The following is a 266,392-nucleotide window of genomic DNA, read 5'->3' as shown; positions in this document are numbered from 1 at the left end:
TTTGAAAAGAAACTGTAATAAAATTCAGAAGTGGCTTTATGATAGTACTCAGTTAGGAAAGTTTTCACTTTCCCCGACTTCTTGTTATTTACCCAGACAGTGCTATCAACCTCATGTAGGCGACTGGCTTTGAAATGATCAGTACATGATGGGTAAAGATAAAGTGATCAGCCTCCTAATCATCCAGATGCTCTTCTTCAAGCTTTTTTGCAGAGCTCTTTTCTTTTTTGGGGAACAGAAACTGTGGGAAGCAGGCTCCACAAATGGGGGTCCAATGTTTGCCGATACAATGTAGTTGCAGCACCAGGCTTTGCATCATGCTCTGTCACAGGTGGCAGGTTCTGGAGTTTGCACTGTCAAACTTACGATGTTCTTGGACTTGATTAGATCTTAATAAATCAGATACTTGTAGAGCATGGTAATGAGTGATTGAGCCTCTAGCTGTATTTCTCCATTTATCTTCAGCTTTACCTCTGCTTGACTTTGCCAGTGAAGCGTTTTGTGATTAAGAAAAAAACCTTGCTGCCCCTTACTCTCTAAATCTGTATATTAGGACTAACAATATTTATCTGTTTGGATGGGTGGCATAACGATGAATGTTTGTAAAGCACTTTTAGGTTCTTAAATTAATTGTATTACTTATATATTCTCATTAGTTTCATATTTGCAATTCTTCTTTTTCCCTCAAGAGTCAGGACTTTGGATGAACTTCCAGAGAACTCATAGTCGTATCTTTTCCTAGAGATACATCAGTGGAACATGTCACTAGCAGAAGTATTTTATTTAAAACCACAAATGAGGTACCATATTTCACTGGCAAGATTGGCCTAGGGAGATATTTGTCAAAGACATAAATGAATTGTAATTGCTTTGGGCAAATAAAAAATAGAAATAAGTAATTTTAGCTCCTTTTGTTTATTAAGGAATGAAATATGTGACTTCTTCAGAAATGATCCAACCAAAAATACAGGGTGCAGAGCTGCACTTTGGAAAAACCTCAGTCCATAACAGCATAGCAAGGGGCAAATTTTCTTCCCTGTCTCCTGTCCAGCTATGAGGACCCAACTTCAATGCATTTCAGGGTTTCACTTTTCTCTCCCACAACTGCTATCAATATGCTATAACAAACTACTCTTCAGCAGCACCTGCTAACAGGGAATGGAGTAGTCAGGAGAGAACGAAGCTTTTCCTAAAGGGTCCACAAGCTAGCAATGGTATGCAAAAATATTTGCTGTTATTTTACTCAAATTATTCTGGAGATTTTTTTCAACAGAGTGCCATGTAAGGTGGATATACTGGTAGAGAATATGGTCTATACGCTGTAGAGAATTATTGACAGGTTTACGAAAATCTGTTCTGTACGTAGTTTCATCTGCTGAACATGTACACTCCTTTAGTACTGAGGATAAATGTGATGGACTGAAGAGCAGCCTTACTTGCTATGTAAATACAGGTTATTTAAATTTTGTACCAGGATTTTATGGGATCAAATTTGTGTCTAAATTTTTTTTTTTTTTTGGCAACTGGGGTGGGGGAATACAACCTTCTAATAAAAACTCAGATTTCAGTCTGGATGAATAATTACATGAGTGAGGCAAAGCAGAAACACCAAGTTCAATATCTCTGACAGCTGCAATTGCTCCTAGGGTCTGTTCAATTCTTTAGAGTTTTCTCAGCTTCCTTGAGAAGGAAATCTTAAAGGCGCCGGAGCAGGCTGTCCCCATGTGCTGAAAGACGAGCCGGTGTGGAAGAAGACTGGCCTGGCTGAACAGAGAGCTTTGGCTGGAAGTCGGGAAAAAAAGGTAGAAACCTTTGGTAGAAGGGGCAGGCAGCTCAGGAGGATTACAAGGATGTTGTGAGGTTATACAGGGAGAAAATTAGAAGAGCCAAAGCCTAACTAGAACTTAATCTGGCAATTGCTGTAAAAGACAATCAAAAATGTTTCTAAAAATAAATTAGCAACAAAAGGAGGGCTAAGGAGAATCTCCATCCTTTACTGGATGCAGGGGAAACACAGTGATAAAGGATGAGGAAAAGGCTGAGGTACTTAATGCCTTCTTTGTCTCAGTCTTTAATAGTAAGACCAGTTGTAATCTGGGTACCCAGCCCCCTCAACTGGAAGATAAGGATGGGCAGCAGAATGAATCCCCCACAATCCAAGGGGAAATGGTCAGCGACCTGCTACACCACTTAGACACCCACAAGCCTATGGGGTGGATGGGATCCACCCAAGGGTACTGAGGGAGCTGGCGCAAGAGCTCACCAAGCCACTTTCCATCATTTATCAGCAGTCCTCGCTAACTGGGGAGGTCCCAGTTGAGTGGAGGTTAGCAAATGTGACACCCATCTTCAGGAAGGGCTGGAAGGAGGATCTCGGGAACTACAGGCCTGTCAGCCTGACCTCGGTGCCAGGGAAGATTATGGAGCAGATCATCTTGAGTGCCATCACGCAGCATGTACAGGAAAACCAAGGGATCAGGCCCAGCCAGCACGGGTTCATGAAAGGCAGGTCCTGCTTGACCAACCTGATCTCCTTCTATGACCAGGTGACCCACCTAGGGGATGAGGGAAAGGCTGTGGATGTTGTCTACCTGGACTTCAGTAAAGCCTTTGACACCGTTTCCCACAGCATTCTGCTGGAGAAACTGACTGCTCATGGCTTGGATGGGTGCACTCTTCGCTGGGTAAAAAACTGGCTGGATGGCCGAGCCCAAAGAGTTGTGGTGGTGAATGGAGTTAAATCCAGTTGGCGACCGGTCACAAGTGGTGTTCCCCAGGGCTCAGTATTGGGTCCGGTCTTGTTTCTTATCTTTGTCAATGGTCTGGACAAGGGGATCAAGTACACCCTCAGCAAGTTTGCAGACGACACCAAGTTGGGTGTTGATCTGCTCGAGGGTAGGAAGGCTCTGCAGAGGGATCTGGACAGGCTGGATCGATGGACCCAGGCCAACCGGATGAAGTTCAACAAGGCCAAGTGCCGGGTCCTGCACTTTGGCCACAACAACCCCAGGCAACGCTACAGGCTTGGGGACGAGTGGCTGGGAAGCTGCCCCGCAGAAAAGGACCTGGGGGTGTTGATTGACAGCCGGCTGAATATGAGCCAGCAGTGTGCCCAGGTGGCCAAGAAGGCCAACGGCATCCTGGCCTGTATCAGAAAGAGTGTGGCCAGCAGGACCAGGGAGGTGATCGTGCCCCTGTACTCGGCTCTGGTGAGGCCGCACCTCGAATCCTGTGTTCAGTTTTGGGCCCCTCACTACAAGAAGGACATTGAGGTGCTGGAGCGTGTCCAGAGAAGGGCGACGAAGCTGGTGAGGGGTCTGGAGCACAGTCTTATGAGGAGCGGCTGAGGGAGCTGGGGTTGTTCAGTCTGGAGAAGAGGAGGCTGAGGGGAGACCTTATCGCTCTCTACAACTACCTGAAAGGAGGTTGCAGAGAGGTGGGTGTTGGTCTCTTCTCCCAAGTGACTAGTGACAGGACAAGAGGAAATGGCCTCAAGTTGCAGCAGGGGAGGTTTAGATTGGGTATTAGGAAAAACTTCTTCACCGAAAGGATTTTCTGACATTGGAACAGGCTACCCAGGGAAGTGGTTGAGTCACCATCCCTGGAGGTATTTAAAAGACGTGTGGATGTGGTGCTTAGGGACATGGTGTAGTGGTGGACTTGGCAGTGTTATGTTGGACTCGATGATCTGAAAGATCTTTTCCAACCTAAATGATTCTATGATTCTGTCTTAGTTATTAGTGATACTGGACCAAAGACGTATTTGCTGAAGTTGTTTTTACTGATTTGGTGCTCAAAGGCTCAATATTTCTAAGGATTGGCAGAGACAAAAATTATTAATATCAAATAACTTTTGTCAGCACATTATAGAGCATTAGATTCTGATTGCCTTCATGGTTTACCTTCCAAAAGTATAACACTTTGGGGGGAAAAATTATTTTTTCAGCCATCAGTTAAATGAGAAACACATATTTTTTTAAAGCAACTGTGATTTTAGCATCTTGCTGAGAAATTTCATCTAGATATTTGGCTGAAATTGAACAAAAGGCTCTTTTCACCCTAACACTTCAAGCAGAGAAATACCTTAATTTCTGCGTTACTGCCAGCACTCATGTCTTTCTGGCTGCTCCTCTGTGCCTCCATCCTTCCTACTCCCCAGGCCTTCTGCTGGTCCTCCAAACCCTAGCTGCTTCTTGGCCAAGCCATCACCATGGGGGAAGCTGGCTGTGATTGGGGATGGGATTTGGGCATATCTGTGGGAAGTGGTGGATGGAAGCACCTGGTGTGGATGCCAGGCGGAGGGTACTGGGGCTATGGGGTAGCTGGGGTGGAATGTGCTGAGTGTGGGCACCCGAGCAGGTCTGCCCTAATCCTGAGCAAAGTTTTATGTGGCCCTGTGCCAAAAAAGCTAAAGCTTTTTTATGTTATGTTGTGATCAAAAGCATATTTGGAGTACTCTTCAAATCATGAAATCTTACCTCCTTCAAATCCTGGTTTAAAACAGGCTTCTTCTAACAGTCTATCCCTTACTTTCCCTTTCTGTCTCATGACTTGCCTTTTTTCCCACTGAAACGTCACCTGTTTTTGTGAAGTGAGCCACTGAAGATAAGGTTTTTGGGTGCATGACCTGGCATGGTGTTGGATGAAAGCATTTTCATCTGCATTATGGAAGACACATTTGGATTTGATGGGAGTGAATTCCATAAGGGTGTGCATCATTGTGTCCGCATTGCAGTGGGATAGTTTTCCAGTTTGAGATGCCGATTGCTTTAAGCCAGTCAGAAATATTTTCTGTTCATTTTATCAGCATCTGCAATGTGACATCTTAGCAAGACCTGTTGCTAGTCTATTTATATTGTGCTGATACGCTTCTGAGTCAAAATTCCCTAAATTGTCTCAGATGGGTCAGTCACTGAGGAAAGTGCTAGCTTTATAAAATAAAAAAGCACCATGAACGTGTGGTAATCATATGTCAGCTCAATATTTGAGTAACTTTTTAGTAGTGATAGCAGTTAATCGTTTTAGGTGTTTTTTACTTTTATTAAGAGTTTGATGTCTGTATGTGTGCTACAGTTGCAGAAATTGCAGCTGGTTCAGAGTCTCAAATAATTGCACTAATATCTGCAAGGCACACCCATTGCTTAAGTCAGTTCATTAGTATATTGTAAAGCTGACATATGAGTAATTTTCCTTCATTTTCTTTCTGACCACTTTTGTGATTAGACTGTGTCTGGCTGAAGTCTTTTGAGAGGATTTAGGGATGGGAGGCTGGGGCTGGTCTTTCTTCTGGCTGTGGAATTATCTGCCTGCCATCTGCAGTCTTTCATTGACATTATTGTTCTGGTTTAAATCCAGATTTTGAAAGTACAGTGCTTTCTTATCATTTTGTCTTTTCCAGATTTTAAAGCACCTTCTGAATTCTTGCAAGTATGGGGTTTTTTCATAGCTTTTCACAGCTTCTGTATAAAATCAGACCACGCTTTTTTCATGTGCCCTTTTTTTTTGGTATTGGTGTCAAATCTTTACATTCTGTCTCTTGCATTATACTGTGATATAAGTTCAGCCTTTGACTAGCCCCCAAGATCTAAAATTTGCATGTGTGGAAATACAAGAAGTTTGGATAGATCTCTGTTGGCAACAAAACTGCTGAAGTATCTATCTATCGTCAATGGTATGGTTTTTTCATTGAACAGTGCTGGATGATGGAGTTGCAGGCAGATGTCACAGCAGCTGTTGCTGACCAGCTTGTTTATTCATTTCAGAGTCTGAAGGTAGTTAACTTGGTAGCATGGAGAAAGCTTAGAGGCAAGATGTAGTTGGAAATTGTTTTTCCTCCTGCCCCTGTTTTATGCTGCCTGCAATATCCATTTCTTTCACGGGTTTGGGTTCTCTTAGAGATGCTGAAATCTAGTCTCTGGACTTGTCAGGGTTATGTGAGATGCCCCCCCCCCCCAAGAGATTCTGTAGACTCACATATTCCAACCCTTGAACAGATACAAGTTTGCTTGAGCACAGGAGATGGTACCCCTGTTTTAATGTGTGATGATTTCTTCCAGAGGTATGCTAGTTTATTAATGAATAATCAGCTAGCAAGTTGGATCCTTTTGTTCCACCATAAGATTGCACTTAATCAGTTTGGAGAAGCCTGGGTTTAAGAAGTCCTGACCTGGCATACACTGGGTGAGGTTATCATCCATTTCGCTTTCTCTGATGTCTTGACGGGCAAGTGGAGATGGCACTGCAGACGGACTGCTTAGTTACCAGTATGCCTGATAAAGCAGGACTGGATTTGGGGCAAGTGGAGCCAGCTCAGTCAAGAGAGGGGGTTGATGTTAGCTATCTCAGTTGCTACTAGCTTCAAAATAAGCAAGAACAAGTCTAATTTATTTAAATTCTAATAAGACAAAGAGCCTTCAAAAACTTACCAAGAAATATAGATGCTTTCGACATAGCTTGAAAAAATAGACTGCCTAATGTTAGCTGCTTCTCTGTGTGGCCAACTTCACGAATCACATTATTTCAGTCAACCTGTAGGCAGGCAGGGAGGGATATATCTCACTGACTAGTACAGGACTGCCTGTCTGGGGAGATTTCGTTCAGTTCTTCCTGTGCGGTGGCCAGTGGCTGAGCAGACACCTGCCTGTAGGTACCATGAGCTTGGTTCGAGGTTTAGGTGAATGCTTTTGTGGTCTGTTTGGCTAATTCTCACTTCTGTTACGTGGATGTATTTCATTTGAAGGGAAGGGTGGCATATATTCACCTTAATTCCTTGTCCTCTTTTAAGACGTTCATGTCAGTGACTCTCTCAGTCTGAGGAAGAAACATGAGTGAGTGGGAAACAGGCTGAGAAAAACAGAGGAGAAGGCTAGGAGAACCACAGCTTGAAAATGGCTTTGTGAGAAGAAGAGCCATTTCTTCTCACTGGTTTTGAGCCTGACATCCGCTGGTTTCATCTGATGCTAATCTAGTATTTCTGCAAGCTGATTTTCCCCTACTTAATTGTTTCTTGCCTTTGATTTTTTAATGTTCTCCTTCCTTGAAACTCTTCTAGTTTTGTTAAACCTTTTCCATGAAGAGAGGGCCAGAGTTACCACTTCCAGGATGCAGCTGAACTTTTCAGACAGTTGAATAAAGGTGCTTTTGGTTTTATTCTCTGCCGTAGTAATTGCAAGCACTGTCCCTGCTTTTTGACTGTGCTGATGCTTTCATAAGAAGAATCCGTTATAAATCCAGGATCTCATTCCTGAACCATTCAGAGCCCATCATTATGCATATGAAGTTGAAGTGTTTTTTCCTGACGTGAATATCAGTCTGTGTTTAAATGGTATTGAATTCTACCAGCCATTTTACTGGCTAGTTATTTGGTGACATTAAGTCCTTCTGTATCTCTTAGCAGTCAGCACTTGCCTTCATCCTGAATAATTTAGCATTATCAGTGAGTTGTCACTTAATTGTTGTAATCTTTCCCTGTCCCCTTGTGATTCCTTAGTGGGTATATTGAACACAATATATTCTTAATGCAGCTGGCCGTGGGGCTGCAGTGTTAGTGTCCCCCCACTATGAAGACAGACTGCTTTTTCCTTGTACCATTCATTTCCTGTATAGCTGGTTCTGATGAGGACTTTTCCTGTTATCCCATGGCTGCCTAGTTTTTATAATATTGATTTTTTTTTTTTTTAAGTGTCCTTCCTTCTTTTGAGGGGAATCCTTGGGGATTGGACATGAGTTATCGTAGCTTGAGGAATAACTTTACATCAGTGAAGCTGTGGTAACAAGCTACATGCAAACTCACCACAAATGTGAAGTAGCTTAATTTAAACGTCTTTTCTTATGTCCAAACAATCAGCATTCAGCTCTAACTAGTTTACATTACAATGACGTCCCAGCTTGCTTCATAAAATTTTAAGTTTCAGTATGTTGTTTGGGATTTAGTTTTGGTCAAAGAGTGTCCTGGGTGAATTTGTTTGAGAGGTCTCAAATAGAAACTGTTTAGATTAACTCACTTCTGCTTCTCCTTCTTCCTACTTGGCAGACCAGGTTGACTTATTTCTACATTTAGGCCTCCCTTGCTTATTCAGAAAGTATCCAGTCCTTCTCTCAAGGAGAATTTTACACTTTATTTATCTGGAAGCAAGATAGGACCCAACGTGAAAAGTGATTGGCAGAATTAAAAGATTGGTATGAATACTTGGACCAAGTAGCATGCCACACCAGTAAGTCGAAGCAGTATTCGTAGGTATAAGCTCTGGTCCTTGGCAGAGTTTCTTAATTGAAAAAAACCTATTTTTAAAAATGATTCTCAGATTCATTGTGTGCCTACAGGAGTAACTTAAGTCGAAAAAACCAAACCCCAACCTTTTTCTGCCTCCTTTCAGTTCCCCCTTATCCCTCCCCACCAACACATGCGCTTGAGAAGTTTAAAATCAAACTTCTGGCTTCCACACTCCATTACTCTTTCAGCGAATCTAGCCTTTCATGTCTATAACTGTGTAGACATACAAATGAGGATGTTGCTGCTTCAGTTATTAGAATCGTGTTGGGTTTTTCTTCTTTTTGTTTTTAATCCTCAAAGTGGAATACTTGGTATGGAAGCTAGAAGCATATTTTATTCAAAATCTAGCATCCAAAATTTGGATGCACGTATTTCCAGTTTTTAAGAATCATTATTTTTGAAATGCTGTATTAATATGATTTTGCTTATATGTCGTATGCGGTTTTGTACCTCCAGCAAATGTCTGAATATAATTGCATGGGATGAGCTCATTTTGGTAGCACACAGGCAAACCAAGAAAACAGGTAGTGGTGCATTCAGTAGACCTGAGTACAGCACTTCAAAACAACATTTTAAAGGTTCATTTGTTCTCCTTCTCGTAATTTGAAAAGAAGAATCTCTCCTTGACTCAGCTGAGGCAAGTGTTGAGCCAATTGTTAGGCTGCGGTGTAAAGCCACTATTATCTGGGACCTGGTCTCTTGTGTTTCCCAGAGATGCAACAAAGAGTGTCAGTGAAATGGAGGTCTTGCTCTGTCTTCCAGTCCTCTGTAGCTCTCATGAAACATGCAGTTACTCTGCCGAGGTGGAAAAAACACTAAATGCACTTTTCAAGTAAGCTAAGCCAGGGAGAGTTAGCAGAGTGAAACCATGATAGAATTTCTCAGCACGTGATTAAAACGGGCGCTACAGTGTTTTACATTAAGATGTTGTTCTAGGGAGTTGTATACTGTCACCCTCCCCAAAATACTAAGATTTTGAAATGCATTAACCATAGGGGCAGTGTCTCAGTCTGATTGTTATTAATATTAATATATTCACATTTTAATATTTTAATGTATTAGGCAAGCATCTGTTGCATGTCTGTGCTATTTACTTGTAAAAACCAAACAAACCAACCCTCACTTGATTAGTTCTCATGCTTCAGATTTTGAGTATGAGTATTCACTCTTCTGCTAACAGAGAAGTTTCTCGTGGTTTGTGCATCTTAAACTTACAGGTTCTCCAAATATACACAGCCTTTCAAGAAAAACAGGGTAGGGTAAAAGTGTCTGTAATGCAAAAGTTAGCAGATTTTACGAAGTACCATTAAAACTTCACTTCTCTTATGCTCTGTAAGTGGGATTATCAGGCCTTGCTTAATTAAAGATCAAGAATAAAATGATACTAAAATAATTAGTTATCTTTAACAAAATTCTCTTGGTTTGTATTTGAATAACAGTATTGCCCATAGAGAGGTAAATATCAACAACTTGTGTGTAGTAAAATTATAATTAGTTTACTGTATTATCTCAGAAGTGTAGACCTGAAAAACAAAACCTCCAACTAGTCTTTGCTTTATTAGATAGTTTAAAGATGGATGTTTATTATCCTGGGCTTTTTAAAAATGATTTTTTATGCCATATTTTGTAACAGTAATGCTGGATCAAAACCTGATTTCCCTGCTTCTGTGACTGATCTCATTTAATTCAGTGAATCTGTTTATGTGAATAAGACTCAAAGGATTTGGCTTTGTATGAAAAATATCCTCCCAGAGGGAGTTGTAGTAGGCTTACACTTAATATTTAAAAATAATAAAAAAAGGAAACCAACGTTTGTGTTTCGTTGTCTAGTTGTATAATGATTTTCAGTGAAGTTTCATATTGCATGAAATTAAATCTGTCGCCAAGATGGTATGATATTGGACAATTTTTATAATTCAGCATGCAGGTCTGTGCTGTTGAAACAATAGGCTGAGTGTTTTAAAGTGCAGATAGCCTGACTAAAATAATATGTGTTGCAAGGGAAGTTGCAATACATTCTCAGTGGAGAATGTTCGCAGAGAGATACTTGTCGGCTCTGCATGGTATATTACAGTCACGGGAGTAGTAAACAAGAAAATCTCAGCTTTCTTTCTGTTTACAGAACTGGTGTTGTGGAGGGATTGGAAAACAAGAATAGAAATATATAACATGCTTGCTTTCTCTTTTTTCCCCTACTTTCTGCCTCCCTGTATTGGGCTGAAGATAAATGAGCAGACTAGCTGTATGAAAAAGAAATTGGCACCAGAGTAAGTCCTCCTTTTCCTTAGTTTTCTCTCTCTGTTTTATACACTATTAAGAGCTGATGGTTGTGTGGCAACACAGCTCCCATGATAAGGTATGATTCAGTCCTGTAGTGCCGACAGAGCAAAACTATGCTGTAACTCTATTCCTTAATCATGTTGCAGTAGCCGCAAGTCCCAAGGATCGGCATAGTTCAGGAGTGAAGTTTGATCTTGTCTGCATTGAAATGCCAGTATGTGTTTTGGCCATATTAGGCCACTGTTGCGGTTTTAAGGTAATGAAGATGTCCTCCACCTTTTCTCTGGTGCTGTCCCGTTTCATTTTCCCAAGCAAAATTCCTCCTTATCTTGTGCCACTTTGGAAAGTTTCTCTGTATTGTTCCTCACCTTTGTCTTCTCCCCTCATTTGTCCTAGATGTAATCTCTCATCCTTGATCTCTGAATCATCTCGTTTTTTTTCTTTGATCTGTTCCTCGTCCCTTACAAATCTCCTGTTGTTTTGCCAGTTGTGTTCCTGACTGTGGTTAGTGGGTGCTGAGTCACCACTTTGAACCCAGAGGAGCCATGAATAGAGCAAAAGGTAGTTTAACAAACCTTTAAGAAAGAATTTCTGAGAGGGTGGAAGAAGGATCCCTGTCCCTCTCCCATGCTCTTCCAGGTGCTCTTTACCAGATTGGTTGTTGTAACATGTCTTTTGAGGCTTTTTAAAAGGTCTGTGTTCGGGATTTTCTTCCTCATCCTCTCTTCTAGGCTTTACATGTCTCAGTTTGCAATCTCTTTTCTTCTGCTTTCACTTCAACCGTAGTAATGTTTGGGTCTTGGGGCATATTTTTCCATCTCTGACTTCTTTTAACTCTGTCTACTCCAAACATCAGCAGTTCATGGGCTTTTCGGGTTGCTCTTCTAGCTGTTAGGCTTCCAGTCCTTAGCAGTGCAGTGTGTTTTTGTTAACACTGGTCTGCTCTGTTCCTGGGTAGGAGTGACGCGTGAAGGAATATGTATTTCTAGCCCATTGGACAGGAACTGCCTCCTTCTTGAGATTTTGGGGTTTTTTTCCTGTATGTTGTAAAAGTGAAAATGGGATCTGTCTGGAAAGAGTGTCCTGGAATACAGGAGGCACAGGGGTGCTGAGCTTCGTGAGGGTAGGGAAGCAGAAGGCCAGGAGGAAAATCCTGCCTCGTTCTGGGAACGCAGTCCAGGAACATGATGTCCCTGTAACATGGGCCTGCCCTTCTCTATCATTCCATCATTGGGTTCGGGTTTTTGCTTCGTATTTCCATTTAGGACCTGGGCAGCCTTTGTGGGCAGGTCATGTCATTATTCTCCATGCGGTAACACTATCTTGCACAAGCTAGCTCCTTGTGAAGTATGAAAGAGACTCAGATACGCTGAAATTTCAGAATATTTATTAACTATAAAGCAGGTCCACTGAATTGCCTGATCCTTTTCAGTACTTGAAATAAGGCCAAAGCATCTATTTTTGGTTGTAGACAAATCAGAAACATGAGGAGACTGAAATGGATGCAACAAACAGCATTGTCCTCCACGGTTCCTACCAGTGGCTGACCAAGTAGGTGCTTGCAGTAAGGGTTCCTGATGTTACAAAGGTGCAGTAGCCTGGCCTGTGTAGTAAGGCTTTTCCAGATTTTCCTTTCTTCCAAGCTGTGGGAAACCTGCGCAAGCATTAAGAGGCTGAGTCTCTTTAAAGCAAGCTTCAGTTCCCAGAGATGGCTTCCAGTGCAGGGTTGCTCCTTTGGGTTCCCACAGGGCCGGCAAGTGTCTGGGGAAAGGTGGGGGAACAGGGAGCAGTGGGGGGGAGTGGGGGCATTTGTGTTCCCTTTGCACTTTCAGCTCCCCGTACTTGACACAAGTACAAATATTTCTGGATGATGAACCTCTGATTTCTTGTGCGTGGCCATTAGGGCAAAGTCTTTACCGGGAGCTGAGATTCTGTTCTGCTAGAGGAGCAGCTTTCAAGAAAAGCAGTCTCTGTAGCAAAGACTCTCTTTAATCACCTTAAATTATGTTAGTGGTGTTCCTTTTTGTCTGTGTGAAGAGCCTGCTGGTATGGGAGATTTTTATTTTACCTGATCAGGTATCACGTTTCGATGCAGCAGATGGCACGTGTCTGAGAAGTGTCCTTTGGTAAGAGAGTAAACGTAGCAAGAATACACCCTAACCCATTGATATTTTTGTAGGTCTTTTGTAACATCAAAGCACCCTTGTGCAATGCTCATTATAGTCACCTCAGGCAAGATCCAAGGTTTTGTGATACCTACTTTCTTCTGTTGTTCCCATGCTTGTACAGCTGGCAAGATTCTCAAGAGATACATCGAAGAGCAACGTGATATTCAAGGTGAGTTGTGTTTAATCGAGCTGTAACCTGCACTGAGAGAGGTTACATAAGATTAACTTGTTACTTGGCTTGAAAGTACTTTGTGTCAAGGCATAGCTTTTTAAAATTAATTAATTGAGATCCTAGATTGCAATATAAGTAGAATAGGACAGGAACATATGATTTTGTTTATTGTGAGCTTGGTGCGGAGGCATTCCTCATGAATCAAATGCTGAGCTGAAGGTAGCAGACTGTTGCTCTGCATGGACTTACCCTGCCAGAACAAATGAGGAAGGGTGTTTTGGGAACTGGGCTATTTGATGGGTTGGAACAAAAGAGCCCTGGGGTAGGGAACCATAAGTCAGACTTTTGTTACCTGGCTGAGATTTCCACCACTGGACTCCTGCATGATGTGGGGAAGAGTCTTCTGCAGAACTTGCAGAGTTAAAGAAAGCATAGAGGGTCCCCATGACCCACCAAAAGCTCCTTCAGCTCTGTGTCTGCCATGGGATCAGGCAGGGGGATCAGGATTTCCAAAGTATTGTCCGTCATGACCTGTTTGGAGATTACTCACAAACTTCATCTATACAGATACTGCTGTGAAGGCCAGCTTGACCATCCATCAGCCTGGAAAGATCAGAAAAAAAGAGCTTTACTGCTAAGTGTCAGCTGTTGTATAGCATTACAGCTTCATAGGGGGATTAAGACTACTTTTTGTAGATACTGTTTCTTATGATAGTTTTCCTTCTGAAGAACTTGGAGCATGTCTGTATCTGCATGGCATCTCACTCTTCCTGTCCGTATTTGTTGATAATGGTGAGTGCAGTAGAGCACCAAAGTCTTGTTTCTCTGAGGAATCAAGTCCCCAGTTCAGTCCCCCAAGTCCAGAACTTGTCAACCTTGTTGACCTTTTCCCATTTTTTTAATTACTTTAGACATCTGCTTTCCACCGATACTCTGTAATTACCTAGGGGTAAAGTTAAGCTGTTCCTTTCTGTTGTTCAAAGCATCCAGAGGGAAAGGCTTCAGAAAACCTTCAGACTGACATAGGACATAAAACACGCATATGTTCCCTCTCTGTAATTTGCAAGTCTCATCCGTATGCTTTGTCAGACTTTTTGAAAGGATATATTTCATCTGGTTCACGACAACCACCCTGATGGGTGATTCGCTACACCAAAGCAGGTTATTCACTGACTTAAAAAATAAGAGTGAACTGATTTTTCGGGTAGTAATTGCTAGGTTTACCTCTCTGTATAGGATAATTCCCATGGTGGGATTCTGTCTTTGCAGCTTTAGCAATAAACCCTGTTTCAGTTCTAATTATATGTTAACTGTATTATCTTTTTGTTTCAGTAACAAAACCTTTAGGAATTACAAATCCAAATGTAACCCTATTGTACTTACCGTGGCCATGGCACTCACTGTTAGGTCCTTTAGGTGATGCATTAAAAACCTCACTGTCAAAATTAATGTGTAAGAGGAGCAGAATCATGGAGTTTTAGACTACTGCCCCTGGTCTCGACTACCTGTGTTTATTTTACATCTTGTAAAGTACCAACAAGAACATTGTGATGACAGATCCTGAGCATCACAGCATTGCATCCTTGTATATAAACAGTTGATGAGGGAAATGAACTTTGATATGCGTACTAGAATTATTGATTTAGTTGTGTTTGCTGGAGAGGAATTGCCTTACTTTGGGTTGGGTTGGCTATCCTCAGGTGTGCGTGGAGGAGAACATTGCTGCTGTACTGTTTCTCCTTCACTAGTTAAACAGCTCAGGATGAACTGAGAGGGTGGAATGGTTCAGGCTACCTGTGTGGAACACTCTGGTCTGGTCCTCATTTATCTGGTGGTTGTGTCTTTGTTTTGTCATGAGAATAAGTGCTTGAATACATCTTTACAAATTTCTAACATAGCTACCCAGTTTATTCATCTTGATATGCTTAACTAAAAATCATAAATCTGTATTGTGTAAGTCACTGAATGTATTTTAGATGGATCACAGAATCACAGAGTGGTTGGGGTTGGAAGTGACCTGTGGAGGTCCTCTGTTCCAGCCCCCTGCTCAGGCAGGGCCACCTAGAGCTGGTTGCCTGGGTTACTTAGCTTCTTTGCGGTGTTTTGTATTGGTGTTATATATCTATATGTTTGAATGTTCTGTAGCTTAAAAGGAATTCATGCACCCGTATCTTAAGGCTCTGTAGTGCTTAAGAAGGATATTTTAACTCTTTTTGGCTGAAAAATCATTGCAAGTTTTGCAATAAACAGTGCTCTATTAGGCAAGATCATATGTCAATTTTGGTACTGTACAGTCCATAAAAACTGCAGGTGATGGGTACACAGATTGGTTCATAAGCATGGCTGAGAAGGATGGAGCTGGAGGGGGTTGAGGGAGAGATTTGTCTCAAGAAGTAATTCTACAAATAATGTATGTTTTCTGTGGTTTAGGATGTTACTTAATACTTGGTATCTGAAGTATTTGAATGTGCAGGAGTTGGACTGAGACCTTGGTGAACAATTTCAGCTTTCCTGATCCCATGCAGAAGGTGTTAACAAGAGTGGGCATGGCATGAGATGGGTCAGCGCAGCCGAAGGCCTTTTGCAGATAATTCTTCAAATTTCTGTCGGCACGGTTATTCACCCAATGCTGGGTCTGTCTTCAGAAATAAGTGTGTATTGCATAAACTAAACTTATTCCTGGACTCTCAGATTGTAACGTCTGAGTCAGCAAATGTGTCCTATTAATATATTCAGCCCAGTTAATTTTGATGAAGCAAAGATCTTGTACCAAAACCCTGCTGCTGTCATTGTGCAGTCTGTCCCAGCACATGCCTTTTCTCAAGCGTAACCCCTCCTTCTCCCCCAAAATCTGCAATTGTAAAGATCCTGCTGGCATGTCAGCACACGTCTTCAGAGAACCCGAGGGGCATTTCTAATGAGAATAGCTTTAAGAATTCCTGGCTTGATTTATGAAGAAAAGAAAAAAAAATTGCAGAGGCAGTATCCTCTTACCTATTAAAATGTTTGCCTTCTGCTTAATGGTGATATCAGCTTAACTTTTGCAGATGCACATTGAATAACCAAATGTTTACCTGTTTTCCACTTAGAACTATAGACTCTATCTGCTTAAATGCAATACAAGTCCAGAGAGAGGGAAGTGGAAAGGTAAAGGACTAGAGGTCTTTGTTCTAAATTACGGAAGAAATAAACATTCAGGACATCAGCACGGGATGTTGCCTGCAAAATTTTCCTGTAACTTGCCTGTGAGAAATAAAGCTGAAAATATTTTTAGCAGTTTGCTCTAGTGTTCTAAGGACGTTTTTGTAACTTGTACATAGTGAGACGAACAAGACAACAGGTTTTTGCTTTTGGTTCCCATTCATCAAACCAGCTGTGTTAACATATGCATTTCATTTTTTTGTTTGTTTTTTGAGCAAGGCTTTACGTTACAGCCACAGAAATAAGGTAAGTACAATCATTCTGCATTATTTATAAGCACACATTCATAATCATAATTCATATTCATAATCATGTTTACAGGTATAGAAAACCTCTCCAGCCCATGCGGAGGACACCAATTACAACAGGTGCCCTAAGTCTTATCTGCATCTACATTGCCTTTGAGAAGGTGCCAAACCTGTTCTTATTTATGCTGAACCTAGCCAGTAGACATCATTTCTCACTGTTCAGTAACACCTCCCTCTCCTTCCCTCCTCCTCCAAAAAAAAAAAAGCTTGACTCCCAACATTCCTCTCATGTCTTACAAATCTTTGAGCAAGTCCTTGGCAAGCAAGCAGCTGACTCTGTTCCTCACCACTAGCCAGTCTGCTTCTGCTGCCTTGTATACTTAATTTCTTTCAGCACTTACTCCTGTAGTTCAAGTACTGGAGGAGGTGTGTACTGTGGTTTTAAACACCCTGAATGCAAGTCCTGTGGATCATTAGCATAGGCAAGTATTGTGAGAGAATGTAGAGGCATGGGGTGTTGCTGGATATCTGGTTTTCTGTGGCTTTTATTTAAAAAGGAAATTAAACATGAAAAACTGTAAGAAAAGAATGCTGTGGTGTAAACCTTAAAGATGTCATTGTGTGTGTGTTACTCTGTGGGAGACATGCCTTGTGTGGTGCACAGGACAAGCGGTGACTGGGCTGGGCTCAGGAGAGGTAAGAGAGTGCTTTTGTGTGGAAGCCATGACCTGGAACCCAAGAGCAGGCTTCACCATTGGGAACAACGGTTGACTAATTCTGGCAGTTCCTGCCCTCTCTATGATTTGCTTTTCAGCTTTAGTGTTATATTAACTCCTTCAGGGCAAACACGTTCCTTAGGTTTCTTGTTACACTCTCAATCCAACACATTCATCAAAACCAGGATCATTTTTTGTACATCCGTTTCTTTTACTGTATTCCGTTGCATGAATTTACACTGTACGTAAATCTGGAAAAAATGTGTTTCAGGATTTTTGTTTCCTCATTTTAATAACTAAAACTGTAGTACTATACCGAGGGGTTAGATCTCTGGGGAAATTTCTTTGCACTATACTAATGATGGTCAATTCACATCAGTTTAAATCCAGGGAATGAAATAATAATGAGATTTTGTCCCTCATCTGATCCTGAGCAGAACTGCCTCTGGAAGTGCAGAGAAGGTATTCTCTGAGAGGATGCTGGCACTCTGTTGCAAAGGTTGCCCAGATGCCAGGTCCAACACCTATTTAAGAAGTTTCTTGCTTCTGTTGTTTCTGCAGACTTTGTTTCAATCTCTTAATTGGTTTTTGTAAGCTTTGAATCAGAGCAAGCAAGAACAATATTCTTCTCATAATGATGGTAAAACATCCTGAAACTTCTGAAGTGAATTCCTGTGTATCCTCATCCTAGCAGGTCTGTTAGTAAATCAACATGCAGTCTAGCAAGGAGGAAACCTTTCAAGTAGAACTTTTCCTAAGCAGATGAAAATACAGATCTGTAGGTCTCAGTCTCCAAATCTGGCTAATATAAAAATGCCTTATAAGAGAACAGCTAAAGTCTGTTGATGTAAAACTGCAAGTATTGTTCTCTTGTGTAAACAGTTTGTCAACATTACTGGAGGTACCAAAGTAGAAAAAGTAGAAAGAAAGCGCTGTGCTCACCAAGGGGACAGTCCTGCTCTGCTTGATGGTTCTGGCAGAAATTGTGTTGCATAGGACAGGAGCAGGATCGATTTCAGATTCTTCCATTTCTTTAGCCTTTGCTCCTTCCTGATGAACTACCTTTTTTTTTTTTCCCCAGTAGCCTGAAACACATTCCAGAAATGTCTGTGTGAGGGAGAAGAGTGCCAAGAGTGCTGATGAATAAGAGACTTTGTGACGAATCTTGTAAAATTGGACCTTTTCATTCAGACAATGGTTCTCCATTACTGAGTCTTTTGTTACCTTCTTTTGAATTGGAGGGGAGAGGAGGAGATGTTAAGTGTTGCCCTGTGACAATTCCTTCTAGCCTACCTGAATTACCAGAGGGATGAATTGCTTTGACTGGGGGAGGATGGGGGAAAATGCAGAGGAAGTCGATTCACTCTGTTAAGATGCAGCAATGGTATTACTTCACTTCTAAAACTACCCAGTTTTGGGAAATTTAAATTTACATTGAAAGTTTGATTTTGAACTGTATTGATCCAGGCTGAGAGATGATAATGAAAATTTTCAGTTTTAAAATCACTATTTTTTAAATAGGCAGGTCTTGTTGACTTCCAGTCCCTTGGAATAAATCTCTCTTGAAGTTGAGTGGTTTTTTCAGTTCTAAACTATTCTGCAACAGTGTTGTTATTCTAAGATTTGTTTTGTTAATACGTCAGCTTGGAGCTTCCTACAAGGTGAATTTGGATTCCATGTATATTTTATCCAGGCTGTGTCAGAATCCCAAACATACATTTTTTCCCTGCTGAGCATAACATATTTCTCACAGGTTTCCTGGTGATAACAGCTGGAGAACAACTGTGGCAGTTTCTAACTTAACTAGGTGACAGGTAGTGTGTGGTCAGGGCTGCAGCAGCTGTGTCCCAGGCATGCACCTTGGTGAAATTATCCATCACACCTCAGATGATAGTATCTGATTACTAATAGGTGATAATTAATATATAGATTCATAGAAGCATTTAGGTTGGAAAAGACCTTTAAGATCATCAAGTCCAACCGTAAACCTAACCCTGCTAAGTCCACCACTAAACCATGTCCCTAAGCGCCTCATCCATACGTCTTTTAAAAACCTCCAGGGATGGTGACTCAAAATATTACATACACGTGTGAGCTGTCACTTCAGGAAAGGGCATTTGATGCAGTGGAGGAACTGTATGAAGGAGCTGCCTGTAGTTTGTCAGGTTTAGGAGTCCTTGCTTGTGAAAGCTTGCAGTTAGCAGAACTGACTCTCATAAACTTGTCTTTAAACCTTAGTTCTTCATTAGGTATGACAGGGTATCACACAAACGTTTCTGGAATGAATCCATTATTTGAAACTCCCACAGTGTTTGTTAACTTAAACACGTTGAGAGAGAAGTGCCTTTTGATAGTTCAATACTTCTGCCCCTTCAGTTATTGCAGGAGCTCCTATTGTGTCCATTTGCGATGTTTCCTTCTCTGCAAGTTGAAGCATGCAGCTCTGTTGCAGCAAACACTGCAGCACCCTTTTCAGCATTGCCGCCAGAGCTGTCAGACTCTAGCTTGAAGGAAGCTGCCCTGTCTCCGCAGACTGCTTCCAGCTTTTTGTGTTGGCTGCTGGTGCATTTGCTTGGCAGTTGCTCTTGTCTGGGAGAGCTTTTTAGAAGACTCTAATCCTTATTTCATATAAAAATCTTCTGGACAAAATGTCTAACTCAGGAATTAGGCTGCTGCTTTCCACACTGCATCCAAGTTCCGAATTCTTTGTAACGTACGAGGGGGTTTGGCTGGGAAGAGTGCGCTGCTCCTCTGTGCTGCTTGTCCTTCTGGACAGCTGCAGCAGTCGGCATCCCTTCAGTTCTCAGGAGGAGACCTCGTAGCACAGTGGCAAACATCTAAATCTTTTCAGTGCTAGATTCTGGCAGGGGGGCTCTTTGGGGAGTGTAGCAACGTCTGTGGCTACATGGGACCTCCTTCTTTTTTTCTCCCTCCCCCCAGGAAGACAAAAACCAGAAATGGGTGCAAAAGGATTCAAAGGCAAGGCAGCCTCTTCTCCCCCTTCCTGTGAGGGTAGCACCCCGGTAGCCCATGCCACCAGCTGCACCTGATGTAGAGGTCCACTGATATCCCTTCGCTTCTTCCTGCAGACCGAAGGTGTCAGATGCACTCTCTGCCCTCCCTGATGGTTTTGTTGTGACAGGGCATCCCAGGAACATAGTCCCTCTGAAGAGCCCTCCTCCTGTCCTGTGCCCATTTACCATGGTAGTGCAGGTCTGCCAGGCTCACACACCATAGATGAGTAAGTAGTGGATACGGTGATATGCTCCTGATTTCTAGCCTGATGTTTTTCTGTGTGAAACCTTGCAGAGTGATGTGGGGAGAAGACAAGCACGTTCCTATTTTCGGAATGTTTTTCATGACTAGTTTTGTCCTCCACCCTGCAAAAGCTGATATTACAGGGATAAAACATTTTGAAGGGAATGAATAACCTGTCACGAGCCAGCATTGCTTCTTTTGCTTACTTGAGAGAATTCATTACGATGTCGGTTTTTCTAGCTGGGGAGCCCAGCACTGGCTTGTTGGGAGGCAGACAGCAGATCGTTGCAGAAAACAGATCTGTAGACACATGTGGTCCTCTGCAGGTGTGCTGAGATACCCTCTTCTCTTGTGCCAGGAGGTGACAGTCTCCCCTCCCAGCAAAGGGACTCCTTCAGTCTTAATCAAATAGACAACATTACTGTAAAAGTGAATCTCTCTTCTTAAGGCAAGGTGGAGGAGCTGCTATCCTCAGTTCTCTTCAGACCTTGCACTGTTTTGTAAAGGGATTGTACAAAGTATTGCTTCAAGTCAGAAAATACTGAATATTGTGAAAATTGCAGTGTACACCTGCCCAAGAAAGGTTACAGCTGTGTATTGCACTTCCTGCAGAAGAGCGTGGAAGTGAGGAATTTTCTGCCTGATCTAAACGTTTGGGGTTTTTTTTAAAGGGTTGGTCTGTTGCCTAGTGTTATTGCTGCAGATCTCCAGGGCTAATGTCCAGATCTGATCATGTTTTGCAGGCTTCTCTACTCTCTCATCGCTGCCCTCCTCTCCCTAACCCCAGCTTGCCACTTCCTCATCCATTTAATGAAGACAGAGGGCTCTTTATTGTATGATACTCAAAATGTAATGTGATAGCATTGCAGAAGAGCTAGTGGAGTGGTCATTACCAGGTGTTTGGCGTTTTCTGTTTCAGGGAGATCTGTAGCTGTAAGAATGGCTTCTGTCTTACTCAGTCCCTATACAGGAAGGGAGGGCAGGTTTGGGGATGTCTTCTTGTGTGGCACCATCTGTGCAGCCATGGGCCTTTCCAGGGGCTGCAAGAGGATGTGGATGGTGTTGTGAGTTAGGTCTCTCTTAACCTCCTGAGGAGGAATGACGCCTACTGCTCAAACAGAGGCGAATGTGGGGCTGGGTCTCACAACACGTGGAAACCTCTGAGCTGGATGTGAAATCCCATACAGAATCTGCAAAAGATCTGGTTTTAGATCACATTTTTTCGGGAGGGAAGTATGGGCAGATCTGTTGTTGTATAAAGGCATCAGGATTGTTTTGCCTCTGACCCCTCGGGAAGGAAGAAGCTAAGGTTTTACTATAGGATGTGCTTTTAGTTTGCTGGTCAGATCATTTGATGTAGGTATTCCTACTGTTTCTCTTTCACCTTCTGTTTTACTCCAAGTGAGCCTGCACTCATTACAGTGTTGCCTTTTCTGGTGGGCAGACAAATAAAGCAGGACTGATCCAACTGTTGTTTTCATAACTGCTTCTTGGAAGACACATTCATCATTTTATGGACAAGTTCAATAACCAGAACATGTTTTCTTCATTTTTGAAAATGTGGCTCATGAAAGACATGTTCTTCTTTGGAAGTAAAGTGCATTTTTTAACGTACAGTAAAAGTCTCTGACAAAGAGAACATGCACAGCCTACAGGGAGAAGTAGCTTAATTCTCCTGTCTTTAAAGATTAGTTTCATTTTGGACCTTCTCTCCCAACAATATGATTAAAATAAGACCCTGACAGTGGTTGTCTTGGACAGTTGAGCCATTAAAGCAGTTAGGATTTGGAAAGCTTTCTCAAAATGAGTTAACATCAGTAGCAGCCTACCATTCTCTCAGAGAAAGACATCTCTGGCTTTTTTCCTTCTATCAAATTTTCTATAGATATTTAAAAAAGGCTTATTGCAAATATTCCCTTGCTGAAGGAGAATTCAGCCGTCATTGAATGTAATTGTGTTCCCATATGAAACCATCTTTTGGCCCATTAGTATCTTATATTTCTTTTGGCAAGTAGATTGCATGCAACATAAGCCTTGGAACTGAATTCTTACTACAGTCATTGTACAAATTAATTTATTTTAAAAGTGACAATGTTTTTTTCATATTCTACCAGTATATATGCTTCTTAAAATTTTCTGACCTCATTCATATCACAGACTAGTTGAGTTTGGAAGGGACCTCTGGAGATCTGTGGAAGCTGCACACTTTGGATATTAGAACAGCGCTTTAAATACCTGACAAGAACTAAGTCCTCATACACTGTGCTATTCTGATTGAAGATGAAACCACTTTCGGCTCAGAAGCTTTCAGATGTATTGCTGATCACCCAACAGCAGCACACTGCTATTGATTTAATCTCTAGTAGTCATTTCAGAGTTACCCTTACGTCATTGCCATGTTTTTGTCCTTCACCCTTGACTGAGCTTTTGTGCAGTGAGCGTCTGGTGAAGGTGATGACAGTGATGAAAGTGTAACTATTCAGAAGGAGCCAGCAAGGATGTTAGCACCAAAAGGTTTATGTTGAGCTTCGGCTTCATAGGTAAAAGGTGAAGCAGTGAGATCTTGTCAGAAGGTCAGTCGTTCCAAGAGTGATTGGACAAAGTCAGCAGGGCATTGCAAGATTTGATCTCACGTTATGAGGAGAGGTCATGCTGTTCAAAATTTCAAGCTAATAAGTAGCCATCTCTTGATGTTTATTTTAAAAGAGGGTCAGCATCTCCTGCTGCCGCAAAGCTAGACTCCAAAAAGCCAGCCTGTCCTCTACCTTTTCTCTCGTTACTAGATGATGAGTTGGCAGTGGACTACCCTGATGATCCTGCTCTTGCCTCTCTTTTCTCCATGGCAAACCTCCAGCCATTGTGTACCTGAAAATGTGTGTAGGTCTCAGGTCTCTGCAGGCATTCCCTCCTCTCTTACCTTAGTTGCTTTGCTGTCTGTCAAATCACTAATGGTCATATGTTTAAGCAATGAGTCCTTGATTAGCCAGTTTCTAAGTAACAGCACAGTAACAAACACAATCATCCAGGTTGAAATGACAGCATGGTGACCAGCAGGAAGCCAGGCATGGCTCTTTGGGTAAGGAGCAGCTAGGACCAGCTGAGGGGCCCACGGAATGCCAAATTCCCTGATTGGGCAGTCCTTCTTTACTGCTGAGCTGCAGAAGCAGTGCCTGGACTCGTTAACTAATGACCGCATCCCACCTCTGCTCCCCATCTGTGCCAGTTCTGCCCTTGGTGTGTATGGGCATGGAAATACTGCATAAGGCAATACTAGCCCCACACTTACACCTCTTTTGACGTGGCTTGTCAGTTGGGAACTGATTATTCTGATTTTGGAAGGTATGGGTGGTGGTGTTGGAGGCAGACGTTTCCCTCGTGTCAGAGACAGCTTCTGCTCCCAGGCAGTTGGCGGTTGTAATGGATGACCTTTGTCTTTATGGAGAAGAGATTTTTTTATGTGAGTGTACTCAGTTTTCTCACTTTGCATTCTTGCATTGGAAGGAAGGCAAGATTTCATTTCCTAATATTTTAAGGAAAAAATAAGTGGGATAGTGAAGTGGGCCACTCAGTCACTCATGGAAATTTGGGGAGAGGAGTAGGGTGGCCAAGGGGTGCCAGGCACCTCTCGATGCCCAGACTTTTCATACAGGTGCTTTTGGCTGTGCTCATATGTTTTATTTCATGAGTTGTTAATGTTAGCAACCTGAAGGCTTGGGCATAAGTATAAAATGCATGTTTCAACTCCCTCAAGCTGGAAGGGGGTTAAATTTAGGATTTCCGTTCTCCTTACTTGCTCCTTACAGGAAATGGTTGATGTATTTATGGCTTTCCAAAATGGACAAGGAGAGGGTGGCACCTACTCATGAGGGTTGTTGTTGCTTCATTACTGATCTCACAGCCTGTCCTGTGTATCTTTTTACCTACTGTATGTTGGGTTCATTTGGATCCAGCTGTTGCTGAAATAAAAGGCTATTTTGCTGTCTGTGCTCACCTGCCTAAAAAGCTACCATGAGCAGAGGAGAAATAGAGAAATACTTTGAATTTGTTGGACATGTTAGGAGAGCTGTTCAGTCCCATGGTAGTAATTGCTGTGGGCATGAGAGAACCAAAATAATAATTGTAATAGTCTGGTTTCTTTTACAGCCCCTCAAGGCAAGTGCTTGTGATTATTTGCTGTTAGACACAAATCAGAAGCAATATGTGCATTAGTTTTTGGGAACCATTGCATTAGCGTTGTGTTAAGGGTGAAAAAGAGCCATGGTAGATTCCTATGTGCTAAGGGAATTTCTTGCAATATCCTTTATCTACAGCATAAATGTCATGAGCTATTTAAAAAAGATACCTCTTGGAAACAAATTGCTGAATATCCATATTTAGTCAGTGGATCAGAAAGGTATTACTCTCTTCTACAGCTTTTACGCCAGTATCCTGCATAGTCATTCTACTGGGCAGCGGAAGGTGCGGGAGGAAGGAGGGTCACTGCCTGCCATGAAACCTCTTGTCCAGCTCCGTGTTAACAGGCTCCTTTTTTCTGGCCTGTGTAATACCTGCTAGCTGCCCCTCGTGGCATGTTTGCACAAGGATCATTCGCGCAGTACATTTGGCCCCAGTTTGTGCTGCAGCTGAATCAGATCAACCCAAACCCATATGTAAGATTTTTCCCTGGTTAGACTGACCTTGGGAGTAAACCTGTTCTCTGGGGCTATGTCTGTTTTTATGTATGTGCTGGGTCAAAGTATTAACTGCCCTTGGTCCTTGCTGTGCCAGAAAATATTCAAATGAGACCTTCCACCCTTTTCTGACTCCTCAAGATAGATGAATTGCACCCTTGAGAGTAGTAATAAACGTGAGTTTGAAATGCTGGCTTTACATTGTTTTTTAACTTTTATATTCACACAGAATCACACAGAGTCGCTAAGGTTGGAAAAGACCTGTAAGATCATCAAGTCCAACCATCAACTAACACCATGCCCACTAAACCATGCCCCGCAATGCCTCGTCCACACGTTCCTTGAACAAAATTATGGTGTAAAATATTCCTTCCTCAGTGTTTCAATTAAGGCAAATTAAAAATTAATTGCATAACGGGGTATACGATAAGGTCATGCAAGTTATCAATATAAATTCCTTGTGTATGATGGGAGCATAAAAACAAAAGAAGAGGTTTGAGGGGTGTTACAATACTAATTCATTAGTGGTGAGCAAAATAACGTACTGAGATTTGCGAGGCGCAGTGGGATCCCAGGACGATCAAACCATCTGCAGGTCTGGATGTTTATCTGGGATCCCAGTGTACATCCATATTACACCACCAGTTCTTTGCCAGTGCAAAAAACCCCTACCCAAATGGGGACAAAATGTTGTGTACACTTCCACGTGTATGACCTTATCTGCAATAAGTATCCTGTGCTTGTTTTAATTCAGGTGGTTGGTTTGCTGGCTGGAGATTTGCAGCTGGTTTCAGCCTCTGGAGGCTCGGATATTGGCACCACTGAATATCTCTTTGAACAGATAAACTAAATGTTACTTTTTTAAAAATTTGAGGCAGTCAGTCATCTTCTTAAGAATAATGATAACGTATTTTTGTAAAGTATCTTATGTCATTTTCTAAAATCAAAGCAGTGGGACCTAAATAGCTGAGCTTCATTAAGGAGATGAAGTGAACGAAGAGAGGCATCTGGCAGAAGAACGGAGGACAGTGTAAAAATAGAGGCGTATGTTAGTATGAGTAGCATTAGTCATTTCTGATATTATGTTGCCCATGAACCTCTGCTCCATTCAAAGCAGAATACTTAGCCAGCAAAGCCAATTTTCAGGACATTCACACAGTGTTCCTTTCTTCCTGAAAATAAGCAGCTGAAGCTTGGGGAAATTGGAGGTGCCTTTTGGCCAACAGAAATCTTTGCCACAAGGACAATTGGATAATGTATCCTAAATAAATCTTCAAAAAGCAAATCAGCAATTTTTGTACTGCCCTTAATGTATTTAATTATTTTTTCAGTATGCTGTTTTTGTAGAACATGTGTCCTGATTCATTGTGATAGGTCAATATGAGGATCCTGGAGAATATAACTTAAATAGACATGCTCCTTGTTTTTACGTATTTATTTGTATAGCCTGTACAAAGAGGGTAGCTTGCTTTGTGCTGGGTTTCAGAGTTTTTGCCTTAGGCTGTAACATGGCTTGTACCAGATAGAAAACTGTGTTTCAGAAACAATAATGATTTGTCACACTTTTAATCTTGAATTAAAGAGTTAATTTCAAACTTTTGTCTTTAACTTTTTGTGCTTTCTTGTGTTCCTTTTCATTTTGTCCTTTTCTTCCCTTGCACTTACTTTCTCCTACTCTCTATTTTCATCTTCTATGTTGCTTCTAAGAATCATAGCTCGGTGCAAACAGTTGTGCATTTTCAAAGTATCACTGTATGTCACAGTAAATCTGGAATCAACATTTTTACAGCTTTTAAACCAGAAGCATAGAGAAATTAAATTACTCTCTCAACAGCACAGAGAAAGCTGCTATCAAACCTGGGACTGGAGTATACATGTTCTGGTCACATCACTGGACCCAGCTACCTCTGTGTCTAATTGCTGCTTTATTTGTCTGTCTGGCCTTTTCAGCTTTTTGTTCTCATCATTTTCCTAATTTCAGCTCTTCTCTTCTGGTCTAGGTTGCTTCAGGACTGTCCACTCTGGAACTGCTTTGGGATACATGCTCACTTGGCCCTCCATAATGCTTTCCATCATGGTAGTAACATAGGCAGGATACTGTTTCTTCTGATAACGTAAATATGCTCAATAATAATATGGTGGGATATGGACAAAATACTTACTAAGAAAGACTACAGAACATATATCTATGGTTATCCATGGAGAACAAGGGCTTCAGGATTATTTCTGAAATATATATGATTGTGTGCATCATTATATTTAGAGAATGAATGTTTCCTGGTGTAGAGAAAGAGTTTTTGGCAGCTGTTGAAAATTGCCTCGTGTCACCAACTGTATTGTACAAATAATGCGGTGTATTGAGCAGGGGGTTACGTTAAATGGGAAAAACACATTTTGCTTTAATAGTCAAAGTGCAAGGGCAATGCACTGTAATAAGGGATGACAGTGACAGTTTGCTAAAGGGAAGTTTTCGTATTTTAAGATTTTAAAAGTAATAAATACAATAATCCTGTATGCTGAATGCTTCTAATTGTGAAATAAAAGGCACACCAAAACCAGTTTTCTCACGTAAAGATGGCCAAAATTTCTTTCTGAAATGAAGTAGTTGTTTAGCTCTGTAGAAAGTGGTGAGACCTGTGCCGGTTTGGAGTAGACACAGGAGAGGTTCAGCGCTTGCCTCAGACTGTTTTTCTTCACTCTATTTCCGATGAGCAGCTGCAAATACTCAACTTTTCATGCACATTTTTAAAGTAATTTGTTTAGCAAAAATGGGATGATGTGGAAGTTACTTCTCTCAGAGAGGAAATTCACTGGTGAGGTTTACTGAAATTTAATACTGTCTAGTTGTCACATGCAAAATGATGTCAGTGAAAAATACACATTTCAGTGTTCATACTTCACTTTGTCCCTTGCTGAGGTGGAGAGATCTGGAGGAACGTGAGTAACTTGGATAAGTAGCCTAAGATTTCTTTATCAAGCTATGCTAAATGTATTAAACATGGGTTACTTCACAACAGCGTCACTTTATTTTTTGCATCAGTTTAATTACGTTGGTTTTAAATCACAGTCTAAGTCACACTGGCATATCTTATTCACACAAATGAGCCTCTGCATTTTTCTTCCTTTGCCCACTAAAATCCATAGTTCTCTAGCCACTACTAACATGACCCAGCCTGAGATGTATCTTTTATCCTTCAGCATGATACTCTTTATTTGCCTTTCATTTTTGATTCACTGTGTCTAACAGGTGGTTTCCTCCAGTACTGCTGCTTAGTCAGTTTGTTCCTATTTTTCCACTTGTAGCATTGATTATTCCTATCTAAATGTGGAACTTTGCACTTTATTGATTGCATCCTCTTTATTCCAGACCATTTCTGCCATTTGAAATGACTGAAATGTGGATCCTGTCTCTCTCTAAGGGACTTGAAACTTTACCCATTCTGATGTCAGGCACAGATTTCACAAGTGTCATCTCTGTTCCCTTGGTCACAAATGGGACTATTGAAGAAAACTGGACCCAGAATAGACACACTGGGACCCTCTTAGTAATTGCTGGACAGTTTGATAAGGAAACATTGATAACTATTGAGTTACTGATTTTCTAAACCACTTGTGCACCCACAGGTTGTATTTCCTCAGTTCGTGTGTCAGTGTCAAAAGCTCTACTGAAGTCAAGATGCATACGCTGCTTTTCTATTTGCCTACTGGCAGGTTACCCTGTCAAAGGGGAACATCAGATCAGGTGTAATTTTTGATGATTTCTGCGCTATTTGGTTTTTGTTAGCTCATTGCCACTCCTGTATTCCCCTTGTGGCTGCTTAGCAATTTGTTTCTCGTTGGTAAAGGCAGGATGGCAGTTTGTAATTCTTTTTGGTTTTTTCACTTTTTCAGTGACAGTCTTGACCTTTCTTTGTAGACTTTGTGTCTTCCCTCTTCTCAGCAAGTTCCTAAACGTGAGCATAAACAGGTTTAGGGCCATTGGTTGAGTGGTTTAACTTAGATTATTTTTCAAAATGTCCTGACCTCCCCCAAATTTTCTCATGTGTGCTTTCTTTGGTACAACAAGACAAGACAGGAAGGTGAGTGGCTGTACTGACTCAGCTGGACCAAAAGCTTCTCTTCCACCTTGCCTCAGACAGTGGCCAGAAGTGGATGGCTAGGGAAGAGAAAGGGAAAGAAGAAAAACCAGCCTAAGTGTTATTTCCTCCTGAGACTCTGTAGGATACTATCAGCTCTGGGACTTTTAAGAGCCAAATGTGGTTTTGTATATTTGTTGTCCTTTGATAGATTTCTTTTGCGTGTACTTGTCTGTTCTCCCTTGACCCCATACTGTCTTTCAGCATCTGCAGCATCCTTTGACAAGGAATTGCAGAGGTCTCGGTCTCCTCTTGCTTGTTCTTAAACTGGCTCCTCCCAGTTTCCTCTGATGTTTTTCTTTTTCCTTATTTTTTTTTCTTTTTTTTTTGTTAGAAAGGGCAATGAACAGTTCGTCCATGTGCCACCTACATTGTGCTGCCCCATGTCACCTCCCTGCAGAGTTTCCTCTGTTCCTTTCTGAGGAGTTCTGGCTCGTCTCAACAATCCTTGTGTTTATCCAGTGGCATTTTGAGGACCTCTTGTATTTTTTTCCCTAGCAGTTTCTAATGCTTGGCCCAATTAATTCCCAAGGCTTTGACCATGGCTGGTTATTGAGCCAATGTTTCACTTGTCATAATCCCAAGATCCCTGAATATTAGTGATCAGCTCACCGTTGTTTCATGTGTGATACCCAGCTCGCCAGTCCTGTAAGAGAAGGGAGTGTTCACATCCCACCTTGACTTGGTGCCTGCTCAGTGAGTTGAACCAGCTCACCTCTGGGGTCCAGCAAGAGGAGCATCAGGAGTAGGTGGCCAAGTGCATGGCAAAGAGTGTAAGTGCTCCCGTTTCAGCAGGAGTGTGCTGTTGAGTCATCTTAGCTGTGTTGGTCACCTGCACACTTGGGATCTGCTTGCTGGGTTTGGCTTTTTTACTCCACTTTAGATTTCCTGAAAGCCTCGTACCCTGCTCACCAGAACGAAGTCTGAAACGGTGACTTTAAGCCACCCTGGGCAGGGAGGGCCGTTCCCAGCACACTGCCTCAGTGGGCTGCCTGCAGCCTGCCCTCAGTGCCTTTTGTGCAGTTTTCATGAGCTCTTTGGGGTCTGGAGACTGAGAAAACACACTTGGCATTTGAAATGGATGGCTATCTGGCTGAACACATTTGCACCTCAAGGACTACTGCTGGCCAACGAAGCCATGAGGCATTTCATCATCAGATATAATTCTTCTGTCCTCCAAACAAAGCTGGGAGGACATCTTCCCACCCTCTCCGTGCCCTCCTCCCTCCCCATCCACAGCTTCTCTTTAGGCACAGCGTTGCATCACACCAGTCCTCCTGGGACACGGGACCTTCATGCCTTGCTGCCACTCCTCCACATTTATGCCTTCTTTTTTTCTTTTTCTTTTTACTCCAGAGACTGTACTGAAGAAGAAAATGCCACCCTTCAATTTCTAAATCTCTCTCTGTATGTTGACATCTCAACGTATTTATGTTTAAGGCAGATACCTGCTTAGACTAGCAACCCTCAAAAGAGGGAACAAGCAAAGATGATCTCCAGCAGCAGATGCCTTGCAAACACGTCTCATCATGAGGGCTTCAGTGCGTGGCTGCAAGTATTGTTGGTGATGCTGGGTTTTGTCTGTGTAAGGTAACGTGGTACTGCTGCTTTTCGTCTGTCCAGCAGCTGTGGCTGCAGCACATCTATTCAGGGAGGCGAAATATTATTTTGCATGTTTGCTTTGGGAAGAACCACTGAAAAATTCACAACTGAAGTTTTTTTACTTTTCAAGTTGTTGTCTATAATATGTTAGTTGTAGACTTTTTCTGGATAACATGGGATTGGGTAACAGTGGCATAATCTTGATTTCCTAGATTTCATAAATGAACGTTTGTGTTAATTTCTGAAGGTGAAATGGTTCTTTTGCTGCTGAATAATTAATCAGACCATATTCACATAATAAATGTTTATGTCTTCAGCAGAACTTTCTTGTAATTTTTCCTGTTACTACCCTACCATTGCTGTAGCTGCAGATTGTGGGTTTTTATCATACACTGTGGCATGACTTTGGAAGAGTATCTGGCCTGGAGAGTTGAGGCAAATATTTATATATTGTATGAGAATTGAATGACTGCAACGTTGTTTTGGGGATATGAACATGACTGATAAAAGTTTTATCTAAAATGGTTAAGAAGCATTATTTATATTTTAAATGAAAATAGTAGGATGCTTTTAGGGAACGGTGATGAAAGAAGGATGACAGATTCAGGTGGAACAGCGGAAGGAGAGAAGTACAAGGTGTGGGATACACGTTCAGGACAGCTGGGTGAACATACTGAAGTCAGGGTGCTTTGAGCTGAGGAGTTGTAAATTTGTATAGGTCTCAGAGATTAGCCTGTGAGATGTAAATGCCAGTGTTGCTTTTGTGTTGTTAGGAGGCTGATGATTGGGAAGGTTGGGCTCTAATCAAAGTGCTCACCAGCTCTCGGAATCACTCCACTTTATTTGCTTATAGTTCATCTGTGAAGGAAGAAAGCAAGCTATATATTTATTTACTTCAATGATGCATGCAGTGAAGGTTCTGCTGTTTCTCCTGACTGCTTGGCTTTTCACTGTAGCAGTGTTTCAAACATCGAAGTCTTCTCTGACTGTGTTGGAGGTCTCCATGGAGGACCAGCATGGTTAGGATGGGAGTTTCCCCAGCTCTAGGCTGCAGACTGGCACAATGCAGGAAATAGTTTGGCAATTGTACCAAAGTGATGTGTCTTCCTGAACAGTATCCAAAACCAAACAAAGTAACAAGAAGGATTTTTCCTTTCCTTTGACACTTTGCAGTGATGCGTATTACTTTGACAGGGCCTTTCAAGTCATTCATGAGACATCCCAGGTGAGGCAAGACCCAAATTTCTAATATAAGTAATAAACAGGAGCTTTCCCTTTGCTCACCAATTTCTATTTTAATATTGCAGAGGCACAGGGTAGGTTTTCTGTGGCAAGTAATTTTTAAGAGTCTTCCACACAATTTTTATGAGAAAACACTTCACTGACTGAAATAATACCACTGCAGAGATAATTAATAACACAGAGAGAAATTAAGACGCTCAGGTAAGAAAGGAAAGACACATTTTTCTCCTGGGTTTGGAACGAGTTGGAGAGTAGATGAGGCAGGGAGGTGCATGAAGGCTCTTCCAGATGACACGAGCAGCACAGAGAAGAGTTTTGCACCAGCAGTGCCAACGTGATTTTGGATAGGGGAAGAAGAGGCCTGCGGCACTTGAGCCAAGAGGCAGGAACATCCTCTAGGGAAGAGACAGGAGCAGGATCCCAGCACGAAGGACGCGAAGGCTGAGCTGCGCCATGGAGCCAGGCAGGCTTGTGTTTTATGCACCCTGTCTCTGTCCTGCGTGGGTACCACCGGTCATGCAGGGAGCAGTGCCAGAACAAAACGTGGCCTCATCTGAGTTGCTTACAGATGAGGAACAACTGTGTTGGCCTGTCATGTTGTTTAGTCTGTTTAAATTTGTTAATGCATAATAATGTGAGAATTTAGCAAGAAATCCCATTCTTTTCCACTTCCTTTTGCATTGAGGCTGCTGCCTGTATTGTTTCCTTTCTTCTTTTCCCTCTTCTAATACTCACCAGACATCTGGGATAATGGAGTTTTTCACTTCTACAGCAAGTGTAGCACCTGCCATGTGAAATCTCTCTTTTTCTCTTTGAGTGAAAGCTTTAACTGACACTTCTCCCAGGCAGAGATTAAGGTCTTGGTATTGCTGTCTGGGCTGGACATTTGATTAGTACAGGGTCCCTTTATTGTCACCCTGCCTTTCTGCTTTTCCTCATTGGAAAAGAGTGACTCTTCCCCAATTCATTCATGACACGGAGAAAAGAATGCCTATTGATACACATAGATAAAGAAAATATATAGCATGCATTCAGCTAATAAAATGATCTGTTTTCCCACGTGGAGAGGGGATTAAGCAGGGTGTGCATTTGCCTCCTGCAGCTGCTAGTAGAAGCCTCTGACAGAATGGCAGTGCAATATATATGCATGCGTGCATGTACGTACACACACACACGTAGAAGAACTGAGCACAGTTGCTGTTCATATATAGTTTTGTTTTGTGTTTACATTTTGGTGAAGTGATGTGGCGGCCTCGAGTTGTTTTTTTTTCCCTCTGAAGGTTGGAAATGGTTTTGCTCCTGCAAGCTACTGAGTGTTTCCGTTAGCACTTGGTAGCACCCTGTCAGCAGGGACAATATTTATTTGCTGGGCTTTGTCCAGGGAGGAACTGCAAGGAGGGGTATGTGGGTGTGTTTTGGATAGACCATGGTGCCCTGGGGACATAATCCTTCCCATAATGAATTGCACAATTTACTGAGTTAGGAATGGGTAAGTTGATAGTTTGCTGTAACCCTTTCAGCACTTATAGCCAGGGTTTTCTCGACTTTTTAGTGACGCAGTCCTTCCAGACACAGACGGTGTGAATATGTGCAGCGGTTCACCTGGGGTTAGGGTTTGATGAGTGCAGTTCTGCTTTCCTTTCCCTGCTGCCTCCCAGCTGAGCTGCCGGTGGCCACACCGGGGCTGGCATTTGGGGCTTGCCACAGTTCTCTTCAGCCTGGGTGGGAGCACGAGCCTGAGAGGTGCAGTGCAAAGCCCAAGCCAACAAGCTCTCTTGGACACGTGCTAATCCAGTGCAGGGGCAGCGTGGATAGATTGCTGATGAAAAGAGAGGTGGGAGTAGCTCAGAGGAGACACATCTCAGGTCTGGCTGTTACGAAGGGGATTTCATGGACAGCGGAAGTTTTCTTCTGTGATGGCGAGATGGTTATGTGCTGTATTGGTGGTGAGACCAGCGTGGCCAGGGCTTGCCTTACCCCAGGGCAGAGGGGGCAGAGCTGCTGGAGCGTGGGGCTGCAGGGTTTGGAGCTGGCTGGAACCTGGCTATAGGGGTACGTGCCAAAGGTGGCGGGAGCAGGGTTATCAGGTCTACTGTGGTAGGTGATGTTACAGAACAGAAGAAGAGAAAGCTCACCTTAGATGTTTATGAACCATAACGTAGACTGTAAAAAGGAATATGAATAAAACCATATATTAAAAATATATATATACATCTTTCTGAGTAATTTCAATCTTAGGAAAGAGTTGAATGTTACACTGAGGTGCCAGTGAATTGGGAAAAACTTCCTAGCTCTAGGCAGCAGAGGAGGCAGCAGGAAGGAGGGAGCTGTCAGCAAAGGAGTAAGGCTGGCAGGAAAGGGACAGTTTTCCTTCCGTAAGTACTAAATAATCTCAAATGTCCATGGGTCAGAAAAGAAACTAGTTGAGAGGAGGCATGTGGGAACTAGTACTTCAATGTATTTGAAATAAAGTAGCTCAAGTTTGGGTCTTAGTAATCTTGTGCCAGTTGGGGGAACCTGTCACGACGTTCTATGGGGAAAATAAACCCTGTCTTTACATAGTGCCGAGTGATGGTATCAAGGGACTTTGTGACTGTGTAGCTGCACTGTTGAAATACACAACTTTTTCTTCTTTGAGTCAGTTCCTGAGAAATGTAAACCAAAGTATTCTTAAGAAACATACAGAAATATTTTAGGCTTACATATACCTCATGCATCTGTATAGATGTCAGGAACTTAACTGTTGAGAGTCTTGTATAATGTGGCTGGAAGACCGCTGCTATTTAATGTCTGTTCTGAGTGTAAGCAAAGCACTTTTCTTACTGCCATTCTGCATTTCCCTCGTGCTCAACCTTGACGATCTTGCATTTTTGTGAATCAAGTATTTGACAGAGATAAGGATCAAAAAAGATCAGTTCAGCTGAAATGAAGAATGTAGATGGAGGCAAGTGTACTTGAAGAACAGGTGCTATGTGAGTGCTTTCTCAATGAAAGATGTTTTGTCTGTCCACTGCCTTGGCAGTGTACTGCCTCAAAAATGTACTGGATTCACCCCAAATCATAAGGTGGCAGTGGCCATAAGTGCCTTTCTTTATCTTTCAGTTGGTTTTACTTCTGTTTTTAATGTTTTAGCATAGTAAAGCTTTTATCATCCCAGCACCTCCATGAGGCACTTATTCTACTGCTGTATGAACTGACCTGGTTAATAACTCCATTTCAATATTTTTTTTTTTTTTTTAATGCATTAAGTTCTGTGGGTACCTGGAACTGGCAGCTGTCTTCGGCAGTGGTGCTACGGATCAAGAAACCAAAAGTCAGACCTCATGAAGAGGGCATTTCCACAAGCACCTGTTCTGTTTGTTTATGGAGGTATGCCTCCAGCACAGGACGAGTTTCATTCTTTCAACTCTGGCAAATGAGCTGTGACATGCTCTTACTGGTGATGCTGCTGCAAGATTTCAGCTAGAGGTTACTTTCCTGCATGAAAAACATTTAAACATCAGTAAAGGAGAGGACTGTGATTTATTTTGATTGGTTTTCCCCGTCATATTCGTATACTGCAGTATGTGATATAAGCAGCTATATATAATGATTTTTTTTTCTTCATATGACACCATAAATCAAGAGAGAGGTTAAAAAAACCTGCTTTTGGTGACATTGTCTTTTCCTTTGAGGAACCCAGGAGGAGCTTAGATCCAGATGCTTCAAATGCACATATTGTTATATTTATATTGACTATAACAATACATTTTTGTGTTGGGTAATGTATCTGTGTGGTAAGTATCATCACCTGAATATAATAAACATTTAGAATCAGCCTTCTTTGTTTTCGTTCTCATTCTCAGCTCAATGTTAAAGAAATAGTTATAAAACTATTCATCAGAGGTTTTGATGAATATTTTTCTATAGTTGTCAGACTGATTAAGATATAATAACTTGTTTGAGATAGGCTTGAGAACAAAGCACTTAATAACGTAGCGCTATACTAGCTGTTACAGAACAGCTGTATTTTTTTTCTCCTTACCAAAGAAGTTATAAATTAGGGTGTTTTACTGTGCAAACTCAGTCCTTTTTCTTACATTCGGCTTCATTTATATTCACAAGAACATGAAAATAAATATGACAAAAATAGGTATAATCACTCAAAATTCTGCATTAAGAGTGCGTGAGTGTGAATTGGGGGCACAGAGGTCCATTTGCAGAAATAGAACATAAATTTCGCCTGTAATCTGTGTACAACAGGCTCAAATGATAACAGTTTAAAAAGTATGAGAGCCTTGGAAGGAATTTAGGCATCAATTGAAGAACTTGACTTGCTCGCTTGCTAGCTTGTGCATGCATGCGTGCACGTCTGCTTGTTTTTCAGACGATTGTGCCAGCGCAGTAACTGTTCTTGTCTGGCATGACAACACTTCAGTGTGCTGAGACTGTGATGCTTGTTTCATCCCAGCATCTGGTGAGATTAAATATTAGCGCTGCTGTTTAATGAACAGTTTGAGGATGTGAATGAATATTTGGGGTTGTTTTTGTTTCCTTTGGTTTGTAGCCAACAAAGCTGTCGGGATGAACAAAGCCTTCTGGACTGCCTACTATATAGATTAATTTACAGCTGCCAGTTTATATTAGTTGTTCTATTTATTCTGCTTGGGTGCTTTTTTGAGGAAAGGAATATTTCTTAGCCAGTTGTCTTGCAAAGAGAAAGGAATTAAAGAAACGTGAAGCAAGTAAATTCCCGCTACTTAGGAAGCTTTTGGCAGCTGAGTTGTTTGCTTCCTTTTCTTATGATTTTATGTTACACAAAAGGACTGAACTTCGAAAACAGAATTTAAGTTGGGGTCTGAACTTTGTCTTTACCCTCCTGCACTCTGTGTTGGTGATGCCAGGGCTCGGTGAATAGCAGTTATAACCAAATTTCTTGTCTGCCTTCTTAAAAGCCTGGCCTTACTGAAGGTTTTGATAAGCGGAGCAGCGTACGTCTCTTGCCTCTGCAGCTCCTAAGATGCCGTAGGTTTATCGGGAACCTCTAATGCTCCTTATTTTTGTGATGTTTCCCTATAATTCTCCTTTGTGTCGCTGTTTGCGCTGAGTCCTGGCTCCGTTGTGCCGACTGCCTGAGGCAGCCAGGGATTGCTGGCTCTTGCTGCTGGGGTTGTCCAAACCTGTGCGCAACCCCGCACCCCCCGAGAGGTGACTGTGCATTAGGTGGTTATCAGTCAGGGCGTGAAAGAAATAGCTGAGAGTTTATCCAAGAGCCTTACGGATATGTCTGGATATGGACAATATAGACTGGCTGATGTCTTTGCCCGTCTTCTAAAATAATTGCTGTGGAGGACTCAAGTAGTTCAGAAGGGGATTAGCTGGTTTACTTATGGCAGGATCAGGCACACCGGGAGATGCACCCTTCTTCCCCACCCCCAGTGGAGCTGGAGCTCTTTGTCGCTCAAATTACTGAGAATGAGATCAAACTGGGCTAAATATAATCTTCTACAATCCTGCACAGAGGGTTTCTTCTTCCCCTTCGCTCTCCTGGGTTGCGGGATGGGGAATAATGCATTCATTTCGGGCCTGTTTGGAAACCAAATTTCCCTCCTGCTCATTGTAACGAATGGTCCCTTCTGTAATTCACCTGTAAACCTTGGCAGGTAGCAGTTACAGTCTCTCATGTATTTTGATGCAAGTGTCTACTGAGAGATATACCATGCATAGATACATACATAGGCATATATATACACACACACATTTTTTTTTTCCCTTTTTTTTTTCTGGTGAGAAGGTGGGTTTGCTCCATAGTAGGTGATTAGTAGAGGGCATGATACCTGCTCTGTGATCTCTACTTTCTTCTGTCTTGGTTGGACTTTGGCTTTGGAATTTGCAGGTGTCTAACTGTGGCAATGATGCAGGTGTTTGCTATGCGATGTGCAGCTTCATTTGAGAAATACTTTCTGCTCCTGTCTTGGTCTTTATTCTTTTGAAGGTCTTTTTAATAGATTTGGAAATATCCATTTAATGAATGTTGTTCTTCTAACTGTTTCATGTCAGATGTTAGAAGTATGTGTGTGCTCCACTTAATAAGAATTTTATTTGTTGAGTGTGTCGAAAGTTACTTGATATGCACTATGTGAAAAGTTTCAAAACCTTATTAGCTAGTCTCGTGTTTCTAAGATTGCGTGGCAAAATGGAGCTGGTACTGGGTTTCTTCAAAGTATACTTTGACATACAGTGGGGTACTTACAGTAAAAAACCAGAAACAACCCTCCCAAATGCACCAAACCCCAAAATGAATAGTCAGTGAACTATCAAAAAGAAAAAAGCTGTATGTCTTTTTTTCTGTTGTAACCAGTCTTTAAGATGGTCTTGAAATAAGGAATAAAACTGTTTAAAAACACTGGTTTTCATCATTGTAACTGAAATGTCATTTCCCTCTAAAAGCAGCTCTGCACAATATTGAGAAGTAGTAATCGTGTTGTATCAAAAATGCAGCCAACAAGTCACTGTTTTCTGATACTTTTCTTTATACTGAATAGACATTTATAAAAATGTAGCATCTTCTTGGTTAAAAAACAGAATTGTCAAATTTTACTATAAAGTTTATATTCTGTTGCAAATTGTTGTGCCTTTATCATCACCAGAGATGCTGAGCTTTCACCTTTCTTAAATCACATATAAAATTAGTTCTTTAAATTAAATCAGTGCCTCCCAATGCCTCCCTTCTATGCCAGTTGAGTCTGCTGCTCAAAAAACCTCTAAGGAATCCTCTCCTTGGACGTAAAAGCCCAGGGCGTTTTGGGTTGTCTTCAGAAGGTGTAAAGCTGAGTGAAATGTAGTTTTCTCTGTTGCAGTTGTGGGAGGTTTTATTCCTGGGGCTAACTGCCAAAACTTCAGTCCAGCCATGTGGCCAGTTAGCTGGCTGGTAGTGATTAGATGTTCAGAATTACTTGCTCTACAGTTGGGGGGAGGTTTCAAGTGTGTTGTTTTGCCTTGGTCACATCCAGTTCCTCTGCTGTGGACTAGAGCTGTAGACAGCCTGGGTACCCAAGGGCCTGCTGGCTGCTGCACCTCTTCCCTCTTACTGGGGTGGTAGGGCAGATATAGGATGATCTTGTATAATACTTCAAGTCAATATTTTCCTTCTTGTTTTTAGTACAAACAAGATGACCAATCAAATGGTTTTTGCCTTAATTTGTGAAAAATATATGGGCATTTAAATCCTCTTAGTGCCCTTTTTGCCTGTTACTAAATCACTACTTTTGGTTTATGGAGTCACTTCCAGAAATTCCCTACCGTGATTTTTTGTCCAGGAAATTGTAGTTATTATTTGATATCTTATGCATTGTTTTATGTTACAACTGAATAAAGAATCAAATTTGTTCATTAACTACTGCATGCCCATGGAGCAATCAGAAAACCTTAGGACCTGAGTAGATGGAAGAGAACTAGAGTACTTCTTAGTACCTGGCTTCTTTATTCCACATAGTTTTTTCCTGTGCTCTGTTTTTGTATGCATCTAAAATCATTGCGCTTATTTTGATTGTTATCAGTAAATTGAAAAGTCTTACAAAGAATTGCAGAGCTACTTAATTTCCTTCTTTCTGTTTCATTCTGCAAAATCATATATCTGTTACTATCTATTACACCATCTGAGTCAATAGAGGCTTGATCCTTGTCTGCATGCAAAAGGGAAATTGCCCTGCCGTGTGGATGAACAGAGTACAGGAATCAGTCAATATCTCTGTTAAGCTTCCTTAAACATTTTTAAGAGTAAAACCTTTGACAAATTTTGTGGTTGAAGACCTTAATGTCAAATGGTGGTATGGGTTTCCTGATTTTCTTTCATGTGCACAAATGACTAACAAAAATAATGACTGTTGACTATAGTATAGAAATATATGTTCAGAGCATATATAATAAGACCTTGTAAAGTAAATGGTGTGTATAATAACGCACAAAAAGACTTGAAATTACATATTTTTTTCACTTTTGAATGTTTTCTTTTCAACTCCTGACTTTTTTTTTTTCTTTCCTTCTTCTGGTGTTTTTATTGGAGCTGATGACAATATTGTTTTAAAAAGCAAACCTTTTTACTCACTATTTTCATCATCACATGTATTCTTTTTAGCAAGATCTGATGGGCTAACCTGAAAATAGTGTGCTTATTGGTTATTCTCAAGAGAACAAATGAAGCAGAAAATCTTCGGGATATTTTTGATTTTGTTTTGCAAATATCCCAGTTGTAGCTCTCCAGTTGTGTTACCTGATTTTGAACCTTTTTCCCTTTCTGTTCCTGCCACAGATGGGAAGCAGGCAGTGCACTGAGCAGGTACGCGCTTGCTAGCACAGCGAGTGTACTTTCAGACAGACCTGCCTGCCTGTTCAGACATATCTGTCCATCTGTTCTGAGCTGGATCTCTTACGGGAAGACTGGAAATGAGTCAGTAGTGGCAGTACAATGGGAGCCACCACTGAGGCTGAATCCAGTATTTGGTCTCAATATCCAAAACAGAAATGGGACTAATCTAGTGCCCTTGGATATGTATATGAAAAGCATGCATTTTAATTTATATTAGGTGAGCAAAAATAGGCCCTGTATTTGCTATGATGATTTAGAATGAATGTGAGAAAGATAAGCAGGTCATTTTGTGAAGTCTTTCGGGTGTCACTGAAACAGCAGGCTATTCAAATTTGGACACTTGACTCTTAAGCCAACCTGTCTACCGTGGACTCTCTTCTAGTGAATGGAAAGAGAGGTATTTCCTTCAGAAGGACGTTCAAAATCTTCAAATTAAGTGCCTAGTCTGGATTGCCTTCTGCTTCTGTCTCCATAAGCGTGCTCTGCAGTTAGTGAAGAGGATGGGGCTGGGATACCTGTGGAGATGCTTCCCCTGTCCCTTGTCTGGCCCGCAGGGTGGTGGTTTGAGTTCCAGTATGGTGATGAGGGAGAGAGGTGGGGCAGTGTGGACATCAGATTCTTCAGTTGCGGGACGTAGTTTAGGGGGGAAAGTTGACAACTTGTTAATTTGGTTGAATTAATTCCTATACATGGTGCTCCTAAAACTCCCCATATTTTAGAGAAAGCTCAATAAAGTGACATTTCGTAGGCTAGCCCTTCTGTTATTATCTAAAGAGCTCTTCTGCTTTCATGTGGAGGGCACCTCATTCCCACGGTCATACTGTTCCACAGCCCTTTGTTTACCTTTGCCTCTCTTTTTGCCCCTTTTGGATGAAGGGGCATAAATCTCTTTGAAACATCTAGCTAAAATGTCAGGGTACTTAATGAAACAGTGACGCAGCTAGTTACATTCATCATGAAGAATTTAAACAGAGAAGAATAAACTAAGCCAGCAAGTTCGTAAATATAAAGGTAGGTTTTCCTGCAAGAAACTTAACCATTCTCTGGTGTCTGCGCATCATAGACCATTACAGTATCTGGTTTTAATGTGTGTGCCTTACAGCAACTGTGCAGTTAGCTGAATTAACATTCCTTTGGCAGCCATAACTTTGAATTGACTAACTTTTATGTGCTTAAACTTCTCCTTTAGTATTTCTCCCTTTTCTAATTTGATTTCCTTCTGAAAAGCAGTAAAGAAACTAGCAAAGAGAGGGAAGGAAGACACAATGGAGAAATGCCATAATTCAGTTGAAAGCATATTTGAATTGAGAAGAACTGTTCTTTTTAAAATTCGTGGTTTGGAGTTGTATCACAGGCTGGCAATCCTGTTCGCTTCAAAGAACATGTGTGGATTTTAAACAGCAGACATTACACCCAGCAGAAAGAATTCTTCAGTGTGCTGTGTTATAGATGGAGAAGATGCACAGATTAAATGTTCTGAGATCAAAAAAAGATCCTATATTCAGAGATCCAAAAGAAATATCCTGAAGATTTAAATCCATTTGCAAATATGAACAATAACAAGCCTTACAGCTCTCTGGGCATCAGGAGCTGGCGTGAAATCCAAACCCCATCAAAGTTAACAGCAAATTCCCTGTGACTTAATAGGGTCAACAATGATACTTATTTTCTACTTACGGTTTTGCATGTTTAAGATTAGATACACTCAAAGTGACACAAGGAATGCCTTTGCTGCTTAAAGATGCTAAATGACGGATAAATGAACAGTGGTAAAAAAGGTGCTGGGAATCCTGTAGCGTGCAGATGGGAGCTCAGGGCTATAATTACAGTTCAGAAGATAGTCTACAAACAATTTCTAGTTCTTTCTGTAAGAAGATGGAAACATAGCAAAGTACTTTCTTTAATGGACGGCCAGTTCGTTGTTATGTATGGGGTTCACACCATCTAAGTACAGGTGTGTGAAAATTAGAGGTGAGCTGCCTTTGTGGGCAGAGGAAGGGGCCAGAAAGAACCTGGGACACTCATCCTGTGACTGCATTCCAGCCGTTTCTCTTTCTCCATTGACTGCAGAAGGAAGTTAAACTAATCTAAACCAAATGTTTTATAAGGTTTAAGTTAGGCGAGGTGCATCCAACAGGGTTACTATTGCAAAGCTTTGAGAGGGACATGTATGCCCAGTCATTAACCTCCAGTTAAATGAAAGAATTTGAGGGAATGACTAAAGTATTTGGCTGTAAGTATTGTAAAATAGGAATTGAATGAGTGGGAGGAATAGGGAACGGCAAAGAATTGGCAGAAGTCTCCAGGGTTGTGTGTCTTCCCTTCCCCCTTGGTCCTGGGTCGATCAATAGAAAGGGAGAGCAGTTGTGTAATGGCTTTTTTGCCCATCGTTGTGTGATACTAGTTTGACACATGCGATTTACTTGGAAAAGCTTAAGTAGCCTTAATAACAGAAATTCCCAGCAGAGCTGACACTAATGGTCTCCCCCCGTTGTCAGTCTCAACAGAGAGATTAAGAACTGGATGAACAAAGAGACCAAATTACCATCTCCCCCCTCTGGGTGTTGCCGCATGAAAACAGGTATAAGCCATGACAGCGGGTCTTTGGGCAGACTCTGGCTCTCTGCCATGCCCTGGCACCACGAGAGGGGATTTTGCCGGTGCTCTCAGTTTAGTGCCATTACTGAGGGCTGCTGCAAGTCACCCAGTCCAGCTTTTTTTACACAAATAGTCAAGTCCAGTCATCTTGAAAGAAATTCAGTATATCGTGCCCTGATAATGTATATTATTGAATATTCTTCAGACACTAACCATCCGACACACTGTGTTAAACCTAGCCCAGCTAGGTCTGCCATTTATTCTACCCAGTTTTGCACAGGCAAATCATCATTTTGTGGCCAAAACTCTCCGTGAGGTGTAACAGCACAGCTCTGCGGAGTGTGCACCCAGAGACGGACGTGTCCCCACTGCATTGGGCTGAACTTGCAAAAATGTCTCAGAGAAAATAGAGCATCTGCTTCTGCTTTCATGTGGAGCTTGGAAAGACTTAGTTAATAATATAAGCACTGTCTATGAATGGCTAAACACTTCCCTTTCTGAGTGCTATTCCTTGAGTATATTATAAAGTACAGTGTCAACTCTCTTTTGCCTCCCTTCTATAGGGCAGGTTTGTACAATCAGTCCAATGCTCAGTTAAAAAAAAATGCTGCTGCATGTGCTATATATTTTCTGTCTGTTTTTTGTGGCCACTGTGTGGAAGGCTTTAATTGCAACTCACTTCTCAGTAAGATTGTTTGGCCTTTATTTGGGAGTGTTGCTCATTTTCTGTTTCTGTAGCATAGCAGACCAAAAATTTCTGACCATTAGCAAGTAAAACAAATGTGTTTCAAGAGGGGTTTAGGTGGGCTTCACCAACACGGGATTTGATCTATGGTGGTGATTGTTTGTGAAAAGTAGACCCTCCACCTTATTCAGTCTCAGTACTGAGGAAAAGCAGATCACCTTTCTGTGAACAGCTGATTTTTTAAGATACTGTTGTGTTGACAAATCAGTTGTTAAACATAAACCAAACGTGTGTCCCCTGGATTTAGAAGACTAAAAACTAAATAAGAGATACGGCATCAGTCTCAATGTTGTCTAGCCTTATCAGTCTTTGCTTTATAACTCGTTGTATTTTCCAGCATCACTTACAATACTTTGCCAAATACATCAGGTGAATGTCGGAGCTCAACATACTTATATTTCAAAGTGAAATAGATGCTTTGCATTTTATTAACTGAATGCAAGTATATGAACGTATTTAATTGATGGTTCTATAGAGGAACAATCCTGCTCTTATACAATATAATAACTAATATTTATGGTGCTAAAATACATTTAAGATGCATAACAAGTAATGTTTTTGGCTAAAAAGGGATTTGTACAGCTTAGTTTGCATGTTTTTCTATGTGCATATAGCGTACAAATGAACTCTGTGTACGTCGGATGCATGTGATATTTAATCTCAAGTGACATGTTTGACACTTGTAACAGCAGTTCAAAGATGAGGATAACTTTATTGGTGTTTTAGAGTCACACTTTCTTAAGTTAAAATTCTTGTCTTACTGTGGTAAATTAAAGTTTGTTGATCTCCAGTGATTAGACTTTGCTCCCTTATATATCACAGTTACAGTGTTGTTTTTTAATTGATTGGTGCATGCATCAAAAATGGGGGGGGGGAAGAAAGAAAAAAGCGTTATTAAACTTCTTTAACAAAGACTTGCATGACTGATACAAAAGACAGGAGAATGTAAATCTTCTTTTCCCTCCTAAAGAAAATTAGAAATACCTCCTCCTAAATGGTTTGCCTTGCATTTTGGGAAATACCTATGTGTTTCTTGAATCATGTGCACTAAGCAAATCTGACAGTTTGTAAAGATGTAGTAATTTATTATAAATATTTACTTAAGTGTGGCCTAGATTGTTTTCAGAAGGCAAATGAAATGATCATGAGAATCAAACAATTTTATGTTACGCTTCCAGGAAACATGTCACTGTATCTTTTGTTTTGTCTGGCTGACTATTGCCTTGTCTAACTTTCCAAGGAAGAAAAAGCAATGTAAATATAAGCAGAACTTTGATGAAGCAGAAAAGCGATTTGGTTACTCTATAAAGAAGGAATTTTTTTCTTTCTTTCCAAGGAAAGAACATGGTAGACTTGCTAGATATTTTTCTCTGAGCTAAACTTTTTCTATTCAGTTTTAATATCTGGAAATTTCTCGGTAATCACTGATTTAAAAACTTTTCTGGTGTATCTCTTACTAATTCTTAGAGATACTCTAGTCTTTAAAGCAGTGAACATGGGAAAAATGGAAAGCTTCTGAATAGTACATTTAATAGGCCAGTCTGCCAAATGATTCCTGCATCTTTTAGCTCTTATTATGTTGGATAAATCTTTGTCGAGTGAAACGTTCAGGTTTCCCAGAAGGCTTTAACAGGGCAGGAAATTAAAAACTGAAATTTCCTAACAACTTGTGAGGAAGGCCGTGCACACATCAAAATAACGTAATTTAGACAATTGACACTTTGGGGGTATGTTTGCTTCTTTATTGCATACCAAGCATCATTCCAGCATTCATTTAAGGATATTTAAGGGTATGTATTTTCTTCTGTTGTGTCTTCTATCTCGTTTTTGAAATAATACAAGAATCTGCTCTGACATCCCTGTGAGGTGCTCCTGGGCTGGCTTTGTGCTGATGCAGAGCTCAATGCCAGGTTGGTTTCCCGTGCTTCTGGGAGGCTGGTAGCCGTGCAGTCCCTTCAGCTTAACGCAGTCCCTCTCCACAGCCCCAGTGAGGTTTTTGCCAGCTTGGGCTTGTCCCTGAGGGGTTCCCTTTTTTCTCCCTCCAGTTCTCTCTCTCTGTAAAAACTCAGCAATTGCTTTGAAGAGAAGACTGGTAAAAGAAGTTTTTTTCATTGCTTGTGCTCTCTTCTCCCTTCTTACAAGCCTTCCATTCTCCAGCAAAGGCAGAAGTTCTTTGCCTGCCCTCTTTTGCTGATCCATCCACTTGTCCTGCTGGTCGTGTCCCTTCTCAATCATTTCACTGCTTTTTTATCTCTTCTCTTAGTACCCACCCTCACCTCTTGTTCCTCTGGTTTTGCTGGCAACGTAAACTCATTTGAATATCTTCCAGCTTGAAAAAAAGGTCCAGGCCATCACCAGTTACATTGGCACTTCTAGGTACCCTCTGCAACTCTGTTCTCCCTCTCGTTGCTCAACATGCTGTCAGTAGCTGTTGGTGGAGTGCCTCTCTGTAATGCACCTGTGCCTTTTCCAGTCCAGCTTTGCATGTGTCATTCTGGGCAGCACCTTTACTGACCTCTTCCTCATCAAAGTTTACAACGTGCACCACCTCCTCAGCCTCCCTTGAGCTGTCAGCTGCCTGCAGTCCCTGATGTTGTTCTTGAAATCCTGCCCATGCTTTTGTTCTCTGATCATGTCCTCTTCGGGTTCTTCCGCCACCTCAGCGATTTTCTTGGAGGATCTGCCTCTGTCCAGCTTTTCGGTAATTGTTCTCTGTGGTTGTGCCCTTGGTTGTTTGTCTTTGTTTTCTGTGCCTTGTGGATGAGATTACCTTGAGAGAAACATCAGCTCAACTTCTGCTTCTATGCTGAAGACTTCTCTTTGTTGCTGTGCACCCGACTTATCTTCTGTATGGGCCAGAAATACCTGTCTTTCTTTCCAGCATAGTCTTACGGACCTGGAGATGTCAGCTGACATTTTTCTATCTCATAACCTCCGATTTTTTTCCCCTTTTCCAAACCGTCACCAGCAATTCCGTATTTTTGATCATTTGGCTACCACCGTTATCCTTTTTGCCACTCAGATTCCTAATAAGAAGATCTTTAATTCAGGGTTCTGCTAGGTGATTGTGACCATGCTGTACCTAAAACTTCCAAATTCTTCTGCCTCTGTCTCTTTTGTATACTTCTGTACTGTTAAAATTGTGTCCAGAACTTATGTCTCGTAATTTGTGTATCTGTTACTATAACGTGCTCAGTGATGTTGATGTTAGGATTTTACCCTACTGCTGCTCTGGAATACCCTTGCAGAAGTTGTTTCCTTAGTCTTAGGGGTTTGACCAAAGCACCTTCCTCCCCATGACCATCCCCCTTTTCTCTACCATAATGAACATAAGGTGGTTGCCATTTTTTGGGACCCTCAGTGTTAAAAGCTCAGCTTGCATCCCTGGGTGATTCAGGATGCCACCACCTTCTGTTCCCTCATTGGCACCTTTGGACAGAAATGCTTGTGCCCAGGGAGAACTACCTGAAAACATCTGTGGTGCTGCCTGTGAAGCCTCACTCAGCGCCTCCCCTTTGCTTTACTCTGATGCCTGCAAAAAGAATGGTAACCAAGATGCTGCTACCTTGCTTGGGATCTTAAACCAATCACAGCATTGCTTCTGAATCCCTCCTAAACCATGTGCCTGCCTGTCCAGTTGCTGTCTCTTGGCTTTTTTCTCATGCAACGCTACAGGCTTGGGGACGAGTGGCTGGAAAGCTGCCCAGCGGAATAGGACCTGGGGGTGTTGGTTGACAGCCGGCTGAATATGAGCCAGCAGTGTGCCCAGGTGGCCAAGAAGGCCAACAGCATCCTGGCCTGTATCAGAAATGGTGTGGCCAGCAGGAGCAGGGAGGTGATCATGCCTCTGTACTCGGCACTGGCGAGGCCGCACCTCGAATCCTGTGTTCAGTGTTGGGCGCCTCACTACAAGAAAGACATTGAGGTGCTGGAGCGTGTCCAGAGAAGGGCGACGAAGCTGGTGAGGGGTCTGGAGCACAAGTCTTCTGAGGAGCGGCTGAGGGAACTGGGGTTGTTCAGCCTGGAGAAGAGGAGGCTGAGGGGAGACCTTATCGCTCTCTACAATTACCTGAAAGGGGGTTGTGGTGAGGTGGGTGTTGGTCTCTTCTCTCAAGGAACAAGCAATAGAACAAGAGGAAATGGCCTCAAGTTGCGGCAGGGGAGGTTTAGATTGGATATTAGGAAAAATAAATTAATAACAAGAAATTATTCTTTTTACATGATTTGTGAAAACGGCCTATATTTTGCTTTTCATCTCTTAGTGCAATGACAGTAAGTTAATCCACAGATACTTACAGTGTGATAAGGGAACTGAAACATGTTTTAAATCTTGAAGCATTGTATAAACAGGAACTTAACAACTAACATTCATATTAGTTGCAAGAACTTCTTAAAAGTGTGGCTAATTAGTAATGACTGAAGTTAGACAGCAAAGGATAAAAGGAGTCAAACTTAGGTTTTGTTAAGTTAATCTTCTTTTGCAGTCCGTGAATTGCATTACAGCTTAGGTTCAGTGTTACTGCATTTTGTATTGTCAACAGCTTGTGTTTCAGTGGACCATGCTGTAAAAGAAAAGAAAAGAAAGCCAGCTTGGACTATTTTTGTTAAATTGTAGTCTGAATGGGATCAGTACCGTGACTGAGTTGAAAGCCAAAATCAAACTCTCCCACTTCGTTTTGTTCAGGTGAACTTGGTTGTCTTCAGGCGTGTTGCCCATCTGGCCTGACCCCACACGCAGCACAGCTCCGCACGCCCAGCAGCCCGTCTGGGTAATGGGAGGCCGCGCAAGAGCAAACGTTTGGGTTTTGCCCTGTCAAGCCTTACACACTAGGCGTGAAGCTCACAGCTCTTGGTTTTCTTCCTGGAGAGGCCACAGTGTTGCACTGTCTATAGGAAGAAATACTGCCAAGCAAGGTCCTGCTTGGGAGCCTTACTGCCCAGGTACAGCCCAGGACTCAGGTCCTTCTTCAGGCGTGGTGGTGTTGGGGTCTTCCCATTGTGCTGCCTCTCACACCAAGCACTTTCTGGTGTCGAGACTTGATGCATCAAAGCATCAAAGCTAGAGAGGTTGGGGTTTGCTGCAAGCACATGTTTGGGCCCAGCAAATCCGTCTGTGGCTGCTTTACTTGGGTTAGGACTGTCCAGCCTATTGATACAACTACCCTTCATGTTTGCATTAGGCCTTTAGGACACGAAGATGGTTTCATGTCTGATTCTTCTGCTATTTTCAGACTTCTGCTGGCTGTCAGTAGCTTTGTACTTATTTATATGATTGCTACTGGATCAGATTCTACATTCTGACTTGCAGAAATAAAAGTTGAAACTCGAACAAGGAATTTTAAGCATAGTATCTAAACTACCTATTGATATTGGGGTCTTCATCCACCTTGGGAAAAAAAAAAGAAAAATCAGGCTTCTACCTGAGTAAGTAGATAGTAACTATCAGTATTCTACTGATAGTAAAGGTTCTTGATAGTCACAGAGGACCTTCTCTGTTTCCTTTTAAGAAAGTAAATGCTCAACATGCATCTTGAAGTGTACTGGGGAAAAATTTTCATCCAAGAGAGGGATGTGAGGAAGGGGAGGAGAGATGTATAGCTATTTTATTCTACTTTAAGTAATACTAATAAGGGTTTTTTTTCCTAATTTTTCCTTTTAAAAAGAAGAGAATTTGTGATTTTTAGAGAAGGAAGGAGTGGGAGCAGTGGAATAAAGACAAGGGGCTTAATTTCAACAAACTTAAGGGAAGTGGTGTTAGTATTCTAGGGGAATGATAAGGATTTTGAGAAAGGAAGAACAGTTTCCAAACAAGGCAATTTAAAGTTTTGCCTTTGATGCCTTGAGACCAGAAAAAAAACAGAGAAACTGTGGTAAGCACAGCTATGGTAAAAGCTGTAAGAAGGGATTAGACGAGCTCTGGAGATCTCTCTCAGATTTCCATTTCTGTGATTCTAACTTTAGGCTACACCTTTTTGCTCATCATCTTGAACATGGCTATTAATAGTCTACCTGTAGTTTACATACAGTTTATTTATTTGGTTCTTTATATTTCAATTGATATTTTTAATTAAAATGAAACAGAAAGGTGTACTTGCAAGACAATGACGTTGTCATTGACAACATAGTCATGAAAAAACTAGTGAAAGGTCAAGTCATAGACATAGCTAGTGGTTAGTTTTCCAATGCCTTTCTGTATTACTAGGTTTTTTGTACATAAACACATCTGCTGATCTGAATGCATTAGGAAAAAGGATAGGAAAAGCAGCTGAATTAGGCAGAGGTGTTAATTAGTAGGAAAGAGGGACGATGAGGTCTTCCAACAGTATTTTCTAATTGAAGTCACTGAACTGGCATTTTGGCGATATTTCTGCTTCAGCGATCAAGAAGGATTATTTAGTCTTAGCAGTCTTCTGTCTGCAGCTCTCAGAAGTTCAAGCAGGCCAAGTGACTTCCATCATTTGTGAACACCATTGAACAGCAGTGACATTGCACTGAGACCGGAGGGTTCATTTCTAGCCTGCAGAGCCAGGCACTCCCAGGCAGACTATTTGGTCTCCTCTCTAACTGTAAGGGGAGGAGATGACTGCTGCTCCAGTTTTGTTTAACAAAAAGCTTCATTTGAAAAGGCATCACTCTTTAAAAAAATAAAAAGAAAAAAAAAAAGACCACCCTACACAGGTATTAACTTTTTCTAAGACTCATGTGAGTTTACTGAAGCACATGCTCAGCGTTGGGGTCATATGCTCTTTTGCAGGCTTTCTCTCACCTGTACGGGAGAATGGTGAAACGTGACTAGTCCACAAAGTCCGTCTCCCAACACTGGCCTGAAGCAGATACCTAGTGAAGCATGCAAGAAGCAGACAAGCGTGGAGTAATGCTTTGCTAGAATACTCCCCCCATTTGCTAGCAGTTTTCATATGAAATATTTCTTATCTTTGCTGGGTGTAAGAGGTGGGGCATCATTAAACTGTGTTTCTGTAGTGTGTCAGCAGGCTTCAGAAAGAGAAGGGAGTCACCTTTCTCCCCAGTGTGGTCATTGCCATTTACAGGCGATAATTGAGCACATCATTTACTTTTATGGGTTGCTCTGTTTTACCAGCAGCCCGGTCTCTGGCAGATCCTTTGCCTCTAGCGCAGAGATTTTAAGGAGAAGAGTAAAAGTCCACTTTTTCCTTGTTAAAGTGGCAGCTGCTGCCTCTGCCTATGTCCTGGAGAATCTTCTGCAACTTGCTTTTCTACAGATGTACAGAGCCGCCATTTTACCTTCGGAAAGGAAACCACTGTGAGCCCCCGGCCCCTCCACCCCTGCGTGCCTCAAGGATTGAATTTATGACCCAGAAATAGTAGAGACCTGCTTGCTTTTGCAGTGCAGGCCTGTAAGTCTTCTCTCCTGCTGACAAATACTGCTAACATGGTAGTCTGTCTGGAGTTTAGAGGGGATATGCTGGCTTCAGAAAGGATGTAATGACCAGTATGGCAACAAATAAACCTGGAAAAGCAGCAAGAACAGGGAGCTAGTAGGAGTATTTGTGTAAAAAGAACAGGAGAGGGATTGCAGGCCAAGAATGGAAACCTTAGTAAATATGCCTAATGAGTTCCCACAGCCACAGAAGAATCTACTCGCGTGCATCCACCTAGGTGCCGTGGCTGAAATGGGGTACCTGGGCTGGGGCGACAGCGAGATGTGATGGGGAAGGTACTCGAGAGAGAAGCAGAACGAGTCCTTTTCCTGATTTTATTGATTTGTCATGTGATTTCTGGGAAGATATAAAGGTCTCTGTCTCATTTTCCTTGTCCGTATAATTGTGGAGCTCTCACTGATTTGCGTTTTCAGAGATCAGTTAGTGGGAACCAAACAGGAGAGCCATGGTTCGAACTTGTTTTGTTTATAGTGGGAAGCGGGTGTGAAAAAGTCAGGAGGAAATGGCTGGGTTTGCCCAGCTGTATTCAGGCAGCTGAACGCTGCAGAAAGCACCAGTGTTAAATTTCTGTACTCTTCGGTCTGCTTTGACGCTCCATTTATGATGTGTTTCTCCTCACGCAGGAGCAGTGTACCATACCGTGGTACAGAGACTCGCTGTTGCCATCAGCACTGGAAAAGACTGAAGCTGGCATCCCCGTTGTCCTCAGCCAGAGGTTGCCCTGCAAGACACAGCTGTAAAATGTCATCAGAAAAAACTGAATGGTAGATCCTTAAGAGTGAGTAAAAAGCAAATCTGACTTTTTAAAATTTTTTGTCTAAAATGTATAAAAATAATGCCATGCAGAAATGCATTTGGAAATGCATTGAAGTTCCTGGGTAAATACAGAGTGAGAGGAGCTTGGAGTTTTACCTGTGGCACGGGGTTATGGTATTCATGTCACACTGCTGTGTCCTTTGGAGTATGTAGTACCTTGCCCCCTCTGCTGTCCACGTACACCCCTGTTGAACTGCATTTCTAAGGACTGGTGGCTCGAGGCTAGTGAAGAAAGTGTCAAGCATCCTGTTGAAATGGAATTTCCCTAAGCAAGAGGCTGGCTCCTAGGAGGGAGAACTGCTTTGTTAGGGAAAAGATCACCTGGGAGGGACCAGCTCCCAGGGCTGACATGAAGGCTGCATGGGAAAATACCTGGACAGCTGTATCAGGAAAGGAGATGTCCTCTTTGTGGGCCATGTTTACCTGCTCAATCAGGGTTGCTGCACAGGAATGATGAGGACAGTGTCCTGACCTGCCTTCTCCAGGACACAGGTGGATAACAACAGTTTCCAATGGCAGAGAGAGAGAACATCTTCAGGATGCTTGCTGTTTTCTCAGTGATTTTCAATTGCCTTTTACTTTTGAATACTGAATGACTATGTTCAGAAACCCACTGCAAAGCGCATTCTTAGGTGTTTTGTAGGTTGTAGCTCTAGACTTTAAGAGATGAACTTGCAGACCCAAAGGATCACATACTCAGTGGGATACTACAGAGTACGAGGCAGCAACTGGGGAGGTTGGAGAGAGGTGACTCTAATGTCCAAGCCTTGCGCAGGCGTTTGAACCCAGGTATCAGTCCTGCCTTTTCACAGCTGAAAGAAGTCTGCCTGTGGAGCCCATCCCTTGAGGCACATCACCTGTGCTCTGCCCAGATCCAGCTGAGAGAAAATGCTTGAGATTCAGTGACTGGTTTCTCTCAGAGCAGTCTGGGGAGTTCCCTTTTGTGGAGTGCATGACCAGCTGGGATATTTGTCTGAGGTATATACAGTATCGGTTATTAACTTTTTATGCATAGTATAGCAATGCTGTTTCCTGAACCTTGAGTGAAAGCAAGCTGTGTGTCTTCTGAGGCTATCTTAACAGCAGATATGTTAAAATGAAATAGTCCTGCTTGACATATCAAGGCACCTGCAATTCTGATATACGTGAAAGAAGAAAAAAAACCCAAACCAGTCTTTGCTAGAAGTCCCATAATTAAAGCAATGGCAGACCGAACAATATGTTGTTAGAAACATAGATTGCAATTACCTGTTTTATTTATTCCATTTTCTACTTAAAAAGGAATCACAGCTATATGAATGCTTCAGCAAGATAAATGCTCAGGTACAGGAAAGCATTGTGAGAGACTGGTTTTTCAGATAGGTGGAGCCTGTAATGCTTTCTGTTGAAGACTGTGTTTTTTGACAACTTACGTGGATATGTGTACAGTGCCTACCACTTCCCTGGTATGCAAACCAGGATTGTAGTGCTGGATGGAGAGGGAGATGAAAGACCAAAATGTGGAGACATAGTTCCTTAAAATCTTTAGCCTCTGGAGTTCTCAATGTTAAAAGCCTGAACAATTTGTAAGAATGCACATATTTCCTTAGACATGAGATCTATATTTTTACATGCTTTTATGTATGTGCATCCATATGTAGGTATGTATGTGTAAAATGGTATTTTCATACTCTCAGCTACATGTAGAAAGTGTATGTGAGTGGATGGGGAAGTGGAGAAGTGTTTTATTGGAGTCAGAATGACTGAAGGATGCAATTCTGTAATATTCTTTAACTGTTAAATTGCTGATGGATATAGAAGTGAGCTGCAGGTCTATCATATATACATATACACACACATGCATGTGCATGTATGCAAATGTGATATGCACAGAGAGAAGAAATAACTTACCTTTCTCCAGTTAGCCTCCTTCACGTGAGGAGGAGTTGCATCTAGGGGACTCTGTGAGGATTTTGAATAAGGTACGTGTTTGATGTGATGTAACTAACTTGTGCCCGAGCTGTTTGTGTAGAGCATGTTGCATTAATGCACTATGCACCTGCTGGAGTTAAGGTCTGTCATGATGATAGGGTTTTTCAAGAGAAAGCCAGAGACTGTCCCCCTAGAAAGCCCTATCCTCTGCATAAGGAGGGGCTTTCCATGTGCTAAGCTCTTTTATTTTTTCTGGAAAATAAGGCAGTCTTGATGCTGGAGGATGAGCTGGACTTGTGGGATCATTGCCAGAAGCAGCTTAGGGCTTAGAAAATAAAACCTGAGAGCGTGGCATGATTTCTAAAGTCCATGCAGAAGACAAGTCATTACTGAGATTTGCTGATACTTCCTGCACCAGTTGGTTTTTGCATTTCTTTTCCAATCTGAGTGTTTTAATTCTAAATAAATCACAGTGATTTACCATTGACAGGAGATGTCATGGTGAAGTCAGGCAGATAAAAGTCCTCTAGCTAATTGCAGAAAGCTGAGTGTTTCTCACAGATACTGTGGATAGGATTAATTTAATCTAACTTTGGGTGTTTATAGTGCAGTATCCAAGATGATGCTTAATGAGGTAAGTAATTTCAGAGTGTGATTCATCTGACAGTTGAAATGTACTTTAGGATGACATGGATCATGTCCTTTGTTGACTGTAAAGGGAGCCTAGCTGAGCTAAGTAAGTCGGCGGTAGATGTCTGCACTGCCCAGTGAACCTTTCTTTACATCTGGTGTCACAGTGCTGTCCAGAGAGCCCCTGAGTTTTGGAGAGACCTGAAAATTTCCATTCAGCCGTCTGTGGTCAGGGCAGACAGAGCAGAGGTGGTGCCGAATCTGAGATTTGGCTTCAGTCATCAATGGCTGTCTTGGGAGGAAAATTGTGTAATATAATGGAAGTGATAATTTTTTAACTGTTACCACAAGTCTTAGCTCTATAGTAAAACTTCAAAGTTTGCTCATGACTTAAAAGTGTTGTCCATGCCATACAGACTGTAAAATAAGAATTTATGAAAATACAGCTCTGGTTTTCGGATGGATGACAGAGGAATCCAGATGTTTCTGGCTTTTAATCTTTTTGTGAAGATGTTTCAAATTTCGCTGAAGCTGGAGTGAACTTGATTGTTCCTTACATTTATTTGGAAAAATGTTCCTGTGTCAGAGGTGGGGGAACGAACGTATGAGAGTGATCCAAACGTGCAGCACACAGAGCAGAGCACGGACTGGCCACGTGGGTGGTGGACGTGGTCTGGATTATTGATTTGAGTTCTGTACATGTGAAAAAAAGCAGAAGACAACGAAGCAGGTAGCAAGAATGCCAGTAGTGCTGAGAAAAAGCGTGAGTGTGCTCCAGGGTGGTGTACTGTAGGAGCTGCTTGCACTAGGGATGCTGTTTGAGTCCCACCGGTGAAAATCTCATTCCAAGAGAAACCATTTAGAGTGCAAGTGTAACAAATTAGTCTGTTTGCTGTGGAAACGATTCTGTGAGTAGTGCATACCCTGCTGTTTTATATACTTTCCTGTTCTCAGGGTGAAGAAATAATTTCCTCTTAACCCAATAAGCATGTGTGCAATTTTAAGCATGGCTTGAAGTGACTATAGATTATTTTATTTTCCAATGAAGTGCCACAAAGATGATGGAGGGACTGGAGCACCTTTCCTATAAGGAAAGGCTGAGAGAGCTGGGGCTGTTCAGCCTGCAGAAGAGATACTTCAGGACGATCTTATAAATGTACAGAAATACCTGAAGGGAGGGTGCAAAGATGATGGAGCCAGGCTCTTTTCAGTGGTGCCCAGTGACAGGAGGAGAGGCCATAGGCACAAACTGAAACACGGGAGGTTTCCTTTGAACATCAGGAAACATTTTTTTACTGTGAGGGTGACCGAGCACTGGCACAGGTTGCCCAGGGAGGTTGTATAGTCTCCATCCTTGGAGATACTCAAAATCCATCTGGGCATGGTCCTGGGCAACCAGCTCTAGGTGGCCCTGCTTCAGCAGGGGGGTTGGACCAGATGACATCCAGAGATCTCTGCCAAGCTCAGCCAGTCTGTGATTCTGTGAGTTAGGTAGAACTGGCTGTTTGTCCCTTACAAACTGTTGCCAGCCTTCTTTGGAATTATCACAAGGTTGTGTGGGGTTCCTGGCAAGGGTACTAAACATCTGCTCAATAGCAGGCCCCCAGAAAACACTGAAAATGTGGCTGGGTACTTAGGAAATATTACCCTGGTGATACTTTTGTGTTACGATGTTGGGTCAGATGGTGAAGACCGTTAAAACTGCCTTTGATAGATCATATATGCAGTCAGAGCACCTGATTGATAAGTTTGTAGTGGGCTACTTACACTAATTATCAGTGAAGCAGAGCAGGTACGTTTGATCTATTACATTTACTGCAACAGGAGTAATACAGTACTCACCGGCATCAGCACTTTACACGAAGAATTAATTGTGCAGTTAAGCTGTTGTTTTAAAATGTGTTTCCTTTCAGTGGTGAAAGTCTTCATCTGTGTAATACTGAAATTCTGCTACTAGACAGCCCTAGAGATTCAGAAGGTGGTTCATAGTGTGGTAGTTGTATTTTTAAAAGATACTTATAATTATGCAGTTTTCTGGACCCATTCAAGAGAGTACCCAACCGTTTGAAGCAGTAACGTCAGCCTTCTGCAGTGCAGCCCCTTCAGGTATAGCAACTGGATGAGAAATCAAGACATCTGGAGAAAGCTTCTGAATTGATTTATGATCCTCTTGAAGCAAAATATGTTTAGCCCATAGTGATTGATTTTTCACAAATCGCGAATAGATTTATGAAGCAAGTAATACTTGCATATCCTTCGCCATTTGTTCTGTATATATTGTCCTTGATGGATGTTGTACATGAAGGGGCCAAACCCTGAAGATATTCAGTGCTCATTTTACTGCCTGCTAACGTGAACATTAAAATTGAGGACACTGTACCTAGCGATAGGCGGGATGACATCTACATGAAGAGAAAATTCTCTGTTCTCCTACAACACAAATACATTTATTGATGTCTGAAAATATGCGAAGTAACTCAGTCTCCTTCCCTGGCAGAGGAAGATTTTCCCTTGGTAAGTTAGAGAGCTTGCTTCAGATGGTGACTTTGGAGAGGGTGGTACCTGACACTGAGAAGTACCTGTCCAGGGATGCAGACTGGAAGCCTTGCATCTCGGGGGGTCACTGCAGTGTGGGGAGCAGACCTCCTAGTTACACTCTGGTGCCTTGCGAGCTACAGAGGTGGATGGGAAGCTGTGGTTCAGGAAGGTGCAGATCAAAAGGAGGTGTGGAAGCTGCTCAATACATGTTTTATCTATGGGAGATGCACCTTCATAACTCATAAGAAAGCATCCCTTGAGGTTGTTTTAACAGGAAAAAAGGTAAGAACTATTTGTACTACAAGTTCATTTTGGGAGGAGGAGGGAGTAGTGTGAAAGCTCAGTAGGCTTCGCTCCTTTGCAGCACTTCGGTCTCACTGTCCTCAGCTTCCGTGATGGAGACCTCTGATCCAAGGCCTGTGCGTGAGTTATTGGGAAAGAAATATTAACGGTCAGTGTACAAGGAGTGTCTTTTTCCCCATGCTCCCACCAGTGCAACTTCTGGTCTTGCCAGAGATTTTCCATTGAGATAATCCCTGCACAGCTGTCTCCTATCACCTTTGCAAGCCAACATGGAAACAAGATCAGCCATGCCATCAGCATTAAAAGATCTTAGGGTTAATAGCACCAAACAGTAAAGCAGCAAAAAAAAAAAAAAAAAATCTGTTGTGATGCATAGAACCCTTTCCAAAATGCATTATTTAATTATTATTTTTTTAAAGTTATTTTTATCACCCAGATTTGGTTTTTGCAAGGATTTGACTTAAGCTATGTAGGTATTTTGGATTGATTAAGCAGTTGTGGGGTGCTGCTAATGAAAGCAATTACTTTAGTCCTGAGAGGACTGCAGCATGTTGTAAAATAGGACATAACATTCCTTTAACACAATAAAAAAGGGTTTCCAAGTAGATACTCTCTCTGCTGCTGCTTGAAATGTTTGTGGGTTTTGGCTTTGCAAGTTATTACTGCTTCTGTCCCTCCTGCTTGTGTAACTACACAGAAATGGGCATTAAAATAGGCCCGTTGGGCTCCTCACACTCACTTAAATGGGTTTTTCTTGGTGCCCCCTGTTTCTGAAAATTAGAAGCCTCATTTAACCCTTAGTTGACAAATGGGGTGGTGGGACAGAAAGGACCCATAAGCTCTGTGGGAGGGTGGAGTGGGAAGGAGATGCAGGAACTTCAGAAGGAGAGGAAATCCATGGGAATTTGGCTCCACTGGGTCCAAAATCAAGAGGATTAAACTCTGCAGAGGCAAATGCCAAGCACTACGCTTGCTCGGCTTTAAGAATGGATCTCTGCTTCCTACAAGGCAGAGATTGACTGATTAGGCTGCAGAAGCAGGTTTGAGAGTTTGGAGTGGGCTGGGAAGTGAATTTGATCTGTCTGATGCAGTTGCAAGGAAAGGCAAGCCTGGCTCTGGGATGCAGAAATGGAGCTGTGGAGGAGATCAGAGGGAATTATTAACTGGGGAGTTGTCACAACCTGAAGGGTTACCCGGCCTGCGGGAGTAAGGAGATTGTGACCGTGGGTTTGCGGGCATTCTGTAATACACAAGGATGTGAAGGCTTCATCCTCTAAACTTCCCTGCTTTATTAAGGTTACCAAAAATAACACAAAATTCACCACTAGCAAGTATACCTGTGATCATTACAGCGAATATAGCTCTCTCTCTCTCTCGCTATTACAAATTACTAGCAGCATTCAATAATAGCAGCAATCAATAATAGCAGCAACAAGTATATATATAATATTAAAGGTTACTACAAACTTATCCCTAGTAAACTTATTGATAATAGAACAGCAGATATACTTATGGTAGATTACTTACATGCATATATATGTATAGTCATCGTATTACCGATACCAAGTGCATCAAACCAGTCCCAGAAAGGGGCCAAACCATCCCAGAAGTGGGCCCAGGGAGGGACCAATAAAGTAACAGGCAGAGTCTCACTTCAAAGATGATCCTTGTCATGGAGTTGGGCGTCAGCCAGCCATCCCTGGGGAGCTTGTCCAGGAGCTTGTCTAGGAGATCTTGTAGAAAGTTCATGCAGGGAGGTCAACCTGTTTAGGAAAAGAAAAAGTATGTGCAGCATGGAAAGTTCTCAGAAGGAAAAGCTACGTTTTGGTTAAAAATTAAGTCCTTTCTATGTCACTGAGGGCGTAGGACACCACCCCTTCAAATAACCAATAGGTGATGTTAATTTCTATTTTTACCTGGGATGGCCAATGAATGATGATGATTTCTGTTTTCTCAGACCAATTTTTATTTTCCAGACTGTTTTCCTGTTCTTGCAGTTAAACAGCCAATGGCAGTTACTGATCCTTACTCTCTCAGGATGTTTTCCCCTTTTTCCAGATTATTTTTCACCTTTTTAGATTGTAAGTTGCTCTTACAGTCCTTGTTTTTGCGCTTATCAATAGTATCTCAGGATGCCTCCGGTTTCTAGGTACCCAGCGACACTTCAAAGATGCCGGCTGCGCTTCTCAAGGATGCTGCTGGTTCCCAGGCTGGCAGTTCCCAGGCTCACGGGCCAGCAGGCATTTTCTCTGTTGGTATTTCAGCAGACGTCTTCTTCTGCTCAGTATTTCTCACCTTGCAACCAGGTCACCTTTAGAGCTGCTCATATCAAGAGGCCTCTGCAAATACTCTGTGGTTTAGAGTACCAAGCCTCAAAAGAAATACAGCAGAGGATGAACAAGCAGAGAGCTGGAAAAAGTGATCTACAGGGAAGGGGCAAAAAATCTTCAGTGTGTTTTATCTAGAAAAGAAAGCAGTGAAGGAAATGAAAGCAGGGAGGGGGACAGGGATCCCCATCCATGGACAGTGATCTTCCACACGTCATTATATTTGTTAATCTATTAGAAAAAGATTAGGGATAATTTTGATAAAATGGCTTATTTTGTGGGGAAAAGAAGCGAGGGTAGTAATTGTCTGGGGTACAACACTGGCAGTATTGAAATACCTGTTTATTGCCCTCATTTCCCTACCGTTATATGCCTCCACGTGTAAGAAACGACATGGTCTATTTGCTGAGCCTGCTGACGAATGTATCCTTAATAGGTGTTGCAATTTTTTTTGTCGTTTATGAACATCTTTGCACTAGATTAGGAGTAGAGACCTCTGTGGGTGTCGCATAGGATCCTGCACAGCTATGAAACAGCAGCTTTGGTAGCTGACCTAATGTGGGGCAGAATTGAGACTGCAGTCCGAAGAGAAAAGCTCATCCCCTTCACCTGCTGCCTTATAACCCGAAACACTGAGCACCATGAGAAGTGTGCAGCATGGAGGCTTCATGCACAACATCAGAGTGTCTTTGCTACCTTTGACCCAAACTCATGGATAGGATAGGATAGGATAGGATAGGATAGGATAGGATAGGATAAAGTCCCTAAACCCACACTTCTTCAGCAGGCTTTGTAGTCACTAAAGGCTGGGCTCTCTCCTTACTGTGATTTCCTCAGAGATGCTTTTAAGTTGCTTCCTAGTATTTGGAGACCATTTTCAGGGCTCTTCCAAAGTACACCGAGGCCAGAGGGAGCCTTCTGATAGGCTCAGTAGGTTTGGGACCTTCACTAAAGCAGTTCCCTGTGTGAATCAGGTGCAGCTAGTTTTAGCCCATCGATAATGGTTTTGCTTGGGTGTTATAGCCAGCTTCTTGACAGGGGCTCTGGGGGATCAGCGCATGGGTTTAGGAAGTGAGAATTACTGTCCCAGCTGTGCTGACTGGCGGGGCAATACCGTGCCCCATGTGGTGGTGTGCGACCTCCGCGTTCGCTTCCCCGCTGCGCTTGGTTCCTCTCGCCCATTTTCCAGGGTGTGCCAGGTCCCTGGGTATTTGTGCTTCCTCTTGCTGTTGCAGTACCCCGTGATGGGACACAACGGGAAAAATTATGCTCTCTCGATGGTAACAGCTTGCACCATAACTGAGGCACACGTCACTCCATGGGTTACAATGGACTTACTCAGCATTTCCACCTGTGTTTGTCTGAATACATCTCTCTCCACGCCCCCCCCGCCCACTCCATCCCTAGAATTTCATCCACTGACTTTTAGCTTGAGCCTTGTTAAGGTTTTAATTGACACACCGCCTGCCAGACTCGTGCCAGACGCCTAGCGATACTGAGGAATATTGTGCTAATACCATCGCATCTCAGGTACTCACGGTGTCCCTGTGATTCAGTGCTGAACTGGGGGGCACTGGTCCAGCTACCTCAGCACATCTCCCAGTGCTCTCCCAAGATGTCAGCTGTGATGGTACAGAATGGACTGTGTCATTGCTGCTGGCAGCTCTTAAGGCGTGTTTTTCTTGCTCTTTTGTCAGCTGGAAAATATTTCAAAGCTGGTAAACCTGTGTTTTCTTCTTCCCTGCTCTGTCAGTCAGAGCATTTTCTGATTCCTGCCTGGCTGCACATCTTTACTCATGTTTATAAAAGATCTAGCTCAAATACAAGTTTGTGGCTTGGTGCCAGCTGGCAGATTATTGTAGTGGTGTTTTCTGGCCTTGGAAAAAATCTGTAAATGTAGGAATTATTTTTTTCTTGAAATTTTCCAGCATGTCTTTTGCAATATTTACCTGGGTTGCCATTATGTGCTGGCTGGGAGTGTGTGGCGTTGCTTGTGCTGGCAGGGTGGAGGGTTCAGAGCAAACACGAGGAGGAGCAGACCTCTGCACCACCACACCAACCCAGGGGCAGCGGGGTCCCCAAACTGAGTGGCAGATACTGCCCATGCTATAGGTAATTTGAAAAGCGGTGTCTCTAAAACCATCTTTCTGGTATGGAGGTGGAGCAGGGAGGTCAGAAGGCCTTTCCTGGCAGCGGAGGATGTACCCTTGGGAGTAAGAAAGGAGGGAAGAGCAGCAGAGGAGGAAAGGGGGTTCATTATAGAAAGGATTTTGGCACCTTCTGCTCTCAGTGAGGTTCTGCAGTCAGCTTGGGTGGGATCTGTGTGGCCTTTTCACTGATTGCCGGGTGGCTCCTGCACAGAAGATGATGGTGAGGGACAGTTTTCCCATCCAGAAGCCCCACTGTGTGTGAGTGTTAACGTAAAACCCCGCTCTCCCACGAGCGCAGCCGTGTGCCTGCTTCGTTCCCAAGGTTGGGCTCTAGCACTTCTGTTAAACAGCAGTGAGCTGGAAAGACCTCCTAACTGGTTTTATGCAAATGGGATCAAGACATCTCATGCATGTGTGTTTGCACACAGGCACTGTCCCCTATCAAACAATAGATATTGTTTTGTCATGTAAATAGTGCCTAACTGATGAGGGCTTGCTGAGAGTTGAGCTCACTTGTACTGAATTGTTTTGACATGTGTGTGCATGCAGGTGTTGAAAGAGAGGGCAGGGAGAGTAATAAAGTTGTGAAACTTCAATGCGATAAGCCAAATAAAAAACCCAAATCATGTTATATGGAAAGTGGTAAGTATATAACCTGCATAATGAATAAGGGGGGGGGGGGGGCAGGGCTACATGGCAAAGAGATAAATAGGAGGGGAAGACAGAGAGTTGCCTTTGTACAAGATTAGTGATGTCTAACCGATGACTTGAAACTGCCTCTCATCTTCATGCTGGTCTGCATGTGTCCGTGCCCCTCTCCTAAAGCATTCTGCTCTACCTACGTTGGAGGTTGGTTTTGGTGGTAACAAGGCATGGCCCGAGAGCTGCCGGGCAGCTGAGGATTTACATTCAATGAAGCCGATGGTGAAGGTCGGGCGACAGAGCCATGCTCGACGAAACAGTTGGGGAAGCTGCGGTCGCTGCCTCCCCACGTTCGTGCCACCTGTGGGGTTGGCTGTTGGTCTGGCTGGAGGCAGCCACCGGCTGTGGTGGAACAGTGACATCAATCAGTCCAATCTGGTTGTGGTGGGGAGCGTGATGAGCAGCTGTCCTGCAGAAGCTCCCTGGGAGGCTGCTAAATAGTCACTGTTGAAGTAATTAATAGCAACAAGTGGAAAAAAATAAAAGCTTATAAAACAATTTCATATGTCCTAGACTGTGCTGATACTTAGGGTGATGAGTCACACAACTGTCCATATGAAAACTGAGTAATTTTACGTGGTACGATAAAATATGCAATGAAAACAATAGGAAAAAAAGCAGACACCAACATATAAGCTACCAGGCGTTTATGTAGGTGTCCTGTTCAAAAGTTGATTCATATAAAATCTAACTCCAAAAATAGTATTCGTGTTGTTGCAAAGAAAAGTATGAATCAAAAGCATATTGTTCTTGACTTGGTGGGGCTTTGCTGTTTTCCAGATATAGCTGCTGCTGGTGTGGTTTTCATAATGACACCTTTGACTGTTTTTTAACTGTCTTTTGGGGCAGGAAGGGGTGAGAGGCAGAGTCCTCCCTTTAGCAAAATACAGACATTTTTCCTGAGTAGTTTATACTGGATCCATGATGGAACTGTGGAAAAATCGCTTAAAGGAAAGCAGTGCCACAGGTCTTGGAAAAAGCTTCGTAAAGTCATTTGAGAGAAATGGCAGATATATCTGCATCCTGCAGTAAATGATGAGTTCCAGGAAACTCACTCTTTCTAATGCAATAATCCACTCTGCTGAAAAATGCTGTTATTCTGAGTACAATCTTTGTGTTTATGTCATATTTTAAATATGACAAACTGCTTCACAAAGAGGCTGGACAAGAAAAAGAGCATTTCATAGATTTTAATATACTGTTAAGTACTAATAAGTAAAGAAATCCATTTTGCTCTGAGAGCCGAGCAAAGAAGAGATAGGCAGTATTTAGACATATGGAGTTTCCTTAGAAAGACTTTTTTTGTTATTATAAAATAGTAGCTATTACGTACCCTCCCATAACAAAATGATCCAACTCTATATCTTAACTCTGGGCTATTCTAAAATAATTTAGAATAATTTTATTCCATTATTAATGTGGCAAAAAATGAAGCTACCAGGTGCCGAGAGGTTTTTTTGGACTATTCAGCATCATTTCCGGTGATAAACTAGAAAAGAGAATTTGGGGTCCCTTGCAGAGAAGTGGGATCCCTTTTTCCTTTTTTTATTTTCTTCTTTCCTTTCGTCTTATACCTTGGTACACACAGAAACTTTTTGATAGCTATGTAAGCATTCTTTTATTCAGTTATTAATTTAAATTGGTGATTGTACTGAGAGTGACCTGTGCTCTGGCATTGCATCTTTTCCATTTAGCGCAGGGGACTTTTTATAAAGTTGGTTAGCTCATAGCTCTTAAATCTTTCGTAATTTTCAGCTTTTTTCTCTTCCCTCAGAGAGGAAGCTGGTTTTTTTAATCCTTTCTGTGAATGCAGGAGAGGCTATCGCCTAACCTTTCAGTATCTGTGATATTTGATGTGTCCTGGACTTTCCTTCGGCTTTCAAAAATCATAATCCCTGTACTTTTTTGTTACTGACGTGTAGGCGATGCAGCTGCTGAAGCAGCCTGGCAGCAGTTTGGAGGGCAGGGAGCTGGGGAGGGGGAAGGTATGTAGAGTGTTTTTCGCCCGCTCTGCCAGTTGCACTGGAGAGAGGCCGGAGCTGCGAGCTTTACGACCCTGCCACCGAGCAGCTGGCTGCCCACCCGTGCCGTGCCGTGCCGTGCCTTCCCGGCCAAACATATCCTAGAGCATCCGTAGGGCGGTGTCACTCATCGAGCCGCCGGCATCATCCGTGGGGATGCAGATGGACCTCAGCAGCTGGGGACAGTGCCTCGCTGCTGCCGCTTGGGAATACTAATCCACAGTCAACCTGTCCTTTTCTATGCTCTGCTGATGGGGTGAGCAGGCTGTCCTTGGGGGTGAGCAGGTTATCCTCAGAAGGGATTGCCCCACAGCAGAGCAACTGAATCTGTGGGCATTACACCTGGCTGGCTTCCCTGGAGAGGCTGGGGAACTAGGTGTTGCTTTCCCTACCTGCCCCAGGTAAGTAATCTGATCTTGAACAAGGAAGCACAGTGAGGGCTGTTTCTTATTTTAAAATATGTTAAAGTAAAATCCTTTTTCTTTTTGTTTCAAAGGCAGAATGTTTGAATATTCCCGTGCCTTGTTCTTCCCCCAGCTTCCAGATTTGGTGATGGTAATGAGGGATTTAATTCTGGGCAGCAGGTGCTGGCAGCAGGGATGCGATGCGGTGCCTGTAATCGTGTTGTTGGGTTAATTTTGCACCATCTGGGTGCGAAAGGGGCGGTCAAGCTTTTAATTGTAGTCCTTGGGCATCTGGTACCTTCCTCTTCCTGCTGCTGGTGCAGATGTGTTCAAGAAAAGATGCTGTGTGTGTCTGAGGTGCATAGAGAGTTAAAGCCAAGGGAGAGTGATGCTGCTGCCCAGTGAGCCATGCTGAGGTGGGGCTTCTGTATGGCTGCTGCGCTGAGGAGGGGTCCGTCAGGAGGGGAATGAGAAGGTTGTTCCCCCTCCTGCTGCCACTGGTCACCTATCTTCTTTTCCTGCCAGCTCAGGAGAAGAGGAAAGTTGGTCTTGGCTTCCTATCCTAATCGGACGCGCTTTTCTGAGTTGCAAATAATCCCAGCTGAGGAGATGTAAAGCAGCCGGCGTGGGGGACATGACCTGTTGTGCGAGCACCCGTCTGCGAAACAGCCAGGAGCAGGAGCCGGGCTTGTGACTGCCCTCCTGGAAGGGGGACCGACTGCTGGAGACTTGGACAACGTGGAAGACATCCATAAGAGACCGATAGCTGAATCAACTCCTTGCTATGCTTTTGTACATGATCCAAGCAACGGAAGAGACAAGAATGGTAACAGCGGTGCCGTCGCAGTCCGTCACTCCAGCGTGGCAGGGCATGGCTGGCGGTGGAGGCTCATGATTTTGGGGGGGAACATACTGCAGTAATGGGAAGGCAGCGAGAGAAAGGGAGAATAATCAAACTAGGAAGTGAGTACAATGTCCAGCATTTACCTTGCGTAGGTTCGTACCTGTTAACCAGACTTTTCTGTGGCAGAAGTAAACTTTGCACTGTCGCAAGTCATTTGAGGTGTTAGTGTATGTTTCTAGTGGTGCGGCTAAGACATAACTAGCATCCACCGTTTCTGTGAATTTGCTCAGAAATGTCAGCGTGTCAGGAAAATGTTTTCATTGAGCTTTTTGCAGTGAATATGAAAATCTCTCAGTGTAATGATGTTACTGCTTTCTTTTGAATTTAAGGGGTACGAAAACCAAACAGGGTCTGACCACAGATGTTCTAAGATGCACAGAGCTGTCAGTTTATTGTGCGTGGCTCCATCCAGTGTATGGGCAGCCAGGTTAGGTGTAAGGATGGGGACAAACAAGTGATGGTACAGTTCATCTGGAAAACACTACTGCACCTCACTGCCTGAAAAGCTCACGGAGAAAGATCCCTGTTGTAAGGCTTGCCCTGCACTTTGTGCTGGTCACAGAGGGAAGGAGTGGGAAGCAGTCCTGGGTTACGGAGATGCTGCTTTGGAATGGGATGGGAGGGTCAGGGGGGTGTTGGGAGCAGGGTGGCTGGGCTCAGGGGGTTCAGCTTGCTTTGGTAACATGTCACTGGAAAGCAAACACTTAGAGAGGTGAGATCAAAACTTGGGTTGCTTTTCACGTATCAAATTATTCAGTGTAGGCCATCTGTATTTCTTGGCTTTTTTATGTGGTTTGTACTACACTGGGTACATCACTGTGCCGGAGCGGCAGGGTATGATGTGTACAGTGCTGGTGGAGGAAATGAGGGTTTTTTTCTTCTTACTTCCATCTTTTCCATGTTGCCAGGGTGTCCAAACTGTGTCCGTCATGTTGAGGGTGTGGGTGAGACCGCTCCAGCGGCACAGGGTGCAGCACCGCTTCTCTGATCTCCATTCTTGTGCTGCTTTTGAGACCCAGAAAGTTTTTGTCTTGTTTCTCTGAATAAATGTGCAGCTATTTTCACGTTGCTCCAAACACATTCACACCTAGAAAGCAAGAGGATGGTAAAGAAAAGCTAACCTGGATCTTTTACCTGGAGATAGTATTGCCTAATGCTTATACTTAGAAATCAAAAGTCAGTTATCTGGAGTTATTTCCTGGCTTTGACATAACTTTCTATTAATCTTGGAGAAATCAGGAGCTTTCCTGTGGTTTAAAGGGCCCTTTTCTAAAATGCATGTAATATTCTTGGGCGTAATACTTACCTCAAAGCGTGTTAAAAGAATTAATGCTCAGAAAGCATTTTAAGATTCATTAATACAAATTACTATAGGAATGCCAATTAAATTCTGCAAGTATCTTTTACTACCACAAATTAAACAGTGTGGTTTTAATATACGTGAGCTTGTGATCAGTGATCCTGCAGGGTCCAAGAACTTCGGATACCACTTTGGTGGCACAGAGGATCATGATACCCTATTAACCATTCAATTAAACAGGGCTACAGCACCTTTTTGTTGTGGAGGTGTACCGGTGGATAGGATCTTATAAGATTGGAGTGATGTTCATTAAGAGGTCTTGCCCCCAGTATTTAGAAGATGGGGAGTTCACGTGCCACAACAACCCATGCATTTTCTCCTTGTTGCTGGGAGTGTCTTCCTGCTACGAAGACGGAAATTAAATCTTTTCTGTTGTTCTGGTGATGCTCTCCCTGCTGAAGCTGTTAGCAAAAATGTCAGTACTCCGGGTGGTGGGATTATGATGGGGAGGGTTTTGTACTATCAGCTAAACCGAGACAAACAAATCAATTTAGGGGGGCAGCAAAGCCATTAAGCAGCAATAGCTTTTAGTTATTGCTGTTTTGAGATGGATTCAAAGGGATAACATAAGGGTGTTGTATTCCACTATCAATCTCCAAGATCATCTAGTCCCTGTACCAATTACCCTTAGACTATGCAAAGCCTGTAATACTGGTAGCTGGTAAGGAGCAGTGCAGTGATATTTCAAGAGAGAAAGAAAGATAATACACACTGGCTATCTTGAAGGTGTTTTTCCTGTACTGAAACAAATAAATACCAAAGTATGAAAAGCACAGGTATAGCTGAAATCCTTCCAAACTTGGCAGGTTCTGGATCCTACAGCTCAAAGTGATCTGCGGATATGTTTTCTGGAATTATGTCAGAAATCTCTTTTCAGCTCCGACGGCTCATTGGATGGGTCAGTGGAGCCCAGGAAGAAGAACATGCTCACAAGTTTGCATGACAACTGCTAAATCTGAATTGTTTCTGGGGTCAGTGTGGCGTGATGTCAGCACTGCAGGGGGAACATCATTTCTTGCTGACAGCAAAGATGAGTGTTTCCCAGTTGCAGGTTGTGATTCCTCCAAAAGGTGTCCTTGGGATGGTTTGGGGGAGGCTGTGAAGCATTTTATACTCATGAGGGAACAGTCAGCTGCCTTTAATTGCTGACTGCACTCAGTCCTGCCAGGGCAGAGATTTGTGTATTTATATCAGCAGCCAGTAACTATAACCTGTTCTTGTTCCCTTGGCCAACACAGCCTGAGCTACTTTCAGCAGGGGAGGTAGTTAACCTGTCCTTGGCTAATTAAAGTCTGGGAAACCTGGGGGGAAGGAGGGAGTGAAAGGCGGCCACACAAATAAACCTTAGGCCAAAAGAGAGTAAAGCTCTCAGAAAGTTTAAAGATTTTTGTACCAAAGTAGGGGAATGAGGGCACATTGCAAATGTGGTACTGTCTACATCCCTCTGCACTGCAACAGAAACACAGTGTCTTCAGGAGGCTCCGAGGGTTTTTTGTGACCCCCTCCCAAAGCGATACGAAGTCGAACACTCGGGGAGGAGCTGCTGCAGTGTTTCCATCTCTGAAACCTTGCTGACGGCAGTGTTGTTTTCTGATCCACAGGTCCAGAGGATGGCATAGCAGTAACGTCACCATCCAGGGAGCTGGGGTGCTTGCTCGCCTGCCTGCATGCTGCTTGAACCAATCCCGAGCCTTTGTTTTTGGACTGAAGAAACCTGAAAACCTTTCTCTCCTAATTCATGAGCCAGCAGGATGTGGTCGCTGTGCTTTCGGAACGCTTGCTCGTAGCCGCCTACAAAGGCCAAGTGGAGAATGTGGTGCAGCTTATCAACAAGGGTGCCAAGGTAGCGGTTACCAAGGTAACGAGAGAAAAACGCTTTGCGAAATCCCTGGGAACTAACATAACTCCTAGACCATTGTCTGTGAAAATACCCTCGTAGCTTTACAATTCTGAATGGGACTGAGGTTAGTGTTTAGATTTTCTTAAAGTTTATACTTAATAGCTCACGTGAATTTACAATATAGTGCATGCCTTGTATTTATACACTTCCCAGTGGATGCAGCTGTGGTGAACGCCGAGTCCTTAGAAACCAGTGTGTCAGCGGAGGGGCAGCGATATTTTTCAAAGCGTGCATTGACTTTTGAACACTGTGCGAACTGATGAATGGAGCGATTCATCACTGTTGAGGGAAGGCAGTTCAGAGCGCCCATCTTTCTGGGTGAGGGGATGGGGGAAAGACACGTGCTGTGGTAGGGTAATGGTACACGGAAAGCATTTCTTGTTGCTCTTGGTACAGCAGCCTTGCTTATACCCGACATCTTCATTGATTTGTGCTGTGTAGTCCCCAGTCAGTTCCGAACTTGGGGGTTGCAAACTCTGCTCCCTGTACCTTCGAGATAAGGTCAGCGCATCAAAGGATTTCTGCTTAGATATTAAGAGAGTTCAAACGGATATTCACCTATTCCTAACTCTCAACACGTTATAAATAATACTAGCATATAAAAGATGAGATAGAAGTGGCTGTTGCAGGCTGTTTAATCAGCAAAAACCCTTAAAAAGAATTGGGTAAGTGAGATCTTTAGAACTGTAACATAAAATTTGCAATGTCCTGTTTTGATGAACTATTGTTCTCCATCATATCTAATTTTATTTGTATTTCCATATTGTTTTTGAACATTATATATGTATGGGAGCTAATATTTACAGATAGAAAGCAAATGTGAGTACATTTGATAAGTAATCTGTCTTTTCCTCTTTTTATCTGTCAGTGACAGTTGTTTTCAACCCCTTTGCAGTGTTTGAGTTGTAGATAGTATTTATTTGGAAAGCTGGAGTGATCCAAGGACAACAGGTGTTTGTAACTTTTGTTTGCCAAAACTAAGTGGCCTCTTGTTGGTAGATACAAAGCACAGATGTAATAAACATGAATGGTCCCATAAAGCCTGTTTGGCTCTGTTGTCCAAGCAGCTCTGTAGCTGATGAACAGCTATTAAAGGTAGTCAGTAATAGATCAGGAAATACTGACTTACAGATGTCTGAATGGTGGCTCAGGGTTTTGTGGTTGGTTTTCTTTTCTTTTTTTAAGATCATGAGCTTTGAGACTGCTGAGAGAGCTACTTGAAAATATACAAAAGATTGAAAGGATGCTATGCTTTGTATAAATTTGTGCATTAATGTCATTTCAAATCCAGCTTCCACACTGTTTGAACATAAAATGTGGTGACCTTTGTAATGGTTGCCAGAATAATCATGACACTGATTTAACTGTTTCATGGAATTAGTTGCCATAATCCACAACTCAAATGCAAAATTTACACTTTCTCGTTGTTAAGGTTGTTTATTATGCAATTATCAATGCCTTCTGTTAATTACAGTAAGAAGCAAATTGTGCAGATCTGACTTTTCAAACACAAAATCAGGTTAATTTGATAAAATGCAGATTTGCTAGAGTTGACAAGTTTTTCTTTCCTATACAATATGGGTGGTTTCCTGCTTCTTGCACTTGCTTTGTTGTTCAGTCCTTGCGTGGAAAATCAAGGCAGAGCTCACTGGGCGGCAAAACTGCGCCCAGGTGCAGAGTGTTGGTGTTGAAAAGCCGTGCTTGCTGGTGAGCTCTGAGGCCATCCCTGCAGCTGACCTGGCACTATGGGATTGTAGCTATTTTCTAGAGGTTGTGGGTCATCCCCATGGAGCCCGGGGAGGGGGGATGACAAAAGCTGTCCCTCTTGTCATTCTGGATGCATCCTGGCACATCAGCAGACAGCACAGATGAGGTACTCGGGTAGCCTGGTGACAAGCCCTGCTCAGAAGAGATGAAGTCAGATCAGCAAGAGTGGGGAGGAGTGTACAGAGGAGTGGAGAGGGTCCCAGAGGAGCGACCGAGGCTACGTGCGTGGAGGATTTTGGAGGCGCTCACATAGTTATTCCTCCCGTGCTGTGAGCCACAAGGAGGTAAGCTTAATGTGAACCAAGAGGCATAAGACCAAGCTGCGGCTCTCATCAAAGCCCATCAGTTCAGGCTCAGTAATGTCCTATCCAGGTCTACAGAGCATCCAGTTTGCATCTGGCTCTCACCCAGCCAGCTAGCTGCATAGAGAGAGCATGTGCGTATTTGCCTATGAAAGGCTGTATAAACATATGCTGGAAGAGCTTGGCTTGCTAATCTGGTGACACACAAAGGCTGGAAGGAGAAAGAGCCATTTAAAGTCAAGGACAAGATTGTCACAAAAGCAGGCACGTATAAATTAGCCTCAAGTATAGTTAAACTGGAAATTTTAAGGGATTTTTTAGCCATCAGAGAGACAGGTTCTTCTGCAGTCTTTCAATAAGCAGAAGAGGTGCAAAATAAGAACTACTTTCAGGATAGGGGTTGTTAATTTTAGGATGGAAATTAGATCGCATGCTTATAGTGGAGAATTATTGATCAAGCTTTCAGATAAATTGAAACCCAGAGCCCTCTCCCCTCCCCAAGATAAAACTCATTGCAAATGAAGCATAAAAATAAATTTATTCATGTGCATGCCTTAGTTCTCTTGTACCTGTGTGTCTTCTGCTTTTATTCAAAGTCTGCAGTTTATTTTGTCACATTAATTTTAAATTCTAGGGATTTGCTCCAAAGGAGAGAAAAAAGGGGTGTGTGTGTTTGTACTTCTCAGCCAAAATTCCTTCTGATTCTATCAGAGTTTTATTGGAAGAAGACATGCAGAGACAAAGCTCTTCGGAGGGAGGGAACACGTTCCTACACCACTTCAGGCTTAAAATGTATTTCTGATACGCATCTGTAAGTATAGACCGATTCTTGTGGAAAAACACTATGCAAAGCCACAGCTTGAAGTGACCAGGATCTAGAGCTAAATGCTAGAGTTCTTTATTCAAACCAGATTAATTGAGCATGGCTTAAGAAAAATGAAGCATATTTTCTGTAAAAAACCAATTACTATTAAATGCTGGATAGTTGGCAAGCTCGTCCAGTTCTATTTTTATCATATATGGGAAGGTCATATGCTGTGGTTAATTGCTGCTTCAGTCAACAACAATTCAGCTGCAAAATAGTATTTCATTTTTGTCACCTCTAACTATATGATTTCAGAAGAAGAATGGTATGAAAGAATCAAAATTCAATGGAGAATCAGTGTGTCCAGGTGCTCATGTCAGCATTTCCTCAGGGATGCACGTGTTTCGTTTTGACAGCGTTACTAGCAAGGCATTTGTGCAGGTGAAGTCAATATGGAAGTGTACACTCCAGCATCTTCTCTGACTCCAGTGGGGGACGCTGGGGCTCTTTCCAGATTTGGGGCCTTTTAAAATACATAAAGAAGAGCTGATGGCTAGCAGGTCACAGCGCTGTTGACGATCTGATGGCAGGGAGCCCAGAGTGGGAGAGGGCTGGTGGCCCTGCATTGCACATATATCAAGGGCTCATCCTGGTGCTGGGATCTCTGCCACCAACAGTGCAGGGTGGTGGCCAAGAGACGGTCTGGATCTCAATGTGTGAGGCTTCATGGCTTTGCTTTGGGCATTTTCTTGACTAGGGTGCTCTGTTCCTGCTCTGCCTGGTACGACGAAGAGATGATTTCCATTTTTGTGCCTTTTTGTCTGACATTCTTCACAGGTGTGAAATTTATAGCTGTTTTCATTATGAAAAGGGCAAAAAATACCTCAAACAACTGATCATACAAATTGGCTGATCCAACAAGTACGTGCCTTTATAAAGTATTTTGGTGAATATGCTGCAAAAGCTGGAAAATTAAGAACTGAGCCTGGTATAATTAAGTCTCAAGCAAGAAAGCTTGTCCCTTCTTTCAGTCCTTTTGTAGTAGAGCTTTTTTTCAGTAAAGTTACTGACAGCTGCATCTTCAACATTTAAGCACTGGGACTTTTGCTGAGCTGCTGTGCCTTGCTGTCCTCCCAGGATGTTGTTTTCCTTTTCTTGGGTTGTTTTTTTTTTTGATTTTGTGAGTAGAAATAGGTTAGGGAAGGGGCTGAGAACCACTAGGAGTGGCCCAGGAGGAATGGTAGTAGTGACATCTCAGATCAGGTCGGCTCTTCTCTTGATCTTGTCCCCAGAACGGTGCCTGGAGGGTGGAGAGAAGCAGGATTTCACCTCCCAGACATCAACTTCTGGTGTATCCCAAAGGTGCCTGGCTGAAACAAGGCACTTCTGGGGAAGTGCCAGCCCTTAATGCAGGCTTGCTCCATGCCCAGAGATGAAATACCCAGGTCTGAACCTCTGCACTACAGTTCCCCCCAAAAAAGTGTTACTGGGTGTTGAGTTTCACTGGGGCATTGCAGCACGGGGTGTAGCATGCAATAGCGAGAATTAATAGGGCCAGAAACAGCTGTGTATCAGCAAGCACGCACAGAGGAGTGTGCCACTTATCTGTTAAATGTGAAAAAGATTTCCAGAGGAAGTCATAAAGGTAGTACAGGCAGTTTTAATCTAATTTGTATAGTGCCATGGGTTTTATGAATATTTTTTCAAAGGGAAGCAGAATATAGCCTTTCTGCAGAGCATAGCATTAAGATCATAGCTATAAAATTGAGTTCTGCGGAGAAGGGATGATAATTCAGAAAAAACCATAGAAATGCAAAAGGTAGTGCTTCTGTTTTGATTCAGTAATTCTGTTTGTTTGATTTGATTTGATTTTTTTAACTAGTCCTGTTACGAACCTGCCATATGGCAACACTTTCGTAATTATAGGGTACTTGTAATCTTGTCATCAGGATTTCAACTTCAGAGCATGTTAAATTCTTTAAAACAATATTTTTTTCCCTTCCTTTTTAAGTTCAGACAGAAACAAAAAAAGAAATGTATTTTGGTGCTTTCACATTTTTGTGCTCCTTCAGTTTGAAAAACTACTTGTGTCTGTTTTAAACAATAAATAAAAATAAATGAAAGGGGACTTGCAAACATTTAGGGACTCACTGAATGCCTGTTGAGGTCAATGAGAAACTTTCTGCTGACTTGAGCGAGCAGGTTATTCATGGAGAACAGTCTAACAAATCATCAGTGTGAACAATGTGACAAGACTTGGTTTTTGTTTTCAAGCTTTGTAATAAAACGTGCATAGGCATGTTTTTGTGAAGTGCAGAATGGATGAATAAATAACAGTCCTTGTGCAGCACTAGAGCAGGGTGAGATGGAGGACTGTACTTGCGTAGAAGTATCTACAAATACATAAACACACAAGGAAGGATCATGTGGCTCTTGGTGCTAAGGCCCCCCTGTATGGATTTGGTTGCAGAGTGCATACACTGGCAGCTGCTCTAAGAAAATTCTGCTTTGAAACCCTATGTACCAACAGCAGCCTGTTCATGTCTGGAAGTTAGAATACAGATTAAATACAAACAAAACCCCTACCCTTGCATTTTACTGCTGAAATTCATGTGGCTGTTTACTGTGCTTGGCTGCAACCTGATACGCCCCATAGCTACAGCAGCATGTCACGGTTGTTGGAACTTGCTGCCTTAGTGCAATGGGTCCCATTTATTTTGTCAATAAGCCCATGACATGGGAGGATTTGTATGATTTGTTGCCTGCTGAAACAATTATTTACATTTGAATAGAAGTCCAAATTGCATATTTTTTATATGAATTACCACTTTATTGGTTCATTAATCAGAAGTTGTGGCAGTCTCTTATTTGTATTTCTGTAATAACTCCCAAACCATTACAGTTCATATCTGGAAACACTCATAAGCTTTTAAGTCAGTAATCTGCATGTTAAGGAGTCTCTGGTTTTAGTGTTGTCTCCTTGCAGTGAGCATCTGTAGGAGACACTCTTGTTTGTATACATTTCCTGTCCCACTAGGACCCATGTGTGTATTTAGGTAAGTCCCCTCTTTGGTGCTGCAATGGTGAGTGCAAAATGTCTTTATGGAGGAGATACACAGAGGAAAATTTGTCTGCATTCCTCCCTCTTCCTGCTAGATTTTTTGGGTGGGATGCATTGTTGTGATAGAAAAATTTGATTTAAAAAAACAAAAGTCCTCTTAGTCCATCAGCAGTCTCCTTCACAGCTGCTGTAAAGCGATGTTGGTTTGACTTGCAGACATGAAGGAGAAGATCAGAGGCAGGCAAGAGCAGCTCTGGCTGTCGCTGCTGGGGGTTCCCACCATGGCATAGACCTGTTGAAAGTTTCTCTCCAAAGATAGCAATGCTCTAAGTTTGTCATCATAGCATGAGGGGCACCCAGATCGTCTTGTCTGTCCCTCATAGTTTGTTCTGGATTGGTGTGTGCATGCATATGTACATACATACCTGTGTATATATGTATATGTTTATATGAGGAGGTGGGTGGGAGTGTTCTTCCAGTGTTTGTGTTGCCTGTACTGGAATACTGTTGGCCAGTACCACCCATCTTTGCTCTCATTTTGATGTTATTGGGAAGAAAAAGAGAATCTGGCATTGCCAGTTCTTGTAGGGTTATTATTAATCTTGAGAGGATTGGTGCTCTTCCAAAAGCCTGAGCCTCTAATCAGTGTAATGTGCTGGAATTGATCCTCCTTCCCACTCTTCCATCCTAGATAGGGTCATGGTTTTCTTTTATAGTGTCACTTTATAGTGGGAAGAGCTCAAGGACTGCATGCATGCAGTAGCTCTGGTCTCTGAAGGTCTCTCTCTAGGGGTCTCCAATAGGTAGGATGGCTCTGAACCTAAGTTTTTGGATGGAGAATCTCAAAACCCTCTGGAACAAAAATAATTCTCTAGTCTTCCGTTGCAATAACTGAGTTTTTTCGTTTTTGTTTTTAAACAAAAACCTGAGTTTTGGGGACTTCACTGAAGTTTTTGAATGCTTGGAGATGATGACGGGGGAAATGCACAGTTAACGTGCATCTCTGTTCACCGAGTGACCAGAACAGCCAGGCAACCCTTGCTCGCAGCTCTCCCTGGCCCCGTGGTGGCCTCTTCCAGCAAGCGCTCTCTCCTCTTCCAGCACCCATCTCCTGTGGCTGGCCATGAGCACGGGGAGGCTGCCCAGCTATCGAGAACAGGGAATGGTTGGTCCCAGTGACAGGAGAACTTGGTGCTCCCTGGGGCGAGGGCAGCCTCCTCCGGATAAGCCCATTCCCTGGGGCGGCTTTATTTTAATGCGCCTTAAGGCATTGAACAGGCAGGTGAAGGTCTGTGATCTGGATCTTCTGCAGTTTTGCAACCTTTCCTTGTGCTTGTGCCCTGCCACCAGGCACGCTCTGTGTGGCAATTGCCTAGGAAGGTGTGTGTTGGGTGAGGAAAACATGACCCTCATATGGAAGTAAACTCATACGCTGCTTTCATAGTTTATTTTTAACACAGTACCTTTGGCTGCACCTCAGCATTTTTTCAGTGGTTAGAGATGGTTATCTTATCAGAAAGTTTCACTGCTGGGATATATTGATGTTGTTGGCGTTTTCCTTTTAAAGTACATGAGCTGGCTTCAGGTTGGGTTTGTTTGGGATTATTTCTGCTCCGTGCACAGATTGTAATAAATTGTTTTCATGATATATCGGTAACCTGCTGGGAAGTGAGACGCCCGGATTAGGTGATTTACTTATTGCCATTAAGTAATGTAGAAAGTCAGAACTCATAAACCTGAATGTGCTGGAGCCCATATTCATAATCCAAACCAATTGGGCTTCTTTTTTTTGTCTTTTTCTCTTTTTTTCCTTTCTTTACCTTTCTTTTTTTTCTTTTTTTTTTTTCCCTTTATTTTTTTTGTCTCCCCCCCCGCCCCCGTTGCCTGGAGGCTTTTATGCCTCCTGCTGTTGAGTTACCTGGAACAGTGACATAGCCCTGGCTCTCCTCCAGGCTGATGGAGAAGGAGGTGTGCTCAGTGCAGCTCGGTGCCATTCACGGTAGGGGCAGGCGTTTATAGAGACCTGTGGCCAGGTCAAGTGCGAAGCGCCCAAGCAACAGGCTGGATGGCGCCCAGGGGCAGCGGTGACAGCTGAAAGTGAGCCCTTCCCACGCATTCAGCAGAGCAGGAATGGAAGTTTCCCATGTGGGAATGAGCTGCTGCTGCTAACAGGAAACAGCGTTTGGGTTTTGAGACCCGTGTGTCAGAGTGGGTGAGGACTTTTCCTTTCAGATCGATAACATGGGACAATTAATCAATGTTTAACGTTTTCAAAGCACAGCACAACTAGTCAGTAATGACACAGACATCTTGTCCCCAGCAGTTCTGTGGATTTCAATGCTGGCTTTCCTTTTTTGCTCTGAAGAGGCTGAATTCCCAAGGCTTTACCAACTACGTGGGTATGGGATTTGCTGTGTGAAAACAATCCCGTCTTGAGCTTGGTTTTTTTTATTTAGTTGAAGTAGCTTTCCCACTGGGGAAGTTGCTTAAAACCTCAGAAAGGTGGTGGTTGCCTTCTGCTTACTTCAGGCCACTAGTAGCCAGCCAGTTCTTGAGGTGTTTGCTCCTTCCATAGCTGATCTATTAGGGCTGTTTATCTTCCTTTGCAGGGTAAATCTTTGGGTGGAAAAATAGACAATTGCAGCAGTAATGAAGAAATAGATATATAATAGATACAGGTGAAGAGTAATGTAGCACTTCTTTATCTCGTAAAATGCCTGGTGAAGAAAATGGGATTCTTTGTGAAAATACTCTGATTTTAGCAATGGCTGGAATCCTGTTTTCCTAATTGCAATGAAATAAAATTTGTAATGAACATTTTTAGTCTTCCTGTTTAACTGTTCTTAAGGTGTTTCACTCACTTTTCATGTTGATGCTTTGAGATTTTTTTATATAGATATATAGCTGTAGATACATGTAAACACACACACACACTTCCTAGAGCAGGAGTTAATTCTTGACTCTCTCCTTAAGAATTTTCTTTTCAGGTTGTATGGGTTAAATTTTTAGGGAATCACTTGTTGTAGTTCTCCTCTGTTGCCCAGACTGCCTCTTAGAATATCCTTCCTCTTAGAGCCTCTTTTCACATGGATTCTTATGCCTCTTTTTGGAGAAGCAGCCTATTCCCCTTTTCCTGAAATGTTTCATTTTAAACTCTGCCGAAGGATGATCAAGTGGGGCTCAGTTACAAGTAACTATTGTTTTCCTCTTGCTATTTCACTTAGATTTTTGGAACTCATTTGTTGGGGACAAGCTATTTTTAAAAAAAAAATTGTTTTTACTCTCAAATGTCAATTTTTTTTTTCTCCTAAAGCCATACATCATGTATCCATCTCACTAATTAAAGCTTTTCTGTCTATCTGTTTATTAGTGAACTGTCCTTGATTACACTGTAGATTAAATTTCTCATGACTGTTTTATACTCTTACTTTCATGTGGGTTAGAGCTTGATAATGTTTAAAAATAAGTGTTGTCTAAAAAAACCTGACAGATCTTTGGCAAAATGAGGTTGGTTGTTGTACACATGAAGTCACTTGGAATGACTACAAGTCTTCCATTCCTTTTGAGGGGAGCATCTATCATACACAACAGTCCAGTAATTCTTGTTTCTGTTGCAAAGACGGTACCCATTACACTATATGAATTAGCCTGCTATTGCAACTTTGTTGTACAGAGCAGATTTGAAAGCAGTTGACAATTTTGCACTCCAGAGGGACAGAAAAAAAAGGGTTATGAATTCTCTTTAGGCCTGGACACAAAGCCAGGTCTGAATTTGTAAGGAAATACTCTTACGTGAATATAATATCCCTTTTGTAGAGTATCATCGGGATAAACCGAAATGTTGCAGAAGGGGGAGGAGAAGTTTTTAGCATACACAAAACTAAGATAAAGCTTTTGGTACACTAATATATGCCAATTGCTGCTATTGCAGGCTTCAGAGAGAGAAGTATGAACAGAAGAACGAGAAAAAGAGGATAAAATTCTGGTCAACAATCAAGCATAAAAATTCACCTTGAGGTATTATTATTTTCTTCTCATTCATAGCATGGCCGGACCCCTCTGCATCTTGCTGCCCACAAGGGTCATCTCCATGTTGTCCAGGTTTTGTTGAAGGCAGGCTGTGACCTGGATATTCAGGATGACGTAAGTAGATACAACCTTCTTGCTTGGGGTGGAGGGGAAGAGGTAATTTGCAAATAAGAGTAGACCTTCACTTCTTTGAAGTACGATTAAATGAAAACAAAATCTGCCTCTGTATTTTCTAATTTGGAATTGTAACCTCTAATTTGGAGATGCAAAACTGCATGGGAGACGAAGTAAAATGTGATATGTTTCGATGAATATCTTGGTCCTTGTGCTTAAGAGCTCTTTATAAGAGCTCTGGTTGCACCAGGCTGGTGTGAGTAGCAGTGGGAGTCATCGACTGCCTTTTAGTGCAGAAATGAAATAAGAGCTTGTTGTACCACATGGGAACCCACTGGAGGATGTCAGGTAGGGGACACGATCTGTTGTGATGTTTACCTGAAGTGGGAGATGCTTTTTGTGTAGACGCATGCTGCAGCATAGAGAGTATGGAGCAGCTGCCTGGGGCACTGCGTGGCATTGCAGGGAAACCATCCCGTTGGCAGCCGTGGGGTGGGGTGGTCACATCTGTGAGGCTGTTGTGTGGTGAAGCATCAGCACAATGAAACCAGCTTTCAATTTAGCAAATAGTAGTTTGTCTACATTTTGTAAAATATGTAAGTTATTCGAATTTCTCAGTTTTCCATAAGAATAGTTTTAATCTTGGACTAGGCTTTAAGGCACATTGGAGTGACCGGTAACGTGGTTTTAGTTACCTCACTCTGATGAACAAAGGTGTAGGCTGAAATGTTCAACAGCAGTTGAATAACCATGACTTCTTCAGAGTCACTGCTAAATTCTGATAGCACGTTGGAACAAGTTTGAGGAAGGGTTGCTTTTGTTCCCCCTGTAATAAATAAGGTGAAGATTCTTCAGAGGACCTACAGGTCCAAAGGTGGTTAATAGAGGCACCTGTATGACTATTAAAAGGACACTGGAAATGTCTAGGTGCCTTTTGAAAATCCCCTTAGGCATTTGGTTGCATCTAGAGAGTCTTAAATATCTATAGAAATTGGAAAACTGGTTTTCTTCTCTGCATGAGTAGCTGCTTCCCTGTGAGACTTGAGCAGTCTGTCTTACAACCTTAGGACTGGGGTACTGGTGCAGCCAGCTTTCTACTGGGAAACTTGTTTTTCTAGGAAGAAACTTTGCTTCCTGCACTCTGTATTCTTTCCCTATGCCCATCTGTGAAATGGAGCAGATTTGCAAGTGTAATGGGAGTATCAGTTTATTCAGATGTATCCTGAGTATGTTTTTCGTCTTCTCCCAGCAAAAATTATTCATCAGGTATTTAAGACAAAATTGCAGGTACTTTACAAGCACAGTCAGTTTTCCTGAGAAAGAGCAAGTTGCTGCTCTAAGAATGCAAGAACTTCCATTGATTTGGTCAGATTGGGTTTCTGTGAAAACTGGTTTTTGAGTGAAGTCTGGGGTTTTTTTAATCCTCTAGGAATAAAATCTAGGCTGTTCATATGTAAACGTGATAGCCATAATGGAAAAACAGTAAATCGGTGTTTAGCATCATTTCAGTTTGGCAAAGAGTCTTGCACTGTAGAAATATTCAGCTCGTAGAAGACCAGTTTCACTTGCCTTGCAGCTTCTCAGGGGCTTTGTTCACGACAACTGAATACCACTTCTAAATGTGTTGACTAATCTGAACAGAATAGGTGCATGCTTGATCCGCAGATACTGTTTCTTTAAAATATATTTTGATTTTAGCTCTGTATTTAGTATTAGTAATTTGTTGGGTTGAGGAGAGCCTCAGGAGTTGCTGAGTCTCAGAGGGTGTGTTTGGATTTGTATTGGAGGAGGAGGAAGGCTAAAACTCCAAATGAAGATTTTTGCTTGTGAAAGGTATTAACTAAAATATTTCTGCTTTCCTTTTACATAGGTCTTCAAAGAAGGTTCTCTATTTATGGTTTCTCCTTGTATAATTCATTTTTACACTTTATTTATGTCCCACAGAGTATGTTCATATTCTCTTTTAGGTGCAATCTATTGATTATGCCTTCAGTCACTTTTACTGTATGCTTATTTGGCAGTGAAGGCATCTTAGTTTCAAGTGTTGATTAACATCTGTACGCTTCATTGCTGTTTTTCAGGAATATGGATTTAGGTTCAGAGATGAAATCACTCATGAGAGTGGGGAGTATCATATTTAATTGAAAAGTAAATTACTTAGTTGATTTTTGTCTGTGGCATTGTTGTGGTAACACAAAAAAATCTCCAGGTTCTAAAAAGATCACCTATATTTTATTTTTCTAAATAACAAGAGAAACCTAAACACATTTTATTTTGGAGTTGACTCTCTTTAGCTAATGAATGAATGCAAGACTAACTTTTCATCTGCCACATGATAAGCAGAAACTTAAAAGTTGCTAAATGTTGTGGAGAGATTAAAACACTCACTTCATGTTCTGCAGATACATTCTTTAGAACATGGTAAAAGCCGTAAGAATTAGTTGAAGAATGACCTCCAGTGGCCTGGAGTGGGATTATTATGAATTTCAACCGGTGGAGTCCAGCTCTGTAGAGTACGCCACCCCTGGAGCTAACTCTTTCCTTCTCTCTGCCAAAACTGAAAACTCTTACTGGGATCCCAATGCCATCTCTGAATGGTCAATGAGTATCCATACAGCACACACCTCAGAAATAGTCAAGGAGAAAGTTGTCCCGGTGAAGGCAATCAAGGACGAAAAAGATAAGAGAAACCAGAAGAGAAAGGCTAGGAAGGAACCTAGAAGATCAGAAAGAGAGAAGGAGGTTAGAAATCTTGTGCATCAACCCTGCCTTGAGCTTGACGTCTCCCATGACTGCATGCTGCGAAACCTTGGCCTGGCGGTCTGGCTTGACCAAGCTCTTCTGCGGTGCATGACTGCATGGCGGGCTTTGCGCTGGGTGCTCTGCATCAAGTTTCCTGCCGTGTACGCGCTCTCTGAAAATCTAACTGGGAAAACAAGTTAATTTAAAATGAAGGCCCAAGGCCCCAAAACTTCCCTTCTGAAAGCTCCAGTTTAAGAAGCAGAAAATTAATTTCAAATGGAACAACAACCTAGGGTTCATAATCATTTATAGCTGAATGTAAATATGCAAAGTGGCTTATTCCTGTACTTCCATTTCAGTCTCATTTAAGCTCTAATTTTTTTCGTTCATGATTATTTTCTCGTGCCTTGATCACTTCTGCTGGTCATGCATCATCATTTATCGTTCAGAGTGAAGTTCTTACTGTGTGTCATGATGACTGCCTTTCTTCAGCAAAGAAGGAGGAGAGCAGCACAGTGACACTGAGAAACACTAGGGCATGTTCAATTGCCTTTGTGTACAGCTGCTTTAGAATATCCACGTGTGCTTGTATGCTCCTGCAAGTATTTAACACTTGGTTATATTTTAACTTTAAAATATTTTGAACTTTCTACCATGAATTTAGTGGTTTGATTTCATAGTATAAGACTTTGCAAGTGCTGTCCAGCACTTTGTATCAGGGATTGAAGGCATGAGTTTTTGCTGGGTTTTTTGGTGCAATTCTCCTGAGGCAAGACAGTTTGTTTGGTGATTCCTGCAAACATGGAAAGACAGCGAGGAGGCCAAGCGTGACACTGGAGAGGGACTTTAAAGGAGATCGTACAACCGATGGATGCTCTGCAGAACAGGAGTGTGCAGGAAAACAAAATATGGTGGTTATAGTATTTTTTATATCAGAGAAAGGAAAACGTAACATGTATTACAAACTAGGGTAAACCAAATCTTGTTAAATTTGGGCAGTAGAGTCTATAATAGAGACTCCAATAACCCAGGAGACCTGGCAGAAGTACTACTATCTACCTGAAACCCTTTTGTCAGTTGCTTGCGTTGTTTCCTTTCCCTTGGGGTGAACTTCAGATGTAAAACAGATGCCTATCCAGTTCCTAGGTGCTTGGTTCCAGTGGTTGCATCCACTGCTTTAAGTTAGTCAGCAAATGAAGACACTTGAGGAAGTAATTGCAAACACCAGGACACTGAGCAAGCACCACTGGCATAGCCAACACAGTGCTAAAGGAAAGGAGTAATGCTAAAATCCATAGAGGAGGTTGAGATTTAAGTATCTGCCTTTCTTCAGGGCTCCCAGCCTGTAGCCCTTTCCTGAAAGCAGGTGTTTAAGCCCTCTGTAAAGAGCGTGGTTTCACCCTTTGGAAACATACCTGTTGGTGCTGGGCCTGGCTGTGCAATAGCCCCGTTACAGTCAAGCGCGCGGGGCGTGTAGTCTCTCATCCTCTGCACCAGGGGACGTGGACTCCCACCCCGGTCTCCCACCAGCATCTCCCACTCTTTAGCCTAGTGAATACGGATGTTTTTCTTAAAGATGGAGTGCTTTCAAGACAGCAGCACTTTCATGGCAAGACAAGCATGGCAAGACAACTGTAGTCTCTGGGCTGCTGCAGAAGATCCAGCGGCCATCTCCTTCGCTGGCCTTGTTCCAAAGGGTGGTGGGTGTATCTGCAACTTGCATGGAGCTTCTTCCAGCAAGCGTGCAACGAGGGTGCTCACAGAGCGAGAGGAGGGGAGATGGCTGCGTTTGGGGCTGCAGCAGTGCTGGGCATGTGCTACACGACAGCCTCCTCGGTGCCCCGACAACTGCGGTGCCCCGTGGCGGCGTGCAAGCCGAGACGTCCGGGGCGTTGGAGTGGAAACGGCTGAGTTTGAGTTGCTTTCAGGGCTAGGCAGCAGCTGAGGAAGGGGATTTAAGACACACCATTGTAGACTTAAGTGCCTTACTTCCACCAAGCCTCACTTAAGCATCTAAGTGTCTTTTTGGTTTCAGCCCATGTCTGCATTTAGGCAGACTCTGTTGTTTCTGTCAAGGTCACATTTGCGTGACACAGCACTCGAGTTACCTCTCTTCATTGCTACTGATCTGTGGTCTGTTCCTAAGGCATAAATCACTTACAAATAGGATCGTAAGTTGTGCCCAACATAATAGTCTGGGCAGTTAATATGCATTTACCGGTGCAATTTCTCTCTGAGCCTCTGGAACAGCCCCCTAATGCCTTGCTAAAGGCAGAACTCCAGTGAGCGCTTTCAGGGACAGTTATTTTAGCAATTAATAAAAAGATACATGAGTCAGTGATTACACTGTCTGAAAATTCACGCCATGAAAAAAATATAACTCATTTGTTTAATCTGACTCCATAAAAGGCAAGATAGGCGTTTGCTCCTCTGCTAATGGGGAGGCAAGACAGGTTAGAAACGCAGCGGTGCAGGCAGTGTTATCTATAGGTGGGCCACACCATCTGTGTCTGGGTCGCTCAGCGACTCGGACGCAGAGGCCATCACAATTTGGTGGTTCAGCTTCCACAGCACCTTAAGCAGTTTAAGGTTAATGTGTGTGCTGAGGCCTGAGGGAATGGTCAACCAGGCCCCGTCCTGCTGGCTGGAGGGCCTGGGGGTGGTAGGGACCTTCACCAGGACGTTGATACCTACCATCTCTTCTCTGGCAGGTGCCTCAGTCCAGGTGAGGCAGGGTTTGAGATACCCTTTGATACTCCCTGTTATGTGGATGAAGTATTTGGTTACCTGGTCAGGGTGCTGGTTGGACCTTACTCTTAGATGCTTGGCTCTTCCCATGCTTGTATGGGGAAGATGTCAGCACTAAAGCCCACACCTTGGGCACGAGGCAACTGAGCCGGCCATCTGCAGGACTTGTGTCCCTTCCCCTACCCAGGTTTCTATTTCAAGGACCAGAATGCAGTACGAGACAAAGCCCGGGCATGGCTGAAGCCGTCCCAGTGCCACTCTGCAGCCCCAGCACATGGGCTGGGCTCCCCAAGAGAGACCTGCTCCTGCAGCAGTGAGGTGTGCTTCCTGCTTTCCAAATACCTGTTTGTTTTTAATTTAACTGAGCTGCCATTAGAAGCAGCTGTCATATCTACAAACCCAAAACAGCTGAATGGCCTTTGACCTCACTGCAATTACTGTGATGGGCTTGGGCTAACGACAAGAACAGCCTTGATTTTAAACTGGCCCAGAGAGAAGATCCTTAATTACAAACGAAATCCGATACAATCCATTCCTGTCACCAGTTTGGCCTTCTCCACCATCAATTTTCTGGACTATGAAGAAGCAGGAACCAACCATTCATTGTTCAAGCTCCATCTATTGCAATGGCAGATGTCATCTTGTGTAGTCTTTATTGTAATATCTTCTGTAGTTTTGCTGTTGCAGCAATACCAGTTGGCAGGGATAGGTTGATGAATTACTTTCCGCTTCATGGTAGTCAGATAAAATGACCTTGGCACTGTCCACATTACCCAGTGGCTGTGCCAGTCATCAGTACCATGCACTATCAAAAGAGGCTGTTATGTTCTTCCCTGGCTTGTTAGCAAGCAGATTTCTGTGCAGTAGTAGTTACTGGAAACTATCCGACACTTGCACTTGTGAGGTGGTATATTTTGGACATTCTCCATAGCATTTTTGTTATCTTTGAATTTGGAATAAATACGCAAGTTCAGAGAACTGGCACTGCTGTCAGTTTTCCAATACTTCATGTTTTTCTGTAAGTCCCAGTTCCTGGAACCATTATTGTCTTTGGTCAAAATCTCCTAAAACACATTTCCAGTCTTAATAGGGACAAGAACAAAAGTAAGAATCTGTGACCTCTAGAGACAAAACATAGATGGCAAACTAAAAAAAAAAGCCCTCAACACAATTTTTTAAGATGAACTTCATGATTATAAGCCAATTTAATGATTTACTGGTGGAGGCAGTTGGCGTTACAAGGGTTACTGACAGGTTGTGGTTGGCAATGCTCATTTTTCACTTACGGATTAATAACTATTTTGGTGTTACTAGCACAAAAGAACCCCCCCCAAGAGCAATTTTTAGGTCAGCTACTAGTTGCCTTTGAGAAGAAATTATTCAAATTATCCAGTTAACTAAAGACTTGTAGACTGTAAGACAGAAAATACAGAAATTCCTCTACTTTTAGTATTTAATATAATGTGGTATTATCTGATAAAGTTTTGTAGCAGAGAGATTTTATATCTATTTAGGACTAGCTTCCTGCAAGCTCTTTTTCCTCAGGATGCACTGCATATCTCTGCCCATGTGTTTTTGGTGACAGTTATCTAGATAAGCAGAAGTGGATTGGATTCCCACTGTGTTTATTCATCCCCCAAAAAGGCTGTGTGCAGCTTTGAAGCTAGTCTTTGTGCCTGGACTCAGGCTGTGCTTCAGCATTGCAGGTTCAAAGCAACTTCAAAGGAAAGCCAAGACCAGTTTTTGTGGCAGCAGTGGAGCTACTGCAGCTCATTTTCCTACCAGTCGGTGTCTTACATCCCTACACACTGCTGCATAAATCCTCCTATTCCCCCTCTTTTATCACAGTCTCACCAACATGCACATAAAAATATATAGATTACCCCTGATGGGCAGGGCCAGTAGTTTATGTCTCCCTAGTCTTCAGTTTCTGGAAGGCTTGTAGAAAATTAATCTTGGGCTCTCTAGCTCAGCAAATGAGTTCAACAGTTGTTAGAGGGGAGACAGACGGGCAGTCAGACAAGATGACTGCATCAGCATAATTTCTTTTGGAAACTTGGCCATAAAGGTTGCTGCTATATGGCAGGTCAATGAGAAACGAAAGTCGTTTGGACCTCAAGATTGTTCAGTTGCTTGAATGAAATAAGTTGATGGTCTTTCAGTTGTGGTCCTCATCATAAAATTGCCTCCACTCTTAGCACTAATTGATAAACTTATCAGAGGCGCTGAAGAGACCGATCTCATCTCATGCTCCTTATCCTAAGCAGGGCTGATGAGCAATCAGAGCCAAAACAGGAGAGCCTCATCCAGTTAGTGTAAGTACTGGAGGATCATTATGATGAATTACGACAGCCTGTAATTCCCTTTAGTTCCCTGCAGATACTGTTGATTTTTAGACACGTAGTGCCAAATGTGTTGGATTCACTGCCTTCTAATACTACCATATTTTTAGAGTGCTTCAGTGCATATGTGTCCCAGTGTAGATGGGACTGTGATGACTTGCAAACTTCTGTGAACAGTTGGTTTGTAGCTCTCTGATACTTTGAATAACTTCATTAATCTTGGAAACTTTAATGGTAGTTGTTTATGGGGACTGTTTTAAAAGGCAGCTTAGATTTAACAATATGTGTGTTGAAGATGCCCCTGTGTGTGTGGTACGCATTTGCATTGAGTCAAAATGAGGTGGGAATGGTACCGATTACAAATTTGCTTCTTTTTGCAGGGTGATCAGACAGCATTGCACCGGGCTGCTGTTGTAGGGAACACCGATGTTATAGCAACTCTGATTCAAGAGGGGTGTGCTTTGGACAGACAAGACAAGGTAACAGGCAAAAGCAAAGTTCTGTGTGATGGCAGCCTTGCCAGCCAGTAATATTAGGGTCTCAGAGAGAAAGTTACGGTTTACACTCCGAAGTAAGTAACTGATGCTTTGAAAGTAATTGGAACAGTTACACTGAAAAAAAGCTGTACCATCTCTTTAATATAAATTGCTGATTTAGTTATTTTTTTATATCAGGCTGGTAGGTTTTGGTTTAAGAGTCTGTTCACGGCTCGTTAAGGGAGCAATTAAAGAAATGTACAGGCATACTGTGTATGCCCTATGCAAAACACTGCACAGTTTCTCTTGATTATTGCAGAAACTGAGAATCCTAGGCTGTAAATTTAGTTTGGGAGTAAATATAACTAATTCCAAGTTCTAAACAAAAGAAATAACAATACTTTTACCCTCTTCTAAAAATAAAATAGAAAATAAGCTAGGAGGAAAGGAAAATTATTTACTTTTTAAGTGACCAGCTGGGGCATGCAGCTTCTGCGTTCTGAATGTAATGTTACTCTGCGTGTGGACACAGTGCAGTAACCTTCTCCTCTTGTGTGTGCGTGCTCTTCAGGATGGGAACACTGCTCTTCATGAAGCTTGTTGGCATGGATTCAGTCAGTCTGCCAAAGTGCTCGTTAAAGCAGGAGCCAACGTTCTTGCCAAGAACAAGGTGAGACCCATGCAGGAGGAGCTTTCCGTTCTGGTGTAAGGTGGCTGATTCTCAGCACTGGAGATTTCTGGCCATGGCATTTCTCAGTGGGTGGGGGACCAGATCCTAGTGGGATTTTTTCTTCTTTTTTAGCATTTATTACGCCTGGATGGTTCCTCCACAGGCATTAGGAAATTCATATCTTGACAGCTGATGCAGGAGGAACTCAATAGTGCGTTGAATGATACATTAATTTCAACTGAGGAACACTGCAATTCCTGTGGAAATCTCCACTGTGCTCTAATTTATACCAAGCAGATTCATTGTGATTGGTGTGATTTAAAATGAAAATGAATTGTACTACTAGGAAAATGACATTCAAAATAGATTTTTTTTTTTAAATTAAACAGCCAAAGGAATGTAAGCCACAGAGGGAAAAAAATAGTGTATCTTTTGTTAGAAAGTTCTTCCTAATACATTAGGGTAGGCTCTTACCAAAATTTTATAATGAACCTGGATTATGTTCCTTTTGGTATTTATACCTTGAGAGCAGTTTAGAGGAAAGAATAACAAAGCAAGTGGTTTTAGTTCCACTCTAATTGTAATACCTGTGGGAGACTTCTCGTCAATTCAATAATTCAAAAGTTAATGGAATAGTCTAAGAAATGGCGGTAGCAGCCTATGGTGTGAGCTGAGTCAGGGTTTGGACTGCTGTGCCATATTGGTAAACGTGTCTCTAAAACGACAACTGAAAGGGGCTAGTGAAGAAAGGAGACAGCTGGCCAAAGTCTAAGATTTTGAGTAAAAAGGCATGTTGCTCGTGTATGTATGCTGTGTATATGCATATGCTTGTACAGTTGTCATCACTTTGTGGTCTGTAATTACATAATCTTTGATATTATTTTATGTGTATTCCTTCTTTTATATTGTTCCAACTTCCAATTTTTATTTTCTGTAATTATTTTTGCTGTAGTGTTCACCTAGATTTGTATCCAAGGTACTTTAGAGAACTTCCCATGCTTGACTTTGTAGTCTTGTGAACCATTATACTCCTATCCCTGGATATGCTTATCTATGTGTATACGTATATTTCTGTACAAAGGTGTGGGCTTAAGATGCAAGTCTGGTTATCCTGCATGCTTGGATGCCTCAGGGTATTAGAAGATTTAGCTTACAGTACAGCGTATGTCAACTGCAGACCTTTCTTGGAAAGCATGTGCACAGAATAGCTCTGCAGGGTTGATGTCTGAAATATGACTGGCAGGCTTTAATACTGCATGAACAGCTCCTGCAGTGGTCTTTGATGTCTTACCCGCGCAATCCTCTCCCTTTGCATTTCACCATTTGGGTGTTTTTTAACGGACAGGATCTTTTCTCAGGAGCCACTGAAAAATGCAGGAATTGTGCATGCTTGCACACATGCACGTGTTTTACCCCTTTTGATCTCAAGAAAAATGAAGAGCTTAAGTCTACTTAATCCCAAAATGGTTTCTCTGGTCTCTCAACTTTTTTATGTTGCTGGTGACAAGGCATAATCTTTCTGACAGCTTTTCTGGCAGCCAGGGCTGAGTGCCATGTGCAGGAGCACCCTACGGGATGTTGACTTACACCTGGGCATCATGCAATTTTGGCTGGATGGGACAGATACTGGCTGCTAGATTTGCCAAACCCTGCTAAGCAGCAGAAGATGGGAGAGATTTGACTTTATATTTTCTGTAACTCCTGGTTAATATCTCCTGGGACTGCTTGGGGAACGCTTGTACAGATGCACTTCTTGCAGCACAGCACCTTGAGCACAGTATATAAAAGAGCGATGCAGTTGAAGACAGCTTCTATATTAAGTGAAATGCAGAGGCCAGACAGGACACTGGGAATTTTAAAGGCAAGTCAGGCAGGCATTTGAGGAATGGCACAACACATGGGTAAACCACCTGGGTAGCCGTATTCCTGGAGATGCAGTTTATTTTCAGTCAAGGTGGCTTCGTAAAAACTCTACCGTTGTGATAGATCATCCCATGAGATCAGTTGTAGCTTTCTTGTTAGATGCTCTATCAGTCTGTACATTTCAATGAAGATTCAGTAGACCAGTGAAGATCCCCAGATCAGTACAATTTGGACCCACTCTCGCTCTCATAGAAGCTGGTGAGAGGTTTGTCACCCCATGGGAGATGAGCCAGATGAGCCTGCTCTGTGAGCCCTGACCCCAGGCAGTGCACAAAGACTTCTCCCAGCATTGAGGTCCTTGCCCATCACCTACTGCACAGGACCTCTCAGCCTTCCCACCAGGGCCAGCCTTCCAAACAGCAAATGATAAAGACATTGCAGAGGCTTTTCAGAGATAAACCCAGGTGGGAAAAAATTGACACTTAAATGCAATTTAGCTGAGAAAGAAAATGTTTGTGTCTGCCACAGCTGAGAGACTACATTCAGGCCTGAAATAGTCTGTAATGTGGAACTGAAGACCTAAGACCACATCTAAGAGCTGGCTTTTTGTAATTCAAACCCTGCAGCTTTGATCTGTGTCTTGAAAGCACGGGGGACAAATTAAAGGACATAATCAAGGTGAACAGGCAGCCTAGTAAGCATGGGAAACCTTTTTACCTGAGCTGATGTAATTTCTATCTCCCAAGAGCCAAAAACCCCAAACATTTTCAGGCCAACAAAAGCCAAATGCTGCTAGAAAAACTTGTCAGACCGATAAAATCCTTCACAGTGTTAGAAAGACAATATGCAAGCAAACTCTTCTTTGATTTCTGTCCATAAAAACTGCATGTTTGCTTTTTTCAGGAACCTTAGCATGTGATTCCCTGGGGTTTGGGTGGCTTTTTTTTTCCCTTCTCATCTTTGCTGGAGACTGGTGTGCTTTCTGAACATTGACGCTTCCTGGTAGCCTAAAATCTGCATCTTGCCCTGTGAGAGCACCTACAGACCCAGCCAGACTTGGAGCTGGTTTGTGTTATGATTGTAAGGAAACAGAAATCATTGTGAGCCTCGTCTGCCTAACACCCTGCAGCAGTCGCAGACGGCTTTGCTTGAGATCAGAGATGCCGTGCCGTGGCAGTGTGTTTCTTTGTGTGTGTGCATGGGGGAAACCTGAAACACAAGAGTTGTATTTCTTTAAATTAAATTCTTGATAGTGCTGTTTGATATTAATGAACCAGACAGTTTTTAGAGTCTTTGCTTCCTGCAAACAGACTTGAGCAATGCAGATACCATTAGACTGTCCAATTGCTGCCTTTACTGTATCTCAGATAAATAATTTATAGGATGAAGAGGTTATTTCAGTCTCCAGGTTTATTCAGCTCATGTCTTTGGGAAAATAGCAGCGACAGTTTCCCACCCCTGGGTGAATCTTCTTGTGGGAAGACCTGTGCGGTTTTATTTTTTAATGCTTATGTCCAATTTCTAAATATGGCTTTTATATTTTCCTGTATTTCTCTAAGGCAGGTAACACACCTCTTCACCTGGCTTGCCAGAACAGCCATTCCCAGAGTACTCGTGTTTTGTTACTTGGAGGATCTCGAGCAGACCTCAAAAATAATGTGAGTTTTGAAAAGAACGTGTTCATTTTTATGTGCCTTTGTTTTAGCTGTATTGCTTTAACTTGTAGAAATGCTTTAAGCTGTGATTTTTATTAGAAATGTTATTGAAAAAACCACTAACAAACCATTGTATACATCATGTACAGGAATGCTTTTGATAGGACTGAGTGATGCACTACTTGTACCCATCTCTTGAGTGGGGATGGGAGGAGCCAAAGGGGGTTTTGCTCTTGTACAGGCCGAGGAAGCTGTTCCTTTGCTGCTTTTTGTGGTCCTGATGGCCTGACCCATATACTGTCGTGCAATTCTGCAAAAGAGCTCCTGTCTCAAAAAGATGGACGTCTTAAAGGAGTTTTGTGCCAGAGCAGGGAAAGCCTTCAGATGTGCCCTCGCTGAGACAGATAATACATACTGTGTATCTGTCTGTCAAATGAGGTAGATTCAAGGTGACTTCAATTTCAGACAGCTTTCCTCCTATGTTATAATGATTCTGGCATGACAAAGGAAAAAAAAAAATCTACAAAAGGAAGCCAGATGGTTTTGTCCCTGCTCGATAACAAGGTGGGCAGAAGCACGCAGAAATGGAAACCCATGGGGCTCTGCTCCCAGTCCTAGCTGTGCATGTGCCACCCCTCGTGGGGATGCTGCTCTGGCTCCCACTCCTCCTGTTTTCTTCATTATGTGTGACACTGAGTGGGGTTTCCAAATCACATTGGTTTGGGTCAGAAGAACAGGTATCATGTAAAAATGTAAATCAGTTTTTGTAGTGCAGTAAGCCATCATTTTATAATTCCAGTATTTCCCATCAGTGGTTAAAGAATTCGTGCCCCCACCTTGCCTGATCCCAGCTCTTGCTAAACCTTCCCACCCATGATAGTAGATTTTTGGTTTAATAGGATGTTTTCATCCCAGAACACCATGACAAGTGCAAGCTTTCTTACTGCAATTACATGCTCAGAGCTTTGTTTCTGTTTGCAGGCAGGAGATACCTGTCTGCATGTGGCTGCTCGTTATAATCACTTGCCCATCGTTAGGGTGCTGCTCAGTGCTTTCTGTTCTGTCCATGAAAAGAACCAGGTCAGTGCATGAACCTCATTGCGACTCTACACCCTTTGCATACGGCTAGTTGTTGGAAAGAGGGATACCTACCCAAGGAATCCCACTCTACTCTGTGTTTCACTGTACCACCAAGTGCCTGAGCTTTTAAGAATAGCCTTAAAGTAATGGCATATCAGTGGTTTATTATTTTGCCATCACATTTGCATCATTTCTTTAAAGCATTGCCTATTTATGAGGTTCTGCAGTCATATGTTGGTGTAGAAAGGGGGTTTGGGACAGGGGTAGTCGTGTAGGGGTAGGGGTTGGCACCCCTGAGTCCTTACCAGTTCTGTGCAGAATGGGACTGGGCAAGAGACTCAGTCATTTTATGGGGTCCCATTTTCTCCTTTGTAACTAGGTTTTAATGATCCTACGGCAATTACAGAGACATTGTGAAGCAGAACTCACTAATGCTTAGATGCTACAAAAGTATGAATTTCTCTGGAATACTTTTCTTTGCTGTATTTTGCAGTAGTGGGAATTAAAAAGACATAAAAGTGAAGAAAAAGTATGCTTTAAATTGAAAGTAATGATCAGTCTAACCTAGGATTAATCATCCATAGTTGGTTTATAGGGAAGTAATTGATTGCTGTACCTATAGCAGAGCCTGATTGGGTGGTAGAAGGAAATTAATTTAGTACATTAAAATGTGTTAAATCTGCTAAATAAACAGATTATGTGGTGCTTAACCACATCGTCTCGTGTTCCTGGGAAATTTTCCATGTGTAGTTGAGGATCATAAAGGTATTATCTGATCTGATCGTTTTATCTTGTTTCTTAGATATGAGATATTACAGCAAACAAAATAGGTTTCAGCATGTTAAATTTACTATGTAATTTTATTTGGAAATGAGTTTTTTAACTTGCAAAATGAGCTACTGAATATTAGGATTAACTGGTGTGAACCTGGCATAGAGAGACACCCCTTTCCTTCATTCCCCAGCACTACCCAAAGTTGTCCTATATTTGCACATACAATGAATTTGTTTATGAATATGCCTCATCCAAGTTAGCAACAAGCAATAGATTTCCACCAGTCTCGAGGAGATCTCATTTTCTGAAGGCAAAATGCAAGGCAAAGGGGACAGGAGGGCATTATATGCACGTGCCCGGTCTCCCTTGAACAGCTGCTGGCTCTGTAACTGGTGCCCGAATCTGATCACAGCTGTCTTCACCTCACTGCACCTGGACAAGAGCAGGGCAGTGTGTTAGTGCTGGACCCAAATCGCCTCCTGGCTTTGGTCCAAAAACTGTTTTTCTTGAGGAATCTCATGAAGAGAACACCAACCATCTCGCTGCTGGTACTTACCTGATTATTTTTGAGTAATGTGATACATGACCACCTGCGCACCAAATAATCAAACCTGGAGGGAAAAAAAAAAAGAAGAAGAGAAGATTGTGGTGGGAAAATTGGTTCTGCCCTCAGATGTTGTATCCATATGCTGGCCGTAGAGCTGTGCTGTCTCCAAGCTGTCGTGTGTCACTCGGTTTAGTTAAACCAGATCACCAGTGCCCCAGCTGCATTTCTCAAAATTAGGCTGAAGTAGGTCCTTGCCCTGAAGTAGCTGCTTGCCCCCTCTTGTCCCCTTCCTCCCAACTCTGCTTTTTTATTGACCAGGCCTTATTTAAGCTTAGTTGTTGCATCAGTAAGTGTAGGCTTTTTGACCTCTAAGCATCCTTTAGGAAGCTGTGATTTCGGCAGGGTGAGACCCCAGGATGTGCATTACACGGTTGTTTTCTGCTTTCTAACTTTCAGGCAGGGGATACTGCACTCCATGTAGCTGCTGCTCTGAATCACAGGAAGGTGGTTAAGCTGTTGCTGGAGGCAGGGGCTGATGCATCCGTCGTCAACAATGTAAGCAGGACATGGAGTTTCTTTGGTATTTTGGATTAATGCAGACTCCCTTCAACACTATTCATAGTGTTGGTAGAAAATATTTGGGTGTTAAAGTTGAATTAAATCTGGGTAAATGGAAGCAGTTAGTCAGTTTACTCCTGTGCGCAGAGCACGTACTAACCTTGGGTGGAGAAATTCCACATTTCCAGTAGCTTGTGTTTTGAAGGAAATGCCATTTTCTTTTTCCTCTCAGGCAGGTCAGACCCCTCTAGAGGTTGCCAGACAGCACAATAACCCTGAGGTTGCGCTCCTCCTCACTAAAGCATCACAGGTACGTTACAAATCTCTCCCCAACACATACATACATATGTTGCTGAGGCCAGTTAACCTTGAGAGGCCACATCCCCTGGTCCTTAATCTTCTGCTGTGAAAAGTGCCTGTGTTTTTGCTGGCATTGTGTGCTGGCCTCAGGTCTATTTGTGTGGAGCCTTTCAGCCCCCAAGCCCAGGAAGGTGTGCAGATTAAGCCTCAGCATTAAGCGCTGTCAGAGGTCCCACTGTCCTGACTGGCAGAGGATCGAGCAGTCACAGGCACTGTTCCCTGTGGTGGCCCAGGGGTTAGAAAGCTGCCCTCTACCCGAAAGTTCCTGGATTGTGTCGCTCTGCTGCTTGCTTCAGACATGTCCCATCCCCAGGATGGTTGCTCGCACTGAAAGATGCTTTGAAATGGGGACAAAATGTCCTGTTTATACTCTGCTGCTGTGGGTGAAATGCTACAACAGTCTTCAGGCCAGAAGGCACGTGGGAGGGCTCTGTATTCTGGCATGAGACCCGGCGCAATCCCTGCCCTGCTCCTCCTTGTCGCCTCTGCATGAGGAGGGCTGGGCTTGGCTTGGCAGCCAGCCTAAGGACAGAGAAGGACCCAGGAGGAGGTTCTCACCCCTTTGGGTACAGGAAAGTGCCGTGATGAACTTAGCTCAGTGGTGGTGTGTTTTCACAGCTGTGAACACCCGCATTGCTTGGCCCATCAGCATCCATCTGGCAGTGCACTCTCCTTTATCCACTGCCTTTTAGTAGAGATGAAAAAGGTCTGCTCTATTACTTGGCTTCTGTGGTAGGAAAGAGCGTGACATCACTGAGTAACAGTGTGGTGTGCCTTCAGGTCTTGCGCTTTAACCGTGGAAGAAGCCTCAGGAAGAAGAGAGAGAGGCTGAAGGAGGAAAGGCGAGCTCAGTCGGTACCACGGGATGAAGTGGTTCAGAGCAAGGTACAGCCCGGCATTACCAGCTGCATTTGCTGCGAGGAGAGAGTGTAAATAAAACCCATCAGGACTAAAGCTATTTGGAGCCATCACTTGTGCATGACCACAGCAGCTGTCTGAGGCAGTCTGTCGTGCTTTGCTGCTGAAGAGTTGCCCACTTGTGTGTGCAGAGCAGTTTTAAAACTGGGAATTTGAAGAAAAGGCACCTTTTCCCCATCTCTGCAACTGCTCTGAACTCGTGTCTTTGCTTCAAGCAGGGCAGCGTCTCAGCTGCTGATGACACGCCAAGCAGCGACCAGCCACCGCAGAGGAAGAGCGATCTGAAGGATGAGCCCCGGTCAACCTCACCAGATCCCAAAGGGAAGAAGAGCAAAAAGAAAAAGCCAAAGGAAAAGGTATGAGTAGATTTAAAACTGCAGAGAGAGGGATAGTTGTTGAGCAGTAGTACAGGTGTCCCTTCGGCGTGTCGGTGAGTCAGGGCAGCAGCCCCACCATGCTCACGGGGCAGAGGTAGTCTTCAGTCAAAACCGATTTCTGGTGGGGAAGTTCTGCTGCTGAGGGTCACGTGAACCAGATTTGTGCAGAAATCTGGTTATTGTGCTGACAGACACCAAGGTTGTGGCCAGCCACTGCAGCTGGATTGGTGTTCTAATCAGGTTTTTGCTGTAATTGTCACAATGGATTTGTCCCGTTCCCACCAGGAATAGTTTACTGGGGGGTCATAGATAGGAAAAACGTTGTGTGTATTTTATGCAGGTTTCAGCACTCTCGGACCCCATCTCCCCAGCTGATCAGCAAACACTCCCTCGGCCCCAGCAAAACGTGCCTAAGCGCAGAAGTAAACATCACTGCTCCTCTCCACCCCCTCCCCATGAGGTCCGAGCCTACCAGCTCTACACACTCTATCGAGGAAAGGATGGGAAGGTGATGCAGGTGAGCTGGCCACTGCCCTCGTGGAGGGAGACACGGGGAGCAGCACTTGGAGTTGGGGCACAGTTAGCTAATGGATAGAAAATGCAGTTGATTAACTGCACTCTCAAGGGTATGAAATCACGACTGTGGATTTGTTTTCCTTGTCTGGGCTTCAGCTGCATTTTGGCCTGAAGTCTGCTAAACAATAAGCTGCTTTTGTGTGTGCTAAGAAGGACATACTTAACTAGTTTTGATCTACAAGTATTTCCTTTTTGGAGATAAGGTGTGAACAGTGATTGGAAATGACACTGGAACTTTTATGACACACTTGGAAATACTAAGATTTCCAACAGGAAATGCAAAGAGCTTTGCCAGTGAAAATAAACGAAAGCAGTGTGTGAACACTGAAGCTTACTACTTAAGCCAGAGCTTGAGTATGCTTAATACATTTTGTTTCAATTCTGTTTATTGCAACATGTCTTTGGGGATTCTAGGATTACTGGTGGCAGGAGCTGTGCAGAAATGGATTCACAAATAAACCTGGAGTTACCAGCTCATGTGCATTTATTCCAGTTTAGAGACTGATATTTTATTCATTTTATTACGCAAGTATTTACCAGTACACATTTATAAAAAAAGCATGAAAACAGTCAGCAAATTGTAGACATTGTAAACGTCTATATTGCTGTTTTCTTAATATTGCCCTCCTGTACCTCTGGGAGGTCAATCCTTTCGTTTCCTTAGGTTCTTACATGCATCCAGCAGCTCTCCTCAGTCCCTTGCTGTAGTTCAGAAATTCAGCAGATTCTGAAGATCACTCAAGTCAGACTTCAAAGGTTTTACTGGCCATATTTCCCAACATCTCGCTTTGTAACGCTTGGGAAATTTCCAGACGGGGGCACTATGGGATTATCCCAATAGCTGACATCAGGAAGGATGGAGGACCTTTCATATGTTAAAAGGAGTATCTCCCAGCCCCGTAGGATCTGATGGTAGGAGGATGGGCCAGTAGGAAGGACTTGGGGAGCAGGAAGAAAGGTGCAGAGAGTGGATAGGATTTGTATACAAATTCTAATCTATTCACAAAGATTATCTTAATAGAGCTAGACTCCCTTATAGTATTGCCTGAAATACATGACAATCCTTTCTCCCCTTCTTTTTTGTTCCTCTGTCTTCTTTGGTGCTCTCAGGCCCTGAAGAGCAAACAATCTCTTAAGTACATGTATTTCTGAAGCTTTCTCTAGCGCTTGCAAACCACCTGCATTCCCCAGCCAATTTGTGAATCAGTACTGCAGGCCCAAAGGAGAGAGGGAGGCTCTGCTGCAGACAAGATTCAAAGCAGCCACTTTGGGCTCCTGACTCACCCCCTTGAAGGAGCCAATTTCTGCCTGTGGACTGCAGAGGAAGCCGATGAGGATTAGCTGTCCTTGCTTAAGGGAGCCTTTTGTGACCGTCTCCCTGAGAGATTTAAATGTGGTCAGTGCAGCTCCCCTTGCAGAGGAACCTTGGGACGGTGTTATGCAGGTCAAAGGAAGGCAGTGGTGTGCACAGCAGATAAGGGTCAGCTGAATGCTGAATGGTAAAGGCAGACAGGAACAGTGAGACCTTGCCATACAGTACAAAAAAAAAGAAAAAACAAAACCCAAAAGCACATTAGGTTAAAACACAAATGCACACAACCACACACATCCACAAAATCAGATTTTTTTGTACAATTCAGAACTACAGCATCAAGAATCAAGACAGAGGCTATAGGCCTATAACGTGGTATCCCCTCATACAGCGCACAGTACCACAGCATACGTGATCTGAGCTCATTGCTGCTTGTAGCCCCAGTGAAATCAACACTGCTGTGAGTTAGGATGTGTCCATGTAAACCAGATCAAACCTCTTCTAGTCTGTGCTTTTCCAACTAATAACCTGTTGGCTGAGCTACTGTAGGATGTTATCTGGAGGGTGACATACAGTACATGGTACAGAAGAGCCCAAGACTGACTCAAGGAGGCTGTGATAATGTTCCAAGTGCACTAAGAGGGCAGCAGGATGTAGCAAGTAAATGTATTACTCCTTTCAGGCACCGATAAATGGATGTCGTTGTGAGCCCCTGATAAATAAACTGGAGAATCAGCTGGAGGCAACGGTGGAAGAGATAAAAGCTGAGTTTGGAACAATACAAGATAAGATGAATGTTAAGCTGGGCCAGATGGAAAGCAAAACTCAACATCAAGTAAGAATATGACCTGGAGGTCTGCTTGGCACATGACTATTAGAAACATGTCCTAAGCTTAATGAATATTTTCATTGTCATGATTCATTTATTGCTTCTTGTGTTGTAAAAAGGAACCTGAAAGGTAATACTCAAGACCAGGGAACTGTGGCATTCCACGGGGATCTAGTGTTGCAAACTAGGGTCCTGAGAAAAACACATTTAATGTGTTAAGTGGCTTGCAGTGCTCTTTAGACAATAAATCTAAACTGCTTGAGGCCCTAAGAGGGAAACTTAAAAACAGAAGGCAGTCCTACAGCTGGTTGGTTCGTAATTGTAAAAATCCTTCTTGCTGAATTCCATTTACACTGAGATTCAAGATCCTCTAAACTACTTTTTCATTTTTAATGTAATTGTTATTCATCAATAATTTTGTGATTGAACCTTTTTGCAAGCTACATCTAATTGTAGTTGGCAGCATTCCTAGAAATGAAGGCTGAAAGACAGACTGTACTTTGACTTACAGGATTCACAGATGGGGGTTTTGTTTGGTTTTTAACATCATCATCTCAGCTAAATTGTGTTGTTTTCCACAGCTCCGTGTTTTAGATAAGCTTATGGCTGAGCGGCTGTCCGCAGAGAGAACAGAGTGCCTTCACCGCCTGCAACAGCACACTGAGCTGGAAAAAAATGAGGGGGAGAAACGGCAGGTAGGGCTTGAAACAGCTACTCCCTGTTAGCTCAGATGGATCAGCTCAAGAGTTTCGTTCCAGCAGGCAGAGAGAATATTGGAAATTTATCATCTCATCTGTTGAAACAGGCAAAGGAATGTCAGAGAACAAATGACTCCTATCCACCACCTTAATCTCTAAACAAAACTTATAAAGCTTTTGCATTAGAAGTGGGGAATGTGAAATCCAGTCCCACTGTCATAATTTAATTTGGTGGGTCTGAAGTGTGGGATCTAAAATAAAATATCTTTTTTCTAACATAGTGCTTTGCAAAAATTCCTGCCGCTAAATTTTTTACAGTTGTGCTTTCAGCTTTTGCTTAGTTAAAGGATGTCTGCAGGAACATCTGCAAATAGGAACAGAGGCTTAAGATCTGTGTTGTTCCTTTTAGTCCTTATCCATTTGGTTGTGCGCCCTGGGAATCTCTCCCTTCTCTGGCTGATCTTTTTTCCCCCCCATGTATTAAAAGGCTGCAGTTCCTCCCTCTGACTTTGGCAACAGCGTACCATCTCCAAGGTGTGTATTACTGCCAATAGGCAAGTTCTTTTTGTATGCTTGTTTAACCAGCATTACAAGAATAACTGTTCCTGTGGAGATCCAGCTCTTGCCCCTCTAGCTTCTGCATAAACTCACCATTAAAACATGCTAAGAAATTTCCATCTCTTAAAAATACCAATTATTGGTAAAAAACAAAAATACCATTATTGGTATTCTTCTAAGAATTGAGAAATACACTTTGTGCTCGTAAAAGGTCATGACTTTTTGTAAGATAGTTCCAAATCTGTGATAAAAGGCTGGCAGCTGTGATAATCCCAGCATACACTACTGATCAAGATACTTCAGTCTAACATCCCCAAAGCACTTTTCTCCAAAGAAAAATACTTAACAAACTAAGGCAGCTTTAGTTTTTATTTCATAGTAAGAGACATAAGTATTATATTGGCTTCTGAATGTGTGGGCTTGTGCTCCATCTCCTTGTAATCTCCATTTAAGAAATGAGATACTGGAGTGATACATCAGGTGAATTGAAATTACCATTAAGTGGTATCAGCTGTTCCTGTTCTGTTGGGTCTAATTGAAACTACTGGAAAAACTGAGTTGGACTTTACTAATTGCATGGATTAAATGTCTGTGTGCATAGGAGGGCCTGACCTAAATTCATGATGTCATATGAACAAGAGAGTAAAAAAGCTACTCATATTTTAAATGATTACTGGCAAATGCCTCTGCAGCTGACGCTTATTAAGCACCTTTGTAATTTGAAAGCTGTTAGTAATTTATCATTTAGTTGGACTCATCTTTATCACCAAATGGACAGAGGAGCAGAGGTTGGTAATGGTATATATAAAGCTGTGTCCCAGAAGTGTCTAATTTGAATTTCACTCTTAAAAATCACAGCTTTGACCACATGTGATGTTCCTTGCACCTAGCAAGTACCATTGACTGTATGATTAAACAAGTCAGCTTTCATCAGAGGACTTAGAGTTGCATTTGAAGTAGCACATTCAAGTCTAAGAGGGAGGGGGTAGCTTAGACTAAAGAGGGTGCCTTTCATTAGCTAATGCATAGTTCTTCATCTTTTCTGATTTGCAGTCCTTTAAATATTCCCAGTGGCAGCATGCATATCTGTACAGGGAGTCTAAGCCCACGGATGTAAGGCTTGCTTCTCTTTGTCCCTGCCACGTCCCCAGCAGCCCAGGAACCATAGAATCTAATCATAGGATCATCTAGTTTACAGTCTCTTTCTCATAGATTTCCTTGGTCGATGAACTGAAGACTTGGTGCATGTTGAAGATTCAGAATCTGGAGCTCAAGCTTTCTGGAGATTCCAGGTCATCAAGACCAAAATCAACTTTGTCCACTTGTGAGTCTCTCGCTGAGACCCTGGATACTGAGAACAACCCCCACAGTGCCAAGGACTGTAAAGTTAACCAGCCCATGCTGCAGTCAGAGGGCTCCCACCAGCATTCCTGTATCACGCTCCCAAATAGCCTCTCGGAAGATGGGGGAAGGACCAGAGTCCAGATGCCAGAACAGAGCTTTGGGCAACATTTTTGCATTCAACAAAACGGTGCATCAGGTACAACCTTGTCAGGTACTCAGATGTCATATTCATTCAAAGGCGAGCTAATTAACTGGGGGATACTTGTATTAATACCACATATTAGTTTTGGCTGTGTGTGCTCTCCCCCATCCATATGCATAATGTCTTGGGATTAGGATACACTTCAAGGCAGCTGCTGGGAATGTTGTAAAATGTGGTTGGGTGGAATTCCAGTGGCTCTTCCTGATGCTTCCATGTCACTGTGTCTTTGAAGCCAAGTCCTTTGATGCTCTGAATAACTATGTTTTCTGAAATTTCTCCAGCTTCCCACTCAGAATTGCTCCCACCCCATTGTCTGTCAGGAAGGTTGCAGATTATTCAAAGTATACTGAAAAATGTGTATTGTATTTAGTGCTTTTCAGATGTATGGAACCTATAATGGCACGGTGCAAGGATGTGAACCTAAAATACTCATGTCCCTTCTTAATATTCAAACTGCAAGGATCTAGAATAAATCTCTCGCTTCTTCCTCTTTCCTTGAACTAAAGTCTGTTTAATTATTAGTTTATTTGACAAGAACAAAACCAGCTGAGAACATTCAAGCCCCTTCAGGGATCATGGCCACCCAAAGATATGGAAGACCTTGGTTCAAGCCACCTCTCTGTGCTTGGCCAGGGAAGCTTTTGAGGAAAAAAGAAATGGGCAGAATGCCCAGGTCTCCACAGCCAAGGAGAGCGCTATCAAAGCCCTGGGCTTCTATAAAATACATTGTATGTGCCCCCGAAAACACTATGCAAAGTGAACATACATGGTCATGGATACCTCATCAGACTAGAAAGGCAGAAGACCACACACGAGATCTTGTGGCAGCATGAGTGTGAGCTATACTGCATTGAACAGTTCAGAAGCATCAAAATGTGTTACCTTTGCAAAATCAATGGGGCTTCAATTCTTGTAGAAGCAGGGGGTTGATAAATATCAGCAGACATAAACTACTGTGGGAATCTAGCCTGATCTTTGTTACACGTCCTTCTGGAGAAGTCCTTTGATTGTTGTCAGTCTGTAGTCCCACAGCTGCAATGCAGTGCCTCTCTGCCTGAGCCAGCTTTTCTCTTTTAATGAGTCTTTATTACATCACCTGACTGTGAAGATGTGATAAACTAATACAAGCCTCTACAATGTACACACAGCATAGTACATGGGAAACCGCATCATTCATCAAACAATGAGGATTTCTGAATACTAAAACAAATGCCCAGAGCTTTTCTAAATACATATGTATGTATTTTATTCTGTAGGTACAGAGCAACAGTTAATCGTTGGTGGACCAGTTTCTTCTTCTGCCCTTGCTCAAGATGTCAGGCCAAAGGACAAAGCTGTTAGTGCCAGCACATTCCACAGGTTCCAGCAGGAGCTGCCCTCCTCTGAGCTTTTGGGCTCCAAATTAAGACACGTTAAGGTTCAAGCGGCTTTGCAGCCCTCGACTGAACCTGCGAAGACTGAACCACAGAGCGGCTACTTCATCGACAAAGGAACTCAGACAAAGAAGTCCAGCAAAAGCGGGCAGTCGAGGCACAAAGCTCTGCACCACGCCGGGGCACATCAGAGCCAGGAGCAGCAGCCTTCTGCCCTGCCTGCGGGACAGCCACCTGCCCCTCCGCTCAGAGACACCTCCCAGGCCCTGGAGATAACACAGTACTTCTTCGAGGCCGTTTCCACACAGATGGAGAAGTGGTATGAACGGAAGATAGAAGAAGCCCGGTGCCAAGCTAATCAGAAAGCGCAGCAAGACAAAGCTGCGCTCAAGGAGCACATTAAAAGCTTAGAAGAGGAGCTCAGCAAATTAAGGACTAAGGTGCAGAAGGAGAGCTAGCAGTTACCAAGCAGGTAAAGACAAGCAACGGGACTCGTTCTGCAACCTGCTGTACAGGAATCTGAAATATTGTTAGATACATACATTTGTAGTGCCTGTTACTTCCAAGCAAAATGCTCTTTTTCAGGAGTAGAAATAACTTTGGAAACTCGAGAACCCAGGAGAATTCATATGCAAACTGTACTGTTGACGAGATGCTGCAGATTAGATCCTTTCTTTGTTATTTCCAAGAGTCCGTTAAATATTGCACTCTGAATTTCCAGGTGCTGCTTGAAAACAAACTGCATTAGAAACCAAAATTGCTTTCTGAAAAGGGAATTTCCTTATTTCCACATAGGTCGTGTGTGGCTAGAGGGTTCCACTGTATGCTACATGTAAACACGTGGCGGTATCAATACTGAAATAAATCCAGGATGTTTGAGAGCTCTTGACAGAAATTCCTTAGTGATGAAGGGCTATTGATAACTATTTTAGATACTCCCCGTAGCCTCCTTCTAGTCAGTGGAGAGAAGCTACAGAACCAACTCAAATTGCAAGCTCACGTAGGTGACAGATGCAGGCTTCCAGCTGGGAGAGGCCAGGCTCCCACTGAGTGAGATGCTAAGGTGAGCCATCCCATTAGGTACAGAGGCTGCAGTTGCCACTGTGCTTTTCTTTTGGTTTTGCATTATTAAAACAACTGCTAAATTAGATTTGTCTTTTTTTTTAATGGTGTCCTAGTTGCAGTGCTCCTTGTGGCTACACAGTTGTTGGGGCCATACTCGAGTAATCTAACTGAGAAGTTTTGTTTAGGGCATGGATGGCAAATACTTTACCGTAACCATGCTCTGCTTGTTCGGTGTAATTTTTATATAAATCTCTTTTCCTTCAAGCAGCAAATGGCTGAATTCTCGACTACTGAAGAAGCTTGAAAAAGTCCTTTAGCTAAAGAAGTGAAAGCTTGGTTCCCTGTACTCAAATGCTTCTTTTTCTTCAGAGTCAGGATTTTCTCCCAGACACCTTGTCCAGACTGCCTTCCCTTGTTTCTCTGAATGATTCCTCTCTCTGTTTTTTCCCTTGTATCTCTAAAAAGAGAGGCTGGGCCCTGGTGAGTCTGCAGGTCTCAGGACTGATTTCACCAACAGTCCCACAAAATAGAACTCAACAACATTTTCAAGTTTTTATGGATGTGTTTTGTTATAAAATCAAAACTTAAAATGAACCAATGTCATCCAGGCTGACAGACTCCAAATAAACTAGAGGCACCATAACTTGTTGCATATGCATCCCTTTAGGGTTTCCTCCTTATACCTCTGAGAAGGCTCTATCAGATTCTGTTAGAAAAGTAAGTTTACTTAACAGGACATGATAGGACAATTGTTCAAAACCAGTTCAAACACAGGATAGCACTGTTATGCCAAGGAGAAACGTTTTTTTCTGTACTGAGGAGCCCTAAAATCAATACAAAATACTTCATAGTATTGAAGACACTGTTGACTCGTTAGTAATTAAGCTTTCATCTTCTTAGCAAATGTATAAAGCAAAGAAAATTCTATTATATAACAATATTTTTAAAGTTCCTATTAATGCACTATCAAGACAAGAAAAGTATATCTGCAGTTACGGAAATACTAGTTTTATTGCTCTGACTTCTGTAGTCTAATATGTAGACACTTTCATATGTTTACAGTTTTGTTTAAGCTACTGTAGGAATGCAGAAGCATGCTATTTAAGTTTTGTATCACCTTGATAAAGTGAATGTTTTGCCAAGCAATTAAAGTTAAGTGATGCTCAGAAGTCTGTGGTGTAATGTTTACTAGCCAGAGAAAATCGACGAAATGGCCTCACTTGGCTCAGAAGGGGGAGCAGAAAATTGGACTTTAACTTCAAAGCTTTTGTGTCTGTGCAACTGCAGGGACTGACTGATGCACACACCCACTGTTTCAGAAGTTATTGGCACAGGGCTGAGTTGTGCAGCTGATCACACACACGCTCCTGAGCTTGCACAAGTGCAAGGGAAAAAGGGCAAGGCTATGGCTTTAGCTAATCCACTTCACACACAAACTGCACTACCAAGGTAGCCATTGGAGCAGTAATTTAAGACAGTAACTGAGGGAGCAGTAATCTAATACAGTAACTTGGCTGCAGAGTACGGATTTTGGATGTTTTCTGAAGCCAACAAGTGTACTGTAAAATAAGGGAGGCATTTTCTGCTAATTCCTTTCTAGTCCCCTCTGTAGTCCTCCCTCCTTCAAAACTACTAGAGTTGAAGGACTTCTTTACAAAATACCTGTATTACCTACCTTTCTCTGCAGCACACACTTGGAGTAAATTTACTTACCCTAGTAGAGTATGCTTGGACTCCTAAAGGCTTCCAGCAGGCACTTTTATTTTGACAAGCCCACAAAGCAGTGGAGATCATGGGCAGCAGCAGTCATGAGGTCAACAGCTGTCCAGGGCATTGCCTGTCAAGACCTATTCGTGGATTATGTGGCCACAACCTAGAAACGTACAAACTGGAGTCAAAGGAGCAATGCAGACTCGGGGCTCCAAATGGAAAGCACTGCAATGAGGCAGCAAAGGAAAGTCTCCTAATTAAGGAGCAGAAATCAAACGCCACGCTGAAGGGAAAGGGAAGGCTACATGTGAGAACAAGCCAACATTGATTATGGCTTTGTTTAGTCAAAACTCCTTTCTAAAGAGAATTTTCTGGTAACGTGAAAAATCAGTCTTCAACACACTAATGTTCTGTCAGCGCATTCTACCAGAAAATGTTAACAAAATTTAGATCTTTAACAAAATACTAACATGCATTTTTCACTGACTGATTAGAAGCTCAAAGGCTTCTCTCTATACAAACCTGAACTCTTCAGCAGCCTCACTGGCTGCCTGAGCCACATCCTTTACTGCAAAGCTAAATAAATGTCATAGGAAAGGATTGTACAATGACTTACAGAAAAAGAATTAGGAAAAAAACCCAAGACATTCTTTCTTGTTAAGCAGCAGCTTTTTGCAAAGCAGCTTTCCGGAAGCATGTAGCTTTGAAGACCCTTGTTCAGCTCCAGCAAGAAGCATAGGTCCTGCTCCCAAGTGGGGTCTTTCTTCCTTCCTGTAGCTTGGCAGGGGAATACTTCCCTGTCCCTCCCCTTGTGCCAGCGGTGGGACTGGCTGGACTTGCTGTCTGGACTTTCACTAACTCGGCAGAAAGCCTTCTTGGCAAGGGGAGGAGGCTCCGTACGTGAACTGTAATAGCAGAGTGGGAGAGGGAAGGGCTCTTGCATCTCTTGAAACCACAAACTAAATTGCACACAGCTACTGGATAGGTATGTATCTACTGTTGTCTGGCTACTTATGTCGAGAAAATCCCAGACCCACTTTGGCATTTTTAAATTATATGGGGGAAAATAATAAAAAAAGATACACTGCAATTCACAGGAAGGTAAGAATAGTTGCAAGCTAACGATCAAAAGTGGAGTAATACGACATTTGGAAAAACACACCACAACATTTGCAGTTAGTATTTTCTATTTGTAATTCTAGTTTGTATTGACTTTTAAATACTAACTTAAAGGTACTTCCTGTTAACTTGGTAATAATGATTTCTGGGACTAAAATATCTCATTTTTGTCCATAAAGAAAGACGTCCCCGTTAAAGTTTTATTCAGCGACAACTGAAAATCAGTATCTTAATACAAAACATTTTCTTAATGTTTTATCATGTTTATTTGTTTGTGGCTCATTTATTTATCCCAAATGCTTTTTTAACCCCAAATGTTGGTAAAAATCCTCTGCACAGTAGAGAAAGAGCTCTTAGCACTATGAGTGTTACCACTTAAGAGTTGCCACAATAGAAAACAAGACACAATAACCTGGCTTACATTTATTTTCCATTTCCCTGGCATAATGCTGCTGTTGTCATTTATGGTGCTTTTTGCTTTTCCCACAGCACAGGCTACATGATCCATTCAGTTCTTTAAAAAGTCCTTTGTGTCTGAGTGATTTCCACATGGGAGGGTAACCAAACCAAGAAGAGGAAGGGGAAAAAACAAAAAACCCAATGCAGTAGGCTCCACCTTCAAACATTACCAGGTTGTCAGCAAAGGCTGCTATTACAACCACATTCCGGAAGAAATACTGTGTTTGTTCACAGCAGATGAAAGTCCAGCTGTCAACAAAATTAAGATCAGGATTTTGCCAGCTTCAGTGTTCTTTGAAGTTCCTGAAGTTGCATGTTGCCTTGAGTAATCATCATCCTGATTGCATCCTGTAAAACAAAATGGACTCTACTGAACTGAACGTCTGTACACAGCACAGGTTTTACACAAGCGCGCACATTTTAACACATTAAAATACATACAATTCTTACCAGCACTATTGTGAGCTATTTCTTTGTGTGAAGTAATGCTATAGTCACTGAGATGGTTAAAAAACAGGTGAATAAATGAATTAATTAATCTTCACAGAATCACAGAATCACTAAGGTTGGAAAAGACCTGTAAGATCATCAAGTCCAACTAAAAAAAAAAAAAAAAACAAAAAACCAAAAAACAAAAAAAACCCCACCACAAACCAAAAAACCAAAAACACAACACACCAAAAACCAACCCACCCAACACCACACAGCACCATGCCCATCAAGCCACATCCCACAATGCCACATCCACACGCTCCTTGAACACCTCCAGGGAGGGTGACTCCACCACCTCCCTGGGCAGCCTGTTCCAATGTTTCACAACTCTCTCAGTAAAGAAATTTTTCCTAATATCTAGCCTGAACCTCCCCTGGCGCAACTTGAGGCCATTTTCTCTAGTCCTGTCACTAGTCACTTGGGAGAAGAGACCAGCACCCACCTCTCTGCAACCTCCTTTCAGGTAATTGTAGAGAGCAATAAGGTCTCCCCTCAGCCTCCTCTTCTCCAGACTGAACAACCCCAGTTCCCTCAGCCGCTCCTCATAAGACTTGTGCTCCAGACCCCTCACCAGCTTCGTCGCCCTTCTCTGGACACGCTCCAGCACCTCAATGTCCTTCTTGTAATGAGGGGTCCAAAACTGAACACAGGATTCGAGGTGCGGCCTCACCAGTGCTGAGTACAGGGGCATGATCACCTCCCTGCTCCTGCTGGCCACACCATTTCTGATACAGGCCAGGATGCCGTTGGCCTTCTTGGCCACCTGGGCACACTGCTGGCTCATCTTCAGCCGGCTGTCAATCAACACCCCCAGGTCCTTTTCTGTGGGGCAGCTTTCCAGCCACTCGTCCCCAAGCCTGTAGCATTGCCTGGCGTTGTTGTGGCCAAAGTGTAGAACCCGGCACTTGGCCTTATTGAACTTCATCCGGTTGGCCTCAGCCCATCCATCCAGCCTGTCCAGATCCCTCTGCAGAGCCTTCCTACCCTCAAGCAGATCAACACTCCCTCCCAACTTGGTGTTGTCTGCAAACTTGCTGAGGGAGCACTCTATCCCCTCATCCAGATCATCAATAAAGACATTAAACAAGACCGGTCCCAAAACTGAGCCCTGGGGGACTCCGCTTGTGACCGTCCGCCAGCTGGATTTCACCCCATTCACTACAACTCTCTGGGCTCGGCCATCCAGCCAGTTTTTTACCCAGCGAAGAGTGTGCCTGTCTAAACCACGGGCCGCCAGCTTCTCCAGGAGAATACTGTGGGGAACAGTGTCAAAGGCTTTGCTGAAGTCCAGGTAGACAACATCCACAGCCTTCCCCTCATCCCCTAGGCGGGTCACCTGGTCATAGAAGGAGATCAGGTTGGTCAAGCAGGACCTGCCTTTCATGAACCCGTGCTGGCTGGGCCTGATCCCTTGGTTATCCTGCACGTGTCCCGTGAGCACCCTCAAGATGAGCCTCTCCATAACCTTCCCTGGCACCGAGGTCAGGCTGACAGGCCTGTAGTTCCCCGGATCCTCCTTCCGACCCTTCTTGTAGATGGGCGTCACGTTGGCAAGCCTCCAGTCGTCTGGGACCTCCCCTGTTAACCAGGACTGTTGATAAATGATGGAGAGTGTCTTGGCAAGCTCCTCCGCCAGCTCCCTCAGCACCCTTGGGTGGATGCCATCAGGCCCCATAGACTTATGAGTGTCCAGGTGGCATAGCAAGTCGTTAACTGCTTCCTCCTGGATCATGGGGAGCCTATTTTGCTCTCCATCCCTGTCATCCAGCTCAGGGAGATGGATACCCTGAGGATACCTGGTGTGGCTGTTAAAGACTGAGACAAAGAAGTCATTAAGTACCTCAGCCTTTTCCTCATCCTTCGTGACAATGTTCCCCGCCGCATCCAGTAGAGGATGGAGATCCTCCTTGGCTCTCTTTTTGTTGTTAATGTATTTATAGAAGCTTTTTTTGTTGTCCCTCACGACCGTGGCCAGGTTGAGCTCTAGCTGGGCTTTCGCCTTCCTAATTCCCTCCCTGCATGACCTAACGAGGTCCTTGTATTCTTCTTCACTTGCCTGCCCCTTCTTCCAGAGGTGGTAAGTTCTCTTTTTTTCCCCGAGCCTCAGCATAAGCTCCTTGTTCAGCCAGGCCGGTCGTCTTCCCTGCCGGCTCTTCTTACGGCACATGGGGACTGCCTGCTCCTGCACCTTCAAGATTTCCTTCTTGAAGAAGGTCCAGCCTTCCTGGGCCCCTTTGCCCTTCAGGACCGTCTCCCAAGTTTCTTAATGATGTGTTTGGGGGCTGGTTATGGCTTTGATTTAAAATTCAGTTTCGAACTGGATTCAAACTCCTAATAATGTTTTCTTCACGCCCCTGTGTCTACTGCCTTTGCAAGTAAGTAATGACAACTGCACACGGGTATTACGAAGACAGGTGTTTTAAAGACCAAATGGATGTTTCTCTCAATGTTATTTTTACCTAAAAGTACTGTAATGCTTTGTCTGTGTATTTCAGCCACCAATTCCTTGAGCACTGGCTAGAAAAAGGAACAAATTAGAAAGCAGAGGACAGGAGACATACAAGAAATGTAAAGGTTTCTGCATTTCATACATGCTTCATATCCACAACCATACAATTTGATTGTGTTCAGCCTGAATAGAGTTGAAATTAAAGATGAAAAAAAGAAGCTACAGAAAGCTTGACCATTAAAAAATCTATGATGTTAGTTATAGTATTGTTCAATACAATTTTTCTGATTTGTGGTTTGGGTAAGCAGGATTTCTTTGGTTTTCAGCTTTTTAATTCCAGATTATTAGCTGGAAATCAGAGAAACAAACATCACTACTGCCAACGGGGGGAGATAATACTTAGGGATGCTGAATTATTTCTTCACATAAATGCTCTGTATAGGAAAATAATAACAGGAGATTTCTCACCAATCTAGAAGCGACACCCACAAAACAAACCCGGGTGACAAAGCAGAGGACAGCGCACTGACCATTCCCGAGGGCAGGTGGTCAGGGCTGTGGGTTCCCGATCCTCACCTCTTCTGTTGCGTCTTTATTTCTTCTGAATTCCTCCCTGGCCCAATCCTTTAAGTAGTGGCGATCTGCTTCAGCAGGGACGTCGCAAATAGCCCGCAGGATCTTCCTGTACAACTGCAGAACCTGCTGTCGCCTCAGGAACTGGGAAGGAGAGAGGGAAGTCTACCCCCTGCGCCAGGACACTCCGCTGACAGCTCTACCCTCAGCGGCTTTGTTTGCTTTGAGGGACACTGACATGAACACCAAGTTCCCCACCGCCTTTTCTAAAAGATGCAGTATTGCCCTTGCTCCCAGTCCAAGAAATGTAGAGTTCATAAAAAGGAACACACATACCAAACGTGGAATACGTTACGCTGCCTGAGACTCGCTGCGCGCCCAAAATGCAGCATTACAGGGGCCAGCCCCAGCTCACCCCCCCGGGCACCTCGGGGCACTGCCCGCCCGCCGCCGCGGCCCACCGCGCAGCTCCCGCCCGCCGGCCGCTTCCCTCTGCCTCGCTGCGGCCATTCGCCACCACGGCCGGGGAGCCTGCGAGGGGGTCCTGCCAGGCCTGCGGCTGCCGGACGGCGGGCAGGGCGCGGCCGGGGGCGGCGGCAGCCGGAGGAGAGCGCGGCCCCCGCGGCCCGCCGCGCTCCCCCGCCCTGCCCGCCGCGGCCCGCCGGGCCAGCCCCGCCACCCCCCGCGCCAGGCGGGCGAGAGGAGGCCTGAGCCGCCCGCTCGTACCTGCTTCAGGGTGAGCGCGCCCGGCGGTAAGCGGCTGGCGGCCATGGCGCGCAGCTCCGCCCGCCCCCCCCCCCCCCCCGCCGCGGCGGTGGCCCTCCCCGGGCGGGCGGGGCCCACCGGCGGCCATTTCCTGCGCCTCGGGCCCGGGGCCGCAGGGGAGGAGGGCCGAAGGAGGCCGCTGTCCCTGCAGCCAGTGCTGGTCGGGGGAGGCCGGCCCGCCGCAGGCAGCGGGGCCCGGCAGGGCCCGGCTCGCTCAGCCCTGCGAGGCGAGTGCCTCGCCTCCCCGCTGGCAGCAGCCTGAGAAGAGGTGCGCGCTCATGGCCCAGAGGAACCACGGAGCCAAGGCCAGAGCCAAGGAGCCGTGCTTCGCCCCGGCAGAACCGAGCCCTCCACTTGGTGCCTGGGGGCTGCGGGCAGCCAGAGGCACCAGAAATTGTACCAGGGTAACCAGAAGGCAGGGGGGGATGGGTGAGGGTGTGCATTCATGCTCCGCTGCTGTTTTATTTCTTCCAGAATTGCGAACAGGCTCCAGCAACAAACCCCGCACCTGAGTAATAAACAATACACCTGCATTTCACAGAAGGGTGGGTGGAAGAGCTGTGCTTTGAGGACTGATGTAGCTGTAAGACAAATTATTTAACCGTAGGATCACATTAAAACAGTGCAATAAGATCTAGAAGTCATCTGAGCAATTACAGGACACTAAGCTACCTGGTGCATCTTTTTAAGTACCAGCCGCTCTGTCCAAACGTGCAGTTGTTGCTAGCAGTGCAAGGCACTGATAGTTTCTTTAGCACAGATGTGTGGATGAATGTCAAACCCAAACACCGTCATAGAGCTGGCTTGCAAAGAAAAAACAAGTTAACCAATGCCTTCCCGTTCTACATCTCTTACTCAGTGTTTCCTTGTACCAAATTTAGTGCAAGCCCGTTGTTAATTAATTATAGATGGAGGAAAAAAAACCAACTTGGTTTGTTTAAACAACTGTGCAATAAGCACTGCCGCTAAAATTGTGTCTCAGCCTACAACGACATCCCTGCAACAAACTACAATTTATGCTGGAAGTGTATCCTTGCAGTCTTAAGAAAAGTTTTTAAAAATATTTTCTCCAAGTTTCCTACTACAAATATTCAGTACAAGTCTGAAATGGAAGTACATTCTGGAGGATTATCTAAATGAACTAAACCCACCTACTTCCACAGTTAATCTTCCCAAAGCATGTTAAGTATTTGTATACATGTATGAGAGATCTAGAGAACCCTGCAAGGATATTATATAGTATTTGATATTTACATTTGATGGGATAGAGTTCCTCTGGTAAGTTCTCAGTTCTGAAATTTGCTTATCATGAATTAGCTGTGGCAAAAGCTACACAAATAGGAGAAACAGCCTTGCTGGGCTATTTCACACCTCTGGGTCTTGCCACTGCTGCATCTCAGAACAGCTACAGCAATACTTCAAGTAAGGTTTTTCTATCTAGAAGCCATAGAGAACAATCACATCTTTGGGAATACACCCACATTTCCTGCCATTTTCTGATCAACTGCACCACGCTTAGAATGAGACACCTTCCATTTTTGTACACAAAGAAAATCTTCAAAGAGAGTTTAGATCAGGACCGTTTAAACAAAGTTTCCCTTCAGATTTTCACTTAGAGAAGTCAAAAGTCTACACCCTTAATCAAAACTCTGTGCTGGCATTATCCTCATAAAAGGAGAATAGGTGTTTAAGTTACATAAACCACAATATATATTTTCATACGAAAATTCGTATTTGTGCACTGCTAGAGAATGCACAGCATTTCCATGTGGCAAATTTGCTTAATTTATTCAAGCTTTGATCAACTGAAAGAACAGACATCATAATTACAAACAGTGGTACCTCTTTTTATTAGTACAGACAATATAAGATGCATAGCTTTTGCAATGAAAAATCATGTCCATGCTCTAAGACATCGGATTATTGAAAGGTCCTCAATGTCTGCCTTGGACAGAGGGGCAAACTTCACAGTGTAAACTGATAATATAGGGATGATCATATGGCATTATTCACAAAAATCCCTGTTGATATTGTCAGACAAAAAAATCAGTAATAATTAAATAGGATGTGTTTAACTGCAGAATAGTTTCAAGTATTCAAGTACTTATTTTTTTGGTTGTTTAAAACCATCTGCTTCCCCTGCTCCCCCACTCCTTCCCAAAAAGGCACCAGCCACACAGGTGAAGCTAAAAGAACGCTTTTTTGTAAGACACCTGAAGTTCTTCTAATGCAGAAATGCCTTTCCAGAAGCAAGACCGATTTTTCTTATTGCAATAGACAGTGGTAGGAATAATTTTACCTCTGTGAACATTACAAATAACTTACTACTTTAAAAAAAAGTATTACAAGAAGTTGAAGAAAGTTTTAGGTTATTTATGGGAATAGGCAATGAAAGACGACAGTCTCACCATTGCGTAATTCTCTGACAAACGGGGGAGAATGCACCCAAACCATTTTGTTCATAGGCAGAGTCTGACTGCCAGAGGGCAGCTCCTGCACTTTAATCCTAGTTAGAAAGAGGCCTTACAAACTCTCCGATGAATGCCGTTTCATATATTTCAGCAGTTTAGCAGCAATCAGGTATTGACTTTGTCTACAAAGCCTACAAAGTGTCTGAGGCAGCTACCAGTTCAAACCACTGTCTGAGTGCATCACTGAGAGTTTCTGGAAGCGCGTTCACATCTCTAAGGATCATGTAGAATGGGAATGGGAATTCTTCCATGTAAGATCTGATTTCAGGCAATTCTCCAGGTCCTTTGAATATAGGTACTTTAATGTCCAAAATGGAATCCTGTAAAACAGAATTGATAGAACTGCTAAACCACATGCATCTTTTACAGGCCTTTGATATTATTTATCCTATTTTTCAAACACTTATAATTCCTCCTCTGTTAAATTAAAAGTTAGAGAGTTTTAAGATTAAAAGTCCTAAGTGTTCAATGGTAAATCAAATCAAAAGCTGAACACAAAGCAGTTAAATGCTCTTGCCCTTTTAGATAAAAGTGCTCTAATCCATGAATTACAGCCTATAAGAGGCTAAGCTTAAGCTTCTGCAACACCAAGTTCTAGAAATAAATCCTGTCCTTCCTTAGTATTTTATGACTTGAGTTTACTGTCATAATTTTAATTTTATTTATACATTTGATGCCTTTCCAGCACACTGTCATCCGTAAGCTCTTTAGGGCTAAGAGTTCAACTTGCATTTGTGCAGTGATCTAATACAAGATTCTTTAGCAAATTATTTTGTAGTATTTCAACAAATACTAAAAAGACAAAAATCAGATTCAACTCCAGCTGTGCTTCTTGTAAAGTAACTTCTTAGTTGCTCAGTGTAGCAGCTCAGAAAATTAATAAAGCTTATAAAAATGCATTTCAGTGCCCAGAATTTTTGCTTGACATTATAGCTAGGTTTCATCAGAACCTTGTAATAGCTTGTCAGCAAGAGAATCGTTAATTTTTCAGCAATAAATATAGCAGATGAGTTTTGTATGGAAAAATAAAGCTATAGGAAGAAAATGTGAACTACAAAATAAAGAGTCTTCACCTAATTCAAAGCAAGGCTTAAGTTTACTCGCTTACTGCACTACAGAGTCTCCCTGAAAAGCTCCCGGATATTTCAGCTTCCCAGCCAACAAAATCTAACAGTTTTCTTTCACAGCTACCAAATACAGTACCCAGATTCCCCAATTCGGGCACTAAATAACTCATATACTCCTTTCTGTCTAATGTTTAATCTCCTATTGGCTCCAGTTGCCATATCAAATGGAGATTTCTGTCAGAAATTATAAATTTGAATGAAAATTGAGATGAACAAAGCATTTATCAAACTTTGAATTTGTCAGCCTGCCAACTACTTCTCTGGTGGCCAGAATCTACAACCATTACAGCTGAAGACCGGAACTCTTACTCAGACTTTTTGTGGAATGGAAGCTGAATTTTTTTTTAAAAAAAATACAAAAGAGGATATCCATCCCAGTAGGGAGAAATCATAGAAGATCTGACAGACGTTGTGAAAAACTGAAATTGGGCTAAATATCTTTGACCTCTGCAAAAGATAAGACAGCTGTAAAGCACTACAAAAGACAAGAAGAAGATTTGTGTTTCTCATTCACTGCACTTGAATACTTCTCCCTTGTTCACTTACTTACCCGGGAGTTAGGGTTGTCCAACACTACGAAAATAACAAAGATATTGGCATTCTGAGCTGCTTGAACTGCTGCTGTCACTCGTTCCTTGCCTTCCAAGAAAAGGCCTCTTCCATCAGATACAATCAAAAGCAGCTGTGCTGTTTCTGAGCGCAAAGAACATTTTAAATTCCAGTAAGTTAGAGTAACCCATTTAAAGGCAAACAGACTATTTTGTTGTTAGTCCTGTGCATATAATGGAAAAACACTCAGAGTAATCCTAAGAAAATTAAGTCTTTATCAAATAGAATTCTGTGACTTAACATTAAGCTGCAGTTACGAGTGGGTCAAGACAGACAGTTTTTCCCACTGTGTGATACCATTGAGAATAACTGGGGAAAGAAAAGACCAAAACAGTCCATCAGTACCTTAATCAAGAATGAAAGGCAAGGAAAATACCTAATGAACTGAGTCGTGGTCTTTCACGCCTTGTAAGGGCCTAGGAGTTAAATACTGGCTGAATTATAGCAGTCCAGCCACTAGATCACTACCTCAGTACAGCAGCAGCTGCCCCAATGAAATAGAGTCCAAATCTATTCCTCCAGAAGCAGGTTACCTATGGATGCATCTGTATTAGCATGCCACTTTGGACTACGGCTGTGCTTTTGAAACATGTTTCCCTGTTGTCCCCACTTCCACAGGCTTGGCTTTCATCAGAGAGCAATCTTGGATTATTTTTGCAAAAAACTAAACCAGAAGACAGGCTCCAGAGGCACAGTCAAGGCAGTCCAACCACTACAGGGCATTCAGCCCTTGGGACCAGACGAGCTATTCTGAAGTAAACCTCCTGAAATATACACAGCACAGATGCTGGGTTCCTCAGCACCAATCATTTTCTGAAGACACGTTACTTGACCCACATTGCCCCCAGAGTCAGAGATATAGCCCTCTGAAGGGACATTCTAACTAAGTTATGTATCGTCTTTTAATTACAAGGGAAGTAACAGTAATTACAGTTGGGAATGCAAGCACCTCTGTCTTGCACCCTCTGCAGCATAACAGGGAGGGAGGGATGCCGAATGCTTCCTCCTTTTCTGCAGACAGGCCCCAAATGTGACAAGGCTTGGTCTTTATACAAAAAGAGGTGATGTATTCTACTGCCTTTTCTCTTCCTAGCTCCCTGATTCTGGGGAGCTGATTGCTGCTGCCTCCCAGCCTAGTTCAACAGGACTGGATGGTGCTCCCCCTCAGAATATTCAGACAGCCTGGCCACCCTGTGGCAAAGCAGCCGTGGATTGTAAATCCCAGCTCATCCATTTCTTGGAGTACTTTAACAACAAGGGCTTTTTTAAAATATGGGTGCCACCATGACAACCTTTTAACTAGCACAAAGCAGCCTTTTAGACTAACTATGGGTCAGCCACGAGGCGACAAGCCTTCCAGCTTTTCTGGGAAATTCAAGCAGCTCATGAACAAACATGAACAAACTGCAGTGAAAGGCAGGTAGGAGGCAAACACTTGTCCTCCTCAGAACAGTGTGCTTCTGGATACCTATAGAAATCAAGCTCTCAAGCAAAAGCAGAAGTGCCTAGGGAGTCAAGGTCACTAGGAAGCTGGACAGGGCCCTAAAGCGGGCAGTGTCTAGTCCTTAGAACACGATCTGGAAACATGATGTAAAGGGAGGCGGGGAAGGTGTGCCTTTTTAAAAAGCCTTAAACAAAATTTCAGTGAATTATTGACAAATATGAAGTAGGTGCCTTTTGGGTTTTGAGCTAAATTGCAACCAAACATTCCTTTTGACAAAGCAAAACCCAAAGCCCTAATGCAAGTGACCTCTCAGTGCTAGGAGTCTTTCTGGCAGGATATTCAGGACCGTAATAAGCATCCTGCTGCCACGGCAACAAGCATAGTAACAAAAAAGCTCACCCGGATTAATATTTTGAGACAACTGCTGTGCTGCAGCAAACATATTTGCTGATGATTCTAGAAACTGCAGAGGAAACAAATAAGAAGGTTAAGTTACCGCATCATAAAATAATAAACTTAACAATGATAACATTTTTAAAGAACATATTTCTGTATTTTAAATGCCAAGATAGTTTAGTCTTACCACCTACATAGGTACAGTCCTTGGCATTTTCCTGTATCAACTCCTGTCTCAAATTTAGTAAGTATTTTGGAACTAGAGAATCTTCAGAAAAGCCTCCAATCTGGATTTAAAATTTTTCCAATGCTAACAAAGCCATCAAAACCTCAGTAAATTGTTCAAGTGATTAACGGCATCATTAAAAAGATACATCCTGTTTCTAGGTTGAACTACTTTGGCTTCAACTTGCGAGAGAAGTATCTAGTTACATATTCCCCATTAAAATTAAAGGGCATCAACTGTCAAGTCCTCACAATTTTGGCATTTATAAGATTACCTACGAGCTATTTATTCGGGTCTCCTCCTTTTCCATTTAATATTAATGGAAGACCTTATTCAAGTCTGGAAAGTTAAGAGTCTGCAAAAGCCTTCCTAAGAGAAGAAAACTTTGCAGCTGTCCAGGAAGTATTACTACAGAAAGTTTTCTTCAGGAATCAGTCAAATCTGACAAACTTAGAGCCTGACAAACATACAAAGCTCTTCTTCCTGCTGCTGCAGTGGAATCCATGGCATGAAAACCTCCTAAACTCCCATGAACTTTGATGTGATTTGGCATTGGGATACCCAATAGCTTGTACCCAAAATACCATTTAAGACTGAATACAAACAGAGAAAGGGGAATGCTTAAAAGTGGCATACATCAGAACTAAAAGTGAGAAAACACTATTACAAAATTGTGACCATTCTATCTCTTTGTTATCTAACCAGCTATCACACTTTCAAATACAAACGATCATGAAACTGATGTCTTGTCTGGAAAAGATTTGCAAACCTGTTGCCCTAGAGGCATTCTTGTGTACCTGGGCTATTTTTGTTTTCTTCTGCTGAAATTTGCAAAGACGCAATATCCGCGTCCCTGACTGGTCACTGAACTGTTCGTGGAATGGGTGCAGCAGCTGAACAGTCTCTCCAAAGCTTTAAAAAAGAAGAAAAAATTACAGTGAGAAACTGGTACTTACATTCTGCTCTGAAGTCTTGAAGAAAAGTCAAGATCTCAAATAAACTCACCTACACACAGCAATTTGTCCCACTTCTAGAAGAGTCAGTGCATTTCCAATAACTGCCAGGGATTCATATGCAAGCTATTAAAGAAAAAAGTTACATCAAAACCAGGATGTTCCAAGTTTTACTCACAGTTCAGTATTAAACAGGAAGAATGTTATGGAAATTATTTTTCATCATCTAGTAAAATAAATGAAGAGACTTCCTATTTTTTTTCCTGTTCAAGTTATGCAAGATAGTCATTGCAATAAAGATACACTAGTTCTACTTGAGGGCTTCAGCTGATTGATTTAGAGCTACCACTTTAGGCAGGCTAACAAAATAAACACTAAAATAACCATTTAGAAGGAAACACACATTTTTAATAAATAAAAACCCTACAAGTGAGCTATGATGAACTAGTATTTAATCCTCCAATGAACTGCATAGCTAAGCAAATTTTGGCCTTTTATAGGCTACAAAAAATAATTTTCCAGTGGATATGTACACATCTAACAAATTTAACATCTTCTCCTTTCAGCTAACTCTCACTGATCTTTTAGTAACAAATCTCTTATACATGAAGTGACAAGAGTTCAAGCGCATGGACCAGAAGAAATAACTGCTCTAGAATCACCAGAGTCAGACTTTCCAATGGCCACCAGTTCTGACATACTCATCAACAAGGGGTAGTTTCTTCATACTTCTTCCAAGGTTTTTATTTTACCTGTTTAGAGTGATTATCTATCATACTAGAGGAATCATCAATAGCCAAGCAAATCTGGTACTGTCGTTTACTGGGCTTGGTCCTTCGCAACCAGATCTTATCTTTCCTGAACTGACTGGCAATATATGGAATCACTTTGCGCATGTTCAATCTCTTCCCTGTTCTGTAGTCTCCTCTGAAAGTTAAGAAAAAAGACATAGTGACAGGGATTATCAGCAAATATCTTATTCTGGAAATCCTGGCCTACACAGCATATGCAGCAAAGTAACAAAATTTTGTGAAATATAATAAAAACAAAATTAGTAGCTATAATATTCATATTTAGGTATAGATCAAAAAGCCCTCATATTTTTAATGCAAAGTGGATATTCGGTGTTTTTAAAACAAGTTCTTATGTCTAGGTGCCGAAAATGGAAGGAAGACCTTGAATTTAGACTCCTCCCATTTGAAATAAGCCTAGATCTCTTAAAAAGAAAAAAACAATCACTTAATGTTAGAAACAACATAGAACATTTTGACATTTAACATAATCTTTGACTCAACAGCACTTCATGGGTTTGAGTTGGTTTTATCACCTGTTGCACAGAAGAAAAAACAGGAGGCAATATCCTCAGGATGGGTACCTACTACTACATCACATTTGCATTTCATAAAATAACCTAGTATTCCCATGCAGAAGTAAAATTAATGCATTTGCAAACACGAATTGCTATAAAGCAAGAACAACATAGAGCTGCAGTTGTACACAGGTTAAAGCCCTCCAAAACCAGGAGTTTAAAGAAACTAGAAGAAACTAAAGAAACCGGCCTCAGAAAGACACAACTTACTTCAATTTGGCTGCCTGAGTGGGCTCCAATATGAGTCGTAGCTGTTCACAAAGCTGCTGTGATAGAGGAGCTGTCAGTACTAAATACCTCTGCCACAGCTGTGCTGCTTCCTTCTCCTAAAACATAATACATCACAGAAAGAAATAAAAGTGAATTATGAAAAAATAAAAAGTTGGGAAGCACTGCCTGAAAGAAGAAAACAAACCTCAGTGTACCAAAGTGGAGGTAGTAGGTAACTATCAGCTGGAACTGTGAGGGTGTCCTGTGAGGAGGGCTCCATAAAGATGACAATTTGCATTCAACTTAGCATGCTCTTTGCTGCTACAAAGCTGCAGTGTGCAATGACCGTTCCTCTAGGAGTAGATAAAGCAACTTCGGCATTGCTGTTGATATAGGAAAACCTTGTAACAGCCAGCATCTGAGAGTTGATATTACAGCAAGGCAAGCCGTAAAATCTACTAGGTTCTCTATTGGCCATTAAAAATAGTATTACTTACATTAATTAAAATTCAGCAAAATTGTTAAGCCTCTACACTGGCAATTTCATTCACGAATTACTTCCAAATATGGTTCACGATTCATGACTAGGACAGTCAGAGCAAGTATCATAGCTGGTTCTGCTGTTGGTTAGCCCAAACTCCACTGCCCAAACTCCACTGCTGCAACTGAAGGAGACTGCTTCTGTCCATCATAATTTTGTGAAAGTGGTGTCCAGCACTTAACGGCAGGTGACAACTCAAAACGGAAGGAGCTTGGCAGGACGGAGAAAAATGTTTCTAACCATGCAAGTTTTAGAAGTCATTATCAGCAGAGTAACTTTCTGCAAACAGCACACAGCACACTCAAAACAAGATCTGAAACATCATCCTGCTTTAAAAATAATGTATTTTTTTCAGAATAAGTTAAACATAACAACGAAAATAGCATCTACATCATGCTATTTTGAGTATTTAGATTCCAGCCTGCTTGGCTTCCTCAGCGCTTCAGCAGTAAACCAGGATGAAATAATGCAATGAAGGATTCTTATGACAGTTTTATACTAAAACGAGCTCACGAACCTCATCTGGAGTTCCAGACTGCTGTGTCTGCCAAGCTTCCAATTGCCTTTCAAGTTCCTTTCTTAGCTCTTCAGGATCTCTAACGATGTGCTAGAAGTGTAGTTATGAGATTTATGAGACAGAAAAATAAGTCCACACATCTGGTGATCCCCGAACTATAGCAAACTATAAAAAAGTGAAAATGCATTGTTCTTATTCTTTTAGAGACAAAAATACCTGAGAAAACTTAAATGAAGATTCTAAATCTCCATTTTTTTTAATAGCTTCCACATACAGGAAGTATAAATACCTCCCCACAAATACCTGCATCTGTGACACAATAGCATAGAAATAAAGCTAGGAACGTCTGTGATACAGACACTGAAAATAAGCAAATATAGAACTTCAAGATAATTCAATGAAATGATCTTGACAAACACCAGATTTAATGACGGTGTAATGGAGATCAAACTATTAACTACTACCTAGCTAGTATCTTTCAAAATATAATAAGCTTAACTTTATTATAGTTTTTTTCAAAAGCTTCATTCAAACCACTTAAGGAATTGAATGACATCTTCCTCTTTACCTGCCAGCAAATACTATTTGATAAACCATTCTGTTAAAGAACACCCAAGCTTTATTACACTTCTTTTACTTTTATTGTGTTTTCAGTGACAACTTCTATTCCTGACTTGTAAAACTATAGTTTAGCCCAACAGTAGTATACGATCTGCATAACCTGCAGGTTTATGGATTACGGAAAATAAACCTATGAATTCAAACTCAACAGTACCAATAAATTCTCATTCCTCAAGAAGCAGCAGCAGTCCCTCTGGTCACCTACTGCAGGTTTAAGGAAGGGAGGAAGAATGTACGCAGAGGGAGCTTCTTCCCTCTTCCTTTTGCTGAAAGGTGAGAACTTGCACTCTTCCCCCAGCATAGTTTCTGCCTTCCTCTTTAACTGGTGCTGCAAGAGCTCCCCCTCCTGTTTCAGGTTTTGCATGTCAATTGAAAAAAACCCAAAACCAACAACAAAAAAGGCACCTAACTATTCTGACAACAGAACACTCTTGCATTCAGCAGCCTTCTTCCAAAGAGCTGCAACATTTGGCATTAAGATGAAAATACCAGGTATAGCTGGCACACAATCCTTTCCGTGTTGTGCACAGAAACAGTAAAGTATCACCCTCCAAGTAGGTACTCAGGACACAATATTATAAGCGTGAAAGGTCAGTACTTCTAAAAAACAGACACTGAAAATAGTCTTACTTTATCAACTGGTTATCCACCATCAACTGCTTCCATGCCATAGCTCTTTACGATAAAATGTGCTTTTTCACAGCTAACAGTTCACACTGGGAAACTCTGAGTCTTACATGAAGCTCTAGGATTTTCTAGGCTACAATAGTATTTTTTGAATTGAGACATTCATAAAAGGCTCATGAAAGTTCTATAATACTTGCAATCAGCTTTTTTGAGGAAGTAATGTATTACGATGAATCAACTGAGGTGAATTCTTCGCCAACAATGGTGTTTTAAAGTCATTGATGCCTAGCTCTCTCATCACTCTAAACCCTTTTTTTATCTTCAGGCCACACACCTTTGCCCATCGCTTCCCTCTCTAACCAAGCATTTGATCTGCAGATTCATTTGAGCAAAACAGTTCCCGACAGTTAGAAAAACAGAAGTTTTTTTTTTTATTTAAAAAGAGTGAGGATGAGAACTTCCCACATAAGGATGGGGAGGACTTGTGATTTTAAAGTCATCACTTAGCTGCATATACAAAGTTGGTTGTATGTTGCTGCTCTTTAATCGTAGAATGAAAAGTAAGCTACTGAGTTGTCTGAATGAAAGTAATTCTAAACTTCTGCATTCAGAGTTTCATTAACACAGGTCAAATAAAACTGACTGTTTCTACTACTGTAGTTGTAAGATAACACATTGGGTATCCCACCTGGGGAGTGTCCATCAAAAACTGATGGGCTGTATGTATGGTTGAGTCCTTGCTTCTCTCTGGCTTCTCTTCAGTCACCGTTGGCAGCTTTTCTGTTGTAGAGTCACTGACATCTTCCGAGTCAAAAGTCTGGATCTCTGGCTCCACTTCACCTGGTCCTACAATCACAAAACTTATTACTAACTTTGTGGATTACACATAATGCAAGAACCAATACTGTATCTCGACTCTTTTACAAAGTGTCTCACATGCTTTGTAGTGCAACACAGACATTTTTTTTTTTTTCTTTAAGACAAGTGCACAAATTTTGCATTTCCTTACGCGAACTATTTTTCTGTCTTATAACCTTCTTGCCAAATGAATAAAATATTAGCGAACAGATCTTTAACACCTGAAAATTCCACTGGTGAAGTACATTTTTTGAGCTTCACAGCCTCTTTGACAGTGACAGGAGGTATAAAGCAATTCGAGAACATTCAGAAAATCATCATAAAAAATAATGGCAATCTTTTCTCATCTCATCTTTCACTCTTTAGTTTTGTAGAGGAACAGTTTCCTGTAAGTCAGAAATCAATTTACAAATAAAGGAATGGACTAAAGATTTTATTTTATTATTGTTTCTACTATACTACACTGTTTTACAACTAATTTTTGAAGAATTATTCTAAGAAAAAAAAAGTATGACATTGTAGGACATGTTTCAGAGATGCTAGTTTTTCAGAACAAACTGTTAAGAGAATCATGTGGAGAAACAAATAGACTGATTCCATGCATGCCTGTACCATAAAGCTAATGAGTCTAGCAAGAGATTTAAGTGAAGAGATTAAACATGAAGGGAGTGGAAGGCAAGAAGGTGAATTCAGGCTGGTAAAACTCTTGCCTCCCCTCTCCAGCCAGCTTTTGTGTTGTTTGATAAGAAAACCATTCAAAATTCCAAGCTACAGTGTCATTTACTTCAATTCATCAAAATTAAATACTTATGTTGCAATTGGCAAGAGATATGTATTTATATTTAGCTTATTTTGTTTGTGTAGGCTGTGTGGCTGACAAGTCAGACCTATCTTCTTCTCATCTACCAATCATTCGCATCTGATAGCCATTTTCTGTTAGGCAGCTCAGTTTTGTTTTGTTTCATTCCTACTTAAGGAAGAAAGCAGTGAAACAGTGACACTCCGGTGCGACCTCACCGGATGTTTTTCTGACCAGCTCCTCAACTTCTTGATGTTTTGTCAGAAGTTACATACAGAAGAAGTTGAGTTACATGGTGCTGATGGTGGCGACACTGGAATGCATTATTATACGCCAATTAATTAAGCGAATTGGCATTGTGTCTAACAGCGTGACAATGTTTGCTTTTTACTTCTTCGAAGAAGTGGATAAAGATTAAAGACCATTAACTTCAAAGAAAGCAGCAAACCCCTCTACCACTCAACCAGTTTAGCAAAGGCTAATGTTGGTTACTAGGCAGGAATAAGAATACTGCTGCAGAAAAGTCAATTAAGAACAGATGTTTTAATCTTATAAAACCTATACACATCCATTACATGCAAATATCAATACCTACATATACATTTCAAGATGCACATCAGCCTATGTTAAGATGTTTTTTAAGTTAATGTACCAGGTTTTTTAGTGGCAGTAGACTTTTTTTCTGGCTTCAGCTCCTCTGTGTCTACTGCTCTGAGATCCTCATTGTTCTGCATTTCTGTTTCCATAGCTGCATCTTCAGAATCTCCCTCTTCCTTTTCTTCAAGAGGCACAATAGGTTTCTCTTGCTCCTTGCTAGCTACATCTGTATAAAGACAACAATAATAAAATAAGAAGAGGAAGGAGAAGTAGTGAAGTTGCAAAAAAAGTTGCATTCTGAGATCACTGCATATCAGTTTTAGTGAACTTCAGAAGAGATCTGAGCTATTGTCTGAAATCTCAGTTTTATCTTTCACTGTGCTGTGCCATGTTGTGTCAATGAGCTATTGCCCTGAAAATGTGATGAATAAAATAAGACTAGTTACTTTAACAGAAAACAATTTATTAACTAAATTTACATTAGAGGAATATTTTTAAAGAGACATCAATTTATTTGATACAGAATAAAGAACCTGTTGTGTTGTCCTAATTATTTTGCATATGTGGGAGCAGCTTGGGCTTCAAAATAATTGAAGTAAGATTTGGAGAGAATAGATTTTTGATATGTTTATTCAACTAAAATCCATTTTTATGAGTCAATTCAGTATTTTCAAAAACGTTATCATTAGCTTGAACCTGACTGCTAAAGAGTAGCATTTATTGTAGTGAAATGGTGCTACATCTTAAACCAAAGCAAGGATTGTTAAACATAACTTTAAAAAATGTACTGGGAAAAACTACAGTAAATAGGAGTGCTTCAGGATTTGATTCTGCAATGACAACTCTTTACACCCAGAAATACCACCATACCATATGTCTGTGCATCATAGCATTCGGAGCCTTGTTTAATATGTTCAAATGCATCAGCCTCCTCCACGTTTTGTTTAGGCTTGGTTGTATTCTGCTTTGCTTCGCTGCTGGATTCTATGGTTCTCAGTCGCTTGTGGATATGTTCGTTGTGATCTCCCATTGAGCGCTCATTGTCTGCCTGACCAGGTTTCCTCTTGAAACTCTAGAAAAGAACAAATTAACACCATGAACTTCAAGTGAGGTGCAACCAAACACCGATTAGGACAAGAGTTCTAACAAGAAGAAACTGAGTTGTGCCTTTTGCTGGTTAATATTGAGACATTAAAATAAAAAAAAAAAAATTGAAAAGAAGAGATGAACCTGGGTATTCTTTCTGCTTTGCTTCTGAGAAGCCATCCGGGCCATGCGTGTGGATTCGTGGCCTTCTGATTGATTTGCACTTGAAGCTCCACTTCCGTATTCCTGAGACACCAAAAAAATTGCAACAGTAACTGAAAAGGGATTTAGCAACTGTTGTAGACAAATCTGAGAAGTTAAACTGCAATGCTATGCTACCTTCTATTGTGAATGACAAATGGCTCACAACTGCAAGTATTATTCTTGTGGAGAGCAGACAAGACAGTTCTGCAGCTCAACAATTAGCCTAAACTTACCACGCAGTTTTCACTGCTATGAAGGTATCTACATGGTCTTCAAATTTTTTTCAGTGAATTTATAATGGGTGTTCTAAAAATTGAATCTTAGACACAATTCTTAAAAGTAAGGTAGCAATTCCTTGATTGTAACCTGAAAACATATTCACAAGTTCAGCATTTTTAACTTCCATGTAATTTACCTCTTTAGACTGGTCTCTTTCTGAAGCTTCTCCAGCCAGCTCAACAGCACTGTCACTCTGCAGGTTTTCTTGCCCAGTCTGCCCTTGTGTTTCATGCTCCATTCTTTCCTCAGGCTCAGGGATCTGTTCATCCATCTCTGAATCATCTTTACCCTCTTCCTCCTGAAATAACATCAGTTTATTTTAACACTCTAAAAAACATTGGGAAACAGAAGGCCAAAGAGGTAACAGGAATACAGATGAGGGAAATACACCAGTTTAATCGTAAGCACATCTCTGTTATCTTGATGAAGATTTTCACTAACATTACACCTATCCAATGTCAAATTTGTTTCAGAGTATCATAGAACACATCCATTTCTTAGGTCTTGTATAAGGTAATTAAAAAAAAAAAAAAGAGAGAGAGAAGAAAACCAGGCTTTTATTTATTACTCTCTACCTGAGGTTGAAGACCTTGGTCAGCAGCAGGGATTCCCTTATCCTCAGCAGATTCATTTTTTTCTTCATCAGGTGGTTGTGACTCCTCTTCTTCTGCTGCTGGATCCTCAGTGTTCCCTGCATTTTCTTCCTGATCATCAGCATCTTTGTCCCCTTCATCTTCCTTCTCCTCTTTATCTTCAGAAACACCTTCTTCAGCTGGTTCTGCATCTTGATCATCTCTTTCTGTCTCACCAGTATCCTCTTCGTTCTGTTCTCCTGTCTTCTCTGCCTCATTTAAATCAACAGGTTTCTCATCTACTTCAAAAGCATTCTCTTCTTCTGGATTAAAAAAATCAGAAAGCTATGCAAAACTTTCAGTGAAGTACAGAGACAGTAAATATTACAGATATTTGGAATAAAACTGGCCAGCCTATCAAAAAAATCTTAAAGAAAATACAGAGAATTCTAGACATAGAATCTATGAATTTCTATAGCAGGTAATTTCTTTGAGCAGGATGAATTCCTATTAACTTCCTTTAACCTAATTTTCTTGAGGTCAGTTGACTTTGAGTGCAAATGCTTCTAAGTATCATAGAAAAAACTGAAACCACAAAAGCAACTGGACAATGAAATACGGAGGTTCTAGAATAAATTAGGATGTATCACCTGGGTAACATGAGAAAGCCTGCTCCACAGTGTGTGTGAAAGGGAGGTAAAGGAAAATGCTGTAATGTTAAGTTCTTATCTGGCCTGCATTTGGTATCTTGGTATTTTGATGCACAGAAGTGAATTTGCAGCTTCTTGTTATACAGAACCCTACCACCACCTCTCCTCTTTCTATAGAGAAAAAGAGCTCACTATCTGACTTCATCCCTATTTTCATTTGGCTTTCATCTGGGAATCTGTAGAGAGATTTTTCAGCTGTACCTTCATCTTCTTCCTCCTCACTCTTCTCATCATTCTCCAGGTTCAAATTATCAGGAAGGTCCAAAGGTTCAACTTCAGGCTGCTTTTCGTGCTGGCCATGATAAGGATCTACTTCATTCTCATCATACTCACGCTGTCAGCAAAAGAATTGGGGGGGGGGGAAATAACAGCTATGCAGTAAGTAGGAGGAAAGAGAAAGATGAGAAACAAGATACTACTGAATTCTCTAGGACACAGAAATACCAGATACAGTATTAAATTCTGATCAGTTAAAAACTAATTTCCAATGGTACACATCCTTCTGCATGAATAGCAGAAAGATTACCTTCAGCAAATGCATTTTCATCAATTGTTACTTCTTCAAAACAGCATGTTTTGTGTTCAGAATCCAATTTTCCTAGCTGAAAGAATCTGCACTCTTGCAGATGTTAAATGCACTCTTGCATACTATGTAGAAACTTCAAGCATACTGTATATAGATTCTTGGGATGAATCCCATTGACTTAAGATGTTTCTGTTGCTAAACACAACAGAACAAGAACTTCTAAGCTTTTAAGTCCATCAAAACATCAATTCAGTGTAAAGCCTGTTTTGGCAGCCATTACAAGTTCAGGTTAGCGCAAAGAAAAATTCTTTCTGGATTATGGATCCAAGAATATACTTATTATAATGGATACAGTATGGTCTATTTTTAGTTCTGAAATGAACTAACATTTTTCAGTGCACTTCACTATTAAATAAAGAGCATTTCATAGTCTCAGAAACACATGATGTGAGCAACAGGATATGGTTTAACAGCAAGATACTCTATGTAGTCCAAATCATTTTTACCTCATCAATTTGTTCATGGATTTTCTCTTTGTTTCCACTGTCGTCTTCTTGTTGCTCATTTTCTTCATCCTTAGAAGGCTGTTTTTTATTATCCTTGTTTCCTGTGCCCAAATTGTCATCTTTTGCAACAAGTTCTGAATCCTCCTATGAACCAACAAATTAAAAAGAAACTCAGTTATGCTACCTGCTTCTCAAAGTCTGAGTGACAAGACATCATCTCCTACAGGAAAAAAAAAAAGACAACACTAAATAACTTGTGATATACCCAAATTATCCCTTTCCAAGACCAAGAGCTATGCAAGGGAGTTGACAGTCTAGGTCACATCAAGTTAACAGAGTTTAATTCCTTTGATGTTCTTCTTCCCACCCCTTTTCTCTTTACCTCATCCATTCCTGGTCCAGTTTCTTCTGTTTTACTACTGGTATCTTCATCATCATCTTCATCTTCATCCCCCCAGAGCCTCTCATCCAGTTTATCATCAGCTTCAGCATTATCAAGATTTCCCATCTGCTTATCCAGCTCCTCCTCTTCATCTGAATTGTCATCATTTTCTGTGTACAGTTCAGAATGTGTTTCAATACAGAAGAGATAAAACTAACTTTTTTGTTAACTTCAGAAACAAACAAGCAGTCACACTTAGCACCTTATGTGATGCAGTTGAGAGATGCAGAAAAAGACACACATGCACTAACACCCAGAAGAGCAGGTTCCTAATTATGTGGTTCAGAATGTTCTCTTGGACATACGGACTCACATAGCATTCTCCCTCTCAGACTAGTAAGTGCCAGGTGCAAAACCTGGATGATTTAAACTCTCTATTCCTTACCCTCTCTGTCCTACATTTTCAAAACATCTTGGCATTACTGGGAGGGGTAGGTCTGTTCCACTTCATCTGTTTATTAGTTTGGGAATTTCCCTTCTTGTGCAGATGAACTTATTCTTGGCATTTTGTCAGAGATTTGAAAGTAGATTAACACTACCGTAATTTATAAGCCACATTAGTTTCAGATGTTCAAGCTGTTACCCTTTAAATTGAAGAACTGCTACCTTTTGAGTGAGTAGCAACTTGAATGAATCTACCAAATGTTGCTATTTTTTCCATTTTAAAAAGGCAAAGTTAAATTCTTTTCATTACTTAAAAGTTAGCAATAGCTTCATTAGTCACGTTTTGAAGTTAACTACAGCCATATTCTCAAGAATTCTGGTGATCTTCAACAGCTCCACAGTCAGTGACTAATTTTAAACTGCATCTATAGGTCAGCTCACAACAGGAACAAAGAATCATCTCCCTTCATTCCAAAACCATCACAGTGAAAGAAGAGAGAGTATTTTCTTTGTACACTTCTTAGAATTCATATTAATACTTCTTAGTATTCACATACAAAACGGCACTACTCTGTTGTTGAACACTGACTTTTCAGATATGCTTTATTATATAAAAATATCAACCGTTACTGCATTGATCTATAGCATTTCTTGTAAGTTCGCCATAGTGGAAGGACCAAACCTTTTTTCTCCTGTTCTCCATCATGCATTTTTCCTTCAAAGTCTTCTGACATTTCAATTGCATTGTCTTCTCCTTCAATGTCTGGTTTAGAATCTTGATCCTCTTTCTCCTTCTCCTCACCCTTTTGCAAACTGTCTTCTATCTGAATTATTGGTAAAGCCAAAAATTAAAATGGATCTTGCCTATATATTAAAGTACCACAACAATATTTATAAGCTTATATGCAAAGCTAAAAGCCAACCTAAACAGGAGACTGAAGGTAACTTCATGTTTCTTTTACCTGAAATATCCACAACATGGATTTCAAGGGCTTCTTCAGTTTTACTTGAATTAAACAAGAACAACCCTAAACACTTGCCTGATCTTCACTTTCTATTTTGTCGCTCACATCCTTCTTGCCTTCCCCATCTCCAATACCACCGTCCTCGTAATCATGAAACTGTGTTGCTCCCTCTCCAGCTTCATCTTCAAGTAATTCTTTTGGCAGACAAAACCCCTACCAAAGGCAAATGGAAACTCAAAACTTTCTGTATTAGTAAGTACATCTTTCAGCTTAGTTTCTACTTAAGACTTTTGTATACATTAAATATATGCTTACCATATATACACTGTTATCTCTAATAACTTACCTTTTGGGCAAGCTCTGTAAAAATGCTAGTTAGAACAGAAAGCAGTTTTCCAGTACTCCTGTGAGATGCCAGGGAAACAGTGAGGTAGAATAGGATAAGGTCTGAATACTTGCAGAGCATGGGCTTTAGACGCACCAGCAAATAGCAGGACTGGTTGAAGAACTGCAGTTAAAACCAAAGAACAGCTGTCAAACATGATTATGTACATACTGAGATGCACCTCAGAGAGGCTGATGATAGACACTCAAAACATGCTCAAACCAGAAATATCAGTAGGTGAGTTTAAATACAATTCCTAAAGTTTCCGGAGCTTTTTCCAGATTTTCCCAAAAACTAAAACTTCTCCTTCTTACTAAAGGAACACCTGGCTTTTGCACTACAGAAGAGTACCTATATTTGGCCATAATTTCTTCACATGTTTCTAGTTCTAAGGTATTGGACAATAAGCAGCAATGCACATTTAACCACCAAAGTTCACAATTCCAAATCTTTTGAGACCCTTAAGCCAAAAACTCTTGAGAAGAACAATTTTACCTTATGTTTATCTGAAGTGTAATCTTCCCCATAAGATTTCAGGTTCTCCAGGAGTTCTGAAACCGCTAAAATTGCTTTCTGCGCATGCAGAGAATCCAAATCAGCAGAGAGATCTTCATCCAAAAGCTTAGTTATATGTCCTGCTTTAATCACATCAAATGAGGCTGCATCCTCTTTATTTGAAATACATAAAAAATATGGAAATCAAATCAGACATTGTAAAAATGTTATAGCAAGCAATCTAGAAATATCCATCCTATCTGCTTAAATAGACAGCTTCTATTAAAATGGCACTTTCCTTGTGTATTGGTACCTCTGCTAGACACACAGTTTAAGGAATTTTTAGGTTTACATAGTTTAAACTCTCCTCCTCCCCCTTAAGTAAATTAACAAACTTACCATTTTCCTCTGGAGATTTTTCTTCCTCTTTTCCATCCTCCTGTTTTCTCTCTACCAAGCACTGGATGGCATACAGAACAACACGGATAACGGTTTCCACGTTTGCTGAGAAGTTCTCCACAAACTCTTCATCTGACTGCTGATTTCCTTTTGAACCATAACACAGGCAGTTTTACATAGAAATACATTAAATTACAGGTTACTATGTTTCCTCTATGCAAGAAGCATGATAACCACTATGCAATTTTTACTACATAGTTCTACTAAAATTTCCTTGCTACTCCTGACCTACAGCTACGGTGTAAGATCTGTCATCAACAGTGACTAAGGGGGAAAAAAAATACTACTGCACAAGTTAAGACTGGACTAAATTTTGCAAGTTTTAATTTTATCAAGTGTTTCTGGATATCCGAATGAACATGAAGCCATCTTCTGCAATAACTAAACTAATGAATTCTTATATCTTTATCTCAATTATAAAACAGGCAGAGAAGAATTGTCCTTACCACTGCAATTTGACATGGAAGCAAGAAGCTGTGTTCTCCAGGCTGTGAAATCTGCAGAAGTGTTATTAACTTCTTCTTGTATATACTTTAGGCTCTTGATTAGGGCCATCTGATTTGCAGCTTGCCTGTCTTCCCCATTTGGAAGAAATAGGGACTCTATGCCTTGTAACTGAGCTGAGACTTCCAGCAAACAACTCATAGTTGACGTGCAAACTTCAAAATCTCTCCTGCAACAAGAAATACTATTAATACTGAAAGAACAAACAGTTCAATTTAGGATTAAACCTTTTATTTGAGGCACAGATGAGTGGGAGGCTGCTGATCTACATCTTGAACTTACTAAATAAAGAATCTGACAACAAGCAGATGTGCCACTTATACTCACAATGTTTGAAGTGGAGAGAAAAATGAGACAAGAATTATTACTATTAAATAGGCTACAGATTTCTTTTAAAATAAAAATTTCTTGATTAAATTGACATTTGAAATTCACCTCATTAACTAAGGAGCTATGGGGATGAAATCCCAGGAGACCAAAGACAAACTGAGAAGCTGAGATGGACCAATTTTTTTCTGACTTGTCAGGGGACTGGGAGAAGACACATACATGTGTTTAAGAAGCCAGCCACTGCATTTTGCAAGAAAAACAAACGGAAACAAGCTTCAGGAGCACCTGAACACACTTTAAGATATGCATAGGCAAACATTTTCAAGATGAGTTCACACATCTTATATGAACATAAAACGTACAGAGACTCAATTTCATGTACATGTAGAACTCACCAGGAATAAAACAAGGTCTCACATGACTGTTGTCTTATTTTGTCCACTTCTGCTTTCATTGCCTTCACATTTGCCAGCATCGCAGTCAATTGTGTAGCTAGCTGCAGCCATAACTGATCCTTATTTCGCATCCTGCATCCAGGAGGCAGTTGCTCAGTTGTTACTGGAGACAAGTGATTTAGCTCTGAGGGAATTAGGTCAGGTATTCCCGTAAAAACATTTCCCATTTCAGGTCCTGAACTCTGAAAAATGTTTGTTTTGACATCTGTCCTTTCATTGTCACTGCGCTTTGTTAACTCTTCTTTTGGGCAGCATTGTATAAACAAAGACAGCTCCTCAAGAACCACCATGCACTGCATGGAAAGTTGCTGTAGTTTGTCAGTCCAGTGTTGAATATGGTCTTGAGGAGGAAACGCTACATTATATTCACTGTCAGCAGTCAACCTAGAATCTATCTCTTGTATAGAACTCAGGAGGTTCCTAGTTAAGAACAAAGAAGGAAAAGTTACAATCACTGAGTTTTATGTTATACTTCCTTTTTAAAAACTCAACCTTCAGACTAAATTCATAAAAGAGCTAGATAATATGGACTCAGTGGGAGTCCAACTTTTTCTGGAAAAACTAGGATGATAGTATTTTTTAAAAAAAAGTTTTGTTTAATTAGTGAATTTTGCTCTCTATTGCATATGTTTGAGTTGTCCTGAAAAAAGGGCTTTGTGAGATTTCTCAGAATCTACACCTTCTTTTCAAACAAACCTTAAACTCCTGGCCTGATACTCAAATATTGTTCATTTTGCTCCATTATAAAGCAAATTAGATTGTAACACACCTTCGTTCTCTAAAGTGCTGTGTAACAGTCAGCTTATTACAAATGATTAATCTGATTTGCAATGAAAGTCACAGCAATGCAGATAAGCATCTTAGAAGTTTTACTATTCCTGCAACTGTAAAGTTGAGGAGCTTGTTTTCGGCTTTTCTTTATTTGGGGGGGGGGGGGAGGGTGGTTTTGTTTGTTTTTCCAAGTTTCCTAGGATTAATATAAATTTTGCACTAGTAATCTCTAGTCTAGATTTCCTTCCCTGTACAAAGGAAATAGCTCCTGACCTAATTTCAAGAAGTTTTATGGATTACATTAGTGATGAGCACAAACATGCAGAACAGTGGTGTTTGCAGTGAAACTAATGAGTCAAGCAATGGAGTGAAAAATCACATCAAGAAAGATTTCCTACATGCTTTTCCTTTTACAGTTTTGACACAAGATCTAGTAGCTCCCACCTTTCTAGAATTTTTCTTTGTAAGCTGTTACGTTTTTTTCATATTGGCTGAAAGTGCCACCCAGATCATTTATTTGCTCCAGATCAAGCCAATAAACTTGAACATTGCCAAAATTAACTTAGGCCACTACCAAATGAGAGAGATATAACAAACTATAGGTTTAATGGTTTAACTGTGTAATTAACTACAGTAATTATTTCATGGTCTTCATGTATGCCTAACTTGTTTTCCCAAATTATTCTGATTCCAGAATATTGGCTGCAATGACAAGATAAACAATATCTAACCCCTTGGTTTTGCCCTCCCCTCTGCACCACCCCCCCATTCTTTTCTATCTAGGCTTAATTGAGGAGAGGAGAGAAACAGGGAAGCAGGGGGAAGAATTTTATTTTCTTCTACCTTCTTTTCCATCTTTCTAAACTGAATTGCTTACTGTCAAACTCCTTGCCAATATTTAAATGTTCAAAAAAGCAAAATACCTCAGTAAGATCCACTGTTCTGTCAATGCAGTAAGAGATCGTCTCTGTCTGACAAGTATTTGCATGAGGTGGGCAGTGAACCCTTTGCATCGTTCAATGCTACCTAGTCCAATATCCTAAAGAAAACAGACACAGAAAAAGTGGGAGGGAACAGTAGATGAATAAGCAGACAATGGCATTCTCTGTGCTTCCATTTCATTTCACTGAGCAGGCTGAAAGGTTATGGTTTAATTGAACAAGTCTTAAAATGCAGACAAAAATTATAGTTATTACAGTTTCCCCATCTTCATTTTTCTGCATCTTCCAAATATCCTGCATACAAATTTGATTTTCAAGTAACTTCTGCAACAACAGTCGTATTAAATTGCACTCCACTGCAGCATATTTATCAGGAATTTAGCTCTAATAGTAAAGCTACCTTACATAAATTATGATTAAGATCTACAGAGATACCAGCCTAAATTTTTACATTCATGACCCTTGCTAAAACTACTCCCACAATTCATTTTACCAGATTTACTGACAATTAATTTCACTTCTTTCATTAGATGGGATCCTATTTTAAAGCTTAGAATAAATGTTCACAACACAGAGCAAAACTGATCACAGCTACGTTCCGTTATTTATGGCCATTATCAGCTGTGATGTTTGACAAGGTCATGTTGTAAAACAAGGGGTGAAGCACAGTGAGAGGAAGAGCATCTGGAAGAGATCCCTTTTTCCTGGAATACTGGAAAAGTGGTACTGATTTGGCAGAGCTCATTTGTTCCCTCTACTGATTTTAGACCAGATTTTAAGCAAAGGAATATATCAGCGCTTTTTGTGTTAGATACAGGCTCCAGTTATGCCCAATTATAAATCTCAACTAACTTTTTTCATGAGCACCAACTAAACCTGCTTTTGTTTTCCTAACAAGTTTTAATTCAGCATTTCAGGCATTTCCTTCATGCAAAAGTAGCAGCAATTTGGGATATGTTGGGATGAAAAGATACTGTACATTGAACAGATCATTAGCTTAGTTCACTAAACTGATACTGTTCATTCATAAAACAACAGGTTTTAAAATGCTGCATTTAACAATTGGTCCCAAAATACCGTATTTTGTATTGTATTACAGAACATAGCATTATCTCACACCACCTTTTTACTACTAGAAAATTTCAGTCCAAGCTGGTAAAATAAAGTTAACAGAAGTAGGATTTCTATTTTTACTTCAGTGTTTTTACCTTGGCCGGTGCTAACAATGCTGTCTGAAGTCTAGAGTGGCGTGCAAGTGACCGATAGAAGTACTTCTGGCATCCATCCCAGGCAGAAGAAATCTCTGACAGCAACCTGACAGAGCACAAAAAAAGCCTGATGTTAGACAGGTATACAATTTCAGTACCTCAGCACACTGGAACCACCAGGTCAGCTCTTCAACCTAACAAATTTGCTTACAATTTGTTATTTTGCAAATGCATTGATCTTGTAGTTCTTTATTTTCTCCACAAGTATTCTAGTCTTAAGAAAACATTTAATTTTAAAATTAAACTCTAAGGAAACCCTAAGCAATAGCAGCAAAATCTCTACCTTTGAATATCGTTTAATGTGTAAATAGTGTGTTGTTTTTTTTTCTTCCCCCCACGCAGCTAAATCCAGCTTGATAGGGAAGCCTTTATTTTGACCTTGATGAAAGATATTATAAAACTAAACCTTTGCATCTGAGGAGGACAATAACCAGCATGTCTCAATGACAAAAATCACTTGCTGCCAGAAAAACAGAGAAACATCTGAAAGAACATCTTTTCTCTAGGTAAGTTTTTCTAGAAATGCCCACTTTGAAGTCTATGTATTTTCTCCTGAAAAATCCCATTATTCAATGAAGACAAAACAATTAAGTAATCCCTGTAAATTACAACTCATCTTTAATAAAATCATTAGCAGTCTACATTCTAATATGATGCCAGCAAAGCATCCCAGGCGAAGCTGGACAGTGGAGGGCTAATTTAAATCTAATTCACAGAAGCAATGAAATGGAGGGTAGAGCTGTCAAAAGCGCAAATTAAAAAAAAAAGTCAAACAAACCCCTCACTCACTTATACATGCCAGTACAGTAAGTATAGGATTTTCAAACTGAGAAGTAATGGGAGGAAGGGAAGGGAATATGTAAAATCCTAAATGAATTACAGTCCAGAAATTCCAGTCTAAATCCACATGCAATAAATTCCATATATTATAGCTGCAATTCATACAATCTAAGGGTTAGAAATACTGTGTACATACATGGTATCCAGTTCACGTGTACAATTTACTACACCTAATGCACTACGCAAGTCCAGTGGACGTAGGTAGAGTACTTCATGATAGTCTTTTGAACGGGACCAGGAAAGACCTTTCCGGTATGACAAACCTGGAATGACATTTGAACATACATCCTTTTATGCCGTCATTCTTTTATATGAAAAATGTCATTCATACAGTTGGTATCAAGATATAAAATCTTCTGATGTATTTTTTTTCCCTGATGCTGTCTGATTTTGACAAGTCTTTGAACATGCTGCAAGTTTTGTAATGTAAGAACGCATCGTAGCTTAGCTATCTTCAGCTGAACATAGCTGAAGAACACAGCTGAAATAAGACATAAGACCTATGTGTATAAAGGAGGTTGGTGGTGGCGGCCAAGAGAAAAAACAAAAATCGTTGAACCTGTAAGGCAAGCTACAGCCTAAGAAAGTTACAGCTATGTACTTTTAAAACTCAGTCTTAAGGTTGTTATTTTAGCTATTTTTAAAACTGGATTAAACATGCTCTTTTCTCTCAAGTCAATTAAAACTCTGCTTTCAAAGTATCCTGAAGGTAAGCAGAGTCTATAAGAAATACTCATTAGCTATTTGGGTTATGTTGCCATTTTTCCAAACAAAATGGAGAGCAAGTCTTAAGAGCAACACTTTTCACTGCTCCTGGTCCTTTAAGAAAGCTGAGTTAGGGATCATCACTTCATTTTTAAGACATGAAAAGGCTGATGAATGAGGAGGGTAAAGGTGTCACCTGAAATCAAAGACAGAGCCCAGTAAAGAATTCAAATCCCCTGTGTTAATTAAATCATTACAGTATGTCATTCCTCCAGCACAAACTTCACAGGGCAGCAATGGCAGATATTCCCTTGCCCACCAGTGGGTGCAAAAAACGCCGAACATCGGAAAAGTGTATATGCTGGAAACCTCCCACTTAGAGTCACCTGTGTTTGCAGTCATCTAAATACAAGACCTTAATCTTCTGGGAACCATTTACCCAGTACACACATCAACTCATTTAAGTAGCTTAAACTACAAACACTCAAAACTACAACTGAAGCCTCCTCCCACCTCCCAGAAAGCATTTAAGATGTTTTTGTTTTCATTTACTTTGCAAGGTTGTGACACTTTGAGTTAGTTTGTTATGAAAATCACGTCTTCTTGGAATCCTTAACTTCATGTTTCCAAGCTTCTTTCTGCAACCATGAGCAATAGATTATTAATATTTTTTTTTTTTAGGTTCTTAGGATCACCGCAGGCCAGAAGCTATAGCTTCCAAGAGAAGCACCAAAACACTAAACTCTCTTCAAAAAAGAAGAAAAAAATATGGCAAAGTTACATTAATTTCTACTTCCGCCTATGACTTAGTAGAGTGCTGTCCACCAGCTGTTTATTTAACAAGACTGCTTAGACTGCTTACTTCTGCTGGTTTCTAAACTGCTCAGTGACTAAGAACACTTGATGAATAATTTAACATAACACCAAAGGAGAAGGCAGCAAATAATAGTTTGGGTAGGCCCTCTACCTTAAGACTAGCAAGGGGAGCAATGGAGCCTGGGCTGCTGAACAGAGTGCCTCCAACAATTCCCATCAATAGACCATTCAGTCTCCATGGCTCAGCCACACCTCTGCCAATCTGATCTCTGCCAGTCTGTCAATTAAGAGATGGGCTCTCATTCTAATCAGCTAACTTAATTTTGGTTCTGGATCAGAGAATGGATACAAGATAATAAGCTTCCCTCTTGTTTCTGAAAGCTGGGCAGTGACTTCTGACTGGAGATAAAGTAGATTTCTGCTTCAGAAAAGCTACTGTTGTACATCCAATGGAATGTAAGAATAGAAGGTATTTGAAAGAGCTAACACATTAGGCCTCATAGTCAACAGATGAAGAGAAAGACTTAAATGCTTCTATGTATTAGTGGCTCAATGACTTCAAGAACACGGTATTATGGTGTGGTTAGATGTATTGGCAAAAACAGTCAAATGCTCAAGAACTGTGTATTTTTAAACCAAGCACATTTTTAGTCAAAGCTCACCTGTTTTAGCAAGGCTTTTAAAGAGATCTGACAAAGCCCGTTGCTTTTGCATCTGAATATGCTTTGCCTCTGATTTCTGCTTCTCCTTATCTGCTGTCTGATCAAATGTTAAATTTTGCAGTTCAACTACAGAAACAATGATACCACCTGTATAGAAGACAGCAGGGAAAGTAAGAGATGTGAAAATTTAACGTACACAAAGCAGCCATGAGAAGATAGTCTGGGAAGGGAACTATGTATCTACATTTTTTCCTGATTTGTTCCATTTATGTTACAGGGGTCAATTATGGTATAGAAATCACAAGAATACTTAACCTGTGAACTGGTCAAGATTTTCCACCAGACTTAAGAATGAATTATTTTCTGTAACTGTTGTACACATTTTCTTCATTTTTTTAGTAAGCTTAGGCAGACGATACTGAAGAGATTCTGCATGAAATGCAATGCCATCCTGACATTCTTCTGGGAGTGCCCTCTGAGGAAAAAAAATGAAAGAAACAGTCCAATTACACACATACTCAAAGCTGTCTTATTTGACCATTAAGAGTAAATAGCTGCAAAAGTAAGGGCTAAATTCTGTATTCATCTGAAACCCCAAAACATGCCCATGTGATCCTTTGAAGAGTTCAGCACCAACAGTTGAGGAAAAAAATCACAAAATATGCATGTCCAAACAAAATGGAAGATGCTACAATCCTACTCTCTTAGGTGTTTGTCATGACCTCTTTCATAGAGGTTATCACTGCTTCAGGTCAGTTTCCTCAGCATTACAAGCTCAAAGACAAGTTAACCTAATGACTAATGCCCTCAGGGCGTTAGATAAGAACACCATCACTTACTTTCCACTAGACAAAAATTTAATTGCACTGCAAAAGAACAACAAAACCAGCATGCAAATAGAAATTATTTAATAACAGAAGTAATCCCCCAGCATATCCAAAGGCTTTGTTCAATTTCAGTTTGCATGCATCCTGTTTAAGGAATGAAGACAACATGAAACTGCAACAAGTGAAACCAACAACCCTGTTAACAATCAGTAACAGGCTTGCAAACCAACCAACCAAGCGAACACCCAACCAAACACATCAGATTTACATCAGATTTCTGCCTCCTCACTCTACCCTCCCAACTGTCACAGGACAAGAGCAAGATCAGCCACCCTCCTGGTCTGAAGAAACTGAACAAAGCCTTGGAGCTGAGAGTAACAGAGTATTTCTGTCTCACCCCCAAATTCTAATGAGTTACGATTGTCTCCTTGCATCTTATTAATAAAAACTAATGGATGTGAATAGGATTCTATTTCAGGAAGAAAATTAGTTGACTTCCTCTCTGAGCTGGACAACTTAACTAGAGACACACTAAACTGTGGCACTGTGGGGTAGGATTTACCACATATCAGCTAGTCCAAGGCAAATGTTTGCAGTATACAAGCTGTCAGACAACACCAAACATATGACAATGTAGTGCATTCCCCTATCAGGATTCAAGCTCAAAGTAATGTTATATTTAATCAGGGCTTATATACACACAAATCCTACAGCTACACGCTCATTTGTCTGGGTCCTTGTTTAGAAAAAAAAAGGGTAATAATAATTTCAACCCTCAGTCCATATTACTGCACTAGTAGGGAAGTAACAAATTGCTGCAGACAATATGCAAGCAACTTGGGAGATGAAATGTGTAACTGCTATCATCTCTATATTAGAGCATAGATATTGTGCCAAATCAATACAGAACATTCCTGTCTTTCCATGCTGCATTTCCACCCATCTGCAGTGTTTCATAACACTGAAAACAAGCAAGACCAAAAAGTTGATGATACATTCAACAGATTTGACACTTATGTAAGATTTTTCTGCATAAATCAGTGAAAAGCAACATATAGATGAGAATAGAGAAAATATCCTTCCCACACTTAGAATAAAGAATACAGTCACCTTGGTAACATCTGTTCTAGCAGACAGTATTTTTCTTAATGTGTTGTTTAGCCTCTGAACTCTGGTCTCTCTGTTCTCAGATTCTTCCTGCTTTTGCAAGCAGTCCAGCTGCTCTTCCTTACCAATTTCCACCAAGGCAGGCCGACATGGCTCATCCAGAACAACTTCAAACTTCTTCATGAATTTAAAGAGGGTCCTAATGACCAAAGGAAAGCAAAAATGTTACTGGGTTTTATAGTCCTGGAAATCTCTCAGCTGCTGGAAATAAATGTTTCCACTGTGTTATGAGCGGAAGAAATATTCTTGCAGTCAAATTTAACACCATAGAGAAATCATCTAGAAGGAAGGTTCCAAATATGGAGCTTAATTCCAAGCTCTGAGTTACCTGCGTATTTTTTCAACTGATTGTTTTATAGCCCAGAAGCTGACGTCATTCCACTTTGAAATTTTCACAAATTCCTATTAAGAAAATAAATACTCAGTGGGATTACTTATATAAATACAATGAAGTATTTGCATATAAAAGATGATCTTTAAAGCTGATCACCTATGATGATCTGGTGGTCTTAAAATGCAAGACAATTTTAGTAAGTGAGCAAATTATTGCATAGGCATCTTATTCTATTAATATACGTGTTTACGCTAAAACTGCTGCATAGCCCAATGCTGTGAAATCCAAAGGGGCTTCACTACTGGGTAGAAACCTCCATGGCTAAATGGACTGACCAAACATTAAAAACTTCCATCAACCCCCCACCTCAAAAATAAATTCTTGCCAAAGAAAATGTGAAGTATAGTAGGGATTTCAGTGGCCAGAGCTATTATACACAAATTCAAATAGTATCTGCTCCACTGTTCCTTTGATTAGATCAGTATATTGTCTGAGCGAAGTTTCCTTTTACCTTAAGTTCCTTTTCTATAGGTTGACGAAGTTCAGTGATTCTTGCCTCAACACACTCTGAAAACTGCTTATAATAATTGTGTAGATTCCACAGGATGCTGCACAGAACATCTAGAAGGGACAAACAATAACAAGCTTCTTTTAAAACAGGATATTATTCAGTATCAAAAGAAGAAATGCATCCCACATTTTTGTAATCATGAAGCTTAGCAACATCAAAAGATGGGGTACACTGATCAACAGTATTCTTCATGAAAACGGGAAAAACAGCAGCATAGGCTTGCGTTGTATTTATGAGCTTAGTGATCTGTTTGGAAAGTCCTGGATACCTGATGATCAGGTTGTTGTAAAGAAGACTCAACACATGTAATGCTAACAACCTACCCTTTTCTGCTACTTGAGGCATCAGCAAGACATGGCAGTGGAAAACCAGCAGTGCTTGAAGTCGTGCATGAAACTCTCCCAGCGTGGATCCTTCAATGAAAGCTTGTAGTGTGCTAACCAGCATTTTCAGATCCATTTGCTCAGTTTCTGAACATTGCACTGGAAATTTAGAAGGAAAAGGGGAGAAAACAACAACAAATAAAAACCCTCTACATGAAAATTGTTGTCTGCTTTTTATCAACTTCCAACTAAATATCAGGTCTCTATTAGGAAAGGTTCAAAACAAAATAGGAAAGGGGCGTGGGGGGCAAGAATTCTTATTTAACAATAAGTAAAACCAACAAACAACACACTGCGAGAAAGAAGAGGGAACAAGAAAGGCAGCAGAAAGATAGCAACCAAGGAGGCCAGCTACATGTCCAATTTCAGAGTGCATCAGGTATTTAAAGAATACTTGCTATTCTCTATGAATGAATGGCTTTTTCAGTTATGATGAGCCATACTACAAGTTAGTCACTGCCGGTTCCTTAACTCCTCAAAATCATAAGGACAGAAATAGATCTTGGAAGAATCTGGTAGGGAATACAGTGTCTTTAGAGCATTACCTATGGAAGACAACATGCTGTTCACTTGGAGATGTAAAATAACCCAAGGATCTGAAGCTCATCAAGTAAGTGCATTAATTAGTCATGAGATTGGAAAAACCCTGCCTCATGCCAGAGGACACTATTTTCATCTGCAATTTCATTAAATTTTGGGGAGGCAAGGGACTAAGCGCTACATTCTTTCCCCTATTTTATGTAACATGAACACCTGCAGACAGATTTGCTAAGAACAGTATGTACCAAAACATACTTACTGTAGGAATTCTTTAGACTTTATACAGAATGTTAAAAGCAGTTCAGCTGGGATATGAATTATGCTTCGTGCAATTAAAAAAAAATGAGGTGCCTTTTCCAAGGCGCAGTTGGAGGCCTCCTACCCCCCAAATCTGTTTGAAATGTTTATATGTGCACGACATACAGTTACGACAGTTCTACCTTCTTTTAGATGCTTTTTACAGACATCTTTTTTCTTTACACCACTTACAGTGTTGGCCCTGTGAGAGACACAGGTGGTTCCAGAAATAAATACCAAGCGAAGTTCACTCTATATGGAAGACCCTATACAGTCATGGAATTTCTTGTAGGGCAAAGGGAACAAGAACTACACCTGAAAGTGCATTGTCAAACTCTGGCATTTAGGACCTTAATTATGCATCCTTAGTAACTGCTGAAACTGCATCACACATTCATATAAGGATACCACTTACATTCTGTGTTTGCCTCTGTCTGTTCCTGAACATACTTCTCAATCATCTGATAGATTGAGAACCAGTGCTTTGTGGATTTCTCTTCATGCTGCTTCATAATATTGTCCAAACTTACTGACCAGCAACTGGAAACAATAAGGAAGGGGAGAGAAGAAAAAAATAAAGCAAAAATATTGTGGGTATAGTTTGGGCTTCAAAACACAAACTTTATTCTCTGTTTCTACTAAACTAAAGGAAAAATTTACAGGATGGAATAATCTGCACATATGCTTAATATATAACCAACTCTTGAGGATCACTGCTTTGCCACTATTATTAAATATGAGAGAAGAAATGCAGGAACTAGGGACAGTAAAACAACACCAGAGCCAGGTTCAAAAGTTTCTTTTCACAATACTTGAGGTAGACTTGTGGAATTCCTGATCATGACATACTGTGGATAAAAAAGTTTTACATGGTCTTAAGAAGAGACTGGGCAATAATTTGAAGGAAAATTTAATGGGGGTTGTTAAATAGACAAAACACTGTAGGCTCAGTAAACCCTAGGAAGAAAACAGGAGAACACTGGGAAAATATTAGGATGAAGTACTGTAGTTATCTGTCCTGCATCTACTCCTCCTGAGGCATATACATAGGGTCACCATAGGCTGGACATGAGGCAGTACAGTTGCTACTTTTTGAGGGTTTTATTTCCCCCCACATTGTTACTAGGACAGATAGACACACAGAAGCATGTTCCATGATTAATGCAAATCTGCACTGGAATGAATGTGTCTCCGTACAGAGATGATGGAAGCTTACAGTATCCGAGAAAAAGCAGTAGGGAAGGACAGTTCTTACTTCAACTCCAATCTACGCCACTGAATAATCAGTTGTGTGACCAAATCAAGATGTTTTCGCAAGGACAAAGCTCGACTAGCATTTTCCTCCCAGTCCTGAGGGGAGGAAAAAAAGAAATTAAAAAAAAAATTCACCTTTTTACAAAGCCAGAAATTAGTCTTTGCATGGAAAGACCCACGCAGGACTCTGGATTACATTTCTACTCCTTAAACTTACATCATGGAGCAAGTTCACTTCCCCAAATCCTGGCAAGCAGACAGCTTTCAGTTGTTTTTATCATGGTACCAATACAAATAAGGAAACGTAAAAGAGAAAATAAAAGTTTCCCTTAGCTCTTTTTTTTACCTGTGCCTTTGCAAGAAGAATTTCCAAGCCATTCAGGAACTTTGAGAGAGGACAAGAGAGAGGAAAACTCCGGATTCTGTCCATCACAACTAACAGCTGCAGAATAAAAAACAAGCATTCAACCTATAGTAACTGATCTTCAACAGAAGCAGTCATGAAGTTAAGCTAATTTGTATTAGCATAACTTTCCTCTGCAAGAGATAAGAATATTTTTTTTTATTTTAAACTGCTTCCTTGTTTTAGGATAAGCTCACTGGTAGTTCAGTGAAGGGCAGTGCACTCAGGCAAGGGAGCACAAATGACCTAGTGCAAAGAGTCCCAATTGATTCTGAGTTTCTGCGTTACTCTAAGAAATATAATCTGAGGGCCACACAGGCACCATAAATGGGACCAAAGATAGCCATTTTAAAGCACTATGAAAGAAAGCATTTTGGGAAAAAACAGGAGCCCAAAAAGCAAAAGACCTCAAGCATCTTTGAGATATGGTAGGCTGAAGATTGCCTAAAGCTGTAAGATCAGCATAGGCAGTGAATACCACTTAACATTTCATAACTAAAAGAGAACAGCTAATAATACCCAATACCTCTTAAGAAGAAACAGGTCTGACTTCAAAACATCTGCATAAGTAATACAGACAACATCTAGGCAAGTGTATGCATGCACATGTCTATGCATATCTGTACACATATTTACACACAAATGCAATTCTAAAATGCTCCAGTTTTCCCCAAACATCTGTTGAGGTGTCTTTACCTGCACAAGTACTGGATGCTCTGGCCATTCCTGCAGTAATCCATTTACTTCTTTGGCAAAATTATCAAGTACAGGTTGGCACTGTCGGACTTGCTGAATATTAGGATGTTGGTAAAAGTCATATGGGCCATCTTGCTGCAGCACAAGATCTGAAGTTAATTCCTCAAAAAAGGTATTGTGAAGAAGAGTGCTAACTAGAAGTTGGCTTCCCGAAAGACTATCATTCATTTCAGCACCTAGGAAGCAAAAAAAGGAAGACATCACACATGCTATTAATTCTTTTTTCAGTTGAATAGAAAAAGTGTTTTTTCCTGTATCGCAAGCCTTAGCATGTTATATATTACAAGGATATACAAATATGCCACACATAAGCAATTGGACATAAGTATGGGAGAAGAGAGACACACTTAAAGTTTACATCCTCTATTTTATTAAATTTTCGTATAGAAGTAAAATCAGCATCCTAAAGGTGGGCTGTGATCCTGTCAGAAGACCACAGTTCCTCTGTGCATAAATTCACATCAAGGACATATTTACTACAAAATTAGTAACAAGGCTCTGTGAAAAAGTAATCAAAAACACACACAAAATCTGATATATTACACCTCAGGTATGAACACCAAAATAAGTTACTGTAGAAACAGCAGCCCTGTTGCATTATCTGCTTCTTCTTAACTGCACACATACGCATTTATTAGATAAAAACTGAAGTATACATTTGCTTTGAGAGGTGATGACCCTGAGGTCTTGCACACTGTTATAATGATTTACACATCTAGTGTGCCAAAATTCAGGGGAAAAAAAAAAAAACAACTTTTTTTTTTTAATTATAGAAGCTCCATGTAAACCAATTCTTTTGTGAACTTAATTGCAAATTTTAATTCTGGGAAATTTCTGCAAGTGCATTGTCTTCCACAGGATTATGCAGATGCAAGTGATCAAAATTTCACTTAGTTGAGTAGATTCAGTTTATTCCTAGCCGGTGTTGGTCTTAATATATTAACAAATGGAATAAAAAAAAAAAATCCATAAAAGAATAAAAATCAAAAGAAAATTGGTATTTGCGCATTTTCCCCACAATAGGTCTGTTTCTTGACCTGCAATACAATTAATTTGAAACAAATCATTACAAAGCTAAACCTGCACATCTGAAATATTGCTAGCAATCTTACCAATTAAAGGATAGAATTGTGACACCAGGCATGCACCAGTCTGATAGCAGGAAATAAATGTACTGAAATAATGTTTGGCTTGATGAGAAGGCAGACTCTGTTGATACCACAGGGATCGAGCAAAGTTTAAACACAACTGTTGATGAACCATCATTACTGTTTGCATAGAACTCTTGGACAAAAGGGCTCTATCAACTTCCAGCTGGTCTTCCAATGGATCTTCAGTTTCCATTTTTTCTTCTAGGCTTGCCTGAGCTGTGATATCTTCAAAATCCTGCAAATTACAGGATAATCAAAGGTCAATTATAATTTCTTCCTTTAACGCCTCCCCTCCACACTACACTTCTTGCACTTTTCGGTATTGTGACAACGTGCTAATGACTTGGAGCTGGCACTATATAGACACACTGCCTACCTCACAGCTCAAGATGTCAGTCTGAAACAGAACACAGGTGAATAAAACAATTAAGGGGCATAACCACAGCAGGCAAGAGTGCAGTACAGTGGCCCCTGAGCTGCTGCCTATTAAACCTCGTTCAGAAAAAGCAGCAGCAGTCTTATCTGCTGATAAACCACCTTGATGCTGTTTGGTTGCTTGAAGATCTGAACTATTACATCCCAACAACACACTGATGCTCATAATTGTCTCGTGGATTTCTGTACTGCACAACATGACTCGGTGAAGACACACTTCAAAAATTGTTCAGTAATGCAGGCCAGTTAAATTTGAAAAAATCTCACAGCTTTATTTAATCAATGAGATTAGCCTTCTTCAGAGGTAATTAAACCTCAGCAGACCTTACTTGCTAAATGAATCAAACTCCAGAATTTTACAACAAATAACTAATGATATTGTCATTCAGTAACTTGGGATTATTCAAGCTGAACCACAGTACAGTTCAAGTCCAGAAGTTAATTCCAAAAACTTTCTACAAGCAGAAAGGAAAATAAACTAAAAGCACAGTACTTAATACCTTTCTATCAAAATTTAATGCATATTTTTCTTTTGGCTGAAGGAAAAAACCTCATCTCATTTTACTTATAGCATGCCTTTTCAGGAGCTACTTCAGACATCATTTCTGTATTTCATTACAGTTGCTACCTTTTCATGAAGGGGAAATCTCCTCCTAAATTCTTCTTCTTCCTCTTCTTCCTCACTCCGTCCTTTCCCATGACTTTTACTTCTGTATCTGTACAGACTGCGTTGCATTGCCTCCTGCTCTTGGGTACGGCGTTCCTGTTCATCCCATTCATTTATAATTGCCTACGGAAACACAAAACAGCATGGTTTTACACAAGTTAATGTTTAACATCACCTCATCTTTCATCAAAGGGGCAGCATCTATCTTGTTTGGCTCTCTCCTCCTCTACAGTCTACAACAGTATAAATCAAAGCCATCTAACTTGAAGGAAGATTTGTAAATTGCCCTCTCAACAAACCAATAAGGAAAAAGCACAGAAAACAGTATGCAATGGAGTGCCTGGCCAAGTTCTAGTCTCCTTTTTCAACCATTTTATAAAAGAAACTATCTACAAAGTTTGTTTTTGTTTTTTGTGTGCTTTTGGGTTTTGTTGTTTTTTTTAATAAATAAAATATTTGGTAACCATTACAGGCTATGATTTTATGTCTTGGTAAATCCCAACAAGTTAATCCAGTATTTTAGATTATGTTAAAATTGTCTTTTATCAATTCAATGGAAAGAAAAAGAAAAGTTTAAGAACATTATACTGACAATTATCAAGGCAGAATCACAGAATGGTTTGGGTTGGGAGGGATCTTCAAAGATCATCTAAGTCCAACCTCCCTGCCATGGGCATGGACATCTTCCACTAGACCAGGTTGCTCAAAGCCCTGCCCAACCTGACCTTGAACACTTCCAGGGATTGGGCATCCACAGTTTTTCTGGGGAACCTGTTTCAGTGTCTCACCACCATCATCATAAACAAATTTCTTCTTTATGTCCAATCTAAATCTACTCTCTTTCAGTTTAAAACTGTTGTGCCTTGTCTTATCACTACAAGCCTTGGTAAAAAGTCTCTTTCTGTCCTTATAAACTGCCTTGATATACTGAAAAGCCACGATAAAGTCTTCATGGAGCCTTCTCTTCTCCAGGCTGAACAACCCAAACTCTGTCAGGTTTTCTTCGCAAAAGAAAGCCCTCTGTTCCAGCCCTCTGACAATTTTTGTGGCCCTCCTCTTGACCCACTTTAACAGATCCATGTCTGTCCTGGGGACAAGGTTCAGTGCAAGAAACCTGGCCACTGACATTCAGATGTTACCTGACACAGATGTCTAAAAAGCTGCAGAGATTTCTGGTCCATCTCTCCTCTGGATAGTACATGGCATCGAAGATGCAACAAAGCATTCACTAGGAGCTGTTCCAGAGTTGGGCAAGGCTGCTCTACTCCCTCAGATTCTCCTTCAGAGTGCCTCAGAGAAAACTTTTTAAGCCCATGAAGGACTTCAACTGAATTCACCGAGCATAAAATTTCTGCACGGGCAAAGTAAGTGGGGAAGGCATGGCCAATAGAAGGAAATGTCAACAAAGAAGTGAGGAGGTTGGTCAGATCAGCTGGACGCACAAAACTTTTGAGCACTGTATAAACTTCAGAAGCCACTAATCGCATGCCATGTTGCAGCTGTAAGATGGCAGCTTGCAGTGGAATGATGGCATCGGGGAATACACCATACTCCTCTGCCAGGTGTTTTCTAAAATGATGGTGTGATTGCTGCCATGATGCTTCTTCATTTAACAGGTTTTGTATTGCCTGGAGTGATTTAGGTCTTTCCCCACGAAGGAACTGCAGAAGGCGGGCTAAAAGATCTTGGACTGAAGAAACCCGTGCTATGCTGTTGATGTACTGGTGAGCCTCCTGGTATAAGCAATCGTAGGGTGGGGCTGGAGGCCTGAAGGCCTTTTTTCTGGAAAGACTGCTTATTTGCTCCTTCAACCTTTGCATTCTTTCATGCAACAGTCTGTTAAGAAATAACATTGACCAGTTTAGACATATAAACATATTTCATATAAACATGTTTTTATAGATATCTAATGTAACAGTTAGATATATAAAAAGATTCATCAGAAATACTCTGCTAGTTTGTGTGAAATGGCTAATAAGGAACAAACCAAGAAGCAACACCTGTATAGCATGCACATGTACTTCTCTTCCCGCCCCGCCCTCTTCAACAAACTTCAATTACTTTTTTGCTTGCTACCTGACAGCTCTGTGAGCATTAACGAAGAAGTAGTATTACTGGAGGCAGTTGGTAAAACTCAGCCATCCAGAACTTGCTTTCAATGACTGTCGTTCTCTTTAAGCAATAGCACAGAACTATCAGATCCTCTAAGTGTATAATAATGAAATTGAAAACTTCCATTCATAGTGGAAAAGCATGAACAGTACCCAGTTTTTATCTCCATGTACAAGGAACACCTGGAAATCTGCACAAAGGAGAAATATCTGTTCACTTAAAATTTCCTCCTCAAGTTCCTCAGATAGAAAAAAAAAACCCCACCAAAATAATGGCTACAAATTCTCAATGTCAACAGTGCACTCGATGAGTTAAATATCTTACCACATACACAGCACCCTAGGCAAAGGCTGTTGATAAAATACACATCTGGAGATTTCTACCCAGTACAGTCCAAGTTCTATCAGTTCAAGAACTCTAAAATAGCACTGGCATCTATTGAGGCCTTGAGGAGTTACAGTGATAGATACTCATTCTATCTCATTTCAATTTGTTGATAACAATGTCACATTTTAATGAAACTATCATAATTTAGATGTATGGCTTTATTTTCACTTCTGGGCATAGCTTCAATTTTATCAAGATATGAAGGCCAGTGCTTTAATTGTATTTACAGCAGTACAAAGTGTGTACAGACAATTCCTTAGTCACTGAAAGTAAACAGAACAGCTTCTGTATTTTTCTTTACCACCTCAACATGCAAATTGATACTTTCAAATCATCAACCCTTATTTCTACAGAACACAAATATCATAAAGCTGTGGAGAAAAGCTTTGGAGCCTGAGCACCCAAAGATGAAATTTTCCACCAAAAAAGAGATTAGTTAAGTGTCTGAGATGTTACCTGAGATGGGGATGAATATAGTTGCTCACTGCTTCATCTTCAATACTTTTTCCTGTATGCAGCTGGGATGAGAAATCATTTGTTTTCCATTCACACTCCAGCTGGTATAACTAAAAAGTAAAGAATAAACCATTCTCTGAGGTTCTGGTTTTGGTAACCAAGTAGGTATATCATCTTGGACATTAAAAGAACATCCAACTGAATAGTTTAAAAACCATGACCAAAGATTTACCAAGAACTCCCAAGCCAAACTCCCTTGCATTGATTTTCTACATTACAGAGGTAAAAGCCAACCTGGCTCCCCACTCACCTCTTCTTTTGCATACTTGAGCTTGTATTCTCTTTTAACAGCTGGATCAAACCTGGTCTGCGGAAGCCACACCTGGATCTGCACCAAACCGATGTTCACCCAGAGGCTTCCTCGCCAAGCTGTCTCTGGTAACTCCTTAAGCCCTTCCCCAAAGAACTGCTGCAAGCAAGTGAGCAGGAGAAACAGGAATTCTTTAGGAAGTAACTCCTGATCAGTGATGCTTCTGAGTATCTTGAGAAGGTACTCATACGCAACAGGATCCTTGAGGCAGAGCTTCTCACAGCACTCCAAAAATTCATCTTGAAGATCCATTGGAACCAGATCTACCAGGGCAGAGAGTTGTCTGCCTAGCATTATTCCTTGTAGTCTAGCATCTGTGTATCTGGAGGCAAAGGAATGAAAGAAGTTTACACATGGTAAGCAAACTTCTGTTACATGCCTGATTTAAATAACATATATGTGGGAGAGAGGTCTTAATACCTAAAATCTGCTACTGAAGAGAGAGCCAGGTTGGTCCACAGTGCTGTGCTGACTTCGTGAAGCTGCTGTGCTCTCTCCATCCATTCTCCCAGTGTCACATGGGATGATGACAGAACAGGAAGCCCACTCACATTCCACTGGCTTGTTTTGCTGCTGCTAGTTAGAATTTCAAAGAAGCACTTTGAGAAAACCGCTCGGGTCAAAATACCTGGGCCCTAAATTAAGAGATTAAGAGTTAGATTGTTCAGATGCAACTTGCACTGACTATGCTAGAACTTACAGTATTGCTTTAGAAGGTTGTTGTTGAATTATTTAATAATTCGTTCAGCCTAGTAGTTTGCTTAGGTCAGAAGAGACAAACCTTCATAGAACAGTTCATATGGGATTTAGATAAGTTCTTTTCCTCTGTTGCAGGTAGAGGCCTCCAAGTCAACCAGTAGTCTGGGTCCGTCGTGAAAGTACTGCTCCAAAAGGATGCTAATGCAGCATTAACTAGTTGAGATGACAGAACAGACATTTCTTCAGGCGATATCTAAGGAGAGAGAAAAACCTAGAACTGAGAATAATTTACAGGGAGCAAGAGAATCAAGCACACACACACAAAAAGAGTATGACACTTTTTCAGTAGGGCTAGCACAAGATATTCCTCAAGATCCTTTTCAAATTCACATAGCATTTCCTTGCATCTCTTCTCAACAAAAAGAGTACACTTTCTGAGGTCCACACTGCCTCCTTCTGTCTGCAGAATACGCAGTGTGTTTACAGAGTAAGCTTTCAGAATACAGTCTCTAGTCTACGACTGTGCAACCTTTTGTTACAATGCATGAGGTTGCGTAAGCATGAAACAGATAAAGCTATCCAATATTCTGCTCTGAAGCATTTAAAGTGAACTTACTGGTTTACTGAGCTTTGTGGGAACACAACCACCATTGTATCATAGCTAAATATTAACCAATCAGAATTTCTCCAACATATTAAATGCTTTACAGAAAATGCATCAAATAACTGCCTCAGTCTATTTGATTTGCAACACAGACCTAAAAAAAAAATAATTTAGAGGCACAGGAACAGAGCCAAGTATTTTTCAGCATAAAATTACTTTGAATACATACAAACAACCAGGCTGGCACTTGCCGTTCAATCAGTTTCCTGTTTTCCATTAGGTCACGGATGGATGAATGGAACATTAGTACCAAACTAGATTACATAGAACTATGTTATTTAAGATGTGTTTTATTTACGTTTTAATGTTATGTTTTAATAATGCTTTTTGCAGGCTCACGGTTAATAACCTTTCTTATTAAAAAAAGGAACAATTATTGTCAGGCACAGGTAGAAAAACTGCATGTCAAAAATCTTAGAGAGATATACCTATTTTGAAGAGTCTGTTGAAAACTTCTGCAAGACTAATTAAACTAAAACTTTTTCTTACTTTATTAAGGTGTAACAAGTGCCACAGTCCAGACAGCTGGTGAGAAGCAGCTGGTGTCAACTTCAGGGAAAAAGCTATAAGCTGAACTAGATCTGAACATATGCTTAGTTCTTGACTGCAGTTCTCCCTGTAGCAGGTAAAAGAAATGCAACCTAAGTAATGCTTAAGCAGGCCACATGAAATAAATCATTTGGATAGTACAACAAACTGAGAATGAGAGGTGAAGTCACAATAACGAAGACTCCCTGAAGTTTAAAATAACAGCATTTTAAACATCAGAGAAGAACAAGCACTCAAATAGTACTCAAAACACTTGCATCCTTCAAAGCTGGCAAAATCTAAACACAACAAAAGGGGGAAGAAGTGGAATCTTCTGTAGCAAAACATACAACACATTTGGAGACAAACTGTCTTCCAACTTTATAGTTCTTGTGAAAATCAGAACTTTGCTGAATTCAAGAGTGATCAGTGATTCTAGGAGTCTCATTGCACAAAAAATTACTGTCACTGAAATCCATAAATGAAGAGCTCTCTTAAGGAATGGTAAAACAATCAAAAAATACATACACTTGGCCCCTTAAAACAACACTAAAAATTCTTAAATTAATAATGTTAATTTAAACTACAAGTATATGTGTGTAGTTCACACAAAAGGAAGCAAGCATGCTCGTGTACCTTCTCCATCACCAGGTCTGACTCAGTCTTTCTGAGTAGCCCCCAGCAACATGTTAACATCTTCATGTTAATTCCTAATATGAATGAGACTTCTGTTTCATTGAAAGGCAAATACTATGTATTTCCAAAAGGAAAATACTATGTACCATTTACTACATAAAAGGTTTTATTTTTCCTCCACCTATAATGCATCTACCATTAATAAAGCAATTTCTGGAGTCTAATGTGTTTACTGCACGGGACTTAGACATCAGCATTCCTATATTTGCATCAATAAAGTAAGTTAGAAGAAAACTACTTCCTCAATGTAACACTAAACTACTCCCTTTGCTGACACTTTTTATAGCTGACCAAGTGCAATTCTGCACGCAGACAAGGAGGGCATATGCATTTATTACATAAATGTATATAACCATATGTGCATCACATACATATATACGTGTATACACACAGCCATATATACATACAGACGCAGAGTACACACACTCACAGATTTACATACAAATGTAAAGCAGCGAAGTTACAGCTTTTAGCTAGGAATTCTGAATCTCATGAAAGGAATATAGGATTTCTTCCTCCAACCTTCTTCTTACCTTCTTGCACAAGCCTTGGCCACATAATCTGTTGTCAGTTTGTACTGCCAGAGCATGCCTATGTACTCCATTGCAGGCCACAGCTGAACTCGACTGCAGAGCTGGTTTAACAAAGCAGGGTCTAACTGGTTGGAGACAGTATCTTCAGTAAATCTTTCTTCTGAATGACTGTATATAACTCCTTCTGCTCTCAGTCGTGAGTGTACAGCTTTCAAAAAAATCTTTAGTTGACCTGTTTGACAGAGTGTCAGAGGCACATAAATGTATGTACTGTATTTCTTCCCAGTGAACATTTCACATCCTTTCCATTTGTATACAAAAAGAATGGAGATGGCAAATCATCCTGTTAGGCTTTTCAAAAGGGTTACCTACCCAGACTAACATCTTCTAAATGATTGGCTCTAATTATCAGGCCATCAGCTTGCAGCAATGCTTTCTTCATCTTCCATCCAGTGGCAGCAATCTTCAGACAGCACATTTTTTCCTGCCATCTACTTTCTCCAAAGGCCAGTCTTAGCTCCATGATGTTAAGTGGTTTGCTGAGAATTTTTAACTGAGAAAAACATTCCATGCCGAGTTTATCCTGAAAACACAAAAAGGACATTTGAACAAGTGGCAATTTGTTTCAGCAGTGCTAACAAAACAACAAGCAAGATCTGTGACTGCAGTCAGACCTAAGATTTCAAATTCCATGCTTGACTTGGCTGAAGTACAAGTATATATAAACCAATCTGCATCAACGTAACAATTCTTTTGTAGCCCTACTCATTACAGCAGGAAGACAGAAATTTAAATAGTTGGCCACAATTCCTCCTTGTCAGGTTTTTTCTTTTTCCTTCATGAAGAAACTACATAGATTATACAGACAAACATTATCTCAACATGGCAACTTACCTAAAGTAAGGGCAATAAATACACAAATTAATAAAAAACGCCAGAAGCTACTGTCACTTAAAAGAAACTAGCATTTTACACCTGCAATTTAAATACATTTGCCTAGAAAAATGTCCCAAAATTCTCAGTAATGACTGAATGTTCTTTGAAGTCCCACAAAGTAACTACACACATTTTTGAACAGCTGAGTATCTTTGAGACGTAAGGCCATAAAAACCTAGGTCTAATTAGTAATCACCAACATGAGCAACCTATACGTCTACTTGTGTCCTGCTTTTAAAAAGGGACTTACATTCTTTAAAAAATTTTACTGTAAGATTTATTTTTTTTTTTAATTGAATGACACCAATTGGTGAAATAACTTAAGAAAAAAACCTGTCAGAGTTAAGAGGCCTTGTCTTGGTAAGTCATAAGGCAGCCCCATCCTATGCTGTATAAAAGGAAGTACATGGTCTATTCTATATACACACATGTTCACTAAATATATTCACAAGTCTCCAGAACACAGCAAGTAGTAATATTTTTATGTTTGTGCACCACTCTATGTTAAATAAGTGCTATCTATACAAAGCATAATTAGCAGCAGAAATGCTATCTGGATAACCGATATATTTCACAAAGAAGTTGTACATTGAAAAGACAATTTCAGCATATGTTAATCAATTTAACAAGTCCAAAAGGAATGTATTTGTGCTGGCCTGGAAAGCAAGTGCTGCAAATCTTTATGATTATGTTAAAAAATATTTGGACATTGCTGGAAATACAAATCTTTTGCAAACAGAGTACCAATACCTTAAAAGGAAGAGGTCTTCCTAAAGACTTCTGCAATATCTTCATACTGGCAAAAATACCAGCAGGATTGGCCAAGCAGCTCTGAATGTGCTGTGAAACAGATTGAATTTCCTTGGAAACCCTTGGAGATTAAAACAAGAAAAAAAAAAGAAAAAAAAAAAGAAAAAGCCCACACAGTTAACTCAGCATTTGAGAGAAAAGGCAAAAGGACGCATGAGAAAGGATAGTCCCTTCTCTTAACCTTCCACTAGAGGGGCAACCTAACTTTAAAGTACAGAAAATGGGTAAAAATTCTAGAGGATTTTTTGGGCAAGAAGCAGCCCAATGCTAAGTAACCTGAATTTTAAAAATTAACAGCTATTTAATACATTGCACTTGCATCCCTAATGGAACACAACTTTGACACTAACAGCAAACAATATTAATTAGCTATAACATTAACAAAAGGGTAATTTATACAAACATTTAACAAAAACACAAATCAAAGCCACTCACTTGTGTTGATCTGATCCGATAAGCATTTGAGGAATTCTGTCAATTAGATGCTTCATAACCCAGTGCCAGTGCAGAGACAGAAGCGACAATCCCAGTGAATCCACTGTCAGAGTATCAGAGACTGCCCAGAACCGGTCACGCCACAGCAAACAGTATAAAATCTAACAACAAGCCAAAAAGGTTAGTTTTCCCATTGCTGAGCCCTGCATGTTACAGAGAACTTTTTACTTCAAGCAGGAAAAAAATGCAAAAACATTGTCACTTCCATTAATTTCAGAATCAAGCTATGCTTTAACACTTCGTAGCACTCAACTATATGTTCTCTAAAAATACTGCAGGGCTCTGCTGGCAGGGGGAACTACACAAGCCAAAACCAAGCAATCCCTGCACTAAGACTACAATGTCGTTGTTAGATTTCAGCTCAATCATCTTCATGGTCTGAAAAGGGAGAGCGAGAAGTGAACCACCTTGTGACCTGCATGTCAGCTGTCCAGGTTCATATCTCTTTATCTGAGATGGATGTGGATACTCCCGCTGTCACCAGTGGAGAGAAACAGGCACTTTGAAGGCATAATGGATATCTAGGTCCCAGGTACGTACATTTAGCTAAGATAATTCCCACCCTGAGTATCTGCAGGCTGAAAACCTACATTCCACACAGGAGAATCACAGAATCACTACGGTTGGAAAAGACCTGTAAGATCATCAAGTCCAACCATCAACCCAACACCACCATGCCCACTAAACCATGTCCCACAATGCTACGTCCACACTTTCCTTGAACACCTCCAGTGATGGTGACTCCACCACTTCCCTGGGCAGCCTGTTCCAGTGTCTCACCACTCTCTCAGGAAAGAAATTTTTCCTAATATCCAGCCTAAACCTCCCCTGGTGCAACTTGAGGCCATTTCCTCTTGTCCTGTCACTAGTCACTTGGGAGAAGAAACCAACACCCACCTCTCTGCAACCCCCTTTCAGGTAGTTGTAGAGAGCGATAAGGTCTCCCCTCAGCCTCCTCTTCTCCAGACTGAACAACCCCAGTTCCCTCAGCCGCTCCTCATAAGAAGGAGAAGACAGAGCACAAATACAGTCACTGAAACAAACATGATAATTTGCATGGTGTCAGGCATATTCTGAATACCAATAGAAACACTGCAGTTTATTTCATGGTCCTTGAAACTAAAAATGATGTTCTGCACACTGTCTAATTTCACGTAATTCCCACAAACGTACTATGAAAAGTCTACTCACATCATGCATGTCATCATCACTTAAGGCCACCTGAGTAGATTTCACCCAGTGAAATGCAAACGCATCCCAAAGTTCAAAGAAAGCAGCAAGGTTGACCACTATTGCATGAGGAAGGCAGTTGTAACTTCCTGGATCTGAAGTTTGGGGAAGGGGGAAAGAAAGGGAGAGATAGAATATTCCAGCCACATCACATGACAAGTAAGGGTAGATTTCTGATCACTAGATCCTCTCTTGTGGTTAGGAGAAAAAAAAAAAACCTTAAAAGATCTAAGAATCTAATTAACAAAAAGTATTCCTTCACTATTTGCACAATTCTCTATTACCTCTACACATTTAATATATAAAAAAAATCCAGAATGAAGGAAACATTGATCAATTACTTCTATGCAACATACTAACTTCATCACTGAATTTGTCCCCTTTGTTTTAGGAGTAAACATCATAATTACATAAAACAACAGCTGGATGATTAGAACAAAAGCACATCTGAAGACCTTGGCTATTCTTACTAGCCAAAGACAAAACACAATTCCAATTTCTTTTCACCATCTCCCTAAACTTTAGGCAATTAAAAGAGAAATGATGTGCACTCATTACCTAGTAGAGGCTGGACATAAATAGGTAGCATAAGGTGTATCTAATTTAAGAATAATGTTTTATGTATCATATTAGTCCTCATCTGACTGCTTTACATTCACATAATCTTCCTTTGCACATTCAGGACACACAATGTTTAAAGTACACATTTCATAACAGTACAAATTAACCATATTTCAAATTGACCATAAAACTGAAAGGAATAGTGAAAATCAACCCACCTTTGCGGAATTCTAGAGACATTCTTAAGACACTATTTCTTGGCTTCTTGCTGGTAATCAAATTCTTCTCAGTGTAGCTTCTTTTTTCACGTTCAAGAAATAATACTGCCCTGAATTAAAAGTAAAGTTGTTAGAAATTCGGTATCATTTTAAAGCCTTTGCCTTATGAGAATGGTGAACTACAAAAAGTGACATTTGATTCTTGTTTCATAATACAGTGAAATATCAAATGCAGCATAACTAATTGCTTGAATATGGTTTCTGCAGAAACAAGCTTCACAAAAAGCAGATTCCTGACTTCAGCAATCACCAGGAAGGAAAAAGTAGTGAGCTACTAAGCAGATGCAACACCACCACTTGTAGGATATGTGAGCAGCTGCTTCCTTATAGTATAACTGCAAAATCTGTGTACTTTTTACTCTTATTAAGAAAAGCAGTCCAAAACCAAAAGCAGGGCAACTATTTAAGTTTTATGTCAGAGATTTCACACTGCTGCTTCTGCCCCTTTTATGCTTTATCACAGTTCTGGTTTGTCCTTGAATTACTCCAGCCTATATGGAAAGCTGGGAGCCCTGCTCCCTATATTAAGTGTTTTGGTTTAGTCAGCATCTTCAGAAAACAGAGGCAAAGAATTTAAATACCAGGCAGAGTTTTGTACAGGTATTTTTGATCACATCTATCAACATTTAAAAACATACTTAGCAGATACTGCAAGTGTTTATATAGCACTGATTGCAGTCACTAGACAGTCTTCACAAGCTTTTTTTGTAACCTACCGATTTGCTACAGACTTCAAAAGGATTAGAAGCTGATCTGTGTGTTCCATTTCTGTATCAAAATTCATTGAATTTCTAATGATATCCAAAAACTGCATATTCCATCTTGGGTCCAGAGGCATCACATGTTCATCTGGAAAGGCAGGCAAGAGAAGACAGGACAGCAGTGGAAGCATTATTCAGTGAAAGACTTTCGTCAATCCCCCTGCCTATGCAAGAACATCAGAGGAAGAAAGAAGGAAGCCTAAGAGGAAGGCAGAGTCTTAAGCTCCCTCACTCCAGATATCCAAACAGAAAAGCATGAAGTTGACTGCAGGTTCTGTAAAACAGAACCCTGAAAGTAAATTAACCAGCGGTCAGAGCACGCAAAAAGACAGCCTGGAAACTCAAGTCCAACTCCCTTTTCCTTCAGTCTAGGCAAGACACCTAGGACCACCCATAAAGGGTCCAGTGTCACTGTATGTAGCTTTCATGCATCTAAAAAGCTTGGAAAGGAAACCACAGGCCTGAGCTCCCTGTAAAACACAGAGGGAATATTCTAGGCCTCAATATAGGTTTCAGATGGACCAACACAATGAATGCTGAGAAAGAACAGCATGCCTAAACTATCCCGTCAGAAAGGCATTAGATATATGCATCACTCCTAAAAACATCACTTAACATCTGAGCTGTAGGAATACACCTGGGTCACAGACACGCAGTCAGGATTCATAGTCACAGCACTCATATCAAATTTGCATAGGATGAATGCATTTAATTGCCATATTTGCAGTTCTAGACAGCAAGAATGGCTTTGTTGTTATTTCTTTTGCAACGAAAGCAATGTACAGTTAGAATTTAGCCTTTGTTTTGTTACACACATTTCTTCAGAAGGGTTGCAGTGTGTTCAGAGAACAAATAAAGGAAGCACCCATGTCTTATATCAATTTTTTTCCGAAGTACCTGTCATAGTTGGCTGTAGCAACTTGATCATGTTACTGACTCCAGATGAGAGGGGACTGGCATAGAAACTATCAAGGGCTACAGCACCTGCTTCCAGCTGAATCCGCACTGAATCTGTAGGTGAAGGGAAGAGAACATAGGTGTAAAAGACAGCATTTAGTACAAATAAATAAAACTAACTTCAACTGAACAAGCACAAGTAGCCTGAACCTCATCTGTGCATGCACTCGGAACATGCTGGTTGCTCTTATTTTGTATTAGCTCCAAGAGGTCTTAAAAGCATTGTAGAATATCATGGCCAAAGAGATAAATCCAGTAAAGAGTTCTAGTTAAACTGGTCATACTTCATGTATGCTATTAAAAATATGGTTTGTGAAAATCCATGAGTTTATACCTTCAAATCTTCCTCTCAGTACATCTGGTTTTGATTTTTTTTCCCAATTAAAAAAAAAAAAAATCACGTAAGAGCATACCTGTCATTAAAGTAACTTTCTAGGTATTTTCTAGTTTATAGACATACCTGCCTGGAAAGACAGCAAGATCAAGGCGGAGCAATCCTATTCATGTAGGGACAACACAGTCTGAGACTGCACACCATACAGGGAAGCTAAGTGTGTGAATTACTTGGACTAATGCCTGTCTTAAACTCTTGTGTTTCATGTGATTAATGTAATTAAGCAATGAATACCTCATCTCAGCTGCTACCCTGAATGTTCAGGCAACACAGCTTCAGGAAATCTCAGTTCTGCAGTTTTGCTGCTTTCTAACTCTTTGTATTTTAACACCAAATAAACAGAAGGCATTTTACTGCTTTCACTATCACTATCAAAAAAAAAAAAGTGAAGAGAAAGGCATATTTGCTTACATAGACCAAGAGGTATCCAAAAGTAACTGTAATTCAGAAGCAGTACAAGTTGCACACATGCTTGAATAATAAAAGGCACAGTTTAGCCCAAAGTCTCCTGTTGTCCCTAGCATGCACAACCTGTTTCTGGCTCTCTCTGGAGCCTCAATGCCCTTGATTTCGTGTGGATAGTTGAGAACTTTCATAGCAGACCATTTGAATGGTCTGGATGTTTTCATAAAAGACTTAGGATTTGTGAAAATATAATAAATCAGTCCTTAGGCAAAAAAGGAAGTTAAATAATTACATACCAAGCACCTGTGGCAGATTTTTGGCTAAGGAGTTAAGCCATTTAACTCTCAATGTCCAATCTTGATTGGTTGCCTTTTCTATGAACAATTTCACTGAAGCCTGGAGAACTTCCATTTTATCCATCCAGTTTGCATCGATCTCAACAGCACTGAATTTGAGACTCTCAGGATTAGCGGACTGCATAATTTTTTGAAGATCTTGCAGAGTCAGTGGTAGTGTCCTGAAACACAAAGAAGTGAAATCCAGCAATCCAGGGCTCGAACTGCCAGTTCCAGGAAAGAATGTATTTTGTAAGTCAAGCTACTCAGCATGCAACCATCTTTAGGCAAGAAGGTAGCAATGCAATCATCTCTCCCCTTTTCTTTATTTAGCTTTAAAGCCAGTTTCCAACTTCCAGTCAGTTGGGGGTGTCTACTATTAGGAACTCACTATTGCTAAAATCTCAAGCAGTGCCAGAAGTGAATATGCATAGCATTTCACTGAGAAATTAGAAATGATTTGTGCACCATAATGATATGCAAAGGTAGGTTAAAAAAGACAAAGACAGGAGAGAGCGTCATTGATAAAAAAACCCAGCATGTTGCTAAGGTTTTACAATTTCAACATTATATCTTAGTACTAACTTCTACAGCTTCTTCTTTCACTGGAAGCAAACCACAGTACCTGTCCACAGTAGGTCACTAAGAAAAGCAGGTAGGAAGGAAAATTTTGCACCAGTGTTGCGAAAGTAACAGTTATATTGCTCAAGAAATCATTAAGAGTTCTTGCATATGGCCCCTGCGCATGAGATTTCTTTCAAACAGATCTGTTTGAAAGAGGAAATTTGTTTTTTCACCTGAAGGTACTGGACCTAAAGTAACTGATGAATAATTGTTTACATGAAAGTAGGAAGCACAGAGGATTGTTATTCAATTAGTTTTAAATATATCACTCATTTTTTTAAAGCTCAGAAGGAAACTGAAGGACGAGATTTTGGGGGCTCTTACTACCTTGTAAACCCAGTGTTTGCATCCACATTTTCTTCTAAATGCCTACTCCTAACTGAACTCAAAATGGGTCAAATGTACTTATTGAAGATTGAATAGAGTCAAGTATTTTGGACTGAAGAATAAACCAGTAAATAATTAAACTTGTATTTGTAATGGTTGCACAGAAAGGTAACAGGCGCCTCAGTTACAGAGTGTGACTACCAGTTTCTACCTGCCCAATTTGCTCAAGACAAAGTTTTGCAGGGACCAATGACATGCCATCAGTATTTCACACATATCTTGGTTCTTACTCATTTATTAGACAAAAAGTGTTTCTTCCCTACCTGCAGTTTTTAAGGTTTAGTCTATTCAGACAATACATTAGGACCTGTGCATCGCTCCGGACTGTCGAAAGAAGTGAGTCTTCAGCTGCAAACAGACCTGTAGGCAGGGAGTCTGGCCACAATCCCATTGCTAGCAGGGCATCACCCCAGATTTCATGGGAAGCCAGAGATGAAGCATGCCTCGTAACCAATTCTAACACAAGCTACAACAAACAACCAAAAAGCAGTTTAGAATCGTATTCAAACATGTATTCAAGTACAATAGCTCAGGGAACATTTTAATTTCATAATAAATACATGTAATCATTATAAACCAAATGTTCTACAGACACTATATAACCTACACGATAAAGTACCAAAACATTCCAGCCCCACGTGAAATAAAATACTGTAGGGTTTAGAAGAGGAAGTGACTATTGCTATCTCCAGATGGCAGTGTGCACAGTGTTTCATGGTATAGATTGATCAGTATTAATATCCCAAAGTCTCAGCTGAAGCTGTTAAAAAACAAGTAAGCCTCAGAGTCCAACTGGGATACTCTCTGGCTCCCTTACACTGCAAAAGTGAGCCACTATCTACAGAATGTCTAACGAACCATATTTATCCCCCAGGGAGTATCTCAATAAGCACATCGCAGATTTATAGTCTTTATGCAACTCGCACTCATGTCACCTCTGTCTCCAGCAGCATGCCAACAGGCTGAGAAAATATGTCACAAAAGGACAGATGACAGCTGAAATTCAACGTACTTCACCATTCAGTACCAAAAAAAACCCAACTTCCGGAGCTTCAACTGATCTGTTAGAGTAAGTTATATGCAGAACTGTACTGCTTACACTGGAGCCAAAAAAGGCTCAGAATCTAAAAGATACAGAAAATGTCCCAATGCCACTTAACCCCTCCTCTTCATCACCTGACAGATGCCTGAGAGGACGTTTAAAATCGTTTGGTTCCTCTGTCCAAGAGCACTATCTTCATCAACCCCAGGCTCAGGCATTTGGGATACAGGATCTCAAACACTAGCCTCATGAAATGGTATTTTTCACTTATCTAGATGATGTAAGAAAAGCTTTCAAATACAGGACTTTTACCTTTTGGTTAACCTGCAGTTGTTGTGAGCGGCCATAAATTTCCCAACAGGCTCTGTAAAAAGACTTTGCTAATCCAAGGCCTCTTTGTATCTGCTGTACAATTAGAACAGCAGCCTGAAGCAAAGGTGACAAAGATGACACAGAACCTGAAAGATACACAGCATTTAGGGTGATCCGAATATTTAGTAATTGTCAGCCCTTTAACCCTCTGAGGACAAACACCACTTTAGACCCTGAGGAAGATCCAAAACAAGTAAATCATACTGGGTCCTGAAAATTGAATGGGTTCTTCCCAAGGTTAATAAGAAAATCTGACAAGACTGTAAATAACAGGTGACCAGCTCAAAATAAGACATCAAGCAGCTGAGATGAATGAAACTCAATGTCATCTTGCTCCAAAGAACAACTTCAATAGGCCTTGTCCAAACCCTCTATTTCGCTGATTTTTACTTAGAATATATTGCCTTCCCTCTAGCAATAGAAAACTGACACTTCTCAGTGTCCAGTGTCTCCTTACAAAGCACTCCAGTTACCATCTTTTTATGATTTGGGCCTACTTCCTGAGAACACAAAACCCAACCTGATTATACTTTTATGCCTTTAGTTATATCAGCACATAACACAATAAAATAACCAAACTTTAATATTAATGAGTTAATCCAAATATCTGTAGTGAGCCCAAGTCATTGACAAATACTGAACAGACTTTTCTTACCTGCTATTGCCGCCTTGGTTTCTGAATGCACAGCCATAAGCGCATCGCAGATGCTGTCTCCCACTAAACCCAAACCATGCAGGAGTAACTTCAAATCCAGATTGTCCAATATATTTCCATCGTTCTCCCCGGGAACGTAAATTTCAATCCCACGATTCCGCATGGCTCTGGATATTTCCCCATGAACAGGATCCATGGAAAGGAAAAGCCTGTTGGGTATTAGAAGAGAATAGTTCAGTCAGAAGGCGCCTACAATGATCATCTAGTCCAACTGCCTTACATTCTTAAGATGTAACTGAGGGCTTTAAACTAGCCCTCCAGAACCACCAAATCTGCTCTTCCATAAAGTAAATTCATCTTCATAAAAATGAGGACACTGATACCTAGAAAGCCAGAGACATCTACTGAATTTAAATGAGAAATCTGTATGAATAATTGTACTTTGAAATTAGCTACAGATATATTGCATGATTTTTAACTCAGTTATATCTGAGCTATGTCTATTTTATCATTTGCCTGCTTACAAAAAAAAGTTAAACTATGCCTCTGAGCTATAAAGAATACTTCTAAAAGTCTTAGCAACGGCTTCAGATAAATTTGTGCTATTTAAAAACCAAAGTATCCAACACCCAAGCAGTTAATACTGTCAGTAGACATCTCTTAAAAGCAAGGAGGAAAAAAAAACCTTCTGAGATACAATTCAGCAAAAATAGGTTTCTGAAAAGTCAAAGATCTTGTTTCCAAATTCAGACGAACCAGAGCATATCAGTCCCAATATTCTTTTCATGAATTTATAAAAGGTAGGAGTTATACAGAATACTCTGTATGTTATCCTCCGATCTCTCCCAGAGACTACTTCAGGTCTGAGAGAATACAGACTGTCTGTTTTGGGTTTTGTTTGGTTTTTTGCGGGTTTGTTTGTTTGGTTTTGGGTTTTTTTTTTTTTTTTTGTTTAGGTTGGGTTTTTTTTTTTTTTAAAAAGTTCTGTCACTGCAGGAAACTCAAATTTATGGATGGGATGGAAAAAGCTGGGAAGAAAATCATGTCCATATACCAGCTTTGGTTACCAACGTATCTGAATACTTCACCATCTTCAACACATATATCCTCAACTCCATTACAGTGAGACAGGGAAGTGCTGAAATCCTAAACTAGAAATGGAGAATCAAGGCAGAGGTATACTGCTATGAATTTTCCAGTGTAATAGTCTGTGCTGCAACAGGGATATAAAGCCAAGCCTCTTAGGCTCTCTATCATATGCTCATCACAGTGCAGTTTTCTTCCTTGCCAGACAGACAGTGTCACTACAGTACATGGTAAACTGAACAGCATTCAAAATACCAAAAGACTGGCTCACTGCTGACATTTTTTTTTTCTAAACCTGCTATTTGGTATGAAAAAAAAAAAGGCAAAAAAACCGCAGAAAAGCAAAGCAAAGCACCTGAAGTTTGGATGAGGAGCTATTGTAGGAATTGTGCCATCTATCACACCTCTCTCACTCATGGTAAGTACGCCTCCTGGTTCAAGTAAAGCATTCAAGCGGTCCAGCACAGAAGGGCTATATTCAAAAGAAATTTATATGGTTATAAAAAGGTAACAACTTGATCCCTTTCTGGTCTTAAGCAAAAAGCCAAACAGCTAATTATGTTAAAAGGTAACAGGAAAACTACCAACTGCTAAGCTGTCTAAGGAGGAAGACACTCTTCCAGAAAATCTAAGTTACTGTTCCCATGTATTGTTATCAAACGCAAAATGTTCAGTTGTGAAACATACAGTAAGAGACAAAGTCATTTAGGGAGGTCAAGGGATTTACTCAGTGAAACAAGGCCACTAAAATCTCTTACTTGCAGAAGTTAACATTGTCCATCAACAGCCAGTCTCCGGACTGCAGGGCCTGAACCAACATCCCATCCACCCACTCGAAAGTGCCACGGCTGTTACGTTCAGCAGCCTGGGTCTGCTGAAGCTTGAAACGCCGGAACTCATCCACCAGGTGAGCAAACTCTGAAAGGAAGTATATCTTACATCAAGACTTACATTACTGATGTAGCTTCCTGTTCCAGTCAAGAAAAACAATATTTATTTTGTTAATAAACATGTATGCTTCCTACCTTTTAGGGGAACATAACAGCAGAGACTCCAACTCTTCAATTAGCCTCCCATGGACAAAATCCATGAGGACGCAGGGGTTTTGCAAGCACAGAGAAATATAAACTAGACTGACACTTTTCTCCCTAAACAGACACTTTTCGCCACCCCTTCTCCCCCATTAGATGAAGTTTGATAGATATTAATGCCATATTTTAGACAATGATTAAAAAAAAAGGGGGGGGAAGAAAAAACAACCCACCCATTATTCTGCTGGCATTTGTAAAGTTCAGCTGATTAATGCTTCAGAGAACAAATGCAAGAATAGAATATCTAAACTCCCTCTCTTAGGAATACAAGATAAGAGCTGTATTACATCATATGCTGAGTAGCTCAGTACAGAAGAATTTGAGTGTGGACTACTGATTGCTACCAGGTGTAACTACACATAAAAAGTAAACCTGAAGAACCATCACCAATGTAACTTTTTCAGAAGCCAGGCTGTTATGTAAGTAGTATGAAGCAACAGTATTGACAAGAAAAAACCTACACACACACACACACACCCCCCCCAGCCAAGTTTTCTCAGGCCTTCACTGCAGATTTATGTATTTCTATTACTTTCTTCAGAGGAAGATAGGCTTTACTTCAAATTGCCCACCATACATACCTGCCTTTGAGTAAGAATTTATTTTGTTGTTTAGTCGCTGGGTAAGTACAAGTATTCCCTCCAGCTTGCTCACTAATTCAGCTGTAACACTTCTACCTCCTTCACCCAGAGTTTTGGGTTTGTAATTCAGGATGAAATTGCTCCAAGCACGCAGCACAAGTTCAGCATCATCTGCACAAATTTCTGTCAGGAGAAGACTGTCCCTTACTAGTGTGCTCACAGCATTCTCCACTTTTTCCAGCAGGCACTGCCATGGCCTATTGATATCAACCTGCAAACATGCCATTATGGAGTTAGTTCATCCAGAAGACTGTGGTGCCTAAGGCTCCATTTGGTGCTTAAACACTAAGATCACAGTAGACTGGCAACTGTTAGGTAGGAAGGAGAAATATCGCCATATTACCAAAACAGTATTTACCTGTTCAAATCCACCCAGGAGTTCAGTTGTATCCATCGCACTGTTCATTGCCATGATTTTTAGTCGATGGCCGGTCAGATGGGCCAGCAGCTCAACAAGACTGGTTTTGCCAACAGCTGCCGGACCCACCAGGATTACCATCCAGCTCATGTGCACACATTTCATTATAGACTCAAGGGACTGCAGTGAATGATGCAGAAGTGAGAGACTTCTGCCAGGACAAGGAATATAGTTGCCACGAGAAAGAACTGAATAACCGATCTGGAAGGGATGAGACACACATGGGTGAGTACTTAAAGAGGCAAATGGGAGCTCAGCTGTGCAAGCTGCTTCCTTCTCTCTCCATTCCCTAAACCTTTTGTCAACAGCTTACCTGAACATTATATGGAGTGATGTGAAACTCTCTGGTTCCTGTATACACATCAGCCTCCTGGCCAAAAACATCTCTAAATATAGATATAACCTAGAACAGTTCAAAGAGCAAAAGAGACTTATCAGTCTTAAGTTATCCATTGTTCTGAAGATTTACTTCTAAAGTAGCCTTCGTTCTCAGCTCCACAGCCATGTGATAGTTATTGACACAGTTTAATCGCAAGCGTCATTTCATTCAAAGTGCAGCAAGCAATTAAAGTGAGTGTGAGCTGCCCACAGCATCCCCTTCACCAGCCATGCTTTCCTGTGACTTGAAATACTGTAAGTAATGTTTCTCTAACAAAATACTGGGAAAGAAGTCACTCCCTAAGTAAGCTCTTTGATAATACACAAAAATATAATAATACTACAGAAAGGGGAAAAGTAAACACATGAGAAAAATATCCAGTCACATACAGTCAGTAACTTCAGCCTTACAATCTGATTGACTTTTAGTTTAATACCATTTAAATTTCATGAAATTAAACAAAAAGCAAAGGATTTCTAGGCAAGAGAGGGATAAGTAGGTGTCAAAGGTGGAATAACAACTACAATGAGTGTGTTTTATTAGAGGAGCCTTAAACAGTGAGCTTAAACAGAATGAGGGGAGCAATTTGACAAGCAGATGAAAGAAGTGACAGATAAATAAAAGTCAATAAAAGAAATCCAAGCCAGAACATTTAAAAATGCTTTCAGGAAAGGGTAGAACTACGGGACTTTTTTTTTTTTTTTTTTTTTAACTTACTGTACTGACACAAATGCTTTTTAAGCATAACTTTAAGAATCTCTCCATATCTCAGTGCTATTTCTCTTCTCTGCTCCCTATCTTCTCCTTCCTCACAAATATGCACGTAACCCATGCCACTTCTATGAGAATGTTACTATTTAATACAGAATCACACCAGAATATGTTGTGTTTTGCTCTGTTTAAGTCCTTTGTTATTCTACTTGCACTCATCTACACCAACTTTCTGCTTTTATACTAGTAGGTAATTAAACTGATATTTTAAATGACAAGTGAAGCAGGTACATGCAGGTACATATGTCAAACCTCAAACCCCCAAACGAATCTATTTTTCTTTTGTAAGAGGTAACGTCTATGAATGAATTGCAAGGCATCTTCAAATTTACACTTAGATTTCTAGAAATACTTCCTGACAATCTGAAGAGCAAGGAATAATATACAGCTCACCTTTTCCTTGTCTTCCCTGGTTCTCATTCTTTCTCCGTATACCAAAAACACATGCTGGCCTGGATCATAACATCCTGGTGACTGGTCAACAAGCATAAGCTGGCACCAGCGGAAAAGATCACGCAAGTTGAACTCCCAGGGTCCTCCTTTCTGTCCCCACATTTTTTCAGCCATTACTTCTTTGTCAATCTGTAATAAGTAGTAATTAAAAAAAAAAAAATATCTTTTATTCCACTCACGTGCTGGTCTTCAAATATTTTTTACAAAATTCAACTGAACTTCTGCCTTTGGCACTGCTTACAAGACAGAGGACAATATAAAGAGCAAGCTTATTCACTTTCCTGAAGATGTGAGGAACTAAAGCTTGATCTAGTTTGTCTCTCATCTACTAATTCTCTTAACACTTATCTCAATTTTCCTTTTTACTCTTGCACTCTATAAATGAGTATTCAGTAAGATGCTGCCACAAAAGATTTTATGTAAGGCCACAGAATACTACTTTCTCTTAATATTGCTACACTTCTTCTGTTTCATGACATGAAGATTAAACGCAAATTCAGAAGCATAACCATAAATAAAATTCTTACTGTGAATTTTATATCCTGCACTTTGCGCAAAATAACAGCACGTAAGCCACAAAATAGCTACTAAGTTGATGCCTTACAATTAATGCTTGTTGAAAACCTTTTATATTAGCAAAAATTTAGATCCGAGCATCTCTGAATACTTTGCCATAGACAAATCCTATCAGTAAAGATTTTTCCTTTTATTGGTCTCTCAGTGTTCCAGAAGAATGCCACATAACCTTACAAGCTTCTGCAAAGGTCAGATGCTGCTTTCACTAACAACATCCCATAATAAAGAGCAAGATTAAAAATTCAGACAAGAAACAGAAATACACGTTTCAGTTCTTGTTAATAACACCTCTTCAGTTATCAACCAAGTATCTGATTGTAGTGGTACAGGAATTCAGGTGGGTTTCAGTGGTGTTCTTTACCTTCTTCTGCATGTGCTTCCACTCCTCTTTTTTACCCAAGTACTTCTCTATAAAAATGCTTGGAAATGTAATATTAGACTTAATTTTTTAACCTTACTGCATTCTGCCTACTTCTACACAAAATAAATTAAAATATATATTTACCTTGTTATTGAAAGCAACCATTTTAGTGATAATACTTTTATCAATAGCAGGAAACAGCGTATTCCCAATAAACTCCATATCTTCTGCTGATAGTGGATCCACATACACCTGTAGAATCAAGAGCATGCCAAGTGTTGATATAGCCAGAAAACCACAAGACAGCATCATGACATAGTTTAAACCAAGCAAATAAGCTTGCCTGTGTAAATCTATTAAGAAAGGACTTGGGCAGACCCTTTCTTCCACCTCCTTGTCTGTACGGATTCTGGCATCCAAAAATCTTAGTCTTCTTGTGCTGTACATGAAAATTCATTCCCAATTCTGGAACATAAATCTCTGCTCTGTGGTCAAAGCATGCGTTTAGCCCTTCTAATACAGACTGAGAAGCCAGATTCAACTGAGGAAAGAAATAAGGATACAATATCAATGCTCCACAAAACACTTTTGCATAATCTCTAGTTTAACAGTCTGGGATACACAGAAGGTAAAATTCAATTTCCTTGCCGTTCTAGCACTGTCATCTGCTATTACCTCAAGCTAGACTGTTATTACACTGGAGCAACAAAACTGTAATTAACACTTTTCCTTATGTGCACTTGCTATTTGTAGTGTTTTCACCATGATAACAAAACAATTCTCCATTGTAAAATCTGCATGTTCAAGACGTTTCTTTTGAACTTATGTTTATACATTTGTGACATTTGAAGTGTTGTTTGTTTGCTTGGTTTTTAAATGAAGGTAGTCTGGGTTATGTAAATATCATGGTTGTTTAAAGTGGTATTCTTCACAATAGGAGGAAAAAAAAAGTATAGAAACAGCTGAAGAATTTAAGATTTTGTGCTCTGCAATGATTAGAATGCACATTGCCAATAAGTGAGCTATGTGCATGCATATGCTTGAAAGCACTTGCTACATGGTACATGAACAAACCTGTGGTGGCAGGATAGCTTATACTGACAAAATGGAACTCTTCTTCATCTCAATTAAATCAGTACCCAACACAGTATATAAGTCCCATGTAAGAGCATGTATACCAAAACACTGTTGACACTCTTCCCAAAAAACTTGCAAATGTAAATCAAATATAACCTTGGTTTTCTGCAGTAATTTAGGATGGGATTGAATCCTTGTTCTCTTGTCTAAAAGAGGTCTAGTCAAAGCCGGTCTTTTACACTCCCTCTATGGAGGGCCCATGGGCAGAGAGACTTTGTAGAGGGACATTAATTTTCTCTTAAGCAGAACGATCACTTTCAATGGGGCACTAGATGCCCATAGCTAAACGTAAGCAAAATTAATTTCAATCACCAACCCTTGAAGGTATTTATCCTACATGCTAAAATCATCACCTTTGCTCTTCCAGAACATTCCATTTTATTTGTGCCCCAAACTTGAATTTACCTCATCTAATACAATCCAGTGTCCAGCCTTTAATGCTGCTAGTAGTGGTCCATCACGCCAGGCAAATTCTCCTCCCTTCCCACCTTCAACAGGCAAGTCTGTCCCAAACAAGTCTGTCACGTCCTTTGGGAGTAGAGAACGGGGTGGGGGAAGGCAGGAAATTACAAAACTCCACAAAAGTTCATAAACAGCCTTTGTTAACTTTCCTTCACATTTTCTCCCTCCCCTTTAAATGGAGCTAAAATGTAGGTATTAAAAAAATTTCAGTAACTGCAAGATGCTAAAAGCTTTTCCATGATGGGACTCCAATGACCAGCTACTATATTTAACAACAAAAAATTAAATTGGAACAGAAAAGCTAAAAAGCCTTAAAGCTGTTTTCAAGTAACTTTGCAGAAGCCAAAAAACCACAGTAGACAAAGATACACATGTTTTCACTTGAAAAGAAGAGAAAAATCTGGGAATTGGCATTCGCTCACAGAAGCTCACTGCTCTTTCTGGTTCCCCCTTCCCGTTTAGTTTTATCTTGAGACCAAGAAGGAAAAATTGACACTTCAGACTCAGTGCCAAACTTAAAAAGTACTATGCTTAAGTTAAACAAAGCCTCCCACTGCCATAAACACTAAGCTACAAAGATAATATTTCATTCTACCGTTTGCTCAGACAGGTTGATTCGAACAAGACAGTTTCCCGAGGCTTTTGCCAGGGCAGCAACTAGACTGGTCTTGCCCACTCCTGGTGACCCCTCCAACAAAATAGGTTTGTTAAGCTGTAGGGCTCTTAACAGTCTTTGTGCATTCACTGCTGTAGTCCCGGCATTTAAAGCATAATCTGTAATGCTGTTCCTCTGGAGAACAGGGCCTAAAACAAAGGAAAGGTAAACCAGAAAACAATTAAACCAGAATGTTTATGCTGGAGCTGCTGACAGTGTGCTTCTGAATGAGATCATTCTGTCTGTTAATTGCTGATGTCATTAGAGCAAGCAACGGAGATTAAGCTTGTATCCCATTCTCGGAGATCAGGCACATATACTTTCTGTTTGACCCACAGCTGCGTCTCAGCCCATCTCCGCACATTTATGTTGAATTTTGCAAAAAAGCATATGAATATATGATGTGTTTTGCCATGAAACTTCAACACTTCCTGGTTCATGACCCAAACTAGAGATTGATCACTGAAAAATGCTAAATCTGTCCTCTTGCTTCAGACATGTGGATCAAACTCAGAAGCAGCTTTTGAAAATTTGGCACTGAAGGATACAATTCAGTCATGTTACAGAAACATATTAATCTGTTCCATACACTGCCAGTTCTGTGAAGGAAGAGCGCTTTAATTAAAAAGTGTGCTGCTAGGCACATATTTTCTTTACTGTTATTATGACATACAGTGAGCAGAGAGTACAGTGCTTGTCTGCCAAATTCCAGCCAGTATAGCTCACTGGGACATCACTCCCCAAATTCTGTAATACAGCATTGCTCAGGTATATAAGACATTAATCACCAATTTATCTTACACATCTTGATACCTGTTTAGTATGAAAGAGATCCTTCCTTTTGTGATCTAATTAGCAGAGGGGAAACTAAGCAATTTACAAAAAAGCATTACCTTGTGCAATTTTATGCATGACTAACACAATCCGCGAATATCAAAATGTTCAAAGATGAATGATTAATACAGCCTTAGGAACACAGTTCCATGTACGAAAAACTAACCAGCTGAACTGGAAAGCTCACAGTCATCACTTTTTAGTCCCGTCACTGTATTTTTAGGGTAGAAAGCAATATTTTGATAGTTCCATTTGCGTTAATTTGTCACATGAGGAACTGAAATGCAGGGACTAAATAATTTTGCAAAAATTGCAGTGAATCTTTGAGAGGCTACAACAGAGCAGGGCATTAGTCTCCATTCTGTTTAGCATTAGTCTCCATTCTGTTTAGCATTAGTCTCCATTCTGTTTAGCATTAGTCTCCATTCTGTTTAGCATTAGTCTCCATTCTGTTTAGCATTGTACCCATGTCCCCCGCTTCCCACGCTTTACACAAAGGTCAGGATGAGCTGTAGTTTTAGTTAGTGGAAGTTAACAGACATGCTGACCGTGCAAAGTGACAGAAAATTACAACTCAAAATTAAAGAAGCTTTGTTACACCAAAAAAGTCTACTAAAAGTAGGCCATTAACCAGTGATTTTAAGAAGTCAAAGAAATCAATTAACAGACGTGTCTTCTTAATAAATGCAATCAAGTTGCAATCAACACACTTAGAGGCAGAAAAGGCTTTTTTCTAAGGCTTGAAAACAAACTATAAATCGTTCTGTAATGGTTCAGGTATCCTACTTAGATTTAGTGAATAACAGAACTATTGGGAATAAAAACTACAGAGCAAATGTCCACCCACTCCCACAAAGTCTCTTGCCTCTTGGAATAAAAAAGGGGTGGATTCCCATAAAGTTGTCCATCCACACAAACTCTTTCTCCTTTGTTCTGTCATAAATCTTTAGTTCATTCTTCTGATAATCAGTCAGCTCAAGGAATTGACTCATTTTCTCACATAAGAATGTCAGGCATTTTTCACGAGCTAATAAAGCCGTATCAGCTGAGCAGGATGTAGTACCTGTAATGAGAAAAGTTAAGTGTGCTTCACAAAATAGCTAGGCACATTCAACTTATGACTAAGAAACTCAGTTCCTTCACAGGTGCCATTTTTGTGCAGTATTCTGTTTCAGGTTTATATTTCATGTTAGCGCTTTTGCTTGCCAGTGCTGCCAGTACTATTTACCATGGACAAATCGTTCTGTGAGCAACGGAATTAAGTACACCTTATTTCCAAAAGCCTTTCTTCTACCATCACTATCATCCTGATCCCTTGCCATAGTGCCCCCAGGCCTTCTTTCCCTGCATTTCTTGTGGCTTTTCACTTTTTCCCGACTCCCATCTCTCCTATTTATTAGCTGGGCCAGTGACCAAATATGCAAAGATGCACATGATATGGGCTAGCACACATAGATGCTGACATGTGGGGTGGGAGAGACAGAATAATATGTAGTCATGTAATTAAGTATCATATCAGCTCAGAAGACTCAAAAACCCCACATGCTTTCTTAATTTGTGTGCTAGCCTTTGTAATACTATTATACTACCTCTAATTTACTTAAGCTTGCTGTATTGTTCAAACTCTTGCTACTGAAACACAAAAAAGGGACATGAAGTACAGCTTATTGTTAAATGGAAGTGAAAACTTCTCCCAAAAAAGTTCCATGCTGCCCCAAAGCATTTTGTTTGCACTCTACTCAAACATATTAATACAAATACGTATCTTCGTATTTTCTGTACCAAATGAGCACTGAAGACTTACCTGATCCTATTCCATCAATGTACACCAAACATGCAGCATGGATAAAAGACATCATTGGAGAAACATAAAGAAGGCTATACTCCTTGGCAGAATTTGACTCTTCATTCTCTACCATGACATTCATAAAATTAACCCATGACAAGATATCTCGCACACTGAGAATACACTGGCGACCAAACTCTTGATTAGTCAGCCATTCAACAAAGTCCATCATGAGCTCTGCTATGTCTGCCCCTGAAAAGAGAGTAAAAAATAATATCGAATAATTTTATCGGTTACATCTACTACACTGTTGTATAATAAGCATCACTGAAGTAGGTACAGCTATAGTGCACGAGCAACGCTAATAGCAACTCTATATCCTAACAGGCAGGATAACTGAAGAGCAAGTCCATGCCTGTGCTGTCCTTACAGATCTTTTTAAACGCAAATAACAAGACAGAATGAAGTCATTAATACTAACAGTGAAGCTACTGGCAGAAAATGAAGTGCCAGTTCTTCCAACACCTTATACTGAAATTAAGATTGGGCACTGAAGGATTGGGGATAATTTAACTACCTGGATGGTGAAGTAAATACAGCCTTGATCTTACTTCTGACTAGCCATACAACATACACAATGAGGGAAGAACAATGTCCAAAATATTTCATAACTGTCCCCAGAGAGAGATGTACTTATAAGAAAAAGTGATACAGTGGTGTAAATTCTGAGTAAAGTTTAGCAGCCTCCAAATTCATTTTTTTCTTAACAATGTTTGAATACCAACACACAAAGAAATACCCACCTTGATGGTTTATTCCACCCAGAGACAATCCTGGATGAAGATTGTGTTTTACAATCTGTATCAAATCATCACGGCCATTGCTTTGTGGACACCATATTTCTGTAAATCTGTTGCGCAATGCAGGAGAAAGCTGCAAACGAGCAGAATGGCACAGCAATTCAATTTACATTACAACATATTACTTAAGGTTGCAGTTAACTGATAGCCTCGTAGCCACAGTACTTGCAAACAATAAATAAAGTGACCAAGCTAGACCTTTCCTTCTAATTTTGACAGGGCCATTTTGTAACAAAATCTTTGAGAGAATGTGAACTTTAAGACTTCTAGTAGTGGCATCAATGCAGGAAATGGCTGATAAATGAGAAAGTTCAAAAGAATATGGGAAGAAACTGAGCTGGTTTGCAAGCACCAAAGCTCCATTTCATTCTAGGACATCACGTATCAAACAATGGCTATGTAATCTCCCTTCGCTTACAGAAGCAAACTACCACATGGAAATTTGCCTTCAACTACAACTCATTTATGTAATTCCTTTCTTCCTCTGGCTGAATCAGTCAAGCAAAAATCATTAGAACAAACGCAATGCAGAAATAAATTCCCTTTAAACACATGGCTTTACAATGAGTTGTTCTGTACTGTAGAAACCACTTTACATGGAGTACCCATCTTCTTTTGGGTAAAAGGGCTTATAGGTTTTTTCTTTTTTTTAGTCCTAGCTCCCAACACTGCTTAAAAATTTTGGTGGTGGTTTTTTTTTTTTACCTGTCTCAAGTTACTTAAAGCCAAACTTCAGAAACAGATCTTTTTCATTTAATGAGAAAGGTCTTTTGGAATGTGATGTTGATATTCACTGAGAATGACAAGATGGCCTCTAACTGTCACTTTTTGAACAGTATTAGGGAGAATGATCTATCATGCAACTTCACACTACTCCAGACTCATGGAGCTGGATTTACTTGCTTCATGAGCCACATTTCCTGTACTTGAAGTATTTATGTATCAAGCCTACCTAGAGTATTTAGAGGCCTGAAGATCTCCTTGACATTCTGCTGAGCATTGACTTACATTGTCAAAATTATAGCACACAGAAGTGATGGAAGACAGACACATCCTAATCTTCCTTTAGAGTGATGAGGCAGATGCCTACCAGGAAGCAGTGCATGCCAGAATTGGCATGATGCATTTTTGCATTGGACCTCCAATCACCTAAGAGCTAATAAGACCAGAAGATGTGTGTTGTCCTTCCAGTTACTTTGACATTTACCTCCTTTTTCCCAAAGTCACCTCCTGGGTTCATGGTCGCAAGGATACGAAATTTCTTTCCTGCAACTAATAGTTCTACCTCGTTTTCCTCATCATCTTGACCACCTTTTTCTGCAAGTACCAATGTCTTTTCAGCTTCAAGAACACTAAAGGAGAAGATTAAAAAAAAAATCATTTAATTTAAATTTCATTTCACAATTCAAAAGGTCACTTAAAAATTAAAATCACATGAATTGACTTGATGAAACTTTCATTGCCCCAGAATTTGTATTAAAAAAAAAGCAAGTCTTTTCATCCTCCCTAACTGAGAACATTTCTGATTTTCTTCAGAAGGAAACTCTACCCAAACCTTGTGGATAAGGTTCAGTTTAAACAATCTGTCAAAAGACCTGTCTAATAAAGTATACATCTCACAGCTCTCTTTTTACAAAAGCTATAGCAAAATTTATATTCGTAGGAGCTAGATAAAGAAATCTGCACAATGAATCAGTCTTCAAGCTGACAGATTATATATTTGAGAAGCATGCTAGTAGGTTTTTGGTTTTTTTGAGGTTTTGTTTGCTTGATCAGCTGTACTTCATTGTACACTAGGAAGGCGTAAAAGTTTGAGCTGTTATCCCATTAGAAAGACACTGCTTAGTATCACTGTCAAAACAAAGAGGTTAACTGAACTTTATGAAAGAATGATAGCTGCAATGATACAATGAAAAAAACCCAGCTTGTAACAGAGAGGGTTTGGATATGGTGGAAAAAATAGTTGCTAATCATCTCAATATAGTGGGTAATCATGTAATCATTTAGGTTGGAAAAGACCTTTAAGATCATCCAGTCCAACTGTAAAACCTAACCCTGCCAAGTGCACCACTAGACCATGTCCCTAAGCACCACATCTACACCAGGGATGGTGACTCAACCACTTCCCTGGGCAGCCTGTTCCAGTGCTTGACAACCCTTTCAGTAAAGAAATTTTTCCTAATATCCAACCTAAACCTCCTCTGGAGCAACTTGAGGCTATTTCCTCTCCTATCACCCACCTCACTACAACCTCCTTTCAGGTAGTTGTACAGAATGATAAGGTCTCCCCTGAGCTTCCTTTTCTCCAGGCTAAACAACCCCAGTTCCCTCAGCTGCTCCTCATAAAACTAGTTCTCTAAATGGAATGACTAAGATTAGGGATACTGCTGCAAGCAGATAATGAAATTAAATTTATATTTTATGAGTTTTTACACACACAAGAAGAGGGAAATAACTAGATTTTGTTTCTGGTATTTGGTAAGATGCATCATTTTCAAGAGCTCACTGACAGGCTGAAAATATTAACATTGCAGGTGGTAAACTAGTGATTTGAAAGTTATGATACCATAGGATTAACTGAAACATGGTGGGACAACTCACATGGCTGGAGGATTGCAATGGATGGCTATAGGCTGTTTTGTAAAAACAGGCAAGGAAGAAGAGAAGGAGTCGCTGCACTCTATGTTAAGGAGAGCCTTGAATGCACAGAAGTCAACTACAGTGATTGTGGAAACCATATGAAATGCCTCTCGATTAAGACCAGAGGGGTCGTCTCCAAGGGGGATCTTACAGTAGGCATCTGCTATCGACCTCCAAACCAAGACGGTAAGGCTAATGAAGCAATATTTGGGTCACTTAAGCAAGCTTTGGGTCAACAGAACCTGATTCTTACGGATGAGTTCCACTACTCTGACATTTGTTGGAAGAACAATACAGCAGCTCGCATGTCATCCATCAAGTTCCCGGAATGCATAGAGGACTGCTTCCTCCTACCAATGTTAGATGTGCCAACCAGGAATGAGGCACTGCTGGACTTGCTACTCACTAACCAAGAAAGCCTGCTTTGTAGTATTTTGGTTAGTGATAGCCTTGGCTGCAGTATTCACAATCCTGTGGTGTTTGGGATCCTGCTGAGCATGCTGAAGGTTAGTACTAATACAAAGGTTTTAGATTTTAGAAAAGCAAACTTCAGCTCGCTTAGAGCTCAGCTGGAAGGGATTCTGTGGGAAGCTTCCATAGAGGATAAAGGAGCGAGTAGGTGCTGGGAGTTTTTCAGGAACACTCTCCTGGAAGCACAAAACCAGCTCATCGCCTTTAGAGGTAAGGGAAGTAGGTGGAGCAAGAGACCCCCCCTGGCTTAACTGCGAGCTTCTGAATCTGCTCAAAACCAAAAGAGAAGCGTACCAGAGATGGAAAAGCAAATACCCATTGAGAACTACAAGGGCATTGCCAGGGCGTGCAGAGGTGCAGTTGGAAAAGCAAAAGGTCAGCTAGAATTGAAATTGGCCAGAGATGTCAAAAACTGCAAGAAAGGGTTCTTCAAGTACATAAACAACAAGAAGAAACAGAAGGAAAATACTGACCCACTGTTAAACAGGAGTGGTGAATTAGTCACCAACAACGCTGAAAAGACAGAGGTTCTCAATACTTTCTTCACCTCTGTCTTTACCAGCACTGTTGGGCCTCAGGCCTTGGGAACAAAAAATCCAGGTTGATGCAAACACAGACCGACTGCCAGTGAAGGAGGAGTTGGTATGTGAACTATTACAGGAGCTCAACACCTACAGATCAATGGGCCCTGACAATATCCACCCGAGAATGTTAACGGAGCTGGCTGATGTCGTTGTGAGGCCACTCTCCATAATCTTTGAGAAGTTGTGGAGATCAGGGGACATCCCAGAAGACTGGGAGAAGGCTAATGTCACCCTAAACTACAAGAAGGGCTTAAAGGAGGATCCAGGAAATTATAGGCCCATCAGTCTTACTTCAGTCCCTCGGAAAGTTATGGAATGAATCCTCCTAGGGGCTATCACAAGTCAAATGAAGCATGTGACTGGGAAAAGCCAGCACGGATTCATCAAGGGCAAATCGTGCTTGACAAACCTGATCACCTTCAACTGAGCAGGTTACTTTGTCACAGATGTGGGGCGAGCAGTGGACATTGTTTACTTGGATTTCTTCAAGGCTTTCGATACCTCCTCCTAGAGAAACTGATGCCTCACAGTCTAGACAAGTGGTCTGTGCGGTGGGTGGGGAACTGGCTGACAGGCCGCATCCAAAGGCAGTAGTAAATAGCTCCTTTTCAAACTGGCAACATGTCACAAGTGGGGTCCCCCAGGGATCGACATCGGGCCGAATGCTGTTTAGTATCTTCATAAGTGATCTGGATGATGGGATCAAGTGTACCCTGATGAAGTTTGCTGATGATACCAAACTGAGTGGGGAAGTGGACACTTCAGAAGGGAGAGCCATCCTACAGGAAGACCTGGATAGGTTGGCAGAGCGGGCTAACAAGAACCTTATGAAGTTCAACAAAAACAAATGTAAGGTCTTGCACCTGGGAAAACATAATCCAGGAGTACAGCACAGTCTGGGATCTACCCAGCTGGGGAGCAGCTCTGTGGAAAGGGACCTGGGGGTCCTGGTGGACAACAAGCTCAGTATGAGTGAACAGGGTGCTGCTGTGGCAAAGAAAGCCAGCGGGATGCTGGGCTGCATCAACAAGAACATCACCAGCAGAGATGAAGGCATTATCCCACTCTACTCGGCACTTGTCAGGCCACACCTGGAATACTGTGTTCAGTTTTGGTCCCCGCTATACAAAAAAGATGTGGACAAGCTGGAGAGGGTCCAGAGAAGGGCCACAAAGACAATCAAAGGACTGGGAAGCCTGACATATGAGGAAAGGCTGAGAGAACTGGGTTTGTTCAGCCTTGAGAAAAGAAGGCTTAGGGGAGACCTTATCACCATGTTCCAGTATTTAAAGGGTGGCTACAAAGAAGATGGAGACTCCCTTTCTACAAGGAGTCACATGGAAAAGATGAGGGGTAATGGGTACAAGTTACTCCTGGGGAGATTCCGATTGGACACAAGATGAAGATTTTTCACAATGAGAACAATCAGCCACTGGAATAATGTCCCCAAGGAAGTGGTAGATTCCCCAACATTGGTCACTTAAGATTCGGCTAGACAGGGTACTGGGCCATCTTGTCTACACCGTGCTTTTGCAAAGAAAGGTTGGACGAGATGATCCTTGAGGTCCCTTCCAACCTGGTATTCTATGATTTTACTTGTAGATTTATTTTCCAACTTGACTCATGCTGTAAACTGTCTTTAGATACTATATAAACTGTTTCAACTAAACTAGGGTTTATGTTCTTAATTTCTTTGTTCAGGGACATGAGCTATTAAATAAAACAAATCCTTTCATCACCTTATTTTTGTCCATGAAACAAATACAGCTATTTGAGTGCAGATCAGTCTGTGGCAGTACTATAAAGCCAAATGGAAAGTAATGGCACTAACCAAAGCATTCAAAACCAACATAATCAGTGTACCAACACATGCCAAGCAAACATATAAATATCTGCTTTTCAATCAAAGTACCTTTTATTTTTCCAGGTAAGTTAAGACATCAAGACTTAGGCAAGACAAGGCAGTTTCATCTTGTCTTACCTTACTATTTTTCCCCCTAGCTGTAATTAGAGTTTCAAACAGCAAGGATTATCTAAGAATTACTATGGTTAAAACTAGCACCTCTGTCAGATGGATGACAATTAGAAAAACAAAGCAAACTGGCACAGAAGTTGACACATGAACAAGGCTAGGGTTATTTGGGTCATTCATTCTTTCAGTAAGGACTACATGATTAAGAGAGCAGCTCACCCAGGCCAGGAAACAAATGGGCCTAAAAGAAGCTAGATTTACCCCACTTATGTCTGTATAATGAATAGACACACTGAAGATATTTAATACTAACACATTTAAGACATACCTGTTAAGTCGCTCTAGTACAGAATCATCAGCTAAAGAAATCTCATCAAGGAGGAAAAATGCCTCCTCTTTCATTGCTAAAACAAGAGGTCCATCACACCACTCAAAGAGTCTAGAACCATCAGATTCCTCCTAAGAAATGGAAAATTAAGTGAGAAGTCATTAATAATTGCTACTTTTCGCTTCCATGGTCACGCTATCCAGAACTACTATTGATGCAAGACAAACCTGGTCTTTTGACCTCTGTCTGACTGGTCGCAGTCCTCCCAGGAAGTCTGAAGTCTCCATATGCAAGTGGCAATTCACTGAATACAGCTTCTGATTTGTTAATGCTGCAAAGATCTGACAAATGGTAGTTTTACCACACCTGCAACAAAGTAATTTAATTGAAAGGGAAGAATAAAAAAACATCTCAGTTTGGACAGGATACATACTTTCATTGAAGAGCTATGAGGCGAAGGCCCAACATGTAAATTTCCTTCTGCTCCTTTCCTTGAAAGAAATGTATGCAAAGTGAAGCCATTTTTGGCACAACAACTGTTGCTGACTTGCACAGGACGCCCTTAATTAAATTTAAATCAATATCCGCATTGATGGATTTCTGCAGGTTCAAAGTCAAATTGATTTCAGCCTGCCCCTACAGGTACTCAACTAGCCTAACATTTCACTAAACTGGAGACGCTACGTGTCTAGACGAAGCCTAAGTCTGAGCGAATAAACTGCTGAGTACCTGGAGTTCTCATTTATTACCTAAATAATTTTACTTCTCCCTTTTCTTGCATTTTTTTCCCTTCTCTCCTACAAAAATTTACTCTCCAAATTTATAGCCAGCACGGGAGCAGACAGCATCTATTTCCAAGACCTCCTTTACATACGAGCATACGAGGCAGTGGCGGGGGGGCAGGGAGAAGTAGTAGCAAGGCTATATTCAAGCTCTTAAAACATGTAAAGCGAATGTGCTCTCAAACAGAAAAATGCCACAATGTGCCAAAAGCAGCCTCTACAGTGAGGCACAGTAAGATTCTACAGGGCACCTCGTGAAAGGTGGGGACAGAAGTCAGCTCATCTCAATTTTACTACTTTCTATATAATATCTATGTAGTTATACATAATGCAGATAATCTCATTAAAGACTTGTGCTGAAAGAGATGCATTTGCTTCCCCTCAAAAGGGAACTGTGAAAAACAGCAGATGCAAGTCTGCCATGACAGAGGCTTAAACGTCCCAGATCAAAGAAGCACTGAAGCCCACACAATCATTTTGTATCTGACTCAGTGGCTGGTGCAGCACTACAAAGAACTGCATCATCAAAAGCAAGGTTACCCAGTGTCTCCCACCAGTAGTACTGGTTCACCAAACTCCAGGGCTCGTCCCACCAAAATGGCAAGTCTCCTCATCCCTTGAGTCCAGACAATATGGTTAAAATCTCTGTCCATCGCTGACATCTGCGCGGAGGATTTAGCTGCACAACACAAAGCAATCCATCAGCTTCAGTCACATCTAGAGAACTACCAGTGTGCTCCTTCTAGGAAACTCACCCAGTAGCTTTTTGACGCTTTCCCCTGAGAAGAGAGACTCAGGATATAGTTTTTTCTTGAAGTGTTTTTCAAGGACACTCTGAATAACATCCACCTCCTCCTGTTTCCTGACTCTGCCTGCCAGAAGCATAAAACCTATAAAACAGAGGAAGAGAAAAAGCAATTACTGCCTGGTTAATCAAGCAACAAAAATTTATACTTAAGAACTGGAGTTAGAAAGTAATTCTACAGACACTCTAAAAACCTGAGGTAGCAGGGCTCACCATCATTTGCTAAGTGCTGAAGCCAGTCATACTCCTTCTCCAGCTGTTCTGCCAATCTGTACCTTTCAGCCCAACGAAACAGATCCCGCAGGGTAATGAAGCCATGTTTCCCAGCAAACACCGTTGAACCTCTGCGGTAAGACTGTTATAAGAACAAAACATGAGCTATTTTTTCATGAACCTGTCCCAACACTTAAAAGCAAAGCCAATCAGAGCTCAGAGCTCTCTGATGTGACACTTCTTCAAACAAACTGTGTGTGTGTCTGGGCGGGGAATGGAATCTAGTACAGTCACAACTCCCAAACTCAAATTACCTTTAAGCAGGTATTTGATAGTACCAGGAACAAAATAATATAGATAATAATAAATAAAAATACTAAGAAGAAAATAAGTAGCTGGAACAAAATCCAAGCAAAAGATTAGGTTCTACACCAAAACCTATATTAGCACTTTGAAGCATGCTTTGATTTGTGCTGCTGAAATTGCTTTTAAATATGAGATAGTTTTAGCTACACACTAAGTGTTAAATGTCTGTTGAACACAGGAGTGTCAGAACACACCCAAAATTATTGCTTAAAAATAATACCAAATTTAGCATGACCCAAAGACAGCTACGAATCCGACACTGTACTTGAGGTCCAGAGCAAGTTATTATTCTACACATCAAATCCCAAGGCCTTTGGTTAATAATTTTTTTTGCTACTAGCTTTCTCTCAAATCTGACATCACCTTCCCTACTCTCTATCTTAACCACTGAACTAAGTACTTTGGTGGGTTCTCTTCCACCAATTACGGTTTAGGTTTTTAAATATCTGCCAGTTAGCAACACCTCCCCACAAAAGTAGTTTCTATTACTTTGTGCTGAAATATGTTTGCATGTCTTCTACGAAAAGAAGACAGACTCTCATACTTGCAGATCTAACATGACTTTGACAAGCTTGCTGCAATAGGAAGGCGGCAAACTGCATCGCTTGTGCAGGATGGTTTCCAATTCAGCACTTGGCAGTTCATCAAAATGCAGTTCCACAAAACGATTTCTGAAGGCTCTGGACAAAACCTAAAATATGAAAACATACTATAGCTTAAAGTTTTTCCTTTGATATTCCTCATGTTATATATCTTCCCCTACACATCCAAAGGAAATATGGGTACTGTCATAGCATACGAATTAGCACATACACATAAACCTTGCAAGAAAGCATGAGACAGCCTGGATGAGGACAAGAGCTTTAAAACATGTTGTGTTTTAACTGCGGTAGGCAGCTAAGCACCAAACAGCCACTCGCTCACTCCGCCTAAAATGAGATGGGAGAGATAAGAAGCGTAAAAGCGAGAAAACTTGTGGGTTGAGATAAAGACAGTTTCATAGGTAAAGCAAAAGGTGCGTGCACAAGCAAAGCAAAATTAGGAATTCATTCACCACTTCCCATCAGCAGGTGGGTATTCAGCCATTTGCAGGAAATCAGGGCTTCATCATGCGCAACGGTTATTTAGGGAAACAAACACTGAACATCCCCCTCTTCCTCCTTCTCCCTCCAGTTTTTATTGCTGAGCATGACATCATACAGTATAGGACATCCCTTTGGTCAGCTGGGGTCAGCTGTCCCGGCTGTGTCCCCTCCCAGCTTCTCATGCACCTCCAGCCGCTTGCTGGCAGGGCAGTGTGAGAAGCAGAAAAGGCCTTGACACTGTGCAAGCACTGCTCAGCAATAGCTAAGACATCCCTGTGTTACCAACACTGTTTTGGTCACAGAACATAGCACCACACCAGTCACTGTGAAGAAAATTAACTATTCCAGCCAAAACCAGTACAAAATGGACATCAATAGCCTAAGTCAAGTCTCTTCTCCAGTGCTCTTGAGCAAGAAATGATGAGTCAAATATAACATACGTGAACTCCAGTTCAGTAAAGCACTTAAATCTCAACTATTTAAAATTAATTCAAAATTTGGTATCTGCAAAACAAGCAACTAACCTAAACAGAACCCAGCTGTACTGAAAGTTAGTCCACAGCCACCTCAACTCTCTACCTCTTGAGATTTTCATGTTAATTCCATGCTACGCATCAGAAACTTTTCACATCACACTTCTATGTACGAGAAAGATTCATTCCCTACAGTCATAGCTACTCAAAGGAAAAGATTGTACAGACCTTTCTGCCACCATAGAGTCCTGGAGGATTCTGTGTAGCAAACAGCATGAAGCGAGGGTGAGCTTTGACAACTTCCTGGGTCTCAGTAATGAACAGCTCCCTGTTATCATCCAACAAACGGTTGAGAGCCTCCAGAACATCAGTGGGAGCCAAATTCAGTTCATCTAGAACAATCCAGTAACCTTTTCTCATTGCATCTATGAGGATGCCTTGGAGGGAACAGAAAAAGTTCTAGTCAAAAATCTAAGAAACTAAATTTAACAGAAGCATGCATTCAGATACTTTCAGCAACCAGTTTTCACTCAGTATAAATGCTAATCAGAGAGGGAAGCAACAGTATTGTTTAAGCTGTTGAATTCTTTTCTTTATGTTCAATAGGAAAAGTATGATGAGACAAACATGAACTCTTAAGAATTCACTGAAATTCATGTGATTATCATTAATATGCAACTACTAACTTTATGACAGATCATCTCTCCATTGTAATACAGACAAGTTAGGCAGAAAAGAAAAAAAAAAAGCAGTGAAGTGAGACAGGAATTCACAGTAAATGTAAGATGCCCACTCACCTTCCTTAAATACCAACTTCCCAGAGGCATCCGATGTGTAACAGCCAATATATTCCTGAATGTCAGTATGCTCATGATTGTTAATTCTTACACAATGATTCCCAGTAGCAGCAGCCAACCAGCGAATTAAACTGGTTTTACCAACAGAGGTCTCTCCTTGAATAAGTACTGGATGAGTCCTAAAAGGGATAACCAAAATACTGGTTTAGAAGCACGAGTCATATCTTTCTCATATATAAGATATCAACATTATTTGACATTTCCACAGATACACATTACCAAACTACATTACCAAAATATCACTACTTAACTCACTTGGAGTATCCAAGATCATACACTAACAGGGGAACATAAGTAACTTTACCCCCAGGTGCTAACTGCAACCCATGAAGCTTTACATGGCAATGCGAAATAAGCAGTTTTCTAGATTATCATTTAAATAAAACCAGGTATGGCAGTAAGATGGTTTAAGGACACAAGAAATACATGTATAAATTCAAGTCACTGTATAATGAAAAGTTAACTATAAAGTAGAAGGAAAATGGACATTACTCATGAGAAACAATAAAGACTAGACAGTCACCAACACTCGAGGCCCAAATAAACATCTTTAACTTAGTTTTTTAAAGGAAAAGTTGAAACAGACATACCCTGCAGACACAACTCTGGCAATATCTTTCAGATTAAGCTTAACTGAAGGTGTTAGCACATAAGTCTCATCTACAGCAGGTTCCTTATCCCCAGCTGAAATCCAGTATCCTTCCATAAGTATAAATCTCCCTCCTGGGGGTTTTGGTATTTGCTAAGGAGACATGACAGAAATAACAGATTATACAAATGAGTTTCTATTTGCTAATGAAGACAACTACTGTTACACCACTGAAACATATTCTGTAAGAAGTCACTTTAAATTAATCCCTGAGCACTCCTGCAGTAAGCACTATCCCCTTGTTACAGAATGCAAATTACAGGGAAAGCCTGACCAGATTATTTCAAGGTCATGACGCAGGAATCCTTGCCATTGCCATGAAGATAAAAATGTCTCAAGTGTCCTAGCACTGAATTTTGAAGTACACTTCCAAGCAGGAAATGAGCTTTCATCTTTTTATATTCATACATATTTTCTAATATGAAGAGTTCTACTCTGAAACAAATACCTATGTCTTACAACTGGCTTCCCCATCCCACCTGCCCAGTTCCCCCATGCAAACTCATGCAGTGCTTCCCAAAACTAATGAGATTCTTCCTTTCCCATTAGAGACAAAGCACAGATGTTCGCTTTGTATCCATATGTTCTGCATTTGGAATCCAAAAATAAAAAGCCTGTGAAAGCTCCTCAAAAGTCTGTGAAAGCTTTACAGCTGGAGTCACTGCATTAAGCTGCCCACACTCCACAATGCTGTAATTATTCAGACTCCCATACTTTTTCAAATTAACAAATAAACTAGCTAACATATGGGCATTTCAAGCAGAAGTAAAAAATTACCAAGACACATTCTTTTTTTTTCTTTTTTTTTAGTTCTTATCTTTATAACATGAAACACAAGACTGCAAGAAGGACGCGTGGAGGAAAAAGACATGAGAAGGCACCTCAAAATAAATTCTACTCTGAACACTAAACAGCTCTATATAGGCTTAGTTACCTACCTGCTTGAGAAGGCTTTTGATGTTGCCAGAGACTATATGCTGGCAAATTAGCTTTTGAACTACTGGGTGAGAAACTCTGTCAAGCTGTGTCAGGAAACTCAAACAGAAGCCCTACGAAGAAGAGTTATTTTCAGTGATAAAATGAAAAAGCATTAGAAAAAATGTAGAAATTTAACAATAATTTCTGCTCAATACTGCACTTAGAAGAGAGGATTTTCCTTTACCCAAACAGTCTTTGTAGTGAATACACACTGAAACAAACCCCAACATAGGTAATCACCTCATACAGTGAGCGTGGTATGCTGCTACATGGATTAGACGCTGCAAATCTCAATGCCCTGCAAAGTGTACGGAGACTATAGTGAGGTCTGTGACCAGTTCCATCCACCAGCTTTGCTTCCGCTTCCTTTCTCACAGATAAATAAAAGCTGCAAAAATAAAGATTGAAACCAGTTCCAGTTACATAGTGCTGTTACTGATCAGAGCATTGCTCTAAGGAATTAATCTCAAAGTATGAACACTTAAGCTTATCTCCAACTGTCACTTTTTCTAAAAGCTCCAGGTTAGGAAAGCCATGCCAAACTCTGCCATCTGTAGTCAGTGAAGCACAGCAACAGAGTATTTTAAAACCATATTTTTGAGAGAGCTTAATATACAGAGAATGACTACAAACCCCAAGTATTCTAAACATGTTAACAGTTCTTCAGTGAGGTAATACACCTTAAACTAGGGGAAGAAAGGTAACTTGATAAACACACAAGACTTTCATTGCTATGATCTACAGAAACAAGCCATTTTAGTCTCTCAGACAGAAAAGAGGACTGCAACAACAATGCTTTTTAACTAGTGCCACCAAAAAAGCATTTCTGAGCAAGTAAAAGTGAATCTCCTCCCAACAAGTACAGAAACCTTCAGAATGAAGCGGATGGATGTCTACCCTCTTTTGTTTCCTAAGGCTATGCAAACTGCTGTGTAGGGAGCATTATAATGTTTCCCAAAACAGTCTAACCACAGACTACAGTTACACACTTTCTTTTTGTGACTTATTACATCAAGGATTTCAAGATACTACAACCAACTTACTTGACAATTCCTTGTACTATATTTTTGTTCACATTCAAGCCTCTCAGATAATCCATGATAAGAACTTGCAAGTCTCCTTCATTTCTCAATTCTTCTACATAAAGTTCAGTAAACCTACAAGAATCAAATCAATCCATAACACTTAGACATCTGACAATATTAAGAAAGATATTATATATGATTCTCATTGTATATAACATTTAATATTTTGTAAGCAGAATACTGACTTGTCAAACTACCTATAGACAGACTCAAGAACCAGAGTAATTAAAAAGTATTAGTAATATCTTATTTCTAAGTAATTTATCTGAATTATTTTAACTTAGTTCATTTTCAGTCTATTTTTGAAAATTAAAAGTTTTAAACAATTTGCAATACATATCCAAACATTACACCCTGAACACTAGAGCACTGACACAGCAGGAGCACTTTTCAAAGTGGACTCTCTAATGGTCTCTATTTTAAAAAGTGAACACTTACAAGACATCACTCATTCTAATTTTGTATTGACTAGCATATCCAGGCTGTTTTCTACTTTTACAGTGATGATAAAATGAGAAAACTTGACAATAACCAAAGGAAAATTAGCAGCAAAACATGCACTCAGTGAAGTCCTGAGTATCTTTAAGTATATCAACAGTGTTTCACATTCAGTACACCACACTGGCAGCTCTAGTTAATGAATCTATTTTCTAACCATTAGTTAGTCCAGCATATTTGCATCAGGTGTTGAACATGAGCCTGCAGCCCTTCCATACCATGGATTATAACTGCAAATAATGGCCCAGGACACACCACAACAAATCCAACACAACTGAGCAATATCATTAACTTCAGAGGGGCGGATATTTTTGACAAATGCAAATATAATTTCATTTAAACTTAACAAACTGAAGTCTCCTTTCTTCTGTATTACACTCGCTTTCTTTTCTTTCACTACTAAGCCAGGACAGCTAATAGCAATAAAACCTTACCTTACCACTAATAACTGCAAATGACTACTTACACATAGTAAGTGCACCTCTACAGTTTTGCACAATATTTATGAATCTGATAAGGGACTACAGCTGCGATTTCTGGCATTCATGAGGGAAACTGCATCAAATACAAGCAGAAGATCTTTGCATTCAGGAACAGGTAGTATGGAAGAACGGATTTGCCACAACTCCAATTTCCTGGCCACAGCTTAAATGTTTAAAGATCACACATCAAATATTTCAAACATCATACATCATCTCCACCCAGCAAACCACCCTCCTTCTGAGTGAACAAGGCTGGATATACAGCTTTTTGCAAGGATCATCAACACTTCTGAGTTATCAAGAGAAAGGCTGCTAAACAGACACAAAGCACTTGTCTTTATTATCCCCATCAGGACCATAAACTGCGGCACTAGCACTCCCAAGCACTGACAGCTTCATTGTAAAGAATGATCATTCCCCAGACCCTAGTGACAACACTCTACACTACTGATAGACCATTTGTTCATGGTCAGTAACTTCACAGAAGTATTTTCCTGATGCTATTTCATGAAAAATCTTCATCATGATGTGGAAAGCACCTCTCACAGGAAGTTGATTTGAGTTCGGACTTACATCTTCAAATATGCTTCAAACAAGGCATTCTTCACTGGGTCAACTCGTGAAGCTAGTTAAACTCTGAAAAAGACAGTGACCAAGTATTTTGTCACAGAATCATTATTTCCTACCTGTTTCTTATTCCTGGAGGAAGATTTCTCTTTCCAACGTCTGTAGCTGGATTCATGCACGCAAACAAGCGAAAATCAGGGTGACGTACAAGAGGCTCTAAACGGAAACAGAAACAAGAGACATAACGTTAATGCTAAACCAAGGGTATTTATTATGTTAAATGAGGTATATTTCTTCTAATCCAGTTTTCTGTTACTGAACTACTACATTTTCTTAAAATGCCAGGGTGAAAATTTTTCAGAAAATAACCCCATGTAATTTTATCAAAAGTATCTCTGCATCTTTACAACAGCCACAGGCAAGTGAAACCCTAACTTTTATTTGTGCATAACAGGATGTTTTAACAACACAAAATATTTAAAAAAATATGTAAGCCCTAAACTTGAACTCCTTTTGTCTCTTTCAGAACAATGGCCAGTGCTTCCCTCAGCCAGGAAGAAAACCCAGCCTAGGAAGCTCATACAACATTTGTCTATATCTATAGCTCCAGAAAATAATGTTCAGCAGTTGCATTTTTTACCTTTAGATCTGTACTGGGTCTGGCTGGGATGGAGTTAACTTTCTTCACAGCAGCCCCTGTGGTGCTGTTGAGAACACACCAGTGTTTTCGCTATTGCTGAATTGTGCTGGCACAGCATCAAGGCTTTCTCTCTTTCCCCGCTCTGCCCTCCCTCCCCCAGTGACTTAGCTGGGGGTGAGCAAAAAAATGGGAAAGGACACTCTTGGGACAGCTGACCCAAACTGGCCAAAGCGATATTCCCTACCATATAACATCATGCTCAGCAATAAGAAGTAGGGTAAAGGAAGAAGCGGGTGGTGATTTTTGTCTTCCAAAGTGGCTGTTGCTTAGACTGGCTGGACTTCGGTCTGCTTGTGGGAGCTGGTTAGTGACTGCCTTTGCACCACTTGTTTCACATGAGTTTTCTTGCTTTTGCTCTTCCTGTTCTCTCCCCCATCCTGCTGGGGGATGGTGGGGTGGGAGGAGTGAGTAAGCAGCTATATGGGTGCTCAGCTGCTGGCTGGGGTCAACCCACAAGAAGGACTCAGAAAAATCAAAGGCTGTGTCCACGTATTTCTAGCTGGAGAACAAATATATTCTCAGGATCAGTGAAAGACAGTTACTACAGTAGCAACTAAATCTCATGTCCCATGCCATTATCCGTCAAGCTACCTCAACTTTCTAAAAAAAAAACCCCAAAAAAAACATGACATTCCCTGAAGAGTCTTTAGAGACAGCAATGCTTACTAAGGCCACTAGAGAGATCTGCTCCTTGTAGAATCCAAAGAGGCAAAAGCTACAACAATTTCCGCATGCTGAAATCTCCTGAGCCACAGTGAATTAAAACTCCCACTTCTTGCATACAAGTATGAAGTCTAGAAAGAACACATTATTCTCTTCTGCACGCATTCACTTCAACAGTAAATGTTCTCAACTTATTTTGCGCCATATAGGATAGGGAATTCAACTAACTAGATAGCAAGATATAGCATATAGATATAGCATAAGATATAGCATAAGCAAGCACAGAAATAGTACCTGTGTCCCCTCTGTCTAGTAACACCAGTGACCCAGAGGATCCTTCCAATAAACCACTCAGGCACTCCAAAGTCTCTGCTGCAGCCAAGTTAATCTCATCCAATAAAATCCACTCTCCTTTTTTTACTGCTTGTGCCAGAGTACCCTAAAAAATAAGATCAATTTGTTAATCATGTCAACAGCAGTGATACAGTAAGTAAAGCATCTATATACTGGAAATACTTGTTTTGCAGTCTATTGGCTGATTAGACAAAAGGCAATCCCAGACCTTTTACAGCAATAGTGGTTTTACTTCTCTCCCTCAATAACAGCAATTACTTTGCAAGTCACAGAAGTCAGACAGTTATCACCATTATAAGCTACCATTTAGACTGGCTCAGATATAACAGAAATAAGCTCTCTTATGTGTGCAATGCTGCCTGCCAGTGATATCCATCACTGTGGTGCATAAATTTCACTGACACCACTATGAGAATAAATGCAGTTAATCTAAAGAAATCCAAACAAAGACACAAGCAATATTATGTTCCTCAGGGAACTATATGTTTAGTTTTAATTAATAAGTTAAGTCAAAGGTCCTCAACTACTTATATAATAATTTTTTAGAAAGAGGACTGGTCAACGTTTTACACACTTTACATAAAATTTGAGAGTGTATATTCAGACTAACAGGATGAGAAGAAAGAAAACATACATAAACCATCATAGTTTCTCCTAATCACACTTAATGTCATTAGAATATTATACCATGGGTTTGAAACATTATAAAAAAAACCCAACACTTTTAGATAAACAGCACAGATTCTTAACATTAAATCCTTCACAGGAATCCCCAGGCAGGAGCATGTCCTACTAGAGATTGGTCAAGATTTTTTTTTTAATCTCATACACTTGAAAAGATGATATGACATACTGCTGATATTCTTTTATCATACCAGTCCTAATTCCTATTATACAGCACTGAATTAATGTGTTACCACAAAACATTCTCCCACCCCCTGTCCTTGCAGTAGTATCCACCACCTTCTTACAGTAGCACACTTCATTCCACAGAGTCATCATCGCGCAAATTTCACTTCACAGCAAGATTCTTGCCATGAAGTTATTTATATAATACTGATTGCAAAGTCTTTTAAATGCTCCTCCTTATTCTTCCTAGCATCAAAATGCAAATCTCCAAATACCTCAACAAATGCAAAGAGAAGAGCATTTTCTGTCATTTTCATCTGTTGATGAGCATGATTCAGTTTAAGACCAAATGCCTCCCACTTTTCCTTCAGTGGTGAGCCTGTAAGCAAAACAAATTTACGCTTTTACCATCCAAACAATAGCACAAAAGATGTTTAACAACAGTATTTTAATCAAGCTGTTTCAAGCACAGAGATAAAAGAGTAAGCTTAGCTGAGCAATGAAAACATGTCATATGTAGTACTTGAATCTCATGAATTTAAAAAAAAAACAGTAAATTAAATTTTGCCTTTTTTTTTTTAATTTAGCTGAACACTATTGACATATGGGTACAGATAATTTGCCATTCATTCCAGCATGTCCTAGCTTAGGAACAAATACTTATGCTGCACTTGGTTCCAGCATGACTGTTAGCACTCTCCAATTCCCAGAGACAGAAAGAGACATCTCAGAAAAATAAATCCAAATTTACAAACCTTATGACAGAACAGATTAACAATGAACACTTCAGTATCAGTAAAAACAATGTTGCTTATCAGTTATGACATTATTTACTATTGCACTTATTTCAGTTACTTGTTTAAAGTCACAGCCTGAGGTATATGCAGCATTCATGACTTAAGTTGCTAGCTTTGCAAGTTAGAGATTTCAGCTTGTCTTTATTTTAGGATTGTCAATACTTGCAACAAGTGGTCTTTAAAACCTCATCTTTTTTTACATTTGTGGGCGTTTATTTTAATATCCGCATATTCAGAAGAACCAGTTAAAAGAAGAGGGGAGACAAGGTTCATAACTAAGTTTACTTGGCCCATACTGAATCAAAGCTACAACAACTTCACTTGTTCAGCAGGTCTAGAACCAGAAACCACTCCATGCAAGGCAAAGTATCAATACTGCCTCTGTCCCAAATGGGTTGTGAAGTATAAAACAAGAACAATGGTTATTTGGAGACAAAACCACAATGAAACAAAGTAAAGAACTAGGCAAGTCGTCATCACTGACAGTGAAACCAGAGTCATCAGCAAGCTCTTAAAATCATTACTACCCCAAGAGAGCTACTACTTTGGGTTTAGGTTTTTTTTGTTGTTGTTGTTTTGCTTTGTTATTAAAATAGGATATATTTGTGAGACCTAATGAGGTTCCAGGACTGAAAGAAAGTATGAATGCATTCACATGGAAGACTGCCACACAAAAACTAGGACTGTTCACCAACACAGCAAACAAATAAGTGCTGAGTGGAGATCAGATGTCAAGGGCACCATAGATCAGACAAGTCAACCTTCACTCTGTCACACATAGTTAACAACAGTGATAGATTAGAAAGAAAAAACCTCGTCTAACAGTATTTTGAATGTCTTGTTGTAGACAGAGATAGCATTTTTCAAAACCAGAAGAAAGTAATAAAGAGGGATAAAAGAAAAAACCCCACAAACCCCAAAAATCAACAAACAAAAAATTGACCACTATTTATCTGCTCTCTGCAATGGTTTACCACTAACGATGTGTGTTTGATCAGTTTGAATTCTCACCAGATGCATTTTCTTTTGCTTCCTTATTAATAGCAGATTTATGAATATGCTGCATTAGTTTTAGCAGATCATGCCAACGTTTCTGCCTGTAGCAGGTCTGAATGTGTCCCAAGAATGTCTGATTTTTCTTTCTAGAAAATGTCTGAGAGAAGAGTTCTTCAAAGGACTCTCGCAGAGGTAGCCAGATCAGCTTGTTATCCACAGGCTTGTAACTGAAGAGAAGCAAAAGAGTAGTTACTTATTTGTGACACAGAAACAGGAACTAGCATCTGTGAACTAACAAAAACAGTTCTGAAACAACAACGTGGTGCATGAAGGAACCCTGGTTTCCATAGTTTTTTACTCAACTAATGAGTGAAGTAAAATTGCACATATTTAAGGGCACCTTATGAGGTAATTTTATAAAGACAGGACTACCCTGATAAGTAAAATATTTTTACTACTACCAACCAGTATGTCCAGTGAATATTATATTGTATTTATATTGAACAGCTTAGCCATTTTTAAAGAGACATTGGGTTGTGCTTTTAAATTACTTCATCACATACAGATGTGCACACAATTCAGTGAAACTGCCTCTGTTCTTCAGCAAGGACAACAAAGTTTCTGCATGCAAACATGTTTCTTAAGACATTTATGCTACCATGAAATAGATACGCTTCTAAAAACAATTCTTTGACAACACAACTACACTTGCCTTAGAAGCTTCTTCTGATACTGCCTATTGTCATGCAGAACAGACAAAACAGTAGTCAGTGACTCACCCCCCTAATAGATCTGCTGTGTCACTTTGTTGGTTCATATTGATAACCCTCAAATGGTGTCCTTGAAACAGAAATAGAAAACACCATCAACTTGTGGGGTTTTTTTGTTTGTTGTTTTTTAAATTACCTTCATGTAGGTTACAGTCTTCACACTTTACTTACCTGTAATATGAGCAAGGTACTGAATAGTTGAGGTTTTGCCAGTTCCTGTTTCACCAACCAAAAGCACAGGCTCTCCTTTGACAACACAAACTGCAAGCTGTTCAATCAATACTGCAGATGGCCGTGTGGCAGCAAAGGTTTGTTTTGCTCTGAAAAAACAAAGGAAGCAACTCAAAACCAAGATTTATCAAGGAGCTCATTTCAATTTTACCTGTATTATTTTTTAGAGGAATGGTTGAATTTAGGATTTTTTTTTTTTTTATTTAAAAATATAGATTTGGAAAAAATTTGTCCAAGATACCTTTAGAATATACTTATTTTTCTCAAGATACAACCTAGAAATTCAGGGTTTCCAAAGAACTTCCTAGACAGTGGAGTTAGCACCACATACTACGAAAATCTCCCTTTACAAAGATAGATTCATCAAAGTCTTCTTATAACAGCTGTGGATCTATACTGCTTTGAAGAAAGTCTAATTCAAAAGAAGCTGAAAATCTCCACGCTTTGGCTGCCAGAAGTATCATGCAGACAGCCTTAAAGATACACAAGGTAAAGCTCAGATCACAAGAGAAAGAACTCATCACATTCCCTTCATTAGAGTGAGAATATCCAATTTCAATTTTTTTTTAATCCTGTGACTTCCAATCTATTCTATTCCACCACAAAATATTTCAATTCACATGGAACCTACAAGATATTCTACCTTTGTACAGTGAGAGCCTGGGTTTGTTTCTTCATGAGATGCACTCTTCCGACAGAGACTTCTTGTTCCCGTATTAGGATTTCCGGTTTATAGAGTTCACAAAAGAACTCTACCTGTGAAGAAAGCATCAACATTTCCAATACTAATGTTACCTACAACATGACACTAAGAACACCCATGCTATGCTACCAGTATTACTTTGCAGCAAGCTAATTCATAAGATTTTATATTTTGCTGGTTTTACATACTCATCACCTAAAATACCGAAGGACTTCAGAAATGTTATTGCCTGTACAAACAATTTCTTTCCATTTAATAACCTGGTAAGAGGTATATGCCATTATATTTCTACTTCATCTACTTCCATAGTAGTTCAACTACAGAAACTTGTATCTGGGAACAGTTATCTTAATTAATAATAAACAACCTCCCTCAAAAAAATTGGTGAATACCTCTGTGTAAACAAGGATATTTTGCCGTTGGCAGAGCATAATACATTCCTGTATTGAAATAATGCAAAGGAAGAAGGACAAACAGAAAAATCCATATAAGTTTCAGGGATCCATCTGTCCAGTTGGCAAGTTTTTCCATCTTAAAGTAACAAAGGAGGGAATTTTCTTTGCAATCAAACTTCTGTAGTGAGAAACAGCTAACAAAGTAACAATTTAGTTTAACTCAGCCATTTATATCACACGGTCTTAATATATACAGAGTTACTAGCCTCTGGAGAGGTACTTGATTTTGGAATCCATGATTACAGAACAGGTAGTAAGGAAGATGACATTTCTCTCTGATCTCTTCGTTTAAGTGATTAAAGTTCACTGTAACCACCAAAGAAAAACCACAATCTTTACTACTCTGTGCATCTAGCAGTATCATAAGCTTAGGCAACTGTGCTGTTCCAGCTGTGTGATCCTTCTTTTGCATGATGAGGCCATTTGCAATCTGCTCTGGAACAGGTTCACTGGAACTTTCAGAGAAAAAAAACACAGCTGAAAATAGAACAGGAGAAAAACGTAGATCCCGGGATAGTACAGAGAGCAAAAAAGTGTCTGGGACAGAGAGATGGGCATAATTTTTAAGAAAAATAGCACAACGCATTTAAATTAATCACTAGAAAAATTCCAAGTTATAGAATATTACCAATAAACGTCATGTTAATTATAGCTCAACATACCTTTTTTTTTGAGATGTTTAGCCTACTTCCAATAACTTTTGCCATTTTTTGTCTGCTCCCTTGGTTGGACAGCATAGCTGTGAAACAGTCCAATGCCTGTCAAGGGGAAAACAAACCAACTTCTTCAATACAAATTTTGTATTATATGAGCTGACAAGCACCATCTAAATTTACATGAGCTTGAATCCAATCCAGCCATGGTAAATAAAATTATTTCACTGTCCACAGATCAAGGCAAACAATGGACTTCAAAAGGATGTAAATAAGAACTCTAAACTCTGTAGTGTAGTGGCTTTCTACTGAAAGTACAAACTTTTCAATGTCCAGTCACAGAAGCTATCTTTAGATGAATGGACCAAAATGGAGAAGGAAATAACACTGTAAGATCTCCTGTCTTAAAACTACCTCTGACTGATGCACACCCGAAAAATTCCAAACAAGGTATGTAAATTGATGGATAGGGAAGTAGGAAAGAAGGCTCATAAGGAAAGATCTTAAAACTTTTACTCTCAGTCATATGCAATCCCAGCTCATATCAGTTAAAATTATGTTGCAGCATGCTGTTTGTAAGACAGCAGTAAGTCTGGACTGGCTTTCAGCACATTCCTGCAAATAATTTTCCTAGTAGTAAGGAAAGCCTCCGATAGACAGATCACAAACATTCCAACTACAGTCCAATTGCTTCAGATAAAACTGAATGTAAATTCCCATCTCACATTCCTACATAGAGTATTTTAAGATTTGTGAGACAATGCTAGAATTTGGGTAAACAATTTCCAGATCAAGTCTTACCGCACCTCCTGAAAAATATTCACTGCTGTGGTTGAAGAATTACTGTTGAAGTTGTAAGCAATCCTGCTGCACCAATTCAGTAAGTCTCTTAAAAAAAGAATACAATAAGTACAATAAGACAAAATACACAGCACCTTCTTTCACGTTTAGCTTAGGTCATTATGTCACCTTCTGGCAATCGCACATTTAATTGTTGTGTAAGTTGTACACGGGAAGACACATATAAATAGGATGCTAATTCTAAAGAGTAGCTGAGCACATAAAGACCAACAGTGTTGCTTTCAAATACATAACTTAGAAAGAGATAATGCATACTCCATTAAACCATAAAGTAATTATGAAATTGAAAAAATGAAAAGCAGCAAGCTTTTCATCTAGAAAGGTATAAAAACTATTTTTTCAAGATACTGATTCCGTATCAGCAACAAAATCTTCTGAAAGGCAAGAAAAGGAAACATCCAATTCTAGAAAAACAACTGCTGTTTTAAAATTAGTAGCATTCTTATGATTCACAAAAATATTAGGTACTATCCACACCTAGTATTTACTGACTCATTCACAAAGCATTACTGGTTACAGAAATTCCACGTGAGTAGAATTGACATTTGGTATGAGAGGAAGAAATAATAGAACATCAAGCTGCATTTCATCATAAAAATTCTGAAATTAATAGTATACTACAGATCTGGTTATTTTCAGTCATCTATAAGTTAGAATGCTGTGAGTGTCTAATACAACATGATCTAGATAAGCAAATATATACAATTGCTGAAAATGTTATCTACTAGCTATTGTGAGAACATTATACAGTACATTTCAGTCAACAGTTTTTAACTAGAACTGGTATTTTGTGTTAAAATGAATTGAGAAGTAATCCATATGGCTTGATACCAACTCAGCACCACGTATGACAAAACCTACACTTTTTCCTAAAAAAAAGTATAGCAAATAGAAAGTCCTAAATAATTCAGATTGAGATTTTTTTAAAAGATGTATTAATCATTATTCTAAAATGAAAAATGGATTTTTCCAGTTTTTATGAAACTCCAGTTTAATTACTCAAACTTTTATCACTATTTTTAAAAATTAAGAAAAATAACAAAGATAAATCCTTCTATCTCTGCAGCTAGCTAACTATATTTCCTTCTATTAAACATATAAGAAAAGACAACCTTAAAGATAGTTCTCTTCCTTCCAGATTTGGTTTTTTATTTTCTGATCTTGATTCTGATGAATCTTCTGGTATGTGTCTGGAGCCAGAAGCACTGTCTTCTGATGCCTGATACTTGTCTCCTGTAAGGTGAATGTAAATGTCTAGCAAGTGATCAGTTACAAGAGCAAGGTTGGGGTATCTCCTTCGAAGAACCTGAAAAAAGAAAAAAAAACAACCAACCAAACAAAAAATCTTTAGCATCGGAAGAAAACCACCCGCCCCCCAAATTTTAACAGGATACACTTCAACAGATACTCAAGCTAGCAAGCTGCACAAAACTGCTCTCTTGGAATCTCTCATCTGAAGAAAATAAAAGTAGCTGTGACTTGTATGATATTGATTTGGACGCCAAAAATGAATTTTGCTAACTCAACTCTACTCCAATTCATTTAACACATTTGCACAAATACCAACAGGAAGAACAAAAGGTACATTCAACCCTACCTAAACTCAAATCATGATCGTACAACTTTACAACTGATAACAAAAGTTCTTACCTCCTGTCCTTTTCATGACTGAATTTTTTTGAGTATTCAAGTTGTCTATTCACTGTGCTGACAAAGACACATTAAGGGGCTAATTTTTCTTCTGTAATTTCCTTTCAGCTCAGTTCTCTCCACTAAAGCTTGCCAACCAAAATTATTGCTTCCTGAAATAAGCTTTTCACAAATACAGGCCAGGAACACTGGTCCTACCCTGCCAAACTGACTTTTAAGATTAACTAGAAGAACATGAATCTATTTTCAAGATAAGCAAGCAGGTGTTTTCTACCACTGCCTCTTCTTCTACTACCACTACAGAATCTTACACAGTGTTTGATTTATATATTTTTGTGACTTGAGCTACAAAGTTACAAAAAAGAACAAAAAGAACCTAGCGGTGACACATTTAGCACCGAAGCTTCCTTTTTTCTTAAGGTTTTGACAGCCAAGCTTTACTTGAATATTGGTCCTTTCTGGATGTCATCTTCAACACCAGTTTGGCCAGATAACCTTTTTTAATACTGCAGCGGTGAGCTTCCTAGATTTCCTGCCCACGTGGACCTATTTGTAGAAGCAGCTACAGCACACAAGCGTGCGTATCTCCAGCAAACTGTCTGCAGAGGCCTCCCCGTGCATCCCCCTGTGCATCTGCTTGCTTCCCCTCCAACAAAACCTACAAGTACTAAGTAAGTGCTGTTCTTGCCTCATTCCTAACAATTAGCTGACAAATGACAAAATGGAAAAACACAAATATTTAAGGTCATCCATCACTGCGCTGGCTGCTGAACGAGTTTCAAGGAGTGAATGAATCCTACTGAAAAAACTATCTTCTTCATTCCAGAAAATTCAGAACTTTCTCCTCAAGTCTTCTGCTAGAGACTATTTACGCCCTTTTCCCTTAGGGAAGGCTCTTAAAATCAGATCCTATTCTGCGCTCTGTACCACAAGGAGACTCTCTAGCGAATTCTATTCTCATTTAAGCCCTGGGCTCCTTAATTTTTTGAAGGACTACACAAAGCAAACATTCCCTAGAGATACTAACAAAAGATGTCAATAGAAACAGTTATTTGTAACTGATAACTGACCAACTACTTTTAACCTCAAAGCTTAGAACTCAGGATTAGACTAAGCTCAATTTTCTTTTTCTCTCTTGTTTCTAAATCTCTGTGGGCTACAAAATGGCAAAGTAATTTGATTCTTAGACCTATTCAAAGCAGAACTGTGTTTGCCAAGGCAAGTTCTAAGAATCTTTTGTCACTTCAAAACTTCCTGACAAACTGCCCATTTACTTCAAAATTTGAAATTATAAGGGTGTATTGTGGAACTTGGAGATAAAAATAAGGATCAAATTTATTACTGAAAAAAACGTATTACCCTTAATTGAAACAATTATTCATGTGCCACAATAGAGCAACACACACCATACCTCGTTGAGTTCTCCTTTGCTCATGTTATCCAGATGTATTTTGGTCCAATATTTGTCCAAAAGAGCAGCGTGGCTGCTTTGCTGCCTGTACCAACCTCCACCACAACTGAATATCCTAAATCAAAACAACATGAAGAAACACAGCATATTGTGTGTTGCTGAAGAATTCATCATTTTCAGCGCATTCCTGCACATCAAAGAGCATATTACATGCTGCTGCTACAGCATAATGTGCATGCATAGATCACCCACTGTTTGTCACTGTACTGTCACCTACCCTATCTTGCCTATCTCTGCTTTTCAAATTATCTGTTCCTTTATCACAGTGTTTTTTCCCCCTGTAGTGCAAAATCTCCTCAGAGATACTTGCAGAAAGATGACTGACAATAAGTTAAGTTTATCAGAAGCAACATACAGAATCATTTGTAAGGAGAGGAGCCTGACAGAAGTGGCCTGGTAAATATCTTCCACAAGGATCTGTGCTCTGTTGCAGAGATGCAGAAAAAGCACCTCCAGTCCCTGTCCCCTCCACAGTCTTTCCTGATTATTTTTCCTCATTCTTCAGGCTCACAGTCCTTTCCACCGTGTATTTTGTTCTGTTGTTCCATTCTTTTTTTTTTTTTTTACTGCACAAATAACTATGCAGCCATGTGGTATACCCACTGTGGAAGTAGCCTTGCACATACAAAGCATTAGATACTGGGTTTGTGGTTTGGTTTTTGGTTGTTTTGTTTTTTGTTTTTTTAAATAATGTTCCACAGCTGGAAACTGCAACAGACTTATTGAATCTGCTCTAACTAGCCCAATGGAAACTGTAATTTGCTGCTATGCAAACTGTTGACCAAATATACAGAAGAAGAAGAAGTTAGGAGATGAGGCAACCAAAAGAGAGTTGAATACAAAAGACTCAATTTCCAGAAAAAATAGATCAGCTAAATCAAAGAACAGAACAAATTTATGGAAGGAAGACAAAAGCAGGTAAATTTGTTAAAGGCTTTGAAGTAAACTACAAAACAATTGAAAACCATGTAACCATTTCCCTTCTAGATATCCTAGCCTTTAATCTTGATACAACATTATGTCTTACTATACAAGAAGACATTCTGACATCTGATGCATGAGCCATTACTACAGTGAAACCGTCAGGGAGAGTACCTTAAATCTTTCTCTGGTTAGAAAACATTACAAACGTCTATATGGACACAAGACTTTCACATACCAGATTTTCTTTAAAAGTTTTTTTCCTTTTATTTCTTTTTTCATAATTCCCAAATAAAATAACTTTACTTTATTATAGATGCAGGGTTCAGTTAAAATTATTCATGAAACTCTTAAAAAACCTTCCAGGGAACACATGTATACAATCGCTCAAGGAGAAGCTCAAGCAAACCCAGAAAACTAATTACATTCAGTAGTTGGACTACCAGCTACCCCAAGATCAGCAAAACTAAGAAATATTTTACACAGGTGCTGTTAAAACTAGCAAGTCAAGACACCCTGGGAATATCAATCATAAACCTTCTTCACACAGTAATTGCTGAGAGTGGTATTTTGTTTTGGTGAGGGGTTGGTTTTGTAGGGTTCCCCCGGCAAGTTTAATTCCTTCAGCCTTGTTGAAGTGACCTTTCTGTGCAAAGACTGAATACATCCAGTAGTAATATAAGGCTGCTCTAAAGTGAAAAAAATTCGTTTTGCAACTTCTATGGCTTCTACTGCTTGTTAATTGGAAATTGCTAAAATACTCCTCCCCAGATACCTTGCACTTCCTGTCTTTGACTTAAAAATAGGATATCCATGCTCTTAACCTCATTTAACTTTACAAGCTTACCTCCTAGTCGCAAAAAACTGAAATCCCGATGCTACTTTTAAACAGTCACCACGACCAGGAATCAGCAACTCTCTTTTTTCCAAAAGAGGAATCAGCACAGAGATCTGGAGAAGAGAAAAAATGTATAAACCATTTTTTTTTTTTGTGAAACCGTGACAGACAGCACACCCATCCACACTCATTTCACACTTGAGATGCTACAGCACTTCCACTGAGCACCATTACATTGTCAGCAACTGCCGTTCCCAAAGATTGCACTTCCAAGTGATGTTAATAGGAAATGCAGAGTCCCTGGTAATTTTAATCAGCAGTGGAAGTCACAGGTGTAATGTTTACCTATCTTCTTTCTCCTGCATCCAGATTTAATGAAAAGAGAATGGAAAGAACAGTCTTTACACTGCAAGTCCAAATCAAAACTATTTATTTTGAATTGTCAAATGAATTATTAGACACTTTCACATCAGAAGCCTTATTTTCTTTATCTGCCTGAACAAAGACGACCTGCGTCCCAAAGATGTCATTCTCAAACATCAACATTTTTCAGTGCATACCCTGCTACCCCCAGGAAAATTTGGTACCTATTTAAGGAATCTATCCTTCCATGCGGAAGGACAACAGTAATGGTGGAAGGAAAAAAGGGAGGTAGGACCACAATGATCCCTCAGCACAGAGGGAGGCAAGCATGGAGACTTTGATATGGAGAAAGGAGATGGGATGCCTGCAGGGAGGCCCTGAAGAAAGGGAGAGATGAATGCAGAATACTACTCAGGGCATCCTTATGATGAGTGCAATGAGCTGAGTCCACAGAGGCAAATAAGTGCATGACCCTCTGGCAGTGAAGAACTGTCTAGTATATACAAGCAATATTTCTTGGCTTTCTTACAAATTCCCTGTATTTCAGAAGCTTACAACCCAATAAACAAGCTGTCAGGTTATTTAGTCACACAAAGGACACTTTATAGAACAGATACAAAAGAAAACAACTATCTGCAGAATGTCCAGCAGGCCTATACAGCAAAACATCTCTATGACACTGTTCTTGCAAAAGACATGCTTTCAGCAGCCATTACTTCAAAAGGGAAGGATAACAATCCAACTAGTCGTTCTGGAGCTGAAAACAGGAAATCTGTTAAAACCTATATTGCTTAATGTAACAACACATTTTTAATATCCAAGCCAGAGGCAAGAAATGTGTAAGAAAAAAAAACAAACCCCAAAAGGCACACAACAAAATGCTAAAGGAAAAAAAGTATCTTATTAACAGCACCATTCTAATACAGCGATGATATTCTGTGGTGTTTGGGCCACGTTTGTTTTCAAATATTAAAACATGATTTAAAAGACACATAGGTCAGTGTAAGTTCAAATCTTCAGAGTGAAATCTGGCATCAGTGGCAGTGTCATGACTGCTCTAAAACAATGACAAAAACTAATGTGGTATGCCAACATGTGAACGAAGACAGACGGGTTAATTCTTTCTAACCCCTTTTAAAGGGGCAGTATTTTCAGCATGCTGCTGCAGAACTCATGGTTATTAGACTCCAAAAATTGCTAGTATGAGACCAGCACCTTACAGCAAACATGAACCTACATACCACATCCAGAGGAGCATAATCAATATCCTCCAGAAGTATCCAATGACCTTTGGTAACGGCTTGTGTCAAGGTTCCAGGTTGCCACACAAACTCCCCTGGTACATCTGTACAACGATACATACCAAGCAGCGTCTATGATGGAAACAATCAGTAAATTAGAGACCTGTTCATTACATCCCTTAAAAACTCAGAGTAAAAACTTATAAAAATGACCAAAGCTAGTATATAAGTAACACTTACTTAGCCTTCACATTACTAAACAATCCATCTGGTAATCTGTGCTCAGCATTACACTCTTTTTTAATTAAGAAAAAAAACGCTTCACCCCTCCACTTCTAGGATAATGTAACTGAGACATAGTAATTGGAAGTGAATTTACAAAGCTGTGCCACCATAATTAACAAACAATCAACGGTATAACATACAAAACTGTCTAAGGTTGCCCTGTAAAAAAATTTTGAAATTTTTTTCAAAAATGTAGAATTTTTGAAAAGTCTATGACTAAACTAGTAAGAGGGATTGTAAAGCAAGTTATTCAAAGATAGAAAACTAGTCAGTGTTGCTTCTCCGTAAAGTTGTAAATTCCACATTTAAGCATTCCTTAAATAATTAAGTTTATGGTTTCACTACTACATATTTTGTACCTTGAACTTTGTCACGTTTTCTTAATACGGCTGTCTTACTCATGTATGTGAAAAGATACTCTTGTGGAGAACAGCTGTGAGATGGTGAAATCAGCTGTTCTATGCAAGTAAAAAGGTGCTTATGCATACTAATAAAAAACCCTTCCGATAGCACTTCTGGTAGATACTAACCACCTTAGAAAACTGAATATAAATTGAGCCAAACAACATAAATCAATTCAAGCTCAAAAGTTATATATGCAAAACCAGAAGAATGTGAAATTATCTTCACCTCTGGTTTTATCTCTACAGGTAGAGCTATATCAATATCATGCAAGTGCAAGTGTCCTCAACATCACAGGATCTTACTTCATCTCACCTTTACCACAGAAAACTGGGGTCAGGTTAAACTGACATTAACTCACTTAAACTGAAATAAAAGTGTCCATAAAGCCTTCGGCACCAGCTTGAGTGAATAATTTTTTTCCCGCAATACTGATTTTTTTTTTTTTTAATTAAAAAAAATTATTTGTAAGCCTCTTCCACATAGAAAAACCCTGACAAAACATAAGTTGAATTAAACATATACAGCACAATTATGCACAGAATTTAAAACCTACTGAAGCTTAACTGTGATTTTTCTTCACATTTATTTATTCTCATCAATAGTATGACCAATACTACAGAGTTGGGGGGTTGTGGGGTCTTTGGGTAAAAAGTTAAACATTGTCTTATTAGAAAATTAAGTCCATGCTTTAAGTAAAAATTATGTCTGATCATCCAACCATAAAACAACTTCATCAGTTACCTTACTATCAGTTTGATCCCCAAGCTGGACTTTCAAAATGTGAGGAGGCTTTGCTCTTCCTGTAACAGCTGCTAAATATTCAATTAAAGAAGTTTTGCCACATCCTATTGGTCCTTCTAATAAAACAGGACTCCGATGTGCTACAGCAATAGCAAGGTTTTGAAGATTTGTGAAGGCAGATTCAACCAAAACAAAATGGCTGCTGTTATTTTCCTGTTCAAACATAAAATTTGAGTTACTACACTGAAATAGTTACTTTTTTTTTTTTTACAGGTTATACAACACAGAACAATTAGGAAAGTGAGCCTGACAACTAGAAAATTTTGGCCTGCAGATCTGTCAACACATATCAAATAAAATAAAGAATTTGAAAGCTGTATTTAATGACAGATATTAAAATAGATTTCATCAAAACCCTATTATAGGTGAAACACTTAATAAAGTATATGCACAATTTGTTCCCAAAGGAAGCTCACACTAAGTTGTCAGCACAGGCATAGTAACTATTCAATCATAACACATGTCAATCAAATACAATTTGCCATATAAGTGAAATTAAGTCATCAGAATGAATCCAAATCACAGGACAAATCAAACAGCAGTTAGATTCAGATGATGCAAGTATGACTATTAACTGTTCTATTTACTTCTTTCTGCACAGGCCAAAGTATAAATTCATTAAACTCAGTGCATGAAAAAAAATTAGGTAAATTCAGTAATATTTTTATTTTATTCAAAATGCAATGAATGTAGTTTATTGAATGATAATTAATCAATGCTACAGATACCCTCCAAATATTTTGACTCTCCTACAGTCACTTGTTATATCAGTATATGGCACAAAAATTAGTGCTTTCCTGCCAAAAGGCAGAGAAAAGAAATCGGACTACATACTGCACCAAAACAAGTGTCTCGTATTTAAGCTTGATGTTCTTTTCAGATATAGTTTCATGTACTGCTCTGGTAACAATGCTCATTTTTAAGAGTACCTGCTTTCCCTCACAGTTTGCTACTACCTCTTCATCTGACCTCCTCAGCTGTAACTGGAACCTCCCCAGTGTAACTGGAACTACACTGTATACCCGATCAGTGAAATGCCTGTGGTTATTAAAAAAATAAAAGCATGCCTTTTTGGGAAGTTCTCTCCTCCCTCACAGACAAAGAATATCCTTTCAGCAATCCAGTTTATAGCATGGCCTAGCTTCAGCAGCAACAACACTGGAATGGGAGTAAGAATCTCCTTAAACAGCTCTACAGTTTCCCCTGCTGCAATGAATTTCAAACCACACCTTCAATCCTATAAAAAAGAGCTAGAATACAGCAAATTCATCTACAGAAGTTGGGGGAGGCCGGGGAGGAGAAATTCCTCTTTCCTTGCTTCTGCTACTCAAGAAATTCTGGACATTGGTAGTCTTCGTTCATTTCTTTGTCCTTCATTTGTAGATAAGTGTCACAAAATTAAATAGAAATACTCAGCTAACAGCTAAAACTGTACCTAAATGAGAAAAACAGTCAAGAATACTGGCTGCAGCTACAAGGAAGAACCTGAACAGTTCAAGATGAACAGCATCTCAAGAGGAAAAAAGTTAAATACCATTTGCTCAAAAATGTTTATGCTTTCAATGGACTTCCTAAAACTGTAAGGCACTACATTCTGCATTACACTTCACTCAAGTGGAGGAAGTAAGTCCTTGCGCTGGTGCGGCCGCACCTCGAATACTGTGTTCAGTTTTGGGCCCCTCACTACAAGAAGGACATTGAGGTGCTGGAGTGTGTCCAGAGAAGGGCGACGAAGCTGGTGAGGGGTCTGGAGCACAAGTCTTGTGAGGAGCGGCTGAGGGAACTGGGGTTGTTCAGTCTGGAGAAGAGGAGGCTGAGGGGAGACCTTACCACTCTCTACAATTACATGAAAGGGGGTTGTAGAGAGGTGGGTGTTGGTCTCTTCTCCCAAGTGACTAGCGACAGGACAAGAGAAAACGGCCTCTCAAGTTGCGCCAGGGGAGGTTCAGGCTGGATTAGGAAAAACTTCTTTACTGAGAGTGGTGAAGCATTGGAACAGGCTGCCCAGGGAGGTGGTGGAGTCACCATCACTGGAGATGTTCAAGGAATGTGTGGACGTGGCATTGTGGGACACGGTTTAATGGGCGTGGTGGTGTTGGGTTGACGGTTGGACTTGATCTTACAGGTCTTTTCCAACCTTAATGATTCTGTGTGATTCTGTGCTCACTTCCTGTCCCCTTTTTCTACCTTCTGGAAGAGTACGTAGCAGCCTTGTTTGCTTTTAAGAGAAGAACTAAGAATATGTTTGGAGAAAGGCTGTTTATAAGATATCTACATAGCACAAGAAACTACTTCATACAGCTAAAAGCAACTGTGCCAGATCCTGGCTTTACTCAGCTATGGAGTATCACCTAACTTGGACTGGAGATACTACGTAAGGCTGAATATTCTTTTGTAGTATGTTCATAAGAACCACTACACGAAGATAAAATGAACAGCACTATTACGCCTTCATTGCTTCATTCCACTGCAGAGCTTCTTTGCAGGGTATATATTATGCAACACTAGCTTTCTTGATGTGTGCTGTAAGCTAAAGATACACACATTACCCGTAATATCTCAATACCATTTAAGCAGGAAATAAAGTCCGTTCACTGCCTTTAAGGATTTACGGGGGGAGCGGGAAGGTACAGACTTAACCCTGGGTTACATACCTGCTCTTCAGAAACAAGCTGTAGTCTAGGCAACACAATACCACATACAGCTACTACATTTGCAGAGAGGTCACCCGATACAATATGTCCTTGCGTATACTGCAGTTCTTTCTCATTTTGCCAAAATGAGGAGTCCGGATTGGCCAAAACAAGGGCTTGTTCCACATTCTGCAGCTGAGATTCTTCTAGTAACCTGTGAAATCCACATTTATTAACTCAACTGAAAGCCACTAACAAAACCAAATAGTGTTCAAGATTTTAAAAGTTCTTACTTTAGTCTGAAATGTATCAGCTCCTCAGGACTGAATATCTTCTTCAGGAAAGATAATTTATGCTCATCATTCATGCATGTAACCAGAGCAAGACAGTTTGAAGTATACCTAAAAATCATATTTAGAACAAAACATGTCAAAACATAGTCTTAAGAAATTTAGTTTGACAACTGTCAACTGCAAACCAAAATACCAAGTTTGGAAAAACATGCAGCAAACTTTCTTCACAGAAATTATTTTAGTGCTTTGCTTAACATTCTTCAAAATTAGAGAATTATCCCAGAACTGAGAAAAGCAATTCTATCATGTCATGCTTTATCATTTATACAACAAATAGCTAACCTTTCTCTGAAGGACTGAATGATCAACAGAAATATAGTTAAGGGGAGCACTTTCACAAATAAATGAAGGTAAACATATGAGACAATGAAAATCAGGTTTTCTTTGCCTGATTTTTTTCTTCTCCTCCTACCACTTCCCTTTCAAAATTGCTTTCTATTTCATACTATTTCTAAAATAACCCTAACACAATGAACTTAAGACTCAGTGCCAAAAGAAGCCAACAACTCTCAAGTCTTCACGTCATTTCTACATAAAGCTGTCTCACAACAAAAGAACATTTAATACAAATCATAAAACAATTCATTTATTATACCACTGTTTTCACCTTCCAAGAACAAAGTTGTCAATGAAAAAAAGAGTTGCCAGAAGAAGACTGGTTCAGGACAAAATTTAAAAGTCAGATCATTCACTTACTTAAGATCATTAGCTAAACACCAGGTAAATCAACTCCAGTCGATGAATCAGAAATTGTATTTCTTTTTCTAAGACTATCTAAGTGTATGTCATCCTGAAGAGCTTCATAAATGGTTGGTGGATTTGACAACACTCTTGTTCCTGCCCTTCCTAAATTATACACCTTATTTTAAAATTATGTTACTAACATAATTCTGACTTTACGTTTAAAAAAATGAAGACTATTAAAGACCTTTTCTTAAATAAATAAATAAAAAGCACTATCAATACTACTACTCACATAAATAAGGTAGAACATGTAATTAGGTTGAAGCCCTGCAGGCAGACACCTAATGTAAAACATCTGACCAAAACCACACGCAAAGTCTGCAACAAGGCCAGTTAGGAAGTGTAGCTTAAATAAGCCAAGTTTTATAGTAATTGAGATGTCTTTATAAGAGCAATAGGAAAAAACCAACTTGTTAATAGTGTATCAGTGCAGAATAGTATAATATATCATTGTAATTTAAGTTGGAGTGAGAGTAGATTCATGTCTACTTTTTTCTAGGATAACATGCTAGAAAGCGTGCAATACACCAACAGGCTTACAGTAGAGGTGAAGTGATAAATACACCATCTCCCATGAATCCAACTTGGATAAACTGAATTTATTTGGAAAAGATTCTCCAGACCATAGCTTTAAGCACAACTAAGAGCTAGCCTAAGTTTCACTCTATAACAGATCACTACAGCTTTCAAAAGATGAGGTAAGACGCACAGGTACAGATACCATCAGTACAGATTTTTCTGGTATTATCTGAAGATTCTTTTGTAATTGCATGTGAACATTGTTAAACAATTCAAGATACAGATAGATCTTTTCAATGGAGAAGATCTGGGGGGTTTAACTTACCAACGGACTAAAGTGTCATGACTCCTTAGGAGTGGAATACACACGCTCCAGTCCCATAATTCTCGGAAAACTGATTGCTCCTTTTGTAAAAATCTATAGGCTGCCTCCATGAGGTCCCGTAACTTCATTCGTCTGCGCCCGTATCGGACTGTGTTTGCATCTGAGCTCTCCAGGAAAAGCCTCTGGAAAACTGGTGAGGTATTCTTAAAATACCTTAAAGCAAATCTTTAGAAGAGAGAGAGAGATAGAGAGAGAGAAAAAGGGATGGAACACAGACATCTAAGCCAGAGGAAAGGAAAATAGCCACTAATAAAAACATCAGGACAGACGTCCTGAGACAGTAATTGACAGTATACTGAGAACTAAGGCCTATATTTAACTATGTCTACACTTGGGAAAGACAACCACTTCAGCAATCAGCTGACAATAGATACTTTACCTTATTAGAAATCATTACTTAATTATAAAGGGGAAACATTACTGCCTTTGGTGAAATCTCTTCGATTGCTCTTGTTTACCGAAAAAGTAATACCGATTCCTACTTACGTAACTTTGTATTCTACTGGCCTACAGGCCTAATCTTAAATGCAGATATTTTGGTTGTGAGCAATTTTCATGCCAGCTGTTTTGCTTTTCTTTTGATCATTAAGACGACAATCACATTCGATCTTACAACACAATTTAATTTAAATAAGCTGTGTTTAAGACTTATGTTTTCTACATCATTCTTTCAATTCAAAACACATTTGTTATTGTGGGAGACGATCCAAATTGTAACACCACCTCTCATCACCAGTGAACACTGACAAGCATATACTCCCTAAGTTCAAACATTGCACAAAGAGGCATTACATTACTCACGGCAAAACATCAGGGTGGTCAGCAACCAGCTTGCTCATTGCTACACACAGCCTTTCATGCCGATCGTGATTGATTTGGCCACCAGCTTTAATGGCTTCTGCATTTCTTTCCAACAAATCCAACAAGATTGGCCGAACTTGACGGCCAATCAATAGAGTACATTCTTTATCCAGTAATAACTGTGCTAAAGTATCAAGGATGCATTGCCGATCCTGCTGAGTCCAAATCTAGAGGAACAGAAAGTAAGATGTTAAATGGAAAATTATTTGGACTTTTAACTTCAGAACTATTCATGCAGGATTCACAATGAAATGTACAGGAACAAATCTTTCAAAAAACAGAAGGGAGTCCAAATGGAAGTACTTACTTGACACAGCTCTCCATATTTAAAAAAATTGGGAAACAGAATAAGTGACATGCACAATGACACACTACACGGGAATTACAGAAAGTCCCTAAATCCTAAATTATATTTTACAGCTGAAAGATAAAGCAAATAATTTTTAGTATTGTTTTAAAGAAAAAAAATTGGGAAAATGTTATAACAACTAATACGTTTTTGTTAATAGAATTCCCACTGATCTCAACATTTAAGAATTTAAGTTCTTTAAAAAAGTTTGAGTTGTACAATGTTCACTCTTTTCAAAAAAGAAGCATTCAATCAATCAGGATCACAGCTTTATTTCCATATTTCTGATAGCAATTATAGTGAGCAATGCTCTTGACAAGAAGCAGCATGTAACTGCAGTTTTGAAGCCGAGATGTTTTTTTTTCTTACTTTTATATAAAAGTGGTCCTTTAGTGCAAAACAAAATATTAGGCTTTAGAATAGATGGAAAACATATTCACATCTGCTAGGAAAAACAGAAAACAGAAAAAAAACCCACAAAAAACCACCACCCACACACCCCCTCCATCCTCCCCAACTTTGTTACTGAAGAACAACAACTCATTTCTTCTGCCTTATGCTTAAATTTCTCTGGTCTTTGAGTTCATGCTATTGTCCAAGCACCTCTCTACTCCGGTGATGTTTTGCTCTTAACTTTGATGCTCCACTCTCCCCTCCCTTGCTGAGTGAACCCTTATCCTATCAAGATTTTCTCTTTCTGGGGAAACAGTTGTAAATACAGCTAGGCAAGGCAGCTTTCCAAACAAAACAAGCACTTACTAAACTCTTACAGAAATATTCTGTGATTCAGGTAGTCTTTCATTTTAGCAACACGTGCAGCCAATTTCTGCTTCTCCCAGATTTCTGTTACTCAGGTAAAACCTGCTCCTGGGCCTGCAGATGGTATAGTTTCATTGTTACAAGATAAATAGACTGCAAAGGTCCTACATGTTGCCTGTGAAAGTGTGACTTCCTAAGATTATACCATTGTCGATTATGTCGACATCCTTCTAGAATATATGCATACTTGTTCAATTTCTTGGGTCTCCTGCGTTTGAAAAGGCATTCATTCCCTAACAGCACGTAAGAAACCAGGGAAACTGCAGTATATACACTAGAAACATCAAAAACACCACAGTAATTGCAAGCAGTTTCTTACATGCTTGGTGTTTATTTTATGAAACATGATAAAAGTTTATCTTTCTCTCATCTATCAGAGCAGCATCAGAAATAATTTTTAAAATGGAGCTGAAGGTCTGCCTTCATCACAGAGCAAGCAAGACACTGTTCATTACAGGGGATCAGATTCTGAGTGGCAAAATGATTGACAAGCTGTTCAAAGGCAGCGTGGCTCAAAAGAATTGGAGAAACTCCACTGTAAAAAATAAAAAAGTACCTTCAGTTTCCAAATCAATTACATCTTTGGCTACCCAAACAAGGCACCACAGGGTGCTTAATTTATTAACCAGAGCTTTCAATATCAAATAAAAGGAACAGTTAACAATAAAACAGTAAATAAATAATGTCACTGACTCAGCAAAATTCTGTAGTTATATGACTACTGTACAACAAATTCATTCCATTAGAAATTTTGTGCAAGCAAGCAGTTTTTTAATCTTTGTGTGTAGTACCCTTAGGACATATAAAACTGTTCAAAAATCACAGTGGCAACATTCTCATTCTACAAAGAGACCTTCTGTTTGATTTCAGAGCCTTTCAGAGACTAAATTAAAAAATTTTATGAAAAAGAAGAATACTGTCAGAGCGTTTCTTTTAACTAAAGGTGGCTTTGTGAAATCCCCAACTTTCTCAATCAGTGGGAAAGGACAGCTGATCTGAAAGTGTTTAATTCTAGTGTTCAAATCTGGGATAGTAAATCCGCACCCACAGTTCCAAACAGCTGCATCATAAAAGACTGTCCCTCCAAATATCAAATATATACACTGTCCCTCCAAATATCAGATATATACACATACCGTGTATTATTAGTGACAGAGACATTAAACAGAAACACAGTTTGAGTGAGACCTGGAGTCAAACACGATGCCAGTTAGCAGCATGTTGCACACCTCCTTCCCAACTTGCACAGTACATTTACTCAGTGCTCTCAAGGTACAGAAATCTTCATGAAGAACCAGCTTAATCCAAAACCCAAGATTACTAAGAGAAAGGATCACAGCAAGGAACAATCTGGGCCCACGTGAATGCCACATTTCTGATCGTGGCTCACAGGCGTTTCCACAGAACATTACACCATAGGTAGATTTAACAATGGGAGTTGTTAAAGAGTGAGAGGGCGCAAGGGCCCGCACGTGGGAATTCCTCCTTCCCTTCCAACACAGGAACACATGTTCTCGGCTCTGTTCCCTCACACAACAGCTCTACTGCTCTATGGCTGTGCAGCAATCAATTTGGCAAGATGATCCAAACTAATCCTTCTTCCAAAGTCTTCCTCTGGGTGGGAAAGTTGAAAGGATTTTCTACATGAGCACACTCACTAGGTTCAGGATAAGAGAAGCAACAGAAAGGTGTGGCTTGGCCTTGGGAATAGGCGAAAAGAAAACAGAGTAGGACCACTCCTTCTGGCAGCTGACCGGTTCAGTAAGATAAAGCAAAACATGAGCCTGCACTCTTCTCATAACCCGCATACCTCAAGAAAAAAAAATTAAAAAGGCAGGGGGATATGCAGCCTTACAAGGAGAACAAGATAGCTTCAACTACCTGCAGAACAAGCTAGAACTTCCTACACCTCCTCCAGCACATCATATTTGATAGAGTTGGACAGATTGCTCCTTCAAGGACAGCAAAAACACTCTCTTTGACTTTGTATCAGTGTATTTATTAACATACTGTCTCCCCAAAATGACAGCTCTTCAAAAACTAGAAGCAGGAGGAGATGAGAATACACTCCATGATGGAAGCAAACATGCAACATACCTTCCCTTATTTACAATGCTACATGATGTAAAGCCTAATTAATCTTTCAAATAAAAAGCTGAAGTCATATTTAGGGGGGAAAAAAAAAAGTCTGCCTTAGTTGCCAGGACATCAGGACATTTTTCTGTCAGCCAATGAGTAGCTGGGTAAATTTAGGACAGCTAGGTCACCTCTTTTTTCCTACGTTTATTAAAAAAAAAGGAATAAAGGCACTTCTCAACATCAAATGCTAAGACTGAAGGGCTATAAATAAGAGCTTGGAGTTATTATTAAAACAATTTTCACTCCTACATAGAAAAGTGAAAGGCGAAATGAAGGACGCCAAGCTAAAAAACCAACAGAATAGAACAGGAGATCCAGAATGGCGTGCTCAAGATCTCCAGTTCACTTAAGACAGTTCCATAGACTAAATAGGGGAAATATCAAAAAGGGTCAGGTTTTTAGATTTATATCTTTCCATATATGCACAGTGGCAGATGCAAAGGGCAGAAATGAATAAGGATATTTTTGCACTCAAGTTCCATCCCTACTAGCATTTTAACCTTCACATTACTGAACTTCTCTACTGAAATTACACCACCACAGGGAGCCAAAATACATGCATTTGTACGAAATCTATGTTTGCAATTCTACGCAGGAAGACGTTCTGATTCAAACAGACCTTTGGTAACACACAGAACCAAAAGCACATTCCAGCAGTTCGTGTAGCCCTACTGCTTATACAGTTTGCTTAAATTATCCAAAGAAAATAGTCACCAGAAAGACATAGTGAAACTGCAGAGCAAAGAGAGATCTAGATTTCCAGAATGCATGCTTCCCAAGTTACATACAAAGCAACTGGTAGGAAATTAAGTACGATGACTGAAGCCAGTGGCTGTTTAGTGGCAAGATAAGCCTAACATACTCCTAGATCTGTAGCTTGCAAGGTTGGAAACAGCAATTCAGTTTTCAAAAGAATGTGTTATTGTACATTAACATGCTGTTCCAGACTCTCTGTACATAACCACTCTTTAATAAGTTCCACCTAGCAAGACTTTTAAATCTGAAGTACATCTCGAAACAGTCGCCAGAAGGGAAAGGGCACAGTCTCTTTCCCAGTCTCAGATCCATGACTCACTTCTGGTTCACCGCTCCACCTGTCTGTTACATCATGTATCTGCATCATCCCCATCTCTATTTCTCAGCTGTTTCTTTCTCATGAAGAGCAGCTCTTTATCACTGCTTCCCACCAATTAGCATCAACTCTCCGATGTAGGAATACATATTCATGTCAGTTTTACTTTGATCTTATGTTATGTAGCGACAGAAGAAAAAGCCATCTGTCTACCAACAGAGAACCTTGACTACCAGTATGAAAGCTTTCCCCAACCATAACTCAGAAACAGTAATTCAGACTGAAAGCCAATATTCTGAAAAAATACGATGATTTAGACTTTTCATCTTCAAACAGCTAGGACATTTTCTAGACACTCAAACATAAATACGTGTTTTGAGCCCCAAAGTACGTACGCAACTTAGGGGCTTCAAAAGCTCTATAATGAAAAGTATTAATTATATTATATCTGATGTGCTGATATCCTGTTATTACATGTCTTCAAGTATTTCAGAGACAGAAATGAGCTAGGCCTCAACTCTCCTAGAAGGCAGGTATGCTTTTCACTGCTGAAGCATGAAACCAGTGAAAATAGGAACATGTTTCCAGCATCGCTGTGATTTTAGAAAAGGAAGCAAACCCTAGAAAATCCAGTCGCCTGTCTTTTTACCCCACATGCTGCTTTAAGGCAATTAAAGAAGACACGCAAATAGCATCAGGGTAACATGCTGCAGCTAAGGGACTAGATCCTGCCTCAGAGCTTGCTAACACCATGCCATCTCCCGCTATGGCGCTTTCAGAGTCAACTAAAGGGACACGGGAGATACTGAAGATTTTAACTGCGGGGCAAAATGCCTCCTCAGGAAGCGCGATAGGGGAAGCACCAGGGGACAGGAGAGGACCTGCCTCACAGGGCTCCACTCGCACAACCCTGAAAGGGGCGGCGAGGGGAAGAAACAGCACCAAGCCCGCCGAGAGAGCGAAGGAGAGCGGAGAGCTGCTCCCGCAGGGCGGCTCCGCCGGCCGCCCGAGGCCGAGGGGGCGGGAGGGGTCGGCCAGGCGGCGCGGGCAGCAGACAAAGCTGCCGGGAGGAGATGGCGGCGCAGGGCGGGTGAGGAGGGAGGCAGCGCGGTGCGTCCCCTTCCCACCTCGGCGGACCCTGCCAGACGCGGAAGGAGGAAGGGCGGGCGCCCCGGGGGTGCCGCCGGGCCCCGCGCCGCCCGCTCACCTGCTTCGCCAGGAACCTGCTCAGCTCCGCGCTGCTCTTCTCGTTCCTGCGCGCCACCAGCTGCAGCGGCTCCACCAGGCGGAACCGCAGGTCCGCCATCCTCCGCCGCCGCCGTAGGGCGGGCAGCGGCTGAGGGGAGCGGCGGGAGAGGAGAAGGGGCTGGGCGCCCGACCTGCGGCAGCACGGACCGCGCGGCACGTGGGGCGCGGGACAGACGCGCAGCTCAGCACCAGCTTCCGCTTCGCCAGCGCCGTCACCCGCCCGCGACGTCGCAGGCACAGGGAAGCGCGGCCTGCCCCCGCCCTTCACGCCACAGCGGCCGTGCTAAACTACAGCTCCCAGCATGCACCGCTCCGCGCGGCGCACAGCCGCCGCGACGACGGGCGCCTACTGCATGCCGGGAGGCGTAGTCTCCTAGAAGCCGCTCTCGCCGCGGGGGATGGCTCCGCCCGGGAGCGGTGCCCATCTCTCCCACGGCGCTGGAAGCTCGCGTGTGCAGGGCTTCCTTCGCTGCGTCCTCGCCCTCCCCTGTTCCCCTCTTCCCACAGAGTTAACTGCCATTGCTGCTGCGGGACTTGCCGACAGCGGGCCTGGTCAAAGGCCGCAAGCCGCGGTGCTTGCCCCGAAGCCGTTCAAATCTAGGCCACGGCACCAGTCAGAGTCTGACCGAGGAGCAGCGCGGGTGGTGACTAACCCAAACAGGTGGCTCAGGCTGGGGAGGAAGAAGGCCGGCATTACGTTAGCATTTTCACGTCACCCTCCCCAACTCCCCTCGCCGGCCGCAGCCAGCTCAGGAAGCCCGTGTGGCTCTAACGCACGAAGGATGTTTCCAGAGGGGTTTGACAGCGGGCTCGCCGAGGGCGGGAGCCGGACTTAAACCTCGGTCTTCCCGGCAGAGCCGTCGGAGCTGCCTCACGTCCACCCCGCCTCAGCAGCGGGGCACGGCCCTCCGCCCTCAACTCACACCAGGTGAGCAAGCGTGCCGCTCCTGCGGCTGTGCCGTTCAACACAGCCCAGGCAGCCTCCTGCGGCCGCTCCTCTCCCCTTTCCACCCACCGCAGCCTTTACAGGAGGGCCCGGCGGCCGCGGCACCGGGCTGCGTGACCAGCGCCGTCACCTGCGGGCCGGAGCCCCTCCGCCCGCGAGGCGGACGAAGGCGGGAGGAGCCCTGCGCGTCCCGCCCAGAGCCCCGGGGTCAGCGCGGCTTCCCGCGCTCGGGGCCGAGCGGAGGGCGGGGGCGCCGCGGGACGGCTGAGGCTGCAGCAGGGACCGGGCCCGGCGGGGGCCGCGCGGCCGGGAAGAGGCGGGGCGAAGGGGCGGGGGGCGGGGCGGGGCCGCCTCGCGCTCCTCGCTTTGGCGCCAACTGCTTCAGGCTGGGGGGCGGGTTTTGCCGACGTTGCGGCCGGGGACGTGCCGTGCGTCTGCGGCCGTTGGCTGCCGCGGCCAGCAGCCCCGCCCCCTCGGCGCCCGGCCTGCGAGACCAGTGGCGGCGGCGGCGGCGGCGGCGGCGGCGGCGGCAGCAGCGGCGGCGACCTGCGGAGTGTCGCGGGCCGGGGGCTGCGGGCCGCGGCGCGGCGGCTGACCGGTGAGTGAAGGCTGTGGGCTGTGTCGGCCTGCCGAGTGGGGCCTGCCTTCTCCCTCCCCTTCCGTCCCTTCCCCTCCTCCACCGCCGGCCCGGCGGGGGGCTCGGCGCCGCCTCGCCCCGCGCGGGTGCCGCTCCCCTCCCCCAGCGCCTCTGCACGGATCCCGCCGCCCGGTTCGGCCCGGCCCAGCCCCGGCCCGGCCTTGCCCACCCTGGGCTCTGCCAGCGCCCTGCCGGCCCCTCCCCCCCGGGCGCAGCCTGCCCGCCCCGGTCCGCCGGCGGTTGCAGGGCGCGGGGTGCCACCCGCGCGGCGGCAGCTGGGGTGCCGGTCCTGGGCCGCGATCGGCGGCTCTCCCGCCCCGACCCCCGAGAGGTCTTGGGCGCTTCCGCCGTGACAGGAATTGGGGCGGGCGGGAGCCCCTTCCCGCCCGTGCAGGCAGGGTGAGGCCTGGGGAGTGGGTAAGGGCCGCTGCCTCTGAACTGGCAGGCTGCTGCTCAGCACTAGGCAGTGCCTCTGCTTGCCCCGGCACCCCAGCTTTTTCCTTTGCTCCTCTTTTCCACGCAGCGGGGGTCTCGGTGTTGCAGGCTGCTGCTCTTGCTTCAGAAGTGCTTGTGTATCAGTGCCACAAGCGTGTGTGCTTGTAAAGTCATTCTGCAATAGCTGTTGTGGCGGATACTGTATGTCCTGTGGCTGAGCATCGCTATATGCTTTGGCAGGCAAAATGTTTGTTGCCTGCTACCGCTCATTATTGGTTGGCTGGTGGTGTCAGACAGGGGAAGCATGCTCTTAAATGGTCAGCAGAGAAGAAATCAGAATTATCAAATCAGACTATTTTAACTGGTTAAGGTATACATTCGGATAACCCATTCATAGAATGCAGTGCTTGTTTTCATACCAAAATTTCTTTATAGGATCTTTATTTGATATGTATGAATAAAAGGTACAGCTGAAGATCTTCTTGAAAATGCTTATTTACAGGACAGATAATCTCTTACTTTTCTTGGTAGACCTCTACATTTGTTATCTTGATGTTAGTTTTCTCATTCTAGTGTTGGATTTTGTTGAAGAGCAAGGGCCACAGGTAGCTCGGGTATAATTGACTTATTTCAAGATACTTCTGTTTTACGATGATGTTCTGAAATTGTCAATTAATCTGTTGTCTTTCCTTTGATGTTTTACTCATAGATGGGGAAGCTATAGGGAGTTTGTACCATGGCAACAGATGAGGATGGACTGGGACTGTTTGATATCCGCTACGGTGGTAAGATGTGTTAGATTACTTTCTGTTTCACAGTGAAATAACACAAGCAGTCTTATGAAAATAAATAGGCCCAAAAATAACTTAGAAAACAAAATGAAAACAACTTAAGTTGGGACAAATACTGATGAGCTTCAACTCTAATTAAATGGCTGTGGCACAGTATCATTGTAAGCCATATCCCATTAGTAAGTTTAGATTTTAAACCATATCTGTGTACTTTGGATTTCTAGTATGTTTTGAGAGGATGCCCGGAACTGGTCTCTCCCCCATGTTTTATGGTGTATAATTTAACCTTCATTGTATCTTAATCATGCATGTATTTGGACGGTTGGGAGGATTGTTCCTGTCTTTGCTATTTGTAAGAGTAAATGTGCTATCATCTGGTATAGTAACAGCAATCAAAGTACTCTAACATTATTTCCAGCTCCACAGTTGATTGATCTGACACATCTTTGTGAGATTCCCAGCCTCAGAAGGACTGTGGATATTGATATTTTTCTTTATAGTAATAATATTTGTTGCAGAACTGGAGAGATTCTCATAGAGGAGGTGAGAGTGATAAGAGGCATGGGAAAAAGACATGAAGAGAGACTGAGGGGATCTAGATCAAAATACTTTTACAGAACCAGTTAGTGTGTGAATAGATGCCAATACTAAAGCAAACACTTTGAGTTACAATACAGACTGTTACAATACTTTCTGTTTAGTGAGAAATGCTTCTTTTAACAGTAGTGGTTTTATCATAATAATTCTTTTATTTTTGTTTCTGAGTTGTATTACTTTGTTTTGTAATAATTACCTTTGTTTAGTAATAATTATATTATTACTAGCATGCACTGCATACAAGTTTCAAATTCAGATGAAGTTGACAGTTTATAATTTTGAATTTTATTTGTACTTTGCTTCATGCACAGTTCTTGTAGTATTTAGGAATTGATTTTACAAGACTGTCTTTGCTCCCTGGTGACTAAAGATCTTTTCTCCACAGTAGCAGTAGCTTGCTCAGTAAAATTCCCCCGTCTTTTACTAGTCTGTGCTACTACTTTTACTACTCTCTACTGGTCTAGGATCACAGCTACTCTTACTTTATGGGAATGTTAGAGGTTGGAGTTTACCAAATGTTTACTTTGGCCTTTTGTTTTTTGTTGTGTTTTTTTTTTTTGCTTTAGCTGAAACTTCCCCCTTCAAGGAAGGTGATGAGAGCTCAGTGGATATTTATGATGGCTTGGACAATGGTTTGACAGTTCCTGGTAGGTTGATTGTATCTTACTGTTTGGTTTGGAGCATCTGTGCTTCTTAGGCTGGTAAAACAACAGTTAGATTTAAGTTATATTTAGCTGGTGTAACATATGCTTCAGTGAGCTACTTGTTTAAATTCAAGACATATATGTTACACTCTGTATAAATACAGCAGAGAGTTCTTAAATCTATTAGCTGAATGATTATAAGGTAGTTTTTGTGTGATACGAGCTATTTTACGAGACTTGGGCATATAAAGGGGTGCAGAGAAACCTTAGCTATTCTATCTGTGCCTTGATATAGGACATTTTAGCTTGGAAAATATACCTTTATTTTGTGTTTTTTAAATAGCTTCAGGACCAGAACCAACAGTCACTGATCACTAAATCTCCAATGAGAGCTCCAAACCATACTTTCTGTGTGATACAGTACATTCAGTAGATCCTTTTAACCTTTTGTTACTTTCTCAATAATTTCATATGCTAATGTAAATTAATTTCCTCTTTTAACTTCTTTAAAGGTAAGAAAGAAATAGACCCAACACATGTTCTTTTTTAGGAGTCTTAGTGTACTGTTTTATGAAATGCTGTTTCTAGTGTTTAAACAAGTGTTTCTCTACTGACCTTACTACTGTAAGGCTATTGAATTTTTATGGAAGGACTATACTATATCCTACAAACATAAAGCATCTTTTTCTTGCTTTCCATTTTGTATTTGTTACAGCATATAAGAATATTCTCTAAGTCTGTATTCCACATACTGAGATGCATTGTTTAGTAAACATAAAAGATGCAAGGAGGAATAACTTAATGCAATGCAAACATTTTATATAGTCTAGTTCTGAGGGATCTTTTTTTTTAAATTTGAAAAGAGGATTCGTGAGATTTTTGCTCTATACAGATAAGATGTTATTTACATGTCGTCTTGCATTGTGTTAATAATACTCTTTGCATTATGGTATTGTCCAAAGGATTGAAGCGCAGCTTTGGTATTTAACTTCATTTATTTGTCTGCAAATGAATCTGTATTACAGAGGTGTCATAAGTCAGGTCCTGTTAGTAATGCCTATTTGGTGAACAGAGCACACAGGTTGATTTGGTGAAAAAGCACCATTATCTAAATAATTGGAGTGTTTGGGTGTTGGGTTGCTTTTTGTTTTGTTTTTTTTTTTCTTTCATTTCTTTGGAACTAAAGCCAGGGAGTTTGCATTTGTGAGAGAATATAAAGCAGCAAAGAACATTTATTCAACACAAGAAACATGGTATTCAACCCCGTACCAACTCTACAGTAACTCCATTTGATTCTGATCAACTAATCCGTGTTTGTGAATGTGTAGGACATTGGCACCTGAGTATTCTTTTTCTCAATAATTTTTTTTCAACAGCAAGTGTTTCCAAGGTGAAGTCTGGCCAAAAGCTGAATGAATTGTAGGATGCACATATTTATTCTAGCTTTCTGCTATCTATTGGCTCTGGAATTGCGGAACCTCAGATAGCTGCTAAAGTGTAGCCCTTCTTGTGTTGTAAATTAGGTAGATTTACTGTGAGTTAGCTCTCCTTTGACTTAAAACAACTTATTAGACAGTCATGAAATACACCCATCTTTGTTGTTAGATGTCCTGTACATCTTAATTTTTCTAACACAATGTTTTCAGTTGAACTTTAATTTTCATCCTTACCTTTTATGTTTATGTAAATTGGATCAAGTGTTTCCAATAAAACTAACATAAATGTTGAAATTCAGGATAGGAGTTTCTCCAGATAAGGTCATGTGTTTTCCTCAGTGACACAATGCAACCTGGCTAGAAAAATACCTTTTTCTTTATGTAATTGATTTTCTTTCTACAGACAATTCTGCTCCAAATTCTACACCAGCTGGAAACAGCTTGAATTTATTTGATGAGATATTAATTGAAGAAGGGACTGCAAAGGAAGCATCCTACAATGAGGTGTGTATTAATGTGATAAAAATAATTCCGGTGTTTTGAAGGTTTTTTGTTCCAAATTTTCTTGTGTAAAGTGCAAAAAAGGTTGTCAGTATGCTCACATTATTGGAAAAATAGGGAAACTTTTTAAAGAAGTAAAACCAAGAGTGTGCTAATAAACTGTTATGTCAAGAAGTTTATCAGAATAAGTGAATTGCTCACTCTGTGACATGGTCTGTTCTTATTTAAAGTCCTTTGCATGCTGTTCATGTATCAGCTACATTACGGGATAATGTACTGTAATTGCCTTCTAGTGAAATATGTGTTCAGACATCTAATACAAAGCTAGTCTTGATATTTCTCCCAACAAATTTTACCAGACTAAAGCAGATAGATCATGGATTAATCTTATGTGTCATTAAATTTTGTTCTTGAGAGTGAAGACAATCATGCGGTGGTTAACTGCTTCTAGCAAATCAGCAGAACGCTTACTCATGTAGCATCCCTTATCTCGGTCCATAAGACACATCTTAACTAACTTGAGCTTTGGAGTAAAAGGGGCAAACATCCACAGATATAATGCGCTATAGAAGAAGCAGGAGCAAAACCTCCAGGAGACTACTAAGTGATGAAAATGTCACTTTGAACATTTCAACGCAGCTGACTGTTAAGTATGGCAATACAGTTGTCGTCCATTCTGCGCAAGTTTTGTCACCATCTACTTCTAAAGAAGGGCTCATGCCACATGTATTTTATTTAGTTTTGTGATTGCAACAGGAGCATGTCCTTCGCAGTCTGTTTTTGCAGTCCAGGTTTGTTTGTAGTAACTTTTTGGTGTGTTATTCCTTATCTGTTTTGTGTTATATAAAATCTGACAAACAAGTCCCCATCTGTAGGGCTCTGAGAACTCCTGCTCCTCAGTTATCATGTCTTTAATTTCACAATAATATGGTTTCCTGTTACTCTCTAGCCTCTTCCTGTTGGGCAAGCACACGTAGATTTCCTCTTATCTGAGTGTTCGTGATGCTTTAGAGACTTGTATACCTGTTGGAGCAAGTTGAATCTTTTTCTTTTAATATGGCTTTAATATGTTACTTTTGGAAAAAGTACAGAGCTTTGTAATGTATATTACTCTGTTAACTATAAATCTAGAGTAGTAACTTTTCTGTGTAATTAAGTCCACTTCTGTGCTGTGAATTCTTCTCTCTTTGGCAGTTGCAGGCAGAATATGGAAAATGTCAGCAGCAAATTAAAGAGTTGATGAAGAAATTTAAGGAAATACAGGCACAGGTACTGTAGTTCAAAGGGCAACATTGTCAAGATTTATGTAAAGCAAACTGAATATTGCTTTGAGAGAAAGTTAATTTCATATGCTTTCCAGAATTAATCCATCACGTGGATGGTTTGTAAAGCACCTCTGTAGCTTGTAGCTGTGCTAGGAGCTTGTTCTACGTGGGAGAGTTGCTAGGATAGCCTACTGACAAAATCAATAGGTAAATTCACTTGTTTAACAATGTTGCATGCAGTAAGACTTTAATTGCTTAAAAGCTATCTTTTATCTCCTTAATTAGACAATAAGCATGTCAAATGAGTAGTTATCAGAAAGGTATCCAGTTCTCTTGTTTTTTAAAAAATAAGTCTTTTAATGCACTAGGGAGAGGGTTGCAAAGGTACCTGAGCTGTCATTAGAACTGGAAGAGGATGTCTGTGTTGCTTTGAGCATAGTGCCATTTTGATAAGGCTGAACTGCTCTTCAACTTGAGCTAGTATCCCCATGCTGTGACATTCCATATTGTTAGATTATCTTGGGCAATTCTGCAACATGCTCTACTCTGTATTACAGATAAGTCCCAAAGGTTCTATGCTTTGAAATGGTAAGCAGCTTCTGCCCTGTGACACTTCTGTATTGTTTTCTGCAAAACTTGTCTGCCTTTCTGAGCAGGCTTTGCTGAGGACAATTATTAAGAGAAGGGGCTATCTCTAGGACTGACAGATAGGGTTCTAGAACATCATATCTAGAAATGTTAGCATTATAGAGCACCCAAAGTTTTGATACCTTGAAAGAGATACAATTACCTTCTTTCTCTGAAAGTGCTTAAAAGCTACATCTGTCATTTGACACAGTGACCAGGAAAGCAGTAAATTGAGTAAAGGAATGAAGCAAAGGGGCAGATTATAATTTTTTAGCTCTATGGTTACTTGGTTTATGGCATATTTCAGTTTTAATAAATTGAATGCTTAAAACGTCCTAAATAATTACCAGGAACACAAACAGGAGCATAAACGTGAGTGATGTGGCTTTTTTTTTTTTTTTAAAAAAAAGCTCATTTTGATCTCAATAATTCTGACTTAATTCTGACTTCTCCAAAACAGTTTCTCTATGTTCTACTATCAGTTTGCATATGATGGGACTTTGTCTAATCGTTGCCTTGCACTGTTTTTTCATTACATGTTTGGATACCCAAGCTAATTCTTGTTTTTTCTCTCTCTTGCTGTCTTTTTTGTATATTTTTAAAATAGAATGTTATTCTACAGAATGAAAACCAAGCTCTCAAAAAGAATATTTCAGCACTTATCAAAACAGCAAGAGTGGAAATTAACCGTAAGGATGAAGAAATCAGTAATCTCCATCAAAGGTACAACTATAGACGGTGGAACTGAAAACATGCTTTTTGTCTGTTTGTGTTTATATACTTGCAAGAAACTTTTGTGTGTATTCTAAGTAAAATTAATGAAGAAAAGCATTACTTAGTAAATAATTGTTTGTGTGGTTTAGTACTGGTACAGTCAAAGGAAATAGGTATGTATCTTCTTTGCTTGATGAGGTCTTTGGTTTCTAATTAAGAAAACAAGGAGGAATCCAAAGGGTGAACATTTGCCTGAATTCTTTTGTTTTGTTTAATTGCCCATTCCTGGTGGGTTATCTAACCATCTTGGATGTTTCAAAGCAGATACTATCTTAGACAGTTCAGCTTCAGAACTCGTCTATTTTATGGTCTCAAACGTGAATTCCATGGAACTTTTCAGACAACAAATGAAAATAAATAGACTATATAAATGTTTTCATGCCAAGATATGAGAGCCCTGTCTCCAATAGTGGGGGATAGCAGCTAGAGAATTCTTGGTAATTTCTGTGTACTACTAATCTTACTGCAAGGAATTGAAGATATTAAAGTATGGATGAGAGAGTAGCTGAGTTTAAGGTTTCTGAACCTTTTGAAACCAGAGCAGGGATCCAAGATTCAGAACCCCTAGCTTATCGTAAGATCACCAGCTTGTCACTTGTGTGACATCAGCCACATCACTGGTGTGTTTGTGTTTTATTTAACCCATTGGATGTTTTTTTGTACCAAAAGGTGTCATAAAGATGGAGGTTCATTTGACGTTACTGTTTTAGAGGCTAATATGCATATTGACTGATTATTTTTTTTCTTCTAAATACTGAAAATTGCAAGATATGCTCTGATGGAGATCAAGAGGTTTTAACATGTGTAACTCTTTCAGACGATTGGCTTTCACGCAATAGCTGTCATTTTCACACCTTTGGGTGTAGTATTCTGGGTTGTAAATTAAATTGTTTGACAAATATTTTCCTGTTTTGAATACTCACCCTCATTAAAGAGTTTACAAATTCTTTTGCAATACCTTCTGATGGTGATGAAAATTTATGAACAAGGTATTTGATCTAGGTAAGGCATCAGTCATGGAAAATTGTGGGAAAGGTGGCACTCTGAGGTCTTAGAAGCATGCCTTGTCTGCTGTATGGTCTATAATAAATTAACTCATCTTAAGCAATCTACCTATCTGTAAAGACTACTTCAAAGATAATATCTTTGAGGGAAATTGTTAGTGCTTATCTCAAAAAAGGAAAAAAAAAACAAAACAAACTAAAAAAAAACCCAAACCCCACTTGTATACAATTACATTCATCACACATGTATGTAGATTTAATAGCCAGCCTAAAGCATGGCAAAAACTTGTCAGTATAGTTCAAAATTGAACAGAAATACAGGAAAGGGTTTTGGATTACAGGAGCTGCAGCATTGTTTTAGTTCAATGTTCAGCTCACATCACAATGTCACATTTTTGGAGTAGAGCCAGTTGTATAAGCTGATCATTACATATTTAAATTTACTGTATTGGCCCATAGGAAGTGTTCGCTTTTATAAAGCAAAACCAACCCCATTTTGTATTGGAGATAAATAAGGAATTATTTTACCCTTGAACTGATTCCTTACAACTGGACACTGAATCAACATAAAATTTCAGGCGAAAACCGAATGTCTGTGTGTAGCAGCCCCTTCATCCTTGACTCTCTAAAAAGGAGCCATACATTTGGTGGTTTGCTGCCATCATTTGTTGGTATGACTTTTACTTCTGTTTACTTCTGCATCGGTTAGGCATGATCATTCTTTTGCAATAGTGGAAAGTATTTAAGAAGGTTGCCATTGCCTTTAACCATGTCATTTTAATGAAATGTTTTGTTGAATATGGCAGAAAAGTGTCTGTCTGGGGTTTTTTGTTGGTTTTATTATTTTTTTTCTGGTGAGGTAACTTTGATAAGTTCTGTCGGTAACGAGTAAGAGCTCAGGCCGTACAAGCTACATGTGCCCTTTGTAATTTAATTTTTTTCTTCTCGTTATGATGATCTTGCAGCAGTAGCATGTGGCCTTGATGAGGTTTGATTATTGTAATTTACTACTTGTTTTCTGTAGCTTGCAGCAATTTCCAAACATGGTAGCTTATTTACTTATTGGGTGGAGTAAGCACAATCACATTATACCTAATCTTTTGGTTGCCAGTTCACCAAATAATGAACTATTGAATTGCTCTTTTTTTATTATTTTTTTTTTTAAGTCACTAATGCTGTAAAGAACAACTTTTTTTTTCCTAGGGGGATGCTCTGTTTATTGCTGGACAATGAAATACTGATTTGAATTACTGAAATTGTTAGTTAGATCCAGTACAGTATTTTTCCACAGATCTTGCTTTTTCTTTGGATGAATTTCATTTGGAAAATACTTATACAAATCATATTCTTTTAATGTGTGCTAATGGAAATTATTTAACTTCTATTTTTATCTCATCTTTTTTTCAACTTGAAGCTGAAAGGAAGTATGAACATTTTATAGAGAGATAAGGATTCATTGCAATTCAGCTTTAGTTATGTTTAAATAAATTTCAAAACTAACATGACTTTTTTTCTTTTTATAAACAGGCTATCGGAATTTCCCAATCATCGAAGTACCTTCACCAGAACATACCTTCCAGGATCAACTAATGGAAGATGCTCGGAGATGTGTAAAACAAAGGTTTCCAAATTCAGACCTTCTGATTCAGGTGACAGTATAAAGATGGAGCATAGAATAAAAAATGACTGTTCAAAAGATACATACCACAGTTACTCATCTCATAATACGGACAACGGGAAGTCTAGCTCTGAAAAAAGAAACACTTCATATTTACTGAGATACCCTCCCGAAGAGCTCTGCAACAATGATACTTATACATGTCTACCGAACTATGACCATAGGTCCAACAAGGATAACAGAAAGGAAAGAAAAGACATGAAAATTAATGAACAATATAGTAGGGGACATGTCAATAAATACAAAAGGGAAGTACATCAGAGTACCGGAAACAATGGTAACTGTAGCAATGGTGACAGCGAAGAGGGGAATTCAGATCCTCAGCAAAAGCTGAAAACCCTTTCAGAGAAGTCTAGTAAAAATGAGTCGCAGCAAAAAAGTCAGAGCGTAAAACTCAAATGCAGTCCAAGTGTAGAAAGAAAAGTAGAAAGGGGTGTTTCTTCTTGGGAGAAACAAACTACTGGTAAAGACAGATTTCAAACAAGAGGTGAATTGCATGCTGATGAGCGATCACAAAATTTATTAAAAAAAGACATTAAAACACATGATAAAGATGAAAAAAATGCTGGCCAAAGGAATAAACCAAACGAAAAGCTACAAGAGCAACCAAGGAGGTCTGGTAGAGGGAGTAGTCCACACTCAAAGCACGAACATTCAAAGAGCCTTCATGAATCACGTAAATGTCGTGTGGAAGAGCCTAGAAAAGGAAGAGACATTGACTGCAAGAGAGACAGGGGAACAAATGATCATAGTTCTCGAGAAGAAAGGACTTCACCTTCTAATTCCAACAGCAGAGAGCATAAATACGCACGCTTGAAGGAAAATAGTAGTAGATATGAATGGGAAACAGCGCATTCCAAATCAGAAAGACACAGAACTGAAGAAAAAAGGAAAAGAGAAAGAGAGAATCAAGATGAAAATAGACATTTTAGAAATGAAAGAAAAGTTGCAAAAGAGATTTCTCACCAATCTGGAAAAGAATCCAAGAAAGGTGCAGATGTTACAAAAAGTGAGAGAAACAAGTCCTATAAGCTAGAAGAAACCTACAGGGTAGCAGATAGCATAAAAGACCATAAAATTCCCAAAACTGACCACACTGGGACAAAAAGCAAAGACTTAAAACTTAGCTTTATGGAAAAGCTAAATTTAACTCTTTCTCCTGCTAAGAAACAATGTCTCTCTCCAACAGATGGACTTAAAACACCTTCCCAAAAGGCCACTGATGAGGGAAGTACAGAACTCACGCTGCAGGCAGAACTGTTAGATTGTGCCTACTCTGTTAACTGTGCTCCCACAGAGCAAGCCAATTCAATACTACAAGTTCTGGACAGTGCAGCTCAAAGCAGTGTGGAACCAGCACTGCCTGTTTCTGTCAGTTCCGAAAATGAAGTCTTGAAAAAAGCAGCAGCAGATCCAACACAGTCTGAAGCATTGCCAGTAGTGGCAACTGATGAACTGAGCTCAGAAGTCTTATCAGAAGCAGAAGTGGGTCAGGTACAGCCCCAAGCCTTGCCAGGAGCACCAGAGGTACTGGTTCCTGATGAGATGCAGGCTGAAACATTGTCAGTGGCAGCAGAGGCTTGTGAGCTGGTTGAATCGGAAGCCTCAGCAACAGCAGCGGCAGTGATAGATCTGAATCACCCTGAACCTTTGCCCCTGGAGGTGGCAGGGAGTGTGGCACAGTGTGAAAACTTGCCTGTGACAGTGGGTGTGATGCAGGATGATAATGTACCAGCAGCAGAAGTGACACAATCTCAACCTGCCAGTGCAAGTATGGGAGCCCTTCCAGAGTCAGCAGCAGAGCAGAAAGAGGAAGATAAAATATGGCTGGCTGCTGACATAGAAAGCTCAGCAGACCAACGTGGCTCTCAAAACCTTGTCTTAGATGACTCGGAAGCCAAAAATTCTGGTGACCTGGAGTCCTGTGATGTTGCAGATGATACTAGTGAAACAAAACCAGACTCTTTAATGGAAATAGTGAAGGACGATGATCACTTGGCTACAGAAAATGTTGAGTGTTCCGCTGAGAAAAACAGTATCTGCAAAATTAATATGAGTACATCTCAGTCACCTGACAGAACTATGTTAACTGATAAGGATGAACCATTAGCTGACCAGAATGCTTGTGATCTGGAGCCAGACCTAATTGAAATCAGTACTGCAGCATCTTCTCTTAGTGGTGAGATGTATCCTAGAACTAAAGAGAGAGAAACTAACCCAGTTCCTGTTGATGATGACAGCTCAATACTGAGCATTGATCTCAATCACTTGAGGTATATTCCAAAGGCAATCAGCCCACTGAACAGTCCAATGCGCCCTTTGGCTAAGGCACTTAAGATGGAAAGTCCCTGCAAAGGTCTTGTGAAGAGTTACAACAAAGGTATTTGTGTATTCTCATTTCCTTTCTACATAAAGGCTTAGAAGATCCATTCGTGGAAAGCAGAAATTACTTTACCTGCTTTCTCAAAATTATAAATTATTTCTTCTTTAGCTATATAAGTTATAGTGGCCTTTTTTGTTTATAGGGGAACTGTTTAACAATGCAGTCAAGATTGTAGCTGATTGAACGTTAATGCTATAAAAATTGTAGTTTGTCACTGCTGACAGAGAATGGTTGAAATAAGAGTAATGTACAAACTTTTGAAAAATACATACAGGTTTCTTAATTGCAGTTAGCTCTGAGTAGATCTCATTAGGTTTTTCTCTGAAATTGTAGAGGCAAAAGTTATTTAGGATCATATTCTTCCAAGTATGTATTTGTAAGAAAGCTGGAGAGAATACCTGAGACTTAATTTCTAGGAATGTCAGCTAAGAGAAGGCTGTGCTCCCCTTCGGAATTAATTTCAGTGTGAATTTTTATACAAATTTTGTAACTGTGAGTCAGTCAGTGGGGAAAAAAGTAGAACATACAACATGAGGATTTATCATTAATGAAGTAAGAGCTAACTCCTAAATAAGATGTCAAGGAGATAAAATATGGTGACAGCACTCACAGGAAGAGAAAATAGGTGACCCAAAGTTTGAAACTTTTACTTGTGTGAATTTAACTCTTCCTGTAATGTCCTGCTGCAACTAACAAAAAGTTTTCTTGGAAGTTTAGTTTTCCTACTAGAAGAGGAATGGTACAGTGGCACTTAAATCCTTGTTCTATATATTTTGGAGCATAACCCTTATGTCTTTTTGCAAATCTTAATGTGCAAATCTTTTTGCAAATCTTAGTGTGGTTTACTCTGGAATTCTCTCTCTTGTGCTTGAGATAGCTACTCTCTTAAGTGTGAATTCCTTTAGCAGTTTATATTTCATTCCTACAGCAGTTTATATTCTTCGAAATATGTGGGGGGACGCACAAGAGCTTTGGGATCAGACTAGATGTACATCAAACAAAAGTATTTTTCTAATTTTGTAGTGTTTCCCTGAGTTACTTATTAGAGGAATCCATCCTATCCAGAACTTGCTACTGAATTACAAAGCAGTGATTTCAGTTCTGAAGTTAGATTCCTCGTTGTCTTTGTGATCTGACTAACAATACGCGTGTCAAATGTTCTGCATCTGTTAAATTGATGGGAGGCTATGGTTTCTCTTGGTCTTGAAATTCAGTACTCGCCTTTCTACTGTTCTGCAGAACAGGGGTACATTTATTAATACTATGTTTTGACCACTTTCATTTTACACTTTGTTTTGTCAAAATATTGAAGTGATTAGTTTGAGAAGGTGTTGATCCTTGTAAAACTGAAATGGAGGCAGTGATGGAATAGGTTTTTGCTCCTGTAGAATCTGTATAAAGTAAATATTTTCAAATGTTGCTTTGAAGTGTTAATCATAAGTTCATTTTTTATGGAGAGCAATTTAGATATGTTCTTTTATGACATTAAAAGTTTATTAGAGGTCATTAAGGAGTCTAATCTATGTGCAAGTGAACGTAAGAGTGTTTTATTAACTGGAGTGCCCAGCAAGCCTAAAATTAACTGCAAATCTCGTTAATCAATACATACGCACTTCAGTGGCATTTTTGTACAATGGAAATGAGCTTGCCTTTTCATCTTTTGTAACATGCTGCTTTGTAGCTGACTGTGATTGCTTATTTTTCTTAACAAAATAGCATTTGGTTTGAATTTTAAAGAATTATTAAATACATATTTAACGATACCTCAAAAATAGAAAACATTTAATAAACTTATTTGTGAGATGGAGTAAGGCATACTACATTTGGCAGAGCTTTAGCCTTTCCTGTCACATATCTCAGTCCCTATACCAATCATTCAGGAACCTGAACTGGAGGCTTTCTCCAAAATTTCTGAGAAAAAAAGCTTTTTATGTTGTGGTGCTTAGTTACAGTGCTGGTAATTTTAAATACATCAAAAACTGAAATAGGAGATAATAATGTGTGTGCACAGTGCCTACTATTGCTTTTGTTTAGTAAGTTATTTTATTGAAAGACTTGATGATTTAAGTAGAACCTTTTTATCAGCCCTGGAAGAGAGAGTTGAATGCAAACATTAATAGGTCATTTGTACTGCTCATTTTGTTTTAATTGTGAAACTGCTAACAGAAAACCAACTATCATATGTAAATGTTAGTCCATAATGATGTTAAAATTCATCTTGTGCAGTGTTCAGAAAACTTGTTAAAGTGAATGGAAAGAAGTCTAAAACTGACGAAAACTGCTAGATTTTTCTGTTTTCAATGGATATATTTGTGAGATAGATCACATGTTTTTGGTGAAGTGTTGAGGTCTTATTTGCCCTTTGAAGCTCAGAAAAATCCTGTTAAATTAGCAGCTGCTGAAGCAAACCACCCAAACTTGTTACAGCTCAAACTTCCTGAGTTGTCGTTGGCAGTTTCAAACAAACAGTTCTGAAGGGTCACTTTACAGAAGAGAATCTTCCAGGTTTTTCTGAAAACGTCTGTTTTATAATTGCATTCTTTATGGTGATTAGCAAACTGTTTTCTTTTTATAGATTTAGTTCCTGAAAGTACGGTGGTTGTTTGTCCCTCAAAGAATTTGTCAAAGGAGGTAAACAAAGAAAATCAAAAGCCAGTTAGCATGTCTGATGAACACTTAGAGATGGAGTCCCAGCTGAGTATCTCTTCAGATGAAATAGAAGAAGGAGAAATCATAAGTAGTGATGAAGATGAAGAAAAATCTGAACCAGAAAGATGCTCTGAAAAGACAAAAAAGTCAAGACCAAAAGCTCCTCCTGAGACACGAAATTTGACCAGCGGTCCACAGAATCAAAAAAGCAAAACTGTGTGTTGCAATGAAGATAAAGGAAAATTTGTTTCTGTGAAAGTAAGTACAAAGAAGAATGGAGAGAGGCATAAAAATCAGACTTTCAGATGTTCAAAGGATATGAAGAAAAATAAAACTGTGAGCATTGCTTGTCTTGAAAAAATAGTTCATGTTATTGTTGAACCTTCAAATGTACAAGAAATCATGCAGATGCTAAGAGGTATACGAAAGCAGATGAGGAAAAATTATATGAAGTTCAAGGTACACTTTCCAGTTCAGCATTTTCACAGAATTATAGAATCTGGTATCATAAATTTTACATCATTAATAAAATACTTGAACTTTGCCAAGATGTCTACATTAGGTGAGACATTAAAATTGAATATCTGTGATATTATAGAGTCCAAACTTAAGCAAGTTAAAAAGAATGCAATAGTGGACCGTCTTTTTGAACAACAGATATCAGATATGAAAAAACAGTTATGGAAATTTGTAGATGAACAGCTTGATTACTTATTTGAAAAGATACGGAGAATTATAATAAAACTATGTGATGTGGTAAATGTGGGAAATGAGAGTGAGGAAGGGAAGTTTGAAAGACCAGGAAGGCAAAAACACAAAATCAGTCATAAAAATGATGTGCAAAGATCTAGAAAAAAGACCCTAAATGCCAGACCTCAAAAGGCTGAAGAATATATCCATTCGAAGCAAATTGTGGATTGTCAACGACCTAAGTGTCACCATGAGAAAACTAAAACAGATGCACCAAAAACTGCCTTTACAAAATGTCTTAACTCCATTGATAACACAAGGAATTCCCAAACCAAAGTGCACCTCTCTAAAGAGAATAGTTTGCAAGGCACTCTCACTCCATTGAAGGGTGTAAAATATGAAAAGGAAGGATTCCAGCTGTCCAGAGATGCTAACAAGTCTGATCTTAGTTATGAGCTTCTCACAGAACAACAAGCATCCAGTCTTACTTTTAATCTTGTAAGTGATGCTCAAATGGGTGAAATTTTCAAAAGCTTATTGCAAGGTTCTGACCTCTTGGAAAAAAATGGTGGCAATATTGACAGACATGAGTGGGAATTCAGGACACCAGAAAAACAGTTTTTAGACAGTCATAAATGCAGAGGTAACACGGCTGGACTGGTGCATGAGATTCCTCCAAAGGAGGCTTCTGTGGAATCTCGACCAGTAGAGGACATTAACTGGCCTATTGTTTCACCTGTAAGAGCTCCCTCTTTAACATCTAGGCTTCAGATGTCTGTTGATCCAGACGTACTAGATGAAAGCTGTATGTTTGAGGTTCCTACAAATGCAGCTTCATGCAAAGAAGATGAATGCAGTTTACAGAAGAATAAATCATTTGTTTCTTCTATCCTCCTTGAAGATTTGGCTGTTTCCTTAACCATTCCATCACCTTTGAAATCAGATGCTCACCTCAGCTTCCTAAAACCTGAGAATAATTCTAGCTCAACTCCCGAGGGTGTTCTCAGCGCACATTACAGCGAAGATGCACTTCTTGAGGAGGAGGATGCCACTGAACAAGACATTCATTTGGCTTTAGAATCTGATAACTCAAGCAGTAAATCAAGTTGTTCTTCATCATGGACAAGTCGGCCTGTTGCTCCCGGTTTTCAGTGTCGCCCCAGCCTACCAATGCAAGCAGTAATCATGGAGAAATCCAATGATCATTTTATTGTAAAGATTAGGCGTGCGGTGCCATCTACCTCACCAGCATCTGATCAGACGGCTTCAGTGAAGGAAGCACAGCCATCCTCAACCAAGAACGGAAAACAAGAAATGAAAAGTGGTGAAAAAGAAAGGGTCAGTCAGAGTGCCACAGCAGCTGCTGTGCAGGAAACCGTCAGACCAGATCTGGTTAAAATGGATCAGTTGCCTCATGTCAGCACTGGACAAGAACAAAATCCTGCCTTATCTCAGCCTCTAAAGGAGTCGCATAATAGTATTGGAAAGGAAGAAACTACTGGGTTGCTTGGACCCTGTAGAAAATCTTCAAACACAGAGGGCCAGGACACTGGAAGCCCAGATGAAGGCTCTGAGCAATCTCAGAGACACAAATTGAAAGTATCTGAAAATGTAAATGAAATGGGTGTTAGATCTCAGGCTTCTTTTCCTGCTGGATGCAGTGTAGAGTCATACATAGACTTAACAGATGATATTGTTAGTGAAACTTCATGCCTTGCAGTGGAATCCACTGCAGATAACAGGACTCGGGGAACTTCTACAGCTAACTCGGAAAACAGTGATAAAAAGGAAGAATTGGAAAAGTGCTCTGATGCATTTGTAGACTTAACAGAAGAGCTTTCCAATGAGGCTGTAGCAGGTGAATGTGATCTTGAAACAAAATCCACTTCAAATACTGATGTAGGATGCCAGATAAGTATAGATGGTAAAACTACTAAAAAAAGGAAAAAGGAGGCTGTCGGAGAGAATTCCAACTCAAAAAGGCAACGAAAAGAAACTGAATCATCAGGTGAAGGGGGCGATGCAAGTGGTGTGAAACCTGAAGAGGTAAATTCAGCACCCAAACAATGTTCTAATAAGAAGAATGAGTTGCAGCAGAACAAAGACTCTTCTCCTTTGGCTTCGTCTTCATCGTCACCTAGTCTGTATGCCAAAAACATCATTAAAAAGAAGGGAGAAGTAGTAGTTTCCTGGACGAGGTAATTTCTGATTTGATCTGTTTGACTGTTTTAGCTTTTCTTTACGTGATATACTGAAAAGTGGGAAGAAAAGGATATTTAGCTGATGGCTGAGGTTACTTGGTAGCTGTACATCCTTCTGTAAATAGTGGAGTGGGAGCCTCCTTCTGTCTATGCAGGATGGCTTTATGAGACTGATGCCTTCTCTTAGAGTACCACTAAAAGGTGCCAAATTCTATTTTATCCTTTTTCTGTACCAGTTGTCCAGAGTAAAACAAATTTAAGAGATGAACTTATTTCATGTAATCCTGTTAGCAGCCTTTGGAAGAGAACAATTTTTAGTAATTTCTTAGGTAGGTTAAATCAGATTCGCCTTAAAGAAGGTGGCTTCCATACGTCTTAACTAATTCCATCACTCACCCAGATCTCCCAAAACAAGTACTTTTTGCTGGTTTTCTTAAAGCTTATATGCTAAGGTAACAAGACCTACTATATTGCACTGTCTGTAATTTTTGTTTCCCTTGCCGTTTCCTTTCCTGTCCAAAATTTCCAGCCAGGCTTGGTAGGGGATGGAAGTCTCTGACGTTCCTACAAGGCCTGGAAGCATTGGTGACTGGGTAAAGGAGAGCAGCTAAAGATTTCCTCTGCTGAGAGAAGGCATGAGAGCAAACAGTTTCCTGTTTTGGGGTCTACGCTGCTCAATCTGCAGAAATGTACCAGTCAACCGTTCAGCCCATATATTCCAGTTAGTAGGATGTGAGTGACAAATGAGGTGACTGTATTTGTCGAAGATATGTGCAAAGTTATTGTGTAGTTAGCAGGTTTTGCTACAACTTGATACAATCAACACTTTATAAAGGACAATTTTCAGGACAGGCTTTTCTGAACTATAGCTCAGATATAAAGTAAGTTTCTAGGTAGCATTTTAAAAGAAAACCAGCTCCTTCCTGGAAAAAAGACTGCAAAAGCTCATACGATTTTTAACATGCAAACCAGTGAGATAGGAAGAGATTATTACAGTTTTCCTTATGACTATGACTAGGTTTTCTGTGTCACAGTCTTTGTGCATCTTTGAACTATACCTAAAAAAAAAAGTTTATTTAAATGACTAGTCATTACATTTTTCTTTGAAATGGAGGAAATGAAATATAATTTATTGGAATATGGCATGTTTCAACCAAAGATGCATAGTAGCTACTGTATAATGACTGTGTCTATATACATTTTACATATACCTAAATTCATTGATGAGACAAACAGCAAATTGGTGATACACTTAAGAATAGACTCCTGGTCCTCTATTCTCATGTGAACAGTGGGTGTGCTCTGAGCATGTTTGTTATATTAGGCCGCTTACAGAAGTCAGACACCTCTCTCTTTAATCTTTGAACGTCAGTAGGCCTTAGGTGAAAGCCGCTGCTTAGCCATGCAAACTGAGGCAAGTCCACCTAGAACTGCTGGCCCCTGTTGAATTTATGAGTTCTTTTCAATTCAAGTTTAAACGTCTGCTTTAGAATCTTAAAAATCTTTTTGGTGACTTTGGTTTTGGGTTAACTCTATTGTAATAATCCTGCCCTTCCTAATAGGGTAGCATGATCTCCACTCCCACTTGTTTGTAGTGACTCTGTTATTCTGTGCTGGTAGAGGGGAAGATCCTCCATAAGTTCATTGCTGCTGTTTGAACTCATATTCTGTAGTTTGGAAATACTCAGAATTTTATATATGCCTGTATGTATTTTTTGTTTGTGTGCATGTAGACATATATATGTATTAATGTTTATTCTAAAAATGCATTTTTGCTATAGAAATGATGACCGAGAAATTTTACTGGAATGTCAGAGAAAAGGACCATCAAGCAAAACCTTTGTTTCCTTAGCCACTAGGCTGAACAAAAGCCCAAATCAGGTAGCTGTTACCATTTTTACATTTGATAACAACTGTGTTGCTACATTTATAATTGCAGTTGAACAAAAATCTTTGCAGACTTTCTGCTAATACGGAGTTGGTTTTTCCTCATGTCTTTTGTTGGGGAGTTCTTGAAAAAAGAACCTTAGATTGTCCCAGTTGTTACTTTTTAAAAATATACATTATAGGGATATTATGGTCCAGGGATTCTTCAGTACCTGTTTGATTGGTACCTTGAAACTGCTGTGTCCAAATGTAAGCCAGGGACAACAGGATTGTTTCTATTGTTGGATCAGCACTTAAATAAAGAAAGGTAATTTGGAGAGGCCCAAAGCCTTTGCACACATTTAATAAATTAGAAAAGGATTAAAATTAGAGCTGGAAAAAAATACCAGGATTTTGCAGAAAGTACATTTTTCATGAAAATGTTTCCTTTTTTCTTTCACTTTTTAATTAAGAAACTTAAAAAGACACAGATGTCAACTTGATGTAGAACATTTCCAGAGGTTTGCATATAACTTTGTACTTGTCTTTAATTGCTGTCTTAATCTCTATCCTACAAATCTAAAAAGGGAGAAACACCCATTTGACTAAGTTAGGAAATCCTGCATGCTCAGGATTTGGCTTTTAGGATGTTATGTTGTATGGTTACAGAGTCTTTGTGGGGTTTAGAAGCAGTTGGGGTGGATGGTTAGTGTTGTTTGTGCATTTATGCCGCTCTTCCCAGTTAGCTATTTGGTGGATGATAGATATGCTGTAGCCATATGCATATAGCGATAAGAAATACTGACTTACAGTTGAATGAGGTCACTATGTAAGCTGTAGCTATGCTCAACAAAAAGGTGTTAGATGCTCATCTACAGACCCGTTTTGGAGTAATCTGCCTACTAGAGATTTTACATGATGAGCCATAAATACCTGAAGCAACAGTTGTACAAGAGGGTAGAAAATAACCAATAAAGTGTGCTTTTTGTGGAGTACAAAATAAGCTTTTGTCCTTGCATTTGAATCTTACTCACAGTTACACCTGGCAAAATTCAAGTCTAATTGGCTTGAAGCCTTCATTTTTTTTTCCTCCTTGTTGTAAGGAAGCCTGTGTTAAACCGGTAGTTGGCTCTAGCTCTCTGTGATTAACCTGGAGGCTGTTTGAGATGTCAAAGGTATAGGAGGACTTCCTACATCCAATTAACCTGTTAATGGTGTGCCTAAAATTCTCCCCCTACAATTTATTGGAAGCAAATAAAAAACAAAGCAGTGGTCATCTTAAAAAGACTTTATGCTGTCAGATCAGTCTGTCTTGGTAGGTATGGAAATCTGGGGCTTTAATGATGTGTCTTTTTTTGTCCTCCATTAGGTTTCAGAAAGATTCAAGCAGTTAATGAAGCTGTTCAAGAAATCCAAGTGCAAGTAAACTTACCACCAAGTTGCTTCATGGTTACAGGGTTTAGCTGTTACCAGTAACGATGGACTACAACCACTGGTGGGATTAGTGGGAGGTATCCAAGTCAGAATACTACGTTTGGTAAATCTGATGCACTGTTAATTATTTACTTCCCTGTCCATGTTTCCTCGGAAGTGCTTTATCAGAATAACACAGAGGGAACTTTACAAACAAACTGGCTAGGAAAGAATGTGCACATACAAATGGAGCAGTATCATTTCAAGGGGGTGGCATCTCCTATTGCGTCTATAAGCAAAGATGCATATACATTCTATAAGCAAAGACAAGGGCATGCAGTCAAGTGAAAATGGTGGGTCTTGCTTAACTTGTTGGAAGTACTGCATATGGTGATGTTGAACTGTGATTTTAAGAATCCAGCTGGTAGATAATCCTGGAAAATTAGAGGTACGTCATCTTGGTTACCTTGAAATGTATTTTAAGAAGTTAGGCCTTTTTTTCTTTTGAAATAAGGTAGGGCAATGATAGCAGTAATTCCAAAAACCGCTTATCTAGTAGTTGGATTCTGATGGTAAAGAATAGGTGGTTCTTGCTTCTTTGTCAGTTGCTCATAGTGTGGGTTTCAAGGAGAGAATCTGGCACTGAGTGTAGGGTTTGTCTTCAACTTGAAGCACATTATCTAAGCTGTTTCTTAATGACTCCAGTGTTCAACAGAGATGAATGAATTTCTCTTTCAGGGTGCCCATCTATTGTCATTGACAATGGAGAAAATCTAAGCCAATTGTCTAGTCCAGACCCCTAACTTCCTGATTTTTGAAGTCAAATAAAATGAGTCCCAGCCTCTGTGAGAGAGTGAAGCCAGTCATTAATGCAGTGACCAGTTTCTCAGTTTCTTTTAAATTGTGAAATGCTGTAATGAGTATTCATTTACAAAGAACTGTCTTGTAGTTAAAAATGTTTTGCAGTTCTGATGATATTTAAAAAGACTTAGTATTGAATTTTGAATAGTTGGTGTCTTTTTTCCCATGAAAAATGTATTGGAATTTTTTTCTTTTTTTTTTTTGAAAAGGCTAGTATGTTTTTCTGCTCCAAATTACATCTGGGAAAGGTACTTAAGTTAGGTCTTCAACATAATGAACATTCTGTTTTGTTTAAAAAAAATAAAAATTGACAAGTTACTTTCTTTTTAAAATTAATCAAGAAACAGACCTTTACAGTTTTATAAAATGTGACTTTATACTTACTAACCAGGAGAAAACTTTTCTGTAAAAACAAGCAGTTTCAAAAGTTTGTCAACTTGGCATGTTTTGACAGCAATTGTTTCTATCTTTACAAATTGTTTAGTACATTAGAAATTCATTATGTTCTATTTTAAAGAACTCTTATAACTGCTTCCAGTTTTACCAGTACATACTGAAAGTGACACACATTATCTTATATGTATTGCTGCTTTATCCCAAATTTCTAAGTTGGTTTTTTGTGTTTTTGTTCTTCCCCCTAAGAGGCATTCCTGGAAGTTGCACAGGTTTCTGTGTTATGAATTCATTGATGTTTGAGGTTTTATTCTTTATTGAGGATTGGAATTGCTGTAGTCTTTCTTCGGTCAGAACATCTGCTGAGTTTAGTTAGACCTCATTTAAGAGCCCCACCTAAGTGCATTGTTTTTCAACTTGGATTAAATTGGCTTTTTTTCAGAATCCAATGACAGCTTTTTCAGTTTCAGCATAACGGTTTTTTGTTCCCTCCCCAACTAATGGGACAGACTTCTCATTCTAATAAACCATCAGATAATTTGTCAGTGATGTTGCCACTGAAACCTTTGGAGTGTTGTAAACGTGACCTATGGAATGGATTGTCATGCTGCCAGACAGTGGATCATCCTCATCTTAGGCAGTGCTCTGGAAACTGTTACAAGGAATGACTTGAGCAGGTGATGGTGTCAGTTCTGGCAGTCTTCCATCTTATGTGCTTGCTTCCAAAACGTTTGCTTTTGATGATCAAGTGTCACTCTCCATGCTATGCCAGCAGCACCTAGTGATTCCAGTGCGGGATTGGTATGCCTACCCATGCTTGTTCTTAACAAACATTTGTGACAATTGTTTACTTATTGGAGGTGTAAATCTAACTGAGTCTGTTCTCAGAATAGTCAGGTTGCAGAGTAGCATTCATGTTTGTGGAAAAATAAGACTCTACTACGAGTATTCTTTTAACCATATCCTTAGAGATCAAAACGTGCACTGTACTGAAGGCACTGAGGGAAGTAGCTTCTCTCCACTTAAGTGCTTCCTCTGTCTCGAAAAAGCAGGCAGTATTTTACTACAAAGTTGTTTATTCCTTGTCTGTTTATTTACTTTCTTATCTGTACAGGTGATGGGGGGGTGGGGTTTGACTGTTTTGGTTCTGACTTGGATTCCTTTTTTGTAAATTGCGAAACTTTTTTCAATGTTCTGTCTATTGTAAGTATGTGTACAGGTTCCTACATGGTCATGTAAAATATCTGATGTGTGTATATATATATAAATATATGTATAAAAATAGAGCTTTGTTTAGCCAAAGATGATTTTTTTAACTATATAAAACTCCGGGTTTATTTTGTATAAACTAAATAGTTTGCTTACTGTAAGAGTAATGCAAAAAATAAAACTGTAAAATTCACACACATGTTCTTGTTGAACAAAGGTTGGCTTCGAGTGGTTTTATACGATTGTTTGTAATTTATTTCTCCAACAGGAATTTTGATACATATATGCAAAATGTACTGTATGTAAATCTGCAGTCTTACTTGTGAAACCTCAGGTAAATGAAGACATTTTCTGGAACCGTTGGCTAATGGCTTGACAACTGCAAATGCTGTGAAGCAGCATTAAAATTGACTTCTGTTACTGTATAAATGAATAGCTATGTTGATGTTCTGGCCAATAAACATGGAAGTAATCAGCTGCCACTCTGATGCAATTACTGCTCCGAATACATACTGCTTATTTCTTAGTGGACATGACTAGATCAGAAATTGGACAATTTCACAAACTACATAAAACCTTTAAACCGCAACTAGAACCTACAACTTTCCTCTTTTTTTCTAGAAACATTGGCTTACTGTTGAGTGGAGTATTACAAAGGAGAAAGACCTTTTTGTATCCAGGGCTTTTCATTGGAAGAGTGTAGCTGGCAGCCCTTTGAGAGTCTTGCTCCAATTTGCTACTGAAGAATAGGTCTGCTTCTATCCAACACACACCTTTTTACAGGATTCAGTTTAAATACTCTTAATGGACATGAGTATTGGAAAATTTTCCAAAGTGGAAATTCAGAGAGCAGGGTTTACGGAGATGTGCATAATAGTGCAATCATAGAGCATCAGATAATGCATTTTGAGGGATTCTCTCTAAGACGTAGTCTGTTGCCAGCTAACTGTCTACATACAACAGTTGACTGGACTAAAGGCATTTCTCTTAGGTGTCAGTCCAGCAACCCATAGCTATTCCATTTAGTCTTTCCTCTAATTGCCTTCACTCTAAAACCAGCTGCAGAGTAACCTTTAGCAATTTTTCTTCATGAGGGGAGGCAGCAGTAATAAAGCATGCCAAGAAGCAGGTTTAAGGATTTCTTAGAAGAATCTATGAAATCAATCAAGAGGTGTTTCAGGAGCAAAACTGGCTTTGGTTGGAAAGATGGATAAAGTTTCGGTGGTGGCTGGCACGTCCTTTCCCGTCAGAGTTTGAAAGTGCTGTGCTGTGCCACCAAAAGCAAACCCAATGATTCACAAGAGATAATACGGGGAATAGAATAAATAGAGAAATACTTTAACAGAAAGGAAGTTGCACAGCTTGTGTTAAACTAAAGAGGCCCATGGTTTGAATCTGCAAACTGGAACATAGTTGTCCATATTATTAAATTAATTAGTGTGGTCTTTGATAATTAGCCCAGTCCACAACTGTGCAGTTATCCTTGACACAGTTCAGACAGCAGCATGGAGCAGGGGCAGGTCTCAGTAGGTGGTTTGGATGTGGGCATCCAAGGTTATAGCTGTGCCAGTGCTGAGAGCTGCAAAGATGTCCCTGGCCTGTTTTATTTCATATTGCAAAGGTAAGGTAGCCTTCATCTTCCTGTGAAAGTCAACTTGCCCCAGAAGAAGCAAGTCTGGCACCAGTAATGTTCATCTGTAGTAAAATGGAAAAATCTGCAAGTTCAAGTGAGGAGCGGCTGAGGGAGCTGGGGTTGTTTAGCCTGGAGAAGAGGAGGCTGAGGGGAGACCTTACCGCTCTCTGCAATTACCTGAAAGGAGGTTGCAGAGAGGTGGGTGTTGGTCTCTTCTCCCAAGTGACTAGCAACAGGACAAGAGGAAATGGCCTCAAGTTGCACCAGGGGAGGTTCAGGCTGGATATTAGGAAAAACTTCTTTACTGAGAGAGTGGTGAGACACTGGAACAGGCTGCCCAGGGAGGTGGTGGAGTCACCATCACTGGAGGTGTTCAAGGAACGTGTGGATGTGGCATTGTGGGACATGGTTTAATGGGCATGGTGGTGGTGTTTTGATGGTTGGACTTGATGATCTTACAGGTCTTTTCCAACTGTAGTGATTCTGTGATCTCCAAATGCAAAGGACTACGCCGCACTCCTATTCTTTGTCCCTATTCCTCCCACCACCTCTGTGCCCCAGCCCTGCTTCTGTTCCACATACAATTAATTGTATGGTCCATTAACAAGCTTGCACAGGCAATTCTTTAACACCACCAATTATTCTGCTACTAAAGCAGAAACATGGCAAATTGTCCCTAAGCAGCCTACTGTCACCTCCCCTGTCCCCCGAGAAAACCAAAACCTTAAACCAGGTTACTCTGAGGGCAGAGTGAGGTAGGCAGCCTGTGGTTCTGGTGCTGTGGCCTGCTGAGGGGGAGAAGAGGTGGGACAGAAACGTGCTGGACCAAGAACAAGCTGCTTCTGCAGTGAGCAACAAAGTGTGTTCTCCGACAGGATGAACAAATCACAGGTGCTGCAGCTCTTACCCAGTTGTGAAGTTTCCACAGTGAGCAGAGCTGAAGAGGGTGCTCCTGAGAAACACCAGGGAGCTGTGGAAGCTGCTGGAGACATCAGGTCAACACCACCTTCTGGTGTGGCAGCACAGGGCTCCCAGGCCTGAGTCAAAGCTCTGAGACAACTGAAGCAGCAAGGTAAAGCCTTAGGGACTTTGTGACTGAATTTGGAAAGAAGAGGCATGAAAATAAAATGCCAATGACAAGTACGTGAGACGAGAGCACGTGGGCTTGAGAACGAGCCTGAGAGCATATGGATGAGAAAGGCCCATGGAGGTCTGGGTGGTTTGGATGAATAGTACCATGTTTCTCAGGAGTAGAAAGTGTAGCGCTACTGCCCTTAAAGCATTTGTAACATGCATAAACCATACGTCTGCTGCATTAGACAGGCTAGAGGAAAGGTGGTGTAGCCACCCCATTTGCTGCAGGGCAAAGCTCTGAAGACATATTTAAACAGGACTTTCAGGGAGATGAGTACAGCTTGTATGGGAGAGAGGGATGCACTGATACATAAATCTGAGATAATCCCAAAGAGGAGGTGGGGCTAGTGTCTTTTGAGAACTGGCCACTGGTTAGCGGGAATACCTTTAGGGAGAAGAGGCTGAAGCGGAAATCAGCCACACACCCTACAGGAGGGAAGAAAAGGGCCAGAAGTTCTGGGGCAAGAGAGAAAAAAAGGATATGTAGGATTTCCATAAAATTTAGACCTGGGCAGGACTAGGCAGCAGAAGGTCTTAGCGTCAGAACCTCAGCTCTGTTGGTCCTGATTTCTCACAAAATCCCATTTTGGCAACTCACCTTCCTTTTTTAAACCTTGTCTCTCACAGATACCAATTCTCAATGGGCTTGGGGGTGGCTCTTTAACCCAGCTGAAGAAGGGTTACCTTGACAAAAGCCTGTGTTTCTAACCGAAGACTTGAGTTTCGGTTCCTGTGGCCTCCATTTTCAAAGACTCAGTCTAACGCATCCTAAATTAACTCACCAGGCAACAGAGTATGAAATCGGACATGACCGATCGATCCTTGGGCATTGATTCAAAGCGAAACTAATGGAATGTAAAGAAAATGTAAGAATCTATTGTACTGTAAAGGGTGCCTATTTAGCCGTTTTACAAAATAAAATTTCATTTGGGAGCTGGGCGGAGGCGTAATGTTTGAAGAACTGACTAAAACAAGGCATAGGGACGTTGCAAACTATTGCGGTACAGATCAAGCCTCGAGGGAATGGCTTTGTTAGATGCCACTGACTAAAATAATTGCATGATAATTTTGGCTAGAGGCACCATCCTATCATCTGATGATTTTTAAACCGTGCATGAATAGTTTAGACTGAGTGATCTTGGCATCCAGCTGCAAAGAACCGAGAAATCTGCTCAGTGTACCACGTCTATGCTTTAGCTCTGGGAAAAAAAAAGATGTCCTAGCACTGTCGAAGGAAGGTCTCTGAGCTATAGCAATCAGCAGCGCTGCGTGCTCCTTCTGCAATGCTCTAGGATAGACTAACCAAGGCCTTTCTTCTAAGGTAAGCAGCAGAAAAATAATTCTTCCTAGGGCAGTATGGAGCAGGCAGGTCTCTGTCAGACTCGAAGCAATGCGAATTAAACCCAGGAGTATTTGCATCTTAGCATTTAACTTTCTTTGACAAGAAATTTAGTATGTAACTCTGCTTTTTCAAATCACAGCTGATGAAAACCTGACATAAATTTAATATAGAAGTGATTTGAACGGTGGCAAATGATCAAATGAACTTTAAAATAAAGAAGCAACAAAAAAAAGAAATAAAGAGACTTCCTCCAAGAGAAATGGTGGATTTCCATCTGATTCTAACTGATTACATGCACAAATTTTTATTGTTTGAAATAACCGTATAAAAACATTTGGACAGACACAAAGGTAGTCAGCTGGTATAGTGAGAAATGTCTCCGGTATGTACAAATAGTATATTTTCAGTATACTAGGCTAATATACTAGAATACTAGAATTTCTAGTACACTAGCAGACTGGAAATAATGATATCATTGATATTTGAAGTTACACTCTTACAGTAAACTGAAATGCTCTGTTACACAGAACTCAAATAAGACCAGGGAAGGAAAAGACGGAAAAATTGGAAGCACATTGCTATGACAAGGTTGTAAAGTAGTTTTGGCTGATTTCTTAGAAACTCTGGCTTTCGTAGCTTTAGACTAACTTCTTCGCTTTACACACAACGTTCACCATGTCAATATTCATACTGCCGTTCTACCAGTGCAGATTTGAGGGAGAGTGTCTTGGTATAATAATCTTACTTACTTAGAGAACGGGATTAGACCACCCCTGTAATTACTCTCCCCTGTCAGCTGTTATAAAGGAAAGATGAGGATAGAGTTGTTTAAATACTGGTAGAAACAACTTAAGAAACAAACACATCTATAGAGCCAGAGTGATATGTTTATACTCTTCTTGTCCTCTCTTACCCTGAATGGTTACATTCCCTTTCTGTTCCAAAATGGGCGATGATAATTCCTATTGCTAGAGGAATGCTAGCATTTCATCTTTGGGATTAAAACATGTCTCCTTTCCCTTTTAATCCTGCATTTACATTTTAGCATCTCCCTTGGGGTTTGTTTTTTTTTTTTGTGGAGTCTATCAATTTCAGTGGGGGACCAGCCATTCACAAGGCAGCAAATATACCCAAAGCTCCTTTGCTTAACTGTTGCGTTGCCATCATTCAGTCACCTTTCAGGGGAAGTGGTACAGAGCAATCAGAAAGTCACCCACTTGTACTTGGCCTCTTGAGTACTCTGGGTTTGGGAGCTCGCTCTATGTAATCCTCTACTTCTCACTTTACTGAAGGTGAACTATGCTGTATCAGCACTTCCAAGCTTGGAAAAACAGGTTCAACATTGTCAGCTTGAGAGGCAACATTCTCCAGTAAACATTTCAACATATGAACATCTTAACACCCACCCAACCTATGAAATTGCAACAATTTGGTATCTGCTCTGAATAAAATCCATATGAAGTCAGAAGAAAGATCTGGCTTTTTTTCTTTAAAGATGAGGAAAATGGACTAAAATAATTCTTGCTGACTTTTTTTTTCATGTATCTTATTTCAGTGATATACATGGGAGGAAAGGAGTGGGAAAAGAAGATATTCCAGGTGCATCACAGCACCTAAGAAAAATCTTGACTGGCTAGGTTTCCTCCACAAGTTCCCTGTACCAAAAGGGAAGTTCATTGTGTAGATTCAAATTTTCAGAAAAAAAACCCCAGATGGAAATGTAATAGCAAAGACTGTAGGACGCTTATGCAGACAATGACTGCACTGTTGGTTACAACTGAAAATCTTTACTTGCAGTGTGGATAAATACAGCCTCCAAGCAGAATCATACTACGTGGGATCATATCGTAAACCATAAGCAAGCTATATTGATAATGGTGATATCACCCAGTTGTGCTATCAATTAAAGTTGTGTAAGATTTTGGGTACTGCAACCAGCCACTCTTAAAAAAACCTTAGAAATTGCGCTTTACTAAAGGTTGTGGTTTAGTGGAATTCGGGAAGTTTTGAAAGTATGGTAGCATAAAAAATTTAAGCGTGATCCCTAAGGTAGATATGATCCCAGTTGCTTTCAATATTTTATTACCATGTTGCAAAAAAAAATTCCAGGGACACAATACCAAGTGTGCGGTGCATTCACAAACAGACAGACAAATACCTCACATTTCAATTCCCCACATTACCTGAAGCTCCTGAATAGTTTCCAGAGAAGTGGCTTGGAAATCAAACAGTAGAACGTAGATCAATTTGCTGGTGAATCAAAAAGCTTCTGGGAAAGAGGTAGTTAAAAAGATCATCTCACACTCACAGCTAAAAACCTCCACAACACTCCATTATGTAATCCCTGTTTTATTTATCTCATACGTTTAAATTTATAATTAAGACAAAGTCTTGGTGATTCAGTAAGACTTTAAATGCATAAAATTAAAGATATTAAACCCAGAAGCTCTCTTAGTTTATTAATATTATCCTAGAACTGACATTATTTATACATGCACAGCTATGTGTAAATTAGCTACCTATTTGTAATTTTAGGAATCCAAGTGAGAAACTTGCGGATTGTTACCCTGGTAGATGGGAAAACATTGGATGGATGGCACTAATAATGCTACTGCCTTGGGGTACAAAACGAAACATTTTTCTGTCACAGTTATAGGATACTTCTCAAAATGTTACCAAACAAATGAAAGCCATGAGCATTATATATTATTCTAGTTGTTTTTCACCCAAAACTATGGCAAGGCCACAGACAGTGGAATGGAGTGGGTGTAGAATTAAACTATGGTTGGCAAAGGATTTGCAAAGTGAAAAAAAAATTGTCTTCTTTCCTAGTGGGAAGAAAATAATGTAAAACTGTAGGCAGTTAAGAAGTACTGTGGCTTACATCTGAAATCAATCTCTCTTAAGCTTAAAATAATCTCACATTTGCATCTTTCACCAGTAATCATAAAGTCTGCCGTCATTTAAAGACCCATTAAGTAGAAAATAATAAATTTCTGAGAGCTGTCCTGCTATCAGAAGAACGTATATGAAAGATCATTATTTAAAAAAAAATACTAAAAAGGGCCATTTCCAAAAGAAATCCAGTATTGTATTAAAATAACTTCTTTTTTTTTTTTTGCATTTCAGAGATGAACTTCTGACCATGGGGGACTGGAACCTGTTGGGCAGCGTCCTTGAAGAAGTGCACATCCACTCCACCATAGTTGGCAAAATCTGGCTCACAATCCTGTTCATATTCCGGATGCTGGTGCTGGGAGTGGCTGCTGAAGATGTCTGGGATGATGAACAGTCCGAGTTCATCTGCAACACGGAGCAACCTGGCTGCAGCAATGTCTGTTATGACAAAGCCTTCCCCATCTCTTTGATCAGATACTGGGTACTGCAGATCATATTTGTCTCTTCTCCATCACTAGTTTACATGGGCCATGCGCTCTACAGATTAAGGGCTCTCGAGAAAGAGCGACAGAAGAAGAAAGCCCACCTGCGGGCTCAGCTAGAAGACCTGGAGCCCATGCCCGACGAACACAAGAGAGTGGAGAGGGAACTGCGTAAGCTGGAGGAACAGAAGAAAGTGAATAAGGCACCCCTGCGAGGGTCCTTGCTGCGCACCTATGTCCTACATATCCTGACCCGGTCGGTGGTCGAAGTGGGCTTTATGATAGGTCAGTATCTTTTATATGGGTTTCACATGTCCCCCCTTTACAAATGCACTCGCCTCCCTTGCCCTAACACGGTGGATTGTTTTGTGTCCCGACCCACAGAGAAGACCATCTTTATGGTTTTCATGAACAGCATCGCCGCGGTCTCCCTGTTCCTCAACATCCTAGAAATTGCCCACCTGGGCCTCAAGAAGATCCAGAAGAGCCTCTACGGGGGGCCGCGGTGGCCGGCAGGCCCCGCCGAGGAGGAGACCAGCCTCTACAACTCCAAGAAGAGCTCCGTGGTGCCGCCGGCCTGCCCGGCCAGCGACGCCACGCCGCCGCGCCCCGCCGCCGCCCCGCCGTCCCCCCACGCTCCCGCCGCCGCTCCCGCGGCCGCGGCCGCTCCCGCTCCCGCGCCGGCGGGGCCGCCCGGCCGCCAGCACCGCGGAGAGCTCCGCGGCGCCTTGCCGCCCCGCCGCCGGCACAGCGCGGCGCAGCACCACGAACAGCAGCCGCCGCCCTCCTCCAGCAGCGAGGAGGCGCCGCGGGCCGCGGCGGGCGGCGCCCCCGGGGCGGCGGCGGCGGCGGCGGCGGCGGGCGCATCCCGCCGGGCGCTCCGCAAGCACAGCCGGGTGAGCATCTGCCGCGACCTGGAGGAGGAGCGCGGCGACTCCCCGGACAGCGGGCACTGCCCGGGCACCCGCAAGTCCAGCTTCCTCTCCCGCGTCCTCACCGGGAGCCGGGCGAACAGCGACAGCGAGAGCGCCGCCTCCCGCGGCGGCTCCGGCCCCGGCTCCGGCTCCGGCTCCGGCTCGGAGGGGAAGCGCCGCGAGGAGGGCAGCCCGCCCAGCAGCCCGCCGCCCGCCGCCGCCATGGGACGCCGCGTGTCGATGGCAAGTAGCGACCCGCGGCCCCTGGGGCAGCCCGCGGGCGGGGGGTCCAGGCGGGGCGGGCTCCCCCGGCTGCCTGTCCCGGCCCCGGGGAGGAGCGGGCGAGCCAGGTGGCAGGAAGACTTAGGCAGGACTTCCGACACAGCCCTAACGCCTCTCCTCGCATACTCCCCGACCAAGCCGAGCTCCTGCTCGGGTGGATCCTGCGTGGATCCCTTTCCATGGTGAAAGAAAAAACACACCTAGGAAATTATTGAGTCCTGAGGATCTCTAAGTTACAGAAACCCAACTTCTTTATACTCATTACGTCATCCCAATCGACTTGATGAGGACTGTCCCAAGGGAAACTTGTTCAGCTCCAGCCTGCTTGACACTCTAAGAAAGAGAAGTCTTGAGTGCGTTGAGTTCAATGGCTCAACTTCTCTCAGCATCAGGGGGGTTCTCCCAGGGGCAACCACCCAGTTGAATAATTGCTCAATGAATACATCAAAAGATCTACATATAAACCACCAAATAATTGCAATGCCAGAGCCAACAACTACAGAATTGCATTTTCAGCAGCTGTTCCTATTCTTTGGCTGCACACGCTAAGCTTGCTTACAGTCAGTGTTGATAAGATATAGTGCTTGCGTTCAAGAACCAATGAGGTTTTTTTAAAAGTAATTTGAATTCTGATTGCCCCAGATCATGGGATTTGTCCTCTGAGAACAAAAAAGCTCCTTCAAAAAGGCTTGCAGGAGCAAGCCCTTAAATACCTTTTTATAGGGCATGTAATAAACAGAAGATTACTTCACACAGTACTCAAAGTTATAGATTCTGTTCAATCTGTTCTCTTCCTAAAAATAAATACTTTTCCTAAATACAAAAGAAGAAACCAAAAGCAAACAAAAAACTTTAAATCTTTTGTGTTAAGAAGCAGAAGATACTCTTACAGATTGCTCATCAACAAACTGTTTGTGGGTTCCAGTTTTCACAGAGTTATAGTTTCTACAATATATAAACATTCAGCATAAGCCATGTTAAACTGTCATTTTGATGTAATTTAATCACTTTCCACTTCACCATTTCTAATACAGGAAGAGGGCCTAGAGTCCAATCTGTCAATCTTCTGCTGGGTTCTGATACTCAGATGAGAAGGCTCTTTAAAAAGGTGAAGTACAAAAAGGTACTAAGTGAGACAGAATTTCAGTAGCACCCTGTTGAGAACACACAGAAGTTGCCTGGCAGCTTTTACTATTTAATGACAATGACACTATCTTCCAGGGGAGATCTTGCAGAGAAATATAGTCAGTTTGCAAAGCAATCTCATTACTCTTGAAAGTAACACTCTTCTGGCATGCTGCCTTTGGGGATCATTGTGCATGGGACTGGTACTAACATTTTAAAATATGACTCACGTAGGTATGCTACCTGTTGCTTCCTGTTTACAGCACATGATATTTTAAAGTAAAGGTGCTTCTATATACAAATGAGTCAATATTTTGGCAAATACAGTTTACTGCTAGCATTGCTACAGCATTTTATGAATACCAGTTTCAACACACAAATATGCTGGTGCATCACAAAGATGTTGAATCTGGGCATTAAAGCTTGTATATCCTGTGGTCTGTATTTCCCAACTCCTATACTCATTATCTGGTCTTGGTTGTCAAAGGCACTCAGCATTGATTTGATTTGTTTTAACTGGACTTCCAGGAGACAATCATCATCTATTAATGTTTAGATAAAAGAAAAATATGTATTATTAGATTTGTCTGTGTGACAGAAGCATTCAAATATTAGTGACCCTATCTAAAAAACCAAAAAAAGTACTTAAAAGGAATTGTATTTAAAATTTCCAACTGAAGCAACAAAATCAGCCATGCCTGATTAACAGTGACTTGCAACAGTAATGTAGAGAAAGGACAGACACTTTTTAACATAACAGTGAATGCACATGCACAAACATTTTTTAAACAGCCAAAATAGAGTCTATTCTAACCTGGATCACACTAATCTAAGCTGGAAAGCCAAATGGAGCAAAACCCTAGTGGAATTGACACCGTTCTTCAATTTTCTTTGATAGCTTTCCCAAGTTATCAACTTTACCTCCATACTGGCTTGAATGTTTTCTTTTTCCCTTCATCCATACCATTCTACCAGAATTTGTCTGTAGCATTCTTTGCATTAGCTCACTGAGAGAGGAGTATCAACTCGATATTGAAAATATCACTTTCTATACCTCAACAACCATTCTTGCAGTCTCCAGTCAAACACATACCCATGCTCAGTGCTAAGATAGCAGGACAACTGAAACTTCCCACAACCACCATAGCTTTCTTAGCTGAAAGAAAATCTCAAAGCTACACAAAAGCAATCCATCTGATACTGCAAGAGTCTGCATACAAGTCAACCACATCCTGTGAGTCACGGCATTGAAAGCACAGAAGAAATCTAATAGTGCAGTTATGGATACTTGACTTTTACCAGTGATGAGATTTTTTTTGAGCAATATTATCAATGCCATTTCCACACCAAACTTGAATCTCTAACAGATAAATAATTATTATTAAGGACAACTAAATGTTGTAAAAGTTACCTCTCATAATGTATTGCACCTTCTTGATCAAACCATGAAGACAAGGTGGTGGATAGTAGTTGGCCAAGTCACAATCAAGCGATTTTTTCCCCCAAGGAAATACAAAACTGCATCCCTCAAAGAGAATTCTTCTTAGGACTTCCTCTTTGGAGGAAATGTTACTTTGGACCCTTAGGAGGGAATACATTCAGTCTTTCACTGAAAACTCTCATGAAACAGCTCAATAGGATGTTGAATACAAAATACATGTTTCATGTGAGGATTCCTCAACTTTTCAGACTTCAGTTCAAACCAGACCAGCTATATATATAAAAGAAGAGGTGCCCTTCCCATTGGTAGCATTTGTACAGACCACCCATGTTTGGCCACAATGCAAACTAACAAGGCTATTTAAAACTTTCACATCTGGAATTGGTGGAGGTGAAGAGCCAGTTCTTCATTTCATGTCCAACTGTGACATAAAACCTATTTATGCTCCAACTGTTTAGTTTTACACCCAAACCATGCATTCTTCGTACTCTATTTAGTTTCTTGGTCATTGCATTGTCCAAAGTTATCCGTTATTCAGACTAGGAAGCAAAAATGAGAGAGGCAGAAATCTTGATAAACTTATTAGGCTAAAGGCTTCTCAAAAGACTCTGATCCACTGGAAAAGAGTATCTTTTCCTTCAGCGACTACAGGTCAAACTTTAGATCTATTAGGTTCTGAGGACACACCACCAAAACTAGACCTTCATTGCATCAGGGAAAGCACACGGCAAAGCATAGGAGGAGAGAGTCACTGCATGACATGAGGGTAATTTCCAACTGATTTCAGTCCACCTAAACACAATGACAAGAGCATCACCGACTATATGGGTGAGCTAATCTCAACTTGATGGAGACCTGGGATAAATAACATTACAAAACTCTACATTGGCAGGGGAATTCAGCATCTGTGTACAGCTGAAAACATGCTATCTGCAAGCCTCCAAAGCCTTGGTACTGATGAACGCAGTCAGCATGCTTTGAAGTGATAGCAAACAATTTGTTCACTGATCTCCAAGCTCCAAGCTAATAATTTCCAAGGCTCCCTTAGAGCATACATCTTAGAGAATATATGGTATCATATCTTCTAAGAGATATCATGGCTACACACATAGTTCTGTCCTAAGTTTTGCATCTCTCACCACATTTTAACTTTTGTTTAAGGGGAGATACAGCTATGGAGCAAAGGGGCGCCTTCTGCATGGTCCTAGGCTGCCAGCGTGCCTTAGGCAAGCTGGTCTTAAATGGCTGCTTTTCACGCATAACTCAGTGAAAAGAGCTGCACTGAATTTAGTATAACTACAGTCAGAAATGATGACTGGGAGAGACATACAAAGGTATGTAGGAATTATGCTGCTGTCAATAGGATTCTGCACATGAATGACATTATAAGGAAAAAAATAATTTGCACCAGTCAGGCCCTTGACTGGTGCATGATACATTTTTAAGTGTGATAAAATTAATAGGCTGATGCAGTCAAAGGTCAGTATGTAACAAGTACAGATACAATCTTTGCTCTCTTGAAAATAGGCAGGGCCAGAAATGATAGCGTATAATAGGCATCTAGCACTCAGAGCACTGTGCTAAGGGGTATTGTCTCACTGCCTGATGTGTGCAAGGCTGTGTGAAGCCATTGGGACCATCGAATGACTCTTTTTCTCTCTGGGGAGACGAGAATAAGAGATTGAACAAATAGAGAGGGAGAGAGCTTTGCTTCCAAAGTCACCCTTTGTGACAATCAACCAGTCTTCCTCCTCGGCCATTTTCTACAAACAATTGCAGAATGTCAGAAAGCTCAGCTGAACATGGCCATGGCCTGGTGTTGCATCTTCAGAGTGTCACAGGGTCATCACAATTCAACAGCTGAACACAAACATTTCTACAAAAGCTGGAGGCTGTGTGATATTTCATTGCTAGCTGCGTTTGAAGTCTTTTGCTAGCTGTGTCTCTCCCTGCCTTTCTAAAGCAGAGGATTCCAGCTGCATGCTACCTGAACGTGCCCAGCATCAGTTCTTTTTGGCCTATATATCGTAGTTTTCTAAAGAATCCTAAGGTGTGCTCTAAAACCTATGAGTTTTAATTTGGCTAACTGGGATTGGGAGTATTTACATTAGACTGGCAACTCTTCTCACAAAGGCACCATCTTTCAGACGACTTGGAACCAGGTTATCACATTTGCACCCCAAGCCTAAACCTGCATTGAGACAACTACTGTGCTAGTCCACTTGCTAGAGTACCCAAGGACATACCAAGAAGATGGGGAGACTTGACATTATCTCATGGTCGTGTTTCTTCATTGAGACAAGATAAGTTCCTGGAATCACAAAACAAAATTGGAAGATTTATACTATTCTTCGCAATATTTTAGCAGAACCACTCTCCTGGGAAACCAAAATTACTAGATCGAGATTTTCAGAAACAATTAGGCATTTTAGGCTCTCAATTTCAGATTCTTGTTTTTCAAGAAGTGCTCACTTTTCCTCACCCTCACATCCATTCCTTATTCTTTAGCCCACCCTCTCCTCCAGAGAGCCCTGTGTCTTCAGGGTGTCATTTCTTTAGGTCTGTATTTTTGGCTACAAAGTAATCAATGTATCTTTAAAAGCAAGGCCCCCTCCTCATGGTGAATGAGGAAGATAAAGCTGATAATGAAGCAGCTGGTAAAGCTGATACTCTCAGCTCATAGAATCGGGCTGAGATAGGGCTGCCGATCTTATTCATTTGCAGAAAAGAAAGTCTCTGGGGCTGAAATCCTGATTCTGCCAAAGTTGGGGAAATTTTATGATTCACTGGGTCTGATTTCCCTCACTGCATTGCTTTTTTATTCCTCTGTGCTGTTCAATTCTTTTTCTACTTCTCAATTCTCCATTCAGTGGAGAAAATACTCCGTAGTGAGCAGGATATGAAAGAGAGAGCTGCTATTCAGCCTGAATGCTTGCAGTCTTCTCCAGAACAAGACATGTTTACTCACCCTTTCAACAACACTTGAGGAATAAATATCCACTCATTTAACTAGCTGCTCGCTGCTCACTGCTCTTGCCCCTGGGGCTGCGAACAGTTTGATGAGAGTGAATATACATTGAAATAACAAACCTAATAACTGTGGAGGAGTTATTTAGACAGCTGAGCTCCACCAGGAAAATCTACAGGTAGGTTAAAGGACTGGTAAATCCCTGTTTTCCTCTAGGATGTTTGAGAATCCTTAAAGATATTCACATTTACACCTGCTGGTAAATACTGCTGGCTTTGTACAGTTTTTCTATGCAAAAACCTCTTTAAAAAAAAGTAATTAAATTCCACAGTAATTGTATTTTATTCTGCCCTGGGCACTCAGGAGAAGCTTGTGGTGATGACAGGCAGTGTACCAATTGTCCTGCAAAAGCTACTTGGTCACCCAAAGGTAACAATTCTTGAATTGCACAAACACGGATAACCTTTGGGGGGTCAGCACCAGTTGACAACTAATGAACCCCTCAGACGATTTGCGCAGCAACAAATGGATAAGCTGGATTTTAGAAAGTGGAACTCGCCTAATTGAGTCCATCTTTGTGTGGTTTTAAAGCAATCAAAATATATACAAAACCCCTTGACATGTAAAGCAAGGCCTCCAGGATGGGTCCACTGACTTCAAGCAAGTTACTTCAGGGACTGATGTGTTTATTTTGGTTTAAAAGCAAGGTGTTGCCCCTCTCCCCACCCTCCCCTTAGCACTGAACAAAGCCCTACAAGGTAAGTATGTTGTCAGCTGAACGCCAGATTCCCACCTTCCCAACTATGTATGTGTTGGAACCTGGGTTAATTACTATGATAACATTTCTTTGTCTCCTTTAAGCCAATTCAGCTTCATCCTTTCTTTTTCTTGTTATCTTTCAGAGCATGCTCCTAGAACTATCATCTATCATGAAAAAGTAATGACATTCCAAGGAGAACAAATAAACTAAGGGATTGAGCACAAACCACCTTCAGCAGAGAGATAAAAAGCAGATTATCTGTTGCTGTGCTCCCCTCTCCCGCCGTTATAATGCTGAATTCATTATGCAGTTTAAGAAAGCAAACACTTGGGTTTTTCCTCCATTTTACACCAGTCCTGACAGTACCCTACTCTGATTGCTGCTGTTAACGGGTAGCTCGCTCCACGACTCAAGATTTTTCTCACGTAGACTGAGCCGGATCTGGTCAGTGTGTACCGCCACTGCAGAAATAGCCTCGTGTCTTTGGGAGAACATTTAGGGATGTACAACTTGTTGTGCATGCTAGTAGTGTTCATATCAGGAACCAGCCTGATCCATAGACCTTCAAGTTAGCGGGAGGCCCAAGACACCTACAAGAAAGGGTTAGTTTGATTTGAAAGTAACCTGGAAGGCTATGTGGCCTCTATCTCCTCAGGCTTCAGCAGCCAATGAATAAAAGATGGAAGAAACACACAAGGAATCTGAAGGGACAGAGAATTTATCAGAGATAAAAACCCAGCTGAAGAATATGCTGCTGCGCGTCTGCCTCTTCTAATGCAGTCCTCAAGCTCTGACAGAGACTTTCCATGCTAATGTAGCCTCCTTGTAGCTAATACTTTCGGCTTCAAATTTGAATCTAAGTAAAATCGGGCAATTTATTTTAAGTGCAAAACATCTATGCTTTTCTTAAGTTCGCTATTCAAGAAGATCTGCAAGGTATCACCTCAGGGTTACGAAAATCTTATTCCCTGCACTGCCTCATTAGTCCACATAGAGGAATTGAAGGATAAGCAAAGCCAGAAAGAGCTCATTTTCAGTTTGCTAGGACAGACTTGTTCTGGAGGGTTGGATTTCTGGGTTGTATGCAGCCCAAGAAAGCAGTCCTTCCACTTGTGTATCCGGAAAATAAAGTACCTTCCTCTGACTGTCCCTGACCCTGTTTCTAGCCACATGTTTTTGGCTGCTTTTATTTGTCAAGCTTACCATAGCTCGCATTTGCTATCACCTCAACGGCAAGTGATGCTTGGAACAAGCTTGTTTGCCATGCCAGTTTTCCTAAGCATAAAAATCCTCTATGACTTGACAACTCTAAGGCAAGGCTAGCCGAAAGCAAGACAGCAGGAAAAAAAAAGTCAGGCATAAAGATTGCTGGAGATTGCAGTGGTTTTGTTCTAGTGCACATGACTTATATTCATATTCTGCCTCACTACAAACTCATTGATGGTTTGCCTGTTCATTTGCTTAGTATTTTAAGGCAAAAAAAGGAAATACTTAAGACGGTGGCCTTTAAGCGCCAGTAACAACTGATCAGGGATGGAGAAATGGCTTTGCTAAAGTACATTCTCTACTGCCAGGCTATGTGTAGATGCGGTGGATGCTACATCTTCTGACAGATTTGTGGGGGTGGGAAGCTTTCTTCATATATGCTCAACAGGAAGATTCAGAAAACTGGGGAACTCTGGAAAGTAACATTTGATTTTCTTCCATGAGAATTTTAAGACTGAAAAATCCCAGGCAACTTCAACTGCTGCAGATGGAGGAGGATGCAGTTTGCATCCCTAAGGATGGTAGCCCAGGACATGTGATCTAGGGTTTCCTGTCCGGTGATAAAAAAGCTTGGGGACCTCTCTCCAGCAGCTTGTCCACCTCCCCGCTCCCCACAGCAGCATCCGAGCAAGAGTGTGGACCAGGGTAGGACAACTGGTCATGCCACTTCCCCCTTCCCAGGTCTCCTCCTGCCAAGTTGTTGAGCAGGCTCTCAGGTTGCATCCAACACAAGGAGAGAAGTGGCTGCCATGCATTTGGGAGTCCCAGAAAGCAAACGCCCCTTGCTAGACCTGGCGCCCTGCTTGTGGTAATAGCATCTAAGGCTTTATAATTTATTCTTTCCTTTCTGGACCTTCTGTAGTGTAAGTGATGCTAACAGTCCACGGCGCAAGTTCCTCCCTCAGAAAGGAACACTACTGTATTTGGGTTACACACAGAGATTTTCAGCTCTATTTTGTTTCTACAGAAACCTCTCTCAATTTCTCTCAGGTTTTCTGTAAAGGGGAACAAGCCTCAACCTCTCCCCTTGCCTCCCATCACACACACTGACACTTTAGAAGACCAAAACAAAGACTTAGCAGAATTGCCTTAAGTCAGGCACTAGGGAAATGGATATAGATGGAACAGCTTATTTGGCCTTCCAAAACAACATATTTCATCTTCGCAATTAAATACTCTCAGCTGTTCCTGCAGCAGATCAAAGATAACTGGATCCCTGGATCAAAGATGACTAGAGAATTAGCAACGGGACCATGTGAGTGGAGAGCTCTTTATCAGCCAGAGCTTCACCGGGCAGTATCAACCACACCCAACCCACCCCACCCTCCCAAATCTCACCTACAACCCGTGCATTAACCAAGCACTGCAACATCAGAGTCAAGATGAGTCAATTTACAATACATAATGATATGTCTTTATTTCATCAACAGAAATGGTGTCTAGACAAAATTCAGTTAACACTAGCAATTCAAATGAATGAAAAGGGCCGGGTGTTTTTTTTTTCATTTTTGTTTTTTGCACAATACTGTATTTACAATGAGTAAATGACGTTTTAAATTCATTAGTTCATAGCAATGCTTTCTTCCAAAAAGGTAAAAATTCTTAGTAACAGAGAGTAAGCATCAACAGCCACCTCATTTATTTATACAATAAAAATCACAAGAAACCACAGTCACCTAGAAAAAAAATAAAGACAAGCTTAAGAACTAGTACAATAAAATGATGCATTGAATTAAGTTACATTAATCGCATAGAATTTGTGTAAAAAGTATGTAGAAAAAACACCTGATGTAACCTGTTACAGTCATTGACCAGTTATGAGAGGTACAGAGGGTTATACAGGTAGATATGTGTGAAAACTGTCCATACTGTTTGACCTGGGGAGGAAGAGAAGAGGGGTTGCACCCCCTTGCATACACTGATAAAACCCTGTTTTGAATATGGCCTCTGAAGTTTGTAAGGCATATATAAGAGGTGCACTTGTAACCAACTGGTTCTGGAACAAACTCTTAGGGCATCCCCACCCTTGAAATCAAAGGTGATGCTTGGAACTACGAGTAAACAACCACGCATTGAATATCACCAAAGTGTTTAGTATCATTCCTGCCAGTCTGAGGGATCCAGATAGCTTCAGGCGGAGCAAACGTAGTAGTGAGAACAGGATTGAAACCATGCACGTTTCTCTTGGGTACATCACAAACGCAGGGTAACGCTGGCCTGGGTGGGGGATCCCAGCCACAGTCCCTGGCGTGGAGTAGCTGCTCCCTCCTCTGCCCACGTCCCGGAGGGTGGGCTCCTCCGGTTGCAGGGACGAGCCCAGCTGGCGATTGCAGCCCCCGCTCGGCTCCCTCCAAAATGGAGGGGTCGTTTGGGTTCGTGGCCTGGGACCGTCTCTGCTTCTAAGCAATCAATGAAATCAAACACTGCCAGTTGCCATTTCTATTTTAGGATGCTAGTTTCTTTCTGCATGCCCTTAATTAGCCAAAAGGGACAACAGTGGCACTGCATGAACCATGCGGTGACTTTCACCTACGGAAAGGGCTCTGCCCACAGTCACTAAAATTCATACGAGAACAGGAGTCATCTAATCGGCTTTTTAGCAGTCATTTGGTTGGGGTAATGACCTTATAAAAAGGTATTATTAGCATTCATTCCTGCCAAAAAGCAACTTTATTTGCAAAAATGGCAACGTTATCTGTGTAATACCTTAAAATGCATATCAATATTTGACTTCGGTATAAATAATACCTATCTTGGTGGAGTGTAGGAAAATACCGTACGCTTAGTCTTTGCAAGTAATGCCATTAAAATTTTGAGGGTAAAGGAAGTAATTATTCTACAGACCACCAATAATAGATCTTTTAAATATACACACAGTATTTGAACATATGCATATACACACATATTGTATTCTACAGCATCAGATCTGATGCCTGAGTCATGAAATACTCCAGGGAGTATTATAAATATACATATATGTATTATAAACAGGAAAATACACAAACACACACTCTGACTAAAATTATAGATGTATGTATTCATACATACACATTATATATATGGATGTAAAATTAACTTGGACTGTGTTGGCAGAGACAAAACTGAAATGAAGTCAAAATCTGTTGAGAAAATTTCTAGCAGGAAAGAGAGCACAAGTTCTTTATGTTAATAGTTTTAGTTTCACCTCACTTCTGATAAAAATAAACCACTCCATACTTAGCAGATCCCCTCCTTACGCAAGGCCATCAGCTCCGCTGCTCATACTGAGCTAAACCTTCTCTAGGCAGCCCTAAAATAGAGACTTTTAAAATGCTGCAGCCATGGGCTACAACATTCACCCGGCAGCACTTCCAAACGCATCTCAGATCAGAAAAAAAAGGTGAAAGCAGCGCTCCCCATTGCAATGGTAGAAGACATGAAGAGGAGCAAAATGTGAGCTTGTGGAAACCTGGCAAACATTCGCTTCGTCTCACTGCAAAATTCACTACAGGTCTTCTATTCTGCAAACCCACCTCTTTCTCTCTCTTCACCACCACAGCAGTGGATTACAAGACACAAGTGAGGATGTGGTGTTGATTCTGGAATTGCAAAGCTTCGCCATGCTTTCTCCTAGTGGATCAGATTTCATTTTATTACAGGATTATAGTGATTCCAGCATGCAGATTTGTTTTATTTATTAAGCAGTCATAAAGTTACATATTAAAAAAATCTAACTATGTATCTAGGCATTTTAACTTCTATTTAAGCGCTCTTTAGAATACAGAGTTGACAAAGTGTTGGACTCCAGATTAATGACCACGCTATCAGCATTAATCATTTCTCTGGCAGCAGTTAATCCATTTAGCAAAGTTACGTATCTAGTTCCCAGTCTCCTTTTTAAAGAGAAGTAGCAGTTAGCATACTAATCACTGTGGCTTGCCTTTGCAGCACATTTTACTTCCTTGGGAAAAAAATAATACAAGGATTAGATCCAAAAATATAGTGCATCTTAAAAGCAGCATATACCCTTAGAAAGACATTTAATAAATTACTTGTACATTATATAAAATAATAGTTTTATACTGCAGCATCAAACTCTGACGCCTGAGTCATCACATTAGGAAGTCTGTGATATAAATACTGGGATCTCCTGATAACACAGCCAACATTTTTGCTTTTGTTTTGCTTGTTTTCTGTTTTGTTTTCTCTCTCTTTTTTTTTTTATTTTTTCCTTTTTTTTTGTCACTACCTTTTTGTTCCAGAATCAGCTTGCAATGAGCTTTAATTGTGTTCAAGGCACCCCCAGAGAACGCAGAGAAACAAACACATTATATAGTGTAGTACTCACCTGACAATGCATAACAAACCTAAATGAAATGAGGTTTCCTGGCGATACAAGTATAGCAATGGCAAAGGAAAAGGAGGACTAGATACAGACTGGACAAAGCTTCAAGGACTCACACACCCATGACAGCAGTGCAGTGCCCAGCGGGGAGACAGGGTCTCACCACGCCATTCCCAAGCAACGCCTGACAGGACCAATGCTGCACATATCCTCTTTGACAAAAGCAAAGAGATTCTTACTTAAGATGATGGTAACCACTGGCCAAACTCTTAAAACTCATAAATACTGCACTCAGGTTTTTTTTTTTCTTTCCAATGGTATTCTTTTGGTCAGCTGTTTTGACCTCAAGAGACAAGAATGGCTGGGTATGTCAACTGGTGTCCAGGTCTGAAACTAATTCTCCCAATGTCTTCCTTTAATGTTAGCCCAGTAACTGCTTTGAGAGCTGTGTGGTTTGGAATAGCAAAAAAAACCTCAAAACAAAATAGAAACAAAAAACAACCACTACCACCACCAAAAAAACCCCACTGAAAAACCATGATACATGTAAATATAGGAAGCAGTGACACAAAATCAGCCACTTCTAATGGGAAAGAATGAAATCCAACATCCAGAAAAGCCCGTGGGGAGGGAAAGAGAGAGAGACAAGAGAAAGGTTGAGGAAGAGACACTTATTTGAGCAGTGGTTTTAAATATCAGTTCCCAAGGTAGAGGAAATCAAGAGACCCAGCACCAGTATGAAGCCAGGTCAAACCTAAGAGCTGCAGCGCAATGGGTTATGTGGGTGGGTTTTTTAAACCATTGGAATGAGGTCAAGAGTACCAGTTGCACATGAGTTGTTAGTAGAGTAAATCTTCATGTCAGGAAGCAAGTTAAAACTTGGTTTTATACTCATAAAACATTCTATCTATTCATATATATAGGAGGTCACTTAAAAATAAAAAAGGCAACAGAAAAACATCTTTAAAATACTGTGTCAGTTGACCCTTCCCTCCCGCCCGCCCCCAGCCCCCCCCCAAGTAGCTATGATTCTATAATGTGATTCACATTTAGCTTTAAATTCTAGCTTTCACCATGGTCTCATAGAAACAAAACTTCTCTGCGAAGCACAGAACTGCTTTGCAACGTCAACGAATTCAAAGGAAAATCAAATCTGTGTCGTCGTCCCCCCCCCCCCCCCCCGCCAAAGAGCTTCTCAGTCAGTTACCTGCAAAAGACGGCTGGGAGGGGTTCAGATATTTTTACGTTAAGCTCTTTTAAAAAGAAAGGACGAATCCTCCCCCTTTTTCAACTGTGTGAACTAGGAGTTTATGGCATTTGTATATTTTTGAACATTTAAAGGTAAGGATTTTGTACAGTAATGATTAATACTTAAACATAAATATTCTCCTACATTATATACTAGTTTTTCTTTGTACATGCGGGGAAAAAAATGTATTTTCAACAAACATGGCACATGCTATATGCATTTCCTCCTCGGTAGCTTGGCTACAATAGTTTAGGTGAAGAGGATAAAAGCAAGACTCTGTGGCGAGTGGGCGACGGTCCATGAGCACAGTCTGAAGATGGAAGAAGTGGAGAGAGGGAGCTGATTCCTCCTCCAGGGTCAAGACGCTGATCTACTGAGTGCCTCAAAAAAACACCAGCGTACACCTCTAGTGTAAACGTTAGCGCAGAAGACCACATTATCACTTAGTGCTTCTGAGAAGCTGCTTCCCCACACTTTTTTTTTAAAAAAATAGGTGTGAACAGCTGGTCATTTTTTTTTCAGCAAGAACAAACAATATCAGCCAGTAAAGCACATGACAGTTGTTGTCGATAAAGCCACGCAACCTGGCACACATAGGGCAAAGAACCACAAAATAAAAACTCGGTACACTTAGAATAATAATAATAATTATTAAAAAAGCATTAGGAGGATGTTCTTCTGTCTAAACTGTACATACAGATGTTAGGCTTGGAAAGCTGCTGTCTCACACAGTCATAACATGAGTCAACATTGCTTAAGATAGATACAAATCCAATACAGTTACAACTAAGCCAATTCACTGAGTAGTCTCCTTTGAGACAGCGCTCTTTTAGCTGCGGTTTGTGCTGAGGGCAATGCTGCAGGATGAGAGGATCCTGGAACACAAGAATTTGATGGGTAAGCGACTGAATCGGGTGTTGGCAGATGTATGTTTTGCTCTTGGAGGATACAGTGCTAACTTGACTTCTGTAAGGAAACCAAAGTCAACAACTAAGGGTCTGATCCTGCAACTCCGCCCACCCAGGCAGGATCACTGACTTCACCAGACCCACCTCTGCAACTTGGGTCTGGTGAGGAAAACAGGTAACGTCTGAGGACAGCTGAGGTGAGGCTCTGGGGACTAGCCGGAGCAGCAGTTGCTTCCATGAGTAAAGGATGCAGAGTGGGGCTGGAGAAAAAGCCCCCCCAAGTGTATTGATGTGAT

General features: G+C 40.8%; 5 protein-coding genes across 8 annotated transcripts; 3 read left to right on the top strand and 2 right to left on the bottom strand.

Moving 5' to 3' along the window:
• The first annotated feature begins 68,858 nt into the window (after nt 1–68,858).
• On the top strand, nt 68,859–103,601 carry ANKRD6 (ankyrin repeat domain 6). Of its 4 annotated transcripts, none has more exons than XM_009809309.2 (15): nt 68,859–69,000; nt 79,022–79,120; nt 87,333–87,431; nt 88,000–88,098; nt 91,521–91,619; nt 92,598–92,696; nt 94,474–94,572; nt 94,808–94,885; nt 95,716–95,820; nt 96,072–96,209; nt 96,571–96,747; nt 98,801–98,953; nt 99,529–99,642; nt 101,416–101,527; nt 103,006–103,601. In XM_009809309.2, the coding sequence occupies exons 1-15, from the start codon at nt 68,881–68,883 to the stop codon at nt 103,578–103,580; spliced, it is 2,166 nt and encodes a 721-aa protein (XP_009807611.2). In that variant the 5' UTR covers nt 68,859–68,880; the 3' UTR covers nt 103,581–103,601. The 4 variants fall into 4 exon arrangements, with proteins under 4 accessions (XP_009807611.2, XP_009807610.2, XP_009807612.2 ...); XM_009809308.2 differs by having other exon boundaries at nt 101,416–101,534; nt 102,998–103,601; XM_009809310.2 differs by lacking the exon at nt 95,716–95,820 and having other exon boundaries at nt 101,416–101,534; nt 102,998–103,601.
• Nucleotides 103,602–107,314: 3,713 nt separating this feature from the next.
• LYRM2 (LYR motif containing 2) lies at nt 107,315–111,760 on the bottom strand. The gene is made up of 3 exons (XM_059835691.1): nt 111,716–111,760; nt 110,993–111,133; nt 107,315–107,823 (listed from the first exon to the last, which is right to left on the bottom strand). The coding sequence occupies exons 1-3, from the start codon at nt 111,758–111,760 to the stop codon at nt 107,743–107,745; spliced, it is 267 nt and encodes an 88-aa protein (XP_059691674.1). The 3' UTR covers nt 107,315–107,742.
• A 1,844-nt stretch (nt 111,761–113,604) lies between these two features.
• Nucleotides 113,605–218,428, bottom strand: MDN1 (midasin AAA ATPase 1). The gene is given in 103 exon segments (XM_059827939.1): nt 113,605–114,545; nt 115,903–116,045; nt 117,805–117,868; nt 118,825–118,939; nt 119,033–119,106; nt 119,733–119,907; nt 120,560–120,675; nt 121,618–121,707; nt 123,554–123,711; nt 125,175–125,345; nt 125,990–126,191; nt 126,350–126,451; nt 126,825–126,986; nt 127,264–127,583; nt 128,172–128,304; nt 129,003–129,146; nt 129,385–129,554; nt 130,511–130,652; nt 130,869–131,006; nt 131,140–131,301; nt 131,674–131,846; nt 132,073–132,219; nt 132,579–132,805; nt 133,362–133,841; nt 135,116–135,231; nt 136,342–136,447; nt 137,378–137,504; nt 139,425–139,571; nt 139,740–139,899; nt 141,362–141,557; nt 141,747–141,820; nt 142,264–142,373; nt 142,647–142,793; nt 143,959–144,083; nt 144,799–144,893; nt 145,144–145,239; nt 145,897–146,132; nt 147,069–147,342; nt 148,171–148,332; nt 149,349–150,045; nt 151,165–151,274; nt 151,475–151,856; nt 151,955–152,169; nt 152,316–152,486; nt 153,387–153,513; nt 154,655–154,886; nt 155,027–155,237; nt 156,341–156,461; nt 156,836–156,996; nt 158,087–158,220; nt 158,905–159,014; nt 159,681–159,813; nt 160,623–160,736; nt 161,778–161,998; nt 163,091–163,293; nt 164,182–164,327; nt 164,897–165,105; nt 166,338–166,454; nt 166,741–166,900; nt 167,655–167,925; nt 168,073–168,333; nt 168,446–168,535; nt 169,676–169,864; nt 170,817–170,924; nt 171,016–171,213; nt 172,215–172,337; nt 172,867–173,075; nt 174,626–174,823; nt 175,565–175,798; nt 176,350–176,479; nt 177,614–177,758; nt 182,402–182,532; nt 182,629–182,767; nt 183,724–183,862; nt 183,939–184,073; nt 184,202–184,343; nt 185,112–185,258; nt 186,354–186,562; nt 186,923–187,101; nt 187,573–187,724; nt 188,570–188,680; nt 188,850–188,997; nt 189,653–189,766; nt 191,361–191,457; nt 192,899–193,043; nt 194,083–194,186; nt 195,616–195,827; nt 196,380–196,440; nt 196,542–196,690; nt 197,245–197,357; nt 198,422–198,517; nt 199,219–199,300; nt 200,386–200,579; nt 202,335–202,449; nt 204,163–204,266; nt 205,758–205,889; nt 207,189–207,401; nt 208,178–208,180; nt 209,903–210,095; nt 210,175–210,282; nt 211,823–212,047; nt 212,684–212,910; nt 218,330–218,428. Coding segments are annotated over 103 exon segments (16,716 nt in total). The 3' UTR covers nt 113,605–114,356.
• A 1,451-nt stretch (nt 218,429–219,879) lies between these two features.
• On the top strand, nt 219,880–240,974 carry CASP8AP2 (caspase 8 associated protein 2). Its single transcript, XM_059835384.1, has 10 exons — nt 219,880–219,914; nt 221,098–221,173; nt 222,343–222,423; nt 224,260–224,360; nt 225,552–225,626; nt 226,857–226,972; nt 229,555–232,085; nt 234,664–237,625; nt 239,410–239,509; nt 240,864–240,974. The coding sequence occupies exons 2-10, from the start codon at nt 221,125–221,127 to the stop codon at nt 240,918–240,920; spliced, it is 6,072 nt and encodes a 2,023-aa protein (XP_059691367.1). The 5' UTR covers nt 219,880–219,914; nt 221,098–221,124; the 3' UTR covers nt 240,921–240,974.
• A 9,650-nt stretch (nt 240,975–250,624) lies between these two features.
• Nucleotides 250,625–252,241, top strand: GJA10 (gap junction protein alpha 10). Its single transcript, XM_059831702.1, has 2 exons — nt 250,625–251,425; nt 251,702–252,241. The coding sequence occupies exons 1-2, from the start codon at nt 250,625–250,627 to the stop codon at nt 252,239–252,241; spliced, it is 1,341 nt and encodes a 446-aa protein (XP_059687685.1).
• The last annotated feature ends 14,151 nt before the right edge of the window (nt 252,242–266,392 follow it).

Source organism: Gavia stellata, chromosome 2, assembly GCF_030936135.1.
Source record: "Gavia stellata isolate bGavSte3 chromosome 2, bGavSte3.hap2, whole genome shotgun sequence".
NCBI lineage: Eukaryota > Metazoa > Chordata > Aves > Gaviiformes > Gaviidae > Gavia > Gavia stellata.
The sequence above is the reverse complement of the archived record's forward strand: the minus strand, read 5'-3'. Positions and strand labels throughout refer to the sequence as shown.

What these genes read in the sequence shown, in the direction of transcription:
- ANKRD6 (XM_009809308.2), top strand. Translation starts at nt 68,881, where the DNA reads ATGAGCCAGCAGGATGTGGTCGCTGTGCTTTCGGAACGCTTGCTCGTA. An exon ending in ATGAAGTGGTTCAGAGCAAG is followed by an intron (nt 95,821 to 96,071) that starts GTACAGCCCGGC and finishes TGCTTCAAGCAG; the next exon opens with GGCAGCGTCTCAGCTGCTGA. An exon ending in AGGATGGGAAGGTGATGCAG is followed by an intron (nt 96,748 to 98,800) that starts GTGAGCTGGCCA and finishes TACTCCTTTCAG; the next exon opens with GCACCGATAAATGGATGTCG.
- LYRM2 (XM_059835691.1), bottom strand. Translation starts at nt 111,760, where the DNA reads ATGGCCGCCAGCCGCTTACCGCCGGGCGCGCTCACCCTGAAGCAG. An exon ending in GCGCGCTCACCCTGAAGCAG is followed by an intron (nt 111,134 to 111,715) that starts GTACGAGCGGGC and finishes TCTCCTTCCCAG; the next exon opens with TTCCTGAGGCGACAGCAGGT. An exon ending in ATAAAGACGCAACAGAAGAG is followed by an intron (nt 107,824 to 110,992) that starts GTGAGGATCGGG and finishes TTTGTTTTACAG; the next exon opens with GATGCAATCAGGATGATGAT.
- CASP8AP2 (XM_059835384.1), top strand. Translation starts at nt 221,125, where the DNA reads ATGGCAACAGATGAGGATGGACTGGGACTGTTTGATATCCGCTACGGT. An exon ending in GTTTGATATCCGCTACGGTG is followed by an intron (nt 221,174 to 222,342) that starts GTAAGATGTGTT and finishes TTTTTGCTTTAG; the next exon opens with CTGAAACTTCCCCCTTCAAG. An exon ending in TGTGAAGAGTTACAACAAAG is followed by an intron (nt 232,086 to 234,663) that starts GTATTTGTGTAT and finishes TTCTTTTTATAG; the next exon opens with ATTTAGTTCCTGAAAGTACG.
- GJA10 (XM_059831702.1), top strand. Translation starts at nt 250,625, where the DNA reads ATGGGGGACTGGAACCTGTTGGGCAGCGTCCTTGAAGAAGTGCACATC. An exon ending in ACTCCAAGAAGAGCTCCGTG is followed by an intron (nt 251,426 to 251,701) that starts GTGCCGCCGGCC and finishes CCCGGGGCGGCG; the next exon opens with GCGGCGGCGGCGGCGGCGGG.